General features: G+C 51.3%; 1 protein-coding gene and 3 pseudogenes across 2 annotated transcripts; 3 read left to right on the top strand and 1 right to left on the bottom strand.

The window, feature by feature from the left end:
• Window positions 1-14,983: 14,983 nt before the first annotated feature.
• Vav2 (vav guanine nucleotide exchange factor 2) lies at window positions 14,984-188,659 on the top strand. 2 transcript variants are annotated; one of them, XM_087899823.1, is made up of 28 exons: window positions 14,984-15,299; window positions 54,328-54,444; window positions 107,826-107,884; window positions 128,175-128,243; window positions 149,507-149,609; window positions 152,205-152,303; window positions 153,469-153,537; window positions 154,860-154,960; window positions 157,438-157,537; window positions 158,325-158,420; window positions 158,910-158,978; window positions 161,709-161,795; window positions 163,703-163,788; window positions 164,496-164,628; window positions 166,911-167,020; window positions 168,568-168,669; window positions 169,030-169,118; window positions 172,907-172,923; window positions 173,516-173,537; window positions 174,589-174,716; window positions 175,885-175,959; window positions 177,306-177,358; window positions 179,056-179,172; window positions 180,632-180,719; window positions 181,846-181,969; window positions 182,655-182,741; window positions 183,544-183,698; window positions 186,604-188,659. In XM_087899823.1, exons 1-28 carry the CDS (start codon window positions 15,096-15,098, stop codon window positions 186,649-186,651), a joined length of 2,607 nt encoding a protein of 868 aa, XP_087755949.1. In that variant the 5' UTR covers window positions 14,984-15,095; the 3' UTR covers window positions 186,652-188,659. The 2 variants fall into 2 exon arrangements, with proteins under 2 accessions (XP_087755949.1, XP_087755950.1); XM_087899824.1 differs by lacking the exon at window positions 182,655-182,741 and having other exon boundaries at window positions 14,992-15,299.
• Window positions 90,844-100,659, bottom strand: LOC148118670 (high mobility group protein B3 pseudogene; annotated as a pseudogene).
• On the top strand, window positions 108,501-109,829 carry LOC125399060 (proteasome subunit beta type-5 pseudogene; annotated as a pseudogene).
• LOC125389346 (prohibitin 1 pseudogene) lies at window positions 133,894-134,911 on the top strand (annotated as a pseudogene).
• Window positions 188,660-207,790: the final 19,131 nt, after the last annotated feature.

The following is a 207,790-nucleotide window of genomic DNA, read 5'->3' on the forward strand; positions in this document are numbered from 1 at the left end:
GCAGCAAGATGTCTCTGTCAATTCTAGAGTTTTGAAAGTTGCTTACAATGCCCTTCCTGTTTACTTAGGTAATATTATATCCTTCTGGGGTCTCTGATGGAGTTGAAGAATAGTTATAATTATAGTTATAAATGGACCTAATATTGTAACTATAATTCTTGTTTGATAATTGTTTTGTTATATGTAATTTTGCTATGTTAAAGTTAAAACCTTCCTTTTTATTTAGACAGAAAAGGGGAAGTGTTGTGGGATGTCCTTCTGTATATGTGTTGCTTTGATTGGTTAATGAATAAAGCTCCTTTAGCCTATGGCAGGGCAGAATAGAGTAAGGTGGGAATTCCAAGCAGATACAGGAGGAAAGAAGGTGGGGTCGCCGGGCAGTGGTGGCTTACTCCTTTACTCCCAGCCCTCAGGATGCAGAGGCAGGAGGATCTCTGTGAGTTTGAGGTCAGCCTGGTCTACAGAGCTAGTTCCGTGACAGGCACCAAAGCTACACAGAGAAACCCTGTAACAATAAACAAACAAACAAATAAACAAACAAATAAATAAAAATGGCAGAGTCAGGGAGACACCATGTAGCCACTGAAGGAGATAAATGCCTGGGAACCTTACAGAACCTTGTGGTAAAATATAAAATAATGGAATTGGGTTAATTTAAGATATAAGAGCTAGCTAGCAATACAGTTAAGTGATTGGCCAAACAGTGTTGTAACTAATACAATTTCTGTGTGATTATTTCAGGTCTGGGCAGCTGGGAAACAAATAAGCAGCCTCTGCCTACACTGTGGGACCAACCAACTTGTCTCCCTCCTGAATTAATGTCCTTTTACTTTTACTATTGCTGTTGTTATTTTTTGCTGTTGTTATTTTTTTGTTCTGAGCCCTCTCTCCAGCCCCCTAGCCCACTGATTCCAATTAATGCTGACCATACGCACACAGGTGTGGGATTATCCATTGGGGCATGGACAACCTACCAGTGCCCACATCCCCAAAGAAAAGTGCCTCTCAGCAGACATCAGCTGCCTCAGGGGTCCCTCCCTCATCCATGCTGGAATTTTTTGTTTGTTTGTTTGTTTATCGAGACGGGGGTTTTTCTGTATAGCACTGGCTGTCCTGGAACTTGCTTGTAGACCAGACTGGCCTCGTTTACAGAGATCCACCTGCCTCTGCCTCCTGATGCTGGGATCAAAGGCGTGCGCCATCCCCATTGGGGTACCTGCTGGAATTGTGATTGGCTTGATCTCATGCAGGTCGTGTGCAGGTGACAACAGCTGCTGTGAGCCGATGTGTGTGACAGGGTGTCATGTCTAGAAGACATTTCACTGTTCTCTCCCAGCTCTTACATGCTTCTCACTCACTCTTTCGTGTGTGCTGTTCCCTGAGCCTCAAGTGAGGGGCGGTCGATATGGGTGACTCACCTATGGCTGAGCACCCACAATCTCTGTGGGATTTTTAAAATGGTCTCTCAGAGAGGATAAAAGGCTAGCATTCCTAAATATTTGTTCTAGGCACAACCTAATACTCAAGGGTGCTGTCTGCCAGTCTGAGGCAACCTCCAGGACGCCTCCTTGCCTGACTGTGGTAGGCTCTATCAGAGAGAAGAAGCTGCCAGAGTTGGCTCCACCATTTAAAAGAAATATTTATTTTTATGTGTATGGGTGCTCTGCCTGCATATATGTCAGTGTGCCACATGCATGCCTAATGCCCTCAGAGGCTGGAAAAAGGTGTGGAATCCCCTGAGACTGGAGTTACAGAAGGTTGTGAGTCATCCTGTGGGTGCTGGGAATCTAAATGGGGTCCTCTGGGAGAGACGCCAGTTCTCTTAACTGATGTGGTGTAGTAGGTTCTTCTGTTCATGTGTTGCTTTCATTGGGTAATGAATAAAGAAACTGCTTTGGGTCTGATAGGGCAGAACTTAGGTAGGCAGAGAGGACAGAACCGAATGCTGGGAAGAAGGGCAGATGCCATGGATCTTCTGCCTGAGACTGACGCCAGTTAGAATCTTGCTGGTAAGCCGCAGTCATGTGGCGATACACAGATTAATAGAAGTGGGTTAAATGAAGATGTAAGAATTAGCCGATTAAGAAACTATAGCTGATGGGCCAGGCAGTATTTTAATGAGTACAGTTTCTGTGTGGTTATTTTGGGTATAAGCTAGTAGGGCAGGCGGGACAAACAAAGGGCTCCCCTCTCCTTGTAACACTGATGAACCGTCTTTTCACCTCTATCCCTAACCTGTGGTTTTGCTGGATCAGGAATGAAGGAGGTCTGTGTTCCCCTAGGTGCCCAGCCTTTGCCTATCAAACAAGCAGTGTTGGAGAACCCGCAACTCGTGGAGTGGGCTACTGTAAGAGATGAGCATGAAAACTCAGACTGACTTCATCACCTTGGATCAAGACTTTGGGGAGTCTGATGCCAGATGGTTCATTGTCACCATATTTAAAACACAGTACAGTTTGGAAAGAAGTTTCCTGGTGTAATCTAATCCATGGTGCACCGGGAAGTGTCATTACATTGAAACTCAGAGTACATGTCATTCTTCCAAGAAGATGGATTGTAGAGATAGCCTATCTGTACTAATTTAAGGGCTTAAGGACGGGTCTGGCCTGGTCTTGGTAATACAGATAGTGTAGAGGCCATTTGGGCTATGATCTACCTCTGGTCCTAGTTATGAGAGCTTGGGGGAGCCTCTGGCTATACAAATAATGTAAAGGTCATTTAGACTACTAGGTATCATCTCCAGTCCTAGTTGTGGGAGCTTGAGGAGCCCCTGGCTGTAAGGATCATTTAGATTACTTGCTATCTTGGGTCCTAGTTATAGGAGCTTGGTATGGCCTAACCCCACAGATAATGCTAATCACCAGGATAGTAATCATTTCCAGTTCCCAGCTATCTGGGTGGAGGAACATGTTTTACCTCTTTCCCATTGGAAAGATAATCCTGAATGCTCAGCATACCTGATCTCTCTGGAGATCTGAGGGCTCAAAAATCTACTGCTGTACTCTCAAAAATGGAACCCTCAGTATCTCCTGTCTCCCAAATCACCTCTGGAACTCTGCCCTTTTATGGCACCTGCTCCTGAAATAGTCATTCATTTCTGTTGTTCTAATATTACCCTTCCATTCAGCATCTGAAATACTGCAGATGCCACTCCGTCCTGGCACATAGATATTTCATGCCTCTGTTACAGGGAAAGTGGTAAAATTAGCTGTCTCCTTCCCAGACCCCCACCTACCTTCTTGCCTCCAGCTGAATGAAGGTCCCTGGTCCCTAATAGGACACCTAGGGTAGAGAACTATGGCTTTCCCACAAACTTAGAGGGGTAGGAGAGCCCTTGTCAGGGCCTAGCCCACCTATGCGTGACTCCAAGTTTAAGCTAGGGAGACTAAACCTCAGGGGTTTTCTCAAGGGGTTTCATGTCTTTGGACATGTTCTGTTCTGACTCAGTTGTGGTTTTGTTTTTGTTTTTTGTTTTTTTGTTTATTTTTTGAGACAGAGTCTATCTATGTAGCATTGGCTGTCCTGTAAACCAGGCTGGCTTCAAACTCACAGAGATCTGCCTGCTTCTCCCTCCCAAGTGCTGATTAAAAGAAGCCATGAGTCACAGTGCCCAGCTTCTGTTCTTATTCTTATTATATGCTTTTTTGTCTGTTTTATTTTGAGACAGGATTTCTTTGTAGCTTTGGAGCCTGTCCTGGAATTAGCTCTTGTAGACCAGACTGGCCTCGAACTCACAGAGATCTGCCTGCCTCTGCCTCCCCAGTGCTGGGATTAAAGGTGTGTGCCACCATCGACTGACTTCTTAATCTTTTTTTTTAAATACTTATTTATTTGTTATGTATACAGTATTCTGTCTACATGTATGCCTGCAGGCCAGAAGAGGGCACCAGACCTCATTACAGATGGTTGTGAGCCACCATGTGGTTGCTGGGAATTGAACTCAGGACCTTTGGAAGAGCAGGCAATGCTCCTAACCGCTGAGCCATCTCTCCAGCCCCTGACTTCTTATTCTTATTATAAGGAGATCTGGGATAGCACTTCCCTGCCAGAGCTCTGCCCCTTGACTCAGCAGAAGCTGCAGTATAGTAGGAGACTGCTTATTCATTTCCCGGTCGCCCAGAGCCAAATAATCACACAGGAACTATATTAATTACAACACTGCCTAGCATTACAAGTTTAGGCATATTCCTATCTATCCCTTACATCTTAAAGTAACTCCTTTCAGCACAGCTCTGTGTTTGAGCCCAACCTGGTCTACAAGATCTAGTTCCAGGACAGGTTCCAAAGCTTCAGAGAAACTCTGTCTTGAAAAGCAAAACAAAACAAAATAACAACAAAATTTAACTCATTTCTATTAATCTGTGTATTACAATGAGGCTGTGGCTTACTGGTAAGGTTCTAGTGTGTTCTTCTCCTTCGGCGGCTATGTGGCATCTCTTTGACTCTGCCTACTCTTTCTCTTTATCTCTGTTCTGATTTCCCAACTGGCTTTAGCTTTATTCATCAACCAATAAAAGCAACACATATACAGAAGGTTATCCCTCATCACTTCCCCTTTTCTGTCTAAATATAAAAGAAGGTTTTAACTTTAACAAAGTAAAATTACATATAACAAAACAGTTTTCAAGCAAGAATTATACTTACAGCATTTAGTCCATTTACATTTGGCAAATTAAGGAAAATACTCTATTATCCATTCTATCTCTGTGAGTCTAAAGTTTTATATCTAATTTATCTTTTATAATTATAACTATCTTTCTTCAACTCCATCAAAAGACTCCAGAAGGATATAATATTACCTAAGTAAACAGGAAGTACATTGTAAGCAACTTTCAAAACTCTAGAATTGATAGAGACATCTTGCTGCCTGGACAGTCACTCGAAGTTCTTTTGTAACATTGGGGCATCCATCTTGAGCCTACAGGCCCAGAGTATTCGGCAGACTTTTCCATGAAGCAAGAAATTTGAAGATCTGTTCTGCCTTGTACTGTCAAAATTCACTGGTTGCTTTCTTCTGTGTCCTGCTGAATGTCTGACAGTTTCTTCTGTGAAGCAGGAACCCAGAAGGACCATTCCATCTTTTGGAAAGTTTGGTTGTCACTTTTCTGGGGGTCCTGCATGTCCAGTTCATACAGCATACCATCAAGCAGTCCAGGCAAATGGGCAGTTTCTTGCCCAAATGGCTAGCCTTGTAACATTGAAGGCAAATTCCATAATGAGTTTCTTCAATGCCCTTGAACCTCTCTGAAGTAATTGGTGCTGCCAAAGTAGACATGCTTCACTGTTGAGAAAAATCTAAGTTCTTAAAACATTTTAAATGCCATATTCTGTAGTCTTTAAAGTGCTGAAGATTATCTAGCTGAAATATGTCTCTGTATATCTAGAAAGCCTAACATGATTACTAGTTTGACTATTATAAATCACTATTGATCTATAATTTCTAATTATACATTTTAAAATGAGCTGTTTAAAAATAATACCTTAAACAAGAGCAGAAATACATATATACAATGAGGCAAATTAACCTGAAATTTGTATCAATAGACCAAAGTCCATACCAATGTAAAGTATTCATTTCTATATCATATCCCTCTTATAATTTTTTGAGATTGATTGTGACCATTAATCACTTATAATAAACCTCCTTTAAATGAAAATAAACATTTATGAACTGTCATTTTGGGAATTTGGGTATTATTCTCTTCAAACTGCTTCCTGCTGTTTGTTGGGTGAAATATTTTTAGGGGTTCACAGAGACCTTTTAGGGGATCTTGTTCCATCAAACCACATTAGCCTGGAAGGAATTCACAGATTCTCATCTTCTGTGAAAACAAAAGCAGTACCTCTTTTCCAAACCAAACATATCCTTAGATGGTGTGGAAAGTCCTTCTGTCTATGTGTTGCCTTTATTGGTTAATGAATAAAAAAACTACTTTGGACCTATAGCAAGACAGAACTTAGCTAGGTGGGGAAAACTAAACTGAATGCTGGAAGAATGAAGGCAGAGTCAGAGAGAAGTCATGTAGCCCTGCCGGAGATAGGCACCAGAACTTTACCTGATAAGCCACAGCCTTGTGGCAATGCACAGATCAATGGAGATGGGTTAAATTAAGATGTAAGAGTCAGCCAATAAGAAGCTAGAGCTAATGGGCCAAGCAGTGATTTAATTAATACAGTTTATGTGTGGTTATTTCAGGGCTGAGCAGCCGGGAACAAACAAGTGGTCTCCTCCAACACTTAGACCCAGATTTTGAAGTGAAGATACCTTTATGTTGGTTTAATTTAGTAGCCCCCAGAATCAAATGTTTCTCTGCCATCAAGAAATTCAAAGAAAACACAATAATATACATAATCCAGACTCTCTGTGTATATTCCATCTTTACATGGCTTATTTTTTTTTTACTTTTAAAATCAATGACTGTAATCTTTTGTATTACTTTTACTGTCTCTTTGAAGACTTTGTTTTATTTTTTATAACTGTTGATACTCTTTTTCTTCTCTCTCCCAAACCTTCGTACATTTATTTTAACACACTGTGTCTTGTTTTTAGGTCTTTTATGTCCAAATCTGTCTTATTATGTATCTGAAATCCTTTTTTGACAAGGAACACCTTTCTTTTTTTTTTTTTTTTTAACGCTAAGCGGATGTGCCTAGGACGAACCGCACAGCCCTGCCTATTTGCTCCACAGTCCAACATGGCAGAGGCATGTTCACCACCTCTGTGAGCCACACTTATCGCCCCAGATCCAGGGATGCAGAAGGTCTATGTTGTCATTAAGCAGTTTGTAACATGCTGCCCACATGGGGTTCCATTTAAGTGCTAGGCCTCCTGAAAGAGTCAGAGCTATTCACGATGCCAACACAAACCAGGGAGCTGTCTCTCGAAGAAGCCACGCAGTCTTGCTGCTAATGCTGAGTCAGGAAGCCTTCTCTCAAAGGAATTGCCCCTCCGCTTGCCTCCAGCAAACAGAGCCCACCTGAGAAAATGCCGCCACCAAAAAGCTGTGCTTAACTCTATTCTCCCGTGTCCAGAATCCCCTCCCAAGCTCTCTCGGGTTCCGTGTATATATAGTTGGCCCACATTGGTGCCACTTTGTAGTAGGTGACTGCTTGTTCATTTCCCAGCCACCCAGACCCAAGTAATCCCAGAGAAACTGTATTAATTACAACACTGCCTGGCCAATAGCTTAGGCATATTCCTAGCTAGTTCTTACATCTTAAATGAACTCATTTCTGTTAATCTGTGTATTACCATGAGGCTGTGGCCTACTGGTAAGGTTCTGGTGTGTCCTCCATCAGCAGCTACATGGCATCTCTTGGACTCTACTCTCTATCTCTGTTCTGATTTCCCACCTGGCTTTATTCTGCTAAGTCATTGGTCCAAACAACTTTATTCATCAACCAATAAAAGCAACACTTATACAGAAGGACATCCCACATCACTGCAGTCAGATCTTTATGATTTCCCAGACAGGAGCCAAGGAACTTATGCCATCCCCAGTTGCCCCCTCCTGCAGACTCAACTGAGATGGTAGCCCTGTGAAATTCACTCATTAGCTGTTACCTTCTCATCCTGTGTCTCTCCAAGTCTTGTGTGTGTGTGTGTGGTACAGTGAGGTCTTTTCTGGAAGCGTAGGTGGAAAGATGGAGGAATGAGTGGGTGCGTGGGTAGATGGATGGGTAGATGAGTGGGTGGACAGGCGGGTAGATGGATGGGTAGATGAGTGGGTGGACAGGCGGGTAGATGGATGGGTAGATGAGTGGGTGGACAGGTGGATAAATGGATAGGTAGATGTCTTAGTCACGATTTCTCTTGCTGTGATAAAACACCATAACCAAAATCAACCTGGGGGCGGGGAGGGTTTATTTTAGCTTATAACTTTGAGGTTATACTCCATCACTGAGGGAAGTCAGGGCGGGAACCTGGAGACAGAAAGTAAAGCAGAGGCCATGGAGGAATTCAGTTAGTAAGCTGAGCTGCTAGCTCCTCATAGTTTGCTCAGCCTGTTTTCTGGCACAACTCATAACTACCTGCCCAGGGGTGGTCCTTCTTCGTTGTAGGCTGGCCTTGCAGACATCAATTATCAATCAAGAAAGTGGCCCCACAGGCTTGTGCAAAGGTTAATCTGGGGAAGAAATTTTCTCAACTGAGGCTCCCTCTTCTCAGATGACTCTAGCTTGTGTCAAGTCAACAAAACAAAAAGCAAAAGCAAACCGAACCTGGATAGTAGTTGTGTGAGAGGTAGGCAGATAATGGATGTGTGGGTGGGCAGGTGGATGGGTGAACAGGTGGATGGTGGGTGGGCAGGTGGATGGGTGAGCAGGTGGATGGGTAGGTGAGTGAGTGGGTGGGTAGTGATGGACGAATGGGTAGGTGGTGGATGATGGGTGGCTGTGTGGATACATAATAGCTAGGTAGATATGTGTCTGGGTAGATGGGTGGGTAAGCAGATAGGTGGACACATGAATGGGTAGGTGGGTCAGTGGAGTCATGCACTCATGTCAGGCTTGGTGCTGTTCTTGGAGAACAGGGTATAGGTGCCTCCATAGCCAGGTGAACATCACAGGGCCTCCATTTAAGGCACAAAGGAAAAGGTTCTGTCAGGCCTGGTGGCTGTCGGGGTTTGAGGAGACACACATTTTCCAGACTCCACTCAACCCTCTGTTCAGTTTAATTAATTTAGAAATTGATACTAAATTCTATTTTTGGCAAACTTTTAAATGTATCTGCAACAGCTTGAGCAGGAAAATCTTTTTCAACTGTGAATTTTATGAAACCTAAATATATTTAGATCAAATGCTTCTGAGGGAAATTTAGGGTTCACATGGAAATGTGCTGTATGTGTAAGGTATACCCTACACTTTGAAGACAAGAAAAGGATGTAAAAGATATCTTTAGTAAGTTTTACTGTTGATTAGACATCAAAATAACAATGTCTCAAGACATGACGGATTAAACTGTGTCTCATTAAGGTTGATTCTGCTCACAGTTACTTACTGGTCAGCCATAGGACGTACTGAGCAAAGAACATGGGTTACGAAAACAAACTTCAGACATATTCAAGGTGAATAGGCCATGAGTGTGTGGTTCCAATGACACAAAGTGTCCCTGATAGGTGTATCCAAAGCAGGTTAAAAAGTAGCTAGAGCCCAGGGTAGGTGGCGGCTGGGGGTTACAGTCAAGACATACAAGTTCTCTTGCTTCAGGCTGGGAATGTATGTGTTGTGTCCTATTAGGGAGGTGTTGGAACAGGTGTGTTTGGTACATTCTCTTAGCCGTGCTGACTTCAAGGAAGCCTGACCGGAGGTGAGGTGGAAGGGCCCAGGAGACAAGTGTCTCCTCTGAGGCTGAAGGAGGACTTCAGACTCTGAGGCGGGTGTGGTGAAGCACAGTCAGACTTTCCCTGGCTGTGTGCCTCACACTGTGGGTAGCAACTTCTTTTCACCAAGATCCAACACTCCTAGCAGTCAGCCTGTGGTCATCTGAGCCTGTCTGGGAATATACTTAGTGCCCGCGGGGACTCCAGCGTCCCCTGGTCCCACTCCCCCCGCCCCCGTCCCCGAATCCATTGTTCACATGTAGCCAAATGGAGCTTGGCTTTCTCCGGCCCGGCCATCTCCATTTATCTAGCATCCAAGTGGTTTGTGGCTCTGTCATGAGGGCTCTTGGAAAAGCAGAGCCCCGTCCCCCAGTGCTGCCTCTCAGTCTGGTATGGACAGCTGGCCTATGTCCTGGACTCTGGACTCTCTGAAGGCTGTGCTCACCTGACCTGAACACAGGGTCTTCCCAGATGCTGCGACAGCTTCTAGACAGGCCTGGGGGGGGGAGGTTGAGGTGGGGGAGGGAAGGGATTTATGTCTTTATGTTTTGCATAGTCACTGGCAGGTGCCCAAGCTTCGGCTGTGTCACAGCAAGATTTCAGAGATCTAGTGTAGGGGTCAGTTAGTCTCTAGACTGTGGCGTTTGGCTTAATTTTGAAATTGAAGCAACTAACAGCGATAGTCTACATTTTGCCTTTTCAAAGGAAATGCAGAGGGCCCACACCCACCATCCAGCAAGGCGTACTCTGTCTCCATGGCTGGCCAGATGGTCTTTTCCTACACCTATAATTTCCTGGGAAATTGTGACAGCTGAATTTGCCTGATGGAGCTCCACATTTGCAAAAATGTGTGTTCCTGTGGGTTGGATGCGAGAATAAATCTCTCACCCGGTCAAAACATTCATTTCCCTTTCTCTAGGAACAAAGCTGGTACTCAGTCAGTATTGTCTCGTTGGAGGGGTATGGGTGGGATGGATGGATAGATGCAGGTATAGGTGGGTGGATAGAGTGGGGCTGATAATGATGGGCAGTTGGGAGGCTGGCTTCAGCCTTCTAAGAGTGATGGGCGGAGGAACATGGGAGGGCCGAGTGGAGGAAGGGAAGGGCTAAGTGGATTAAAGGGTGACTGGACGGAGGGCAGGGTAGTGTAGTGGGGAACTGCAGGCAGGCCTGCTTTTCATCCTGCCCAGCTCCCGCATGGCTAGCTTAGCCCCAGAAATAATAACACATAAGTTGTATTCATTTAAATACTGCCTGGCCCATTATCTCTAGAGAGTTAGTTACTGGCTAACTCTCACATCTTGATTAACCCATTTCTAATAATCTGTGTAGCACCACGAGGTGGTGGCTTACCAGGAAAGATTCAGCGTGTCTGACCTGGTGGCTGGCTCCATGGCGTCTGCCCCATTGCCCTCTTCCCAGCATTCTATTCTGTTTACTCCACCTACCTAATTTTCTGTCCTATCAAAGGGCCAAGGCAGTCTCTTTATTGACCAATGAAAATAACCCTCCTCCATCAGGGTAGATGAATTCAAGGACCTGTAAGGAGATGTAAAAAGAGGTTCAGGGCTGGTGGGAAGCTAATGGAAGGCTGGGTGGTAGCGAAACGGGAGGCCTGTGCTGGTATTCCTTTGAATGAGAGACTTGGTTGTCCTTGTTAGGAAGATCATTTTGATGTCCTTGTAAGGAAGAGCCCCCGGGACAGGGTCTCTCCGATCTTGGCTCTTCTGGAACTTGCTTTGTAAACTAGGCTGGCCTCAAACTCACTGAGGTCCACCTGTCTCTGCCTTCCAAGTGCTGGGATTAAAGGCGTGTGCCATCACCTTCCAGCTGAAGGTAGTCTTTCTGATGAAACTATAGAGACCATGCAATGCGTCTGGGTGTTGGGGAAGCAGGGACTGATAATCAAAATGGCCGGTCTGGCTGTGGAGGTCCTCAGTTTTTCTTTTTTCCTTTTTCCTTTTCAAGACAGGGCTTCTCAGTAGCTATGAAGCCAGTTCTGCAACTTGCTCTGTAGACCAGTCTGGCCTCAAGCTCACAGAGATCCACCTGCCTCTGCCTCCCGAGTGCTGGGATTAAAGGTGTGCGCCACCACTGTCCCGGCTTGGTCCTCAGTTTTTTTGGATGTTCCAGTGTCTGTAGAAGCTTCTACCGAGGCAGCTGCCATTCAAAGCACTGGGTGCTTAGAGGCACTTGTGGTCTGGATGAACACCAGCTCTGCGACTGCCCAGTGAGCGATGTCTCAGACTGTATTGGGGGGGGGGCACCCTCTGCAGAAGCCTGGGAGGGTAGAGACAGATCGAGTTTCATGATTTCTCTTGTGTTGACAACTATATGCCTTAAGGTCAGCCTAGAAAGTAAATGCAAACAGCTCTGTTGGGAGCACTGACAAAAACAGACTCCATGTTGGAATCCTGGTTCAAATCCCTGCTCTGTTAGTCAGAACCTTGGTCATGCCCCTCTCTGATGGAAGAATTCTAGGCAGAGAAACTGCAAGTGCCAAGAACTAGGAGGGACATTGACTCCGCAGCCAGGGAAGGAAGCTGTGCCAAAGGGGGTTTGCTTGGGGAGAATCCGTCATTTTATCCTTTTTTTCATTTCCTTTAAGGCAGTGGTTTCCAACCTTCCTAATGCTGTGACTCTCTAATACAGTTCCTCATGCTGTGCTGACTCCAGCCATAAAATTATTTTTGTTGCTATTTCATAACTAATTTGGCTGTTATGAATTGCAATGCGTTTTCTCATGTTTTTAGGAGACCCTCGTAAAAGGGCCATTTGACACTTCCCAAAGGGGTCATGACCCACAGGTTGAGAACCACTTCTTTAAGGGCTGGTGTTGGAGCCTGGGGCCTCATTCATGCCAAACGGTGTTCTTTCAAAGAGCCGCAGGTCTGAGTAGGAACTGAGTTCTACAAATGGCTTTGAGGTGGCAGAATGACAGGGTTGCTTCTAGGTTTAGCTAGATCTTTGCTGGCTATGAAGAGCAGACCGAAAGGCAAGGCAGAAGCAGGCTGTTGAAGAACTCAAGGGAGGAACCTGAACTCTGGTGGCGGCAGAGCTAGGCGTGCTCAGAATCTGAATGTGGGTTCTTGAACTTGCAGGCAGATAGGATGTGCAGAAATTCACACCAGAGTCCATCAGAGATGCTGCTGCCGTTGACCAGCCGATGCCTGGGAATACAAGAGATGCTCTGTTCCCTTGTGATTTAGAAGGGACTCTGGGCCTTAGCTCCCTGCACCTGTGCCTTCCTGTCAGACCCCAGCCTCCAAAATCATGCTTTTCAGGGACGGTCAACTTCCAGAAGCCTTGCTGCACCCTTCTAGGTGCCTCTCTGCAACTTCTTGCATGGTCAGTCCATGGCCCTCCTTCTACATCCTGGGTATATGGCTAGGATTGGCAGCCCCTCAGGGTTTCATCTGCTCAGTTCACCTCAGAACTGGCCACTGGAACTCAGCAGAAGTGGCTTTCAGTAGAGCTCATCTCCAAAGTTGGGAAGTTCTCTTGTTTCCAGGACATGTTCAGAGAGTCCTGGCAAGCACTCCTGGGGCTGGGAGAGTGGGTGAGGTAGAACACTGAGGAAAAGTATCCCCTTTATCAGCACGCTGCAAGTTGTTTTGAGCCCATGCAGTCTGACCTACACAGCACAATGGACATCTGGAACACTTTTCACCCAGCTTTCCTTCATTGATCCCTCCTATTATTTCCCTGGAGAGCTTCCAAAGGTCTCCATCAAATACACAGGCCAAGTGAACATCTCCAATATCCAGACAAGGAATAGGGTACCATAGAGGCACACGATTGGTGCAGGACCACTTGTGCCAGGAGGCCTAGGTCTTTTGACTTGCAAGACTGACAGGCTAAAACTCTACACCACAGCCTCTCAAAGGCAGCTCGCTTTCCGGGAGCATATAGACTGTCAGCTGCTACTGACCTTAAGACCACCAGGGGGCAGCAGATGAACGTCTGACTGACTGTCAGAGTAGTCTCTGTCCCAGCCCTAGTCTGGTCATGGTGAGTTTCCTGATGAGGCGGGAAGGTTGGGGGCAGGAAGGGTAGAGATCTCTTTCCTGTAAAGGAGCTCCCTGGGTACAAACACCCGGGCATGAAGGGAGCAGGATTAGTAAGGTGCTCTGCTTTCATTCCCCACCCACGCCTGTGCTGCAGGGTACTGAATGGAGGGGTCTGCTTGTGGCCCTGTGCTTTGAATGATTTAATTCCCTCCCTGCCTCCCTGCAGCAGGTTCTTTCCCTGAGGCTATTCAGAGGTGAAGTGGTACCTAGGCAGGAGCTAGCCAGTTATTCAACCTGACTCTGTCTGGCGACTCTCGCGTCTCTTGACCCCTGGTATGAGGTTTCACGCTTCCTCTCTAGGTGGGGAAGGGATGAACTGACTTCCTGCAGAGGTCATTCCGGGAAGGACTCTCCTGGATGCAGGTGACAGGCTTTGTGTACGTAGCGAGGTGGGATCTGCCATCCTGCCCTGGGCTAGGTAAACTGAGGGAGACGCAGCGACTGACATAACGAGGACCAGCCCACAAAAGATCAAATCAGGAGGCTCTGGTGGACTGGTCACTCCCCTTTCTCCCAGCTCCCTTCCAGGACACCAATCTCCGAGAAAGCTGGGCTTTGTGGTGTTCCCTTTACCAAGAACTCACGGGTCCTGATAGATGAGTAAGCAGCAAAGTAATTCCAATTGCAAAATCAGTTATTGATGCTTTGAAGTCCCCCCCCCCGCCACGATGTCCCGTAAGTAAAGGATTTTTTTTTTCCTCTTTTCCTCTTCGGGAGACGGGATGTCCGAGGGATCTTGACAAGGACATTAGACTGGAAGGGTACTCTGAAGACCTGAGCCCATTAACCAGATTGATGGGGCCATAGGGGTGTGATTGTGTAACCCAGCTGGATGCGTGTTCCCGGGTCTGTCTTTGCAGAGGTCCATGCAAGGGCGGCGCGCTACAGGGGTCACCTTTTAGTCTCTAACGAGGTGCAGACGCCTCATCACTCTGCAGGAGAGACTGCCGGCCTGGGTCCACGTGCACCTAACGGAAAGTCGCCAGCCCAGAGCCTGCGCTACAGCCCCGCCCTCCCCAACTTTCGCTGGCGGCCCCGGGGCAGGAAGTGGGAGGGCGGGTTGGAGGCGGTGCTTGGGTCGCGTGGGAGGTGCCGGGCGAGGATGCCAGCTCCGCCCCCGGACCCGCCCGGCCGTGGCCGCGCCCCCTGCATCTCCAGCGCTCGGGAGCCGCTGAGCCTCAGAGTCCCAGCGCCCCGCGAGGATCGCTGAGCCCGCGGGCCGGGCGAACAAAGCGACGGCGGCGCCGGCAGCCCAGGCGCCGGACGCACGGAGCGAGCGACCCGCTGCGCCTTTGTCTCGGGCGGGGCAGGAGCGGTGGCCGGTGCGGGGCACCCGGAGCACAGAATGCGGCGCCCGGAGGGGCGGATCGTGGAGCGCTGCTGCAGCAGGAGGCGTGGAGCCCGGACCGGAGCCCAAGCGGACTTGTGTGTGTGAAGGGGGTACCCGGCGCACTGCCCCGCGAGCGCCTGGTGGCCGCACGTGGGCGGGAGCTACTGCCCGCTAGTAGCCCGAGGAGGGGGAGGAAGAGGAGGGCCGCGCGGCCGCGCAGCGGGGACCCGGGGCGGCCTGCGCTAAGCCCCGCCCCGGCCGCCTAGCCCCGCGCGGGCGGGCGGGATGCCCCGCGGTCACCGCACTTTAGCCAGAGCGCCCTGAGAGAGCTGGTCCAGCGGCCGCGGCGGCGAGCGCACGGGCGCCGCGGGCGCCATGGAGCAGTGGCGGCAATGCGGCCGCTGGCTCATCGACTGCAAGGTCCTGCCGCCCAACCATCGTGTCGTGTGGCCCTCGGCGGTGGTCTTCGACCTGGCGCAGGCGCTGCGCGACGGCGTCCTGCTGTGCCAGCTGCTGCACAACCTCTCCCCCGGCTCCATCGATCTGAAGGACATCAATTTCCGGCCGCAGATGTCCCAGGTGAGGGTCCGGGCGTGTGAGCTGCGGGGCAAGCTGACTGGAGCGCCGAGGTGGCGGTCGCGAGAGGCCCTGGCGCCCTGGTCCGAGCGACTGGTTCAAGGGCCAGTGCAGAGGGGGGCTCGTCCCAGTCTCCGCTTCCCGCTCTAGCGAGTGGCGAAGGCGCGAAGTTGGCCAAAGTCCCCCAAGCCTTGGGCACGCCACTACAGCCACGGGGACCGTTAGTGTGCGCCGGCTCCTCAGTCTGCTCTGCCTCGTGGAGGACGACTCCAGTCTCGGCGTGGCGCCCAGCACTGCAGTCTTGCTCTCAGGCCCGGGTCCCCGAATGTCCCTTCGAACCCGGTGCGTGCCACGCTGGGGCCGCGTCCTCGGGCTGCGCGCCTAGCGGCCGGAGCCGAGGGAGGATGAGCTGGAGCGGTGGCTGCGCTGGCCCAGGGCGCGGCGAAGGGGCCGGGCCGGGCGGGGTGCGCGGGCCGAAGAGAGAGGGAGGGCCGGGCGCCGCCCCCTCTCCGGCCTGCGCCTCCTCCGGGACCCCAGCTCGGAGCGAACTGCCTCGGGGCCTTCCTGGAGTGCCTTTGGGAGGGAGTCCCCTTCGTCTCCTCACCGCCCCCCACTTCGGCCTGCGCTCTAGTGTGGCCTTTGTGGAGGCCGGGACACGCGTGTGGCCGCAGGGCAGGGCAGGGCAGGGCAGGAACACGTCCACTCCGCTGACTGGAGCTGCTTTTCTTGGCTCCTTGAAGGGAACTTGGCCCAGAGTTAAGGAGATTCGAGGCATGTGGCCTGCCTTCCGGGGGTCCCGGATCCCCCGCCCGATCGCTCTTTAAAGGGATCCTGGCAGGCGGAGGGAAGAGCAAGGCAGCTCTGGTTCAGCCAGAGCTGTCCAGGTGCGACCCGCCCACTTCGCAACTCCAAGTGGACGCCGGGTATTTTCTACCCTGACTTCGGGAACCGCGGTGTCTGGGGGCGGGGTGGGAGTCTGTGAGAGTCACTGATCCCAATACTCTGGCGGGTTCCACCCCTCCCCCCTAAAGCCTCTGCCCTTTGGCTGTGCCTGCCTTTCCAAAGAGATGGGGCCAGCTATTTCCCGTTTGACAAAGGAGAGCCCCAGAAGAGAGAGGGGGTGGTTCTTCTACTATTAGTAATACCCCAGCAGCCCAGAGAGCCAGGGAGGGTTGCGGCTAGAGTCCCGAAAGGTCTGCGTGACAGTGTGCCCAAGTGGCACCCTCCAAGGGTGAGAGGTCTTTAAGAGATCTCGATGTGTGAGTCGTTCTTCCACCCTCCACGTTGGGACGGGGAGGTTGCGGAGTTCTTAACCTCTTTCATGACTCGAGAAAGGAAAGGGAGGGGGCAACTCCTGCACACGGCTGGATCTTGACTCCCCTCTCGCCGTGGGCTGACCCTGAACTGCTGGAGGCTAAGGCTGGCTCGCTTCTGACAGGTTCTGCCACCGGCCTGGAGGCTTGAGCCTGACCGAGGGTGGGGGTGGGGTTAAGAGAGTGAGGCTGATTGGCAGGGAGGTTGGGAGGGGCTCTGCCTGTCTGGGGGAGTGGCTGGTTCCTGTGATTTGGACTGGATGGTCTGAAGGGTACTGGCTGGGGCAGGCCTCAGGGTACAGCCCCTGTGTTGGAAATTTCTAGTCGCCATCAATTGTTGGGCTTTACTGACACCAGCTCAGAGGGTTGGTCTTCTCTTCTCGCTTGTCATTTTGTGTAGGCTGGTCCGTCCCACGGTCTCCACATTGCAGGTGCTCTCTGAACCTTCACGGTATTGGGCCAAGTTTAGCTTCATGGCCCTGTGTGTATATTCATAAGGAAAGAAACAACAGTCATTGCCAGGGCTGGCTGTGCAGGGGCTGGGGCGAGACTTCTCTCTGGGCGCTTGCTCTTTGCTACAGGGAAGCTCACATTTCTGATATGCGGGAAGAAGATGTTATCTTGGTTTGTGGTTGCTGGAGCACAGAAGGAATCACAGCTGCCCTTTCCTGGTCTAGACACACTCTGTAGAGTGGTGTACCACCTCTGATCTGTAGATAATAGTTAAAGCTCAGAGAGGTCCACAGATGTGCCCGGGTCACCCGGATGGTACGTGACATAATTAACCAGCTTGTGTATGCATATCTTCCTAAAGAAAGGGCGATTTCAAGACTTCCCTCAGCTGACCTGCAGCCTCGCTGACTTCTCTGGGCTTTCTCTGGGACCTGTGGGCTTTCTGGGGTGATAGTAGGAGCGTGCCTGGCTTCCCTGGACATCGGGATCCTTTATGGGGGAGTCGGCTGGGCCATTTGGCAAGGCCTGAGAGTGCATTTCCTTTCTCTCTGCTTGTCATGTGCCAGAACATGTCCAGATCATTGGTCTCTGATGTCCCCCATTCCTTGAAGGCCACATGGCTTCCTGGTAAATCTTCAAGACTCAGAGTTCCCATCTCACTTTGAGTTTATCTCAGCTGGACTGGTGGATCTAGGGGAGCATAATGGCTTTATTTATTTATTTAGAGACAGGATCTGACCGTAACATGGACTGGTAGATTAGACTGACCTGGAACTCCCAGATACCTGCTTGCCTCTACCTCCCAAATGCTGAGATGAAAGGAATATACCACCACGCAGGCCTGGCAATAGGCATTTGTTAAGCATCTTTTGTGTACCAGTGGTCATGGGGAGACACTGACTGCCTGTTTGTTGTGTCCTCTTGGGTGAACAGGATGTACTTTGTTTTACTCCAATGCCTGGAGGCCACTTTGGGCTTCATTAAGCTAATTAGATATGGTCACTAGTTATTGATCCTAAGAAGGGACCTAGTGGAGTTCAAGTGGCTACAGTGTGAGTTCCCGAGGGTGCCTGTGTCATCTGTGACAATCCGCATGTTTACTCTGGGGAGGCCTTTTAAAGAGGGGCCTCTTTCACCTACCTCTGACATGTTCGTAGCACTCTGTTGGCCTTCTCCCTTTAGGGCATTGATGGTCTGTCTGCTGCAGGGACCCAGCATAGATCTCTGAATACCTTGGCTTACCTCCAAAGGACCTCCATGTCCTCCGTGCTCCCCCTTTCCCCTGACCCTCCCACCTGGTGCTGTTTGTCTCTTCCTTGTGTTTTTCCTTTAGTGCCCACCACAAGTTTACTTATTGACCTCCTTCCAGCCGGTTCTGGTTCTTTGTGTTTGTTTGTTTGTTTGTTTGTTTGAGACAGGGTTTCTCTGTGTAGCCACGGCTGTCCTGGAATTTGCTCTGTAGATCAGGTTGACCTCGAACTCAGAGATTTGCTTGCCTCTGCCTCCCAAGTGGGATTAAAAACATATGCCACCACTGCCCAGCTCTGGTCTGGTTCTTTACCTCAGCTGGTTTAGGGGCCTCTTCCTCTTCCAGGAATCTTCCTTGACTGCTCTTTCCTGTCCTGAGCCTTGTTCTGGGCTAACCCTGCTCAGGTATATGTCTCTACTGTTCTACTTTCTACACTCTGTCTTCCCACAAAAACCCCTTGCCGCCTGCTCACCGGGACTCAGGTCCTGGGGATTTAGATCATGAAGGGTGTTGCCACCGAGTGTGGTCTTGGGTCCTCAAGATTGTAAGCCTCTCCAGGCAGGGCTGCATCCTTGCTGACTCCCTTCAGCCTGGCCTCACGTGCAGAGTGACGTTCTTCCCTTTTACTTTTGTTCGAGGAATAATTCCTTTGCCTGGCTCCATGTCACAGGGGTGGAAGGAGCAGGAGGGGAGCAGGCTGGCCAGTGTTCCCATGAAGTCTCAGCGAGCCAGGACAGCCAGTGGGTATGGATGTAATGTTTTCTGATTGAGAAAGAAGCTGTTGGACGGGTAACCAGTTCTTTGAGTGTATGTGTGGAGATTCTGTTGGAGAGGGTGAGATTCAATACATGGGGGTTTGGAGAAGAAGAGAAAGGAAAGCTGATTCTGAAGGAAGCCAGGCAGATTTAAAAAGATTCATTCATGGTTGTATGTGTGTGTGTGTGTGTGTGTGCGCGCGCGCAAGAGTACAGATGTCCTGGAGGTCAAAAGAGAGTATTGAGTCCCTTGGAGCTGGAGTTACATACAGCCAATTATGAGCTGCCTGATGTGGGTGCTGGGAACCAAACTCGGGTCCTTTGGAAAAACAGCAAATGCTGCTTAACCAGTGAGCCATCTTTCCAGCCCGGCACTTTTCCATTCTGAGAATGACTCTGACTCTTGGCCATTGCGTAGTTCAGACCACTTTTCTTGTGGACGTCTGAGAGTACTCCATGCCCCTAACGTCCAGTGCATTCCAACAAGTGTGCACACTCTGTCACCACAGCCCAGCTGTCTGTATCAGAGGTAGTGGCTACAGGCAAGCCACCCAGGTGTCCCTGTTAAGTGTCCTTTCCGGTAGAGGTGACCTGGGATCTTCAGCTGCCCTAAGCCTCTTCCAGACCTTCTTTCATTGGTCTCTAGGCCAGGATGCAGGCTCCCTGGTTTGCCTGATGCCTCAGGATTAGACTCAGGCTGTGCACCTGCTACTTTTTCCCTTGGATGACAGCAGGTGGCCCAAGGCTCAGCCTTGCCTGTTGACTGGGCATGTTGGGGTTTAACTACTTGATTATTGGGGAACCTAGGTTTTAAGGAGGTGCTTTGAGATAAGGTAAATATTGATTTCGCCTCTCCCTCCCCCTCTCCTCTCTCTCTCTCCCTTTCTCCTCTCCCCACTTCTTTCTCTCTTCCCACCCGGCATGGGTTATGTTTCCTGTTTTATTCTAATCTGCTACAACCATTATTTACCTCGGTGCTCACATTGTCTGAGGCGACAGCGGGAACTGGTCCAGGTTGGCGTCTGTATATCTCTGGCACACTCCCAGTCATTCTGGGAGCATCGCTGACTGGCTGGCACAGGATGTTCTAGGCTCATCTGTGTGTTCCTTTGTCCTAGCTCAGAAGTTGGCCTCTGCTTCAAGGGATGTAGTTCCTTGGTAGGTGAGGGGCCTACAGAGACCAAGATAAGGAAGGCTGTGCGTAGGACTCCTGGGTCTTCTTAAAGTTTACCTGGGTAGATGCATGTGAAAGCATACATGTATATGTGTGTCCGTGCGTGTCTGTGTATGCACGCATTCTGTGCGTATTTGTGTTCTATGTATGTTAATGCTGCCAATGCTGAGCTCCGTCTAGGTTTACACAGGACTGGAGAGATGGTTCTGTGGTTAAGAACTCCTGTTGGGGATCCTCCTCTTGGGGAGGATCTGAGTGGGAATTTCAGCATCTGTGTGGGATGACTCACAAGGGCTTATTCCAGCTCCTGGGGATCCAACACCCTTTACTGGCCTCTGCAGGTGGCTGGATACATAAAAACGCACACACTGCACACACATACACACACACATAATCTCTCTCTCTCTCTCTCTCTCTCTCTCTCTCTCACACACACACACACACACACACACACGTGATAAAAAAGGTCTTTAGATTTATACATCCTTGGTGGTCATAGCAAAAAGTAACAAATGTGTAACTGTAGTGGGGGGCTGCGGGCAGGCCTGCTTTTCGCCTCACCCGGCTCCCGCATGGCTAGCTTAGTCCCGGAAATAACAACACACAAATTGTATTCATTTAAGCACTGCCTGGCCCATTATCTCTAGAGAGTTAGTTACTGACTAACTCTCACATCTTGATTAACCCATTTTTAATAATCTGTATAGCACCACAAGGTGTGGCTTACCGGGAAAGATTCAGCATGTCTGACCTGGTGGCTGGCTCCATGGCATCTGCCTCACAGCCCTCTTCCCAGCATTCTGTTCTGTTTACTCCGCCTACCTAATTTTCTGTCCTATCAAAGGGCCAAGGCAGTCTCTTTATTGACCAATGAAAATAGCACAATAGACAGATAACCCTCCTCCATCATGTAACAGTAATTTAATTTTTTCCCCAACTCTGCTCTTTTGTTTTGGAGACAGAGTCTCAGTGTATGGTCCTGGCTGTCCTGGAACTCATGATGTAGACCAGACTGGCCTCAAACTCATAGAGATTCACTGCCTCTGTCTCCTGAGTGCTGGATTTAAAGGTGTGTGCCACTACTCCTGGGACAAAGTTTATTATTATTATGTGTGTATATGACGTGCATGTGGGTAGGCATACCACTGTGTGTGTACGGAGACAACTTTGTGGAGGTGGTTTTCTCCTTCTACAGTTACCTGCTGCTGAGGGATAGAGCTCAGGTCACCAGGCTTGCGCAACAAGCACCTTTACCCCCGAGCCATCTTGCCTACTCTGTAACACTAATTTTAAGGATATATTTTACTTAGGTTATGCAGTTTGAGCAGAACATCCCTGAGAGGGTGAAAGTCAGATCTTTTTAGGGGTTGAGATGTGTACGTATAGAACGCAGCTTTGTGCCGGGAAGGTGAGGTGTGTGGAGTGTTTGAAGGACTCCTTGGGGGCACAGGTAGTGGGAACAAAGTGTGAGAATGTGATTCTGGGTGCTGGTGTGTCTCATGGCACTGTTTGTGATGCTCAGGGCGGCTGCAGTGTCTGGGACTTGCTGAGAACATAAGTGCAGGACTTCAGGCAGCATTGCCCCTGGGCCTAGGTCTGATATCTGCACGACAGACCATGCGAGCATCAAGCAGCGTCTGCTGAAGGGCAGACACACTCAGCACTGGTGTGAACTGTTTGTGTGCTGTATGTCAATTAAAAGAAATAACCTGGCTTGCTTGCTAGCCAGGGTGCTGGTGAGAGGCAGTTGAGGGCCAGGTTTTAGGCCTTTATGAAGAACCGCCTGTCCCTGCTTTGGTTCCTGGGGACATAAGCTCAGTGAGCTGGGAATGGGGGGCTGTCAGGCTGTGCCCTTACTTGTGGGGGACCTGACAAGGAAAGTGTTCCCTCCAACCCTAGTTCTCAGTTGTGTTCTTTCTTGCTTTGGGGGTTAGGTAATCCAAGATGTCCCTGTCCTGAAGGAAGCCCTTATCCTTTCAGAAGCCATGGAGTCTCTGTGCAGTTGGCAATGTGATCTCTCTTTTGAAAAATTGTTCAGTTTATTTTCTTACTTATGTGTGTGTTTGTGTGTCTATGTGTGTGTGTATGTCCAGGTGCCTATGGAGGCCAGAGAGGGTGTCTGATCTTCTAGAGCGGGCGTTACAGCTGGCCTGTGTGAGAGCAGGTACTCTTGACCACAGAGCTATTTCCCAGCCTTCCTGATGCCTCTTTTGAAGACACTCATGGGAGAACCTTTGTCACCTGGCCTGTTCCTTTTGTCTCTGTGTCCAGGAGATGTATGTGGGTCCAGGGGCACAAACTCAGAGCAGAGACAGTGCATAGTGACCGGCTGGGTGGGGCTGGTAGCTGGTGGCTCATGTGGCAGGACCTGTGTTAGGCAGATGCAGGTCCCCATCTCCCCAGTTAGGTCCTCCCTTACCTGGCTTCCCTCCCCACATTCCTTGAAAACATTTTTTTTCTCCCACATCCTAGCCATTCATCTTTCTCCTGGAGCAGGGTAATCAGTGTTTTCGGTCAACTTAAATTGGAATATTTTAGACCTCATGGGCCAGGTAGCCTCTGTTGTAACCCCCAACCCCCCAACTCTGCCCTTGTAGCAGGAAGCTGTAGCTGTACCTGTTCTTTGGACTGAGAGTGAGGCTGTGAGTTTGTGGTCCGGTACAATATGTTTATGGAGATAGAATTTTGAATTTTTTTTTTTTGTTGTTGTTGTTTTGTTTTTCGAGACAAGGTTTCTCTGTAGCTTTGGAGGTTGTCCTGGAACTAGCTCTTGTAGACCAGGCTGTCCTCAAACTCACAGAGATCCGCCTGCCTCTGCTTCCCGAGTGCTGGGATTAAAGGCGTGCGCCACCACCGCCCGGCCAGAATTTTGGATTTTATAAGGTGTTCATTTCAGCCCTTAAAATATAATCTTTCTTAGGAGCTGAGAATGTAGCTTGGTGGCATTTGTGAGGCCCCGGGTTCCATCCCTAGCACCACGGTTCTCTCTCTCTCTCTCTCTCTCTCTCTCTCTCTCTCTCTCTCTCTCTTCTTTCTCCCCCCTACCTTCCTTAGCTTGTAGGATGTATGGTGGCACAGGCCTGACATACCAGTTACTTGAAATGCTGAGGTGGGGGCTCACAACTTTAAGGCTGTCTGGCAACTTATGGAGACTCTGTCTTAAAGAGTATAGGGGCTAAGAATACAGGTTAGTGATAGAGGACTTGCTTAAAATACACAGAGCCCTAGGGTCATTCGCTGGGGGGAGATATCAACTGTAAGACCAAGGGTTGGGACTTGTAAGACCAGCATCCCCGAGGCAGTTAGTGACACAGTCCTTTAATCCCAGCACTTGGGAGGCAGAGGCAGGAGGATACAGGATAGTCAGGGATACACAGAGAAACTCTGTCTCAAAAAACCAAAATATTTAAAAAAAATTAGCATCTGTACATGGGGAACTGAGAGTCCCAGGGCCTGATGACCTCTGCTTCAGGTCATTCCCTTCTGCCCTGGTTGGTTTTTCTCTCAACTTGACACAAGCTAGGGTCAAGTGAGGAAGTGCCTCCACCAGATGGCCTGCAGGGAAGCCTGTAGGGCGTTTTTCTCTTGATTAATGATTGACATTGGATGGTCCAGGTCAGCCCTCTGTGGGCAGTGCCATCCCTGGGTGGTGGCCCCGGGGTGTTTAAAAAAGCAGACTGGGCAAACCAAGGAGATCGACTTAGTAAACTTTGCTTCAGTTCCTACCTTCAGGTTCCGGCCTTGACTTCCGCTGAAGATGGACTATAACCTGTAAGCCAAATAAACCCAGGTTGTTTTTGGTCATGGTGTTTTGTTTATCTTAGCAGTAGAAACCTAAGATACACCTTCCCAGCAGTTCCCTGAGTCCAGCTGGTCCTTCAACCCTTTTGCACTTCCCTATCCTGAGGCTCACCTGGTGTCAGGTGTCTCTCTGGCACCTGGTGCTTGAACTAAGCCTCTGGCAGCCTCCTGTGGCTCCCCACTTCCTGGTCAGGTACTGGATAGTCCCTCCCCAGCCTTACTCTTTCTTTTTGTCCTGCTTTCATATCTCCTCGGGCCAGGTCAGAGGACTGGGAGGCGGGGTGGGGGGATGGGGGGTGAGGTGGGGGGGCTGGAGAGGGGGCCCTTCACCCCACACCCGTTCCTCTCTGTCCCGCTCTTTGCTGCTGGTCTACATACTTCATTTTGTGCCAAAAGCCCTTGACAAGCTTGTCTAACAGGAAGTGCTGGACAAGAGCGAAATGCTGACCTGTTTTTTCTTTTCTTGTTTCCGTGATGACCTCGGTCCTCGAGGTCAGTTAGTGCCCTCAGTAAAGTGTCCTCGATGTGGAAGCCAGTCTGGTGACGGTCCTTTGAACTCAGTTTCCTTACCTGAAGTAGGATGCCAGGCAGCAGGCTTAGCTGCCTCAGGATGCCGCATACCCTGCCCTCCCTTTATTGCTGCTTACTCCTGTGATACCCAGATCTGTGCGGCATTGGACAGCCACCTTCCTTTCCTGTCTCCTTCCCTCCCCACCAGTGCCCCGCTGCAGGCCACTGGGCCCTGCGCAGATGGGGGCACTGTCAGTTACTATCCCACTGGCCTGAGGAGGAGGCTCCTCTGGTCTTGTGTTCCGGGGTGAAGTCTGAGATGACTGGAAGGGCCTTCTGCTCTGTCTCGGTGGCTTCTTGGGCAGGGTGTTTCAGACTGGACAGGCAGGAGATGGACACGCATCATTTCTGCTGTTAGTATGTATCAGAGCTGCCCCAGCCCTCAGCACAGAGTGGCTGGGTTGCGGCTAACCAGGGGGATGGGAGAGGGCCTCCTGGAAGAGATGGGCGCTTGAAAACTTACGCCTTCTGTAGCTAACCCTGAGAAAGGGGCTATCCAGAGAGGGGGCTGTGTGTAGACAGAAGCTTGGAGGCTCCTCCACCCTGTGCCTCAGCCTGGATCATGGGGTTCTGTTTGAATCTAGATCCCAGAGGTCGTCAAGACACGGGTGGGTGGGATGCTGGTGACCGGTGAGGCCCCTGGTTAAATCCATCCTCACTGCCTGACAGGTGTGTTACCCTGGCTGCAGGCTATAAGCTGAGCCTTGGAGAGACGGGCAGTTTGGAACATCACAGGACTGGCGGCCTGTCTCAGGGCCAGTTGGAGATTGGGTGTAGGGGAGACCAACCAGGGCAGGACCCCTGTAGCCTGGGGAAGTAGCATTTGAGGCTAGGCTATTTTGCCTTGGCCAGCATGGGGGCTGTAGACTGGTGAGTGAGCGCTGTCAGCTCTGTCCTGCGAACATATTTTTTAAAAAAAAAACAAAAAACCCATTTATTTGTGTGTGCCTGGTGCCTGTGGAGGCCAGCAGAGGATGTTGGATCCCTCGGAACTGGGATTAAGGGCAGTTGTGGACTTCCATGTGGCTGCTGGGAACTGGACCCAGGCCTTCTGAAGGGCAGTCAGTACTCTTAACTGCTGAGCCTTTTTCTCTAGCCCTCCAGGGCGCATTTATTTCTTGACCTTCCAGACACTGAGCTGGTTGGCTCTGGTCTTGTTAATGGATGAGGGAAGAAGAAGTGAGGGGTTAGCTGAGGTCCTACAGCTGTGTGGGAACCCATACTTCTCACCAGTCAGGTCAGGCAGGAGGCCTCCGAACTCCTGTCTGGACTCTGCTGGCAAGCCTGCAAGACCTTTGGCAGCTTCCTCAGGCTGTTGGGAGGGTGGGATGCCAGAAGGTCAGTGACTGAATCCAAAGATGGCCTTGGGGCCTAGCAGCTTCTATCCTGGCTACAAGGCTTTCTGGCCTATCCTTTACCTGTTTCCAGGTGGTGGGGAGGGGACTCACCTGGTCACTTCCTCAACCCTATTTGCAAAACATCTACCATTGGGCATTGGGCCGCAGAGAAGATACCTCTGTACGTGGACCTGATGAATAGAGAAGAAAGCTGGCAGGAAGCTGGGGCTGGACCCTGCTATCCATATGGCCTTCAGGCTGGCCTCCTGGTCAGATGATGGTGGCCCCCTTGCCTTCTTGTGTTTCTTGGGAAGTTCGTGTATCCAAATGTTTCAGCTTAGCCGCACCAGCAAACAAGCAGGAATTTAAAGCAGGAATTTAAAGGCGCAGCTGGGGCCTGCTGGGGAGTGTAGGCTCAGGGCAACATCTTCACTGCCTTCACCGGGCTCCTGTCTGCCAGGAGTAGCCGTGACTCTTGCCTTTGTGTTTCTGCACGGAAGTCTCCTGTGCACTCCTCCCGCCTGTCAACATCCTCTGTGGAGTGTGGCCTTGCCACATCCGCTCCTTTCCCCAGGGCTGGAATCCTAGACCCCACCCACTCACACAGAGCTGACCTTCTGCAGACCACGGGGGACCCACTGGCTCCATTCTGGTCCTGACCTCAGGCAGGGCGGGGTGTGGTTGTAGGCTTGTCTCTAGGTGGATACTAGCGGAGCCCTGGACCCTCTTAGCCCAAGTCTGACTCCTGCCATACCACTTCTTGCAGATAATATGTCTTCTTGACTGTTGATTCTGAGCCTTGCTTCCTCATTCTCCAAGAGGGCTTTTTAAGAGACACTGAATAGAGTTTGGCTGAAGACTGATTGAAGGTAGCAGAGGGAAGTCACAGCTATGAGGACCGTACCTGATCTGGGAGGGAAAGGCTTTTTAGATTGGGTACCCCTACATCCCTTGCAGAGCTAGAGCTGAGATTCCTCCTACTCAGCTGCTAGCAGACCCAACAGAGCTGAGTCAACTCAGGGCCCCTTGCTTGTCCCTAGTCATCCCTTGCCAACCCCCTATCCCCAGCAAGGCTGAGCTCACACTCCGCCTGTGATTCCCCCTTCCCTGAGCACCCAGGGGCCCCCTGACTGCATAGTATCCTGTAGTTGTCACTGCCTTGGCTTCTGGATCCAAAAGATAAACAAGAATAGCAAACTCTGCAATGGCAAGGAGGCGACAGGTCAGGTCCACGCCGAGGCTTGCACTTGACCCGGGGCCAGACCTGACTGAGATTTCCTGAAGCCTGCTAGCCGCGGATTCACAAGGACAGATCCGGCTACAAACCAGCGTTCTGTGTTGTGTGTTTGCCACTCTTTATAGAGTTTGTATAAGGATTAAAAGAATTTTTATAGGCCTGCTCCTGCTCTGGAGCCTGGCTCCTTTTCTGCACCTTTGGTTGTAGGGGCAGTGCTGTCATGGGGTCCCCTGTTCCTCCACTCGCTAAGCCCTGGCTTTTCCAGGACCACAGCGCTCGCCCCCACTCCCTGCTCCCCTTGGCCATCTGCTTAGGGTGTGGTGAGCTGCTTGCTCACCTTCTTTCATTAGCTGACCTCTCAAAACGTTGCTGTCGCCACCTTGGAGGGCATGAATTACCCATCAAGCCCTCTGGTGGCTGCATTGGGAGGGTTCTGAGGTAGGAACTGGAATTGATCTCCCAGGATCAGAAGCCTGTACTCCTCAGGTACCCCAGCTGCCTTTCTGTTCCCTGTGCCTCCCCAGCCCTCCCTCCGCTGGTCTTCCTTTTAAATGCCTCCGCTGGTCTCCCTTTTAAATGCAGTGGAGCTCTTTTGATTCTCATAGTTGTCTTACCCTGGAGCACACAGCCAGGCACAGGTGGTGTGGCCTTTGGAGTGTGACTTAGGACTTCCATTTTTTGGCTGTATGGTGTTGAGTCACCTCTTGGGTCTCACTGCTATGAGACGCTTCATCTTAGCTGCCCCCTCTTGCTTCCAGAGCCTTATTCCTGCTGGCACTGGTCTCCTAGAGGTCTGAGGCTCCCATTGTTTCTTTTTTTGTTTGTTTGTTTTTATTTTTTATTGATATTTATTGAGCTCTACATTTTTCTCTGCTCCCCTCCCTGCCTCTCCCCTCCCACCTTCAATCCTCCCCCAAGGTCCCCATGCTCCCAGTTTACTCAGGAGATCTTATCTTTTTATACTTTCTACTTCCCATGTAGATTAGATCTATGTAAGTCTCTCTTAGTGTCCTCATTGTTGTCTAAGTTCTCTGGGATTGTGGTTTGTAGGCTGGCTTTCTTTGCTTTATGTTTAAAAACCACCTATGAGTGAGTACATGTGATAATTGTCTTTCTGTATCTGGGTTACCTCACTCAAAATTCAAGCTGTCATTATTTTTTTTTCTGCTGTGTAGTACTCCATTGTGTAAATGTACCACATTTTTTTTTTTTTTATCCATTCTTCGATCGAGGGGCATTTAGGTTGTTTCCAGGTTCTGGCTATGACAAACAAAGCTGCTGTGAACATAGTTGAGCACATGTCCTTGTGGCACGATTGAGCATCCTTTGGATATATACCTAAAAGTGGTATTATTGAGTCTTGAGGAAGGTTGTTTTCTAATTTTCTGAGAAATCGCCACACTGACATCCAAAGGGATTGTACCAACTTGCATTCCCACCAGCAATGCAGAAGTGTTCCCTTTTCCCCACAACCTCTCCAGCATAAACTGTCATTGGTGTTTTTGATCTTGGCCATTCTTATAGGTGTAAGATGGAATCTCAGAGTTGTTTTGACTTGCATTTCTCTGATGACTAAGGATGTTGAACATTTCCTTATGTGTCTTTCAGCCATTTTAGATTCCTCTGTTGAGAGTTCTCTGTTTAGGTCTGTACTCCATTTTTTTTTTTATTGAATTATGTGATATTTTGGTATCCAATTTCTTGAGTTCTTTGTGTATTTTGGAGATCAGACCTCTGTTTGATGTGGGGTTAGTGAAGATCTTTTCCCATTCTGTAGGCTGTCATTTTGTCTTGTTGACTGTGTCCTTTGCTTTACAGAAGCTTTTCAGTTTCAGGAGGTCCCATTTATTAATTGTTTCTCCCAGTGTCTGTGCTGCTGGGGTTCTATTTAGGAAGTGGTTCCCTGTGCCAATGCGTTCAAATGTACTTCTCACTTTCTCTTCTATGAGGTTCTATGAGGTGGCTGGCTTTATGTTGAGGTCTTTGATCCATTTGGACTTGAGTTTTGTGCATGGTGATAGATATGGGTCTATTTTCATTTTTCTACGTGTTGATGTCCAGTTATGCCAGCACCACTTGTTAAATATGCTGTCTTTTTTTCCGTTTGATATTTTTTGCTTCTTTATCAAATGTTTCTTCTTCTTCCCCCCCCCCCCCCGGTCTTGTTTTCTACCCTCAGTGGGATGCAGAGGCTTGTGGTTATATAAGATCATGGGTCCCATGTCTCTCAACTGTTTAAGAGGGTAATCTACCCAAGACCATTGGATCATATTCCCTGGTGTGAAGGCAACTGGACAGGTATAGTCTAGCCACATAACATGTCCCCCTCACTGAGAGGTGTGTGTGTGTATGGAAGGCTCTGGTTCCTTATGCCCATTCATCCCTGTCCTGAGACCTGCCTTTCCTTTCCCCACCTTCCTCCCACTCCTTGTCCTTCTTCCCATCCAGTTCTTAATGTATTCATTTGACAGCTGGGAGGGGAGGAGCCACAGCTGCTTTGGTGAAAGAAAACACCCCTTTTTGGATCTGGGCTGTTGGTACCTCTTGGTAATATATTGCTCTACACAGGCTGACCCAGGGCACCCGTCTCCACCTTGAAATGTCCCTTCCCTTTGCTTGTTTGCACCCCAGAGCACACAGGAAGCCTGTCTGAGGCAGGGCGGTTGTAGAGACTAGCAGACTGCTGTGCTCCCAGGCCTCAGTTCCCCCACTGCTTCGGTGGCAGGGTGGCTCCCCTGACCCCCAGCTCCTGTGTGCGCACCTTTCCACACTCTTCCCTCTGTTGCTTTATTTGAGGCGGCCTTTTACTACAGCTGTCTGGCTGAGGATGACCTTGAACTCCTGATTCTTCCACCTCTGCCTGCCAAGCGCTGGGATAACAGGCCTGTGCTATGACGTCTGGCTCTTCTTGCCTTTCTCAAGCCTTCCACAAGCCTTCCACAAGCCTTCCACAAGCCTTCCTCGAGGTCTGAGCCCCTTCTCCCCCTGAGTCTGCATTCCTGCTGAACAGGTTGGGTGGGTGCCCCTGGGCAGCTGTCTGGGAATTCCGTAGGATTCCCCTCTCAATCTCCAGAAGCCAGGAGATAGCTTCCTCTCAATGCTGGTCTCTATCATCCATCCTCAGCTTGCACCTGCTACAGGCGCCCTCCCCCAGCTGTCTCTCTTCCCCCAGGAAGAGAGCGAGAGGCCCCTCTTCCCAAGTCCTTCCTTCGAGGAGCCGGGGCCAGACTCCACATCAGCGATGAAGAAGGGTATCCCAGTGGGTGCAACTCTGGGGCCCTGTGCTTCTGGCTGTGAAAAGGGATCATCTTGTCTCCCACAGGCCTCCTAGGGGAAGTAGGAAGAAGACTTGAATGGCGTGTGAAGTAGCTTGCCTTTCCCCAGAGCTGCTGTCTGGTGTGTGTGTAATTACTCTTGTGGTGAGCCGCCCTGCCCTGCCAATGACTCTTCAGCTCTGAGCTGGAGCTCCGTGCTCTGGTTGACAAGTCTCCTCTTCAGCTGCTCCTGGAGGTGGGGCATGTTCCTGTGGGAGTGAGGCAGCCGCTGCTCCAGCTGCAGCTGTCTGCCCCCCAACCCATGCCTCCCCACTCCTTCCCCGGGGCAAGCTCTGACAGTGACTGCTTTTAATAATGACGTGGCTCTTTGGGTGAATCTCAGTTTTTCCGAGATTAGTTTATGACGTAATGTCCTTGTCCCCCACCCTGGAGCCCAGACCTGCCTTGGCCTTTTTGGGAATGTGAACATTTGAGACTTTCGGTGCAGATTTGGATGGTGGGGTACGCGTGCTTCTGGTCTGTTTGTTTAGCAGGTGCTGAGAATGCATTGTAAGAAGAGGGTGGGGAGTGATAAACCTTGGCTGTGAGCTCCTCACCTCTGTTGTATGTTACGTGTGTGTGTGTGTGTGTGCGCGCACACACACACACACACACACACACACACACACACGGGCGCGTGCATTAAGGCTTGGCTGCTTTGTGCTGTGTACTTCCCAGGAGTGAGGTTCCTGGGATGAGGGTAGGTGGGGCTGAGTCATGGAGGACTCTGGGTTCTGGAGGTCAGTGTGATCTGCCGCTCCCAGACCCAGTGCCTATCTCTGCCTCATTAGACTGGGAAGTGTAATTTATGCCCCCCCCCGGTTGTTTTGGGGGGTTGTGTCTGCTCAGGGCCCTGCGAACCTCATTTTGCTCACTGTCTGTCCTATTGACGCTAGCGGATGAGGAGTTGGCCTTTCTGTTGGGGGATGCTGACTACTTCCCTGTTGAAAGCTAGGTTGCCCAGGTGGCAGACAGCCGTGGAGGAGGCCTGCTGATTGGGATTCTGAGAATAGCTGGGGACCATGGCTCAGCCCATTTCTTCGCCCAGCTGAATGGTTCTTCTTTTCCACTTCTCTCCACCTGGTACTTGGCTCTGCATGGTACCTGGTCCTCATGAATGAATTGTGATTATCCCAGGTAACATGAAAAATGGTCATCCTTGGCAGGAGGCCAGCTGTCACAGCCACACCTTGCTGTCCCCAGCAGAGAGGCTCTGGCCCTCAGTCTTCCTTGGCTTTGTCTTCTGGTTCTTGGAGTGTCAGCTGGCCCCTGGGCCTCTTCCTCATAGGTGGGCAGCTAGGTAGACTATCCAGCCAGGGTTGTGCCTCACGATGGAGGACACAGCCCAGGTGCTTGCCTCTGTAGAGTCCGTGGACCCAGGGAGATGCTTGCCGTACTTCCTGTCCAGGACAGTTCTGGGGATTTCCAAGATGGTTCTAATTAGTCACTGAGGGGTCCTAAGGTGGACCCAGCTCAGCCCAAGGTGTTTCCTGCCTCTTTGGGATACAGTTTGAAAAGCTTCGGAAACTGAGGCCGAGCTCTGAGAACCTGTTTGAGTTCACGTCAGAATGCGGCACTGAAAATTGGCTCCATACACACACTTACAGGCTTAGTGCCCGCTCTGGGAGGGAGGCTCCCCTGCTTCCTAAGATGAGGGATTTGTATCCTTCGTTGCCATCCATAATTCATGTGTTGGAGCCCTCTCTCTCTTGTTCCCTCCCTCTCTCAACTCATGTGTATAATAAAACTTCCCCCCCCCTCAAAAAAAAGGAAGATAGAATGTCTACACATCACTCCCTCCCTTTTCATGCAAATAAACCTTGGGAGAAATTGGCCTGTCATCTCCTTGGGTGTATTTTGTGGTAATTTAGCTGCTAAACGAAACATCTGTTAGCCAGCAAGGCCCAGGGAGAGCGGGGCTCTAGGTTGCACCAATGAGCAGGGGAGTCATTTGTGTTTACTGTTCCTGGGGAGCGGCCTGCGGGCATTGGGGTTGGGGTGGGACTGACACCCAGAGGCCAGGGTGCAGGGGTGGGGGTGGGGAAGCTAAACCATTTGCACTCAGCCCCTTGGGTCCCTGAGGACAAGGGCCCACTTCCTTTCTGAGGCTGAGTCAGAACTTGTGTTGGGCTATGTATGGTTGGGACTCTGGGAAGAAGCTGCCCCTGTCTCTGCAGCTTCATGTAAGTCTAAGGGACCCTTACACTCAGGCGGAGTTTCCTCCCATCGTGGCCCGAAGTACGAGGACCCTGAGCTCAGACTTGGCTCCACTGTGGACCTGGACTTGTATGTTTGTGCCCAAGGTTCCTACCTACCCCAGTGTCTATAGAAGGGGGACTGCTGTGAAACTAGGTAAGGCCCTTGTGGGTCACAGCCCGTGGCTCCCAGTAAGCACTCTGATTGGTTGCTTCCCATCCCCAGCTCTGGAAACTGCCTTGTTATATAATGTTTTGTCCAGGGAAGGGGTTGACAGACAGTAAGTGCCTTGGTATAATTGGGGCATGATACCCGTCTCTATTGGGCACAGGTGGACCCTTAATGTCAATTTGAGGTGAGTGAGAACTCGTTTTCCATTTGAGGGTTCTGTAGGTTCTGGGGACAGACTGAGGAAACGCAGGCATGACTTCTCAAGTGGATATTGGGGAGGAGGCTCAGGGCTGTAGGGGCTGTGGTTGCTGAGGCCAGGAGTGCAGACCACCCTGTATTTAGGGGAGAGGATAAGAACTCTAAGCTCCTGCCTCGAAGGATTCATGGCAGTGAGTCGGTGGTCATGTGGGTGCCTTCATCCTTGGGAGGGTCATGAGAAGGTAAGAATGTGTTCAGATTTGGTTCTAGAAAGTTCTGCTGGAGGTTGGCAGGTAGGTATGAGACAGCGTTGGGTCTCTGATGGATGAGCAGTAGGTGTAAACTGGGGAAGGAGAGGAACAGGCTATGAGGGAGTTTGTAAGAGGTGGCGGACTTGGAATCATACATGGAATTGTACATGGATGAAGAAGAGGTCCCTGGTGTGGGGCCTGGGCAATGCCATGAATGCTAAGCTGGGTTCTGTCCTTGGGGTCAAGTTTTGTGGCTGGTTGAGGGGACAGGGAAGGCCATGGTCTCCAGGGGCTGTTTTGAGCTTTTGGAGGTTGTGTATGTTTGTATTTGTGTGTGTGTGTGCACGCACGCGGGCGTGTGCATGCGCTCATGTGTGCTTTTCTATATGCAGAGACCATTGGTGTCTTCTTCAGTCGGTCGTGTTCCACCTTATTTCACTTAACCGGTGGAGCCACAGAGACAGACAAATAACCACCTTGTTTTTTGTTACAGGCTGCCTTGGCCTAGTGAGGTAGCTTATTGGATGCAGGTGTCTATAGACTTGAATTCTATTCCTGGGACCCATACATGGTGCAAGGAGAGAATCAACTCCTATAAGCTGTCATCTGACTTCCATCCACGAACCATAATGCACATGTATGAGTGTACATAACACTCAATAAATGCAAAAACAAAATTGGGGGGGAAAAAGAGAAAAGAAATGTGGCCTCTTACCTCACCTGGGATCCTCCTATCTCTGATTCCCTACTTTAATTTATGTAAAATCAATCAACCAACCTATCCATTTATCATCTATCTATCTATCTATCTATCTATCTATCTATCTATCTATCTATCTATCTATCTTTTCTCTCTCTTTTCTTGAGACGGTCTTACTATTTAGCTCTGGCTGGCTTGGAACTTATGTAGACAGGAATAGCCCTAAATTCACAGAGATGCGCCTGCCTCTGCCTCTTCAGTGCTGGGATTAAAGTAATGAGCTACCCACCCTGGGCCATTGGAAATTATTTTGATGTGTCAATGTGTGTGGGTCCATGTGCATGTGTATGCCTGGGTGTGCTTGTGGAGGCCAGAGGAGGCCATTAGGTGTCCAGTTCCATCACGCTCTGCCTACTGCTTTGAGAGGGGCTCTCGATGAACCTGGAGCTAGGCTGGTAACCAGCAAATCCTACTGATTCTCTCATTCCCATTCCCTCCCGTGCTGGGGGTTCAAGACCACATCTTACTTTAATGGTGCTGGAGAATGAACTCAGGTCTTCATGCTTGTGCAGCAAGCACTTTACCCACTGAGCCAACCCCTCCCTACTTTTCAATGTTGGTGTTGGGGATCAAACTCAGTTCCTCATGCTTTTATGGCAAGCATTTCAGTGACTGAGCTGTTTCCCATTTCTTTATTGACCTTTATGTATATGTGTGTGTGTGTGTGTGTGTGCATGTGTGTGTGTGTTTGGATTTTCAGAATGCATTTGTGTACATGCATGGCTTTGCTTTTATCTTTCTTCCCTTGGTAGGGCCATGTTTACTGGACTCAAAAGCTAGAGGTGTAGCTGGGCATAGTGGCACATGCCTTTAATGCCACCCAGTACCGGAGAGGCAGAGGCAGGCAGTTCTCTTGAGTTCCAGGACAGCTTGGTCTACAGAGCAAGTTCCAGGAAAGCCAAGGCTACACAGAGAAACCCTGTCTCGAAAAACAAACAGAAACTAAAACCAAACCAACCAAACAAAAATTGGTGGCATGATGCTAGCTCAACTGGTGTGTGTGTGTGTGAGAGTGTATGTGTGCGTGCGTGTGCGTGTGTGTGTGTGTGCGCGCGTGCGAGCACGCGCATGTGTGCACATTTAGGCTCAGGCACCACTTGCAGAGCCAAGGAGCTGGCTGTCAGTGATGGGACTCATCTCTGGATTCTTGCATCTGTTTGAACTAACAGTTTTGCATCCAGGTTGTAGTTCATTCAGGTCAGAGCAGGTGTGAACCGCCACTGCCTGTAGGTGCAAGCTGCCGCTTCCTGTAGGCATGAAATGGACCTTGGGCTCCAGTTCCCAGGCAAAGGGCTCCTCCCCAGCATGTTGGTTCATTGATAGTGACAAGGTGGCCTTTGCAGAGCTCAGCCAAGCAGACGGAAAACTCAGAATAGCTTGTCTGTTGTTTTTAAAGTGAGTGTTGATTATGAACGGAGTGGTTTTTCTTAAAAAGGACATTGCCTTAAATTGATTTTTGGGGCCTCTTTTATTGCTATTGATCCAGCAAAGCTTCAGTCAGGAAACAAGCTCACAGTGGCTCTGCTGAGACTCACTCGATAGCCTCATTGATGTCACAGGGAGAAGCATTTGCTAAGACTGGGGTGACCATACCTGATCATGAGACCAGAACTGACCACATGGGCTGAGCCTGGGCCCCTGTCCTGCTGCGGTGGACCTGGAGCCAGCCTGGACTGAAGGATAGCATATGTGTTGTTATCTAACACCGAGTGTCAGGAATAAAGACTAAAGGGGGCCCAGCCATCTCCTTCCGTATCTGGAGCCCAGGCTGTGTAGTAGAGAAGTCTCTGGTTAGAGGTGATAGGTGCCTGTCCTGTGTGCCTCCAGTCTCCAGGTGGTGTGGATGCTACCTTCTCCAGGACCTTGGTGATCCCAGGGATATGGGGCAATGTGATCCAGGGGCTTATCTTCTAGGCCCTCTACCAACAGGGGCCATGAGTGTCTATTACGTGCCCTTAGTGAGCCTGAGCCTGGGACAGGGCTGCGATGGCTGTGTCCGCCCGAGTATCCCTTGCCTTCCTGGTCACCAATTCTCCCTCCCTCCACCCCGCTACTTGTAGCCTGGGTCACTTAGGTTGCTGATTGCTGAGATTCAGGCTCCCCGATTAACATCAGTGATTCTCTCTCTCTTCTCTTCCTCCTTTTTATTATTATTATCTCCCCCACTTTGGTTTTTTGAGACAGGGCTTCTTTTGTGTAGCCTTAACGGTCCTGGGACTAGCTCCATAGACCAGGCTGGCCTTGAACTCATGAGATCCGCCTGTCTTTGCCTCCAAAGTGCTGGGCTTAAAGGCATGTGCCACCACTGCCAGGTAACTCTCTCTTCTTTTTTTGTAGAGCCTCTTGTTGCTGGGTCTCAGAGAGGAGTCACCCTACCCTGACTTCTTCCATCCTTTGTTTCCCACCAGATCTGAGTGGAGTTCCCAGACATGTAGGGTGTACTGTCATCATTTATGACCCCCAGTCTTGCCCCTCACCTTGCCCACCTTCTTTGTACTCTATGAAATGTCTTGGCTCCATGACAGCTGCTGACTGCTTGTTAGTCCCATATTGTCGCTATTGCTAGAGGTAATCAGAGCAAAATATGAGTGACCAGTAAAGCAGTCCATGATAGCATTTGTTTAGGATGGTAAGAGACTGTTGAATGAGGGAGCGAAGAGGTGGAGGAGCGGTGGGAAACAGAAGGATTACATTTGGTAACATTGAGTAAAATGAAAAGGAAAGTTGAAACAAACAAAACACTCAACTGGGATCTCTTGAAAGCCATCTGAATGAGTAGAATGGGTTGAGCTGATGGTGATGGGTTTTCGTCTCAGTTGCTTATCTAGGGAGCAGAGCTAGCATTCGGAGGTCAGAGCCTTCATGCTCCAGATTTGCAGCGGCTTGCTGTGGTGTGTAGCGGGAGAGAGTCAATGTGGAGCCCCAGGGTAATGTGGAGCTCCCAGCCTGCTTACTCTTGCTCTGTCTGCCCTTGTGGAGGACTGAGGCCTTTGCAGTCAGGGGTGTTTATGAGCGCCGAGGGGGTGACTGTGGTGAGCTGTTGACCCTTGCCTTTATCCTTGAAATGTTTTCTGGTTTTCCAGACAGGGTTTCTCTGTGAAGCTTTGGAGCCTGTCCTGGAATTCGCTCTTTAGATCAGGCTGGCCTCAATTCATGGGAATCCACTTGCCTCTGCCTCCCAAGTGCTGGGATTAAAGGCACGCACCACCATTGCCCTGTGGGATGTGATTAATGAGAGTTCATTCATGGGCTCGGTGATGGCTGAGGGGCACTGATGCCTGTTAAGGAGAGGGTGTTCCCAGAGGTGGGTTGGGAGAGACAATGCTAATCTTGGTGTGGATCTTCACGGGAGTGGGAATTGACGTGTTCTTTGGGCAGGTGGGGTTCGCAGGATGGGGACAGGTACCTGGTACCTCTGAGGACAGCAGTACTGTAGGGGACAGCTCACACTGGGCCAAGTCTGGATAGTGCCTAGTACATCTGCAAAAACTGGTCCTGGTTTGAGGGTACCTTTGAGGTTCCAAGATTTAAGATGTGAATGTCGATTTTTTTTTTCTAGTCTGTCTTGTCTCCCTGACACAGTGTTCTCTTTCCTTCGTCTGGACATGATGTGTTGTCAGAGCTGCTCAAGAACATGGGTAGCAGGGGGATGCAAGAGAGGAACAGCTTGGGATCCCTGGGCGGGATCGGGGGAGGAGAGGGCAGGATTTGGGCAGAAGCAGAAGTGAAGCAGGAATATGGATAGAGCCTGGGTGGTCTCGCTGGGGTGCTGGGTCTGGATCCATGCCCCCACAGCTGCTGCCTGGTATGGCAGGAGTTTGAGTGTCCCTTCCTGGTGACAGCAGTGGCAGGCTCCCCCTGTGCTCTTGATTAGGACCTCTGCCCTCTCAGAGAATGATCTGCTGCTTGCTGCTGTTGGGTTTCCGTTCTCCTGCTACCCCAGTTGCCCTGGGGATGGGGGCTGTGAGCATGCTCCGCTTCTCAGCACCTCTGAGTCGCTCTGCTGCTCTCTCACTTCCCTTGGTTGCTCCATCCCCGGCCCCCAAAATAACACCTGGGATGGGGCAGGGTGGGGTGGGGTTGCCATTCTCTCTGAAGGCAGATCAAGAGATTTTTTTTTTTCATGCATGCCACAAAGTGGGACATGATGCAAATCTGATGGCCAAGTCAGTGAAGGGTGAGTGGACTGGGGAAAGTGGTGAGGAGCTGGGCCTGGTGTCCTGTGGGCTTAGCTAGAGGGTCGATGAGGGGCATAGTACAGGGTCCTCAGAGCTGTGCATGGTGTTTAAGGTAAAGGGGGGAGGGGCGCTTGGCTTTCTCTGTTTCTTGCTCTGCCTACAGATGAGTTTGCTAGGGACCTGGAATTGGGGCTCTTTGGCCCGACATGGGTATTCCTTTGCTGGAAGGAACCCCCTCTCTCATGTGATGCACACCTTTAATAAGCCCAGCTGTCACCCTCCTGCACCTGACTAGAGGTGAGGCTGTGCAGACAGTCTGGGTGTCCACATGTAGGGAGACTGGAGGAGGCATGTTGGGCCCAGGCCAGGGCAACTATACCCACCTCCATGGTGAGTTAGGGGCACTGAGGTGCCAGTGAGGAGCTTCTGGATCCAACATTTGGTCACTTCTTGTGTCACCCCCAGCTCCAGGCTGGGCAAAGCATTGCAGCAGCTGGGCGGAACACCTCTGTAGTTCATGGCATTGCGGGACAAAGATGGCAAGTTCCTTAAGTCCCTTCCCTCTCTTTGTCTAGGAGAGGTTGTTTCTATGTTGAGAGAAAAAGTAAAAACCCACTTGCCCCAGGCTCCTTCCTTCCCTGTTCACAGGTGACAGGACCTGGGACCCTTCCTTAGCATACGCGACAGCCCAGAGTGCAAGCCTGGGTCACCGTGTCTCTGCTTTACCAAGATGGCAGTGGCTATCCTAGCTCAGAACATGCTAGCAAGAACAGGAGGATGAGAAACCAGAATTCCTGGATGCCTTGGCAGGAACTCTGGTTGACTGTGGGACCCAGGGTGCCAAGGGCAGATGGGAGGCTACTGTTAGTACTTCCTGCCCTTCTCATGACCTTGAGCAGATGGGGTCAGTACTGAAATACCAGTTTTGGCCCAGCTTTCTTTCCCTGCCCTCTGGGCCTGGATGGCCCCTCACATGCTGGGCTCCTTTGGACTGGGGCCTGCGGGTGAGTCTGCAGCTGTGAACATTCCTGACCTTGGCTGGCCCACCTGTTCCCCTGGCACCAGTGGAACCCTGTCCCCTCTCCCCTGCTTGGGTGCGGGGCGCTGAGGGGCCTGAAGCTAGTGGGACTGGAATTTCTGGAAAGTTCAGTGTTTGCTGACTGTCAGGGTTTCATGGGCCTCTGAGAAAGGGAACCTTAGAGGCTGGCCTTGCTCCAGGGATCCCCTCCTCCCACTTCCAGCCCTGAGAAGAGCTATGGTCTAAGAGCTAAGGCGCCATACCTGCTTGTGGGGAAAAACCAGAAACAAAAGAAGAAGCCACGAACTCATTTTGGCCTGAGTCTAAGTTCCTGAAAGATTAGGGGAATTCCTCAGGCTGGTGGGGGTGGCAGTGTGGAGCTGTGCCCTTGTTCTCTCTCTCTCTGAGAGACAGAAGAGTAGAGAGCCTCTCCATTGACCTGGGAGACTCAGAGATCTGGAGAACTGAGGGCCGAGGTCAGAGCAGGGCCCTGTGGAAGGAGGGGTGGTGTGAGGGGACCAGAAAGGTCACCGAGGGCCTGCTTTAGAGAGCTGGGGAAAGACCCCCCTCTAAATTCTGAGGAAGTCTTCTTGACTCCCTCAAGCTTTTGCCCTGCCCCTTCCTAACTCAGGGAATGATAGAGCTACTCTGTTGGGGTAACTAAGGCTCTTGGAGGGGCAGAGGCTTGCTCATGTTCAGCAGAGTTCTGTCCTGTGGTATGTCCTCAGTACCATCTGGCCCTAATCTTGAGAGTGAAACCAGGCAGAGGGGTAGATGAGGGTAATGCTCCTTCTGACTGAGAATTCCCAGGGTGCATTTCGCTAAGTCAGGGTACAGAGATCTGGAGCAGTGGTTGCCACTGCTGACCGAACAACTCTGAGCTCCCAACTGTGTGGAAGTTTTTCCCACATAACAGAGCCAGGAGACTTCAGAAGCAAAGTCTTTGGTGAACCCTCTAAACTGGCAAAGTTGATAGTGACCCTCTGGGGCCTCAGCGAGAGACTGACGGAAGCCTAGAAACCCAAGGAATCAACTCGGAAAGCTTCTAGGATGCCCGTAGCGGGCATCATCCTGCAGAGCAGGACTCAGGTGGCCTCCTCTCTGCTCAGGTCCTCAGGGCGACCGTCTGTTGGGGCAGCAGAAGGGAAGGACATCCGTCTTTCTTTTTCCTTGCCCTGTTAAGCTTGTGTTTACTGTACACAGGAGTAAAATGAAATGGAATTGCATTTAAGAAACAGGAAAAACATGCTTACGTACCGTCGACCTCTTTGTAGTCCAAGATTATTTCCCTGGGTTTTTTAAAAAAATTTTTTATTAGACACTTTTATTAGTCATAACAGACAGACAGACAGACAGACAGACACACACACACACCTATCAAAGCGTGTGCACAGGCACACCTACTACACGCTTCCAGGTGTGCGCAGGTACCCACTTGTCCACACACAGAGTGCACACACACACCACATACCAGCATTCCAGCTATGCTCACCTAGCCATGTCAGACACGGGAGTGGTTTCCCCATGAACTGAGGGGTGTGCAGCCTGGCTGGGAAAGATGAGGCTTAGGCTACCTGTAGCGGCAATGCCTTGAGTTGTCACGTGTGGGAGAGTCACCTGCTGGTGTAGGAGCGAGAGGATGCTTGCAGCTGCCTCCAGGTGCCCCACCCTCCCAGGGCAGACATTATTCAAGAAATTGCCTCCCAGACCTGTTTACAGGCGACCTGATGGGGGCATTTTCTCTACCAGGTTCCCTGTTTCCAGATGACCTTAGCCTGTGTCACGTTGACAAAAAAAAAACTGACCTGCTCAAGGTGACAGCCCCTGGTAGATGGGTTTGTGTGCAGCCTGGAGTCAAGGTCCCCGAGGGCAGGATTTCTCGGGCATGGGTGGTGGAGAAGATTTAAACCAGAATCTCTGCCTGGAAGCTGGTTGGTTTTGTTCTACCCTTTCCTGAGTGACACACTGCACCAAAGGTATCTGCAGCACAAGTGAGATATCACCGTGTCTGGTAGGGGAAGTGGGAGACTGGACCCAGGCAGGGGTCCCTTGTGGACTTGGCTATTCGGAGTCCCAGATGGAGCCTATCCTGGGCCCTCAGGTGGGTGGCCCAGTGTCTGGGACCTGTGAGCAGTGTGATGCTTGAGAGGGACGGGGTTGCAGAAACCAAGTTGTGGAAACCAGTTTTTCCTTGGGAGTCAGTCCTTTCGTTATTGTTTAGATCCGAAATGTCCTCTGAATGTTCATATGAAAGGCTTGGTGGCCACTGCTGGGCTTTGGGGTCATGAAGGAACTCTGAAGACTCCAACATCAGGGGAGATAATCCTGGAGAGGATTGGGAGGCTTTACTGGGAGGGGAAGTGTGGTGGGGAAGCCTTTTCTTCCTGTGCCTGGCTGCCTTGATGTAGCAGCTTCCCCTGCTACACTCTAGCCATGGTGCCTGGGCATAAGTCAGTCCCAAAGTAGTGGCCAACTTCTGAGATCATGGGCCAAAGACCTTCCCTCTTTTAAGTTGATTTTCTCAGCTGTTTGTCACAGCAGCTGAAGCCCAACTGTCAATCTCTTCCTTCCTTCCTTCCTTCCTTCCTTCCTTCCTTCCTTCCTTCCTTCCTTCCTTCCTTCCTTCCTTCCTTCATTCCCCCATTCACTCTGTGATGTTCGCTGCGAGCCTGCTGTGTTGAGCCTCTGGAGTGTGAGGTTAAAAGCCCTAGGATGGCTTTGGCCCAGCTGCCCCTGGAGTGCCCACAGACTAGGACACAGAACAAAGGCATTTAGGCGGTTTTTATGCTGGAGTCTGACTCCCAAACCAAGGTGTGAGCCACACTTCCCCTGGGGGCTCTGGGGGAGGCTCTGCCTGGCTCTTCCCGCCCTGTGGCTTCCGGGCTGTGTCATGATAGTCTCTATAACCTTCTCACACCTTCTCTCTAGTACTCACTCTTCACAGGGCTGGCTGACTCAGTAGAGAGCTAGGGTGCTAGTCTTGAGATCTTGAAGTTATGTCTGGGAAGATCTGGTTTCCAGAATAACTCAGCAGTAAACTTGGGGTGGGGGGAGGAGGGGAGGGAGGTCAGAGCCTGCCTTTGTGAGGGACTCTATTTAGAGTACTTTGCCTGTGATGTCACTGACAGAGTACTCGAGGATCCCTAATCATGAATTGCGACCTTTCCCCAGTGGGATGGTATCAGGAAGTAGCCTTGGAGCCACTCAGATTTAGGCAATGCTGTTGGACAGAGTTTTCATAATGGGCCTGTGCCCTTGTAAGGGTCTCCATCACACCTCTCCAGGTCTGCTATGTAGGGTCCAGGGAGGAGGAAGCAGACCAGTTTGGGAACTCCTGCCAGAACCCAGCAGGACAGAGGCCTCTGTATGTCCTCAGGCCTATGTGGTTCCCTGTAATTTGTACCTTGGTGTTCCCTAGTTTAGTGGGGCTTGCGGTAGCTGCCGGAGCTCGGGGACCTGGTTTCCGGAAGCAGCAATATTCCTTGTACCTGCAGAAGGTGGTGAAGTCTCTGGCTTCTGGGTCTTGCCTGGTAGCTCTTGCCTAATGGCTTAGCAGCCCTAGTGTGACTTAGTGTGTCAGGTAGCTTTCTGTCACTGTGGTAAATACTTGAGATGTCAAGCTAAAAAGAAAAGTTTGTCTTCTACTGTGGAGGTTTCAGTCCATGGGTGGTTCCTGTTCCTTCACTGGTGTGGTGAGACAACACACTGTGGCTGGGGGTGCCACAATGCATGCGGGAGCCAACACCAGACCAGGGGGCAAGGCAGCAATAGCAAAGGGACAGGAGTTTGGAGGGATGCCCCCGCAATCCCCGTGCTCACAGTCAGTGCCCCGTGCTCACAGTCAGTGACTAGGCTTCCCACTAGATCCTACCCCTTTCTAAGAGATTTAAGGGTGGTGGTGGCACACACCCTTAATCCCAGCACTTGGGAAGCAGAGGCAGGCAGATCTCTGTGAGTTCGAGGCCAGCCTGGTCTACAGAGCTAGTTCCAGGACAGCTAAGGCTGTTCCACAGAGAAGCCCTGTCTCGGGGGGGGGGGGGGGGGAGAATGTATGAATGTTTTGTCTGCATGTATGTATGTATGTGCCATGTTCATGCTTGGTGTCCATGGAGGTTTATAAAGGGAGGTGGACCTGCTGGAGCTGGAGCTGCAGATGCTTATGAGCCAGCTTGTGGGTACTGAGAACTGGACAGGTCCTGTGCAAGAGCGGTAAGTGCTCTTAACCACTGAGCCATCCTCCAGCCCTAGGCCTCACCTCCCAATAGCATCAAGCAGGAGTGGCCAGACTTGACAGATGGGCCTTGGGGCAGCATTCTAAATCCAAACTATAAAGTCACTCCCATAGGAAATGACTCAGCTGTGGACTGGTGACGGCCTTGGATAGGTGAGAGACAGGTGTGGAGCAGTGTTGTGACAGGGTCTCACTCAGGTCTGTGTTCAGGCGCCACAAAGGGTTCACATTAACTATTCCAGATCCTGGTGGTGGGCATAGAGAGCAGGCAAGGCTGCCTGATTATCTCTGGGTGCCAACGGGATCCCCCGGGGTTGTTTCCTAGTGATGGGGACTGGAGGTATCCCTGGGAGACTGAGGACAGTTTCCAGGGTACATCCAGCATCCCCCGCAGGGACTGTAAGTGAAGTCACTCAAAGCCTGTCCCCAGTATTCCCAAAGGTCAGCTTTGCCTCTCAGTCCCAGAGGATATCTATTTACAGTTTACCCAAGAATTCTGACACTTTGCCACACGCACGGCCTTCCTGAGCCTTTCTTTTGTAGTGGGGCGGGCTCCAGTCCTACCACCTCATAGCGAAGGGCTGTTGGCTCTTGGCTCCGAATCATGTAAGAATGTTTGATTTTGTTCGCCTGCTTGGGAGCTCCCCGATGCTACTGTTAGGATTTTCCTACCACATTTTCAGCTCAGCAGGATGGGGGTAATGGCAAGACTCGTCTGTGCAGATGGGAGAGTGATAATCCGACGTGTGCCAACCATTAAGGCGCGCATTTGGCTTTGATGTCAGCGCGCGCCATGGGGAAAGAACAGCCGAGAGTGTTCCGCCCGGGTCTGTCTGGAATTGGATTGTCCAAATTGCACAGGAGAAAGGGTGCTTAGAGGAGAGAGTTGTTCTCCCAGAGTGACCTTGGAGGCCACTTTCCAGAGGGGAGAAGAGATGGAGAAGATGAAGAGGCAGAGACCCGGCAATTTCACGGGCGGCTTGTGGGCTCACATTAATGGTCTGGCTGCTGGATTGCCGCAGAGGAGGGGGTGAAGGAGGTGGGAGAGTTGGTGCGAGCTTGGCGAGGCAGCATCTGGGCTAATCCCTCAGAACCTTGCCTGCCTAGGAGAGCTGGGCAGCAGAGAGTGGGATTTGAACCCTCGGGCAGCATTCTGAGCCGGCTTAAGGAAGATGCTTATACAACAAGATACTAGAAAAGCAATTTCCTGCTAGCTTTATAGAAAACCTTTTGCTTTGAAAACCCTGACCTTGAAGTCTTGATACTGTGGGCCATTCTTATCCTTGAGGCTCAAACAGGCCATTAGCCACGTAGAGGGTGGAGGGTGGCTGGGCAGAGGGCCGATTATTCTTTTGGAGCCCCTTCGGCTGCGTTCAGGCTGCATCCTCTGAACTCAGGTGGCAGTGACTGCCTGTTAAGTGTCTGTGGGTTGCTAGGGTCTCAGAGCCGAGCACAGAGTCTCCTGCCTGCCTACCTGCCCGCCCACCTGTTCCTCTCTACTTCTTGCTGAGTGCTTTCGTGAGTGGCTCTGGTACCAGGTATGGATGATGAAGTGCTTTGAAGGCTGAGCCAAGCTTAGTCTCTCTCAACTTCCCTTATCTCTGGGTAAGTGGGAGTCTCTTCCGCAGAGAGCTTCATCCCACGACCTTTGGAAACTGCTCCCCATGGCCTGGGCTCTGCACGTAGATGGACCCACGTGGCTTGGGATCTGGATGCAGTGGACCCACATGGCCACGAATGACAGACTCTGGTTTCATCCCTGCTGACAGCAGCTTGGGGGCTCCAACAGTGCTCAGCTCTGGGAATCCAGAGGGAGCTTTTGTCAGCGGGATGCTTGTGCCTGTGATGGGGGCCTGGTGACAGCTGGGGTTTGAGGGCTGGGTTGGAGTTTGGGGTCCTGGCGTGGATCACAGTCTTGTCAGGTTTCTGCTCACTGTGACGCAATACCAGACACAGCTCAAGGGAGAAGGATTCATTTGCTTTTAAGGTTTCAGTCCATAGTGGCAAGAAGAGTGTTGACCTGAGCATTTTCCTTTATCTCCTGGCCAGCAGGAGGGAGGAGAGGGGAGAGAAGTGGAGAGAGAGAATGAATGCCCCGTGTCCTTGGCTTCCTCCTTGACTCTTTGATTCCATCCAAACTCTAGCCTGTGGGGTAATGCTGACCACATTTGGGGTGGGGGTCCTTCTCCCTCAGTCCTCTCTGGAAGCACCTCCCAGACAAACCTAGAAGTGTGCCTTAATACTCTGCTGTATACTTCAGAATCCAGGTAAGTTTCAGTTAAGGCTCCCATACTCCAGCACCCTGGCTTGCCCCACCCCCCCGTCTGGGTAAGAGGGTTGATCCCTGAGTCATTTCTACATCATCAGGTCAAGGGCACATTAGAAGGAAGGAACTCAACAGCGGTATGATGGGCTTGGCGCAATGCCTGGCTCGGTCTGGTGATCATCTGGCGCTGTTTGTTGTTGGAGGAGGTAAAAATGCCACCTGGCATTTAAGTACTGATTGTGAATGTCCCTGCAATATGGGAGCCTTGGGACATGGTAAAGGAGGTGCATCGTAGCCTGGTCCTTTCTCCTGCTCTGTTGAAGAAGCCCAGCCATCTCTGGTGTGCTGCTTGCTCCTGGCAGGTGGACTCCCTCCACGGAGGACATGCAGACCCTCATAAGGGTAATAGGGGGCAAAGCCTGTCCCTGGCAGACCTGTGGTACAAAGAGAATATCACCTCCCCAGTTCTTACTGGACTGGCCGCTCAGCCTTCCAGCCCTGTGCAGAAGAAACATGGCCTGGAGGCACTGGACTCTTCCCCAGCTGTTGGCACCTCATCTGGGTGATGTGTCTGCAGCTGAGGAAGCATCCAGGAAGTATTCATGTTAGACCATTCAGACATAACACATCCCTATGCTCCTTAGATCAGCCCCTCCCCGTCTTCTCTACAGTCTGTTCCCTGATAGGAGCAGCGGATAGGACTCTTCCCTGGGAGCATCACGCCATCTCAACTGTCCCACCACCAAGGCCTGCTGGGGTCACAGTGATCCTGGGGACAGCCTGGAAGGTGCTGTGTGTGTGTGTGACTGTAGGGTGGCGTTGGACAGCCTTGCTGCAACCGGTCCCAGCCTGTGTGCCTCCGTTTCTTAGTGCAGAGGTTGATGGTTTGTGTGCTTTGTGAACATCCAGCCATTTGTTTACCGGCTCCTGAGTCCCTGAATGTGCCCTGGGGATCGACTGGCCAGCTTGTCACCCAGGACCACCATCTACTCCAAGAGTCCCAAATTTGATCCGTTCCAGCAAACTAGACTTATTAAATAGTAATGATGCTGTTTTAAATGGTTTTGGAATGAGCGTGGCATAAATAAAGCAAAACATTAATTCGTTTTCCTATTTCTTATTGATCAAAGTCATCCCCAGCTGCCAGTCAAAGCTCTGGTCAGCAGGACCCAAGGCTCCGGGGAGGTGCGGTGTCACCCCAGCCGGAAGGGAAGGCCCTGGAAGCAGAGCTGTCTTCACTCCATTTGTTGAAATATTCTGCGAAGACTGCCGGGGGCCGCGGGTCTTCTCCCGAGCCTTCCTACAGAGCAGGGCAGTTGCATACGGTGGTCTCTACCTTTCAGAGGCCTTGAAAGAGTGCCATTCTGTGTGTGTGTGTGTGTGTGTGTGTGTGTGTGTGTTTGGTGCCACAGCCACAGAACTGCTCTGCCACCCTTCCTGGGTGTGGCCTTCACGTTCCTCCTGGGCTTGTGATGGCTGTGGCTGGTCTCTGGCAGACCCTCGAGTGCACAAAAATGGGGAGTAGGACTTGTGGGGACTGGTGAGCAGAGACCCTGAATCTGTCCCCAGGGTTTCTGGGTAGCTGTTGTCTTCACTTCTCCCCCTGGGTGGCCACTCTCAGGACCTGAGAGTTTATAAGAATATGGTAGAGGCAACAGGCTTAACTCCACCAGAGTGGATGGCTGGTAGCAAGAAGGTCCTGGCCCACACCTGGTGTGGCCTAGTAACAGCTTTTATAGCTCTTAAGGCCCTGATAAGGTGTTGGCCTTATCTATTCCAAACTGTTCTTTTTTTAAAAATTATTTATTTTTATTTTATGTGCATTAATGTTTTGCCATGGTTGTTGGGTCCCCTAGAGCTGGAATTGCAGACAGTTGTGAGCTGCATTGTGTGTGCTGGGAATTGAACCTGGGTCCTCTGAAAGAGCAGTCAGTGCTCTTAACCATTGAACTATCTCTCCAGTTCCCCCAATCCTCTTCCAGGGCCCTTCTGTGCCTGCTCAGAAGGTAGTCTAGGTCAGTTGTTGCTTATTCTGGACGAAATGGCCTAGTATTTTGGAGGGGGCGGGATTTGTGCTCATTTTACAGACTGGAAAGTTGAGGTATGAAGAGGACAAGTAGCCATCAAGTGGGAGTAGGCTTTGGGCACTCCTTACCGGTTAGGCCAGGCTGTCCCCACCACGCATGGCTGTTATGGGTCTATGCCAGAATGTGGCTGAGTCCTGGGGGTTGGGAAAGGTGGGGCAAGGAGGAAAAATTCGTGTTGAGAGCTCTGTATGTTGGTGCTGATTCCCAGGGGTGTGGGGGTGGTAGTGAGGAGCTGGAGGTGTGAGAAATGATGAGGAAAGCCCAAATCTTGCCCTGTGGAGTTCCCTGTCATGCCCCCCCCCCCCCATAGTCATTCCTGGAGCTTAGCTGACCAGGGAGCACCAGACCAGACCGGGACAGGCCTGGGTCCAGATCTCAAATCATACCACCCTTCTCATGTCTTAAATTTCTGCATCTGCCAAATGGGTTGAAAATAAAAGCTTGACAGGATGGATTACAAGCACATGAAAGCCCCATGTCTCAGACTGGGAATGGTATACGCCTGCTAGTTGACTATTATATGCAAAATGGTTTAAATAATCTCGCCGGCCGGGACTGGGTCTGTGTATAAGGGTATAAGGGTGCAGGGCAATGGCTGGGCTTCTACTCTCTGTACCTCCATGGTACCTGCTATAGACATAATTTTCCTGAAAGGATTGGTCTCTTCTTAAAACAAAACAGCAGCAACAACAACAACAAAAAAAAAATCCTCATGTTTTCTTTCTGCCCTGAACCCTGCACGGGATAACTTAACAGTAACAACAATCTGGTTTTGGAGATCAAAATGTCTCAGATCTGCCGCCAGCTGTGTGGAATCCTGGCTAGTGAGCTTGGACAGGCCAGGAGGGGACTTGGAACCTTAGCTTCCTTATCGCTGCAGTGACTTGGGGCTGCTGTGAGCAGCTCAGTGGGGCTCTGGTCCAGCGCCTGGAGTTCTGGAAAACCCTGTACAGTGGGGCTTTTGTGGCTGTCATGAGTCAACCATGGGACCACTCCCAGAGGTCCGAAATGGAAGGGGCTGGTGCTCTGGGCGGGACCTTTGCTGCGGAGCCAGAAGCCAGGTCTGTGTTAGACAAAGGGTAGTCCTGGGCACTCTGCTACCCTTTCGTGGCTGCATAGGGCGGGTGGGCTTACCGGTAGATATGCCATATAGACCCACCCTCCCGGGAAGCAAGGAATCCCCATCCTTGGTGGGGCAGAACTATGCTGCTGCTCTGGCTGTACACCCTGGCCCTGGGCTGGTCTGCGAGTGAGAGCATTGGGCTATGCACCGGGTCCGGATCTTCCAGGAACATGTTGTCATCCTGTCTGTCATGCGGTTAGTGCAGAAACCTGAGATGTGGCCTCGGTGATCAGTGCCCAGGCCACCTGTGTTCAAACGGCACCCTCCAGGCTTAGGACCACGTCCCTGTTGCCGGGACAGACTATGTCAACAAGAGCGGTTTAGGGAGAAGGTTTATCTGGCTCTCAGTTCCGTTGTTGGGAAGTCAAGGCTGCAGGAACTCGAGTAGCTCCTTCCGTCCCATTCACAGCCAAGAGCAGAGGGGAATGAATGGATGCTTGTCTTCCTTCCTAGCTCACTGTCTCCATTCTTAGAGTCGGAGACCCCAGACCGGTGAGTGGTGGTGCCCAGAGCCAGTGGTTCTCAACCTTCCTGACGCTGTTGGGCCTTTAAGACAGTTCCTCATGCTGTGGTCACCCCCAACTGTAAAATTATTTTCGCTGCTACTTCATAACTATAGCTTGTTACTGTTATGAATTGGAATGTGGATATCTGTGGTGTCTGATGGCCTTAGGTGACCCCCGTGAAAGGACCATTTGCCCCTCAGAGGGGTTGCGACCCACAGGTCGAGAACCACTGATCTAGACGCTCCCTTCCCGGGTGATTTTGACAATTGAAACTAAACATGGCTTCAGCTAAACTAGCTGTGTGGCCTCAGGCTGATGACCCCCCACATCCCCCCTGTTCTGGTTCTGCTTTTACGTCCACGTCTCGGTGCCGAGCATGGAGCATCCACAGAGAATATGCCCTGCAGGACAGGCCTGCCCTCACGCTGGCAGCATGCCACGAGCCCTGCAAGAGTGATGGGGTCTCCACAGCCCTTAGGTTACCTCTCCTGATGGGGCTCTTCTTCAGACCGGAGAGGACAGTTTTATCGTGGTCAGTTGCTTTCAAAGCTCCACCGAGAAGTGGCTGTGGTGGGGCCCTTCTGTGCTGTTAGGCTTCCCAGTGGCTCACATGTGCCCCGCCCACCCAACCCTGGCCATAGCTGAGTGACAGATGACAGTGAGCAGCAGTCAGACTTCTTGTCCCGCTGAGCCCGGGGAGGTGTGTGGCTTGGAGACTGTGCCCCTGTGCTAATGTGATTTCAGCCTGATTAGATCCACCAGGAGCTGGGGAGCCGAGACAGGAGCTGCGGACGTTTCCAGCAGTCTACTCTGGGGCCCCCACCGCCAAGGCCCCACTAAGCAGGGCTGTTTGGTCAAAAGGTGAACCCTAGGGAGGGTCAAGGACAACAGGAGGTGCTGGCCTGTGCCCTGAGTGTTTAAGCAAACACAGTGGCCTGCTGCTTGCCACCCCGAGAGCCCTATTACTCACAAGGACACTCACCAGATTTCCTAAGCTTGAGTGTTGCTTCAGAACACTGTGAGGCCCTTGGCTGCCTTGTGAAGGCCCTGAAGGCCAAACCAGGGCAATGACAAAATGCTGTGCACCCCTGATGCAAATAAGGCTGGGTTGGCTATCAGGTGTTCCATGGCTGCAAATGACAGCCCCATCAGCTTAACCAAGAGCGGGGAAGGTCTGCCTCCGTGCCGCCATTTGCCTGGGCCTCACTCAGGCTGTGTCCTCTGTTCTGAGACAGGCTGCAGAAGTCTCAGCCTTCTGTCTTTCTCTCACCTCCAACCTTCGGGACTCTGTCTAGACTCTGAGCCAGTCTCTACAGTATAGGAGTGAGTGACTTTAACTGGTGGGCTTTGGCCTCACGCCCTCCTGGTACTCGGGCAGTGGGGCAGGAAGGGATCTGAGCTGCACTAGCAGCAGCCCGCTGCCCTGCCTTCATGGGAACGGAAAGGGACTGACAGCCAGCATAGCCCTGTCCTGCCCAGCCAGGTATTCGTCCCCACACCCTTGCCACCCTGGGCCTCAGTTTTCTTAATTGTATATATGTAGAGAGAGGGATTTAAGGGTGTTTCTCGTAGGCATGGACAGCAGGTGACCCTATGCCCGCAGAACTCTTTCATCTCAAATGCCCTTCACTCTGCACCAAATAATGGGCTCGTTCATGGCCCCCGATGGTGTCTGCTTGTGTGCCAAAGTCCTTATTAGCTTTCTGTCTCAGTTTTCTTTTGTGTTAGATAAGATGGCTCCTAGGACAATGGCACAATGGCAGCGATTAAAGACATAAGCGAACAGGTCGCGGGAAGCTTCTCATGAAGGGAGGCGAGGTGGCATGCCTGCTGGTGGTAGATCCTCATAAATCTGTCCAAGACCTTTGTCCTCGTCCATGCAGACAGCCCTTGCCGGTGTGGCTGTTTTCCAGGGGCGTGGCTCTTGAAGGTTAGGTTACCCAAGTGGTCACTGGTGGGGGTGGCGATAGGGTGGGTCTAGGCTGAGGCTGGGCCGCTGGGATACTGGACCGTGCTGAGCCCTGAAAGGAAGCCTGGCCTCGCTGGCCATGATTATGGTTGGGACCTATGTAATTAACTCCAAAATGGGAGGCCGGGGAGGAATTAAAATAAACGCTTAGTGGAAATTAGAGAGGAGCTGTGGGCAAAAGATAGTTGAGCCAGGCTGGAAGCTCAGTGCTCCGTAGGGCAGGAGGTGGCGCCGGGGGCTCTCGATGTAGTGTCTCCCCTCGTCCCAGTTTCCAGGCTGGGCTATGTGTGTGCTCTGTTGCTCCCTGCGGTTGCTTTAGCTGTGCTTCTCTGCTGACTTGTGCCACCTTGCTGGCGGAGGCCAGAGACTGGGGGCAGGGTCTGAGTGTGCTGGTTTTTCTCTTGGGCTTCTGAGGGAGACTGTGCCCAGGACTGACTCTCTTCCAAGCTCTGGTGACTGTGGTAATACTTGGTGTGGCTGGCTTGCAGCAGTCTCATTCTTGCCTGTCTCTCCCCGCGTCCATCACCACGTAACCTTCTGCCTGTGGGTCACGCTGTCTCCATATCTTTCTTTTTAAATCTTCTACTTGTGATATATAAACATCTGTCATTGTAACCATTTTTTCCTTTGTTTGAGTTAGGGTCTTGCTCGATAGCCTAGGCCAGCCCAGAATATGCTATCTTCCTGCCTCAACCTCCTACAGGAGTTGGCTACCACACCTAGCTCTACCATCCCCATTTCCAATCATGCAGCTTGGACTTTAAGCACATTTATAGCAGTGTGTGTGTGTGTGTGTGTGTGTGTGTCTGTGTGTGTATGTCTGTGTCTGTGTGTGTCTATCCATCACCAGGATGGCTCTTTCCCAGACTGCCACCACTCCCCACCATTTCTCCCCTAAAATGCTTTCTGTCTCTGAATCTAGATTCTAGGACCTTCATGGGAATGGAATCCTCTAGGGTCAGGTGCTGTTCAGCACCATCAGGTTATAGAAGACAGAGAAGTGAAGCACTTCATACCCAGCGATTCTCAGCCATGCATGGCCTCTAAATTTCACTGAATTACAATAAAATTAAATGGGCAATTCAACTGTTTCATTTGAACATTTGAAGTACTTATTGGGTCCATGTGTCTAGTGGCATAGACTGTATGGGACAGAACAAAGGATATTGTTATAAAGGACATAGTCATTTTAGAATGTTCTATTGTAGAATTCAGTTCTAGGCTAATGGAAACAGAAGACATTTGACAGCAATATCCGTGTGGTCCTGGGTTGGACACTCTGCCATATTTCCCCTTTCTGTTCCCCTCCCCCCTTCCCTTACAGCCTTTACTTTTTGTTTTCTATGAAGGCCATCTGGTTGTCCTTTATGTAATATAGTGTGCAGATTGGGTGGCATTCGTGTTCATTTCTCGATTTGAGCGTGCTGTGAACATGTCCAATGATGTCATTATTCTAGGCTATGCGTGCTCAGGTGTTTAGGGATAAAGCATCCTGTGTCACAATTTATCCCAAATGTTATTTGGAAGAAATTACTTGGAGTGAGATGGAAACAGACAGACAGACAGACAGACAGACAGACACACACACACACACAGACAGAGAGAGACAGAAAGAGAGAGAGAGAGAGAGAGAGAGAATTGAACCAGGCCAGTATTACAGTGTCATCTGTGAATGGTGACATCTCAGCCAGGGTGGTGGGCACTGACCCAAGGCAGAGTAGTGGTGGCACAGGACAGGGGAGGGGGCCCTGTATGCTCTCAGGAGAGCTGAGGCTTATGTTGTTTGTGATTCTGGCCCCGTCGTATCAGAATCCATTCATTTGTCTACAAACTGCTGATGAGCCAGGAACAGGCTTCCTGAAGTTCACTTGAGATTAGTAGTTGGTCCTGTAGGTGGGGGTTGATTGGCCTAAAGTCCTAGGTTGTACTGGGCTGCAGGCGCTGGGTCCTTGCCACTCCAATGCTATACTCAGTTGTGTTGGGTCCTAAATGGCTTCTTCATACGATTTGGCCCCTGCCTGCTAACAGAGGACAATCTCCGCCTAGCAAGTGCCTCAGGAGCTTGGGCCACTGTTTGTCGTTTCTCAGACAAGATGCAAACCAGGAACCCAGTGTTCCAAAGCCTGTGCTGGGGGCCTTCTCCTCTCTGCCTTTCAGTTTCTTTAAATTTTAAAAATTATTTCCAGGTTGTTGTTGTTTTTGTTTTTGTTTTTTTTTTGTTTTTTTTGTTTTTTTTTTATAACAGTCCTGGCTCTTCCTGCTTCTGCCTCCCGAGTGCCACTGCCTCACTGCCTCACTCTTTCCTAATTTTAAAGTGTAATTCATTAATGTGTATATATGTGTGCCTGTTTCTATGTGCACTGTGTGCATGCAGTTCCCACAAAGGCCAGAAGAGGAAGTTGGGTCCCCCTGGAACTTGACTTACAGGCTGCGTGAACTGGATCTGGATGCTGGGAACTGAAGCCCCATCCTCTTAAAGAGCAGCACATGCTCTTAACTGTTGAGCATCTCTCCAGTCCCTCCTCTCAGTTTTTTACAACTGATTCTCCACAAGCTGATGGTCTTATCGTCCTTCCCATACAAGTCAGGGTCAGAGCTGCACAGGATTACGCCAGGGCAGGGTGTGGGTTAGCCAGCTGTGATTTGATGTCACCTGTCACCTACACACCAACATGAACATAAGAGCTCCCCACCCTGGGAGTACTTAGGCTGCAAAGCTTCTGGGCTCCAGTCCCCCTCCCCAGCATGGAACAGGGGTTTCTCCTGCTGCCAAGACGCCTATTCCCTCTGTCTGCATGCACGCGCAGGACCTTGCGGCTGCTGTGATGTTTTCTGAGATGCTGTCCCCTTACTGATGCCTCTTTCTCTCTCTAGTTCCTGTGTTTGAAGAATATTCGCACCTTCCTCAAAGTCTGCCACGATAAATTTGGACTAAGGAACAGCGAGCTGTTTGACCCCTTTGACCTCTTTGATGTCCGAGACTTCGGGAAGGTGAGTGGGCTCCTCGACACACGCGCTTGCACTGGGTCACGTGGGCCGCACAGGCTGGCTGCCCGCCAACCCCGTGCCTGTTGAGCTGTGTCACTGATGGGAAGGTGCTGAAACCAGGCGTGTGTGACAGGGTGGAGCAGAAGGGTGGATCCTCCCTCTCTCAGTCAGGGGAACCACCTGCATCTAAATCTAGGGGATGCCATTAAAAGCTGAGAGTGCTGGCCACCCCCTGGTGAGAGAGAGGAACCTTAGGCCAGGCAGATGCAAAGGCCGTAGAGGCTGTGACTATTGGTGGCTTCCTGATGAGAATGGGTGTGGAGTGATGACATTAGGTGCCATCAAAAATGTTGGTAACTCATCTTTTGTTTGTTGTTGTTGTTTTTCCCCTGAGACAGGGTTTCTCTATGAGCCCAGGCTGGCCTCAAACTCAGAGATCTGCCTGCCTCCCTGTAAGACAAAGTCTGATGTAGCTCAAGTCAGCCTTGAATTCCATAGGTAGCTGAGGATGACCTTGAATTTCTGGTCATTCTGCTTCCACTTCCTGGGTTCTGGGGTTACGGGTGTTCCTTACCACTGGTTTATGCAGTGGCAGGGATCAAACTCGGGACTTCATATATGTTAGCTAAGCGCCTTAACAACCAAGTCATGCCTCCAGCCCTCTGTCACTCTTATTGGGGAGAATCGTGACTGTAATGTCTTTTGGTTGGGGCACGGGGGGTTGAAGTGCAGACCTGTAATCTAGTTTGTCTCCTCAAGCCTCTCTGCTGCCCGCCCTTCCCCCCACAGCTGACTTGGCCTCTGAGCCAGCTGCTGCTGCCTGCTGGTGGAAGAGGCAGAGGCCCTCACTGCCCTGAGGATGATCCTCAGGGACTGGGTGTTTGGGGAAACAGCCCACCCATCCAGGATGTGCTTGAGAGAGCAAACTTTGCAGTTCTAAGTGTTGAGAGACCTGTCCCTCAAGGGGCTTCCCTGCGACATGGTGTTCAGAGCCAGATCAGTGCTCAGGACTAGGTTTCTGGGAGCCACTGGCCCCAGCAGGTCTCTATGTCCTGGGAGTCTTCATTTTGAGTCTGTTTCTATGAGTGTCAAATTTTTAGAGGTTTCTTTCAGCTATAAAAGCATATAGAGACCACTGCAGCTCTGACTTGGGGGACCAGGTCTCTAGCTATCAGCAGAACTTGGCGCCATGGGCGTGATTTTGTAGGTTTGTCAAGCATGCAAGAATGAAGGGGTGGGGTGTTGGAGATTTGCATTAAGGTTCCAGAAAGCTGCCAGGACCAGGTAGTATGTAGTAAGGTCTCTGTAATGTATGGAGGTCCTGACTGCAGGGCAGGTGCAGGGAGTTTGGTGCATTATCATGCACATACAGAATTGTGTTTCCCTCTGCTGGGGTGTGTGAATGGTGCCCTGCTTGGTATTCCGTGAGTGGCTTTTCAATCTGATAGATCTATTTGGGACTCTCTCTTGGTCTTGTTCCTGGAAGTGGTTGAGGTGAATTTGCCACAGCACTCTGGGTAGGAGGAGCTGATGACTTACACACACACACACACACACACACACACACACACACTCCATACCCCAGATGTTGAGTAACCATATAGAGAAAAAGATGGGAACATCCAACCAAACCTATGTTTTGTTCAACAGCACAGCCCTGGAGTGTTCTGTGTATAATTTCATATAATTTCATTTTGATTCTAATTTGCTATGGCGGAATGCATGATGTAAGACACATAAATCTGGATTAAGCTCTCATCATCCGTTCGGCCAACTGTGTGGTCAAGCTGTTTATGAAGAAGGGTTGCCCTTGTCATTGTCAGCAGTTTTGACAAGACAGCTCTCTGACCCTGCAGTGAATGCACTGTGCCTGTGCCGTGCAGGGATGGAGGGGCTACACCAGGGCTTTTCCCCTTGGCCTCTAGCCTGTTTCCCTGGCATTGCCCCAGCATATGCTTATGGGAAATGGGAGTGGATTGTGGACTTGGACCTTGAGTCATCGGGTGGGGTGCTGGGGCTGGAGGTAACCCTGCTGTGCAGACCCTGTAGCCAAGCTAAGGGGTGGAGTCCAGTCTCATGCTCTGCCCCACAGGAGCTCCTAGGACCCCCAGCCCACCTCTGCCTGTTGCTGCTTCAGTCCCTGTCCAGTCCTGAGGGTGCACTGGGCGGATCAGGCTCCCCTACACCGCTGCTGGGTGAATGGATAACCTAACCCAGTGCCCTTAGACCGGCATTTCTCAACCTTCCTAACTCTGTACCCTTTAATACAGTTCATGTTGTGGTGATGCCCTACCATAAAATTATTTTTATTACTATTTTATAACTGTAATTCTGCTACTGTTATGAATTGTGATGCAAAGTCTGTATTTTCTGATGCTCTTAGGTGGACCCTGTGAAAAGGTTGTTTGACTCCAAAGGGGTCGAGATTATGGTTGAGAACCACTGCTTCAGACCCTGATGTGTGAGACTGTGAGAGGTGGGAGGGAGAGAAAGAGAGAGGGAGGATGGGAGTGGGAAGTGCCCAACAGGGTAGCCATTGTAGTGTTCCCTCAGATAGAAATTGACGCTGCTACCATTGTCTGGTCACCAGTGCTAGGAGGGGCCAACCCAGATTGTCACAGGGAGGTGTCAGCCTCTCCCTTTGCATTTTTAAAAAAATGATTTTGTTTGTAAAAGACACAATATTTGCACCTTAGGAGGATTAGAGCCTGGTAGCTAAGCTCTGGAACTCTGGAGCCCAGCAGGGTGGGTGTGTCTCTGATCTGTCTTCACCAGGATGCAGCTTTGGGATTCTCCAAGCCCCATTTGTAGATAGCAGGGGGCATCGCTTCCAAGGTCTGTCCAGAAGAGTGTGAATCTTGGTGCCTGCTCCGCTTGCAGCCAGCGGTGGTCCGGAGGCTCTGGCTCTACATGGAGCTGACCTGATGGCTCCTGCACCTGCCTTCTCTCCTCCAGGTTCTGTTGGGGTTAGGCTAGAGAGAGCAGGACTGTCAGTTCGCCTGGGTGAGGCCTGACCCTTGTGTCGTCTTAACGCTTTGGGAGGATTGTGGCTGGCTCTTGAGGCATCGCTTGAAGGAGTCCGCAAGGAAATGAATCCTGGGGTTCTTGTCATTTTTAGTGTAAGTGTTTTCTTCCTGTTCTTGGTCCTTCACCCTACCAGTTCCAGCAAGTCGTGAGGGATCCAGAATTTAGTTCCGGAAGTGTCTTTTTGGCTGCCTTCCCTGGTGTTTTTCCGAAGAGTTACATTAAAGATAATAGGTTTTAGTTCAGATAAGTCCTGTCCTGGAGATTGCCAAGGGTAGCTGGGCTGCATGGCAGCCAGGCGCTGACTGCGGGTCTGGGGCCAGGCAGTGAGGTGTCTGTCCATTTAATGATGTACTCTGCTTGCCTTGTCCCTGCCATGCGGTCTTTTTCTCATTTTCATGTGCCCTATCTGGGCTGTGACTGTTTTGTTGCTGGGACTTGGGGTACAAGGGACTGTGGACACTTCATTGATGACCACCCATAGCTTCTTTCTGGGAGTTCAACAACAACAACAACAACAACAACAACAACAAAACCCTTTGGAAGTTTGGTGGGGACCCTGGAGAAAACTCTGTTTGCTTTCTTTCCCGATTTCAGCTCCTAGACATTACAGATCATCAGGACAGCAGCAGCGTCACCCTGTGGTATGGCACTGTGTTTATGACCTCCTCTGTGCTGATATGTCTCTTCATTCTTTCATTTTGTGGAACAAGAAGTTGAGGCTCACAGACACTGGCCAGCTTCCGGCTCAGGATCAATGGCTGGGTAGCTTTTTTTTTTTTTTTTTTTTTAAGATTCCCACCTCTTCCACGTCGGCACTGGGAGGTCCAGCTCCATTGCCTGCTGGGCTGTGGTGTTCCTTAGCCTCACATCTACATCTGTTCAGTCACTGCTGTGCCATCCTCTGTGTGCAGGGGGCCCATAGCCAGCATTGCAGAGAGCCCTGGGCAGCACTGGATCAGGGAACAGGGAGGGACAGAGACCTGTCGCTGTTAACACTTTGGTCTGTGGTGGTAGCCTCTAGTTTTGAGCCTTTTAACCTGCCTTTTTAGGTTGAGGCGGATGTCACAGGGTCTCAAAAGGTAAAGCATGTCCTTTGAAGGGTCAGGAAACAGGGGAATGAGGGAAGAAGGCAGGAGGGAGAGCCGGAGAAGGGGAAAGAAGGGTAGTAGGATGGTTTCAGTTAGGTCTCAGAGAGACAAATAGCTAACCAAGCTGCCTAGTCTAACATACCAAAGTCAACTCTGGCCACCAGTCTCTCCCTACTCACCGTTACCTGGTACAGAGTTATCCTGGCTGACTTTTCCCTCCCCCCAAACCCTAAACCTCTCCAGCCCCTGAGCTTCTCTTCCTTATACAACTCAGCTATTTTGGCTACATGCCCTCTTGACCTCTTGTTTCCCACATGCTCTCTTGGTTCCCAAGTGTCCCCCTCCCCCATCCAGTTCACTCTCTATACTTTCAGAGGCCTCTGGCTGTGCTTCCCCTCATATCTATAGTAAATCTACTCCTCAGCTTACCTGGGAGCAGTCATGCCCTTGCATTCAGTCTCCTAAAGTATAGGCTGTAGTTCTTGCCTGCAGGAGGGAAACTAGGCTCACTGTTTGCCTCTGGTTGTCCGAGGGTGGGCTTGTCCCCTGGGCTTCCTCCTGCTTCTGCTTGTTCACCCCTGCAGCTGGCTGACTTGTGCTGCCAGGGAGTCCCTTCTACCCCACCCATCACTGAAAGGCCTTTAAAATTTATCGAAACAGGGCTTTTCTCTGTAGCCCTGGCTGTTCTGGAACTCATTCTGTAGATTAGGCAGTCTCAGACTCAGAGATCCGCCCGCCCACCTGTCTCTGCTTCCCAAATGCTGGGATTAAAGGCCTGCACCTACCTGCCCTCCTCGACATTTTTTCTTAAGTTGGAGGGTCTTCCAAACCTCCCCTGGGCCTCCTGGGTTCTCCTCTTAGCTGTGTGCTGTCCTCTGTGTCTCCCTCAGCCCCTTGCTCTGCTAAGCGAGGCTTGCCCTGATGGTGCAGTGGCAGCTTCGCCCCTGTTCCCGCTTTCTCTCTTCCTGGCAGCATCCTGAGTGCATTCTCACTTACACAGTCTGCGTCCCAATGGGGGATGCATTTGAGTTCCTGTCTCAGTGCATCTGTGAGCGCATTAGGTGTGGCAGAGACCCGAGCCTCTGGGGGGGGGGGGAGTCTTGCAAGAGGCATGGAGCCCTGGCTGTTCCAGGAGGTCTGGCCTCACTAGGGACAGGAGGCCAATTGTTCCCTTGGTAGAGTTGTGGTTTCCAGAGCGATGTCCCTAGGCTACTCATGCATGTCCCAGCAGGGGTCTCACCTGCAACCTGCAGCCCCACCAGGTGGTACCGTTGACACCAGTCTGATTTCAGACAGTGAGCTACTGGGAGGGAGCAGCTGGGAGGGTCACATGAAGTTGTGCTCCTAATCAGTGGGTCCCTTATTCACCGGAAAAGTCACTATGATTCACATTTCTGCAGCAGTTCATCTGGCCCTCAGCAAGAGCTGGCCATGGACCGACAGGCCCCTAGATAATTTTGGCGTTGCTTACCCAGGTGCCTAGGCTCCACCCAGCAGCCTCTGAGCCCCTGAGTCCTCTCACTTTCATGGAGGTCATGGCTGGTATCTGTCTGCCATTGGTACTATATGCTGGGTCCTTTCCACTCAGGAGTGCCTGCATCCCATAGGAACCTAAGGGAATGGGAGGCAGGTTAGTGAGGAGGCCGGAAAGTGGCGTGGAAGCCAGGAGGTGGTTTGGGGGCTCTAAAGCAGTATGGAGGCCAGGGGGCAGTGTGGAAGCTGACCAGCTGCTGGGTAGTGGCTGTAATATGCCTGTGTCTCAGGGGAGGGTGCCAACAGTGGATCTTTGAGAGTGTGGGACATTGGATAATGCCTGTGACTGTGCCGATGGCAGCCATGCAGGCTGGACGCGTCTCCCCGGCTATGGAGTTTTAGTTTCTTGCATTGAGGCTGGAAGAAGGATGCAGCCCAGTTGATTGCTGCAGCCCTGCCTTTCCGGTGTGGCGTTTTCTGCGACATTTTTGCCTAAAGGAAGAGTTCCGAAGAAGTTCAAAGCTAGCGTTTGGAAGCTTGGATGCGTCACAGCTAAGGATGTCGCCGCCAGGTTTCAGCCTGGCGGGGGTCTGAAAGGGAGCAGTTGGGTCCCCAGTGGAGCTGGCTGTGCTGTGGCGGTGGGAGACAGAGCTTACCTGCCGGTGCCCTGCTGTGCTTATGAGAGCCTATAGGTCTCTGTTCACTGTCCCGTCATTTCCCCAGCAGTTTATGGGCCCTGTGCTTATTCCCCCCTCCCTTCTGATCCCAAGCCGGCATCACTAGCTTTTCTAGCGTTTTCCACAGAGCCCACAGTACAGGCAAGTAAAGCTGACACAGGCGGAAGCCAGCTTGTCTTTTCCGGACATTTATTTTGTCCCCCGTAATTGTTGTGGCCCCTTGCGTTGACCTGTCTCCCACAGACTTCTGCTGTCATTGTCCTCTGAACTCAGCAGGATGGGAGTGGGCGGAGGGGCATGTTTGCTGGTCTTTCCCGCAGCCTGGTAAAGCGGGTCAGCTGAGAGTTTTTGAATAGAAGGGTGCTAAGGCAGACCCCGGGTGTCACTGGTCTGCCTCCCATAGTGTTCCAGTCTGTGAAATGGGTGTAAGGATCTTTTTCCCATAGGAACTGCCAGAGGAAGAGACCAGATGAGGCAGCTGTCTGTCTTCCTGTGGTATGTCCTCCAAGTGGCAGCTCTTGGCAGTCAAGCTGTGACCCTTGGCAGTGGGCAGGGGTACCCATGGCCTGTTCCAACTGCCTGGAGTGCTGGCCTTACCAAGCCTCTAATGATATGTCACAAACCTGCCACCCTGCCCTGCTAACTGTCAAGTGGGTGGGGGGGGTAGTCTCAGTAACTTTGGTGCCTGTGTGTATGGACGGGTCTCCAGCCATATCTGATCAGAGACGAAAGCAGCAGTAACCATGGGTATTGGTCAGACACCCCGATCTCCATACCCAGGCTTCAAGCCTGCTTGCGTCTCCTCATTGTCCCCTAATATTTGTTCAGGAAATTTGCTGAGTGAGCTTCGTGCTCTCCCGAGGTACTCTCCCGCTGGCTGATGGCTCTCACCAGCTCCTGCTGCGCCAAGTTCATTTGCACGCCTTGGCTTAATACTGTCTGGGAGGTACTTGGGCCCTTTTGCAGCATCCATTCCGTACTAATTACTTATTAAAATGCAGCCGCCGTGGAGCGGAGCAGCCTCAGGGCTCCCGGCAGAGCCCTGGCAGGGGCTGCTGGCAAGGGCTTTCCAGGTCCTGCTTGGAAGGATCCCCTCCACACCTCTGTGAGTGGGTGTCACTTCTGTAGAAACACACATGCATGCATACACACACACACACACACACACACGGTGTGCCTCTGGCTTTTTACTGGCGATGTGAGTATTGAGTATTGTATCTCTCATGGTCCTGGGGCCTTGTGCAGTCTGGGCAGGTGCTCTACTCTTGACTGCATCCAGCTCTGAGGCTTCCACTTAGCCTCCTCTTCCAGGCAGAAACTGCTTACTTCTTGCCAGCTGGCGAAGGAGGGAAGGTGAAGGATGCTTCTGGATCACTAGCTGAGACCCTGCTGTCAACACTAGCCCTGTGAAGAGCTGAACCACTGTGTGTGGGTCCTCTGGCTGGCTGGGAAATGGGCAAGGTTTGAGGCTGAAAGTTTGAGTCTGAGAGGAGTCCACGGCTAAGAATTGGTACTTCTTCCCCAGTGATGGTGATGAGGGGCAGGACTCTGTTTTGGAGGCCGTGGTGATGTGTTGGATGCTGGTACCCTCTTGGTGGTATGATTCTTGGTGTCTGAGGGCAGTATGCCAGGGGGATGGAAGCAGAAGGAAGGGTTTGGAGCTTGTGGGGTCTGAGTCTGGAGAGAAAACCAAATTGGTATGCTTGTGTGCAGGTGTGTGGCACAGGAAGGTCCTGTGAACGTAGGATTCATGGATGACCCAGCATCACGTATGGGAAAAGACTCCTTCCATGGTTTAGAACTGGGCAGGAGTACCTTCTGAGCTGTGGGAACTCGGGTGGCCTACTACCTTCTCCTAGGACTTTAGGTGCTCTTGTCTGTAAAGGGAGCGGCTTGACTGTTAACACTGATTAATCTTGACTGGTGGTAGCTTCCTGGAACACTCAGTCATGGTTGCTGAGGTTCCGCTATTGGTGAGCGATATCTGCCCCAGCTTAAAGTGAGATGCGGGGGGCCTTGGGCCTTATGCTCATTCTTGTGGATGGACTGGTCTCATACTAGTGTTTGCCTGTAGGGTGAGTCCTCAGGCAAGCTCTCATGGTTGAGATTCAGCCCCTCTGGTAAGAGCAGGCTCATATGCTGCATGCTGCCAGCAGCACCTCTGGTGTGATGGGGTTAAGCCGAGAAAACCCAGAATTTTGGGAATTGGCATGGTTTAGTGCCAGGACTAGCGGCTGGGTTTTCTGGTCTTCCTGGTGGAGTGTGTGGTGGGCATTGCGTGGAGGATGGGTCTCTCTGTTGTGTCCTCCACTCAGCCTATGCTAGGGCACACAGCCTCAGCAACTGGGGCAACAATGGTGCGGATAGCCACGGCGTTTATAGAGGGCTTCCCAGTGGAATTCCTGGTTTTGATGGGCGGGGTGGAAAGCTCAGAGCTGCAGATACAATGGACAGGAGGCTGGAGGGGGGGTAATACAGACCCAGCAGGTGGTCCGCTCAGCCTAGGACAAGGTGTGGCAGGACAGGGTGGGGTGCAGCTTGACTGGAACTCTTTAGAGGACAGCACTGTTCTGCAGAGCTGCAGACCAGGGCGTCAGGGTTTAGCACGCACACTCCAGAAAGCACGTGTGACACCCTGCACAGTACCAGGGTGCTGGGAGGCGACAGCCCTACCTGTGGACTCCCTTCCTGCTCACTGAGGCTTTGACGCCGAGGAAACAGGAGCCCACACCCAAGGAAGTAGCTGGGGACAGACTCTAGATGTGCTGTGCTGTGACCTTTGTGCGTTGCGGCGTGTGTGCTCGGTACCGCTTTCTTTGTACCTCGGTTTCTCCTGTAGTCTGCAGGGCCACCTCCCTGTCTTGTGTGTAAGCAAACGCCTCTACCCAGCTAGTTCCCACCTGGGGATGAGGAGCCTGGCTTTTCTTCACTCATCTCGTGGCAACTGGTGCAAGCCCTTTTTTTTTTTTTTTTTTTTTTTTTGGTTTTTGTCCACAGTTAATTAAGCTTTAATTGGTTAATTGTTTCTCCCCAGTGCCCCAAGCATTAATTGTGTCTGGTGAAGCTTGACAGTTTGATGTTTGTGGCAGAAAATTCTGAATGAGACCAGGAAGGAGAACAGAAAAAAATAGCGAAGTGTAAATGGCTCCCAGTGATGGTGTCATTTCTGGTCACCTTGGCAGGCCTTTCCAGGGTGCACTGCTTGTTCTAAAGGGCAGTAGGAGTCTGCCGCAAGCTTGGGACCAGCCAATGGCAGCCTCAGCTGTGAGGTCAGGCCTTCTGGCTGGAGAGGCAGCTCCTCTGGACTCATAAGGTGTGTGCTGTGAACTTGGAACAGAGATCCCTGCGGTGCTGTGGAACACTGTGTCCGATCTCTGGGTGTGGGGCGCTGTGCCTGATTGATTGTCTGCAGGTGGGGTGATGTGCGGAACCATGCCGAGCCCCTGCAGTTGGGGTGATGTGGGGTTTCATGCCCATCCTCTGCAGCTGGGGTGATGTGGAGCCTTGTGCTGGTCTCCTGTAGCTGGGGTGATTGGGACACTGTACCCGACCCCTGGTGATAAAAAGTTTGAGACCCCTGGGCCCCCTCTGCTCTTGGGCATTTTCTCGGGTGGTTCCCTCTGTAGTGATATTTCATTTGTATTTTAATGGATGCAAATTTAATTTGTATTAAACTGTAATTTAATAAATACTCTGGCCTGAAGACCAGAGAGTGAAACAGCCACACTGGTCAGCCTTGCAAATCAGGCAGTGGTGACACACACCTTTAATCCCAGTAGCCACACTAGCTTGCCATAGAAAGCAGGCGGTAGTGGTGAGCGCCCTTAATCCTAGAACTAGAGAGGACTATAAAATGGGAGGAGCTCTCAGTCTCAGTCTCATTCTGAGATTACTGGAGGCAGGATCACTATTTCGGACTGAGGTCGAGGTAACAGCTAGTGGCTGGCTGCTTTGCTTTTCTGGCCTTCAGGTTGGACCTTAATATCTGTCTCTGAGTTTTTATTAATTGTGCTTCATCCCTCTTCTCAGGTATGTCTAGGTATGTCTAGGTTTTTGTCAGATTGACAAAAACAAAAAACGAAACAAAAAAAACCCAGCAGAGTCTGGTGAGCCCACCTGACTGCCCTTAGCCAGGGGCACACACCGCACTGCCAACTGCTGGCACGTAGAATCAGCTCATGGCCTTGTGAGTAGCATTTGCTGACTAGGCTTGGCAAGAGCTTGGCAGGTCAACTGAGATGTCTTGTGCTCACCCAGGCCTGGGGACTAGCGGGGGAGGAGTGTTAGTGGGGCAGCTAGAGGCGTTTGTGGGGATGTTGTAGGGCTAATTGGTACTGGAACCCCAGGATGCTGAAGGATGCTGAAGGATGCTGGCCTGATCAAAGGAACTTCTGAGTGTCTCAAAACAGGATTGCTTCTTGAAGGAGGGTGGTTGGTGTGGCTCAGTGGCTGTATGAACATGACTGAACTGGGCAAGTCACTCATGGGAAAACTCTGGTCAGGGAGGTTGGTGCCACCCTTGCTCATGTTGGCTGCAGGGACTGGAACCATCCTTAGCCATGGGTGAGCTGTGACTGTTAAAGGCTCTGCTTGGCCCCCTAGCCATGGTAGTCCTCCAGAGTCATCCCTGGAAGGGGGTACCGTGCCTGTGGTATCAGTGACATCCTCATGTAGTTCACTGATGCCAGCTCCAGCACTCTGTTAGACTGTATTGAAGTGTGTGGGTTCCCATTTCTTCTTAGAGGTGCAAGTGGTTATAAGGTGTTCCCTCTTGGCTCCCCACCTGATCCCACAGACCGAGGCTCTCCTTACTCAGTACTATCTTGTAGTAAAAAGGGCCTGAGCTCTGGGATGGCTATATAGCCATCAGGTGTTTGGTAGGTTTGCTTGTGTGACCAGAGACCTGGCCTTGTGACCTGAGGGCAAATCTGAGGAACCATACATCCATTCATCTACCCATCCCTGATGGAGTCCTCCAGAGAGGATGGGTAGCGAGGAGACAGCCCACCCAGGTCCCTGCTGTCTTAGACCCCAGTGGTTGGCCATTTAGGTCTTTTCATGCCCACAAGGTTGAGGGCAGAGGTTGGGGGAGACCTGCTGAGTTGTATCCCTAGCTTTGTCCTCTCCAGAGATCCTTTTAGAAGCCCCCCACTTTCTCCTCTTGGGGCTGTACATCTCCAAAGATGACACATATTAAGCCAATGACATTGTTAAGTAATTAGTTTTCTCACTTTTTAATTAATCAAAGGTTAATTATGAGCTTTATCTTTAATTAGAGTTTCTGACCCCCACCTGATGGCTGTGCCTCACACAGAGGGCCCTTGAGGCCAGCCAGGAAGGGTGCGCACAAGTTAGACTTTGGAGTGAGTGTGGTTAGGGTCTGTGGAGCCCCTGGAACCCTCAGGGACCCTTATATCAGCTCCTTTCATTTTCACCAGTGGCCACCTGTGCGGCTGGTGCTTGTGTTTTGTGGCTGGTGCTGCAGAGGGAAGGGCAAGCATCGGACTATGATCCGGAGCCCAGTTGGGCCTTTGTGTTTGCAGAAGAATGAAGTTGGGAGACTTCCAAAAGGCTGACTATCTGCATAGGTATCTGCATAAACCTCTGTGCGCCTGGCTGGCTGGGTGGGTGGGAAGGGCTCTGGGCACCTTTATCTAGTGACCAGAGTCTCTGTGTCATTGATTGTCTCTGTAGCCTAGCTCCACAGGCAGCCCAGTGCTAGCTACCTCCTGAGAAGATGACTGGTCGGTTCAGTCTGTGGCGGGATGCAGGTCAGGTGCCAGAGCGGTGAGACAGCCCTTAGGGATCTGCCAGCCAGTACTGGGCAGTGGGGCGCCAGGCCTGCTTGGTGGCCTGCTGTGGGCTGGAGGCTGAGCCAGCCCTCTAGACTGATCTGTGCCTCGAGGTTTGTCCTCAGGCAGCCCTAGCTGGGGAGATAAAACAGGGCTCTGCAGAGCTTGTACTGGCAGCTCCCTCCGGGCCTTCCCTGTTGTTTCTTATATGTGGAGCAGTTAGATATCTTGGCCCATCCTGGTCTGATGAGTACCTGCCAGTCCCTGTTCTGCTTGGGGTTAGGGCTAAACAGGCCTTTGGCCTGCTGACTTAGGGTTTGGCAGGAGGAGTGTTGGTATGTCTGGGCTGGGCAGGGGCAGTAGAACGTTGGCTTGGTTTATCCAGTGTGAGGTTGCAGAATTGTTGGTCTCTGAGCAGAGGGCTAGCTGATAGGTGGGAGAGGCGTCTTCTTGCCCACCCTAGGATCCCAGGGCATAGTGTGTGTCTGTCTGAGTTTCTTTGGTTTGCTCACCTGAAGCACACCCCGTCCTTCTGATTCACGGCTTCCAGCCTGCGATCCTCACTCATCTGATTTTAGCTGGCGGCAAAAATGTCCGAGTGCTCTTACTCCCTCCTAAAACAGGCAAAATATTCAAGAAGAGTCCTAGTCCTGATATTTTTCCTCACTGGGATTATAGCTCGTTTCATAGCTCAGAAGAAAGGAAATTGGTAGTTTCCCTGACCACTGGGGACAGCCTGGCTCAAAGTGCCTGGGTTTCTGGAGCCCTTCCTCTTGGGTAGCCAGGGATGGGCAGTGACAGGCCCAGCAAATTCCACAAAACCAGTAGCCCTTGGTGTGATCCCCAAGCCAGCTAGACCCCGGGCAGAGGTGAGTTCCAGTCAGCCCATGGCTTCCCTTTAGTGCTTGTCCCGCACCGTGTTCTGAAAATGAGGTTTGGGGATGTTCTGATGTTGGGCACATGGAAGACTCCAGAACAGCACACAGGCAGGGTTTGACCCTTCAGTGAACACAGTGACATGGTTGTGAGGATGGTTCACGGGGAAGCCGTGGACGGTTTGGAAGCTTGTTATGAGCCAGTCTGGCCTGGAGGGGAATGGGGAGCATGAAGCATTGACAAGTGGCCTGAAGATACAGCACTCATCCCTGTCCTTTGGGGACTGTGGATCTCGGGCCTGAGAACAGAATTTAAGGATTTGTGTGTGTTAAGCATGTGACCTTGGGCATGAACTCGTTGGAAAAACCTTCGCTGTTTCCCCCCACGCCCCTAGATTTATTTTTATTATTTTTTATTCATGTGCATGTCTGTATGTGTGCAGATGTCTAGGAAGCTAGAAGAGGGTGACGGATTTCCCAGAGCTGGAGTTACAGGTGGTTGGGAGCTGGGAATAGAACTCAGGTCCTCTGCAAGAGCAGCAAGGGCTCTTAACTGCTAAGCCAATTCTCCAGTCCCGTTGCTGCCTATGTGTGCGGTAAGGTTTCATGTAGCCCAGGCTAGCCTGGTATTTGAGACTGCGACTGCCCTTGAACTCACGGACCCCTGCTTCAGCCTCCCAAATGCTGGGATTGGGAGTGTGTCCCATGCAGCCTGGTTTGCCAGCCTGGTTTCCTGTCTGTAATGGCAGTAAGAAGGATGCCATTGGGAGCGTGAGAGGGGTGACGTAGAACCACAGTCAGCACAGGTGAGGACTGCCGCTGTCCCCATAGGCTCAGGAACTTGTCATTCTGCTGCCAGCTCTCATTCACATGCCTCAGAGGGTTACACTCCATTCTGCAGAGGCTCTGACCTGGGCTCTGGGATGTTCCTGGTGTTAGTAGGAGCTGTAGTAGCTACCCAGAAGCCCACCTCCTGTCTGTGTTCTCTGCTGTTTTCTCCTCTAGCTGGGACTGTGCTCTGCCTCGGTGTAAGAAGGGCTCTTAGCCAAGGACGATACCCCTTCGTTGTCCTAATGGCTTCCATATTAATTTGTTGGGAGGAAATCACCCCCTTTGAAGGCCTTTCAAGTGGAAAAGGAGAAACGTCCTAGTACCGTGGGCCAGTCATTAGGGGAAAGCAAATTAAATCATGTTTAATGGTGTTGAGTCCCCATCGTTTTGGAAATGGAATTGGTGAAGCGGGGAAATGAGAGATTGCTGATGCCCTTCGAGGGAGGCTGGCAAGGAGAAGTGAGAGTGGCGTATATGGTGGCCAGGGGCTAGCCTGGAGATGGGACTGGGCCCTGCAAGTCCCCGCGTTGCTGAAGTGAGCTCGGGAGCCGTAGATGGGTGCAGATGGCATCCCGCGTTTTCATGCGGTTGTATGCATTCCTTCCCCATCCTGGCTTCTTCTGTAACCAGCTGCCCTACTGGGGCAGATTGCTCCTCTCTGAGCCAAGCTTCTTTTCATAATCAAAGAGGAGGTGGCATTCACGTGATGGGGTATGGGGAGGGGACTCAGAGAAGGCACAGAATCCCAGCCTGGGCTGAGTCTATAGGCATGGATGTGGTCCCTTACTACTCCGTTGGCGCGTTCAGAGGGACAAGTATGTTGTTTTCAAGTTGCTAACAGTCCCTTGGAGATTATGTGTCTTTGCAACTTAAAACTGATAAAGCGACAGTTCCATTTCTTGTAAACATCAAAAGCCCTTCTAGCAGGGGAAAAAAAAAAAACACAACAGAACCAAACAATGTTCTGTTTTTCTCATGGGAGGCTCCCAGCCCTTTGGCAGGTCATAAGAAATATTCAGCTTGACAGTCTACCTTAGAGAGCTGTACCTTCACTTAAGAGTTAGTCTCTGGCCGGGTGGCGCATGCCTTTAATCCCAGCACTCGGGAGGCAGAGGAAGGTGGACCTCTGTGAGTTCGAGACCAGCCTGGTCTACAAGAGCTAGTTCCAGGACAGGCTCCAAAGCTTCACAGAAACCCTGTCTCGGAAAAACAAAACAAAACAAACAAACAAACAAACAAAGAGTCTCTGTTGGAACAAGAGATTGCTTAAGCATCTCTCAGGCCCTGCCAGGGCTTCTTATGGGAGAGGCTATCGCCTGGGAGACAGAGAAGGTGTGCCAGCTTAGGTCTCTTTTTATGAAGCCAATCAAGTCACTGTGGCCTTCCCTCCCCGGTGACCTCATCTAATTCCTAGTCTCCTTTTCAAAGTCCCAGTGGCAAACTTCATTAACATTGGAATCTGGGGACTGAGCAGTGGAACACCTAACCACAGCCTTTAACATCTGAGATGCAGGTCAAGTCCCTCTTACACAGAAGGCCGCTCCCCAGTGATGCTGCCCTGCCTAGTCCTCAGCCTCTGGCCACTGCTGCCCTGGCACAGCTTGGCTGGCCTGGTGGCTCCACCTTAGGGCTTTTGCTAATACTGGGTGCACTTGCTAGACTGTTCTTGGGCCAGGGGGCTGCAGGGTGCCTCTCCATCCTCCTTCAGGTCTCCCTGTGAGACCACTCCTTCTCGATGAGTCTAAAGTGTTTGCTCTGAGGGGATTTTACTTGTCAACTGGTTTATTGCCGCTCTGCTCACACCATGGCTGTTTCCGTGAGCAAGGGTTTTTCTCATTTTTTCACTACTTTGACAAACGAATCAGTGTCCAGCATGGCCCCATGGGTGTGTGAAGGAAAAAACGAGAAAAGAGGGAGGACGGGTGAGTGAGGCTCCCCAGGGAAGTTTCTAGAAGTTGTTAAAGGCATACTTTCTTTCCTTTCCTAAGCTGTAGCCAGGGGACACATTCTTTTCTGGAATGTGACAGCTGCTATTTGCTGGTCACATTCTGGGGCACAGCAAACAGATCTGAGGGGTATACAGTGCCTGGTTCCGTAGTCCTGGTCCTCACGTGTCCCCCAGAGAGGTGATGCAGGGTCCTGGTCCTCACGTGTCCCCCAGGGAGGTGATGTGGAACTCTAAGGCTCAGTGTATCCCAGGGAGGTGACAGGCGTGGTTCTTACAGGTACTATAGGCTATGATGTGGGGCCTCAGTCCTCTGGGTGCGCAGGCAGGCGATGCGGAGCTCTGGTGCCCAGGGGTGCCCCAGGGAGAAGGCATAGGAGGTGACAAGGATGTGGTTGTCCGTGTGTGCTCTGGGGAAATGACGTGAGGTCCTGTTCTCACATAGTCACCAGGGAGGGTGATGTAAGTAGTGCTGTTCACCCGTGCCGCAGGGAGGTGACAGGGGCCCCTCCCGGCGCTCAGTGTGCCCCAGGGAGGTGACATGAGACCTGACCTCACGTGTGCCTTTGGGAAGTGATGTGGGTACCATTCACTTGTGCCTGGTGGAAGGACACTGGGTGACTTTTGATTGACTTACCCCCTGGACTGAGAGTCTAGAGGAAGCTACTGGCATGTCCAGTGATGTGTGACTGCCTTTCATGGGTGTGGTGGTTTTGAAAGAAAATGGCCCCCAAAGGGAGTGGCACTATTAGGAGGTCTGCCTTGTTGGGTGAAGTTTGTCTGTGGGGGTCAGGCTTTGAGGTCTCTTGCTCAAGCTTCCCTCAGAGTGACAGTCAGTTGACTTCCTGTTGCCTGTGAGATATAGGACTCTCAGTTACCCCGGCGTCACGACAGCTTGCATGCCACCGTGTTGATAATGGACTGGACCTCTGAAACTGTAAGCAAACCACCCCAATTAAATGTTGACTTTATAAGAGTTACCATGGTCATGGTGTCTCTTCACAGCAATAAAAACCTAAACTAAGACAATGGGGACCCCTGTTCATCCAGAGCCTGGCTTATCTGGCAGGAAGTAGCTCAACAGTGTGGGATGTTCTCTGGTATCCCAGCTCCATAGGAGTTGTCCCGAGACTGCATCCTGTGTAGGGCCGGGCTGGTGTCCTTGTAGTAACCGATGGTACAGATCAGGAGGGGGACCTTTTGCTGGCATCCCCTCAGGTCCTGGGTCTGACTCTAGTGGGTGCTGGAGGTGTCTGCTAGATGTGTTTGGGCCTTGTGTTGGGAACCAGAATATGTTGAGGATTCTCCAGCTGCAGACTCAGGCTGTGATACCCTGGGGCTGTGTATATTCCAGTACTCACCCTTGCTTTCGGGGAAGTGTGTGCCGTCCGTGTTCACAGGATCATTTCCAGTAACAGCATTTCCTGATTCTGTCTAAGGAGGCTGCCTGTAGGTGTTTGACTCAGGGCAGAGCTGCAGACCGTGCCTTGTGCTTCAGCCAGGCTCTACAAAGCTGGAAGCCAGGCAATGGCAGAATGCTCCTGTAGACTGGTCCCTGAAAACTGGCTGTGTTCTAATGAATGAAGTGTCATGGTCACCTCAGGGACTTTGATTTGAGGGGGACTAGCCTATCCTTCCAACACAGAAATAGAAGGGTAGAGCAGAACTGGACCCCAGTACCCGCCAGCCATTCTGCTGTTGGCCCCAAAGGGGATGCATCTGACCTCTGTGCCTCTCGGTCCCCTCTCTGCTAAGTTATGGACACTGAAGATGAGACTCTGCCATTCTCTGCTCCCAGCTGGACAGGCCTTGCAGTGTGGCCAAAGTCTGACTTCATCCTTCCCTGGCTCTGTACATGACTGCAGTTCTAGGCCCTGCCTCGGCGGAGTGTCAGTGAGGAGTCTCGGAGCGATGGGTTGCAGAACGGGCAGTGCCTTCCATCCTGGCCATCTTCTGTGTTCTCCAGCTTCTGGGAGTCACCTGATGTGTCAGAACCACAGGCATTGGACTCAGCCCTGATGTCAGCCTGTCTCCTCCTCTCCTCCTCCTCCTCCTCATCTTCTTGTCTTCTTCTTCTTCTTCTTCTTCTTCTTCTTCTTCTTCTTCTTCTTCTTCTTCTTCTTCTTCTTCTTCTTCTTCTTCTTCTTTTCACCTACTATTTTTTTTATTGATTCTTTGGGAATTTCACATCATGCACCCCAATCCCACTCCTTTCTCAGTCCTTTTGTATCCACTCCCATCTTTGTAACCTCCCTTCAAAAGAAAACAGGAAAAAAAATGAACAAAACAAACAAACACTAACAACAAAAAAGAAAGCCAACTCAAAGCCTTAGATCTGGACCTGGGCAGAGCTGGCAAGGAGTGGGGCCAGCTCTCCCGTACCCACGCCACCTCCAATGCTGTCTTGCCATCTTAAGTGTGATATACCTTCAGCTTTTCTGACGGGGCATCTGATGGCTTGCTGTGGTTCAGGCTAGTCTGGAACCTGAGTGACATCAGGTCCACCCATGTGTCTCACTTCCCATGTGTCCCCTCCTTTGTGCGTCCTTCCTCTGTGTGTTACAGACCCCAACTGTAACACTTAGGTGGCATCTAGCTTCTGCAAGTTCACCCACACACCTAGGTGAAACTCCGAATTCTCTGGGTCTAAGAAGTTTGAGGCTCTAGGCTGCCCTTGTAAGAGCTTAGAGAATGTTCTGTGCACAGCCAGGGAAGGAACCCCTGGGGTGATGAGTACCGCTCCCTGCTTTGATGGGCCTGTTTCTTTGTTTTTGAGATGGGTCTTTTTGTGTGGCTCAGGCTAGAATTGAGCTTGGAATCCTCCTCCGCCTCTGGGATGCTGTGTTGGCCAGCTTGTGTTACCACGCTGGGCTACATGGTTGTTTACGGATGTGCTTTTTTTGTACCATCATCAGAGAGGGTTATGGGAGCAAGAAGGCTGCTGGGGTAGGGAAGCGGATCTCTGGATGCTCAGATCCTTGGTGGGAAAAACCCATCTCCAAATCCCATAGGCCTGACCGAGGCCGTGGGATCTTATAGAGTAAAACCATTATATGCTGTGTGTGAGGTGTTACCAGTGGACCTGAAGTGTGCTGGATCTTTAGGTATGGTGGGGGCACCTTACTGAAACAGAAAGGCCCAGTCTCAAATATTGTAATTCCCGAAGCCCAATCAAATCCCCGTGGGGCAAAAATAAGGAGGGTGCGTAACTTGGGTGGAAAGCTGGCATCTGGGGAAGTCATGTGCCACAAGGATGAAAGGTACTTTAAAGCTGTGCTGCTTCTGCCTCAGCACCCTTCATGCTAGAGGAACCCTGGAGCCTCTGAAGAACTACCGTCTGCCCGAGGGAGCAGCGGAGTTACCTTCTGCCTGGAAGGTGCAGACAGTCACACACAGGGAGGTCAGGAGACCTGTGCTGCAGTAGTTCAATCCTGGGTGTCATTTCTGTCAGATCGTCTGTGTGATCTTGAATCCCAGATGATGTGGCCTCCTGACCCCAGACTCACAGATGGCAGGCAATTTGAACCTGTCAGCGAGGGTGAGGTCATGGGAGCATTTCCCAGGCAGCTTTCTAGAAATGAGCCAGGCCTGGAGGAAATCGGCAGGTCTTTGTCAGACTGGAGGCAGGCCTGCAGCCCTTACACGCCCTGCCCAGAGTTCATCCCTGAGGCATGCTCTATCCTACAAGGAGTCTATTCTTGTTCATCCTCCCCTTTGCTTTCTAGTTATTTGTGTGTGTGTGTGTGTGTGTGTGTGTGTGTGTGTGTGTGTGTGTGTGTAGGCCTGAGCTTGATGGTAGAGGGTTATTCTTGATAACCTTTTTGTCTTGCTCACTGAAGCAGAGTCTCAATCAAACCCAGAACTCACCAGTATGGCCAGTTTCACTAACCATCCTGATCTGGGGATCCCATCTCTCTGCCTTAGAAGACGAGGATTGCAGGCTTGCCAACCTGGCGTTTGCACACTTCCCAGGGATCTGAGCTACAGTCCTCATGATGCACCCCAAAGCATCTCTCCAGCCCCCTGACTCTTTTTATCTCAGTGCATGTGTATGTATGTTCATGGGCAAGCGGGCGTGTGCTGTGTGGAGGCCAGAGGACAATCCTAAGTGCCTGTCTCCTTGGAGACAGGGTCTCTTTGTCGTGGAAGTCACTGATTCAGCTAGGCTGGCCAGCTGGCCACTGAGGCCTGGGGATCTTCATGTTCGCCCCATTGTTGAACCACAAGTATATTCTAACACACCTAACATTTTTTCTCTCGTGCGTTCCGGGGATCGAAGTCAGGTCCTTGTGCTTGCAAGGCAAGCACTTTACTGATTTTTGAGTTCCTTTCCCACCGTTTTAAAATGTCAGCATTATCTTTTCCAGTTTGCTGTGCCGAGTATTTCATCTGTATTTGCAATGCTGACGCATAGTTTGCCAAGTCTTTCAGAGATTTTCTTGCTTTGGGGAACTTAATTTTCCAGGGCTCACTATGTAGCCCTGGCTGACCTGGATCTTGCCATGTAGACCAGGCTGGCCTTGAACTCAGAGAGATCGGCCTGCCTTTGCTAGTGTGGTGCAGGAAAGCGCATCTGCATAGAGCACTTCTGCGTGTGTGGGTAGACAGTAACCCCAACCTTCCGTGCATCTGCTTTGTCGAGGGTAGCATTTCCGAGTTCTCTGCTCTTTACCGGGCTTTAAGGATCCACTAAGGAAATATAGGTTGTCTGTCCCAATGTGTCAGTGGCCTCATTTTATTGTGTGGAGTAGCCTATGCGGTGTTCTACTCAAACACCTTTAAAAAAAAAATTCAGGAGCTGGAGAGATGGTTCAGTGGTTAAGGGCACTTGCTGCTCTTGCAGAGGACCTGGGTTTGATGGCCACTGGTTTGGTGGCTTGGAACCATCTGTAACTCAGTTCCAGAGGATCCAACATCCACTTCTTGTTCTTGTTCTTGTTCTTGTTCTTCCTCCTCCTCCTCCTCCTTATCTTCCTCCTCCTCCTCCTTCTTCTTCCTCTCTCTCTCTCTCTCTCTCTCTCTCTCTCTCTCTTCCTGAGACAGACTTTCTCTATGAAACAATCCTAAATCTCTCCTGGAACTCACTCTATAGATCAGGCTGGGCACAAATTCACAGAGATCTGCCTAACTCTGCCTCCCAAGTGCTGGGATTAAAGGTGTGTACTACCACTGCCTGGTCTCTCAACATCCACTTTTTGTCTCCATAGACGTTAGGCATACACACGGTACACAAACATATATGCAGGCAAAAATGCCCATACATAAAATAAAAATAAAAATTTAAGCAGAAATTTAACTTTTAAAAAGTCAGCATGTATCCTAAAACTATTATTATTATTATTAATTTTGTGAGATACGGTCTCCTGTAGCCTAGGCTGACCTTGAACTCTTGTAGGTGAGGATGACCTTGAATAACTGATCCTACTTCTCAAGTGCTGGAATTCTAGGGGTGGACTACCACACCCACCTCAGCCTGCGCCTTTTTAAAGATTGTGTGTTCATGCCAGAGTGTGTACAGTGCACTGCAGCCATGGAGTTTTGTGTGTTTGTGCCAGAATGTGTACAGTGCACTGCAACCATGGAGGTGCTCGCAGAGGCCGGAGGAGGGCATTGGATCCTTTGGAACTAAAGTTACATCCAGTTGTGAGCCACTATGTGGATTCTGGGAACTGACCCCATGTCCTCTACAAGAGTAGCAGGTGCTCTGAACTGCTGAGCCATCTCTTTAGCTTCAGCTTGTGTTATCAAGGGCTATTATTATTGTTGTCATTATAATTAGTGTGTGTGTGTGTGTGTGTGTGTGTGTGTGTGTGTATGTGAGAGAGAGAGAGAGAGAGAGAGAGACTAAGAGAGAGCGAGAGCGAGCACATCTATGTAGAGGTCAAAAAAGTGTGTTCTCTCTTCTATTATGTGGGTCTTGGGGATTGAGTTCAAGTTATCAGGCTTGGTGGCCCATGCCCTTATTGAGCCATCTCATTAGCTCCAATGTGTCTTTAATTAGTTAATTAATCAAATTAGGGTAAATCAATAATTTAGAGCATGTTGACCACCTTTGTGGTAGGGTCTCTCAACTCTCAATGGCCTGGAACTCCCCAGTTTGTCCTCACAAATTGGTTAGTGAGCTCCAGGAGCCTCCAGTGTCACCACACTTGACTTTTCACTGAGTACTGGGGATCTCACCCATGTGCCCTGTTTGTCTAGCAAGCACTTTATTAATTGTGTCATCTCTCCAGCCCCTTTAAGCCCATCTTTTAGGGGCTAGAGGGCTGCTTCAGTGGCTGAGAACTTTATCAGAGGACTCATTCAGTCCCTAGTGTCCCAGCTTGGTGGCTCACAGGGACCTATAACTCCAGCCTCAGGGGATCCGATGCTCTCTCCTGGGCTTTGTAGCCATCTAGAGACATGTGGCATACTTCATGCAAATACATAGACATAAATAAAAATGAAAATAAGTTTTGCTGGAGAGATAACCAAAGTGTGTATTGTTCTCGTCAAGTTTGGTTCCCAGCACCAAAGCCGGGTGGCTCACAATTGTAGTTGGATGTTCCTGTCTCGCCCTCCATTTCCCAAATAACGGACACAGAGGCTTATAAATGCTCAGCTGATAGCCCAGGCTTATTACAAACTAGCTCTTACAACTTAAATTAATCCATTTCTATTAATCTACATTCTGCCACATGGCTTTTACCTCTATCCCATTTTGTGTGTCCAACTTGTTCTGCATCTGGCTGGCAACTCCTCTGACTCCGCCCTTCTTCCTCCCATCATTCTCAGGTTGACTTTCCCGCCTAACTTTATCCTGTTCAGCTATTGGTCAGTCAGCCTCTTTACTAAACCAATCACAGTGACACATATTCATACAGTGTAAAGGAATATTCCACACACAATCATGTGTAACTCCAGCTCCAGGGGAATTTGATGTGCTCTGTTGGACTCTGTTGACAACTACACTCATGTGTGCATGTGTCTTTACTCAGACATAGACAAACACACAGACATACATAGTTAAATAAAAGTAAATTTTTTTAAAAAGAAAAAGTTAAGTAAATACTTTAAAAAAAAAGCCAGATGTAGTGATGTATGTCTTTAATCCCAGCATTTGGAAGGCTGAGACTAGTGGATAGCTGTGAGTTCAAGGCTAGCCTGATCTACATAGTGAGATTCCACCTCAAAACAAACCCCTCAAAACCTTGGGGATTTCGTAGAGCAGTTTGTGTTCCAGGGAAGGTCTGTGTCCAGCCTGTCTATCACTGGCCTATCTGACCTTGACAAGGGCTTAGCTGAGCAGGTGGCCACGGTTCTCCCTGCTACAGCCTTGCTCCTGATCATTCTCTCTGCAGTGGTCTGGGGACACACAGACACACGAACTCTCTTGACTGCCTGCTCTGTAGTGACAGCGGCACCGCCTCCTGTGTTCCCAGAGGCGCGCTCATCAGACATGCCGGAGCCCGCTGCTGGCCTCCATCTTCTAGCTGTGTGATTTTGGGCAGGGTGACTCAGTAAACCCTGACCCTGCCTGGAAAGTGGTGTCTGTGCAGGTCCAGTGGGGGAGCCCCCAGCACAGGCTTCGTGTGGAGAGCCTGAACTTATATTGCCAGTCTGGGGCAGGTTTCATCAGAGAGCAGAGGCCTCCTATCATATCTTGGTTCTTCTTCTTCAGCACTGACTCCCACCCCTGGGAACATGGTTAAAATGTCTACAAGAACCCCGACCATCACCCCTTCATTCTAGGCGCTAGGGTAGGTTGGGGCAGGAGGGAAGCGGAAGAGTCTTCCTCTTTATTGGCCAGGTCAGTGTCACCTGGCTTCTTACAGCTCTGATGGTGTTTCAGTGCGACTGTAATGTTGGGAGGGACAGTGGGAGTGAGGGGCCACCAGCCGGGTCCCTGGGGCAGAGGACGGGGGGAAGCTGGGTAAACCTGTGAGTCCATTCCTGGTAGTGAGCTCAGGAAATTTAAGTTGGTATGTGTTTGGCACTTCAGAGTCACGATAGTGGAGTGGGCCGGGTGCATCTTCAAGCCTGTATGCTTGCAAGCGCTTGTTTTTGCCCAGTTCACCCTAGGCAGTACAGGCATGGCTTGGGCCATGGGCATGCCCTCTGACCTCACTAACCGTCAAGGATCCTGGCTCTGAGCCAAAGAGCAGACTGAGTGCACTCGGGTACACTGAGGCTCCACATTAAGGCAGTGCTTGTGTGTGGACTCCGGTGTTACTGTGGCGGCAGGCTGATACCAGCTCATTTAGTTTCAGCTCCTGCAGAAGAGGACATGGAAGAGCAGAGCCTCTCACAATCATCAGGAGAGGACTTGGGCTCAGGACCAGCCTTGTGAGCAACCCCGGAACTCAAGCGGGACAGATGAGGCCTAAATGCCCGGTGTGGTTCTGGTGCCCTGCTGTACATACCCAGGAGCCAGTTCATCAAGTGGGCTCAGCATGAGCTTGACAGATCCATTTTCTGCATGATGCTACTTGGGGGCCAAATGTTGCAGTCTGGCAGTGGAAAGCATATTTCTTCTGAGCTGACCTTTGGCGCTGATCACACTGCCTGTGCCCTGGTCGTTTCCACATTCCTTCCCTTACCTGGTAGGAGGATTGGTTTCTGAAATCTAGAAGCAAGGCTCTGAATTATAAATCAAATGTTTGTTCACCCAAATCGGGCGTCAACTATAGACCAAAGGAAAGGGTCCACCCAAGTTGGAGTCTGGGGGAGCCAGTGAGTTTATTGTGCTTACTTAGGGAGCGCGAGTAAGGGTCTACTTACTGTGGGTACCTCAAAAGCGGCTTCATTAGAAGCTTTTACGCTAGCATGGATGACAGTTTGCCTACAGCTACATAGATGGAGCCCTCTTTCCACTTCCAGACTCTAGCACCTTCTGACCATAGCACCTCCTGAGACCACATGAGATAGGGCAGAAATACAGGCAACCGGGAGGAAGGTGCAGGGGGGAGTGGCTGGAATCTCAGGTGAAGGCTTGATGACCCTCCCAACCTCTCATAGAGGGAATGCCAGCATCCCCAATGAGTGTCTCTTATGGATGGTTACGGCTGCCCTGATGAAGGTTGGCGGTAACGGGCATTATGCTCTGAGGGAAGCATACCACAGCACAGGTGTCATGCCAGTGACAGCCACCCGTGACCAGAAGTTGGCAATCAAAGGAAGAGATAAACCCGTATCATGGACCAAGGCTCTTGGTGCTGTGCTCAGCCACAGTTTCTTATGTGTGTCCTGGTGGATGATGTGAAAATGCCCGCCCCCTCATCCCCAGTCGATAGATGATGGTTCAGTCAGTCTATGCCCTAGTCAGTCTATGCTCTCCGAGGCATGTTCTGTTTCCCGCCATCCCTCATCAAAGATGGTATCGGAGAATGATTCTCTGGGCCAAACTGCTGCCATCTTTGTCGGCTCAGCCTCACCCTTGAAAGTGTTTGTCGCTGTTGGGTCTGTGGACTGCCAACATCCCTCATGGAACGAGGGGCCCAGGAGGGTCACTGGACCTCCATCTGAGGTTCCAGACTCCCCTTCTCCAGTCATTTGTGTACATGACCTGGGGTTGGAGGTGCTAGAGTGTGTAGGCTGGAGGAGGCTTAGGAAACTCCGTCTGCTTTGTTTTGTTAGGTGAAGACTTCCCGGTGTGGCTGCTTTGTGCTTTGAAAGGTTCCGTTGAGTTCTGTTTGGTGGAGTCTTACTTTGCATTGCCATTAGGACCTTATTAAGAGGGGGTGGGGTGTTGTTTAACTCCCCGAGGAAGAATTTCTTGCAAAGGTGAGCCCCCTGCCACCCCTATACACTCATAGCAGGTCCATTTCAGAAAGCTTCCTTATCTGTGATCACCAGGCTCCAGAGGCTGTGGGCTGGAAATGGGGTCATTCCTGAGTCTCCTCCTTCTGGATTTCTGAGCCCCAGCCTTTAGTTAGACTACACATCCATCGAATGCACCCTACTGAGGTAGGAGAGAGGCTGGGGACTGTGGGGACCCAGAGCAGAAGCGTCCTGTACTCAGGAAGCAGGTGTTAGACTAATATACATCCTCCGATCTCAGATGGTGTTGTGAAGAGCTAGGATGGGTTGGGTCGACACTGTGGGCCTGGACGGAGTACGAGGTGACCATCCATGAGGTCTGCATAGGTCAAGCAGTGAGTGGTCCTGAGCTCCCACTGGGCAAGGACAGAATGAATGCTTGCTTTGCCTGGGGGCTTTAGCTTGGCTTGACTCAGGCCTGAGCCTTCTATTTTGGGGATGCTCTCCTTGCTATCATGATGGTTTATGGTCCCTAGCCTTCCTCCCTGTCTACCTTCTGCGCTTCGAGCTCTCTCTGAGGCTGGTGTGGGTCATTGTTGTCCCTCAGACCCGATGTGCCAGTTGGAGCCTCTGCTGCCGCCTGACGACCGCTGTTCTCTTTGTTTCTCTCAGTCCGACTGTTCCCAGCTCATCCGCCCTGGCATTTATTTACAAAGCCATTGTGTCCACTGAGTGGAGAGCAAAGTGATTTATAGGGAACGGTGCTGGGGTCTGGGAAATGCCAGCTTCCCCTCCGGGCTCTGTAAATCAGGTTTGATTCTGGCAAGGCCTCCCAGCTCCCTAAATCAGCTCAGAGTAACTCTCCAGGGTGGGCGTGCCTAGTGAGAGCGCTGGAGAAACAGCTGATTCCCGACTTGGCTGCACCTGCTGGGTGGATCCTTCTCCCCAGGCCAGCAAGGGCCGCAGGCAAGACTGCAGTGTGCTGAGCCCTTCTCATGGCTCAGATCTCAAAATTCGTAGCAGTGATGGGTGGTGGATGGGTGGTGACTGGCATCTACGGCCAGAATATACAGCAGATCTTCATCTGCCACAGGGGAAGGCGGCTGCTCTCAGAGGGGACAGGGTTGGAGTGGCTGGCCTGGGAATTTTTTGTTTTGTGTTTGGAGGCAGGGTTTCTCTGTGTAACCGCTCTGACTGTTCTGGAACTCCCTCTGTAGACCAGACTGGTCTCAAACTCACAGAGAACTGCCTGCCTCTGCCTCCTCTGTGCTGGGATCAAAGGTGTGCGCCACCACCGCCAGGCTGCTGGATTTACTTTTATGTCATTTTTTTTTTTCTGAGTCAGGGTCTTTTATGTCATTTTTAGAAAGTTAAAATTGTGTGTGTGTGCTCACACGTGTGTGTGTGTGTGTGTGTGTGTGTGTGTGTATAGGGCTTTGCCCTGTTGTGCCGTGTGGGCACTGGCTCTGGGTGGTGTCTCTTCCCACTGATTTTGTGTTGGCTGTCGTGAAGCAAGTGTAGGAGAGTAGGTCTCTCATTCTCTTTCCTGTCGGCACAGCTGTGGGATTGAAGGTGTCTGTGAGCCGAGGCTGGGGCGTCTATGGCTGTGGCAGTCTGTGTTCTACCTCTGCTGGATGGTGTTGCCTGGCAAATATGGGAGGGAAAGGCAGGAAAGGGCTGGACTCCCTGAAAAGGGCATTCATCTCCATTGTGGTTGTCTTGGGGACTAGATTCCTACCCCAGGGACTTTGGGGTCATGTTCAAAGCTCAGGAGACCAGCCAGACATCCTTGGACAGCCGTGATAGGACCTGGGGGTGGAACTAAGTGGCCCTGTTCTTGCTTATGAATGGTAGCCAAGGGTTTCCATTCTGCAGCTCCTGAGGTCTGCCTGTTGTGGTGGAGTCTGGGGAGGTGGGGATCCCCCGCAGAGTCCTAGGCCCTGTGACTTAGACTCAGGACTTAGTGGCTGAAGTTGCAAATGGCAGCTGTTTCAGAGCCCTGTCACCGAGAGGAGTCTCCCATCTGTGTGGCCGCCACCTGTCCCCCGCTTCTCGTTTCTGGAATACTATGTTCTAGAGCATTGGCTGTGTTACCATGGTTTTACGCCCTGTCTGACCCAGTCACAGCCAAGCTGAGGTAGAAACAACATTCTGTCAGAGTAGAGATTTCTAGAAGCCTGAGACGAGAGAGGGCTCTCCACTCCCTCCATATTTGGACTCTTAGGAGCTATGCCTCTTGAGTTATTCATTTATTCATTTATTCATTCATTCATTCATTCATTTTTTTCCCAGCGGTGGATGCTGCAACTTCACTAGCAAGGGCCACAGAGTGGAGGGAAGATGGAACCCAGGCAAGACCTGGTATCCAGTGGCCTTGTAGTCTTAAACCCTGGGTAGCTGCTTGACTGAAAGAACCTGTCTGTACCCTCCCATGGAAGTGGCAGTGACCTTGTTCCCGCTGCAGGAAGCCCCATGAGAGTTCGATGCTGACCCCAGGGATGGGGCTGTGCCTGGCATATACCTGGGGTTTGCTCATTGGTACCACAACCAAAGCCAGGTCTCAGGGATCCTCGGGAAGAACAGGGCAGACAGGCGGTCTGGGATCCATGACCTGCCCTGCGGGAGCGGACCGCCTGCTGTGTGGGGAACCCTGAATCCTGGGAAGGCAGCTCTGTGGGGCGGTGTACTGTGCGTTCCCATCACTTTCCTGAGCGCCTGCTGCTCGTGGTGTGGGCGCTAATCGAGTTCTGTGGGAGTCGATGGGGAGTGATTCTTGGTGCTTCCTGCTTTGAATTTCATAGGCCCCCCGAGGACATGAACTTGGAAAATTGAGGCATTGATCGTTGCTTTTATTGGTGTAGGAGATGCAGCGAGATTTAGAGAGGAAAGATTTGTGATTGTTCTCAGCCTTTTTATGCTTCCAAAGCATCTAGAGGAAGCACCTGCCCTTCTGTTCTCTCAGGGGGTGCCCCCAAGGATCGAAGCTGTTTGCAATAATGCCTGACTGGAGTCCTTCCTCCGGAAGCTCAGCAGTGGGCACCGTGGTACAGCCTGAGCGCCGTTCTGTAAATCAAGGTGCAGAATTGGCCCATGGTGAGCATCCCGCACCAGCTGGTTCTCCCCAGCAAAGGGGTTTTCAGTTTATGGGCTGTCCTGGTGGTCAAATGTTTGCCTGAGACTTTGTTAATTTATTGAGAAACACATTGTAGAAATGGCATGTGCATATAAAATCACTATTTTCATTTACAGCACACGAAATGTTTCCTGGCTTTTTCCGCCACCTTCATGCTTGGGGTCATTCCAACTCTTTGGGGGATGTGTCCCTTTGAGAGATTTTTAGGGGTGTCCACACAGTAAGGTCAGACCCTGAGAGACAATGTGGCTTGTGCTCACTAGCCCTAGTTTTCTATTCCAGCGACCTATGTGTGCTGGACTCTGCTTCCCCTGAGCTACCTTGGATGCAGTTGAGAGAATCTGGAAAGACTGGTGTGTGAGCTCCCCTGTCTTTACTAAGGGTGGGTGTTGGTGGACCAAGGCTCTCTGGCTCACAGGTATGTGGCCATTTGTGTGTCACCAGATGGTCACTTCCACATCTCTTTTCGAGGGCCAAGTGCCCAGTTTTAGGTTCCTGGGGCCCAGGCGGGTCTGACTGTGGCCTCCTGGAGTTGTGTTGAGAGTGCCAGCCAGGGTGAGATGCCTTGAAGGAGGGGGTGGAGTCTGAGCGGCAAGCCCCGTGTCATGCATGGGGCTCTGGGCTATTTGCTGACCCCAGTACTGGGTAATAGCAGGTGAGTTTTCTGACTGGGACAAAGAACTGCAAACCAGGCTTCTCCGAGTGTTCTGGAAGCTGGGCAACTTGTCCTAGCTGGCTTCTCCCGGGGATTGAGAGAATCTCTGCTCTTGGCCTCTCTCCAGCTGTGGGCATGGAGCGCCTCTGCTCTCCCCACCCTCTTCCTCCTGCAGCCTTATTCCATAAGGATGCCTGTTCCCCTCAGAAGTACACGTCTGCCCATATGTTATTGGTGTGTTGGCATGGAAACCCTGTGGGCACCCAGCGTGACTGTCCCTGGTTCCCATTGACCGGGCTGACAAGGGTGTGGGAATAGAACATGGATAATGGAGAAGTTCAGGAGGCGTCATAGCCTGCTGAGCGACCTTGGGAAACCCGGTGTTGTCTATCCTGTGTGTTACAGATGCCAGCCTGTACCACATTTCCAAATAAACAGAGATGTGTCTAGCCAGCCTTGAGATTCGCAGTGAAGTCTGGCCTGGGCAGCTTCATCCCAGCCCCACATACAATAAAGAGGCTGCCGTTCCATCTTTCCCCGTACCTTCTGGTCCCCTTTATCCCCTTCTCCACCCCTTTGTTCTCTTCCCTGCCTTCCCCCACCCCCTTTTATACCTTTCCCATCTCTTCATCCCTTGCTCCATCATCTCCTCATCTTCCTCCATCCTTTCTCACTCCTCCTCCCTCCCCTCCGTCCCGCCTCCACACCTTCTATCTCTTCATCTCCGTTTTTCATCTTTGCTCCATCTTCCTCCACTCCTCCTCTGCCCTGCCTTTGCCTCTCATTTGATTTTTCCTTCATCTTCTCTCTGTTTCCCCTCTGTTCTCTCCTCCACCCCATCTCCATCTCGTCTCCATTCTACTTCCCCTCCTTCCCTCTCCCCTTCTCTTTCATCCTTTCCCCGTCTTCTCCCCACCACTTTTTACCCTCACCTTCCATCCTTCCCGGCACTCTGGTCTCCTCCTGGCCTCATGCTGCCTTGTAGTGAGTCTCACTATGAAGAGAACTGAGGCTGATCTAGCCTGTGTACTGTGGATATACCAGTGTGAAACCCACCTGCCTGCTCAGGCCTGGACCAGACTCTTCAAGTCACCATTATTATTCCTTGGAACTGGAGTCTCCTGACTTGTACCCTATACTGTTAATTGGCCCCCTTGGTGTCGCTGAGCGATGACACCAAGCAACCCCTTTTCATTACCTCCAGTTCCCTCCACTCTCATGAGTGAGAACAGCTTGGGACAGGCAGTCTGCCTCAGAGGACACAGAGTGCAGGTGAGCGCGTGGCTCCTTTCACCTCTTTCTTTGGCTTCTGTGTGACTCAGTCCCTTTATAGGATGGGCTCAGGGGGTGAGGTCGGTATTACTGTTGGGCCACATCTGGGTAGCTGTAGTTGTGTTAATCTGTCCTCGAAAGGCCAGGCTAAACCTGGAACCCAGGCTTGGTCTCAGGGCTGCTGTGGAAGAATGGCATTTGATCCTGCCCACTCCTGTCACCAGACAGGAAGTCTGGGGGCGGAAGAGCGTCAAGGTCTATCCAGCCTGTGTACTGTGGACGCACCAGACTGGTGCGACCCACCTGTCGAGCCCACAGGCTGTGCGTGCCAGGCCTGTGCCAGTCCCTTGAAGTCATCCTTATTGTTCCCTGGTACTTCAGCTTCCTGATTTGCACCCAGCCTTGTTGATAAGCCCTTCTCAGGGAGGATAATCTGTGGGGCGTCCCAGGACTTTGGGCCATGCATTATTCATGGGAAACACTTAATCCTCCAACTCAACCTGGAGCTCTGCATGGAGGCAGTGAATCCTGGGCATTGTAACGATATTAATAACCACTACGTTAATACAGCTCCTACCCAGGGAAGCCAGTTATGTTTAACAGGGCAGAGAAGAAAGGACGAAATAATGAGATGTCACACAGGCAAGTCGTGCTGCCCCAGGGACAACCTAAGAGTTTGTGACATGCCCAGCATTCGCAGAGGCAGGTTCTGGCTGGCATTATTTGTGTATTCAGATTACAGAGGCTGTGTGAATCCCAGCTAGGGGCTGTCTCTGACCTCTGCATCATAGGAAGCCATTCTGCCTCCCCAAGCCTCACTCTTTGGTGCATGGGTATCAGCCTGCAGCTGGGACCTGCTCAGGTTGCCTCTGGAAAGGGAAGTAACCTCCACATCAGGTCTCGCCTGGAAGCTGGCTTCTGTGCCATCAGCAGCCTGTGTGTGTGTGTGTGTGTGTGTACACGCGTGTGTGTGTATATGTGTGTTCTCCTCGGAGCATGCAGGCCTGTTTAGGCCTCTCTAAGGACAGCACTGTTGTTTTCTCTAATTTCCTGGACAAGGAGCTCAAGCGAAGTGATGTGAGATGACTTGACTTGGGACCCCGCAGCATCCCTACCAGGCTTCACAGTCATCTTCGTAGTTTTCTGTGTGATCTTCCAGGATGCACGGCCTTCCAAATTGAGGGCAGATGGTTGCAGCGAGCCGAGAGCCTGTGTAACTCAGGGCCTGGGCTTTCTCTCTTGTTCTTATCCTACCTCCGATTCCTTGCTGCGTTTGACACCCGTGGTCCCTGAGATCCGGCACCAGTGTGACCTCTGTGTATTGTCTGCAAAGAGAATCCCGTGCTGGTGCATGCCACTGCTGCCCAGTGTCCCCTCTTAGAATAGTTAGTGACCTGCGAGGCCCCACTTTTTAAATCGGGAGCTGCGCCACTTTTGTTACTGTGGTGGGAAGAACGAGTGGGTGAGCGCCGTTAATGTGTTCCTTACAAGAAGCCCTCCCACCCTACTCTTGGTTTTGGGGCTAAACATCAAGTATCTTGAAGTCAGCCTGGTGACGTCCCTTTTGTAGGAAGCCACTTATTCAGGTGCCAGTTGAGTCTAACCCAGCTGTTACATCGCTCTGCTACCTATCCATACCTGTGATAAGGCTGTGGCACACAGGTGCCAACTCTGGGAAAGGCAGTCCCCGAACAGGAGCTGCAGCTGAGATGGATTTGTCTGCTCAGCAGTGGTTTCTATGGAAACTGCTTAGGGGGTGACCTGGATTTGTGCTGCAGGGAAATGGGTCCAAGCCCTGACTAGGTTGTTGGCAGTAAGAGGGATCCTAGGACTTTGTTTTACAGGGCCTGGCACCTTGGAGTTGCAGGGTCAGCATCTCAGTGCAGCAGTTTGTGGGGGTGTGTGGCGGTGGTGGGGAGACGGAGAGAGGAGGGTGTGTTATGTGTACATGCACACGCCGTGATGTACATGTGGAGATCAGAGGACAACCTCTGACCCTCCTTGTTTGAGACAGTCTTTTCTGCTGCAGTGTAAGGCAGGCTAATCGGTCTGTAAGCTTCTGGCCATTTTCTTGCCCCTGTCTCCCATTTCTCACAGGTGCTCTGGATTACAGATGCTGCTTGCTCCAGCCATTGCATCCCTCCCCCCCCCCCCCCGTTTTTATTTATATGTCTATGGGTATTTGGTCTGCATGCATGTCTGTGCACCATGTGTGTGCAGTACCTGCAGAGGCCAGAGAGAGCATCAGATCCCCTGGGACTGTAGTTACAGACAGCTGTAGGTGCTGGGAATTGAACTGGGTCCTCTGAAAGAACAGCCAGTGCTCTTAATGACTGAACCATCGCTCCAGCTCCTATGTCTGGTTTTAATGTGAATTCTGGGGTTGTTAGGTTTATGAGGCCTGACATTTAATGGTTATTCACTGAGTTATTTTTTCAGTTCCAGAAGCTTTTTTCTCTTCCTTCCTTCCTTCCTTCCTTCCTTCCTTCCTTCCTTCCTTCCTTCCTTCCTGGCAAAGCACACATATAATAAATGCACCGTTTCAGTGTCTGTGACTGTGAAGTCTAGTGCCATCACCATCCATTTCCTCTACTCCTACTTTTTATGTTTGCATGTGAGGTGTGTGTGCCTGTGTGTGTGCTCGTTTGCATGTGTATATGCATGTGTGCATTTGTGTATCTGCATATGTGCACATCAGACATCAGAAGTTGATGGTCTCTTGTTTCCTCTGCTCATGCTCCACCTTATCCATTGAGGCAGGGGCTCTCACTTGAACTCACAGTTCTCAGGGTTGGTTGTTTTGGCTGACCAACTTTGGGATTACAGAAGGTCACCTCTTCCGTCTGACATTTACATAGATTCTGGGGATCTGAACTCTGGTTCTTTTTTTTTAATATATATAATTCTTTTTTATTGATTTTTATTTGAGCTCTACATTTTTCTTGGTTCCTACACGTGCGCAGCAAATGCTTTACTCATTGAGCTGCCCTCCTAACCCCGCTTGCAGTTCTTGCCTTCAAAATTAAAGCTGTCCCCGCGAGACACTCCTCTCCTCCCCCAACCCCTGACATCTGCTATCCTACTTTGACTTCTAGGCACCTTGTGTGAATGGAGTCACATGCCTTTTGTTCCTTTGTGTCTGGCTTATTTCACTGAGCACAGTTGGCTTCTATAATAGCTGGTGCCATTGTTCTTCCTGTGTAGGGAGGGATGACAGCAAGGCTGCTCCACATTTACCCCAGAGGCTTTCGTTGGCTCTACCTTGCCTAGTGCCTCTCTTCATGCCAGATGTTGAGTCCAGGCCTCTTGTCTATTATTTCTGTTTTCTGGGGGTTCCCACAGGTGTCCTGTCTCCCAGGTGTGAACTCTGACTGTAGAAGAGTTCAGCCACTTGGGCTGAACACCTGTGCTGCCTGCGTCTGCGCCAAACCTGAGACTAGGGCTAGCTGACCTCTTCTGCACTATCTGTGCCTGCTCTGGGTGTCCCCTCTAGGATCGGCTCCCAGCACCCTTCCCTGTCTGTATTACTAGTGCAGCTATATGACTCTAAGCCCTGCTAGACTGCTGCTCACCTGCTGGACTAGCCCTTAGCTTCCTTTGCTCTTGGAGGGGCTTTGGGGATGCTCTTGTCTTTGCATAGTGGGGAGGTGATCCCCTAAGAGCCTTCCCTTCTGTTCCTCCCTCTTGCAAAATTTGGAGGCTTATTCTGGGCAGCTGTAGAATTGGAGTCCTTTAGATGCTGAGGAGATGGAGGGCTGCTAGGGTGGGAAGAGAGGGAACATTTGCAAAATTTGGGCGTATCCTCGACAGGTGTAGAATTGGAGTCCTTCAGATGCTGAGGAGATGGGGGGCTGCTGGGGCAGGGAGAGAGGGAACATTGCCAGCCTACACCCTACACCTTGTGTAACCACTGGCAGTTGTGTGTCATCTTGACCTCTGTTTCCTCATAGTTCATTTGATTTTTTTCTATGTTCCCAGTGATGACGAGGGTCTCAGGGTGTGTCTTTGGGGACCTCTTGGCACTGCCTGAACATGAGTGGGTTAGGTCTGCAGTGGTCACTGCCACTTTGTCCCATCTGCTAGTGCCTGAGCCTAGGAGCCATTTGCTCTCAGGGTGAACCCCCACCTGCAAGATCCCTGTTGCATCTGCTCTGTCAGTAGCTGGGAAATCCTGCTGTCAGAATGCTGCAGACTGAGAGCTTTTCTCTGTACTTGCCACACATTTGGAACAGCCTGGTCACACTGCAGAGCTGTTTGCTCTCGGGTGGTGTCTGAGCTCCAGCTGTAAAGGGACTGGGCGCCATGCTGAAGCACTCACCAATGGCCAGGTCACCAGCAGTACTTAGCATGGGTGGGCTCTTTGGGGCTGTTCCGGAAGTGGGCGTCTCCCACACTATGCATATCTCGTTAGCCTGAGCAATGACTGTAGGGTGCTCTGAGGAGTGGGACCCAGGATCCTCCTTATTTTCTTGGGCCTGACTTATACTATCATGCCATCAGAGAGAGATTTGGGATTTGTGCTCCCAAGACTCAGGCACATCTGTCACTGGTCTGGGCACCGAGGGGAGTAGTGTGTGTGATACTTTTAGGTCTCTTTGTTTCCTTTGCTCATGCCAGGCCAGAGCTCAGACTGTGGCCACAAGGTGACCACTCTTCTCTCTGAACCTGATCCTATCACCACTACGTGGGGGCTATGGTAGCCTTCCTTCCCCACCTCAATGTGGAGAATTGACAGGCTCTTCTTTTTCAGGATAGTTGTCCTTCCACCTTCTTCTCTTCATCCTTATCATCATCATCATCATCATCATCATCATCATCATCATCGTCATCATCACAGGGCCTCATGTATTTCAGACTGGCCACGAACTGGGAATATAGTCAAGGATGACAGAGAGAGACTTTATGATCCACCTCCCAAGTGCTGGGATGACAGCCGTGGCCACCATGCCCTATCTGATGGTGTTCTTGGGATTCAAAAGAGGGCCTTATGAATGCTCAGAGCATTCTACCAACTGAGCCATACCTTCAGCCCCAGGAAAGAGATTTATTTTAAAAAAAAAAATGGAATGCTGTTTATTTAACTTCAAAAACATTTCAGCATTCTAAACATACAAAAAATAACAGAATGTTGCAAATTGCATTTAGGTGCGGAAGGTTCTTGAACTTTCGTTGATACAGTAGCTCTTTGCTTTGCTGACAGTGATGAGCGCTACAGTTTAAAAACAGCTGAAAATCTACGGCACTTAACTAGAGAAAAAATCCAGACACTTCTCATGCCAGCTGACCCCTCCCCCCTTTCCACAGCTAAGAATGTCAGCAGAACGCTATGCCACTATATACAAAAACAAGACAACCTGAAGCTAAATGAATGCCCACCGCAGTATCAACAGGTCCAGCCTCACAGCGCAGGCCCTGAGCTACAGCCCCCTCCAAAAGACATCTACCCTCACAGCCTCCAAGCCAAACAAGGAGCATCAAGAATCTGGCTGGGTTGTTTTGTTCTCTTTACAAACTATAGATATGTACAGTTGACAGCTCAGGATTTCTAGCCAATAACCGACCATAGGGATAACACTACCTTACGAGTTGCAAACAGGATGCCCGAAACATCTTCAAATGCCTTGTCACACCAGCAGCAAAATGCACAGAGTGAGGAGGGCACGCGCGCGCGCGCCTTTCCATTTGAAAACTGTTTGGAGCTATGTACAACTTTGATACAGTTTCAGGGCGCTCCCGACACCCACGGCCACTTCATGTAAACCACTGACACTTTGAGAAGCTACAATATGATCGTGATCAAAGTTTGTAATTAAATTTAACAAGGGCAATAGACACGGCTCAGATAAGAGATGTGTCAGTCACGGCACTTTCCTACTCTAAGGTATTCACAAGAGTTTTATTCATCTTCTTCCTCTTTCTCCTCCTCTTCTTCCTCTTCCTCCTCCTCCTCTTTCTCTTCCACCTTTTGCTGGGCAACTTTAGCAGGACTCTTGGCGCCATCGAACTTCCCTTTAGACTTACAGTCAGCCACACCCTCCTCAGCCTTCTCCCTCAGCTTTGTGGCCTTGGTAACGTAAGGCTGCTTTTCACTGTCACTGAAGTTATTCCACATCTCACCCAGCCTTTTTGCCACATCTTCAACAGAGATTCCAGGGTTTGTAGATTTGATCTTGGTGAGGAATTCAGAGCAGAATAAGAAAAATCCAGGCGGTGGTCTTTTGGGGGCATTAGGGTCCTTCTTCTTCTTGCCTCCTTTAGCGGGTCCATAATCTTTCATTTCCCGATCGTAGCGTACTTTATCTGCCTTTGCCATTTCATCAAACTTTGATTTCTCTTTGCCGGACATTGTCTTCCACCTCCCAGAGCACTTCTTGGAAAACTCTGCAAAACTGACTGGGACCCCGGGGTTTTTCTTCCTATGTTCTTCCCTGCAGGTCTGCACGAAGAAGGCATAAGCAGACATCTTGCCCTTTGGTTTCTTGGGGTCACCTTTAGCCATCCTGACTGTATTGTTCGCTAGTCTCAGAAAAGAGATTCTATGGCCTTTCAAATGCTTCTAGGATGGGGTGGGCAGGCTGTTGGATGAGACCCAGCCTCTCGCTCTCCTGCCCAGTATTATGACCAGTATGGGATCAAAGCTGCCCTCGGAGTTTCCCTGGCTTCAGGGCCCAGGCGACCTGCCTCCTCTCCAGCTCCATTCTCCATCCTCACTGGCTCTTACACAGACCAAGAGTCTAGGCTCCTCGCTAGTGCTCAAACTCAGTGGTCTTCCATCCTTTTCTTGTGGCTGAAGATGGAGCCATGTTACCAGCTTGGCTTGACCAAGATTATAAATTCGGGACAATTTGTAATGTTCCAGCCTCTTAGCCAGAATCCTCAAGGATGGGTCTGAATTTTCCACAGTGAATTCAGCAGTCAGGTACAGCCGCACCATGGAGGGCAGATGAATCGTCCCTTGTTCTTTCTGCCTGTGGAGTAAGGCATGTGCTCTGTGACCAGTCTGTGAGGGATTCTTGGGCTGTGTCGACCTGATGTCGGAGAGATGCTTCTGCTCCTTCCTTGGGCTGTAGATGACCACTGACTGGGATCTACAACCAGGACAGCTCATTGTAGAGTCTCACATAGCTGCTGGGAGCAGCTCAAGGAAGGACACCGCTGTGACGTTTGGGGCTTTTCCTCAGGTGAAGGGCTACTCAGGGGATTTGTCTGCTTCTTGGATCGTGAGCAGTGTGTGACATTTGTCTGAGTCTTGTGACAAGCAATTAACCACATCAGTGCAGCTCATGGTAGCCACAAGACAGAGTGGTCCCTGGGCCTCCTACTTTTCTGGAGTCCATGGACTCTAGGAGATACACCTGGCTGTGCTGGACTGCTCATCAGGGTGACAGGGACGCGAAGCCACCCGGATCCTGAAGTTTCAGGTGGGAGTGGGCTGGGGGTGCCCAATTCCAACCAGACAGGGCCATGCAGAAGGCTGTGGGGACTGCAGCGCCCTGAGCAGAACAAGCTCATAGGAGAACCTCAGGGCCTGCTGGAGTTAGCATAGGAAGGCACTGGTTCAGACGCCGGTAGCAGTATTCGATGCCGTAGACTTTGCCTTGCAGTGCTCCAGAGACAAACCTCCGGAAAGGCTCAGGGGCTTCAGAAGCCTTCATCACAGTGGTCACAGGAAGAGCTTGTGGGCCTAAAAGGGACCCTTTGGAGTTGTGGGCATAGAGAGATCAGTGTGATGTCTCTTAGGCACTCCTGGTTGGTTCACAGAGAGATGTGGGCGTAAGCATGGGGTCAGTCTGGTATCTCTAGTGGGTTGGCTTGCCCATCACACCTGTGTCTCTGGGCATTGCAGTTTTCCCTGCTAACTACTCTCCACCACTCTACCAGCTGAGGCCTAGGGCTTTTGTGGAGCTGAGAGAATAGGCAGACTATCTTTAAATGCTTTAGATAGAAAGCTACAGGTGATTTTTTTTGTTAGTTTAAAAAGCTTTTAAGACATTCACCTGGGGGCTGGAGAGATGGCTCAGTGGTTAAGAGCAGTGGTTGTTCTTCCAGAGGACCCAGGTTCAATTCCTAGCACCCACATGGCAGCTCACAACTGTCTGTACCACCAGTTCCAGGAAACCTAACACCCGTGTCAAAACCACCAATGCTTATAAAATAAAAAAAAAACAAAAGCATTCACCTGTTTATGTATATGTCTTTGCACCTCAAGAGTTCAGAAGAGGGCACTGGAGCCCCTGACGCTAGAGTTGCAGGGCAGGCAATTGTGACCAGCCCAACATGGATGCCGGGAACAAGTTATAGTTAGTTGTGGGCGACCATATGAATTCTGGGATTTGGACCTCGGTCCTCTCAAAGAGCAGCAAGTGCTGTCAACCGCTGAGCCACCTTTCCAGTCTCTATAGATCCCCCTCCCCCAAGACAATTTCTCTATGTAGTTCTAGCTGTCCTGGAACTCACTCTATAGACCAGGCTGGCCTCGAACTCAGAGATCTGCCTGCCTCTGCCTCCCGAGTGTTAGGATGAAAGGTGTGTGCCACCACCACCTGGCCTCTATAGATGTTATTAAAAGCAACTTTTTTTTTTTTATTGATTTTTGGGGATTGAGCCACTAGGTCTTCTGCGTGCTAGCCAAGTGCTCTACCCCAAGGCTACATCTCCAGTCTTAGTGACTAGTGACTTCTGACAGAGGTGCTCCATATGCATAGGGAAAATCCTTCTTTGTAAGTAGTTTGATGAACTTTGTAGGGAAACACTGGGTTCTGTACAGGGACAGGGCTCCTTGCACAGCATCTGTTGACCTTCTGGGAAATGGTGATCTCTAGTCATTGGACAGAGTACGTGGGGCCAAGGGCTGAGGGCAGAGAACTCATGTACGGGAGGAAGTGCTTCTTTGTTGGGTGGCCTCTGAACTGGGCTTGGTGTCTTGTGTCCTGCCTGGAGGGAGGGCAAGTATGCAGGTTACACATAATCAACGGTTGATTGAGGAACCCTGATCCCCATGCGGGTGGCTTTGTTGACTATGTGCGCCCATGCCTGACCCAGAGAGCGTGTGGCAGAATGTCTCAACTGGCTTTAGAGCTAGTGTTCTGAAATCTCACTGTTCATTTTGAATCCTTTCTTTGACCCCCAAGAGTCACTAAAGTCAGTTGTCAGTTGCCTGTGAGCCTCAGGCGAGGGCTTGGGGCGTGCTTAAAGGTCAGAATGGAACTGAGTCTGGGGTTTTCTGGTTAGATGGGCATATAATGCCAGCCCCAGCTAACTGCAAGTCCCCAGAGATGGGAGCTCATTGCCCAAGGATGCGGCGTGTCCCCTTGGGAACCCCTCTGCTGAGCTCTGCTTGCTCCTGCCCATCCGCTGGGCCGGTAAGTGTTGTTCTTGTTACGCAGTGTTTCAGTATATTCCTGTCAATTTTTAATCTCCCTCACAGCCAGTCAGCAGCTGCCTCTGTGCGTCTTGCAGCTGGCTCAACTGTGCCTTCCCACTGTTGCCCACAGGCCATCTCTGTAGACTCAGTGTCGTTCCTCCGTGGAGCTTGCTGGCTATTGGCTTTATGCGGAGTGACATTTATCAATCATCAGGGCTCCCTCTAAGCCCTCAGGGGGTGTTAGATGAGCAGATGATGGCGTCCATCTGTGTAAGGAGTAGATGGGCAGGAGGGGAAGGATCCCTCACTGAGTGCTAGCAGAGTTTGGTCCTGAAGTGGGGCCTGGGAAGTCATCCTCAGATGCCTGACAGAGGGAGCCGGGAGCTGGAAGCCATGTTCTGGGCAGATGAGCTCTGCCATTTTTGTTCAGTCAGCTTTGGGGCCCTTCTAGTCTTTCTGGCGTCCTGTCCTGATGGCTGTCTGCCCTCTGCTGTGGGAGCTTAGGCCCCTGGGTGCCCAGTACAGCGTGCTGGACAGAGTAGGCTGTTTGTCTGACCATGGACAAGGGTGGCAGCATCCCACTGGGATGCTGGGCTGGATATAAAACAAACTCAGCACCAGCATCCATCTCTCTGCTTCCCTGCTGCAGACACAGTATGAGCAGCTGCTTCAAGCTCCCACCATGTCTTCCCCTGATGGGATGGAGCCAGCACAAACCTTCATTTCCTAAATTCTCTTCTTCATTGGGTATTCTGTCATGGCAGCAGGGAAAGCAGCTTGCATGGAGAGCAGGATGCTCAGCTGTCACTCCAGAGGCATGCACACGTGTCACGAGAGTTACTGTGGTAGTAGAGTGTAGGCTTTGTCTTCCCGTCCATTAGTCATCGGCCACATTAAGCCCCTCCAGGTAATGGCTCCGTCATCTCTCACCGTGAAGCAAGCTGGGCGTTCGATGTGTGAGAAGCTAGAGTGAAGCGTACGCTTCCTGGAGATGCTGTGGGCACAGCTGTGGAGCGACAGAGTGGTGTTTGATTTCATGCGGCATCAGAGCACATAGCCAGTGTGTTCAGCTGACCGCTCGGACCCTCGGCTTCCTCACTTGAGGAAGGGCGCAGTAACACTGCAGTGGAAAGAACCCATAGAACCCCCCATCTTCCCGCCATCGCTCTTGCTGGACGCGCTCTGCCCACAGCTGTGAGCCTCAGACGGGACACGTGCACTTCTGAACATCTTCCCTCTGTAAAGTAAGGGCTCTGAGAGAGGCTTCTCTAAAAAGCTTCTTCTGGCTCGGACATGGAGGTCAGTACTGGCATGACAGAGATGAGCTGAGCAGGCTGGTGCTTGGGCTTCTCTTGTGGACTTTAGGGTCCTGTTCTGCCTTCTGTGTCCCCATGGCCTTTCTTCCCAGGGCTGGGTTGGGTGTGGTCAGATGGCCTAGGGCAGTGAGTTGTCCCTGAGCTGCTGTTTGTGTCCTTAGAGTAAACTGTCTCATTGAGTATTGTGGCCTTGCTTGGGTTCACTGGGGCCTGTGGAGGGGACACATTGTCCTGGTCACATAGCCCGGTGGGGCAGGTGCAGCTCAGATTCCTTCTGACCTGCTTCTCTTTGCCAAGGTCTTAAGGATTTTGAGGCAGGGTTAGTGGCTGGTTTCATTTCTCCACTCTTGGGGAGTGTCAGAGTCTCCAAAACAGGGACTGGGTCTAGAACAGGCCTGTCTGGACTCCTTCTTAGAAGCTGCCTAGCTTTGGTCTCTCTAGTGTGGCCTTGGGCCTTCGGTGCCAGGGATTGGAGCGTCAGTGTGATAGTCATCTCCCCTGCAGACGAGTGGCAAGCCCACAGTGAGTGTCAGCTGTGGCTTCTGGCACAGGGGTGTGTGTGTTCTCACCAGTGCCCCTCCATGGACCAGATCCAGCATCATACGGCCAAGAGCACTGCCCTATGCTGTCTCCTTCCTTGTCGGTTTGTCTTGTGCCACCCATTGTCCTACTGCCCTGTTCGTCTTCCAGCCCGATTTCTTGGTGGCCTGGGGCTTCCCCAGAGACTTGTATGGCATTGCTGCTGTGTATGTAAATTCGTGTGTGTGTATGTGTGTGTGTGTGTGTGTGCCAAATGAGACAGGGTTTTTCTGTGTAGCCTTGGCTTTTCTGGCCTTGGCTTTTCTGGAACTCACTTTGTAGAGCAGGCTGGCCTGAACTCACAGAGATCTGCCTACTTCTGCCTCCTGAACTCTAGGACTAAAGGTGTGCTATGTGTATGTGTGATTGTTAATACTAATTCACAAATTGATAGTGCCTAAAATCACCTAGGAGATAACCCTCTAGACTAGGTTAATGGAGGGGAGATGACACCCTGAATGTGAATGGAGGCCGGGCTGCCCTTCCCTGAACTGCAGTCCTGGGTGATTGAAATGGAGAAAGCGAGCTGAATACCAGATAAATACCAGCAGTCATCCCACCCTGCCTCCTGACTGCAGACTCAATCAGCAGCTCCAGTTTCTGCCACTTTGACTTCCCGCCGCCATAACAGATAGTATCCTAAAACCATGAGCAATCCCCCCCACTTTCCTTCCTAAAGTCCCTTTTGCCATTTATTTTGTCACAGCGACAGCACAAGTAACTGATCCATCATGTAAGTGATTGTGGAGGTGAATTAGTGTGTTTGCGTGTGCTTGCTTGTGTATGCTAGTGTCTCAGAGTGTGTTCGGGGTGCGAGTTTATATTTCTGGTTGTGGCTATGTGTGAATTGTGTGGATATCCTGGTCTGTGTCTGCATGAGCCTATGCGAGCCTGCACGTACGAGCGTGCGTGCGTGCGTGCGTGCGTGCGTGTGTGTGTGTGTGTGTGTGAGAATATAAGCGTTTGGGCCCTCATGCCTGTGGGAGCTCTTGGACAGGCAGCGGTGGCCAAGCTGTGAGGTGCTCTTGCTCTGCAAACTCCAGGCATAACTGACATCCTCATCCTACCTTCCAGCAGCTGACTGGAAAAAGAGTGGCTTTTATTGAAAACAGAAAGAGCCGTAGAGAGAGTGTGGAGCCTGTCACTGGCCCAGAGTCCCATGCTGAACCTGCCTCTTGTAGGTTTGACACTAGCAGAAGCGTCCACCCTTGACCTTAGTCCCCTCTTCTGGGAAATGGAGGAGGGGACCTGGACCATAAGGAGGAGGGAATGAGCTTGGGGGGAAAGCATCTGATTTAGGGATCTACTAGAGAGGGCAAGACCCCATACGGAGCTCAGGTGGCAGGGAGTCATATCAGGACCATGGCCCCTGCCAAGCCCAGGGCTGTTCCTGGGATCCATATCAGCTGAGAGACCAGGCTACTGGCTTCCTCTATGAACCTTGCCCCTCCAAGCAGGATCTCATACTTTTGGATAAACCTCCATATGTTAGGAAAAATACTAAGATGAGCTGCTCTGCTGGTGCAAAGAAATCCAATCAGGTCAAATTAAATGCAGCATTCTTGGGTGGTTGAGAGCATGGCAGGGGAAACAGAAAACCGGGGAGCACATGCAAAACCCAGGACCAAGGGTTCCTCCTCTGGGCACTCACTTAAATACCCTGTGGAAGTGGTCCTGACCCCTCCCTGGGCATGCTGGGATTTGAAGTCCAGACCAAAGCAACTCCCAGGCCAGGGTGTGCTGGGATGGATGCCAGGGACTGGGGTGATTCTCCCAACTTAGCATCACATGTGGAATCTCACGTCTGTCTTGGGTCATATTGTGAGAAGGATGTAATGGGCTATCTACAACCAGAACTTGGGTGATGTCCAGTTTGACAGTACCTGACTGTGCTCTCTCCTGCCGCAGAGCAGAGGGTACTGCATCATGGTGACCACTGCAGGGTCAAGTAGAATACTTGACCTCTGAGATGCAAGTAGAATATGTCTGGGTGGGGATGAGTGCTCTAGCATTCATAGATAGTGAGTGTGCTGACCATAGCCCATCAGCTAGAGGTTGGGTGGGCTTTCCTTCCTCCATGGAGCTGCAGATCCTGGCTTGATGACCATGCTATGCTTTTGGAGACTGTGCCTGTCCATCAGCCACTGTCACCAGCCTCACATTCAGATGGACAGCTGACCCTTCTGGGCAAGAAGGGTTGAAGAGTGGGATCCTGTTGCCAGAGAGCTGTGCAGGCTTCTCGGCAGGATCCCCTGGGCCTCAGCACCTCTTTTATAAATGGGAACACCGTAGAACTGCCCCATTGGGGTTTAAGAGAATAAAGGAGTTGGCAGGAGCCTCGGGCTGCAGGCGGAACCTCTATCCTAGCCTGAGTTCTGCCTGGAAATTGCTGGGTGGCATCTTGGTTGTTGTCATCTCCCGCACTGGGTTTAGGTTAACTGAAGGGTGTGGACCAGATGGTGGCCAAGCTCCCTTCTCTGAGGATTTTGCTGCACTGTTCTGGTTGGGATAGCTACAACCCAGCCCTGTCTGGTGATGTCTCAGATTCTTGACTCAAAAGGGCTTTGAGAATCTGGTCAGTGCTCAGGGGAACCCTGTGGCTGTTCTGTCCAGGAGTTCCCCAAGTAGGCAGTTTCTTTGTTGTATACTACACATCTGATACCAAAGGCTGCTGGGAGTACTGTACAGAGGTTGTATTGTTGTAGGTAGCCCAGATTTAGTAGGAATGAATGCCAGGATTGATTAGTGATGCCTGCCTGGGCATAGCCAGGGGGTAATACAATGTGTGTGTCATGATCTGTCATCTCTGGTGTAACAGATAGGGACATATTCAGTGGGATGTGGTGTAGGCAGTCAATGGCAGGTCCTGAGCCCAGGTCTTACATTTCTTCTGGTTTATATTTCTGAGCCAATTTTAGTCACAATCTGAAATTAATTAAAATAATTTCTATAATACGCTTGACAATTAGTCAGCACTTAATGAGTATTAATGTGATTATGCATCTTTCATGTGCTTCCATCTGAGCCACTGTCTTTGTCTAACAGAGGCCTTTGGAATCTCTCCATTGGGAGTAGTTGCCCAGAGGAGGGGTATGTGCCTAGTCAGCGCCCAGCTTCTTTCTATCATCCAGGAGGGCAGATAACTCTCCCCCACTCCCGCCAAGCCCTGGTTCCTAAGATGAATGCTGTGACTGTCTCTGAGGTCTCCTAGCCAGACTTGTTCCTAGGCTCCTGTTCCCATCCATCTGAGGACAGATCCCCCTCTCACATTATGTCCTGGTTGGCCGATGGCAGCGGGACAGGGAAGGTGTGATGTAGTGAGGATTGTGGTCACTCCATCCCCATCTCACCCGCCTCCCGGCAGAGAGGAGGGGAAGTTATACTCTGTGCTCCCACCCAGTGCAGCCGTGGAGCCACGAGGAAGCTGTGCTGCAGGAGCTGAGAACACAGGGAAGAAGCCAGAGGTTGCTGCTCTTCAGGCCCAGCCTCCTGCCCCTTGCCAGGGCTTCGCTGGGTATGAGGCCTAAGCCGTGCTTGACCAGCTCGTCCCCCAAATCCCACAGTTGTGGGTGGTGTCGCTGTCACAGCTAACATCCGTTGGTTCTTCTGGTCAACCACCTCTGTGAGCGACTCATCCCTGCCTTTTGGCTTTCTGCACCAAGCGCAAGATGTGATTGAGAAGACCCTCCATGCTGGGGCTGCAGCTTTTTGTTCCTAATTAGGGGCGGGATAGATACTAGAAGGGGAGCATGCCTCCTCCAACACCGCAGCCAGCTGAGTGTCCAGGTTAGGGCCCTTCTCCACTTCCCAGTGAATATCTGCATCTGCCCTCAGGCTCCTGCATGCTTAGGACCTGAGCTTTGAGCCATAGCCACGCTCAGGCCTCCATAGCCACAAGGCCTTCACAAGGTGAAGTCCCATCATTTCTCTGGCTCCTGCTTTTCTCAGTGCAAAACAGGACAAAAAAAAATGACAAATAGGCATTGTGTGTGTGTGTGTGTGTGTGTGTGTGTGTGTGGACAGAAGGAAATTGCCAAGGATGAGTTAGCCAACTTGAGCTTGTAGGCCGAAGCTGCATTCAAAAGTTTCATCTTCTTTTCCTTTATTTGGAGGGCCTGGCAGAGGGATCCCTGAGTCCCCTTTCCCCTTCCTTCCTTCCTCCCTCCCTCTATCCCTCCCTCCTTCCTTCCCTCCCTCCCTCCCTTCCACCCATCTATCCATCCATCCATCTGCCCAGCTCCTTTGAGGATGACCAGGCATTCCTTTAATATACTCTATTCTAAAGTTGCCACCCCTCCTTATCTTGAGTTAGTGACATTTTTTCATTTTGCCACTCAGCTGCTATGGGGCCCATAGACTCGCTTATCCTGTCTTCCCCAAGCCGCTGCCTCCCCTGCAGAAACACACCAGTGTTGGGCGTCATGACACCCCACAGCAAAATGCTGCGGATGAGAAATGGCCGTGTCTCTGTTTGCTTTTGTTTTTCCAACCTCGTTCTGGTGGGAGCTTGACTGCGAAGCTCTGATTATACACGTTTCATAATTAATCACTTCTCGTTGGCCAATTGTCATTCCGAAGACAGCACCGCCAAGTTTTTCCTGACCTTGCTTTTGATATTTAGAAAAAGGGGAAAAATGGGATGGGTATGCAGACTGGGCTCGGAAAGCAATTTACAGTGATTTGCCCCTGAATATGCAGCAGTGTGGGCTGCAGATTTCCATGGCAGATAGGTGAGTTTCCGGGGCAACATATTCAAATGAGTTTCATAATCATGCCATTTGACTCTCCCCGCGTGTGCATTCAGATGAGTGGTAGTGGCTGATAAGGAGTTTGCAGCGCAGGCTGCGTCTGAGTGGTCCCTACTTATTGATCCTTAATGACAGCAGAGAGTTGGGGACAGGAAAATTCTTCTGATCACATAGCCTCTCCGGGCAAGCAGGGCTGGCAGATGGCGCATTCCCCAGCCCTTGTACACTGTCTCCAGCCTGGGCTCAGAGGAGCCAGAAACCTTGGCCGACTTGTGTGTCCTTCTGAGGGCAGCGCAATGCTGTTCTAATTGCTTCTGCCTGATTGGATAGATCATGCTTACTGTGCTGGCTGGAGGAGTGGCTAGTGGAGAGTCACAGTTGAAGATATAGTGGGAGATGGAGGTGCTGTGTGAATGTGTCAGCCCTGGCTGCTGTGACAGGTGGTTCTGGACTGTGGCAGCTTCCGTAGCTGGGCATTGCAGAGGGTTGTGGGTGGGCAGAACATGACAGAGGAGATATGACTGCTCCACACGGACCTGCAGGAATCCAGGCCAATGGAATAAGGCTTTTGAGGTCACCCTGGGTATGAGGAGGTATTACAAGGTAGCCTGCAGGTAAATCTCTTATGTGTACTTCTGTCTGCAGAGTAGGCCTCAGTAACCACAGACAAGGCTGGGGAGTGTCCAACTGGGACAAGGAAAGGCTTTTATTATTAGCAGCTGGTGAGGTACAGCCAGTAGACACACAGGCTAGGACTGCACAGTGCGGTCCAGAGTGACCTGGGGCAATGTCCTTGTTCTCTCTAGTTCTCATTATCTGAATACAGTGTGCCAATCCTGCTGCTCAGCACGCAGTGAGTGGTTGTTCTCAAAATTAAGAAGGAGAGACTTGGTCTTTTTTAGTAGATGCAATGCTTAGTGTTAATTGCCAACTCGATAGGATCTGGACTCACCAAGGAAACAAGCCTCTGGGCACATTTATGAGGGATTGAGTAGCCTCTGGGCATGCATGCATATGAGGAACTGCCTTGATTAAGTTAGCTGATGTGGTATGACCCTTTTAATGTGGGTTCAAACATCTCTGGGAGGAGAGAAAGTGACTGAATGCTGGCACTTGTGCTCTGCTTCCTGATTGTGGGTGCCATGTGACCGGCCGCTTCAAGCAATGGACTTGAACTGTGAGCCAAAATAACCCCTTTCTCCTTTAAGTTACTTTTATCAGGGCATTTTATCACAGCAACAGAAGACAAGCTAAGACAGTGGAACTTCTTTTGCTAATCCCTTTCACCTCCTCCATCATCCATTTACTCATCTGTCCGTCCATCCATCCATCCATCCATCCATCCATCCATCCATCCATCCAGTACCTGCCCATCCATGTAATAACCCATCCATCATCCATGCAATCTACCCACTCCTCCTCATCTCCCCATTCATCTATCTAATCATCCATCCATCTACCCACTTGCCTAGTCACTTATCTGTCTGTCCATCTGCCCACCCACCCATCCATCCATATAACTAACTCCTATCCATTTACCCACCGTCCATCCTTCTGTCCACTCATCTATTCACCACCCACTCATCCATCCACCCATTCACCCACCCACCTGTCCATCCGTCCATTCATCCACTCACTCACTCAGGGGAAGTTTGTGTAGTGCTTCCATCTATAAGATGTGGGATGTGGGGTGTGGGTGGATGCAGGCAGAGTCAATCTAGGACAGACAGGACTCCTTTCTCCAATGGTAGTGGCTGCTGGTATGTCGTAAGGTGTCCGTCAGCTCTTTCAATGAACATGCATTTTCTTTTTTTTCTTTCTTTTCTTTATATGTGTATGAGTGTTTTGCCTGTGTGTGTATCTGTAAACCGTGTTTATACAGTACCCATGGTCACCAGAAGAGCGTGTTGGATTCCCCCAGGACTGGAGTTTCAGACAGTTGTAAGCTGCCGTGTGGGTGCTGGGAACCAAACCTTGTTTATCACCGGGAAGAGCAGCAGTGCTCTTAGCTGCTGAGGTATTTCTTCAGCTCGACTTGTATGCCTCGTCCTGTGTGCTCGGTATTTCGGAAACTGTTACTTTCACTGCAGTGTGTATTTCCAAGTACGTTCTGCTCGAGTGGTCCGCCTTGCAATATCATTTCCTGAGGGGCTAGGGATCCCTGGCTGTGAATGCAGTCTGCTCTGTTTCCCTGGCGTCTTCGGGTTGTGTAATTAGGTTGCTGCCAAATTTCCCGGCACTTAGAAACTGCTGCAGGGGACACTTCTGGGCCCAGATCACTGCACAAACAAGGGAGAAACACATTCATCTTTACAGAAAAGCCCTAAGTTTTATAGCCCCTTTGGAACTAGAATTCAGGTCAGGCCCCCCACCGACTGGCCTGCTCCACCCTCTCTGCATTGCTCCAGCTGTCCAAGCAGCTGTGTCTCTTACTAACCCTTTTGGGGGTATGTTGACCTTTTGGGAAGGTACTGGGAGGTGACGTCTACCTTTCTAGAATGTTTTCAGGGCACATCCTCACAGATTTGGGGCTGGTGTTCAGAATTTCATAGCCCCTAGGATCCTCTCAGGCATTTGCCGTGAGTTCTGTGCTGAGAAAAGTAGGGCTCCAGCTTCAGGGTGGGCACACTGCATCTCTGCTGCGTCTATTTTGCTATGGCCAAAGCCCTTCGGCAGGACCCTGTACCTGCCAGGACCAAAATGCCCGGACTGGCGACAGGGGCAGGGCCTGCTTCCTATGGCTGGAGTAGGGACAGTTCTGTCACTTCTGGGTGAAGGGTAATTTTGTCACTGAGGGACTCAGTTGCCTGCTGCCTACCTGGTACTTTGGCCTGGGCGAGATTGTAAGCCTGAAACGCAAAGTCTGATTGCTGGTGCTTAGGTTGCTCAGGGCTCACAGGACAGATGTCATTTATTGCTTGGTAGTGGGGAAAAGGCAGGTTTGCGGAGGCCTCCTCTGGAGATAGCTCTCCTGTTGATCCAGGTCTGCCTCGAGAGCCCCTCTCTGTTCCTCGGGTCCTTCTTGCTCATTCTGCTTTGGAAGGTACTGATCTGTGGGCATTCTTTTGGGTGCGCTGTCCCCGCAAGGCACCCCAGAGGTGGACAACTGCATGTGTGTTCTGGCCCTTTCTCTGACTTTGACCCCGTTTGTGATGTGATCAGTGTCACCTGTTCTCTAGAGACGGGCACACATTCCAGCCACATAGAACCTCAGCTAGAAATGTAGATTCTTGGACCCCAGACACGGTGTGGGGTGGGGTCTGCCTTCTGTCGTGTGTATGGACTGACAGGCTGCTAGTATCTGAACGTTTGGACCTAGAGCACCTGTGTGTGGGGGTGGAGCCAAGATTTGCATCTACGATCCGGACCCTGCCTGCCACTGCATCCTCTAGACTGCTCACTCCTTCATTTAGTGCCCACTGCGCGTGTTTGGGTATCAGTGAACAGCTCAGCAAAGTCCAGTGTCTGGTGCAGTTGTTTCTGTAGCACGGCTGTTCTCATGGGACCTGACCTCTCCTTCCTGCTCCCTGTATGCCCCCAGCACACACCACTAGCTAGGCTTGTGGTCTGAGGGAGGGGGGGGGGTGTCTCCGTTTGTTATCAGGGACGCAGCTGGGAGGCGGAAATGAAAGTTGGGAAAATGTCATCATTTGACATTTTCATGCTCAGAAGTCCCCAGGGGCCCTGGCAGGGAGGCTTTTGATGGTCAGCCGAGAGTGCTAGCCCTGGGGACACCTGGTTGTCTAATCTCAGAGCGGGAAGCCACACAGAGTAGCATCGTGGGGGTGGGAGGTACTGGATGCTTTTTCTGTGCCGCAAGGAGTTGGCTCTGCGCTTACCCTTCATCAAGGTTCACAGGGAGCCCCCAGCCCCATGTAACCATAGTTCTCTTGAGGTCCTGTATATGTCTCTGAGGATCCTGCCTGGGGTCACTAGAGTCAGTTTCCTCTCCCTACACAGATGCCATGTGGAGGGCACATAGCACATTAGGACGGAGGGAAGGGCACCCCAACATAGTTGATCGTGTTTAAGCCATGGAAGGAGCTGTCGGCCCTGCCTCCTGCCGTGTCTTCAAGTCCTCTCCAAACTGCTAATGGTGACTTTGGTCTTACAGTAAGATGTGTGTGCCCAAGGCCGGGCTTAGAGCAGCTGCCGGAACAATACTGTCTTCTGGGACCACAGACACATGGGTGTGGAAGACCTATGTCTGTCTACCTGTAGGAGGTCATGGTCTCTGCCTGTGGGAAATGAGGCCTTGGCAGTTGAGTCTGGGCTGGCAAACAGGTGTGGTTTTCTGTACTGTGGCTGACTGATGAATGGTACTGTCTTAGGACTCTGCTAAAGTTGCTTTGCCTCTGTTGGCTCATAGGAAAGTATATATCAATTGATTAGCAATACTTGCCTTAGAAGGCATTGTTGACAGAAAGTTTCTGTCCTGCCTGGGCCTGCAGCCGTTCCATCCCAAAGAAACACACAGACGTCTACATTAATCATAAACTGGTTGACCTATTAGCTCAGGTTTCTTATTAATTAATTCTTACATCTTAAATTAGCCCATTATTCTTGTCTATGTTAGCCACTTGGCTTTGGTACCTTTTTCAGTGAGGCATTCTCATCTTGCTTCCTCTGCATCTGGGTTACGACTGCAGACTCAGCCTTTCCTCTGTCCAGAATTCTCCCATTCTGGTCACCCTGCCTATTCTTCCTGCTTGGCTACTGGCCAATCAGCATTTTATTAAAATACAAGTAACAAATCTTTCCAGGGTACAAGACCATTGTCCCACAGCAAGGCATGAGGAGGGCAGCGAGTGTGCCACCGGCCAGCCAAATCCTTCAAGGCTTATATTATTTCCAGCATCTAGAATATAATATTGCCTTAAGTGGGCTTTTGTTTGTTTGTTTTTTGTTTTGATTTGTTTTTTGGTTTGTTTGTTTTTTTTCTTTGTTTTCTGAGACCCGGCTTCTCTGTGTAGCTTTGGAGCCTGTCCTGGAACTCACTCTGTAGACCAGGATGGCCTTGAACTCACAGAGATCCACCTGCCTCTGCCTCCCAAGTGCTGGGATTAAAGGCGGCCACCACTGCCGGGCTTTGCCTTAAGTTTTATTCCGCCTAAATATTTAGAGCCTTTTAAATCCAAAACTAATAACAAAAGCCATTTTGCTTGTTATTTGTAAAAGGCCCCTTGTAGAGCCGGCTGGTGGGGGCCACAACTGGGCCAGCTGCACATGGGCCTTTTGAGATGCGTCTGAGCAAACACAGAGGACCCCAGTTATTCCCCGTCATAACTTCCCTGAGTGTCAGCCCCTGAAATACAGACACTGACAGGAGGCCCAGACACACACTCAGCTGTGGACGGGGGTCCGCCACCCGCTACGCATAGAAAAGGCCTTTGCTGTGGTGTTTTTCCTTTGAAAATTGCTGCTGAGTGCAGAACAGCCTAAAGGAACCCCAGGGAGTGCGTGCCTGCAGGGGTCTTTGTGTAAGTGAGCACATCCCTCTTTCCTGATTACCAACTGTACACAGTGAGATGGTAAGGCCGGGAAGCCGATGGGGTCGCATATATGACACCCTCTGAGCTCAGTTTCCCAGGACAGCCAGGGCCTGGTGTCTGCAGTGAGCCGTGGCTCCCAAGACCCTTTTCCTGGTTCTCTTCTCCACCCCAGGTGCTCATGTGCACACGAACCTGCACATAACGCATACTCGAGAGCTTGTAGCACACACATGCAGTCACATACATAGATATAAGTAATATATATATAACACGGTTATGCTCATTCACACCTCTAGGACACATAGGAGCCTGCATGGATGCATGAACTTGGCACACACGTGTGGTAGTCTCGAGGTTCAGGTTTGTGCCTGGTGCCTGTTTTCAGGTATGCTTGGCTCCCGCCCGTTCTGTTGATAAACTGTGAACAGCTTCTCCTTCTGTCTCTTGTTATGTCACACCCTTTATTCTTGGGCCAGCCATTTCCTTCTCCCTTCCCTTAGTTTTTTCATATTGATCCATGGAGTCTCCAACTGTGGCCCGTCTCACCTCCCCGTGCACACGCTTGTTTTCCCCGAGTCCTGATGAAGCTCTGTGGACTAACAGAGGCATTGAGGTTGGGCAAACTACCTGTCTGGAAGCTCCTGGCTAATTAAGGGTTGGACTGGGTTGCTTGGGCTGAGGAATGTCCATTGTTGCCTGCCTTGGGTTTTGAGGAATCTGTCAGCCTGGGGATCCACGTGGCTCAGTACCTGGACCTTCTTATCCTTTGGTATCCTGACTGGAGCCGGTGTCTGTTGAGATGTCAGACATGGACTGGGGCTTGCAGCAAGCACTGCGCATGGATGTTTGTGTCCGTGTGGCGCCGCAGCTTTGGTGTGGTTATAGTCAATTGCTGAACCTCGCTGGGCCTCCATTTCTCCATCTCCAAGATAGGTTAGTCCTTACTGTGGACATGGGCTGCCATTAGTCTTATAGACCCTTCTAGAATAGCAGCACTGGATGAGCCTTTTGTAGGTGTGACCTCAGTTAAGACAGACCCACAGCAACCCTAGTGAAGCATTTCTTCCCCATGCTAAAAAAAGCAGTTTGGGGGTTTGTAGCTGACCAGGGGTTGGTGAAGGAGCACCGTCACATGAATGGAAACCCATTCCTCCCGGAGGCACCCTACCTTGAGCACGGCAGCTCTCAGCAGATATTAACGTGGCCAAATGACAGATTTCACGGAGTAAACACTACACAGGTGCTGAGCCTGGGAAGCTCTATGTTGTTCTTACGAGGTGTGCTTAGTTAACAATTTCCACGCCTGCAGAACGCTTGGTGCCGTTTGCGACGACTTCCTGGTGGGCTGATGTTACAGAACTCTCTCTTCTCCTCCCCAGGTCATCTCTGCAGTGTCCCGACTGTCTCTGCACAGCATCGCGCAGAACAAAGGGATCAGGTGAGTTCCACAGTGACACTGGGAGGGCAGGCCCTTTCATCTTGATGCTATCGACACGGACTGGAGTTGTATAGACATCCTCTTCCTGAAGCAGGCGCTTTCACAGTGCACTCTGGCTGCGTATTGGCAGCAGCCAAGGTTGTGTGGAAGGGGGGGGCCTGTGGGTTCACACCAGGGAAATCCTGCGAGCGTGTTACTGACAGCTGCAAAATCGCTTTCGATTTAGGTACTAAGATCAGCAAATTAACCCTACCACAGATCATTGCCTACCTGAATGCACCTCTCCGGCTCTGGACCAGGAGCTGGTTTGAGTGCTGGAGCTGGTGTAAGTTTACAGGGATGGGTCCGGAGTGCAGAGCGCTTCTCTACCCACAAGCCTTAGCACTCCTGTGGCCCCTGTGGGTCGTCACGCTCTGAAGAACTGCGTGGACAACACTTTCGCTGCTGATGCTTCTGAGGCCTGCGGCTCTATCTCTGATTCATGGGTGGGATGCAGGGGGAGGGCTGGGTGATGCAGCTGAGACCTGGTCATTGCAGATTTTGACTTCTGATGGTACAGGTCAGGGAGATAGGTCTTAGGTCACCTGGGGACATCCTCAAGCTCTCCTTTCCTGCCATGTCTGAGGGTTCCCTGATGATACAGGCCAGTGATGGGGTAACGGGAATGGCCCCCCTCCTGAGAGCTGAGCATGCAGGCCACCCTGGTACAAGTGACATCCTGTGGGTGTTCCGTTGGTGTACTCTGTTTTGTCTGTACATGTCTGTGTACACACGCTGGGCCCTGGGGTAGCACGATGTCCCTTGGTTCATAGGTCAGGGGCCATGTCAGTGCATCCATGAGACATTTGTTGCATGGCTTCTTCAGGACTTGGAAGCTCCTTTGAATCAAAGTCTTTTTCTTTTTTGTTCGCCGGAAGACAGACTGTTTTAAATGTTTTCTTTGTAGTGCTTCTATAGCTATAAACAGCAAATCGCTGAGAGCTGATGAGATAGTATATACTCTACTTGAAGCTTAAAGCAGGTTTAAGAGTTAAGGCCAGCCTAGGCTACATCACGGCTAGCCTGGGTTACATTGTGAGACTTCTATCAAAAGTGATAGCAACAGCAAAAACAAACTTTAAGTAGCTTACTAGAGATGGGTGCTGGCCAGCTTGTTACAGAAGCCTGTGCTGGTAACCAGCTTGGAGATTTTTGGACTCAAAGGTCATGCAGATCTGCTGGACCTAGGTCCGGGGAGTTCTGGTGATGGGCCAAGCCTGGCTGCGCCCAGCTGGGGTGTCCCAGAGGAGCCGAGAATTGAAATGCCTCATGGAACCACTGTCCTGGTCTTCAAGTTTCACCGTGGAGTCATTGTTGCAGCTGATTCCCAGGCCACAACAGGTGCTTACATTGCCTCCCAGACAGTGGAGAAAGTGATAGAGATCAACCCCTACCTTCTGGGCACCATAGCTGGGGCTGCAGTCGATTGCAGCTTCTGGGAGCTGCTGTTGGCTCAGCAATGTCGAATCTATGAGCTCCAAAAATAAGGGATGCATCTCTGTCACAGCAGCCTCCAAAGTTCTTGCTAACATGGTGTATCAGTACGAAGGCATGGGGCTGTCCATGGGCGCCATGGTCTGTGGCTGGGATAAGGGAGGCCCCGGCCTCTACTATGTAGACAGTGAGGGGAACCGAATCTCTGGAACTGCCTTCTTGGGTTCCGGCTCCATGTGTGCTTATGAGGCCATGGATCAAGACTACTCCTATGACCCAAGTGGAGCAGGCTTGTGATCTGGCCTGCTGAGCCATCTACCAAGCCACCTACAGAGATGCCTACTCTGGAGGTTCAGTCAGCCTCTACCACATGCGGGAGGATGGCTGGAACCGTGTCTCCAGGGACAATGTTGCTGACTTACACGTCAAGTATACTGCGCCTGTCCCCTGATGGAAAGCGGGCATGGCCGTCTGCACCTGTTTGGGGGCTCTTATTGGTTATAATAAATAATAGCACCCCCCAAAAAACTTTAAGTAAAAGCCAAACAGTAATAACAAGTTGTGTCCCCCTCAGCACTCTGGGCTTACACTGCAGCACACACCTGCGGGGCGCCTGGCCCCGCCCTGCTGTAAGCTATTAGTGTAAAGTCCTTAAGAGGCTCCACTTAAAGACGTCCAGTTAAAAAAGTGCCATATCTGGACACAGTGACACATGGTTTGCAGCTATTTGCTTTGGCAACTGAGCAGTTGTAAATTCTTTGCCATGCTGGCCCGTCACTGTGATGGTCCTCGTCACAGCTGTGCACCCCACCTGGCTCACACACTCTGCATTGTGTATCCACAGACAAAAGTGACATTCTCTCATCAGATTCCAGCCAGCGTGCGTACCCTGTGCAGAATCCTAAGTGTGCCCCCCCCATCTTATTATAGTATCCCCAAACTGGAGGGAGGCCAGCTGCTGTGGCCTGCTGTCAGCCAAGTGTGATCCAGCTGCCGTTCCCTGCCCTTCAAGACCGAGGTGCCCCACGGACAGCGCGGATGGCTTTTTCCTGGGGTTTTGTCCTTGGCAGTGAGACCCTAGTGGTGGTTTCCAGAGTAGCCGAGACTGTGGAGAACTGCCCAAAGGTTGTGCTCTCCCTGGTTAGCGTGGAAACATCCCTCTGCTTCCGTGATTGAGCAGGGGCCTCGCGGGATGCAGGGAAAGTTTGAGTTCATAGCCACAGTCAAGGAGCCATGTTAGCAGATGAGGGAGGTTAGCCAGTGTCTAGGAGAGAGTGACCAGGGGCTCCTCTATTAGCAGAGTCAGCTGCGCACTGTGATACCAGGCTGGATGGCCAGTAGGGAGCCCACCAGGCTGATGGGTCTGCTGCTGTAGTTGGTCATGGGGACACTTCAGCCACTTAATCCTAGTCCTCTCTATTCTACTGATACTGTGTGACCCTAAGCCCAGGCCTGCAGGGCTTCAAAGGGTATGCCAGGGGACTTTACCAGACTAAGGATTGACGGGTAAGAAGTCACCTTCTGAAGCTTGTAGGAGCCAAGCCCTCTTTTGGAGCGTAAGTTTGTTTCACCAAGTATACTGAGTTTCCCTTTTACTGAATAGAGCATGGGGACAGTTGGGAGGCCAAAAAAGGAGGGAGGAGGGCCTGCAAGGTGGCTCAGTGGGTAAAGGCACTTGCCGCCAAACCTGAGGACAGAATTCAACCCAGGACTCACAAGGTGGAAAGGAGAACGGACTTCTCCAAGATGTCCTCTGATCTCCACCTGTGCCCTGGCACAAGCGGCCCTACCCCTAAATAAATGTAATAGATTTTTTTTTTTTTTTAAATGAGGCCAGAACCTCTCGGATGATGGAGGGTGGTGCTTTGATCAGCCCTAGCCCTCCTCTGGCTCTCCCATAGCCTCCCTCTGAACCTCACAGCTAGACTCTGCCCTGCCTTCTCAATGCTTGCCTCTCCTTCTTGGGCTGACCCATGCTGAATCATTCTAGAGAAAATGGTGTCTGTCATTCCATGCCCCTGCTCCTATGTGAGCCCAGGTGACCAGGCCCATGCTGAGCTTGCTGAGTCTGAGTGCTGTCTCTTCCACACTGGCTGAGATTGCCCCGGAGACTTGCATTTTCCAAGGACACCGCCGCTGCCGCTTCCCACGGCAACTGCCAGTCTCTTCGCCTGAAAATGCTTCCCGGTGTTAATAAGTAACAGAAGGTTTTGTTTAGCCGAACACTTTTCCTGTTTTAAATCCCACACACCAAGCCCACTGCCCCAGGACTCTCCCTGGATTCCTCATGGCTGGATGGGAGCCCAGCATGCTGTTTAAAGAAGAATCCTTTTCACTTTGTATAATAAGTTGATTTTCTGTAAAAGCTTCAATTACACTTCTCATAGGCAGTGAATTAGAGACTTAATTTGAGTCTCACCCTGCTTAGTAGGGCACTCAGACATGGGGTAGAGGAGGGAGGGGGCAAAGCAGCCCAGGAGTGTGGAGTAGCAGAGTCTTTGTCCTGGTCAGAACACACCTGAAGCCTGGGGTTGTCCTAAGTTGAGGTCAGACTGGCTAGGAGGAAGGACATGTTACCAAGGTTCAGAAAGGATGCTCCCGCAAGCTAGTGGTATCAGGAAAAGATGTGCTCAGTTGTGTCATTACTCCTTGGGGTTGCTTTAAGTCTATATGTTGTATAGCTCCTGGTACCCACAGGCTGATGATACCCACAGGCTATAGCCCATTAAGGGAGGCTGAATGGTGCCCCTCCCCACCCAAGATTCACCATCCTCCTAATCTTTGGGCGTCTACTTTGTAGGTGTGTCAGGGAAATAGATCCCTACAGGTGTGAGTTTTTTTTTTTTTTTTTTTGTTTTTGTTTTTTTTTTTAGGTATAATGAATGTTTGTGATAAGAAGGATCCAGGGAGGCAAGGTTCAGATGCAGAGGTTGGGATGATGAGGTGTCTGACCTAGGATATAATCAAAGCTAGCAGCCAGAAAGGCAAGGCAAGGACCAAGTCTCCTCTGGAGCCTCCCAACAGGACATAAAGATGCTCCTGGAAGACTTGTTTTGGATCATGGCCTCCTGAGTCATGAGGTGGTAAACTATTCTTTTATGCCCTTCAGATTGCGGTGACTTGTTACTGCAGCCAGGACTCACAGAAGACCACCTCTGGGGCAGATCCTCAGGGCCTGTGGGATGAACTTGCTTCTCCCTTAGAAGATTGATTGCTCGTTGGAGCAGACCCGGCTTCCAGTTCTAGAGTATTGTCCCAGACCAGCCCCACCACAATGCCTTCTCTTTGGCGTTTAAATTTTGAGGTAAAATTCACACAACATTAAATTGACCTTGTTTCAGACACAGAGCCTTGTGTAGCGTAGGCTGGGCTTGAACTCACTATATAGCTGAAGATGGCTTTGAACTCCTGGTTTCCATGCCTCTGCTTTCCCAGTGCTGGGATTACAGGTGTGTGCTAGCTCACCTGGGTAGTATGATCATTTTAAAGTACAGTTTGTTTAGGCAGTGGTGGTGCACACCTTTAATCCAGCACCTGGGAGGCAGAGACAAGCGGATCTCTGAGTTCAAGGCCAGCCTGTTCTATGGAGTGAGAACCAGGACAGCCAGGGCTACACATAGAAAAACCCTGTCTCAAAAAAAAAAAAAACTGAAAAGCAGCCGGGCCGAGGTGGCGCACACCACATTTGGGAGGCAGAGGCAGAGGCAGAGGCAGACGGATCTTAGTGACAGCCAGGACCATCCTACAGAGACATCCTGTATTGAAAAAACAAAAGCAATTCCCCTCCCCCCAAAAAACTGACAGACAACAACAAACAACAAACAAAAGGGACTGGAGAGATGGCTCAGTGGTTGCTCACTGATTGCTCTTCCAGAGGACCCAGGTTCGATTCCCAGCATCCACATGACAACTAGCAACTGTCTGTAACTCCAATGTCTGACACCCTCTCGCATATATGCAGGCAAAACGCCAATGCAAATAAAATAATAATAATAATAATAATAAAGTACAGTTTGGTAGCATTTGCTTCATTCACAGCATTGTGTAGCTATGCTGGTTCCAAAATGTTTTTAATCCCCCAGAGGGCAGTTAATGCCTAGAAAGCAAGTGTCCCCAGCCCCTTGTCACCCATGTCCTGTTTAGTGTTACGAGTATTTTGTATCCACAGAATCACATGCTGTGTGGTCTTTGGGGCCTACTTTCAAGGCGCCTCAGGCCAGGGCAAGGCCAGAGCATTCCCGGTCTTGTTTTGTTTTGTTTTAAACCCAGGTCCTTTGTGAGAGCAGCAAGTGCTCTTAACTGCTGAGCTCTCCCTTCCTCCCTTCCTCCCTCCCTCCTGCTCTCCCTCCTCCTCTTCCTCTTCCTCCTCCTCCTCCTCCTCCTCTTCCTCCCTCCCTCCCTCCTCCTCCTCCTCCTCCTCCTCCTCCTCCTCCTCCTCCTCCTCCTCCTCCTCCTCCTCCTCCTCCTCCTCCTTCTTCTCTCTCTCTCTCTCTCTCTCTCTCTCTCTCTCTCTCTCTCTCCCCCCTGCATCTTCCTCCTTAAGGCTCCCGCCCAAACAGACTGGAGTCTTCCGGACCATTTGTCATTGGATGGACTTCTTGACCGTTACTGCTCCCCAGCTGTTAGAACAGGGCTGTCGTCACCGGCACTGTCTGGTGGGCAGGCCAGGCAGAAGTCATGACTAGGGTCAGGCTGTGGTTTGGGTGGGAGAAACAGAATGTTCCTGGTACTCGGGGCTGTAACAGCCATTCTTCAGTACGAAGCAGATTCTCGGCATATCAGACAGACACACCCGTATCTTAATCTAAGAACAACAGAAAATTCGGAATGAAAATGAATGCCTGGTGAGAGTCACTGACTGCTTTAAGGAACCCAATCTTTCATCTTTGTGAGGTGCAGTGGGAGGTGCTGAGTACCCTCAACAAGTTGAGATCGTAGGTAGATGGCCCCATGGATGTCAGCCAGCCTCTTCCCATCAGGGTCCTCTTCCTCACTGGCACCTCGGAGGAGGAGGAGTGCATTCTCAGGTGATGAGGGCAGGGCAGGAGCCTGACCTCTTTTTGGGACATTTGAAAACCATCTTGTTAGAAACGAAAATGAACCATCTCACACAGACAGAGGGAAAGTATCTTGGCAAGGAGATTCTTTTTTCACAGGGGATTCGCCAGAACACGAACTGGGCTGGCAACACACTGAGGCCAACATGGCTCTATCTCTGACATAGGTTATGACTATGTCTTATCCCATTGGAGGGTGCTTGACCTTACAGTCTGATGTGATTGGCTGATCTGTGCAGAGCGGGAAGAGGAGGTTCAGGAAATAGGAGTCCTTACCAGGCTGTCAACCTTTTATTAAAAAAAAAAATCAGAGTAACTGCCTTTGAATTAAAAAGACAAACAAGCAACCCGTTTTTCACAATCTGAAAGGTGCTAGATACCCCTGGAGTGATACCTCTCAGCCAAAGGGTTTGTACGGGCTTTGGGGACCCTGTAGAACGTGCCCTCCAGAGCACTATATGCTGGGTAGGGACCATCCGTCAATGTCTCAGCATGACACCAGGTCTCCGTGCTGCTGTGATCCCAGTCTGTAACCCAGCCTTTTCTCCTGAGCTGACTCATCTAGCTCCTGGATCCTGCATGCATGCTCGTGCACACACACACACACACCCCTTGCATAGCCCAGTTTTCTTGTTGGCATCCATCCAGTGGGTGACACCCCATTTCCCAGCTGGTGCTGCCTGACTAATTCCAGGTAATTGGACTGTCTGGGAGAGGAGATTCGGATGGGAAGTGGCAATTTTCATTTCTCAGCTGCTCATTTTGCCAGCAAGATGGTTTTAATTGTCCCACCTGGTGACATCAAACATCCTGACCACCTGGCCCTGGTGAACCCGCTGTCACGGCGCGCCCAATCGTGTGGCCAGCTTAATAGGAAGAGAGCCTTTCTTTCCTTTGCAGGTCCTCGGTGGAGGCAGCATGGTAGATTGCCCATGCATGATTAGGGTGCTGATCCCCTTTCCCAGGGAGGGAGACAGAAGAGCCATCTTTGGTTGCTGTGTGTCTAGTTTGGGGCCTAGCTCACTGGGACTCCCGGTTGAGTCAGCAACTGCTCCATCACTGATCAGTAAAGTGGGGTAACAGCTTAGGGGGAAGCAACGAGTGTGAGTCACAGGCCTGTCTGGCGTGCTTCCTTCTCTTTCTGAGGGCTCTCCTGTGGTCTCCTGCACCTTGCAAGGTCATATGCAGAAAGGTATGGGCAGCAGAGGGGTGAGGGTAGGGTGTGGTGGAGAGTGAGCACGTATATGTACATGCACACGCACAAATACACATGTGTCCTGTTGCTGTGGGCACTCAGGTCGACCAGTATCTACTCATCGCAGAATCTCTAACAGTGTGTCTGCATGTGAGGAAGGACAGCAGCTCCTAGAATGCTCTGATAGGAAAGGGATGGGGGCAGTGTTTCTTGTGGTAAAAGCAGCATTTGGGGAAAGGTGCTTAGAGGTCCTGATTGTGTAATGCTTTAATTGGAGAAGGAGAGAGAGGAGGGGAAAAGAAGAGCCCAGGACATCAAGTCTGTGTGCTTTGGATTCTTTTGGTTTTATGATCCTGGAATGGTTGTGTCAGCCAGGGCTGATGACAGCTGTCTCCGATGGGGAGGTGAAGAGCACAGAGAATATGTTTTGATCACAAGCGAGGGTGATGGGAGCATGATGGCCCTTTCCCTGATCTATCCTTGATTTGGGCGTCACCAGGCAAAGTCTGCCATACCTAAGCAGCTGTCACAGGCAGGCAGGACTCAGAATAAAGAGAAGGGGTTGTTGGAGGCTGCTTGTTCGTTTCCTGGCCTCCCAGACTCCCGAAATAATCACACAGAAATCTGTATTAAATAAAACACTGCTTGGCCCATCACTAGTTAGCTCTTATATCTTAAATCAATCCATTTCTATTAATCTGTGTATCTCCACATGGCTGTGGCCTACCAGTAAAGTTTCATCTGGCATCCAGCATCTGTCTCCTGCAGTGGCCCCATGGCTTCTCTCTGACTCCGCCTTCTTTCTCCCAGCATTCAGTTTAGTTTTCCTTCCTAGCTCTATTCTGCTCTGTCATAAGGCCCAAGTGGCTCCTTTATTCATTAGCTAATAAAAGCAACACATATACAGAAGGACCTCCCACATGAAAAGGGTAACCTAGGATGGTATCGGCAGAGGCTGACCGGCCTGCCCTCAGTCTTGAGGGATTGCTTCCTATCCACCAAAGCATGTCACGCCTGGCCACAAGGCGAGGCCATGCATCTAAGCCATGCATACAGTTTCTCTACTGTGGGTGGGGACAGCTTTGCACCAATCCATCTGTCTGCGCTGGGCCAAGGATCCTAGTGATTCACAGGAAGGAGTAATGTCCTAGGGTAGAGGGAGGGCCATTTCTGTGGGGCCACAGGGCAGTGTCTTCTGCTTCCCTCAAGTCTTGGCCTGTATCCCTGGAGAATATGGTGGAGTCCCATGTAACCCCATGAAGGAGCCATTTCTATTATCCAGTACTGATGGCACCCTAACCTATACCCAAGTGATTGGTGGTTGGAGTTATACTTCTGCCTCTGTTAACAGGGACCTAGGTGCCATTTTTTAAGTGGGGTGGGGTTACCTCAGCATCCTGCATATTGGATGTCATAAGAAATAGCCTGTCTCCCTTACTGGAACTGGCAGAGAAGCTGTGGATTTCACTGATGCCTCCTTGCAGAACAGGGTGTCTTGTCCTTGTTCTGCATCTCACTGGTGGCTGATCAAGCTTGGTATTTATAGGCCTGACTGACCTGCCCAGACCGCTGGTATTCACCCCACCTCCGGATGGTCACTAGTGAAGGTGGTTGTGCAGAACTGCCCTCAGGAAGCTGACTGGGGCGGATGGCTTTTTCTGTTCTGTGCCCTTCTGCTTAGTCTGCTTTCTAGACTGTCACCAACCATCTCAGCTGAACCCAGGCGCAGAACAGTGATTGATTGGTGATGCCTGCCATGTCCTAAGAGGCAGCCTTGGTTTATCTTGATCACATCAGATCCCCAAGAGAAAGGTCCCCTGGCCTAGGCCCCCTGCCAAGGCCACTGGGCTGACCCTTCATTTCCCAGCAGCAAGTTGGCAGGATGTTGGGGGATGGAGGAGAGCCTCCAGCTGCTGGGACACTCCATTCCCCTTGGCAGCTCAAAGAAGGGAGGGGTCTTGCCTGAGATCACATGGGGACTTGGTAGTACTGGGTAGTGCCCCGAGCTGTACCCCACCCTCAACTCGCTAAGCAGGTCCGGTTCATATTGTCAGCTTTCCTGTGATTTGTGAAGGAAGCCAGCTGTATGGACACTCGGAACTGTGGCAATTTCAAGGCCTGTGGATTCATTCTTGTTCCTTCTGCCTGTGGCAGGCACTTACACGAACCAGACAAAGCTGTTCAGCTCCTGTGGGGTGCCTGCGGCTCTGAGTCTTGGCTCATGTAATTCAAGGGATTGTTCTAGATGCCAGAGCACAGAGAAGGAACAGGCCCCACACAGCCAAAGGGCATCTGAGGGAGGACCTGTTCATTTTCAGAAGCTGCTGTGTGCTTCATATGAGCTTCTTGGGGCTCCCATGAAACTTGGGGCAGTTTGGAGCTGTGAGGGGCACCACTGGGGCTTGGAGAGTCTAGCTGAAGCCGAAAGGCTGGACTCCTGTGGTCAAGGAACTTGGGCAGACCCAATCCCCATTTTTGGTTTCTTCCTGTGGGTGGGACCTAGCAGCATCTCTGGTCTTACAACTGTCACTTTTCAGAATCTTCCTGTGCACTCTGCACCCAATGTTGCCAGACTCAGAGCAGACTTCTCAGGCCCGGACCAGGCGGCCTCGAGGAGGGGAGGCTACTGTTCCTCAGCCCTTATAGAGCATTGATGGTTCAAGCTTCATTCTGGGCAGGGACCATGCCACAGTGTTGTCTGGCCGCTGGGGCCTGAGGTTCGAGTCTGGAAAATTGCAATTGGGATCTCCCTAAGCTCTGGGATCTCCCTAAGGCCTGCACAGGAGGACCTGACTCCCAGGAGTCACCCTAAGTGTTCATCCAGGCTAGATGCCATGAGTACTTTGCCCAGGTGGGCAGATGACCCCTGAAAGAGACCATGTATGGAGCATGGGGTTCTGTACTGGTGGTTTTTAGCTGTGAACTTGGTACGGCCTAGAATTACCTGGGAAGAAAGCCTCTGTCGAGGCGTTATCAAGACCAGATTGTCGAAATGTCTGCTGGGATCGCCTTGATTGCTAATTCACGTGGGAAGTCCTAGCCCACAGTTTGTGGCCCCTTTCCCTGGTCCCCAAACTGTGTAAGAGTGAAGAAGCTAGCTGAGCATAAGCAGTGAGCGTGCTGCGCGGTTGCGTGCGTTTTCTCTGCTCTTGATTGTGAATGCGATGTGACATACCGGCTGCCCGAGTCCCCATCGTGACTTCCCCTCAGTCATGGATGTGACCTGGAATCTTATGGCACTGTAAACCCGACCAGCCCTTTCCTCCTCTAAGATGCTTTGATCAGTGCTTTGTTTATTTATTTATTTATTGATCCCAGAAACGGAAATAAAACTAGAACATTTGTAAAGCCAGACTGGCTGTAGGGTTGGGCCTATCTGAGCGGTTGGATGGCCTGTATGTATTTTTTCCTTTCCCTACCAAACCTCTGCCTTCTGGAGGCTTCCTTACCAGAAGAGTCAGAAAACTGGAGGCTGAATTCCTCAGCTATCAGTCAAAGCTCCGCCCCAGGCTTCCCCAGACAGGGCAGGGCAGAGCAGAGCTCTGTTTCATCAACATGTCTTCCTCTGCCTGTGGGGCTCTCAACACAGGCCACGAGGGCCCCAGTGGGACTTGGGGGGTCAGTTGGAGTCTTGTCCTGTTGGCTCTGGCCCCAGGAGGCTCTGAGTCAGCTGCACCCCACTTCCCTTATCTCTGCCCCTGTTGGGCCTTGGCAGAGGTCAGAGATTACTGTCAGGGCTATGACAGTACCCTTGCCTTATTGTCCCCATCTCCCATTGAAGGTGGCAGAGACCCTCTCATACTTCCAGCCTTACTTTCATTAAAGATCCTGGTGGTTGGTCCTAGCCCAGCCCTGTGGTTACCCACCACCTTCATCACTAGACTCCGCCTCCACCTGGCTTACCTTCACCTCAGCAGAGCCCTCCTGTTCCTCTGCCTAGGCTGCCACTGGGGCGATTCTACTTAAAGCAGGACCCTGCAGTGCCTTCGCTCACCATTACCTCCTTTGCTAATTATGTGGAAGTGCATGGTTTGCCCCATTTACCAGAATAGGTCACTGAGGCTAGGAGCTTGGATCCCCAGCTTCCAGAAGTCTGATACCAACCCAGACCTCTGAGCTTAAGCAGAGAATATACTAAAGACTAACCTCCTGGTACCTTCTGCTGCAGCTGCGCAGGCTCTCTGGGCTCTCAAGGGCTCTGGGCCTCCCTGTTCTCTGTTGCCTTCATGGTGTGGTACTGACCTCTGCCTCTGACACAGAGAACTAGCTGGAGGTGTGGCTACGGGGCAGGACACACTACTCATCCCACTGTCTGGACTGGGTGGGGTGTCGACTGAGGAGACCCGTCCATGACCCGTCTGTGGGCTTGTTTTGACAGTTGGGGCTATTTAGTAGGAGAGCTGTTTTAATAAGTAAGACCCCAGGGTTTCCAGGCCTTCCTGCCAATTAGGATGCGACTACCCAGGTGTCTGTTTGAATAATTAAGCAGTTGTCATTCCCCAGGCTTTTGGTGTGCCTTTCAAGTCGGCTTGACTGCCTTTTCCCTGGCAAACGGTGCCAGAGGGGCCTGCGGCTCAATCATGTTTCCGAGTTTTTGACATCGGCACCGACCTCGGTTTTCGTCCCGCTCAGACTTCCAGCCCTCATCTCTAGGGAGGGCAGAGCTGACCCTGTCTGTGGTCAGTGGCAGTTCCTTCTTCCTGTGGTCTGAGGAAGTGTCAGGGTCCAATGTGGAGGCCTGGCCAATGCTGTCTACAACCCGTGGGACTAGGTGACCAGCCTGTACCCATTCCGGCACTGAAGTGTCACCTTGCAGGACTCTTCACGTGGGGATTGTTGCCTCTCCCTGAGGGGAAGAGAGATGCTGGACTCTGGGCACACCTGAGCTTTTGAGGCCAAAGCCAGCAGTGCTCTCTGGCGGGGTCACTTGCAGGATAGACACAAAGCCCAGCCTTACCATTTCTCACTTAGTGCACAGCCAGGCCACTACACAGTGATTTACTGTGGTGCATGCAGCCTTGAGGCCACTGTCCACGCTCTCACTGAGTGTTCAGAGGAGGGCTGATGTCTCAAGTCAGGTCACCTGTCCCTGAAGTGTCTGCCGAGCCTGGAGAACAAATTCTGGGACCCACAGTTGTGGGATGGACTGACTAACCAAGGTTCACCAAAGCCTGGTGCTGATCTGAGGCTCTAGAGCCTCCTGGGCCACATTTATTTCAAGGCTCCTTTTTGCTTCAATGACATCGTGGGACAAAGTGGCAGAGCACAGGAGCGCCTGGAGGTCAAAGGCCTCTGTGTGCTTGGGAGGGGACCTTGGGTGGTCCTACTGGCTGCTTCAGGAGAAGGTTCCTAGTAACTGGAGCTGGTGCTCACAGGAGCTCCAGGGGCTGCAAGGCCTGAGCGTTGAGACTCGGCAGACTGGGTTTGTAGTTAAAAGTGGGTGCGGGACATACACCACCATGTAAAGGATGCTCAAAAGGGGTGTTACTCAGAGCTTTTCCTGACTTACCTTAGAGTAAACAACTGTGGCTCAGATGGGCAGAGCCAGAAAAATCAGATCTTACTCGCAGGGGCCTAGCTCTTGGCTTCTGCCTCCAGGCCCCCTCCCCCCCTGGAGTGAACCAGGTAGAGACAGCGGACTGTGGCCTCTCCACTTGCCTAGCTTACAGAGGTGTGAGAGGCTACCCTAATCTGGGGTGAAGGAATCCTTGGGTAGGGAGGGTCCTACCAAGTAGAATCAGCCGTACAGTTGTATTCCCAGACTGGTTCTGAGTACGGGAAAAGGAGCAGCCGGGAAGGAAACTCCGGCCACAGGAGCAGCTTTGGGTCTCCTCCTGCGTCTGCAATGTCCCAGCTCAGCGCCCTAGGTGAATTGTTCCCAGCAGGCCCATTCCAGGTTCCCCTGCCTCTGAGGTCCTGACTCTGGCTACTAACAACCAACTGCACATGCAGATACAGGCTGAACATGGAGGTCTTTGGAGGAGGTCACTATTCGGAAATGGGCTCAGAAGTCCTGGGACAGAAATCACTAAGCCCCAGCTACTCTTGGCGCTGTGACAAGTGGCCAGCTTCAACAAGTGCCCTGGGTATACCTTGGAAGGGGAGGGGCCAGAGGAGGAAGGGGGGGGTGAACTTATAGAAAGCAGGGATTGCTTTTGAATTGATTCATTTTGAGTTTGGGCTTGGTTGCCCGCTTAACTGTCTGTTTTCTCGAGTCTCTTTCTTCTGGCCAGGGACACCTTTGTGCTGTCAGATGTGAGCCCTGGGGTACAGTAGCTGGATCCTTGGATACAGGGGTAGCTCCGGGAGTCAGGAGGGTCAGGCGAGGTGGGGGGTGTGTGTGGCGTGGGATGGTGGGGGCGGGTGCTGAGGAACGCTGGGCTGGAGGTTGGACTGCTGGGGATTTCTTGCCTGCTGCGGTTTTCTTCCTGTAGGGGTATCCGCTGAATCCCCTTGCCGGTTCAGGGGAAGCTTGGCTTCCCAGAAGTGGGCATGAGGAAGTGAGTGTTTGGGGGAATGTTCTGATATGGAGAGAGGGCCTCACCCATGCTGGGAGAGCTGGCTTGCTCTCTCTGCCTGTCCAGGTCAGGATGTGTTCTGCGTAGACTGAAGAGTGGCCTCTTGGGCTTCTTATTCCTTTTTAAATGTGTGTGTGTGTGTGTGTGTGTGTGTGTGTGTGTGTGTGTGTGTGTGTGTGTGTGAAAGAGAGAGAGAGAGAGAGAGAGAGAGAGAGAGAGAGAGAGAGAGAGAACAACCATGCAGAAGTCAGTTCTCTCCTGCTACCTTATGGGTGTACTGGAGATCAAACTTAGGTCTCCAAGCTCGGAGGCCAAGTAACCATGTCTGCTGAGCCATCACGCAGACCTCTTCCCCCTCTTAACAAACAGGGACAAATCAACGCTACTGGCCCAGGAAGCCAGGGCTGGGAAACATTGGGTCTAGATGGAGGTGGGCACCTGAAGACAGAGGATGGGGTGCAAAGGGATCTCAGCCAGGTTCTGCTTTTAGCTTAACTATGCTGGCAGTTGCATCTGGAGTGTGGATTGGGAAACTCGCTCCTTCCTCTCAACTCTCTGTCCAAATGGGACTCCCCGGGGCTCAGTCAGGCTGGCACATTTTTTCCCAAGAGCAGCCTCAAATTCTTGCTGTTTCTCAAGTACTCGTTGAAAGTGCTCCCCGCTCCCCATTCTAGCTTGAGGTTGCTGCTTGTTTTCAGAGAGAAGGAACAGTGTGAGGAACTCTGACAATTGTGTGCCCACCTGTCCACACGTTCGTTCTCCCACATGGCTAGCTGCCTCTGAGTCTAGTCACCTCCTATCCACCCAGATGTTCTGCTCTGCTCCGTTCCATTATCCGTATAACCCACCCATCTGTTCACTCACCTGTCCACCCATCCTCCGCCCACACATCTGTGCCATTGTGGTGCTAACTAGTATGCTCTCAGATTTGGACCTGGATAGAGGAGTGGTCAAGTCTTCACCCACAAGGTAGGATTTGCATTGAGTCAAGGTAAACTGGACTTAGGTGTGTGTGTGGGATGGGTAGACTTCAGACAGAGGGTAGAGCTGTGCAAAGGCCAAAGTAGAGCCAGTGTGTGGGGGCTGCTGGAGAGAGAACTAGAAAAAGGGGTGCTGGCACAAGCTCCCACACAGGCTGAATTCTAAACCTTGTATAGCCCTGGTTAGCTGCCTGGCCTGCTTGTCCCACTCAGGCAAATCGCCTGTCTTTGTTTGGCTGTGGCAGAAACTAATTGGAGTTGTAGCCCCGTTCTCTAGGGCTTTGTGGCCCCAGCTAGTGATGCTCCAATAGAAGTAGTAAAGGTTTACAGGCAGCGGTGTAATTCTTACACCTTTAACAGGCCTGTTTCAGGTCCACTGGGTGAGGCAGGTGGAGGAAATGACAAGAGGGGGTGAAACCAACACTGAAAGCGACCCTTAAAAAATGTGGAAAGGAGAAATTTAGGGCAGCCACATATACAAGATTGTTAAAGAACTCAGAGGTTGAAACATAAAACTTGGTTGCCTAGCACCAACTCGGTGCCTCCTGCTCAGGCACTCCTGAGTCTGGGGGCTGCTCCTGGCCTCTCACTGTGTTTGAGGCAGGGTCTCTTGTTCATCACTACATACGCCAGGCTAGCTGGACTGTGAGCTTCTAGTGAGTCTTGTTTCCCTATAATAGTGCTGGGATTGTAGCTGTGTACCACCATCCTGAACACACGTGTACACACGTGAAATGCACACACAAATGGAGAGCCAGTTATTTCTCTGCCAGATTGGCAGTGTAGACTCCAAGGACGGGAGTGGTTTTTCTGGATCCCTGGCCACTCCCCAGGGCTAGCGCAAACCTCTACCCATATACACCCTGTGTGAAGAGTTTATACGGGGCCGTGTCCTACAGGACTTTCCCCTGTCGATCTGCATTCAGCATTAAGTGTTGCACCCCAGCCCTTTCCCACCATGTCATTCTATACACATCACACTTTTGTAGGATTTAATGGGGCTTTAAAATTTTTCATTTATGTTATGTATGAGGGAAACTTTATTTTCTCATAAATAAGAGTTTATGGTGCTTGTCTGACTTTGGTTACTGTGACCGAGTATCTGAGAGGAACAACCGTGGAGGGACTGGTTTTGGCTCATGGTTTTGCAAGTTTTAGCCCATTGTGGTGGAGAGGGCAGAGGAGAGAGAGAGAGAGAGAGAGAGAGAGAGAGAGAGAGAGAGAGAGAAGATGTACACAGAGAGACAGAGACACATACATACACGGAGAATATACCTCGCTGCAGGCTCGCTCCCCTTTCTCCCACTATTACTCCATCCAGCCCCCCAGATTGTGGGACAGCACCACCCACCTTCAGAGACACCCCAGGGTCTGCTTCCCTTTTTTCTAGATGATTCTGTAATCGATCTGGTCAAGTTAACACTCAGGATTAACCACTGATATTTCCTTTCGCGCTATAGATTTTATCTATACTTTATCCTTATTTGAAAAAGCGTCCCGACACGCTGTATGCTGTTCCACAAGCGTGCGCTCTTATCAGTTAAAAATAAATATTTTTACCAGGGCACACATTTAATCCCAGCACTTGGGAGGCAGAGGCAAGCAGATCTCTATGAGCCCCCTGCCCCCAGTGTAAGTATTTAAAAATAAAAAGTTCAACCTGCAGAAAAAGCAAGCTGGCTGGCGTGGCAGTTACTCTGAGCGGAGGTGGCTCTATAAGGATGGGGATGTGAAGTGTTGAACTGGGCCCATCACTGCTGAATCATCATACACTGAAAATGTCAGCTGTCCCCCAGGCAAGGAGGGGATCCCAGCCAGTGTCAGTCCCCAGCTGGGCCTCCCATTTGTAGCTGATTCCTGCTGGAACATGCACCTGGGGCCTGGAGGGGATGCCTGACTTAATTAAAGGGACACCTTTGTCTCTTGGAGATGAGTAGATTTGGCCTATGGCTTTTGAAGGTCCTGGCTGCCTTCTCTTGCCTTTGATCTGCTTCCCCTATGGCCTTTTGGATACTCCAGGGGAGCGGCCTGTGCTTCACTCCTGCAGAGCAGTGTGTGCTCTCCTCCTCCTCCTCCCAGGACAGGGCAGCAGGTGGAGGGTGGCATCGCTGTTTCAGCTCTTTCTAGGTTCTTGGGCTGGCCTAGTGTTAAATTGGTGTAAAACGGATTAATGAGAGAAACAGGGTTATCCTTTTTTTCCCCTTCAAGCGAAACAATTTCGTTTGGAACACCTGTTCAGATATCTCACAACAATGTGAGATTAGATAAGGAGTCTATGGTCAAAGTTTGCATAATCACCCCGAGAGTGGGTGGGTCTAGGAAAGGACCAGAGGAGTGTCTGGAGAATAAAGCCACCCTTGCTTTGCTGATGGAGTCCTCAGGTGGCGAGAGCTGAGCGGCCCTCTCCTAGAACCGCCCTCCTTCCCCATCCACATTCTCTTTCCCAGCGTGAGTTCTTTTGTAAAATGAAGATTGTTTTCCTGTTGTGTAAGTTTCCTGGGGAAATGTGGACAGATGCCTGCTCACCCCAAATGGGTGGCAGTGACAGATGAGATGACTGGGGTCACCCACAGGAGTCGGTGCTCCAAGGGCAGTTGTGCTGTTGAGAAGACCTCCCAGCACTCACAAAAGCTGTGTCCTGCTGTCAGCTCAGCTGGTCTGAGGGTAGCCTCTCCCCAGCAACTGTTACTACTTATCATTAAAATTATTATTACTATTACTACTACTACTACTACTATTCAAGGGACAGCTTTCAGGAGTTGGCTCTCTTTTCTCCATTTGGTCCCCTGGGATTCAATTAAGGTCGTCAGGCTTGGTGACAAATGCCTTTACCTGCTGAGCCATCTCTCTAGCCTGTCACTACTTATGCAACATCGGGGAGGGGCCTTGTAAATCTTTTTACTTTTCAGAAACTTCCTGTCAGTGACTTTTGTTCTGCTTTGTTCACTTCCTGGGCCTTGCGTCTTTCCTTTTCTTTAGTCTTAGGAGCCCACTTCCTCTCTAGGAAGGACCGTTTCCATTCAGAGGAAATGGCTACACATAGTCTCTTATCTCACCCAGTTGGTCAGGTCAAGAGCATTTTCCTGCCTTGGCTAATTCTATTTCTTTTAGCTTAAAGTAACCAGTATGTCAGAAGAGGCATGTTTTGGCAGTGGCATGTTCTGAACTCCTCTGTGTCCTCTCCAAATCCCTAAATGCATACAATTCTTTCCTCAGACTGGGGATCCTCACCCCTGGAGGCCATCTCTGCTTAGCATGTGTGTTTCAGCTACACACTCCTGGGCCACAGGCCCTGCAGTGGGCACTGGCATGGCTCCAAGTCTCTGAAACTTCGTGGGCATTCTCCACGTACCCATACCTCCTCAGCCTTTCCTGTCGATAGAGACACTTCCTAGAGGCTCAGCCCACTCTTTTACCCTCTGAGATGGGTCTTGAGGACACAGAGTTAGCAGAGATGCCCAACCACAGCCTAGTAAGATGTTCATGGGAAAAAAAAATAATAAAACATCCCAAGTTGAGATAGGTAAAGGACTCCCAGCCGGCTGTCCCTAGGCTGTGAAAAGCTTTCCCAGACTTGGCTGCAGGAAATGGGGGTGGGGGTGTGACACAGGATGACTCCCTTCACTCCAGTCCCATACCCCACACTCTGAGCTGCACCCTGCTCCCCAGCTTTGATCTGCCAATATAGTTTCCCCAGGGTCATGGCGGGGAGGGTCAGGGTGAGTGACAGCTCCTCCTTTTTCTGTTGCTTGCAGCTGCAGGGGCTGCGGACCCAGAAGCAAGCAGACAGGGTCTGCCTCGGGTGGAGGACTGCGGTAGGGTGCCCAGAAGAGAGTGACGGGGACGTTGGTGTTCCCGGTTGGGCCTCTCCCTCTGAGGCTCGTGTCCTGGTTTGGAAGAGCAGGTGTTGGCTGGTAAAATGGTGCCTCAGTTGGGATAGGTTCTGTCTCTGGGAGGTGGGAGCTGCTGGATGCCGAAGCCCGGAAGAGATGAGGCCAGCCCGTGTCTTGACCGTGTGCTCTAGCTGCTTGGTGGGGTATAAGCTGTGGGGGCTGGGGCTGAAGCAGGAGGCCATTAAGGAGACATGAGGATGACCAGTTTGATGACAGTGAATTATAAAGCTGTGGTTACCTGGGGGAAGGAGGAGGTGGCAGTGGCTGGAAGCATCCCTGGGATCTGACTGCATGGAGTTCGTTGTCACTCTCCCTGAGTGGAGTTTTTCTTGGTGGGGGAATCCCAAAGAGGAGATGGTATCACGGGGATGGCTGTAAGATGAAGCCCCTCCCCCCCAGTAGGGGCTAGAACCTTACACTGACAAGGTATAGGGCAACTTAGGGAACGGTCATTAGGGAGGCTGCTGCTAATGGAGTTGTGATGTGGTGACTTAAAGGCTGTGGTGTGGCACGTGCCTTGGGGATTGCAGCTGTCCAGTGGTGCCCTTCAGGGCCGTATCTCTACACAGCTCCTGCTCCCAAGGTACTGTCATAGGAGGACACAGGACTGACCGTACGCCCTTGTGGATGGGTGGCCATGATGGGTTGGAGCTCATTAGGGCCTTTCCTATCTTCACTGGGTCCCGGTGGGGAGCACCTGTTATCCTCACAGGCTCTGAAGAGCAGGAGATAACTGGGCAGCCTTCTAGGCTTCCCTCCTTGGGGGACCAGGACGGGCTACTTCCCTACCCTGTGTTGTAGCTCAAGGTATCCTGGGAGGCCCCCATGTTTTTCCTATAGCCCTCCAGAGTATGGCTGTTGTGGAGATAATGGCAGTGTAGTGACAGAGGACAAAAGCCCTTGGACTAGACCCTTCATATGCCTTCATATCCTCAATATGGGGTAGGGAGGCTTGGACCAGCTGAGGGCCGACTCACCCATGGCCCAGGAACTGCGCCCCTGGGTCCACCGACCTAGAGGGCTGGGTCTGTCATGCAGGATGGTGGAAGACGCTGACAAGCCGGGATGCTTCGCTGTCAGGTGGGGCCTAAGGTGGCCTGTGGACCGGCCCGTACCCTGCACGGTGGCAGGGATGTAGAGATCCACCGTCCTCACTTTTGCCTTCTCTCTGCAGGCCTTTTCCCTCAGAGGAGACAGCCGAGAATGATGACGATGTCTACCGAAGCCTGGAAGAGCTGGCCGAGTAAGTAGAGGAAGGCCGGTGGTGGGGGTGGACACGAGGAAGGAGCCCCAGGCTCAGCAGCTGAACAAGCTGCTCTCAAGGCAGCGGCAGCCTTGATTGTCCTCTCTCTGGTGTCCCTGCCAGAAGCTGTGGTTTCTGCGTGGCTGAGTTACAATGCTTGCTGTGCACCCTCTGCCTTCTAGAAGGCTGCCCGGCCGCCTGGTAACTGCCTTGGTGTCTGTTGGTCATGGTTGGTGGCCTTTCTCTTGGAAGGTTTCCTTCTGTGGGGGTGCTGGGAGTGGCACCGGACAGGTGAGGTGTTCCTGTGCTCCTCTTTCCTGGCCTTTGGGTGCCATACTTATAGCCTCCTGATTAGGGTGTAGCTTGCAGGGGAGAGCTGGTTCCCCATCTCTTAGTGGCCCCATTCTGCTTAATTCCTCTGAGGATTTTTTTTCCCCTCTCTACTACATACAGGCCAGGCCGAGTTGGGTCATTTCCCCCACAGGGATGACGGAGCCTTTGGCCTAGCTCTACAGCCTTCTGTGGTCATATGAATGGGATCATGTGGTCAGTGTGGGATTACCCAGCTCTCTGTCCAGGAAGGGAAATAGCTCACCCTGAGACTTACTGTGAGAAGCTGGGAGGGACCCTGGCTGGGAGGGGCTGGTTCTGCCCAGGACCTAGTTTGTTATTGGCAGCCTCTGGCCTGTGTGTCTGCTTTTCTCCCAAGCTTGAGGTTCCTTTGGGTCTCCTGGTAAACTGCTGTCCTCAGTTTTATCGCATTCTGAGAAATGTGTTTCTTCTGTGGAGACTGGCTATCTCTCTCCCTCCTATTGTCTCAGTGTGGACAATAGCTCAGAAAGGAATCAGATGTGCTGGGGCTGCGTGTTCTGAGCACCTGCAGTTAAGGGGTTTTCTGCACTCACCTCCCCACCCCCAATCTGCACTCATCACCCCCCAATCTGTGGGGTCTCCAGAGATGGAGCATGGTGTGTTTGCAGGGTCTCTATTAGATGGTCTAACCTTGGGACATTGTGATGGGACACTGTCACCTACAAAGTTAATGCTCATGAGCGCCGCCGCCCCCCATTATTTGTCTGAAACAAGTTTATGATTTGTGTTGGGCTTCATTCATAGCCGTTCTGGGCCCCATGCAGCCCACAGACAGCGGTCAGACATACCTGGAACTCATTCATAGCTTAGCTTGTCTGTCTTAGCCTGGCAGCCCTGTCTTGCAGTTCTGTGAGAGGCAGAGGGAATTCCAAAATGGGTTGCCAGGAGGCCTGGGATGCTCCCGTGGGTGGGAAGCCCAGAGTTCCTTCAGACATCTGTGGAATCCTCCTGGGCTATAGGGAGTACACTAAGCCGGAAATGAGTTCGTGAAAGTCATCCAAGACCTTGAGTCCTTTGCCTGCTGGATCCTATTTGTGACTCTGACCTCTCTCCAGGGTTAGAGAGGGGCTTGAAACACTCAGGTGCAGGCAGAACACCATGTGGGTACAGAGAACTGGGGGAAAGGGATTCAGGCTGGTGGCATAGCACAAGGGAGATCCTCAGGGCATGGCGCCTCTGCCCTGGTGTTGCAGTCTGGAATATGTGCTGGGCTCAGGGTTATCCTAGGTGCCCTCGCTGTGGGAAGCCTTGTGTGAGCTACCCACAGCACCTGCGCCTCTATTTGCTATCTTAGAGACTCAGTGGTCAGGTGGTTAAATGTCTCCCGGAAACCAGGAGGGTTCTGAGGTCAGGCCCTGTGTCTGAGACTCCAGCCCTTAGTACGTGCCTGGTGTATCTGGTGTGGCGTCGGTGGCGCTGTAAGGGGCTACAGTATGGGCAGTGTTCGCTAGCTCTTCTTGCTGGGACCATGCACGATGCCCTTCCCCTCTCATGCTTTGTAAACTCTAGCCTTCTGCTGCCTCCACTTCACAGACTGGGAAATGAGCCCAGAGGGAGGCTGCAGCTGGTTTGTGTCACTCAGCTAGTGAGTGGCATGCTGAACTTTGACTCTAAGTTTGCCCTAACCTCTCCTCCAATTGGGTGATCCTATAGAGGCCGGGAAACTGTGTCTGGGCCAGTGCCGGGAGCAGCTCTCCTGAGGTCTCTCCTAAGTTTTCATCCTGTGTCTCCTGGAAAAGTGCCCTCAGGTGGGCACAGCCTGGAATTTGGAAGGACAAGGACCATGTGGGTTTTGTGTATCTAGGGATGAGATATCCTGATATTTTAGGGCTAGCATGTTTTCCAAGCTGCTATCCTGGAGGTAGCCTGTGTACTGTGGTTCATGGGATGCCTTTCAATCTCAAGGACTCACATGTGATCAGCCTGGCCTGGAACCTGGGTACCCACCTCCCTCTTCCTCTGCCCCTTCTGGTTTGCCACTGGTCTCTTTCTCCAGGATAAGCTGGAACTGCTCTCGTAGGAATGTAAGTTGGAGACCATGTAGCCTTGCTCGGCCGGAAGCTGTTCCTCCACGGCATTCACCCTGAGCCCCCTTAATCCCTAACCTTGCCGTTACTGCAAACCTGAACCGTAAATTACAGGGAACGAGGCTGAGTCTGAATCTTTAAGTTGCCATCTGGTCCCAGTGGCTCGAGTTTAATAAATTTTCTACACTTTTCCCCCTGCCTTTCTTCCTCTTTCCCTGGAAGGCAGATTTCCTGGTCGCTGTGGAACTGGTAGTGACGTTTGCCCATTACACAAGCAGACCGCCCTGGGAGGGCATGGGGCAGCAGCTGGGGAGAGTGTCATCTTGTGGGAGCAGCTGTGTGCTGGGGGGAACATTTCAGAGTATAGGGGCCTGGATCCTCAATAGTGATCATGTTGCATGTCTCCAGGACGTTTCAGCCACCCTGACCCAGACACTGCAGCTTGTTGGTGGCGGTGGTGGAGGGGGTGTGTTAAGCACTGGCTCCCTGATGTGACTGCCTCCTTGGTGCTCCAGGTCTGGTCTATGGGCGGCCTCTATTGTCCGCCTGGGCCGTGCACTGATGGAGCAGTGCGCTGAGCCCTAGGGCTGCTGTTTCCTGCCCAGGTGGTCTTGGCAGATTGCTTGCTTCCATGTACCTTGGTTTCCTTCATTGTAACACATGACGTCAGTACCTGGTTGGTGGGCCTGTTGCGAAGGTAGCAGCACTGGAACTACAGGGTGCTCACGGATGTCGTGGGCACCTGGGGACTCCTCCTGAACCGGCTTCATTGACTGAGACCATCTCTCTCCCCGGCTTCTAAGTGGCGGTGGCAGCACTGCGTGGAGGAGAGCAAACATGAGTTATATGCCTGACTGCTGATTTTCTAGTAGCCACAGGAAAAGCCTAAGCAGAAACAGGTGAAGTTAATCTGAAGAATGTATTTTATTTGAACTGATTGACCCAAAATGTTGCCAGAGCGGTGTTTTCCGCGGAACAGCTGCCAACAAGAAATTGCGTTTGCAGTCAGTTCCCTGGCCAGGCATATAGTCTGTGATTGGTCCAGATTCATTTGTTACATGACAACCGTGCATGGCCCTGAGCCACTGAGCTGGGCAATAGGAGCCATGGTCTCAAATGTCCTTCCGGGAGCTTGAGCAGAACCCCACACGTCAGGAACACTGGAAAGGGCTCTCAGCCCCCTCTTCAGATTGTTAAGCAATGTGTGATCAAGTAATCAGAGCAGCTGCCTGAGACAACGAACACAAAACACTGCCACTTAAAAATGTCATTATTAAGCAAAATAAGCCCAAAAGGAAAGGCCTGCTTTTCAGTCGCTCTAAAAAGTGGCACCTGCATTTGCATAATGGCCTGCCTCTAAAAGTGTCCGAGCCCACCTCTCAGGTCTGCCCCCCAGTCTACATCTGCAGGGCTAGTGTCATTTTATACAGAAGAGCTGAATACGCAAGAATAACGCACACATGTGAGGTGCAGCAACCAGGGCTCCACGGCTGCAAATGTCTGGCTTTGGCCCATTGTCTTCCTCTTGCTTTCCAGGGCTCTCTGTGCCCAGGTGACATGGCTGGGACCTTCCCAGGGCCCAGGAAAGCAAGGGTGTGCGTCACCCACCGCAGGCTGTGTAGCTCTCCAGCTCTGTGTTTACTGCCTCAGGTTTCTTGGTCCCTCCAAGGGCCCCAATTTCTCCATCTCCACTCTGAAACCTGCACGGATGTCCCTTTGAGGTCACAGACTTCACAGTCTGTTACAGCAGAGCCTGCTTTGTGCTGGCTCTGGCTTCATTGTCCTCTGAGCTGAATTAGTTTTCAGCCTTGAACAAATGGGCTCGTGCCCAGCCGGGGACTGTAACTTTTCTGTAAGGGTATAGCTGCATATTTTATTGCATTATGAAACAGCTTTATATGCCTAATTCTTAAGGCATATAAATGAAGGCGGGTTGGAGTCCTTCCACGCTCCTGGGGGGGGGGGGGAGTTTGAGGTACAGAGGGGTGGAAGGGATGGCAGTGATGGGAGGGTGGTTTTTCTCCCATCTGACCCCAGAAACGCCAAACCTTGGCCACTCTGCAATGCTCTTTACTAGCAGAGAGCAAGGGCCGAATCCCTGTGGGACCCTCATTCAAGTGGGAACCCATCTCTACCCCAGCCCATGGTCCTCCCTCTGCTCAACACTGTCAGAGAAAGCTAAGTCTAAAATCTGTCTTTGGAGTTTTCTAGTTCAGCACTGCTCCTTGAGGCAGGAGTATGCAGGATGCCATGCTCGGAGCCTGGGGTGAGTCGGGAGGGTGTGTTTGGGATGCTCTACATTCACCCCAAATAGCTCCTTTCCCCAAGGGGTGAGCTTTAGAGCAGACTTCCCAGAAAAGACTCAGTGTGGGGAGGGATAAAAAGCCAGGCATGGTGGGGCACACCTGTAATGCTGGCACTTCAGGCGCTGGGATAGGAGAATCAGGAGTTCAAGGCCAGCCTGGGCTGCGTGAGTCTTTGTTCTCCCAAGCAACAACAACATGTCTCCTGACTCCTTCAGAAGGCATCTGTGGCCACACACCCCTAGAAAGAGTACAGACCAATCTCTTATAGTTGAGAAGGGCGAAAAGTAAGACCTCCTCCCTGAGTAGAGGTGGGGACGGCGCCCTCACACCTCAGTTCAAGTTCCTGAGGTTCATGGCTGAGGTGATGGCTGGCGAGAAGGCCATGGGCTAGAGGACAGGGTAGGCAGCTCTTACAGGCAGGCCTTTGCATTGGGGCTCACAGTGTGAAGTTGTGCTCTTGTCCTGTGGGCTTGCTGCTTAAGGCTGAGACCCTGGGCTTCCTAAGTGGGTGAGAGCCAGAGATCAAAAGGCTTCCTTCCTTCCTTCCTTCCTTCCTTCCTTCCTTCCTTCCTTCCTTCCTTCCTTCCTTCCTCCCTCCCTCCCTCCCTCCCTCTCTCCCTCTCTATGTTTTTTGAGACAGGGTTTCTCTGTGTAACCCTGGCTGTTCTAGAACTCACTCTGTAGACCAGGCTGGCCTTGAACTCACAGAGAACCACCTGCCTCTGCCTCCTGAGTGATGGAATTAAAGGCCACCACCGTGTAGCCCCTTTTCCCTTTCTTGCCTAAGTCACCTTGACTGAACTTCCAGCATTGCTGTGGGTGGAGCTGCCTCCCGGGTGTCCCTTGGTGTCTCACTTGTGCAAGATGGGCTTCTCCTTGGTGTAGGCATTCACAGATATCCTGTCTTGGGCTTCTTGTTCTACAGAACAAGAAATTCTGGGGGGAATTCATGTGGAGGTCAGAGTGAAAGCAGGTGTGAGTGGGTGCGACAGAAGGAATCATGGCTGCCAAAGTGTTTGAGTCCATCGGAAAGTTCGGCCTGGCTTTAACCGTGGCAGGAGGCGTGGTGAACTCTGCCTTGTATAATGTGGATGCTGGGCACAGAGCTGTCATCTTTGACCGATTCCGTGGAGTACAGGACGTCGTGGTAGGGGAAGGGACTCACTTTCTCATCCCGTGGGTACAGAAGCCAATTATCTTTGACTGCCGCTCGCGACCACGGAATGTACCAGTCATCACTGGTAGCAAAGATTTGCAGAATGTCAACATCACACTACGCATCCTCTTCCGGCCGGTGGCCAGCCAGCTCCCCCGTATCTACACCAGCATCGGCGAGGATTATGATGAGCGGGTGCTGCCTTCCATCACCACAGAGATCCTCAAGTCGGTGGTGGCTCGCTTTGATGCTGGAGAATTGATCACCCAGCGAGAGCTGGTCTCCCGGCAGGTGAGTGATGACCTCACAGAGAGAGCAGCAACATTTGGGCTCATCCTGGATGACGTGTCCTTGACACATCTGACCTTCGGGAAGGAGTTCACAGAAGCAGTGGAAGCCAAACAGGTGGCTCAGCAGGAAGCGGAGAGGGCCAGATTTGTGGTGGAAAAGGCTGAGCAGCAGAAGAAGGCAGCCATCATCTCTGCTGAGGGCGACTCCAAGGCAGCCGAGCTGATCGCCAACTCCCTGGCCACGGCCGGCGACGGCCTGATTGAGCTGCGGAAGCTGGAGGCAGCTGAGGACATTGCTTACCAGCTCTCCCGTTCTCGGAACATCACCTACCTGCCAGCGGGGCAGTCGGTGCTCCTCCAGCTTCCCCAGTGGGGCCCGCCTGCTTGCACCTTCTCAGGCCAACCAGGCCGTGGCCTCGATCATTCTGAATACACTTTCCTTCTGCCCCACCCCAGAAATCACTGTGAAATTCCATGATTGGCTTAACGTGAAGGAAATAAAAGCAGAATCACTTCAGATCTGTAATTACCAAATGAAAAAAAAAAAGAAAAGAAATTCTGGCCATGGGGACTGGCTGAATGGAATCATGAAACCGGTGGTCATGGGACCACATCTCTGTCAGTTGGTTCCTGTCTTCTGGGATGGGCTGGGTAGAGGCTCTAGAACCTGGAAGGAGCTAGGGCTTTGAGAGGTTGAAGGCACCTGCCCAGGGACCCCCTCTATGGAAGGGCAGAGCTGAGGTTAGAATTCATGTCTGAGTAATGGCCCTGCTACCCCAAGTGCTGCCTGGCAGAATCTGCCTTGGTGCTGGTGCATGGTTGGCACCTGTGTAGTCCAGAGACTGTCACCCTGCATCTGAACTACTTCCGCTTCCCTTTTACCCCATGCCATCCAGGTGGCATCTGCTCCAGACACACCCATCCAGGCTGGGAGGAAAGGGCTTCCTTGATGTGTCTAGGATTTTTAATTTGTTGTTGTTTTGAAATGGAGTCACATCTTGTCCTCTGTCACTCTGTAACCTGGGCTGCCCTGGGACTCCCTGCCATCCTCCTACCCCAGTCTCCCAAGGGCTTGGATCACAGGTGTGCACCACTGTGCCCAGCTTGGTTTCTTTTCTTTTTCTTTTTCTTTAAATGTGTTTTATTAGCATATATTAGTTATCTATAATGGGTTTCATTGTGACGTTTTCATATATGAACAGGACAGTTTTGATCATATCCACCCCTCCTTCACTCCTGCTAATCCCTGTTTTCACAACTGCCCCACTTCTGTATTCACGTCTGTCTGTGTGCATATGTGTATAATGTAAGTGTGTGTGTGTGTGTGTGTGTGTGTGTGTGCGCGTGCATTAGACTCCTGTGCCACAGCATATGTGTGGAGGTCTGAGGACAATCTTCACCTTCTACTTCAACAGGGCTTCGTTCTCTTTCTGCTGCTCCCACTGGGGGAGCTGACCGGTGAGTTCCCAAGGGTTCTCCTGATGGCCTCCCATCTCTCCGTAAGAGCACTGGGATTACAGAAGCTCTTGCTACCATGTTCAACCTTTACGTGGGTTCTGGAGATTTTAACTCAGATCCTTACCCTTGTGCCTCAAGTGCTGTCTCACAATCTTCCTTCCCATTCCTGTCTTAGTTAGGTTTCTTTTGCTGTGAAGAGACACCATGACCATGCAATTCTTTTTTTTTAAAAAAATATTTATTTATTTGTTATGTATACAATATTCTATCTGTGTGTATGCCTGCAGGCCAGAAGAAGGCACCAGACTCCATTACAGATGGTTGTGAACCACCATGTGGTTGCTGGGAATTGAACTCAGGACCTTTGGAAGAGCAGGCAATGCTCTTAACCTCTGAGCCATCTCTCCAGCCCTGACCATGCAGTTCTTACAAAGGAAAACATATAATGGGGTGGCTTACAGTTCCAGACATTTAGCCCATTATCATCATGGCAGGGACATGGTGGCACGGAGGCAGACACAGTGCTGGAGAAGGAGCCGAGAGTTCTACATCTTGATCCTCAGGCAACAGGAAGTGAACTGTGACACTGGGTTGAGCATAGGAGACCTCAAATCCTGCCTCCACAGTGACACACTTCTTCCAACAAGGCCACACCTACCACTCTCTGTGAGCTTTTGGGGGCCAGTTACATTCAGACTACAGCAGTGACCCCATGAGTTTCATTAATGTTGTTGCTTACAGGAACAGGGTCACCTTACCAGCGGCTACCCAAACCCAAGAAAATGTACCCCCACCCTAACAACTTCCGTTGGAATGGCTTCTGGGGACTCTTCCGAGTCTGTTGAATTGCATGCCAGGTCAGCCACTGCTGAGTTTTGGGCAGGGCTCTGGGGAGAGTCTGGGTCTCGTTAATCCTACTTGGGAACTTAGCAGAGAGCTTTGTCCTGTTTAACGGGGCCTTGCAAATACAATGATGTCTTTTAGGAACCCTGAGAGAGGAAGACTTGGTCTTCCAGATGTCATGTCTTGTATTTAACACAGATATGGCACACAGAAGCACATACGAGAACCCTGCAAAATGAGTAAGCAGGCCGCGCAGGGCTCCATTGTGAAGTTCAGTCAGGCATTCGGCATCTTTTGTATTGACTTCCAAACTCCTACTCATTCTACAAAACCCAGCCCAGATGTCACCTCCAAGAAGCCACCCACAGCCCTGCCATGCTAAAAGGATGCCTCCTCCTGAAGTGTGTCCAGAGTGCTGGGTGACCTTGACACTGAGTCTTCATTGTTTTTCTACGGCACTAGAGAGTGGTCCCTACAGGTCCTTTGTAAGGAGCAGAGGAGGCAGCTCACTTGACCTGAGCCTAACACAGCGTCTTAGAAGGAAGAACCAGGACCAGCGAGATGGCTCAGCAGGTAGAGGTGCTTGCAGTCGAGCCGGACAGCCTGAGTTCGATTCCGGGGCCTACTAGGTAGGAGGAGAGAACTGACTCCTTCAAGCTGTCCTCTGGTCTTCACACATGTACCCTGGCAGTCACCCCCACCAAGAGAGGGCTGGGGACAGGACCCAGGGGTGACAGATACTTAGAATATTGCATCCCTTATGTGAAGGATCCCTGTGTGTCCCCCACATTGCCCCTGCAGAATTCCATGCCATTTCATCCCTGACAACATAAGTGGGGGCTCCGTCCTCCATTTTGCAGCTGATAATTAGAGCTTCAGGAGGGGAAATGCCTCGCTGGGGGCCACATAGTCTATGTCATGTGACAAGGAGGAACCGAAACCCTGGACCATCTGCCCGGGGCCTAGGATGTCCCTGTGGGACTAGCCCTTGTGACCCAGTGCCGCCTGCTTGCTTGCTTATTTATTTGTCGATGTTTCTAGGCTTTTCTGCTACTTAGAAAGAATTCCCAGAAAAGAGGCAATTGTTCTCTCTCTCTCTTTGTATGCGTGTGAATACGCGCGCGCGTGCGTGCGTGCGTGTGTGTGTTGGAGGGTGAGGGGTGGGACAGGGCCCCAACAGGCTTGTAGCCAGGTGAGTCTGACTAGGTAGTTCCTGGCACCTACCTGTAGGCAGAGTGACTCCTCCAACAGAGAGTGATTAAAGGTGTCTAGGCTCCTTGTCTGTCCATCTGTCCCCACAAACAGATGATCCAGTCCACAGCAGCCACTCTCAGCTGCCTGTGCCCTGAAATGAACCGAAGTCTGGTGTGGGCCGAGGTCAAAAAAAAAAAAAAAAAAAAAAAAAAAAGCCCCATGTCCCCTTTGGTTTCCTAGTAACAAGTTCATGGTGGTTTGTCACAGACTTGCCTGCCAGCCTCCTGCCTGGGGCTGAGCTCACAGTGTGTGCCAAGCCTGTCAGCACGATGTTTATGTCCCCTGTAAACACTCAGTGCCTGAGGCACAGGGCAGTTGCTAATTCCCCCTCGTTTTGTAGGGTGAGGGAGCTGGGCCTCTCAGCAGCTGCCTTGTGGAAAACCAGGGTGCTGGGATCAGCCACCATGCAGGCTAGGGAGACTGTGGGCTACAGGGGCTCAGGCAGGAGGTGGGAGGGAGACGCTTTGGGCCCCTTCTGGAAGAGTTCAGGCCATTGTAAGAGGAGTCATTGTGGGGTGTAGCATCTGTCAGTGCAGCTGACTTCAGAAGCTGCAAGAGGGAGAGGCTGGGGCAGGTAAGGGGCCACTGTGCTTTTACGCCATGTGGCCCAGCTGTGTCTAATTGTCATAGTCCTGCCACTGTGTGGGGCAGTCCCTCCCCACTCATATGTTCTTGTGCTTTCTGTGGCAGCTGGGCCAGGAAGAACGATTCCTACCACCCTGGGAGGCAGTGCCAGCCCCAAGTTCCTGGACTTCCATGGTTTAGCTATTGTGTTCATTGTTGTTTAATCTGCTGTCCTAAGGCATTTGCTTTGTATGTGAAAGGCTATGGGTTCTATCCCCAGAGTCTCTGTGTGTGAATGAGCACATGTGGACATCAACCTTGGTGGCCATTCCTTGGGTCCCATCTTTTTTTTTTTTTTTTTTTTTTTTTTTGGAAGAGATTCTCTCAATGACCTTGAGTTCTCCCATTAGATCAGGTTGGCTGGCCAGCAAGTCCCAGACATCTACCTTGCTCCACCTCCTGAGATCTGGAATCACAAACACATGTCATTATGCACCCCTTGCCCCTTAAGTGGATACTGGGGATTGAACTCAGGTCCCCATGCTTGTGAAGCAAGCACTTTACTGCCTGAGCCATCTCTGAAGCCCATGCTCTGTCATTAGAAACAGATTTTTCTGAAAAAGATTTTTATTTATGTGTATGTATGTCTCTCCCCCCACCTGCAAGTGTGTGCATGTGTGCATGCTTGTGTGTGCGTGTGTGTCTGTGTGTGTGTGTGTGTGCGTGCATGTGTGTGTATGAGTGAGAGACCTGTTTGAGTGCCCATGGAGGCCAGGAGAGGCACTAGATCCTCTGGTTACAGTTATAGGTGGTTATAAGCCACTGGATATAGGTGCTGGGAACTTGAGTCTTCTGGAAGAGCAGCAAGTACTTTAAATCATAATTGTGCTTTATCTTCCTTCCCTCTTCTTTTCTTTCTTTGAAGATTTAATTTCAAAAGAGATTATTATTATTATTATTATTATTATTATTATTCCTGTGCATGGACTATTACATTGCTAAGTGCAGGTGCCAGAGGAGGCCAGACATTTTGAATCCCTGAAGCTGGAGCCACAGGCACTTATGAACTGTTCAGTCTGGGTGGTAGGAACTGAATTTGCTCTTCTGCAAAAGCAGTAAGTGCTCTTATCCACTGATCCATCTCTCTAGCATCTAAGATTTACTTTATTAAAAATATTGTAATCGCATTTCACTTATTTTGTGTTATGGATGGGAGGTCAGAGGACAGCTTCAGGAATCAAGTCTCTCCTTTCACCAGTGGGTTCTGGGGATTGAACTCAGGTTATCAAGTGTGGGGGCAAACACACACTGAGCTGTCTCACCGGCCCCATGTCCTGTCCACGAGCACAGCCCCTGTGCTGAAGTCATATTCCTGACTAAATCTCTCTTCCACCCTCTGGATGATGTACCATGGCAACTATTAATTGAACATTTACTATATGCAAGGTCTGTGCTGAGGAAACTGAGCTAGGGATCAGCTAGCTTAGATCTGCTTTACTACCCTCCCTGACCAGGGGCTACACACAAGAGTCGAGTTCCAGGTAGAAATCCCGGTCACACCCCTGTCCTGGAGGCTTCGTGCCTATATCAGCACTGACTGGTGCAGCTCCCGTGTACTGGGGATCCAGCTCTTCCATGAAGCATGGCCCTAGGTGAAGTGGGCTCTAGATCCACCCTTCTGTGTTCCTGGGGCCTCCTGATAGGGGCAGGCAGGGACTTGAACCTTTTAAGATCTATGGTAAGATGGGCTGAAATTGGCCCCGGTGGAAGGCTCTACAGCCTTTGCGGGGGCTGTTTGAAGCAGGTTCTAGGGCCTTAGCTGGGTTCTCGGGGACTCACGAGCTGCTGCATAGGGCCCTCCAGATCACCCAGGTGACCTCATTTTGCAGCCTTCTCCCAGCTCAGCCTCTTTCCTGCTCATCTGATCAGCATGGTCCCCACATACGGGACATGTGCTAATCTGTCATCTCAGATGCAAGAACCTATGAGGTGTAGGTCTCTGCCTGGAATACTTGCATTTGGAGATGAGACCTTTGTAGAAGAAGCAAGGACATTCTGGGACATCCATGCCTCCGTGGCCAGAAGGAAAGCCTGTATTAGCCAGGGTTCTCTGAAGGAACAGAACTGATAGATGGAGGTATATACCAGATACAGGCTGTGGTCCATCTGGGTGGTCTAGCGAGGTCTGGCTCGTGATGGAAAGTCCAAGCGTCCAGTAGTTGTGCAGTTCCTGGTGTCTGACTTCTCGCAGTTGCCATCTGGCTCTAGAGTGCTCGAGGATTCCTGGACAGCTGTTGGCTTTCAGTTTCCTGGAATCCTGAAGGAGTTGGATTTAGTGCTGGCGGCAGCAATTGGAGAGACGAACTCGCCAGCGAGAGTGAGGGCAAGCAGGTAAAAACAAACATAACAGTTTCTTCCTTCCACGTCCTTTTACTCGCCACCCGAGGGCGAGGCCCAGATTCAAGATAGCTCTCTCCTCTTCAAATACGCAAACAGATTTTTTTAAAAATAAAAAACATAATCTTACAGGAGTGCTTAGCAACTTAGATTTTCATTGATTTCACATGTGGCCTAGTTGGCAACCACGATCAGCCATCATACAGCCTGAGCTTGTCACCTCACCCACTAACACTGAAGTAACCACATTTTCATCTAAACATAGTCCCCCTGCCGTTCTTCCACCTTGAAGCCATCTCTGTCCCAAGGATCAGCAAGGATTTGGGTGGAGTATTGAGCTTAGGATAAATATGGGCCAATCCAAAAGTATCTGATTGATATTTTTTTTATCTTGATTGCTGAGTTTATCTTATGGCTATTTATCATGTCTGATTTTTCTTTTATAATTTTATTTTAATTTTTTTTTTTTTAAAAAGTCCACCTCTTGTCTGTTCTCTTTATTTCTTCCTCTCCAGTACTTTGGCGCACGCATGTGTGAAACTTCAGTTCTCTGGTTTTATAATTGCTAATAACATGTGCAAAGCTGTTCGTTGACCTGAATTAATTAAATAATGGGCAGAGACAGCATCGTATAAATGCAGATGGTAGCAGTATGAGGAGTCTGCTTACGGGCACCCTCCTGGCTCTGTTGGGGGGGACTTGGAGAGGAAGGTCAGCCCAGGATACAGATGGGAATCAGATTAACTGCTTCTGGGTGGGAGAGGGGATGTAAGGTCCTCAACTTTGAGGCTCTGCTGCCCTCAGTTAAGGCACCAGAACAGCTTCGTCCCCTTCTTTCTGCCTCTGGCTGACCGTGTTTGACCTCAGGAGAGATTGTGGGAAGTGGTGCATGAAGCCCAGTCCTGCCAGGACGGATGTTCCTGATTACCGTTGATTTTAAGGGGCGGCAAGAGCAGTACGCAGCAGTGCATATGTGTTGGGTGACCACACTGGGGGTGTTCCCAGTATCTCAGTACTGTGTGATGCTGGGGTATCTGCTGGGGGTGTTTCCAATGTCCCAGTGCTGTGACCTTGTTTCTTCTGTACCCAGAGTGGGGCAAAGCCGAGTCCCCCTCCCTACCTGAGGATCCCCTCCGAGGCTTTTCTCTAGTTGTTCACTGGGGGAGGAAGGGGGTTCCAGTCACTGTACTGTTGCACAAATGGTACCCTCTGAGCCACCGTTTATACTGGTGCAGATGGGGGCTGCTTGATATCTGAGGAGATGTGGCTCTTGGCAGTGACGGAACGTAGGGTCAGACTAACATTCCTGCAGTCAGCAATGACAGAACTTGGGGGGAATATATAAAAACGCTCTCAGAGGCACTAAGCAGCCTCCACAAGCTGAGAGGAAAGTGGAGGAAGTATCCTCCTAGGGATCGATCTTGAGTGGATGGGGTTCTAGAAGGCTGCTTCACAGGTGTGTCTGTCAGCTTGTCAGCACTGTAACAGAGTGCCTGACCATCACTTGACAAAGAAGACAGGCTTACAGCAGCTTCTGGTTTCTCTACATAGTCTCTGGGCACAGTTGCTTTAGTCTGTGGCAGCACTGATGTCCTGATGGAACTCAGGCCACAGGGGTGAAACTCATGACAGAAGTGAAAAAAGAAGGGATAGGCTGGGGTCTTAATAGTTCATTCAAGAGCCGGGCGATGGTGGCACATGCCTTTAATCCCAGAACTCGGGAGGCAGAGTAGGCGGATCTCTGTGAGTTCGAGGCCAGCCTGGTCTACAGAGTGAGTTCCAGGACAGTCTCCAAAGCTACAGAGAAACCCTGTCTCGAAAAACCAAAAAAAAAAAAAAAAAAAAAAAAGTTCATTCAAAGGCCCACCCCCCCAGTGACCTCACATCTTCTCAGTAGGCCCCATCTCATGGTCGTTCCACTACCTGCCAGCAGTGCCAAAGACTTGGAGCTAAACACCTAAGCTTCTGAAAGACAGTCAGGCTCCAGGCTGACAGAAAGACAGAATGCTGGACAGAGAACTCCCTGAAGGTTGGGGAGGAGTAATGGTTTAGATTAATTCTCAGCTTGACACAGTCTAAAATTATCTGAGAGTCTTAATGAGAGATCATCTAGGTCAGGTTGGCCCCTGGGTGGGTGTGTGTGTGAGGGATTATGTTGATTGTGTTAAATGAGATGGGAAAACCTAGCCCTCTGTGGATGCACCATTCCCTAGCAGGGTAATCATGGGCTCTCTAAGAGTGGAGAAAGCACTCAGAACGCTACCATGCACACACAATTAATCGTTCACTGCTCTTGACTGTGGATGTGATGTGCCGTCTGCTTTAATTTCCTGCTACCTGAGTTCCCTACAGCAAGGGTCATCACCTGTAAGTGCAAGCCAAGCAAACTCCTTCTCCCTTAAGTTGTTTGGTTAGGGTGTTTTGACAACAGCAGAAACAAAACTAAGACAGAAACTGGCACTGTAGGATGTTGGCTATGGTGGGCCTGACCATGTGGCTTCCAGGCCTTTAGAACTGTTTTGTGGGTGGAACATGGAAGAGTTTGAATCTTTGGGCTAGGAAAACCATTGAATGTTGAAAGACAGGGATCTTAGTGAACAGAAGCCCCAGAATCTACCCTCATCCTCAACTGAACCTTCATCCCATCTGTATACAAGGGTCCCAAGACTTCCACCAAGACTTGGTGACAGCTGGAAGCTAAATCCAGTGGCTGTGTCATCTCTGCCCTCTGTAGAATGCCCTTCTGTTTGAGTCCAGCTGAGTTCATTCTTAGAATAAGCATGATGTCATAAGTCACAGGATCCAGAGTATCAGTTCTTATGTCCAGTATTCAGCTAACAAAATTAGGAGTCATGGCCTGTGGTGGAATTTCAAAGGACAGTATGTGGGCTTAGTTCTTTCCTTCTGCCATGTGGAACCCTAGAATCAAACTTGGGTTGTCAGGCCTGGTGACAAGCACGCTTACCAAGTCGTTTTGTGTTGTAAAGAAGCAAACTGGAAAAAAAAAGAAGAAGCAAACTGGAGGATGTAATCAGAGACTGTGTATTCGTTTCCCAGCCACCCAGACCTGAATAATCACACAGAAACTATATTAACTACAGCACTGCTTGGCCAATGGCTCAGGCATATTCCTAGCTAGCTCTTACAACTTAAATTAATTCTTATCTATGTTTAGCCACCTGGCTTGGTACCTTTTCTCAGTGCAGCATTTTCATCTTGCTTCTTCAGTGTCTGGGTGACGACTGCAGACTGAGCCTTTCTTTCCTCTTCCCAGAATTCTCCTAGTCAGGTCGCCCTGCCTATATGTCCCGCCTTGCTACTGGCCAATCAGCATTTTATTAAACCAGTATAATAAATCTTTGCAGGGTACAAATCTTTGCAGTATGACAAATCTTTGCAGGGTACAAAAGCATTATCTCATAGCAGGAGGACCATATAAACACCATCACAAAGCTTTCTACAGGCTGAAGTGAAACAGCTGTGTTTCCATTCATGGGTGAGTGCCCATGTACGACAGGACCAAGAGCTCTAGAAGGGACCTGGAGTTATATGGTGAGATAGAGTTTGTCCAAGATGTTTAAGCAGCCAAACGGAAAGAAGAAAGTCTTGGTCAGATTGTCCTGGATCACGTAGGCATTCCTGTGGGGATGATATACACAGAACCAATCCGGATGGATCTGACACCTGAACAGAAGCACTGGAGCTGTACAGGTCTTAGAGGATACCGGGTACTCCTCAGTGGCTTAGAGGAAAGCCAAGGTTTCTTAGGTAAGATAATAGGATTTTTCTACGTAGGACCATGAATAGAATTGGAATGGCATAGCAGAAACACCTGATAAATTAGACTTTGTTCAGTTAAGAATGAATGCCTAGCAGGGGGCTAGAGAGATGGCTCAGAAGTTAAGAGCACTTGCTACTCTTGTCGATGACCTGAGTTGTGCGAGTTTATGTGTAAGAGTGTTTCACCTGCACATATATATGTGCACCACATATGTGCAGGGTCCGTGGAGGTCAGAAGAAGGCCTGGGGTTACAGGTGGTTGTGAGCCGCCATGTAGATGCTGGGAACTGAACCCAGGCCCTGTACCAATGCAATCAGTACTCTTAATCACTGAGCCATCTCTCCAACCTCGTATCTATTTTATTTTTAAATATGTGTCAGGTGGTGGTATATACATCTGTGAGAAAGATTTCCATAGAGTTCAGAAGAAAGCATTGGATCCCCTGTAGCTAGAGTTCCAGGCGGTTGTGAGCCACTTGATGGAGATGCTGGGAACAAAAGCTGGTTCTCTGAAAGAGCAATATATGCTCCTAAAAGCTGAGCCCTTCTCTTCAGCTCCCCTTCTTGTATTCTGAGACAGGCCTGGAGTTCACCAAGGAGGCTAGGCTGGCCGGCCAGGAAGCCCTAAGGATCCACTTCTCCCTGCCTCCCCAGTGTTAGCATTACAAGAGCATGCCACCATACTTGGTTGTACTTTTAAGTGGCCCAGTGTCCATAGAAAAGGAGACTGGATCACAACTTATTACTCAGCTTTGCAAAGGACCAGCTGCAAATCCTCCTGGGCTCAGGGATGAGATGCAGAGGATGAGACAAGAGAATACTGCTGGGCGGTGGTGGCGCACACCTTTAATCCCAGTGCTTGGAAGGCAGAGGCAGGTGGATCTCTGTGAGTTCGAGGCCAGCCTGATCTATAGAGCAAATTCCAGAACAGGCTCAAAAGAAAAAATAAATAAAAAAAAATAAAATAAAAAGAAGAAACAAGATGCCAAAGGGAAGAGCTGTCTATGCTGTGGATTTCTCAGCAGGGAAGGTGGTCTGTTGAGGATTAGCCAGGAGGGAAGTGGAGAGGGAATCCATTGTTCTGTGATAAGGTTTGGAATGCTTTGAACTGAGTGTTGGACAGTTCCTTTTGTCAGAGTGGGTCGGCCAAGACGCATTTCTGATTTTATGAACCTTACCAAAGACACTAAAAATCCACTGCCTGGCATTGCTCATGAGGCCAGTGCAGGTGTGTGTAGCTGGTATGGAGTCTGCTGGGGGAGGAGTGCTGAGAGCTGATCTAGTGAGGAGCCCCCTTGGCTAGAACCCACAAGCTCACGGGAAACCACGGTGGGACCTCCTCACAAACCCACTGCCTTGTTGGGCAACCGTGGGGCTGACCCTCTCCTACCCAAGTTTAGCATATGCGTTTGCTCCTTTATATGTCCGGCTGGCCAAGGCTTCTGAGCTGAGTTCCGTAGAGTGTGTGGAACACGAATGCACGGTTCACTGTGAATCAGAGCAGGGCCCTAGAGATCACGGTAGAGCCGTGACCCTTCCAGCCATCCCATCTTCAAGTGAAAGTTAGAGTCAGACCCTGAGGACAGCTAAGAGTCATTCATACCTCAAGAACTGGTTCCCAATAGCCTGAGGTAGGGTCTGTGCAGGTAAGGCAGGTAAGGTAGGTCCTTATTGGGAAGGAAACCAGCTGGGTGATCTGGAACTGTCTTGGGTATCCTCACAAGGTAAAGTGAGGAAAAAGTGGGGGCTCCAGTGCTGGCTGGTTGCCAGCCTGCAAGTCCCTGTTCAGGCTCAACTTCCACCCGTTTGACCCCTTTCACTGCCTTGTGAAATATGTCACCATCCAAACTCCCTGTCCATCACTTCCTTCCCCCTGCCTGTTGGAGCGAAGCCCGCGTCTGTCTCTAGATAGGGAGGTGTCTCATCTGCCAGGAGCCGTGTGCTCCTGGAGCCTGGAGCATCTGTTTCCCTCAGTTCCACGTGGTCGGAACTGTAGACAGCAGCTCAGCCTCCAGCCTCGCTCTGCTGCGTGACAGAAGTCTGCCTGACTGAAACCCTCACCTGGCCCAGGAATCTGGAGGGTAGGGTGGCAGGGCCAAAATCTGGCTCAGAGCCCGGAGAGGCAGGGGAAATGATTCATGTTATCTCTGGTGACAGTTTCCAAAAGACAGACAGACGGACCCACTGATGGGTCAGCAGGAAAGACCACAGACGTTCTGAGGTGAGCCAGAACTCTAAGTGTGAGCCCCGCATGGCAGGAGGTGATGTGCACCTAGGGTCTGCACCCCATTTGATGATGCCCCCCCCACATCCCCCTACAGGCAGGGAGAAGAGTCAGGAAGAGTCAGGGCTGAGGCCACAGTGTGTGTATGTGTTTGTTTATGTGTATGTGTGTGCACATGTTTGCATGCAAGCACGGGTGTATTATTTAGTGTACAAAATGGCCACCATTAAGAATTTTCTGGGCCTAAAAAGAACAAGTGGCTTTTTAAAACTTAAATTAATGGGTCAGTGAGATGACTCAGGGGTAGCTGCTTACATGCAAGACTTAAGTTAGGTCTCTGGAGTTCAAATAAAGGTGTGGAGAGAGAATGAAGTCCACGAAGGATCTGATCTGACCACACACACTGTGGTACACACACCTCCCCACCATGTGTTCACATACACAATAACAATTAAAAGTTATTAAAAAGAAGAACTTGAGCAGAGCATGGTGGCACATCCCTGTCCACATAGCGCTCAGCAGGCTAGTGAGGCAGGAGGATTGTCATGAGTTTGAGGCTAGCCTGGGCTCCATGGTGAGTTCTAAGCCAGCTTGGGCTACAGAGCTGAGACTATCTTGAAAAAAATCAGAGAACAATTTTTTTTAAAAAAAGATTGGTGCTGGTGTGGGTATTCAGAAGGCTCTAGGGTCAGTGGCACTTCTCCGTGGAACTGCTGTAGAATGACTTGTCCTTTGTTAGCCTTGTCCTCTGACGGGCATTTGTGACTTGGGACGGAATGTGGGATACCCAAGCACCACCCTTCCTGAACCTTTGCCTCAGTCTGTGGGATCTTACTGCAACTCAGCTCGGGGCTCGCTCTCTACACCTCTGAACCCCAGAGCACAGTTACCCACCCCCCGTCCGAGGCAGTGGACCTGGGGTGACTGAGTGGATAGATCTCCTGCATGGGTTGGGGAGGGTTCAGAGTGAAGGATGAGATGGCTGGAGTGTGGGGCAGATGTCTTATCATCAACTACAAGACAGATGGAAAGGTGGTCTGGGGACTGCACTAGATCCAGGGGTGCCTGGGAACCCCTAGACACACAGGCAGAGGCCGCAGAGCCCTCTTACAGGAGGTAACTGTGGTGGTTTGAATTATAAATGTCCCCCAATCTTGGGCATTTAAATACTTGGTTCCCAGTTGCTGGCTGTGTTTGGGAGGTGTGTTGCTGGAAGCCGGCTTTGGGAGTTTAAAGGCTCTTCCTTAAACTCTCCAAGCCATTAGACATGAAAGCCGTTTTCCGTGCACTCTCCCTGCTTCCTGCTGGGGTTTAAGATGTAAACACTGCACCCACAGTCAGGAAGCAGAGAGAGGAGGGCGGATGCTGGCGCTCAACTTGCTTTCTCCTTTTTATTCAGTCCACCCATTAATTATTCAGGACCGCATTTAATGGGGTCCCACCCCATTGAACAATGCCTCCCACAGTTGAGGCGGGTCTTCCCACCTCAGCTGAGCCATTCTGGAGATTTCCCTCAGGCGCGCTCAGAGCTTTGTCTCCTGGGCGATTGTCTTAGTTTTCTGTTGCTGTGAGGAGACATCATGGCTTATAAAAGAAAGTGTTTAATTGGGGGCTTGCTTACAGTTTCAGAGGGTGAGTCCATGACTCTCATAGTGGGGGACATGGCAGCAGGTCAGACAGCATGGTGCCGGAAGAGTAGCTGGGAGTTTGCACAAGTTGGAGGTGGAGAGAGAGGGAGAGAGACTGAAAGACTGACTGGGCTTAGCAGGGGCCTTTGAAACCTCAAAGTCTACCTCCAGGGATGACACACCTCTTCCAGTAAGGCCACACCCTCTAATCCTCTCCAAAACAGCACTACCACCTAGGGACCAAACATTCAAATAAGTGTGTTAGAGCTATTCTCATGCAAAGCACAACTGTGATTGTCATGATTGTCGGCACCCATCAGGTTGGCAGTCAGTGTTATTTAGTTGTCATGTGTAGCTTGGAGAAAGCCAAGGAGTTGTGAGCAGAATCAAAACTTCCCCGATTTTTAAGTTGGTCTTTGCTTTCGTGGGTTCTGGCTTGAGAAGGTACACCATGTATTCCATGTCTCCCTCCATTTCGCCATTCTGTTTAGTGTCCACAATGTGTGAGAGGCAGCTGTATGTGGGTCTTGTACCCTTGATCGTCATGATGGGGCCACAATGATGGTGGAGACCTTGGGCTAGCTTCTCAGAGCATTTGGGGATCCTGGGCGCAGGCTAAGATGGAAACTCTGTCCTGGAGTAGGAGCTGGACATTTCTGCTGACCAACCAAAGAGGATCCCAGTGCAGAAAGGTGTCTCACACCAGGGCCTCTGGCTGGTGTGTCTCCAGCATTCACCCCAGGGTTGGAGCATCCCTGGAGAAGAAAGAGTCTTTGAAGACAAGCAGGTCCTTGTAGCCGCCTCTGCATAGTCCGATTGTAGCTCGCTGAGGCACGCCACTTTGTAGATGGGGGGTCTGAGCCGACGTGGGTGACTTTGCCAGGTGCCATGGAAATGCTTTGCAGCCCCCCCAGTTCAGGTGGCTGGACCTTTCTTCCTTGCTCACCCACATCTCCCTGTGCAGCGAACATGACCTGGGTGAGGACATTTACGATTGTGTCCCGTGTGAAGATGAAGGGGATGACATCTACGAAGACATCATCAAGGTGGAGGTGCAGCAGCCCATGGTGAGCGCCCCCACCCTGCCCTTGCTAAAGGAACCTGAGCCTCCCTTGGGGAGCTGCCTGAGGACAGACCCGGGTGCTTCCCGCCCCCCACCCCCACCCCGGGCTCCTTTGCAGTGTCCTTCCAGCCCTGTCGGGACACTCTGAGGTGCCCTAGATGCGACCTATGATGGACAAGCCCCTCCAGCAGAGTGACTACAAATTTTTCCCTGGACGGTTCTTAGTCCTTCCTATCCAGAGAGCCTTAAATAGTAACTCCGTGTTCAGGCTACCACAGTGTGGCTGAGCACACATATCATTGTACCTCTTTGTGCGGAGAATGGGGAGACCGGTGCGGGCGCCGTCGGCCAGCTGCATGCCTTTTATGCTGAAGGGTATTTATTTCCACACAGCTTGGCTAATGATCTTGCGGACGATGTTTTGTGCCAGCTCCGGCTTATTGCCAACAGCTGCCGTGTGGAAGGTGGGGGGGGTCCATCCTGGAGGGATGCAGAGAGGGGGCTCTGGAGGGGCAGGCCACAGCTCCCATGGACCCCTGAACGCTCCAAAGGTGGGCACCGCGCCACCTGTCAGTCGCGGAGGCTTTTGACGCATTTGCATTCCCGAAGAAGTGGGAAATTTATCAAAAGCCAATATTTCTGTCTCCCGTCTGTGTGGAAGCCTCCAGCTGGTGTCAGAGAAACAAAAAGCTGGGAGAAGAACCCTGAAGAGCCTAGGGAGCCTTTCCCAGGCTGATGGCACCCTGCTGTGTCCCCAGCTTGTGAGGAGAGATGGAAGGCTATACTTGGGACATTTGCAGCGTCTCGCGCCACCCTTAAGATCATACACATTTGTTCCCGAGAGTCTAATAATCACTCTCCTTCCTGGCGTGTTGAGGGCACCTGCTCCAGAGCAGGTGGGAGAGGCTCTGCTCTTCAACCTTGCAGGCAGCCTGACTGGGGCTTCCCCAGAGCCGGCCCCTCATGGCCTAGGAAATACCACCAGGTTGATTAAGGGCTCACCACTTCAAAGTCACTGCAGGATGAGTGCCCCGAGGGTAAATGTCAACACCCAGGCACAGGGGCCTGGGGCATATTTGAAAGGTCCCCATGCCCATCTCTCAGGCTGTCTTGAGAAGGAGCCTCTTCCAGGAGCCTGTCACTGTCCCTGGTCCTGAAGAATCCCAGGGCTGGGTCATGCTTGCCCATGTCCCGAAGGACAGCCCATGTTCTAATGTCCAGGGCTGATGCTGAATCTTTGGAGCTGTCTGATCCATCCACAGATGGGAAGTAGTTTTATTGTTGTGAGGGGCCTCTGAGATAAACAATGGGTCCCCCCCACCACACACACCTTCTCATTATGTTTGGAACTAGCTGAACCAAACTATCTAAATGGGAGGTAGTTAAAATGCTCCTTCTATGAAGTAAGATAAAGGCAGGTGTTGCTTCAGAGCCCAGGCATGGGAGGACCCACCAGGAGGCTCTCTCTCATCCTTCTGTTGGGTCCTGACCTTTCCTCAGCAGGCTCTGGGAAGGGCTATGACTTGGCTGCTGAGGCTAACAGTGGGGGGTGGGCTGTCAGTGGTGTCCCTGACTTCCCAAGCATGCTTGAGGACAGTGGACACTGCTGACTGGTTCAATCTTGTTTGCTCCTCCATGCATTCAGATCAGATATATGCAGGTAAGTTGCAGGTAAGACCAGGCCAGGTGGGCTCCCGCCAGCTCTGTCTTTCCCACCTGTCGGGAAAGTAACCGAGGCCATGGAGAAAGCTCAGATCCAGGCTCTTGGTGACACACTGTCAGGCACAGAGGGCTGTATAGGGTTTCGAGTCGAGATCGCCCCATGGATGTCGTCCCCGCCCCATCCCTTGCAGCTGCAGATAGTGATGGACGTCATCAGGTCCCATGTGGCACAGTGCTTGAGAGTCAGTTCTGTGGCACAGCATAGAGGGGCCTCTTAGGATCAACAAGAGTATGCCTGGGTGGGTACCTACTTGTTGAATGTCACTTTTTAGAGGTTTGGGGGCAGACCAGGCTCTCCGACCTGCTTTGTTCCACTCTGCTTTGCTCCACTCTGTCAGGCCCTGTTCTCCCCTCTGTAGAGGTATGTCCCCAGGTGGTTCACTGATGAGCTGTTAGCTTCAGCTGGCTTCTCAGGGATGTCTGGCCTGTGGGGCATTTGATATTGGGAAGCCAGAATGGGTCAGCTGTGGGTCTCCAAGGGGTTGGCCAATGCCACCTGCTGGACAGGGCTGACCCACTCACACAAGTAACATGAACACACCTCACCTATATGTAGTAGGTTCCTCTCCTGAGGCCTTCCCTCCAGTCTGGCGAGGACTCGAGGTTCCAAGTCAGGAGTTGATACCCAGGAGTCTAGAAGCTTCCGTGCCTTCCTTGATGTTCTCATTAAGTCCTGTCCTATCCACGTGCCTCAGTTTCCTCAACCACAGATCATGGGAAGGGCCTGTGACCTCACTGCCCACTCAGTCATCTCGTAGCCATACCGGGAAGGTGTCATCCTGTTGTGTGGTGCAGGTAGCCAGGACCTCATGGCTGGCAGCGGGTACCGGGGTGTCCAGGTAGCGGTATCCTGGCTCACATCTCGTGTCTCCTCTAGAAAATGGGCATGACCGAGGATGATAAGAGAAGCTGCTGCTTGCTGGAGATCCAGGAGACCGAGGCCAAGTACTACCGCACCTTGGAGGACATCGAGAAGGTGAGCCTCGGCTTTGCTCGGAGCCCTAGGGCTCAGGGGCTCAGGGCCTGTTCTCGTTTTCTCTCTGTTGCTGTGACCAAAGGAACTTAGGGGAGAGGAGAGAGTGTTCATTGTAACTTCGCGATTACAGACACCATTGACAGAAGTCAGTACAGGAACTCAAGCAGAAACTGCGGAGAAAAGCCGTTTGCTGACCCGCACAGGCTCGCGCTTAGCTGCTTTTTTACACAGCCCAGGACCACCTGGGCAGAGGCTGGTGCTACTCACAGTGGGCCCAGTCCTCCTGCATTAATCAGTAAGCAAGCCAGTCCCCCCACAGACAGGTCCACAGGACCATCCGAGCTGGGCTGTCCCTCCATTAAAACTCCCTTCTCAAGTGACTCTGGACTGTGTCACGTGGACACAACACACTCCACCTTGCCATCATGTTCTCACACAGAGGAGCCTCCCCTCGTTCTGTGGAAAGCCCTCTAAGCTCTCCGGCATGTCTTCTCAGAGTTCCCGTCCAAGCCGGCCATGGTTGCAGCTCAGCTTTTGAACATGTGAGGCCAGATCTTGAGCTAAGTTCTCTAAGCCTCTCCTTGCCCTGTGGGGGCGTACTGGTGCCTTTGTTGGTGGCCAGGAATGTAGCACATTTGATGTGATTGATGAGCCTTGTGACTAGATGCCACCCAAGCCAAAGTACTGCCAGTGCCTTATACCCATCCGCCTAACCCCCGTCACCACCCAGAAGGCCTGGCTTCCGGATCTTCCTGACACGTCTGTGTCCCTGTGTAAACAACAGTGCTATTGCCAGGATCAAATCCTCCTGACTGTTCTCCGGTGTGGAGCTGACCCAGTGTGGCCAGAGTGGCCATCTTGGCTGTTCTTTAGTGTGGAGTGGAGCTGGCCCAGTACAGAGTCGCGAGAGAAGCCTTCAGCTGAGGATCCTGGGGTTCACTGCCCCTTGGCCCAGGCTGCCCTTACCATGGCTTCCACGGAGCTGTGCTGAGGACATGGGTTGTAGTCTTGGTTCCAGCCTGCCTTGTCCACTGTACAGTCCCACACTGCCCTCTTCATGAGCTATCCAGTGAGCACCGGGCACCTGCCAGTGCCTGGCAGCTTTGGCTTTGATTGTGACAAGCCCCCTACACACTGCGTGACAGCGTAAACTTCTTCCTTCCAGAACTACATGGGCCCCCTGCGGCTAGTGCTGAGTCCGGCGGACATGGCTGCCATCTTCATCAACCTGGAGGTACGCTCTCTGGCATTTTCCTGACACACTTGCAGCTGTCTCACTCTGGAGACTGTGGCTTCAGGAGGCAGAAGAAGAGGTATCTGGTGTGGCTTGAGAGTTTCCCATGATCTGTGTTAGTTGTCAGCTGAGCCTAGATTCGCACCGCTCTGGAAGGGACGTGAGACCCACGGGACTATAAGCAAGGCTTCTGGCTAGCACGGAGGGAAGTGTGCCCCACCCCTGCTCTGCAGACCTGCTCTGCAGGCATCTGACCACACATGGGCACCAGATGCCCCTGTGTGAAGGTTAACCTGTGGAGGCAGCTGGCTTACAACTCCAGATGCCACGCATGAGTGGACGCACTCCAGAGCATGCTGCCTTACCGTAACCTTCGGTTCGATCAAGGACTGGGGTGGGGGGTCGGAGACTCTTACTCTCCCGCACAAGATTGACCAGAGTGTCCCCTTTACTGTCTGGGCTCCAGCCAGGACTAATGACTTGGGACAGGAAAGAAGCTGGGAGGGGGGAGGGTTGGCTAGTGTGCTGTGCACTGTCCTGTGTCCGCTGTGAAGCCTGAGGAGCCATGCTTCCTCCAGGCCAAGACGACACCGTAGGGGCGTTAGGACTTGCAGAAACTAAAAGCTGAGCGGCCGCAGGCCTCTCCATTCTTTTCAGCAGCAGGGAGGCCTGCAAGGTTGTTAGCTGAGAGCAGCCACACTGCTTTCTCCATCCTCTTCAGGCAGCGAGTCTGTCCTGAGGCAGCTACCATGTGCCCCTAGGACCCAATTCGGGTCCGGGAAGCTCCCTCCACTGCACAACTGGAATGTGCTCCAGCATCTTTGTGTGCCAGGCACTGTGACAGGGGTATCCCACCTTTGGCTTGGTGAAGGGCAGAGCCTTTGGCCCAGGACGGCTTTGAACGCAGCCTTAACACTAAATTTTAAGTTTGCCTAAAATATTATGAGGACTTCTGAATTTGCAGTTTTATATTTTTGTAGTTAAATTGTGTGCCAGATCTGCTAATGGCACTGGGCAGCAATGTCAAAAAGTTAGACACGCCTGCCAGAAACTTCCAGCTGAGTGATGCCAGCCTTCACAGGCTTGGGTGAACACCGGCAGCACCTCTTGGGTGTGTTTGGCCAGCGGGGCCTGGCTGTGCCTGGCTGTGCCTGGCTGTGCCTGGCTGTGCCTGGCTGTGCCTGGCTGTGCCTGGCTGTGCCTGGCTGTGCCTGGCTGTGCCTGGCTGTGCCTGGCTGTGCCTGGCTGTGCCTGGCTGTGCCTGGCTGTGCCTGGCTGTGCCTGGCTGTGCCTGGCTGTGCACTGACCCTGCTTTCTTCCAGGACCTCATCAAGGTGCACCACAGCTTTCTGCGGGCCATTGACGTGTCCATGATGGCTGGTGGCAGTACCCTGGCCAAGGTCTTTCTGGAGTTCAAGGAAAGGTGAGTGACAGCCGACTACATCAGCCTCAGCTCTGTCTTCAAGGCTCGGGAGACCATGTGGGCCACTCTCCCCCAGCCCAGGCAGGATGACAGAGGCAGGGCAGTTCACTGGGGTGTAGCCTCCCATTCTGGGGACCCAGGCAGGTGGCCACTGTTTCTCCATCACAGCTTGGAGGGCTGGGTACCTCCAAGCCTCATTTAGCTAGCAGGAACTTGTGGGGTCCCTGCAACCCTCTCTGGCTTGTTGGGTTCATGGTGGTTGGTGTTTGTAATGAGACATGGCAGCCCGAGTTCCTTGACCTGTTCTACTCCATTTCTGACTCTCGGATGCTGCAGACCAGAAATAGCGGATCACAGGCTGTTTGGGAAGAAGTGCCCACTCTTCAGTGGGATCAGAACTTGGTGTCCAGAGGTACAGCAGCTATACCTCCTTGCAAATGCCCTGGTTTTAGCCATTCTGTTTAGAATTGGAGGGAGGCTGAAGCTGATCTAGAGCAGAGGTGGAATTCCATGTCCTCAGCATCACAAGAGAGACCCATACCTTCCAGGGCCACAACCCCAAAGCTTTGAAGGGTTTCCTCAGTGAAGGCGAGTCATTTATTGTTGTCATCATCATCATGTGTTGCCCCCAATGCCCCAGTTTCCTTAGGGGACAGTGATCAGATAGATCAGATATACCAAGGTAGTAGGCTTGTATTTCAGGATGAACTGGTGTTGTCTGAGACGTGTGGGGTTAAGGGTGTGCCTCTGTGGCCTTATTTCCAAGTTGTAGGTGGTCCCCCCCTTGTTTTTAATTATGTGTACATGTGTACACGAGAGTGCAGGTGCCCACGGAGGCCAGAAGAGGGCATCAGACCCCTCTGGAGCTGGAGTTATAAGTGGTTATAAGCCACCCAATATGGGTGCCAGGAACCAAAAACAAGCCCTCTGCAAAGACCTGGAAATATTCTTGACCTCTGAGCCACCTCTCCAGGGCCGATATTTTTCTTAGTAGTAAGTACTACGTGCTGAAGGTTTAGATGAAGGCCTGCTCACTCTTACTTCCATAGACAACTTCCTCTGTCTCTCTCAGAATGAGCCATTTGTTTAGTTTTGAGGAACAGTAAAACTGTCTCTAGAGTTTATGTAAGGATAGAGGGTCAGAGGAGTGTCTGCAGGAAAGCCCCTTATTGCTGTACCTAAGACTTCAATGTCAGAAGTAGCAGGGTGTGGTGATTCCTGAACTGAGTATAGGTGACAGCATGGGGTTATGCACACTGTAAGAGACACAGGATTTCTATACTGTCCAGTCCCACAGCTGTTCAGTCCCCAAAAAACACACAGAGACCTACATTAATTATAGACTGGTTGGCCTATTAGCTCAGGCTTCTTATTAACTCTTATAACTTACATTAACTCATAACTCTTGTCTGTGTTAGCCACGTGGCTTGGTACCTTTATCAGTGAGGCATTCTCACCTTGCATCCTCTACATCTGGGTGACAACTGCAGACTGAGCCTTTCCTCTTACAGAATTCTGTTCTGATTGCCCACCTATATTTCCTGCCTGGCTACTGGCAGGAATCAACATTTTATTAAGCCAACACAAGTGACAAATCTTTAGGGTACAAGACCATTGTCCCAAAGCAGGATATGAGGCTCATTCCCCCACCTCTTACATGTGCTAAGCAAGCTCTCAACCTCTGAGCTACATTCATCCCCAACTCCCTTTGAAGCCTGCAGCTTTTCTCCTGCTTCTGCTGGGATTGCAGGCATGCATCTGTTGGGATAGGTAGTTACAGAGATGGCACATGGGCCTGGGTGGGGACAAAGAAGGGAACAATATATGGAGCAAAAAGGTCATCTGAATGGCATGGGGAGATGGTGACCTGGTGGGGTATGGCAAGGAGGGGAGCAGGGGACAGCAGAAGGAGAAAAGGGGCTGGCCAGGGCTGCTGGGACCCTGTTGCTTCTGCCTGGGCACAGGCCTTGCATATCTTCTGAATGCCGCCGCTGACACCCCTGCAGAAGACCAGTGGCCACCTCCATTTTGCATGGCCCCAAGGGTGAGCTTGAGCAATGAACAACTTCCATGCTAGACTTGGAGGCAAACAGAGAGCCCCAGGAGGCAGGGAGTTTTCTGTTCCACGCATTTCTCTCCAGAATGGAGGTAGAAGCGTGGGTCATGACTTGAAGTAGGCCTGCAGGAGGTGCCCTTTGCTAATGTTTTGGGACTTATTCTCCTAACCTGATCATGTAGAGAATGAGGAGGAAATAGAAGGGGGCCAAGGGGGCAGAACCATGTGAGGCAGTGACCCCGAGGCTCTCCAACCTGCCTGGGAGGGAGTCAGGGCATTGCAGCTGCAAGTACCTTAGACATGCATGGGTGCATGTGTTCACATGCCTGTGTAGCATACAGGCTCCTAGCAGCTGCAGGTGTCTTACTTGATCTGTGCCCATGTGTGTGGCACCATGTACATGTTGCTGTCCTCTCCCCAGGCTCCTGATCTACGGAGAGTACTGCAGCCACATGGAGCATGCTCAGAGCACGCTGAACCAGCTCCTTGCCAGCCGGGAGGACTTCAGGCTGAAAGTGGAGGTAACAGGGCATCCCAGTGCCCTGGTCTGGCACAGCTGGCTGCTCAGGCCCAAGAAGCACACCAGCTTCCCTCAACAGCCATCTTTGGCTTTGTGTCCCCCAACCCCACTTTGTTTGGTGATTTCCAGAATTCATGTACCAAGCTAGAACACAACCTGGTGGCCCTTATGGGCTGTGGAGGCCTGGACAAGTCTCAATGAGTGACACTTGACCCTAGCCTCTGCTGATCCCAGGGTCTTTGATGGGACCTAGGTGACTTGCTTGATACATTGGGCCTCCTTCCCTCGCCCCAGTTTATCTGCCTTTACCAGCTTCTTTCTCCCTTGAGTGGCTTCCTGGCTCTTCCTCACCCCAGTGTCCCTATCCTGTGTGGTCTGGAAAGCTCCGTCTCCAGAGCTCCAGCTTGAGTGCCGGTGGCATGCAATGTTTGCTCCTCCTGTCCTGGCACCCCAGGGGACCCTAAGTGATCTCACAGCTTTGTGTGAGCCCCCCACCCCACCCCGACTTGGCTTGTCACGGAGCAGATGGCAGGTCCATAGGCCGTGTTCTGCAAGTCCTGGCCCCAAAGGCTCTGTTGGACAAAGGAGTGCCTCAGGTACCAGGGTCCCATCATGTGTCAGGATATAAGGAGTGGTATGGCCTGCTCACATGCTATGACACCCACCTGATGCATATTCTAGAGGTCCGAGAGTCCAGGGCTGAGGGCGCTTTCTCTATGTGGCTGGCAGTGGAGACGGGTTCTCCCAGCGAGGGTACCCCTCATCCACTCACTGCTCTCCCACACCAGGAGTGCACGCTCAAGGTTCAGGACGGCAAGTTCAAGCTGCAAGATCTGCTGGTGGTACCCATGCAACGGGTGCTCAAGTACCACCTGCTGCTCAAGGTGAGACCATCAGTCTGCTCACTGTGCCCCGTGTCGCATGGGCTTGGTGGCATGGGCTTTGGCCCTTAGACAGGGTGAAACAAAGGCCGATGAAGGACTCTGCTCAGTACACACCACGACAGGGTATCATGGCCAATGAAGGACTCTGCTCAGTACACACCACGACAGGGTATCAAGACACCCAGTAGGATAATTATGACTAGAACAAATCAGAGGGTCAGAAAAGTGGGAAGAGATAGAAGACACCCTCAGACCAGAAGCAGGAGAGCCTCTGTGAATGGTTGCTTGAGTCTTACTGGCAGAGGTGTCCACTGTGTCAGGGGTCCCCATGTCTGCTGGAGTTGCACAGATTGACCTTATCCATGCTAGTGGGTGATTTTTGTCCTGAGGGTCTTGCTGTGTGCAGCACACCTTGCACTGGGTGGGGGCAGGGACGGGCAGGGCTGGGGATCCTGAGGGCTGACCTTGGGTCTCCTCTCACTCCCCTAGGAACTCCTGAGCCATTCTGCAGACCGGCCAGAAAGACAGCAGCTGAAAGAAGCGCTGGAAGCCATGCAGGTGGGTAAACTGAGGCAGAGCTGGGAAGTACTCAGATCTGCGTGTCTGTTCCTGGCTCCAGACTGAGCTCCTTGGCAATGGGGAACATTTATTTGCCCATGGCAACAGAGGCAGGACACGAGGGGTGGGGTGAGAGTCACATGATAGTGGAGGAAGCTACAGGCTAGGTGCTTTTTCTGTGTCCAAAGTCCCCAGCTTCACTTGCCAGTCGTTGCCCCTGTCCTCCAACTCCTGTGTGCCCCCTGGGGCCTGCCGTGGTTTTCAGGTGTCAGCTCTATTCCTGGAGTTCCCTCCTTTCCTCTGTGGCTTCTCCTGCTGAAGGTTTGTTCTGTGCCCTGTCCTTCTGGTACTTGCTTGAAGGTTCCTTTCCACGTACTGGCTTCAGGGACCCCATTCCTCCATTGTCTGTCTTGTTCTGACCCCCTGCTGCCCTCTGAAGCTCAGCACACATCACTGTCCTGCTCAGAAACCTTTGTGGCTCCTGTTGCTCTCTGCATCAGGCCGAACCCTTCCCCTTGTTCTTAGGACTTTCACAGGGTCTTTGAAGATGTGGGTAACAGGAAACCCCCCCGATTACAGGCAAGCCTGGCCACCCCCAGCTTCCCGGGCATGCTCCATTCTTTCCCACCCCAAGGTATTTGCTCAGGCCATGTCCCCTTCCTTGTTAGCCTGCCCGTATCCCACTCATCCATCTTTGCCATGAACTTGACACTGCCCAAGAAAGTCACCTTCCAGACCCCTTAGTCCAGAGACTGTCAGGCTACCCCCAGCCGTCCCTGTGCCTCTCGTGGTCACTTGTGTCCGAGGCCAGCTACAATGCCCACACAGGCTAGGTCCCTCTGTGTGGTAGAAGCAAGTTAGCTTCAGCCTTGACATCTGACACCTGTCCCTAGGGAATCCTCTGGGCCCTGGACCTCTTTCTTTCCCTCATTTGAAGAGGGAGAAGATGCAGCCTGTCTCCCACGCAGCTGCCGGGCTCAGCGAGGAGGATGCTGTATCTCCAGCTGCCCGGAGCTCTCAGTGAGCAGGCCTCATGCAGCTGCAGAAGTCTGTGCCAGTTTGGGGTGTTCTTGAGCATGGGGGTCATGACCAACACAGGGATCTTTTGCTGGCTCCCCTGGGGAACCGAGGTCACCTGCCATGGCAGCAGAGGGACCAGGTCAGCTACCCATTCCTGGGACACGTGATCCATGGCTGCAGGTGCACCCTGAGCCCCAGCCTGGCCACACATTCCACTCCTCCATCGTTCAGTTGCCAGCCCGCAGGTGGCTTCTGGTCTCTTGTGGGATAGTACCCTGAGCGCAACTCCGGGCATTCCACAGAGAGCATGTGACTTCTGTCTGTGTCCTCCATGTCACTGAGTCAGCTCTTACGGCTTCAGTGTTTGGGAGGTGTCCTGGTTTGCTTTCAGTCACTGTGATAAATAGCACAACCCAAAGCAACTTAGGGGAAGAAAGGGTTTATTTTAGATTACACTTCCAGGTCAAAGTTCATCATGAAGGGAAGTCGGGGCAGGACTGTGGAGCAGAAACCACCGGAGGAAGGCTGCTTACTGACTCCCTCTGGCTTGCTTAGCTAGCTTTCTTGTGTAGCCCACCTGCCTGGGGATGGCGCTGCCCACAGGGGACGCTCTCACTTCAGTCATCAATCAAGACAATCTCCTGCAGATGTGACCCCAAGACAGCGTGATCGAGGCAATTCTTCAATTGACATGTCCTCTATAAAAACTAACACAGAAGGGAATCTAAAAGCCTTTAATGTCCCCAGTGTAAGACAGAAAATCCTCATTCATCCAATGTCTGAGCTGTCTCTGCCCCAGAGCTGGATTTCCTACAGGGTGGCAATGTATCTTTTCTGTAAGGCTATGTCTTCTGCTCGTTGGCCGTCCTGCCTCTGGGGCTCTAATATCCGTCTCTGCGGGAATCCCCATCCCAGATCCAGCCAGGTGTGCACAGGGCCATGCATGCTCAGATTCTGTCCCCACTGTTGATTCAGAACCAAACCATCCTTTACAAAAATGCCTACAGTGTAATACAGTAGGGAGCTTCAGCCCTGCCAGGTGTGAGGCTTGGGGTGTGGTCTTTAAAGTGACCCCCAGAAGCATGTGAGGCCATGCAGGAGGTAGGAGCTGGCTCCAGGATGTGGGCCTGGCTCCTGTGTATTGGGGATTTCCTCTCTGCTTTGCTTTCTGGGCAGGATCATTGCTGTACTGTCCCAGCCGTCACTGGGCATGGTTTCCAGGCCTTTGCAAACTTTCCGAAACAAAGTGAGCACTGGCCCCTGGTGGCCAACTGGAGGATTGCAGTATCATATAGGGACCCGGTTCTCCCAGGCCACTTACAGAATACCCAGACTCTTCAGGAGATATGGGGCTGGGGTTTCGTGAGAGAGAGAGGTGTGTAGGTTTAGACAGTGGCTGTGTGGCCCACTGTGGCCTAGCCATGCTGGGATGCTTCTCCATTCTGACGTAGAAGGCCTGTTGAGTAAGAAAAAAGTTTTGTCGGGAGCTTGGATTTGGGGACTGCCAGCGCCCTCACCAGCGCGGTCTGCAGTCTGGGCCCAAATGTTATATTCTCAGTTTTGGTTTCCGCCTTTGACACCTGTGTGTGGTGCTTCTTATTCCTATGGCCTGGAGTTTCAGCTGCCCAGGCAGGATTGAGGAAAGGGTATGAAATGGCCAACTGGGCAGGGCGAGGGCTTGGAGTTCACTGACCCTGTCTTAATTTCCAGGACTTGGCCATGTACATCAACGAAGTGAAACGGGACAAAGAGACCTTGAAGAAGATCAGCGAGTTCCAGTGCTCCATAGAAAACCTGGTAAGCAGGTGGCCCCTGCACCTACGCTCACCATAGCGACCGCCTGTGAAGCCTGGCGTGGCTGCGGCTGCCTGAGACAGGAGGCTTTGCCCATGATCCGCCCTCCCCCCATCAGTCTCTCTATCCTCAGGATGGGCCATAGACAGGGTTTGGTTTGGGGGTGGGACTCCTCTGGGAGCTCCAGGCAGGGCTGGCACTCTCTAGCCCACTCCTTCCAAGGTTGACTGGGGCCGGGTGGTGATGGCGCACACCTTTAATCCCAGCACTCGGGAGGCAGAGGCAGGCAGATCTCTGTGAGTTCAAGGCCTGCCTGGTCTACAGAGAGACTTCCAGGACAGTCAAGGCTAGACTGAGGAACCCTGTCTCAAAAAACAAAAACAAAAAACCAGAGGTTGCCTGAGTGATGAACTGCTTTGAGATGCAAGCATCCTTGGCCCGTATTGGGTCTAGCTCTCTGTGTTCTGCATTAGGAGAACCTAAGCCTGTCCTTGCCCCTTGCAATAGCACTCTTGACCCCAAGTGATGACTGCACCTCCAAATGCTGTTCAATGCCCAGAGTCATCTTGACACAGAACCATGGTTTTGTCATAAACATTTCCTCTTCCTGGTGACTTTTCACTTCATGAGCGTGGGGAACCATGGTCTCTTGATTGGCATGACTGTCTTCACCTACCAAGGAGCCCTCTGCGGGCCTGGCTCATCAGGAGACATCCAGGCCATGCCGCCAGCCGGAGAGTGGCAGAAATTGCCGAGCAGTGTTCTGATTCCCCCTGACGTCCCTGTGCGTCTCCCAGTGTGGGTGTGGCCTAAGGCATGAGCATTTGTGGGGCCCCTCACCACGACACATCCTTGCTTTCTAGCCCCCACACAGTGACAGCTGCTTTGTACACAGGGGAGCGTGATTTGGTGTTCGTTCTTTAAATGAGAAGGAGAGGATTGTGGGTATGGTTTGCCTCTCATGCACAGGGCTGTTAATATACTAGACTTGGGGACACTAACTGTAATCCAACACAGAGTGAGGGAATGGGGGAGGGTGAGGGGTGGAGAAGCAGAAGGACCAGAGTTGTCCCTGACTATATAGCAACTTCCAGGTCAGTCTGGGCTACAATAGGCTTCGTCTCAAAAGAAACAGTGCTCCATGAATGTTGGTGTTCCTGGGACCAGACTCTACTACCTGGCTTGCAGCCTTGGTGCTCTCTCCAGGCAAAGGAGTCTGGGGTTTTATGTCCTGATTGATGGGACAAAGACACATGGCAGAGTCCCCCAGCATATATGATCACCCCCACCCTGTGTCATGCCTAGACCAGCCTGTGTGTGTCACACTGAAACCAGCCCTTGGAGCTTTCAGGAAGTGCAGGAGACTGGGAAGTTGTGCTCATTTGGTCCCCCTCAGGCACAGCCACGCCCCCGGGAACTTGCCCTCTCTGTCACCCAGAGGATAGCGGAGAGGCAGATCTCCCTGGATTAAACAGTACAGAGAGGCACAATCCAAGCAGCCCTGGAAATGGAGTCTTCACAGCCAGGTGGTAGCAGGGCTGGGTACAGCGTTGCTTCCTGTAGAGGTTGAACCCATGGCCGGAACCCAGCCTATGGCTGCCACTTGCTTTCTTTATTAGCTCTCTCAGGGCTGGACTTCTGACTTTTCCACACAGCAGCTGCTTGTGATCATGAACAGGCCATCAATTGCCCTTTGTTCCCGGAGCTCAAGGGAGTCCCCATTGTGGCCCCCTAGGAGGAGATAGGCTTGGCTGGGACCCATAATGGCCTCGGGCTACCTCACCCCGCCCAGTCACCATTGGCACATTTTCTTGGGTCTTGCCATCCTGCCCTGGGCATGCACACTTATCTCCCTGTCTAGTAAAGCAGAGGTCTCCTGCCCTCGGGCTAACGGTCATTGCCTTTCCCAGCAAGTGAAGCTGGAGGAATTTGGGAGGCCGAAGATTGATGGGGAGCTGAAAGTCCGGTCCATAGTCAACCACACTAAGCAAGACAGGTGAGCAGGGTGGTACCCCATCCCGGGCGGACCCTCCGGCTCAGGGACCCCACTCCCAGGCGGCCTGAAACAGACCTTCCTGAGGGAGGAATAATGGTGCAACAGGCTTTATGCAGTTCTGTTTAATGACGCAATCTTCTCTACACAAGCCTCTATGTGCCTGTCGTATCGGTCAGCAGAGACCACATGCAAAGAGACTGCCCTACCTGTGATGTCCACTAAGCGGGACTGGGAGACAAAGGTGGGAGGTAGAGAGGTCTGGTCTTCAGCTCTCAATCTTCAGGGAGCTCTGACTGAGAGGCCGTGAGGCCATGCACGCTCCCTGCCTAGTGTCCTCTGGGATCAGATAGCAGGTGGGGGAGAAGTTGGCATAAGTCAGGCATCTGTGGGGGCTGGGGGCACAGAAGAGAGAATGGGCTGTGGCATTTGAACAGTGCTCCAAGGGAGGCCAAGATAGAGGGTCGAGGACCTTCTGCATGGAGGTGGCACTGAGAGGCCTTCTGGGAACAGTCGAGTCCTGACCAAGAGTCACGGTGCCTGGCTGACCCGGCAGAAGGGAGGACTTCACCTTGGAGAGTGGACAGCACGTGCAGGCCTTGGTCTTGTTAGTCTGACACTGAGTGACCGCCGGGACAGCTGGCTGGCGTTGGGTGGGGATACCGGGCCACAGCATGGCTGTCCTGACGCTCGATGCGCTGTCTGGCCAGGTACCTGTTCCTGTTTGACAAGGTGGTCATTGTGTGTAAGAGGAAGGGCTACAGCTACGAGCTGAAGGAGGTCATCGAGCTACTCTTCCACAAGATGACTGATGACCCCATGCACAACAAGGACATCAAGAAGGTGGGTCCACATCTGGAGAGGGCAAGCGCGGCGTCCTGACTCCAGGGAGACCACATCCAGTGTCTGTGGAGGTAGCCTTGCAGGAAGACTGTCCTCCCTTTGTCTCTGTGACTGCGGCAGATGGTTCCCATGGTGGGTGGTAGACACCCTTAGGACTCCAGGTCCCCAGAAACAGAGGGAGGGAGGAGCCTTATTTAGGCACCAGTAAGAGCCTAGCTCTCAACCTTGACTTTTAGCCTTAGTGGACCTGACTCTAATTCCTCATGTCTTGTAACAAGCAGGCCTTCCCTCCTCCATTCCTACTCTGCCTTGTTTGCTGGGGGCTGGTTTGTGGTTTGTCAGACTCTGCAATCCAGTGGACTAGGATTGCAGGAGGAGGGATTGTGTCCACAAGGGGGTGGAGCTATGGGCATTGTGGTTGTGGCTGTGGCCGGGAGGGGATGGGATGGATGGGAGGGGATGGCATGGACAGCAGACTGGCTTGCTTCAGTCTTGTTTCTTGGAGACTTCTGAACACAGCACCTTTTGTGCATAACCCCGGGCTGGATTAGGGATGGGAGCCCAGCTGCTAAAGGCTCTGACCTTCTGCAAGTCCCCACACAGGGTGCAGGCCCGCCAAGCACAGGCTTCTCTTAGCCGTGGTGTCTGACGTAAGAGGCAGTGACCAGGGCCACTTTCCAAGCTTGGGGCTTTGGGGAGCACAGCCTAGAGTGCTTGACAGAGCTGGGGCCTTACCATCCGGGGCTATCAGTCACCCCAGACTGCAGTACATCCAGGGCCGGGCCCCTTAATGACCTGTCTCCCCCTTTCCTTTCCTCTTCATGCTTCCTAGTCTCATGGGAAGATGGTAAGCCCCTGGTGCTCTCCTCCCTCTCCCTCCCCAGTGCTGTCTGATGCTGGCCCTTCCAAACTTGCGGGTTTGGGGCTTCCTGGGCCTCAGTAAGCCATGGCTCTCCCCTCCCCCTCCTTCCTTTGCATCTTAATCATGATAGTGACACATATTTGTGGCAAAAGATTTGCAGAAGGTGTGACCTGGAAACCCACCTGCTCTCCTTCCTGGGAGGTGAAGGTCAGGGGTCACTGAGCACTGGCAGGCCAGGCTTCCTGATCTCTGCCCTGCACTATCCTCCTCACTCCTCGCTTCCCCATGTTCCCCCTTCTCTGCTTCTCTCCATCCCTCCACTTCTAGACTAGACTACGCTTTACCTGGGCCTTTTGGAAGCCCTTTTCTTAAGCCTGGAGTATTGGCCAGGCCAGTGGGTGGGGCCAGCTGCTGGGTTGCTGGGATTGGTCAGCCATTCAACCATCTGACCCCAGCCTTTGTTTTTCCTATTGTTTTTTATTTTTTTAACCCAGGAAGTGAAAGTGAGTAGGTGGGGCTGTGGAAGGGCAATAGGTTGGCTCCTGAGAACTCCTCCTGGGGAGTCCCTGGGACAGCAGGGATTTGGGTGGAAGTGCCCCATGAAGGGGTGGGAGAAGGGTGGGCTATCCTGCTAGAAGGTGGGACCTGAGCATGGGCTGCCACACCCATGCATATATACATACATACATAGCAGGCCCTTGCATACATACAAGTGCACACAACAGAGTTAGAGCATACATGCATGGGCACAGTAGTGCCATATGCATACATGTTTACACAGCAGGATACATTTATACACATGCACACAACAGGGCCCTCCACATACGAGCACATATGAGCACAACAGGACTCTTGTATATATATATATATGTGCACACAGCACTACCTGTGCATGTGGGTCCATGTGCAGAACATGGTCTACAGGTCCAAACACATGCATACATGATGTAAACACATGTGAGAGGAGCTATAGACACCCATACACAGACTTGGGTATACATATACGGACACTTCTATATCCAGGAACAAGTACCCATGCACATGTATGCACACAAGCACAGTACACACACACATGTTTACACAGGAAGGCACATGTGTATGTGATCATAAGGCCAGTCACATGTACAAGCACAAGTTCCTATGTAACTTCACACATGAGAGCCCCCTGGTCTGCTTGGGAAAGAGCACAATGCACCGACATTCTCACATGTGGGAGGGTCTGCACATGCAGTCATGTAGCCAGGCAAGAGTGTATGTGTATATACACAAGATCATGTTATACACAAGCATAGGCACACACATACAGTACCAGTAAGAACTTGTGTATACCAGGCGGTAGTGTCCAAAACCATGCTGGCTGCCAGCATGCTTCCGCCCCCACAAAGCCATGCCAGCTGCCAGCATGCCTCTGTCCCTACAGTGGTCCTATGGCTTCTACCTGATTCACCTCCAAGGAAAGCAAGGCTTCCAGTTCTTCTGCAAGACGGAAGACATGAAGCGGAAGTGGATGGAGCAGTTCGAGATGGCCATGTGAGTTTACGGCAGGACCCTCTGGCCTATTGATTCTGCCTACTGACCCTCTCGGGCAAGCAGTAGTGGGAGGTGGTTCTGATGCTCAGCATGAGACAAGCTCCTTCCCCGTGGGACACCAGCCGCCTCGGCAGGGCCTAGTTCTGTCTCCCAGATGTCTCAGGTGGCATCAGGTTCCTGCTACATGGCCTCACCACTGTCGAGGCTGAGCCTCACTCTTGACAGCTAGGTGGTAACTGGTGAAGGGTGACACCTGGAACTCTCCTCAGGACCCACTGGGGATTTATTTGTCTTTGTTTGAAAGTCTCAGGACAGTGTCCCATGAGGTTGAAGGGGCACCCAAACACACAGAGCAGAGAAAACAGGTGGCGGGCAGAAGAGGTGGGTGTAGTGTTTACACTTGACCCTACAGCAGCCAGACTTGGGGACTTCTGGGGAGTATACCACTCCCCCAGGCTTCCCACATGGTGAGATACAGATACCAGAGTGAGGTCAAGGCAGTTGGATCAGGCTATACCCTGGGCAGTGGCTGCCTGCTGGCTTACGTCCAGACTGTGAGAGCCCCGGGGCTCTCTGCCCTTTGGTTTCTGTGTGTTGGGCTTCTCTTCCCAGCATTGTGCGGGGAAGTATTGAAGCAGTTTCAGGTATTTACAGAAATTGAAGAATGCCTGTGAGCACCCTCCTCGTGCACGCCTCTCCCTCCTTGCCTGTCTGTCTGTCTGTCCTGCTTTCTCAAATCTGATGGTGGAGAAGATGCAGTGAATGTGGCCTCGAGGTGTGATCCTGAGCTAGTCATTAGTTCCACATTTATGAAAATAAGCACTTACACTGGGGAGTGTTAAGCTGAGTGTAATTGCCCTGCCATCCATGACACTGTCCAGGACCACCACCAAGTGCCTGAAACCAAAGTAGCATCAAGCCATATGGGTACACAGTGTCGTAGGTGTGCCGAACTACGGTAGGATGCATTGCATACATCAGTACAACTAAGAACTGAGAACTAGCTATTAGACCCTAATACGATGGGTTGTGATGAAATCACTGTGCTTGCACAGGGACCAGTGGTGAGTAAAATACAGGACACTGGAATGCAGGTCCTGTGTGTTTGTGACAGGTGATTTGCTACCAGACAGTCACCAAGTGGCTGCTAATAGGTGGGTAGCTCCCACAGCACGAATACAAACCCATGAGCTGCTTGGCTCTGGAATTTTCCATGTAAGGTTTTCAGTCCACATTGGATTGTGGGTAAAACCTCAGAGAGGAAAACAGTGGACAAGGAGGGCAGCGATGCAAGCTAAGTTTGACATTCCGGGGCCATTTTCAGTAACCTGCCTTGCCTGGCAGGCTCTCTCTGGCCAGCATGGTGTAGTTAAGAGCCCCGCTCCCCACCCCCCATGCCCTCCTACCCTTTTCCCTGACGTGTGTGGGGAGATCCAGGCTGGAATACAAGCTCCTGGTGTGTGCAGCCTGGGTCCTTAAGTGGTTGTCCTCATATTCACGGGCGCAGGCAGCCTGGGCATGGAGTGCCTTCTCTCTCCTTCCACCAGGTCAAACATCAAGCCAGACAAAGCCAACGCCAATCACCATAGCTTCCAGATGTACACGTTTGACAAGACCACTAACTGCAAAGCCTGCAAGATGTTCCTCAGGTGGGTCTCTTCAGCCCTTCTCCCCGCAGCCTCCCTGGCCTCCAGGACACTCTGCTGAGCTGCCCTGTGACACCATGGCACCTGACCTCCCCCCTTAGCCCCATAGGATGCCTCCAAGAACCAGGGAGGTAATCAGTAGGGGTCAGCAGCCAGGGCCGTTGGAGTATTGGGTCCAGCAGAGGGTTTGCCCTTGCTGGGGACTGTGGAGTGAGGGGCCAGGCTGAGGTGATCGGGGACAGCAGGTGCTTTGCGGGCGTGGATGCTCTAGAGCAGATCTGACCAGGTCTTGACCAGGGTGATGACTGGTTGAGGGAGCAGGGAGCTGCACCCCATCTCACCTCCTCCTTTCCCCCCACACAGGGGTACCTTCTACCAGGGTTACCTGTGCACCAGATGTGGCGTTGGCGCACACAAAGAGTGCCTGGAGGTGATGCCACCCTGCAAGATCAGTGAGTACCCACCAGTGCATGGGCACGTGCCCCACTGACAGTGCCCCGGTCACGGGGACCCCTTGCCCACACTGCCTTTCACCCCGTGACAGTTCTGTGCCTTGGGAGGGAGTCAAATGAGGCCAAGATGTGAAGATACTTGGCTGGGGGGTGGTTATCAAAAGCCATAGCTGGGAGTGGTTCCTCTCTAAACCCCTGTGATATTCCCCTGCACCTACTGCACCTCTGCCCCATTCCGGAAGTAAGTTCATGGTCCCTTTGACCCACATCCGCAAAAGGCACAGGACGTTCTCAGCAGGAATGTGGGAATTCCCACCATAAATCCCCATCATAACTGGCTCTCACTCCTGGTTCTTCGTCCAGGAGTGTCCTGGCCATCACAGCTTGGTTAGTGAATGGTTGAATACACGCCTTACCAAGCAGTGAGTCCAGATGGGAGCAGCAAGTTTAGGCTTCTGTTGTATTATTCTCTGATGCTGGAGTGAAATCTGCCTTGGGGGTCTCAGTCATGCTAGAAGTGTTCTCTACCAACCCCAAAGCTTCCTCTGACAGGAAGGGTGTAGGGTGTTGGCAGCATGTCCGAGGGACAGCCCTGCACAGGTAGTGGCACCTGCTAAGTGCCAGGCTCCATTCTCTGAGCTTCAGATGGGAGCCCCATCCTCGCCATTCGCTGGGGAGGCACTGCTGTATCAGGCTGCGCCAACACAGGAACCATCTACAGGAGGCTAACTTGCTCTGAGTCCCCCAGGCTGAGCCATGCCTGGATTTTCTTCTAGTGGGACAACTCTGTATCTGCCCTCCTCGCGGTGGAAACCAGTCCTCTTATGTTTGACCAGGTCCTGGGGTCACTGTCTTGTTACTGAGCATGTCTCCTTGGTCTCTTCTGGTTTAGTAGGCACCACCTCTAGATCAGCCCTAGAAAGTCTTGACAATGGCATTGACTTTGTCAATGTCGCCCTCTTGTGACCATAAGCCCCTCATGCAAGGCAACTGCCCGAATTACCCACACACTGTGTGTGTGTTGTGTGTGTGTGTTTGTAATTCTATTCTAAAAGTTAACAAACTTAATTGTAGAAAAAAATGGGGATAAGAATAAAACGTGAAGTAAAAAGACACTAGGGCGGGTGTGGAGGTGCACACCTTTAATCCCAGCACTCAGGAGGCAGAGACAGACGCATCTCTACGAGGCCAGCCAAAACTACATCGTGAGATTCTGTCTCAACTAAAGAGAAGAGAAGAAACATGGCTAATGAACTTACCCAGATAAAGACGTGGCTGGGTGTGTGTAGCTCAAGTGGCAAAGTACCCTCAGGAGGTACAGGCAGGAGAATCAGGACAAGAACATCCTTGGTTCTAGAGAGAATCAAACGAAAGCCCTAGAAAGAGCTGAAGGCAATGTTTTCTCACATTTTAAGTTTTCCTTTTTTAGAAAACACATTTTTAGAGTTATTCTCCCCCGTCTCTTTATTATTAGATACTTGTTGTCTAGAAAAGTTTAACATGTAGAAAAGTGTGAAGAAAAGGAAAGGAAAGCCCCAGTCCTAGTTCCTTCGGGCACCCACAGTCCTGTGGGTGTTTCCTTCCTTTTGCATCCCCGGGTGCCAGGTCCTAGTCTCCTGGGGCTTTTGTTCCCTCTGACATCAGTGGGGTCCTTCCAGAGACCGTATCCTGTCGTCACAACCCCTGGCTGGCATCAGACACTATTCCAGGCCTTGTGACTCCCCTGAGGGCGGAACCCATGGTCCCCTTGCTCCTCTGCTAGGGGACGCTGTTGCCCTTCAGGCTGCTTTCCCTCTGATTGGCTCTGATGCTTTGGTCAGTGCTCCTCTGGCATTGGTCAGTTTAACAAGCCCTTTATTGTCCCACCAGCCAGCTCCCAAATAGCAACACAGAAACTGTTTATTAATTATGAGGGCCTGGCCGTTAGCTTAGACTTGTCCCACTAGCTCTTTTTTTAAATATCTATTTATTATGTATACAATATTCTTTCTGTGTGTATGCCTGAAGGCCAGAAGAGGGCACCAGACTTCATTACAGATGGTTGTGAGCCACCATGTGGTTGCTGAGAATTGAACCCAAGACCTTTGGAAGAGCAGGCAGTGCTCTTAACCACTGAGCCATCTCTCCAGCTCCCCCCACTAGCTCTTATAACTTAAATTAACCTATAATTTTATTAATCTACATTCTACCATGTGGCTTTTACCTCTCTCCCATTCTGTATGTTCTGATTGTTCTACGTCTCTATGGCATCCCCTCTGCTCCTGTATTCTTCTTCCCCATTTCTCTCCCTCTGCCCAGAAGTTTCACCCGTACCTCTGGTGTGGGAGAATTGTCTGTATTCTGTCAATCATGTTTTAAATAAAACGCTGATTGGCCAGGCAGTAGGTGTAGGCAGAAAACCAGACAGGAAGTGGAAATGATGCAAGAAGAGCAGGAGAATTCTGGGGAGGAGGAAGTTGATTCCTCCCACTCCTGCCCAGATCACCGAAGCAGCAGGATGTGAGCTACCCCACTGAAAAAGGTACTGAGCCACATGGCTAAAATAGATCAGAAAAATGGGTTAATCAAGATATGAGAGTTAGCCAGTGGGAAGCCTGACCTAATGAGCCAATCAGCATTATAACTTATAGAGATCTCAGTGTGATTGATTTTCTCTGGGGCCTGCCGGCTGTGGGGTACCAGACGGGGACAGAAAACACAAACAAGCAGGCCCCACTCATGTTACAGAATGGCGCCCGGGAAGATACTCCCGCAGCATACCTCCTGCCTAGCTATTGACTGTTCAGCTTTTTATTACACCAATCACAATAATACACCTTCACACCATGTACAGTATCCCACAACAGGTCAACTTTCCCCTGTGAGCAATGATAGTACCACCACCAAAGGAGATGGACTTTGTAACACGCATGGGAGCCTTGCTACTCCTAGGGAGATGCCAGCTCCTCCTGAGAGCCATGGGAATCCTGCCATCCCGTGGGACATTGCTACCCACTGTCGTGTTCCAAGGGTCTGTAAAAGAGTCAAATGTTCCCAGAGAAGTCTGAAGCCACAATAGTTAGGGGTATTGAGGTCCCACCAGCCACACACCCTTGCTGACCCTCGTTTTGACTCCTGCTGAGGTAGAAGCCCAGCCTAGCCATGGCCGGGTGATGTCCTCCCTCCCACGTGACAACTGAATGACCAGTGTCCGACTTGAGGGTCTTATAGGAGGATGGCAATAGGAACCTTTTCACACCCACCTTTGTATCACCAGCCAGGTGTAGAAATTGCCCCCTGAGGGCTGCAGAGATGGCTCAGTGGTTAAGGACACTGACTGCTCTTCCAGAGGTCCTGAGTACAATTCCAAGTAACCACATGGTGACTCACAACCATCTGTAATGAGATCTGATGCCCTCTTCTGGCCTGCAGGCATACATGCAGACAGAACACTACACAATAAACAAACAAACAAACAAACAAATAAATAAATGATAAAGAAAGAAAGAAAGTGCCCCCTGAACCCTCCAAGCCACCAGGCAGTTACTACCATTCAGAGCTGGCCCAGGCAGATATGACTTCCAGTCTGAGTTCCCCACAGCTCCCTAGAGCTAGAACTCAGAGCTTGTTGTCAAGGTGACCTTCATGGGTGTGAGTCTGAGTCTCTGTGTGCAGCTGTGATTGGGCTCTGAAGGGAGCCCCCTGCAGCTCAGCCAGCCGCTCCTGCTCCTGCTCTGTGAGTGTGCACTGCGGAGGTCACCTCTCTGTCTAGACTTCCACTTTGACCCCCTGCTCTGCTTCCTTTGCAGGTTCTCCCGCAGACTCGGTGAGTGCTCCCAACTCTTCCCACTCTTTGGGGCTGTGCCAGCAGAGAAGTGTGTCTGTCCGCTCCCTCCTGGTGGCCCGATAGCTGGGGTGTCTCCTGGCAGCTCACCCACTCTAACTCCCTAGGGATCTCCAGCTGTAGCTGCACCTCTGCGACACAGCATGCTTACCCACAGGGACAGGTCACTAAAGTCATTATAGGGCATGAGTGAGGGCCTCAGCAAGCTGTGAGTCCAGCTCTGTTATCCAGCTTTGAATGGATGCTCACCGGGCTCTGCCAGGGGATGGAGCTGGCGCTGGCTCCATCACATAGCACTTGGTTGTTTTTTCCAAAGACGTGTCCAGAACAGACGTTGGAGGATAGTCAGGGAGGCTTGCGGGGGAGGTGGGAGTTGGGGGTATGTAACCATGTTGGGGTGCACAGGATGGGGTGTGACTAATGTTGGGAGAGGAGATAGTGTTGGCAGACCTCCACTGGAGGTTAGGACAGGACCCTGCTCTCCTGCTTCCTGCCTTGACCCTCCTGTGGGTAGTGCTGATGTGGGGACTAAGGGTGGAGTGCCTTGCCTAACCCTCTGTCGTTGTCCTCACAGGATGCACCTGGAGCCGCCCCAGGTGAGTGCGCTGGGCTCGGGTCTGCCTTTGCAGTCTCTATGGGTGGGTGGTGGCTGCTTATCACAGTCATTCTTTTTTTCTTTTTTCTTTATTTCTTTTCTTTTCATTTTAATTTCAAGACAGGGTTTCTCTGTGTAACAGTCTTGGCTGTCCTGGAACTAGCTCTTGTAGACCAGGCTGGCCTCGAACTCACAGAGATCCGCCTGCCTCTGCCTCCCGAGTGCTGGGATTAAAGGCATGCGCCACCACCCAGCTAGCACAGTCATTCTTTGCCCTGAACTCTCTGGCTGCCTCCCCAGGTTGACTTAGGTTCTGATGGGGTGGGAAAGGGCCAGGCTGCAGAGAGGCGAGGACCTTCCACCCCAGCTCAGAGAGCTGCCATGCTGCTGGCCCAGAACCTGAGTGGGCAGGAAGTCCAGGGGCCACTGCCATTTTTCTCGCGCTCTGGTGTGGGCTGCCCAGGCTGTTAAAACAGGTGGGCCTGACGGCCTCGCATCCTGGACGAAGTCTGAGCTTCCTTAGAGGAAACTTAATCCCTACCCAGATGTTGCCAGTGCTGGGCCACGGTGACCTGGACCAGGCCCAGCAGGACAGTTCTGTGGCATCTTTGAACATCTGGGGTGAGACTGGGGCACAACGGGACTCCATCAACCTCAGGCTCTTGGAGGCTGAGCCTCCATCTCCGTTGTGCCTCTCAGGCCTGCCTCTGACCAGTTCTGGGGCCCCCTCATCTCTAACGTGGGACCCCACCCCAACTTTACACTGCAGATCCCAGTTCAGTGGTGTCTGGAGGAGACATCAAGCGCCATCTAAAAATACGTGTCGGTTATTGAACTCTTCTGGCATCTGTTTCATTGAGTAGATTATCTACTTAGGATCTTTATCCAAACGATGCAGGAGTAGAGGGATAGGGAGGCGCCTCTGTGTTGGGGAGCAGTCTCACCATAGGGTTCCCCAGATCAGGAAGGGTCTGTGATGGGGTGAGCTTCCAGCAGGCACAAGGTCACCAGTGAGTCATTCTCTTCATTCTCTTCTACCTTGTCATCCATAGGTCCCAAGATGGTTGCTGTGCAGAATTACCATGGTAACCCAGCCCCTCCGGGGAAGCCAGTGTTGACCTTCCAGACGGGGGACGTGATAGAGCTGCTCCGGGGTGACCCCGATTCTCCTTGGTGGGAGGTAAGTTCTGGGCCCTGGAGGGGAGGCGTGCAGCATTGCTTCTCCCTGCCCATCCCCCAAGGCCAAAGCGGGGAGGTTTGGGGGTGACACCACGCTACACAGGTAGGGGTGCGGCATGCTTCCACAGAGACTCTTGTTTGCTCTGTCCTTTCCGCCTCAGTGGACCCCACAGGCCCCCACTGGGTTCTGTCCAAACCATGTTGTGCCTCATCTCCCATGTCCCCATTCCAGTTGACAGCCCCTCAGAGTGTTGGAGATTGGTCCCAGGGCCCTGTATGCTAGGAGCAAGACAAACATGGTACCCCCTTGATATTCTTGTGGGCTAGTTTACAGTTCTGAGCTGGCTTGTATTACATCTTTAGCACCCTTTCTTTTGAGCCCCAACACCTAAGGAACCCTGAGACTCCATGGCCATCTTGGAGTACAGAGTTTGAAGGTTGGTGATATCTGTACTGTCTTGCTTCCCCAAGGACACCATCGGTAGCTGAGTCTAGACCGTTGAGCCAGACTAGACAGTCACATGACATGAGACCGAAGGATGCTCTGCATCCCAGGTGTTACGGTTTCCTTCTGTAACTGCGATGTTGGCCGACAGAAAGCAATCCGGGAGAAAGGGTTTATTTGGTTCGTGGCTTCAGGTTCCAGTCTATCATTGCAGGGGAGTCAGGCGGAAGCTTGAAACTGTCACATCACATCCACAGTCAAAAGCGGGGAGAAGGAAGGCACACTTAGTGTTTAGCTCAGCTACTCCCCCAAGACCCAGCCCAGAAAGTGGTACTGCCCCTTTAAGGCTGCCTCTTCTCACCTCACTTGACTCCCCACAAAGGCAGACCAGCCTGATATAGTCAGTTTCTTACTGAAACTCTTCTTAGATGATTCTAGGCTGTGTCAAATTGACAGTTAACCGGCAAGCAAGGTCTGCATCCTCCTCCCTACCCGCTCCCTGGGTGTCTCTTAGGTGGACTTGCAGAAACACTTGGCTATTGTGTTGAGCCTCGGTGTTGTTTATCTGTAAAGTGGGACCGTCCTCACCGCTCTGCTCCAAGTGGTGGTGAGGTGGACTAAGTCACAGCAGGGAGGTGACACTCATGTCGAGCCTGGGGTTTGTGTCTGTTTAGAAACAGGCACCCAAGGGTCCTTCATACCTCCTGGTTGCTTCTTTCTCCAGGGGCGACTGGTTCAAACCCGGAAGTCAGGGTATTTTCCCAGCTCATCCGTGAAGCCCTGTCCAGTGGATGGAAGGGTGAGTCTTTTTTTCCTGAGGCTTCTCCCACAGGGTCCAAAATACAGAGATCTGGGGCCAAGGAGTCAGGTTGTCCCTGCTGGACGGCCGCAGCATATCACATCTGGGGCGGAGCAGTTCACCCCAGGGTGGGCAGGGGTGCTATTGCCTATTGAAGTTTTGGGGGCTGAGCATGAACGACCTGTGAATGTTTTAATCTATTGCTTTGAAGGGACCCCTGACCAGGGAAACTCTTAGGAAAGAAAACATTTCATTGGGGGCTTGCTTACAGATTCAGAAACTTAGTCCGTTATCATCACGGTGGGGAGCATGGCAGGTGCACAGTGGCGTGCATGGCTCTAGAGCCGTCGCTGAGAGCTGCATCCTGCAGCAGACAGCCTGGCGTGGGCTTCTTGAAACCTGTCGTCTCACCCCTAATGACACACGTAACTCCACAGGGGCCACATCTTCTATCCCTTCTCAAATAGTTCCACTCCCTTGTGACTAAGCATTCAAATCTTTGAGCCTTGGGGTCCATTCTTATTAAACGCCACAGTGGGCACCCACCCAGTCGAAACTGCCCTCCCCTGCGGAGAAGGCTTTTTATGCATCCTCATAGCTGGGAGAAGAGGAAGCTTCCCAGACACAAGGCCTGAGAGCTGGATCTTGTTAGGGACAACAAACAAGGCTGTGCTTGGCTCTGATGTCCAAAGCAGCAAGGAGCTGGCCTGGAATAACCTGACCCCTCTCCCCGCAAGGACGGCTGAAAGTGGAAGAGACACTTCCTTCTCCCTGAAAGTACTGGGACAGGAAGCATCTCTGCTCACCCCAGACCTACGGTTCCTCTGCTGCTTGAAGGAAATATTAAACACTAAGAGCTCTTTGGATAGACCTGGGGAACCCATAGTAGAGGAGGACGGAGTCAGGGACGGGGGACACAGTACCTCCTGAGTGTGGCCACCTCTTGCCCACTGTTGGGGATTTCTTGTGGCCTCCAGCCTTTCCCTCCCAGGAATGGAGTTTGCTGCTGGTTTCTTATTCATTCATGCCTTGTGAAAGTCAATCATTTCATTCATTCACACCTTCCGGGAAAGTCAGTCATGCCTTGGGGGTTGGGGGAAAATCAGTCATTTCATTCATTCAGGCCTTCCAGGAGAGTCGGGGAGAGTCAGTCATTCTCTCTGTCAACATCCTGAACGTCTGCTCTGAGGAAACTGGCTGGGGTGTCACAGTTTAGGAGTGCTGGGCTAAGTTCACCTGAAATTCTCGCCCAGTATAGACTGCTGGTCCCAGGGTTGAATTTATCATAAACTTCCCCTCTACTTCATGCCCCAGGGGACATTAATACACCTGTGTTCTGTCCCTAGCCACCTATTGGCCGCCCGCCATCCCGGGAGATTGATTACACTGCATACCCCTGGTAAGTGGCTTGTGGGCTGCAGACTCGGGCATTTGGAGGCCCCTGTGCCATAGGGTGTGGCCCTGTAAGCCTGTGAGCAGGGGGAAACCGAGCCCTACTTTGGCTATCTCCCTATCTCTGAAACGGATCTGTAGGCTCCAGTACTTGTGGTAATGAACCTTTCCCTATGCGGGCTTAACTGAGCTTCTTTCTGTAAGCTGTAGAGGTGATGCATTTGTGGTCTAGTTTGTAATCATTGCCTTTGGTGGGAAGAGAAGCTGGGTTTCGTGGAAGGGTAAAGGTGGATGTTTGGGTACGGTCACGGGTCACGTGAGTCTTGGGCTATTGATTCTGTCTCTGCTGTGTCCAGTGCCTAGAACTACCTACCCCTCAAAGCCGCATAACCCCGCATGCAGCACACACACCTCGAACCCCATCCAGTCCTTTGTCCCCAGGCCTCGCATGTCTGCACAGCTTCCTGTGTCTTTGTTCCCCTCCTAGCCCCTCACTGTTGTCTGTCCTATTGCATCTCTAGGAAGCCCACTGGGCCTGTGGGTGCATGCCCACCCTGCCTGGACCTGCAGGTAGCAAATGATTGCTGTCATAGAGATCATGGGGCTTTCCCTCAATGGAGTTGTTATTTATTTCTTGTCATTTTACTGTGCAAACTACCCGACACGGCCACTTAAGGAAGGAAAGGGTTATTTAGTTCCCAGTTCTGGGGTACAGTACGCCATGGGGAGGCATCCATGATCAGGAAGCAGAGCCATGAGCAAATGCTGGCTCAGCTTGCTTTTCTTTTTATTCAGTCTGAGAACCCATCCCCTGGGACTGTGCCCCACCCGCACGGAGCCTGGGGCTTCCCACCTCAATTAGCTTAATGGAGATCACCCCTGAGACATCAGAGACTTGTTCCCACGGTGACTCAGACTGACACTCAAGAATATCCACCACAGTTGCTTTAGTGTCTAAGTTATGTTTTCATTCTTCGACAATCTCAGACGTGTGTGGTGAATTCTAGTCATGTTGCCTCCACCACTCTTGGGCTCTGCAGCTTCTCCCCAGCGGGCACCTCCGACTTTCATAGTGTGTGTGACCCTCTGAGTTTATAACCAGAGTGTGGGCAACCTTCCAGTGGCTACTACTGATGAAAGTGATCCCTCTCTCCCACCCACCAAGAGATTTGATTTATTAGCCGCAGATCTACCTTGGTTGTGCAGCATTGCTGAAGACTAGGCGCATTGTGTCACATCGTGGGAACATGGGATTGCTTTGCTGAGGTGACCGACCTGACCACCTTTTTTTTTGATGGTGGGAAAGGCCTGATTTTGCTCAGATCTCATTCTGCATGGATGCTGGCCACCTCCAGAGTATCTCCCCAAGATGCCACATCATTACTTCAAGTAGTGAAAGCAATTTAGAGAAATGGGGTCTGGTAGAAGTTCCTGCTTCGAACAGGCCCCCTGCCTGGCTGTGGCGCTTTTGTCTCTCTCCCCAGCGACATCTTTCTCAGATATCCTTGTATTCTTGACTCAAGGTGCCGTTCCCCATATTATGCTCTGGCCAGGACATGGCCGCAAACCCCTCATCAGTCGCGTATCTCTTCACCTCAAAGGTTAAAGTTCAGACAAGGAGCAAAGTCCGAGACAGGTGACATGTACACACCAAGGCCACCACCTCTTCAGCAATGTGTCATAGTTCTGATTTCCCGATCCCAGGTTTGCTGGCAACATGGAACGGCAGCAGACGGACAACCTGCTCAAGTCTCATCCCAGTGGGACCTACCTCATCAGAGAGCGCCCAGCCGAGGCTGAGCGCTTCGCCATCAGCATCAAGTAAGCCTAGGAGTGCCCCCCCCCCCCCGCCTCGACCCGTTATTGAGGGGATGGAGTGGGTCTTCTCTGATGTTTGGGCTAGAAAATCTTGAGCGAGGGAGCGGCAGAGAACACATGCTAGCCTACACTAGACACAGCTCCATGGCCACGTGGGTCGGGGATGGAGCGTTTTCTGAGACAGGTGGACTGGTAGGGCATTAGGAGGTGTTGTCAGGGATGTACTGGCTGCCTGTTCAGGGAGTCTTAGGTAGGATGTATGTACCCACCATGTTCCTTTGTGGCATCTGGGGACGCTTGCAGAACTCCAGCAGTGACCATGACAGCCTTGTAGCTTAGACCACAGGCTCTTGTTCTGGGCATCTTTTCTCAGATAAGCAAAACAAAACAAAAAAACTGGCAGTTCGTTTTCCTCAGCACAGGGCGCTCACGGGCACAAGTTGCTAGGTGTTACAGGGTTAAGAAATGCATAGCCTCTAGCCAACCCCATGTAATGACCTGGTAGATGTCACACTCACCTCATAGGAGTGTCCACAGTGTCTTGTGTATGCCCAGCCTTCAGGACAGCACCGTGGGGGTCCTATGATGTGGCTCACAGCACACGTTAAGTCCAGGGTGACACAACTAGGTGCCTGCGAAGGCCCGGTGGAGTGGGAACCTGGCCGCCTGGCAGCTTGATTATTCATTAGTCACTTTTTGCTCTAGCTGATTTCAGGGTATTGAACCAACCTTGTATTCCTAGACTTTCCTGGAGTGTCTCTCCAGCCCTCAGCCCTGGCCAAGGTGCCCACTCCATGTTCCATTCCTGAACTGATGTACGTGGGATGGGGCCACGATAGGTCCTCTTGCTATCACTGAGCAATATCACTGACTGGCTTCCTACACCCACAGTCATCAGGATACTGGCTCTAGTTTTCTGTCCGTGTGATGTCTTTGGCCGTGGTGCCTGACATGGCTTGGGGTGACTTTCAGAAAAGCCCCCCCCCCAAGGCTCTCTAGGTTGGGTACACTTGAACTAAAGATGGTGATGGGTGAGGGCGGGGTGCGCTGTCCTTGAGCCATCGTGGACTTGTGCTCTGTGCTTCTGGAGCAGCCTGGAACATGCTAGAGACGGAGATCAGGGCAGTGTTCGCTGCTTACAGGGAGAAGGGGGATCTCCCGGTATCCAAAGCCAGTGAGCCAAAGCCCTAGACTGGAGGCAGCAGAAACCTGCAGAGGGTGGTGGGAGGGGAGGAGAGGAGTGAGTTGGTAGTGGGGCCTCTGGAGTATGGACTTCAAGCAGTCAGGGAGAGCGCTGGGCTAGGTCCCAGATCTGCCCCCAATGGAGCGCTGGAGAAATGGCTGGCTTGGAGTGACCGCAGAGGTGGCACAGAGGTTTGGGTCAGGATCCCCACTGGAACAGATCTGGAGTAAACCTTGGACTGTGTGCGTGCGCAGTAATAACTGGGCTGTGTCCCTCCAGGTTCAATGATGAGGTGAAGCATATCAAGGTAGTGGAGAAGGACAACTGGATCCACATCACCGAAGCCAAGAAGTTTGAGAGCCTCCTGGTACGTGGGCCCGTCACTCCTGCTGCCCCGGCCCCTGGCCATGGAGGCCGCAATGCCTCTCCACTCCACAGCCGTTCTGATCCCTGGTGGCCCGTTCTCTTCGCCTAGGGAGGGGCGATTCTTACCAGCGTGGGGCAGAATTTAGGGGAACTTGATCAGGTACCTTGGGGCAGTTGGAAGAATGTTGTACCTGAGTTGGGACACTCCAGAGCCTTCCCTCGGTCACGTGACAGAGCAGAAAGCAAGGCCCAGGGAGGCTTCTCACCCAACAGCAGACTATAAACAACCTCAACCCTAGTCTCTCCATCTGTGAGCCTCACCATAATGAAGTGGAAGGCATAGTGTTCCTTAAAGCGACTTGATAATGTTTCTGGTAGTCCTTGCCTCCACTCCGCCCCCTTTTCGGTTCCAATGTGGAGCCCAGGGCCTCACACACTGTAGGCCATTGTCCTACCATTGGGCCCAACCTCAACCTCAGCTCTTTTTCTTTGTATTTGGAGGTAGGGTCTCACGATGTAGCCCTGACTGGTCTAGAACTCATTATACCGGCCAGGCTGCCCTTCAACTCTCAAAGAGCCGCCTGTCTCTGCCTTCCTAATGCTGGGATTAAAGGCCTGCGCCACCACACCTGGCCCCATATTTCTTTTAATCAAAAACACTGCCCTCTAGTAGGACGCTGGAGCTTTCCTTTCCCCTCTGTGGCCCATGGGAAAATACAAAGGCAAGCAGAAGGTGCCTGAAATTTATTCTCAATCCAAAGCCAGCATCAGGTGAGGCTCCAGGTGCCTCTTGGGGCAACCAGGTCACCATTCATGGGGCTCTTACAAAGGCACGATGCCACTCCTCATGTGTCCATCATTCATGGTTGCCCAGTCCTCTCCCTGGTGCTATCGGCATGGCATTGACCCTGCAGGTGTGCCCTCACTCAGCAGCTTGTCCTCCAACCTTGGCATTCCTTCCAGAGCATTCTTTCAGCAATATTTGGGATCCCTAAAGCTGAGGGAGAAGTCTTTGAGGCACTGACCATCCTAGCTGGACTGGGCTGGAGTGAGGGGTTCTTTGAGGAGTCCAGGAGGTGGGAGGGTTGCCGATTCACCAGCAGTTGGTGAGTGTGCGCCCCCTGCAGGAGCTGGTGGAATATTACCAGTGCCACTCACTCAAGGAAAGCTTCAAGCAGTTAGACACTACGCTCAAGTTCCCCTACAAGTCTCGCGAGCGCGCCACCACCAGGTCCTCAAGCCGGTCCTCAGGTAATGTCTGGGCCCAGGGGTGTTCACCCAGGCCGCTTCCAGGGCCAAGATGCTCCCTGTCCATCTGGGTCGAGAGTTGCTACCCCTATCCCCCAGCGTGGACCCGTTCCACCCCATCTGTCACTGCTGCTGGCCCATGCTCCGTCCCATTTCGTGTAGCAGATGGGGCCTGCACTGCCCCTCTGGCTCCTGATGCCTGTGCTTGGAGCTGACAGTAGTGAGAAGCAGTAGGGTGGGATCTGAGAACAGATCCCTCCCAGGGTGCCCTGGGGCCTGGGCTGTGTGAGCCAGCTATCTGCCTGAAGTGGGAACTCCAAAGCAGAGGACAGGGGCGCAACCTGGACCTTGGGACGGACAGAGGGCCAGAGCATTTGGCTTCCAGCTCAGAGTTCTTTGCCCTGAGTAAGCCATGTCTCCGGTCTACAGGGACTGCAGAGCCCTGAGACCTCCCCTCCCCCACCCACTCCAGACAGAGCAGACCATCAGAGGGTTGCCAGCCTCGATGGCTGTGGGCCCTGTTGTCTTTTCAAGGCATAGGTGGAGAGCAAGCAGTGGTCTAGCTGTGCCTGTGCTAGGCCCCTGCCCTTCCTGGTGCCCCCCTGAGGTGTAGAGCCTGGCACCCCCTGTGCTCCGCGGCCGTCAGCATCCTGCCCTCTGTCTTATGCTTTCTCTTGCCTCTTTGCAGCTTCCTGCGCCTCCTACAACTTTTCTTTTCTCAGTCCTCAGGGCCTCAGCTTTGCCCCTCAGGGCCCCTCCGCTCCCTTCTGGTCAGGTACCTCTACTGCTCAGGGCCCAGCCCGATGGGTCCCCCTGGCTGTGCAGCCTGGTGCCGGGTGGGGAGGGGGGCTGGGAATCAGGGCCACCGAGGCTGCTGCACAGGAGGACACATGAGGCAGGGCTCTTTCCTGGTCACGCTGACTGCTACTTTCCTGCCCCCTCAGCTGTCACCCTTCACAGCCATTGGGAGCTTTGTCTCTGGCTGTGGGAAATGTGGGCAGGATGGGCGGAGCTGGCGACCGCTCTGTGTCCCCGTGACAGCTGCCATGGGAATGGAATGGGTGCAAAAGAAGGGGCTGCGGTCAACCTTGGTACAACGTGCATTCTGCTGCCAGAGCCAAAGCCCTGCTGTGTGTGGCTGTGTGTCCCCTCACTCACTGCCATTGTCAGCCTGTTCCACGGGACTTTCTGGGTTCTGGGCTGAACCAGTTCAGGGGGTTTCCAGTCTAGTTTGGAGATCTGGGATGGGGGAACCACAGGCTGTAGTGGTCAAGTCGTGGATGCCTGCTCTGTTCACCAGTGACATGCTTGCTGCCTGTGATAGCTGCCCAGCATGGGTGGCAATAGCTCCAACCCTCTGCTAGTGCATGCACGGGTGTTCATATACCCAAAGCCACCAAGGTTTGAAGGGCTCTGAGCTGGAGGCTAGTGTGTCCCTCCAGAGGCCTTCTCTGGCTGTGGGCACAAAGCCAGACTCTATGTATTGGGGACGAGACCTAGCTCTGTCCGAGGGCCTCCAAGCCCCGACTAAGCAGCTCCTGCGGTTGTGTGATGCCCCACTCTGTCTGCCCCAATAGTGTTCACGCCGCGGGTCATTGGCACAGCTGTGGCCAGGTACAACTTTGCTGCACGGGACATGCGGGAGCTGTCGCTGAGGGAAGGCGATGTGGTAAAGATCTACAGCCGAATCGGCGGGGACCAGGGCTGGTGGAAAGGCGAGACGAATGGACGGGTGAGTAACTTGCCTGGCCTGAGGGCTTCGTGAAGAGGCCCAGGGCCGACTCTGACCCAGTTGGACTCAGACAAGCTATTCTAGAACCTCGACTATGCTCAGCCTTGTTCTAGGCACACCGTGTCTGAACTCTCCCTGATGTCACAGGGGTGGGGGTGGGGGAGACTGCAAATCCAGATGTTCACTGCAATCCAGGCCCCACAGACCCTGTATTGTGTCAGACCCTGTTTCTCTGCCTTTATGGTCACTCCGGAACAGGTTTTATATACAGTCTTCTGGTCACTGCAGGTAGAGAAGCCACAGGGACCCATCACGTCCTACTACCCTATCTCTTCCACCTGTTGCCAATGACTGCCAGGTGGTTCCCTCAGACTCTTTTCCCTAGAGATCCTGCAGAAAGCCCTCTCTATCCCAAGACCCATCTAGAGCCACTGACTTTGGCCCAGGTCTCTGAGCAACCTTTTGGAAAGGTAGAGAGCTCCATGTGCCACCAGCAGGAAAACTGAGTGTTTCTGGGACTACAGGTGCCCAAAGACAAGTGTCCTTGTCTGCAGAGAGCCGGGCAGCCTTGGCTCCCCTGCTGAACATTCTACAGCTGGTAGCAGGAGCCATTCTGTTACCTCTGAGCTTGGCATCTGTGTTGCAAGTCCCAGATGTGTTCACTTATATATACCCAGCTGCCCTTCAAAGAGTGAAGGCAATTAAGTCATAGCAGCGACTCTGAGGGCTGGTCCTGAAAACGGGCCCATGCCGGTTGTCTTGGAAACAGCTGGGGCCCTCACCAGGTCCAGGCAATTTCGTAGCACAATTTGAAAATAACTGGTTTGAGCTTTTGTGAGTAGCTCTTGTTGAGTTAACCTGCCTCTTTATTTGCGGCAGTTTTTCTTGAATGGGTGCTTTTCTAACCACCTCCCCACACTCTTTCCTATTATGGTTGGTTTTTCTCTTTCCTTGTACTTGAGATAAGTTTCTTTCTTTCTCTCTCTCTCTCTTTCTCCCCCCCCCCTCTCTCTCTCCTTCTTTCTTTCTTTTTTTGCTTTTTTTTTAGATAAGTTTCTTATAACCAGTTGGAATTTTTAAAGTGAATCTAATGTGGCAGTCTTTGCCCTTTAGTAGGCCTATGTAGTCCATTTACATTTAGTATAAATATTGGGCTATTCATTTGTAAGACTAACATCTTGTTGCTTATTGTCAGTCAATTGCTCCCCTCTCCTTTCTGAGCAACTTTTGGGTTAACCCATATTTTTTTCCTCTCTGCTTCATTTCTCCTCCTCATGGTGGGTATTTTAGTTATATACGCTTTTACCACATGCGCTAATATTCTGGTGGTTGCAGGTGCACTTGAACTATACAGAGTCCCTGCAGTGATGACTTTTCCCGCTGGAAAAGTGTGAATTTATAATTCACAGCCTTGAATTATAAATTATTTTCCTCCTAGTTTTTGTGTGGTGTTGTCATGTATCTTACACTTTTTAGTATTTGAAATTAATTGCCCAAATGACATTTCTTTACTCATTACTATTTCCTGAAGTCAAGGCTTTGTCAACACTTCTCTGATCTGTAGTCAAATTTTCTAATTTCACCAAATTTCTCAATTACCTTTCTTCTTGCTGTTGTTTCCTGGATCCATGGACTACTTGCCATGGCCATCATCTTAACTGGACCGTTCCTCAGTTTCTCTCGGTCATATATGACTTGTAACAGTTCTTGAAGAGAGGGCAGTTATTTTACCCCATTGTTAGATTTTCTGTTTCTTCATATGTAGATAGAGGCCACGCCTTCATGGTGGTATACACAGGACTGTCATTCACCAGCGTCACAGCATCTGTCCTATGCCATTCTGCAGCTGTGATAAAACTCTCTGACCAAAACCAGCTTAGGGGAGGAAAGGGCTTGTTTGATCTTACCCGTCTCAGGATAGCCTGCCTCAGGGATGGTATTGCCCACAGTGGGCGGAACTCTCCTACATCAATTAGCAATCGAGACAGTCCCGCGGACACGTCTGTCTGGTCTGGGGAATCCCTTAAGCAAGGCTTGTCCTCTGAGATCTAGCTAGGATGGGTTCTGATTGGAGTGTCCGGTTCCAGCTTCTCATTATTTGTGAAATTAACTTTGAACTTGATTGAGAGACCTTCTGCCAGGCTCCTCTCTTTCCTTTTCGATCTGCATTCTATCCTGGATTGACCTACTGTTAGTCCTGCCCCCTGTCTAACCTGTTGCTTAATCCTTTTAGAGTCTTTTAAGTCATTGTATCTTTTGATTCTAGGGTTTTCTTCTCTTCTTCCCTTCTTCCTTTTTTGTTTATTGGTTAGTTTTGTTTTATTTTTGAAGCCAGGGTCTCACTGAAAAGGCGTGGTTGACCTTGAACTCAGGGCAATCCTTAGTCTCCTGAATGCTGGGGTTGTGGAGGGGTGTCATCATATTCAGCTTCCAGACTTCTTTGTTGACTCCTGTTCTCTGGAAGGAATGTCTGTCCTCTCACAAGTTTCCTAACTCTATGGGGTAGCTCTTACTAACTCTATGGGGTAGCTCTTACTAACTCTATGGGGTAGCTCTTACTAACTCTATGGGGTAGCTCTTTCCATTCTGGCCCAGGACTCCTGTCTGCTGCCTGTGTTTGTTTTTGATTTCCATCACACTCATGGCGGAGAGCCAGGTTGTGTGTCAAGAGATGTGGGGGAGATGCAATGTCCTCAGTAGGGTTTGACACCTTTCTCATTGCAAAGATCATGACTAGGTCCAGGCTCTCAGTCTCTCTTCAAGGCTTGCTGAGGCCTGGCTGAGATCTCTGGTTTTGGGGGGGGGGTTTCTCATCTCCCTAAGCCCCTCCTGTCCCTGCCCTGACACATACCTTCTTGCCGTGTGCACACACATGCAGACATGACATTGTTGCCCTCTCTTTCAGATCGGCTGGTTTCCTTCGACATATGTGGAAGAGGAGGGCGTCCAGTGAGGGCAAGACCTGGCCAGGACTCACGGATGTTCTTGGGAATCTCCCCAGCTCTGAAGTCCACCTCTGGCTTCTCCATGGCTCTGGGAACTGCCTGCTAAGCCTGCAGCTGTTATGGCCCACAGGGATGGGGAAGGTGTTCCACCGTCACCTGCCCTGGGTGGCCCGTCCCTGGGTACAATCCTTGTACATAGAGGAAACCTGTGCTGGCCACACCCAGAGCACCAAGGAGAGGGAGCTCAGGCGATGTGGCCAGGTGGGTGTGGATGACAGCCAAGGTCAGAAGACACCGCCTGCCCCTCTGGTTTAGGTGTTCAGGAGCCTAGAGCTCAGCTCATGGTATGCCAGGGAGAGCTGGGGACAGCAGAGGGGGCCCTTCCTAGCCTCGTCTGCTCGGCCCTGCACTGATCTGCCTGTCTTTTCTGCTGCTCTCTAGAGTGGGTATCAGGTCTCAGGAGGCAGGCAGGACCAGACCGTGCTGTAGCACACACTAGGCCCGTCTGGGGTGCAGGGTGAGACAGCTTGCACAGGGGCCACCGGGTCATGCTGGCTCTGCAGCTTTCTCTGACTGCCTCCCTTCCCAACACGTCAGGGTCCTGCTGAGCGCTAACTGGGCAGGGCCCCTCTTTCAGGAGGGGCCTTTGGAACGATGACATTGCTGACCCACCCCCCTCCCACCCCAAATCAGTGGTACTGCTCTTTGCTCCGAAGCCTCTTTCCTGAGGGTCTTCCCTGCCCTGCTGCCAGGGGACACATCAGTGAACCCCAAAGGGCAGAGGAGAGAACCAGGTTCCCCTCCCCACTGCCTCTTTTCTCTCCAGGAGGCACTCTTGCGTCTTCTGCATTCCAAACCATGGTCCCTAGGGGTCTGCTGGCCTTTGCACTAGTCCTCACCAGGTATCCCCACAAAGACTCCTGCAGCCCACACACTGGGCTTGTGGCCAACCCAAAATAAGTGCTCTTGGGGTATCTCCACCCCTTTCCCCGCCTCTCTCCTGGTGCTTCCTAGCCATTGACCTCTGACTTGGCCAACCCCTGTTTCCTCCGTCTATCTAGCTGCACAATCCTGGGCGAGGAGAACAAGGCTAGGGTTTGAGACATTGTCCCTGCTGGAGTGGGGCCGGGACCTGCACCTGGGCTATTTTCCAAAGTTGGCCTCATGGCCTCCAGCTTGGTGCCCACACACAGCTTGCTGGGATGTGGAGGGAGGCACGTAGGAACTCAGAAGATGGAGAATAACAGAGAGTGAGACACCCTGAAAAGGCTCGAGCCGTGAGAAGCTGGTGTGGGAGCCAGGAGTTGGCTTGCAGAGAGTCGGGGGCACAGGCCACTTTACACAGCTCCTCGGCCCAGCCTGCCCGGTGCCAGCGCAGGCTGTGGGGAGGACTCTGCCAGCTCCTTCCATATGAACACCCTCAGAACATCCTTGTGCTTTAGTTTTTTTCTGGTTTTTGTTTGTTTGTTGTTGTTTTTGTCCCATTATGTTTTGTTTTGCCTGTTTGTGTTTTAAAGGGGAGGGGAAAGTTGTAATTATTTCATCTAAATCTCCCATTATATATCTGTGAATAAGAGATTCTATAATAGCAAAATGATGTATATTTTAGTTTGTCATGATATAAGTCATGATAATGAAGGACACTGAGAAAAAGAGTAATCTCGAGCCCTGGTTTTGTGAGTGTTCTGTGTTTGTTTTGACGTTTGTGTTTGCTTTGGGTTTTTTTTTTGTTTTTGTTTTATTTTGTTTTGTTTTTGCGCCACAGTGAGCAGGGTGATGGGAAGGCTGGGCAAGCTGGTACGCAGGCGCCTCTGCAGGAGACTGGACACCATTTGAGGGCTGAGGACTGGGGGCCTGAGATCAGCTGTGAACATTTGCAGTACAATGCATGCAAGTCAGGGATGAGGGGGTCCCACAGCCAGCAGCACCCCCAATGGAACAATTGTACATTTGCCAATGGGTTTTCCTCCCCAGACTACAGTTTTTACTACAAATAAACCTACGTTCTATTCTGCAGGCGTGGTTAACCTTTTGTGCCTGGGAGGGAGTAGCTGGCGTCCTAAGTTCTGCAAGGTTTACCCTACCCAAAGCCTGACTGTTAGATGGTCCCCTCTGCTTGGCTGGTATAGCATCCAGCAGGGTCCAGCAGGTGGTCTTAGAGCAAGAGCCTTGTTCTTCAGAGATAGAAACAGTACTTTCTCCTCTAGGATGAATCCTGTGTCCTTTGATAAAGAAAACCTAAATGATCAAGTGTTGTCTGTCCCCATCACCCCCTACAGACAAAAGCAGCCTTAGGATCCCAGTCTCCCATCCCTAGCCTGTACTTTCTTCACGGTTACCTGGCCACCCAGTGTGACTCCTGAGGCTCCTAATGGTGTAACTGTGGAAGGAAGCAGAGGCCCCGTCAGCTCTGTAGCCAGCACCTTGTTGCGGGGCCACTCGTGGCTACAGTGATGCTCAGAAGCACACAGAGTGAGGCAGGCGCATATCCACCTGGAGAACGTGGTGTCCTGTTACCAAGGAGATGGATCAAGGCCACCAGGGTGGGCAGCCAGGTGCCCCCGACATGGGTGCACTTTGTGGGTCCCTGTGAATGTTACACGTGACTAGGAAGCACTTGGCCAGTGTGGTTTCTTGTTACTCTTGTGGCCTGAGGCTATGGTCACACTACTGAGAGTGGAGGAGCCCACACCAGCCCATAATAGCCCTAGCACTCTGTGTGTCGAGGACTATGATTCCGTGTCCTTCCCATGTGCCCAGGCCAGAGGCAGGTGAACATGAGGATTTATGTCATCCCATCTCTAGCACCCTGTGCACGCTCAGACCCTTGTCCTGACACGCCTCCACCGCAGTTGGGTGTTTGGACATGTTCTTACCGGCCGGTGATGGCTTCGGCCACTGCAGTCTGCCGTGGGTTTTGTAACCAGAAGCCGTTGGGAAGTAGAGGACAGACCACAGGGGCTTCAGCCACCTACCAGCCAGCTCCTCCTCTGGGTCTCTTGCCTTGGTGGCATAAGTCCCCACCATGGGGGCAGCAGGTAGAAGAAGCAGCTCCCTCAATCCTGCAGCCCTTTCTGGGATATTCTTGGGTCCTACACTGTCCCGCTTAGGCCACAGTCCCCAGAGACGCAGAGGCCTGGTTCCCAGTGGGCTCTGCACCTTTCTCTTCTCGGATGATTTCCCTCACCTCTGCTGTGAGAAAAGCTTAAGACTGAAGATGTGGGTCCAGAAGCCTGGATCCTTGTGGTCCCAGACCTCGAGGCAAGGCCTGGTGATGGTTTTGTTTGTTTGTTTGTTTGTTTGTTTGTTTGTTTTTCCTGACTATTTCCTCCTTGGCTTGCAGTGGAAGCCTCTTGCTGTGGTCCCTGGTGGCCTTTCCTTGGCACACGTTTCTTTCTTTTCTCACGAGGACCCTAGCTTTGTTGGGTTAGGAGCCAGCAAAGACCTTGCTAACTTTGCCTCTTAGAAGACCCATCTCTGACAGTCCCCAGGAACCCTGAGATGCCCTGGGAACCAGCGCTCATGAGTTTCCATTACACGGCTCATCCCCAGCCCTATCCACCTCACAGTTATTGAGTATGCGCGTCCTCTGGTTTCCTGTAGAAGAAAATGCAGTCATGACCCAGTGGCCAGCCTACTTGGCACACCGAAGCATAGCGCACCAAGCTCCCTGAATTCTGAAGTCACGTGAGTAGCCGTAGCTGGCCAGTGGATGAGTCTGCACCCTCTGCATCTCCTTTAATGCGCTTCTTCCACACAGGGTATATACTCATACCTGGTAGTGTGAGCATTTCAGTGTCCAATCCAAGGTAGCATACTAACCTATCACAGTTAGAGGTTTCTACTACGTAAGTGGTTGTTCACGTGCCATAAAGCAGACGCTGCTCCCTGACTGTCTCTGGGGTGGTTTCTCTCCGAGCCCTTTACTGACCCACACATATTGCTATCCTGTCAGGGGACGCTGGGGTAACAGCAGCAGTTGCCCACTGTCCTTTCGCTGGATGATGTGCCCTCCAGGATGACAGAGCCCAATCTCCCTGTGCTGGCTTTATGTCAATTTGACACACGCTACAGTCATTCTGGAAGAAGGAACCTCAGTTGAGAAAATTCCCTCACCAGATTTGCCTGTGGGCAACTTAGTGGTACATTTTCTTGACTGGTGGTGGATGTGGAAGGGCCCAGCTTGCTGTGAGTGGTGCCACCCTGAGCTGGTGGTCCCGAGCGCTGGTAGAAGGCAGCTGAGCAAGCCATTAGGCAGCGCCCCTCCGTGACCTCTGCATCAGTTCATGCCTTGGGTTTCGGAGCTGTATCACTTCCTGCCCTGATGTCCCTCAGTGGTGGATTGTGCTGTGGAAGTGTAAGCCGGAATAAACCTCTTCCTCCCCAAGTCGTTTCTGTTGTGGTCTTTTATCACAGCAATAGAAGCCTGAACTAAGACAGCCTCATTCCAGATAGCCCCATAGAGAGAGACTTTGTGGGTTTCACCTTGCAGACCTTGTGGGGACAGTAGCCGTCTCTCTGCCCCCTAAGCTGGTGTGTCGACAAAGGGCACGCCACTCACATCCATGGACTAGAAAGAAGATGTGGCCTGGGGTGGGCAGCTGGGAGCCACGGGTGAGGCGGGCCCCAGGACCACCTAGAAATGCTGTCCTTGAGCTGAGTTGGAAGTGATGGTGGCAGGAGCTGCCCAGGAGTGAGTGAATCGTGCAGAATGAAACAGGCCAGAGGAACCCCTCTGTGGTGTGGCTTACTGCCCTGCGCCAGGCCTGCCAGGGTCCACCCTGGCCCTCTTGTTCTGTGTGACTCATTGATACGTCCCCTTTCTGGGCCAACTGGAGGTACCTGGCTCCTGAGTCTTGCTGAAGAAGTTGTATTTGAATTAAGGAAGGTCTCAGTGGCCAGCAGAAAGTATGTCCACTAACTCTACAGGTACTAGTAAGCACTCAACATGGTTTAGACCCTAGAATGTGCTGGGCCATGGCAGAAAGTCAGAGGAAAATGCCCTATGATTCTTTCCTCTCTTCTCCCCTTCCCCTCCCTTTCTCAGGGTGGGATACAACTTCCCATAGGAATAAAAATTCCTTCTCACGTCCCTTTAGGGGTGTTCTTCAAAACCTGTTATTTGTATATAATTGGATATCCCTGTATACAGTATCAAGACTATACTGTGGATAGACCGATACATTTTGATCAATTAAGACCTCAGTAAAGCTAAAGGATATAAAGTTACAATGTAGAATAGCGTTGTGTCTACAACACACACACACACACACACACACACACACACACACACACACACACACACCTTTTCCCCCCTTGCCCTCATGTTTCTGCAAACTCATATTTACACAGGGGCGCTCTATGGGGCAGTACTCATCCAGGCTCCTGATACTAGCCCACACCTCGCATGCTGTCCTGATGGGGGTTGTCCCTCCCCTTCAGCTCCATATGAAGGCCAATCTGGTTGGTTGGGATTATGGTCTGCTTGAGAAGGGTCATAGACAACCCAGCAGACAAGAACAACATTTCTTATGACCAAGGTAGTCATCTATGGCTAATTTTGGGCTCGGTGATTGATTCAGGGAACTGTCTCTTTCTGTTCTTTGGTTCTCAGTGTGCCCTCCTGTTGATTCTAGTTATCACCTTGATGGGATCTAGAATCACTTAAGAGACAACCCCTGGGGCATGTCTGGGAGGGAGCTTCTAGACTGGGTTAACTGGGATGGGAGTACCTCCCTCAAGTGTGGGCAGCACCATCCCCTGGGTTGGGATCCTACACAGAGGAAGCAAGCTGAGCACCAGGATTCATCTCTCTCCACTTCCTGACTGAACGCAATGTGGCCAGCTCCTGCCACCCTGCCTTCTCAGCGTGGTGAACTATGAGCCAAACTAAACTTCTTTCAGTGGCCTTTGTCAGGTATTCTGTCATAGCGCTGAGAGAGGAGCTCATCTACCTCAGGAAGGAGGGGCACAAAAAGAATATGCCTTCTCTTTAGGGCTACTTTCTGGAAGTTTCACCCACCACCTTTCATAGTCTATAACTTGGTCATCTAAGGAGACTGGGTCCTGTTGCCATAGACGACGAAAGAATGGATGGGGTGGGGGACACGAGCAGCCAATCATGCCACAAGACTAGGTGACCTGGTGGGGTCCACAGGACAGAATGGGGAAGCAGTCTCGTGGAGTCATGTCTTGAGACAGAGAACCTTAGCCCTGTAAGAACATGTGGCTTGTTGGGCTGACTCTCCAAGATCCAGCCTGCCTCATATCCGAAAGCTGAGTGTGTGTGTGACTGTGCTTCCCTCTCACCATGTCCCTTAGTCTGACTAGCTTTCGATTCAAACCAGGGAGTAGCATCGTTTTTCTTTTTTCTTTTTCATTCATTCTTTTTTTTCCCCAAGCCGGCTGTTCTCGTTGGGAGGACAGGTTTTAACAGACCCAGTCAGTGCCTTTTGAGCCTGGGGTTTTGTCGAAGAGGTCAGCCTTGTGGCCTCGTTTCTAAGCCCCGGGTTTTTATCCCAACATGCGTGAGCGCACACAGCCACTTTTCTTCATCCCTTTGATGAGTTTACTGTATTTACTAGAAGAGTCACAAATCAGTGCCCTCCCAGGGTTGACGCACATGACAAAGGCAGGTGGGCCAGAGGGAGGATAAGCCTCCAGTTCTATTCAGTCAACCTAGCTGGGGAGCTTTTATCACTAACTATAGAAGACCTCAGTGGAGTACCACACTTAAATATGGGCACGGGACTTGGTGCCACAGAGGCATTGAAAGCAGATGTGTGGAAAGAAAGCTCACCAGGCAGGTGTCAATAGGAGTCAGTACTGTATCAGCAGGTAGCCACTGTGACTGTGCCCCAAGGCAAAAGTGTTCTACAGGGACACAAAGAATTGCTCAGGCTAGCCCACAGAGCTGTGTCCTCGCATCCACAGTCAGCGATGGCCTGTCCTCCCCCACTGTAACTTGAAATTGACTGTAGTGGGAAGATTTACACCCGTGGAAATAGAATCAGGTCAGAGCCTGAGGCAGGCAGCAGCCCTCACCTCCTACTGGATTCAGAAGTTTATTATCAAATATGAACAAAGGCTGAGAGGTGGCGATAACTCAGGACTGTAGTTCATAATATTCATAGTATTCATAGCCTGGAATGTGTACGGTGCAACAGATGGAATTCTGGCATACTGGACGAGTCTCCAGTGGTCCAGGGATGTCTGACTTTTCTCTCCCTCTGGTAGAAAGAGATGAGGGAGGTGAGCAAGGAGATGGGCTCCCTGCTTTTTCCTCTCCCCTCCCGTTGGTCCTTTCTCTGTTTTGTTTGGTGGACAGGACTTCTTAGAGTGGTGACTAGTACATAGAGTCTGCAGGGCTGTATGTGAGGCCGGGCTAACAGTCCAGTGGACGATCAGTCCTGTCTACCCAACCCATAGCTCCAACTCCTGGGCCAGGGTTCAGCTCCCTCAGGATGTAGAACTCACAAACAACCACCAGGGTGCAGTATTTCCTGCCACATGTCCTTTTAAGGAATGGTTGACCCCTAAGGGTAACCAGAGCCCTAACCCTTGGTGCCTCTGACCTTTTCTGGGAACCCGGGGGGCATTTGAACCTAGCAGGGAAAGAGCTTTATACTATCCCAGCTCTTCCTTCCCTGTGAGATAGTTTCCTGGCTGCCTGGGCCCCCAGGGGATGTTCTTCAGAGGTACCTATGCCCTGGGGGCTTGTTGAGAAAGCAGCAATGGTTGAGAAGGCAAAGCTCCCCAGGCTTGTGGAAAATGTAAGAGGACAAAATGATGGGTGACTGTCTTAGTCGGGGTGACCATTGCTGTGATGAAACAGCGTGACCAAAGCCACTTGGAGAGGAAAGGGTTTCTTCAGCTTGTTTCCACATCATAGTTAATCACCAAAGGAGTTCAAACAGGACAGGACCCTGGAAACTGATGCAGAAGCCATGGAGGGGTTCTGCTTACTGACGTACTCTTCTTGACTTGCATAGTCTGCTTTCTTATAGAACCCAAGACCACCGGCCCAGGGATGGCACCACCTATGGGCTGGGTTCTCCTCCATCAATCACTGATTAATAGATGTCCTGCGGTATGTGGTGGTGGAGCACACCTTTAATACCAATACTCAGGAGGCAGAGGCAGGTGGATCTCTGTAAGTTCGAGTCCAACCTGGTCTACAAAGATCCAGGACAGCTAGGACTGCTCCACAGAGAAACCCTGACCAAAACAAAACAAAACAAACAAATAAAAAAAAAACAAGCAAACAAAAATCCCGAAGTTCTATAGGCTTGCCTACAGTCTGATCTTATAGAGGCATTTCTCAATTGAAGCTCCCTCTTCTCTGACGACTCTAATTTGTGTCAAGTCGACTTAAAACTAGCCGGTACAGGGACTCTGGCCAGCTGGACTAAATATACCCATCTAAATGTGTCTGGCAGGCACATGGAGGGGGATTGGGGGGCAGGGTGGCCACAGTTAAATCTCAAAGAAACCTGGCACAAATAGCTAACTGAGGTGCTACATTAACTTATCAAAGTAGCCTAGCGGTCAGTCTCTTTCCGAATCTCAAGTACCTGTTACAGAGTCCTGGCTCTTCTCCGCACTCAAGCCCACCCCTGCTCCCTACCCTAAATCTCTCCAGCCCCCAATTTTGCTTCCTTTCCCCCAGCTTCTGATCCCTATACGACTCAGCCATTTTGGCCATGTGCTGTATTGGTTCTCTTTGCCCTCTTGACTTCTTGGTTTTTCTCCCTCTCCTGGTCCCCTCTCTTGCCCCTCTCTCTTTATTTCCTCTCTCACTCTCTCTCACCTCCTCTCTCATGGCCTGATCTATTTTGCTGACCATGTTCAGTCTGGACCCCTTCAGATACCTCTGACTGTTCCTTCCCTCGTATCCACAATAAAAACCTTCTCTTCAACCAAACCTGGGAGCAGTCAATGTCCTCATTTTTACTCAGCTACCGTGTCCCAGCTTTTCAAGAGAAGTTTGGGAATTTTTTTGTAAGGAATCTTCGAGATACACAGGAAGGTGCAAAGCCCAATGCCAGTCACACCAGGAGCAGCTCCTGTCCTGTCTTCTGTCCTGAGAAGCCACTGCGAGCATCCTGGATGGTTTGGCTGAGTATCCAAGGGGTCTGGGCAGTGCTTGTAGGGTCTCAGGCCCTGCTGAGACCACACTTTACCTGTGGCTATTCTTTCTTCTTCCTTTCTTCCAAACATCAACAAAGAGAGGGATCTTGGCCAGGGCCTGAGGCTAGTCCTCAGCCAACCCACCACCTCTAGAGCATGGGACATGTCAGCCTCTTTACGATCTGGCACAATGGTAGAAGCTATTTGCCAAGTGAGTTCAGTGCTCGCCTGGCATAGGCTCAACCACAGGGAGGAACCATGTCTCCACCATGTTTCTTTCACACATTGCCAAGAAGCCATGGATCCTCTGGGAGGTGCAGCGCTCACACCCACTGTGCCAAGGCCAGAGAAGTGCTCAGCATCATTCTCTGGAATGCCTGGACCATGAGGGGCTTTGCTGTCCTGGGAGAACTGCCGCTTGCTCCTTGGGAAGATTCTGATGTTAGGGCTTTGCGAGGATCAGAGGGCCAAGGAGTGCCGCAAAGATCACACCGTCCAACAGACCTCACTCAAGAGGTTTATTGGGATGTGTGTGTGTGTGTGTGTGTGTGTGTGTGTGAGAGAGAGAGAGAGAGAGAGAGAGAGAGAGAGAGAGAGAGAGAGAGGAGAGAGAGAGAGAGAGAGAGAGAGAGAGGTTGCCTTTGAGTAGGGATAAGAGAGGGAGGGAGAGAGAGATACGGAAAGAGAAAGAGAAAAAGGGTCATGGTAGTGAGGGCCTTTAATGGATCTAGAGAAGGAAAGAAATCTGAAACATTTTTCATTTTTATATATTTATATTTAAAGCAAGCTCCAGGTAGAGTTTGTCTGTGCCCCATAATCTTCTTTGGAGACCTTGGGGTCACTGCTAGGAGATGGGGGTCTCCATTATACATACAGTCATAGTAAGTTTTTTCCACTAAACTTTTTTCTTTTTGAGACAGGGATTCTCTGTAGCTTTGGAGCCTGTCCTGGAACTAGCTCTGTAGACCAGGCTGGCCTCGAACTCACAGCAATCTGCCTGTCTCTGCCTCCCAAGTGCTGGAATTAAAGGCATGTGTCACCACCACCCAGCCCAGGAAGCACTCACTTTACTCACTTTAAATATTCCCCAGACTCCCCGGATCTCTAAAAAGTCTTGAGAACCATTATTTATTGAGTATATCTAAACTAAACAAACTTTGCTTGCTTTTAGATACTTGTTTTAGGCTTAGCTTTGGAAGCATATATAGGAGGCTAAATAAATTTTATTCCTGTACTAAATAACATTAGTACTTAGCATGGCTACAAGTACAGTTCTGAACACATTAAAGAATTTGATTATTTATCAGTTTAACTTATATGTCCTTAAAAGGGAGAGGTAGGCTAGGTACCCCGCCAGTGGAGGAGTTTGAACTGGGAGGTGATGATTAAGGAGAAAGGGCCTGCTATAAAGCAGCTCAAAAGGGTTCAGGTCTATAGGAGAACATGGGGTGGCCCTGAGATGAGTGAGGGCAATGGGGAGAAGGGAGGGCCAAGATAACCTGAGTTCAATGGAGAGCTTGGTCAGCTGTTGTTTGATGAGTCCATTGGCCCTCTCCACCTTTCCCGAGGATTGTGAATGGTAGGGGGTGTGGAATTTCCAGGAGATGTTGAGAGCTTCTGACATGAGCTCCATGACCCTGAGCTACCACATCTGCAGTTTTCCCGGAGACTGGAATCCATCCTGTAAAAGTGTCCACAAGTGTTAAGAGATAATGGAGCTTTTTATGAGTAGGCATATGAGTGAAATCAACCTGCCAGTCTTCACCCGGTTGGTGTTCACGAAGCTGGTGTAGAGGCTGATGCATGTGGAGAGACCCCTGTGGGTTGTCCTGGGCACACATCTGGCAGGAGGAGTGAACCTGTAAAATACGATCTCAGAGATGAGTGGGGTCAAAAAGGGGCACCAAGAAGTGGAACAAAGCTTTTGGGAAGCGGCTAAGGATTTCTCGACCCAGCAAAGGTGCTGGGCAAGCAGGTATCACTAAGAAGGGATGAGAGAAAAGTTGTCCTGGAAGAATACAGGGCAGTGGCAAAGTTTTAAGTGGGGAGGAATGTGTCCCATCTATCCCCATAGCTGAAATTGGTGAGGGAAACTTAAGGTCCCAGTGAGAATAAAAGTAATACTTTTATTAAATGTAATATAATGTAATGTAATGTAATTACTTTTATTAAAAGTAATGCTTTTATTAAAAGGTGCTGCCTGCACCTTTACCCTGGGATCAGATAGGATATGAGATGTACCAAATCTGGGCAGCGTCAATCCTCCACAAGACTGAGAAGTTTGAAGGCTGGCACGGTTTCACTTGCTGATGTTAGTGAGGCTGGACCTCCATGGCGTGGCATAGAGGACAAGCCCACATGGGGGCAATGTGATTTCCAGTGTCCAGGTTGCTGGCAGATAGGGCATAACCTTGAAGGAGGCATAGTGCAATATTGTGCCACATGACCATTTAAGCTAGTGCGGGAGAATTGTCTGTATTCTATCAATCATGTTTTAAATAAACGCTGATTGGTCAGGCAGGAAGTATAGGCGGGTCAACCAGACAGGAAGTAGAGGCAGGGTGATGAGAACAGGAGTATTCTGGGAAGCAGGAAGTTTCCTCCACAGTCCAGCCCAGAGCACCGAGGAAGCAACATGTGTCCTGCCCCGCTGTGAAAGGTACTGAGCCATGTGGCTAGCATAGATAAGAACAATGGATTAATATAAACTACAAGAGCTAATAAGTAGCCTGAGCTAATGGGCCAGTCAGTTTTAGAACTTACGGAGATCTCTGTGTGATTTTCTTTGGGGCTTGTTGGCTGTGGGGAACTGGGCAGGATATAAACCCCAACAAGCAGGCCCCTTCATGTTACATTAGGCCATACTTGAAACAGCTTGCCTGTGAGGTTGATTTAGGCTGGGCTCCACCACAGTAGAGCCTTGTAGTTGGCTTCCCTTGTCCCCCTTCCTGTGACCTTAGGGCAGCTGCTAAGGCCTGGGCCTATAGATTGTTGAAGCTTTGTCTGTTGGGAAGACTCAGCTTCTCGGGCATTAAAACTTTAAAGGCCATTTTCACCAATTCTTGTATAGGAGTTTGGGGACCCTCCTCAACCTTTTGTAACTTTTTCCTAATATCTGATGCTGACTGAGAAATAAAATGGGTAAGCAGAAGGATTAGTAGAAAAGGAACCTAATCGCTTTCTATCTGAGAGAGACCTGGAAGAGAAAAGGGAAAATGAACTTTCATAATGCCATTGGCTCCCGTCACCTCCCAAAGAGGAGAGAGAAGGGCGGAATTATAGTGGGATCTGCTATGGGAGGAGACTGGGAAGGATTGGAAGGGGCTAGCCCAGTGTGTAGAGGGGGTCCAAGGGTGGGGAGATGAGGTAGGAGGGGAGGGGGAGGGGAAGGTGAGTAAGGTGGAAGTTGATCTTGAATCTCTGGATTGGAAAGGGAGGCGGTAGACAAGGAAGGAGAGGAATGTGGAGCCAGCGCCTCTGGCTGCATGGTGCTGGGAGACACTGGCTACTAAGAGAAGGGTGGAAGCACAGAGCCCAAAATCTATGGACACATGTAAGCTCTGTCCATTTGTCCTTATGGCGACAAAATTTTTCTAGGTCCCGGAGGACGGTAAACTCAAGGCTTCCTTCTGGTGGCCAACATGTCCCATTTTCAAGATTGTATTGAGGCCAAATCTTAGTGCATAGGGAAATTAGCCGTTGGGGACAGATTGTGTCAGACAAACCCAATTTATAAGGATTTTTGTAAGAGGCATTCCAGGGGTGAGAGTGGATCTGGCTTTGAACTGGAAGTGCCCATTTTGAAGTCTATGCCCAACCAAGTGGCCCTAGTCTATTACAGTGTGTCCGATAAAATATCTCTTAGGCCTAGCAGGGTTGTGGAAATTGAATGCTTGGGGTCCCTGGAGCAAACAAAGTCCACCTAAGCTAAGCCTGGTCTTGCCGGTCTGGCTGCTGCTGAGACCAAACTCTTGACACGAGCTTGCAGCTTCAACAAGAGTTTGATAATCAACAAAAATAAGTACGAATGGGTCTCCCCAAAACCCTATAGCATCAACAAGAAAAAGGGACTCACTAAGATGCAGCCACTATAGCCCAGGGGCCGGTTTTAGTGTGGTGTGGAGAGCTCAGATTGTAGACTAGGGGGCTTCTGACACATGGCCTAGGGCCATGCGGAAAGGCCACCCTATTTCAGTGGAACCTCCAGATATTAGGAATTTTTCCTAATGTGAGCTCTCTGCCAATGCAAAAATCCCAATCAAGCCAAATCACAGCAAGCCAAATTAAGAAATATCCAGGTTTAATGGGATTCCTGCACTCTCGGGTGGCCCAGAGGGGGAACCAGGAGGCCACAAGTGTGACCACGTGGGGGTGAGGTGGGGGGGACCACATGTTCTTCTTCTGGGATCTCACAGGGTATTTACCCTGTGGGAGTGGTCCTGACCCCTCTGGCATTCTGGGATTTGGAGTCCAGACCAAAGCAACTCCCAGGTCAGGGAGTCTGGGACAGATGCTAGGGGCTGGGGACTATGCCCCCAACTTAACAGTACTATTATAGAATATTATAATTTTTTTGTATGACACAGTTTATCCAAATAGCTAAAGCTTAACAAAGTTACCAAGACGAAGCTAGACAAATATTACTTGAACCTTAGTAGACTTAGGAATTTGTAAATCTAATTTACCAAATATGTCACATATTTATCAAACATGTTCCTTATCTAAATTTTGAGAAGCTTGGTGTTGAGCAATTAGCAAAGACATAAGTAGGTACACATATATCTTAAATCAGTTTTTGCTGGCGGGGCAGTGGTGGGGCACACCTTTAATCCCAGCACTCAGGAGGCAGAGACAGGAGGATCTCTGTAAATTCAAGGCCTACAGAGTGAGTTCCAGGACAGCCAAGGCTTCACAGAGAAACCCTGTTTTGAAAAAACAACAACAACAAAAAGAAATCAGCTTTTGTTAACCTGAGTAGACCTTTGTGACCTTACATTTTTATTATATACAGTATATTCTAAACCAGAGTTGAATCATATATATATATTATATTATATATTATATATGATATATAATGTATATATATTATACATTATATATATATTATATATAATGTTGTAGCAAATATAACCTTAAGCTTTTATCGTCATGCAAAAATCCATACTAACCCAATATTTTGCTTCCTTAATCTAAAAGGAGATACAAAGATAAGCAGAGAGCTCATTAGGACTAAGAAGTCTTACAACTGTTGGTCTATGCAGGCTCTCCGTGTGCAACTTGTGACAGCAGTGGAAACGAGTCACACTGGGTGGCTTGTGATGACGAGGCTGCTGGTGCTGGATCACTGTGGGCAGGCTGGGGAAGCACCTCGTTCTGGAATGTGGTTTTGCCAACTCCTGATTTACCCTGCACCTTGTTTTCTGAGATAGGGTCTTATTGGCCTGGAACTCACCAAATATGTGAGGCAGACGGGCTAGCAACCTCCGGTCGCCACCTACACAGTGCTGGAATTACAAGCATGCATGACTGTGCCTCGTTTTGGTGTTTTGTTTTGTTTTACATGGATATTGGGGATCAAACTCTGGGGCTTGTGCTGGAATTACACGCACATGCCACTGCTCCTGGCCTCCTTTTTTTTCTTTTACATGAATTTTGGGAACCAGACTCAGAGGCTTATGCAGGGGCACTCTGCTGACTATGTCCTCCCTCAGCCCCTTTGCTTTGTGTTCCTGGAAAAAGTAAATATTGGGTACACTAACAAAGGGTCTAGCAATGTCCTAGAAACGTCTCGGTGGCCTGTGGCCATCTGGCACTCGGAGCTGTGTTCTGCCTCGGACAGAGGCTATTGATTGCTATCACCTCTGAGTGAAGAGTCCAAGAAAAAGAAAATAAAAATGTAGATTCCAGAAATGGGAATGAATGTAGAAATAAAAAAAATATAAAGTTGTAAGCCTGGGAGAACAGACCGTCATCAGCTTTCTCGGTAGCTCAAGGATTAACTATTAACAGTGGGTTACTCCGCTTTACAACCCATAACTCTATTCACAAGGCCAAAACTTCTCTCTGCAAACTGAGAGCTAGCCTACGGGTATGAGCTGAGTCAACTTTTAGGAAATAGATATATGACCTCTGGGTTATGCATTTTCCCTGCTATGTGAAACTGGCAGCATCAAAGGGAAGGCACAGGGCTTCAGTAAACACCACCTGGAAACACCAAGGAAGACAATAGGTTAAATGCAAACACTAGTTTAACTAAAAAACTCTGTTAATGGAGATTAAAGTAAGGCAATCTGTATCTGAGTTTTACCTTGAGATGGTAAAAATTCTTTTATTCAGAACTAATTCTTGGTGCCCCTACTATAAAAAGATGGCTTCAGAAACCGGCCTCTGCCACAGCCTACCAAAAAATCCATCTCTGGCTGTGGTCTCAGCTAGCTGACAAGCTTTTTGTCCTTCCATTGAGATTTTTAATTTAATTTAATTTAATTTAATTTTCCTGAATTCTGGTTTCTGGAATAAAGTTTGCTTCTGGTTTATTAGACTTTGGTGGTCTGTCCCCATCTTTGCACGACGCCCCTGGACCCAACACTGAGATGCTAAATATACAGGTGCATCCTGACTGGCCCCTGTCGGTCCTCCACACCATCACTGCCCAGAGTGACCACAGCTGAGCACCCAGACTCCTGTGCACCTGTTCCTTGTCAGGTCTGAAGGAGACTCCATTTCCCCAAATTCCAAAAGCCAGAAGGGACAAATGGCTATTTTGGTCTTCATTAGCTTATCAAAGTTCATGCTGGCCTCCAGGCTCCCTCAGTATTGCAGGAACCAGTTACACATTTCAAAGTCCTTGCTAGCATCCTAGCTCTCCTTACCTCCTCTCCACCCTAAACTTCCCTCCAGCTCATGGACTTCTCTCCCTGTAGCTACCCATTCTCCATAGAACTCTGCTATGTCCCCCCACCCCCACTTCTCTCATGGCCAGATCCACTCTGCTGGCCATGTTCAGTCTTTCTCTCTCTGCTCTGGATTCTCCCAGGGCCACATGTGGAGCTTGGCAGGAGACCCTCCCTCCAACACTTTCCTGCTAGGGGATCTCTACCGAGATGGGGTGGTATGCCACCCTTCTACCCTGGAAAGCTGACTATTAGTGGGAGCCCAGCTTGGTTAGAAGGAAAGTCTCAGGGTCTGGGGGGGGGCAGTCTGCCACAGTTCTTGTTTAAGCTTGTGCAGGGGAAGAGTCATGGCCTGGAGAAAATCCCCCACCCCAGAGAAGGGGATCCACAGTGACCCCTGCATGTACTGTGGTCTCCTTCATAGAGTGCTAGTGTAAAGTCCAAAGGAAACTCCAAATCTCCAAGTTCAAATGCAGTCCAAATGTCCAGAAATGTGTTCAACCTGGAGTACAGGAGGATTTCTGGTGGATAGAAGCCAGCATTCCTAGGGGAACTTGTGAAACTGCTTCCCACTTCCCATTTCCCTTATCTCTGGCAAAAGGGACGGGTGGTTCTCCCAATAACAGAAGTCTGCCTGTGCTGTCTATCAAGTTATCCAAGTCCATTCCAGCCTTAGGCTCCATCCACCTCTACTCACAAATACTCGTTACACACTTCAAAGCCCTTCTGCAGCTTCTGGACTCCCCTTCTCCCAGAAACCCCTTCTCACTGCCTTCGAGATTTTCCCCCTCTTGCTTCTCTCTACTCTTTCCAAGACAGCTGCCATTTTGTTTTACCACGCCCCTTGCATTCACCAGGAGAGTCAAAATACTCAGAGAACTTTCTAAGGCTGCTGTGAAGTTGGCAGCCTGGTGTGGGGTGAAGTAAGGTGGAATGAGGTGCAGGGGTGGGGTGGGATGGAAAGGAGGTTGGATAGGGTAGGGGTAGACCACAATTCTGCTTGGGTGGTGGGAGAAGTGAGGAGAGCAGCCTGTGTGGCGTGCAAGTGTCCTCAGGACCCTGCCCTTGAGTCCCTGGTTGTGAGCTATGCTCTCCAGCACTCGGACACAGCCTTGACCTGAGCAGGGTGCCCTGCTGGGGTCAACAACAACTCCTACAGTGCTGACCAGCCACCAGGCCCAGACTCCAGCCACCACCCCTATCCAAAGTCCAGGAGAATACGCTGTCCTCTTGCCTCAGGACAACTTTGAAAATGCCAGTGCCGGCCTAGATTGTGAGCCTGGTCCAGTCACGCCCCCAGGGCTGTATTAACCAGGTGTTCTTCCTTCACACACCACTGGGGCTGGGACTCAGAGAGACTTGGGCCACGTTCCTGCTTCCTTCTCTCCACTCAATCTGTCACCCTGTCTAGTGAGCACAGCCTGGCTTCAGTTTGTTGGAGCAGGCTACATCTGGAAGGACCAGGTAGCTCTCTTCCCTGTCTCAGGATCCCATAGTGTCCCAGAGAAGCCTCAAGCTTGTGGGGCCAACCAGCCCTCAAGGCATAGACTGAGACCTGTGGCCACCGAGGCTAGTCAAAGAGTCCCCGCCAACTCCTCTGGAATGTTTCACTTCAAAGCAACTTTCCAGTCAGTTTGTGGGGGGCCTCTCCCCTTCCTATTTGCTTCCTGTATGCCAAGTCCCTCTAAGCCAGGCCTGGGTCTTAGGTATTTCTGAGTCCCCAGAAACTTCTTTGTATGCAGTAGGGGCTCAGTAAATGTACCTGAGAGACAAGCTGGCTGCAAGTCAGCTAGCTGGACAGCTCCATGGGAGTAAGAATACAAGGGTCCAGTTGTGAATTCCAGCACCCAGCACCTGTCCTTTCCTATGTGTTGAGGGTTAAGTTGAGAACATAGACCCCACCCAGCCCCTCGCATCTCTCCCAGCCCCCAGGCCTAAGAGTTGTATTGGTCTGGACTCCAAATCCCAACATGCCACTCCCACAGGGTATTTAAGTGAACTCCAAAAGAGGAACACGTGGTCTCTTTTCTTTCCCACCAGTGGTCGTGTTCTTGGGGCCACCTGAGAGCGCAGGAATCCCATTAAACCTGGACATTTCTTAATTTGGCTTGTGGTGATTTGGCCTGATTGGGATTTTGTGTCGGCAGAGAGCTCGTGTTAGGAAAAATTCCTAACATCTGGAGGTCCCACCAGGTAGGGTGGCCTTTCTGCGTGGCCCTAGGCCACATGTCAAAAGCCCCCTAGTCTACAATCTGAGCTCTCCACACCACGCTAAAACTGGCTCCTGGGTTACAGCGGCTGCATCTTGGTGAGTCCCTTTTTCTTGTCTATGCGATAGGGTTTTTGGGGGACCCGTTTGTACTTATTTTTGTCAATTATCAGACTCTTGTTGAAGCCGCAAGCTCACGCCAAGAGTTTGATCTCAGCAGTGGCCAGACCGGCAAGACTGGGCTTGGCTGAGGTGGGATTTGTTTGCTTTGGGACACCAAACATTCAATTTCCACAACCCCGTTGGCCCTAAGAGTTATTTTAGCGGACACACTGTAATAGACTTAGGCCACTTGGTTGGGCATAGACTTTAAAATGGGCGCTTGCAGATCAAAGCTGTCTCCCCTGGGATGCCTCTTACAAAATCTTTATAAATTGAGACTGTTCGACACAATCTGTCCCGAACGGCTAATTTCCCTATGCACTGAGATTTGGCCTCAACCATCCTTCGGGACCTAGAAAATTTTTGCTGCTGTAAAGACAGATGGACAGAGCTTACATGTGTCCATAGTTTTATGGGCTCTGCATTCCCACCCTTCCCTTAGTAGCCAGTGTCTCCCAGCATCACACAGCCAGAGGCACTGGTCCTTCCCCAGTTCCCTCAAACCCACACTATCCAACCCCCTCTTGTGGAGCAACAATCTCCACATTCCCCTCCTTCTCTGTCTATCCTCTCCCTTCCCAACCCAGAGATTCAAGATCAACTTCCACCTTCCCCACCTTCCCCTCCCCCTCCTACCTCATCTCCCCACCCTTAGACCCTCACTGCACACTGGGCTAGCCCCTCCCAATCCTCCCCAGTCTCCTCCCATATCAGATCCCACCATAGTTCTGCCCTTCTCTGTTCTCTCTGGGAAGTGTCGGGAGCCGATGGCATTATAAAAGTTCATTTTCCCTTTTCTGTTCCAGATCTCTCTCAGATAAAAAGCGGCTAGGTTCCCTTTCTACTAATCCTTCTGCTTAAAGTTAAGAAAGGTTGAGGGGGGTTCCCAAACCCCTATACAGAAATTGGTAAAAAATAGCTTTTACATGGCTAAAACAGGCCCAGGTCTTAGCAGCCTTAAGGTCACAGGAAAGGGGACAAGGGAAACCAACCACAAGGCTCTACCCTAGTGGAGCCCAGCCTAAGTCAACCTCACAGGCAAGCTGGTGTAGCCTAAATGGTCATGCGGCACGATATTGCACTATGCCTCCTTCGAGGTTATGCCCTATCTGCCAGCAACCTGGACACTGGAAATCACATTGCCCCCATGTGGGCTTGTCCTCTATGCCACGCCATGGAGGTCCAGCCTCACTAACATCAGCAAGTGAAACTGTGTCAGCCTTTGAACTTCTCAGCCTTGTAGAGGGTTGATGCTGCCCAGATTTGGTACATCCCATACCCTATCCGAGCCTAGGGTAAAGGTGCAAGTAGTGGGTAAGTCCATTACTTTTATTCTCACTCGGGCCTTATATTCCCCTCACCAATTTCAGTTATGGGGGTAGATGGGACTCGTTCTTCCCCACTTAAAACTTTGCCACTGCCCTGTATTCTTGCAGGACAATTTTTCTCTAATTCTTTCTTAGTGATACCTGCTTGCCCAGTACCTCTACTGGGTCGAGATATCCTTAGCCGCTTCCCCAAAGCTTTGTTCTGCTTCTTAAAGCCCCCTTTTGACCCCATCCATCTTCAAAATTGTATTTTACAGGTTCACTCCTCCTGCCAGACGTGTGCCCAGGCCAGCCCACAAGAGGCTGTCAACATAGGTCAGTCTCTACATCGGCTTCGTGGACACCAACCGGGCGAAGATTGGCAGGTTAATTTCACTCATATGCCAACTCATAAAAAACTCCGTTATCTCTTAACTCTTGTGGACATTTTTACAGGATGGATAGAAGTGTTTCCAGTCTCCAGGGAAACAGCAGATGTGGTAGCTCAGGTACTCCTGGACCATATCATTTCTCAGTTTGGTGTCCCATGAACCATCCAGATGGACAATGGGCCAGCCTTCACTTCCAGGGTCATGGAGCTCATGTCAGAAGCTCTCAACATTTCCTGGAAATTCCACACCCGCTACCATCCACAACCCTCAGGAAAAGTGGAGAGGGCCAAAGGACTCATCAAACAATAGCTGACCAAGCTCTCCATTGAACTCAGGCTATCTTGGCTCTCCTTTCTCCTCATTGTCCTCACTCATCTCAGGGCCACCCCATGTTCCCCTGTGGGCCTGAGCCCTTTTGAGTTGCTTTATGACAGGCCCTTTCTCCTTAACCATCACCTCCCAGTTCAAACTCCTCCACTGGCGGGGTACCTACCCTACCTCCCTGTTTTAAGATCACTTCTCTGTTCACACGCTGACAGAATTGTTTCCCTGCCCCCACACCAGTGGACCCTACTGCCCCTAAACCTGCCCTGCTCTCCCCAGGGACAGAGTACTTCTCAAACAGTTAACTCCTAGGTCTCTCGAACCTCGATGGACAGGACCTCACACGGTAATCTTCACCACCCCCTCGGCTGCCAAGCTCCTGGGACACCCATGCTGGTACCATCTCTCCAGGCTCAAGCGGGCACCTACTCAGGACACTTGGTCTGTCCAGCAGACAGGACCTTCCACTCTCCGGTTTTCCAGGATGCCACAATGAAGGGCCTACCAGCTCCTCATCCTGTCACATTCATCTTCAGTAATAACAATATTTTCTTCCTAGACATCTGCCTTGTTGCCTCCCCCAAGGAACAGATGCCTGACGTCTCTGGGATGACAGTACATGGGATACATTTCCAGCCATATCTCTCGCTGAGCGTGGACCCACCAACACCTAACTCTCCCCTTCCCCACATCACCCTATACTCACAGGAAGTAGCCAGACTTGAGTCAAT

This window comes from Myodes glareolus, chromosome 21 (genome assembly GCF_982192425.1).
Source record: "Myodes glareolus chromosome 21, mMyoGla1.1, whole genome shotgun sequence".
Lineage (NCBI taxonomy): Eukaryota > Metazoa > Chordata > Mammalia > Rodentia > Cricetidae > Myodes > Myodes glareolus.

What these genes read in the sequence shown, in the direction of transcription:
- Vav2 (XM_087899823.1), top strand. Translation starts at nt 15,096, where the DNA reads ATGGAGCAGTGGCGGCAATGCGGCCGCTGGCTCATCGACTGCAAGGTC. An exon ending in ACAACAAGGACATCAAGAAG is followed by an intron (nt 164,629 to 166,910) that starts GTGGGTCCACAT and finishes CTGTCCCTACAG; the next exon opens with TGGTCCTATGGCTTCTACCT. An exon ending in GATTACACTGCATACCCCTG is followed by an intron (nt 177,359 to 179,055) that starts GTAAGTGGCTTG and finishes TCCCGATCCCAG; the next exon opens with GTTTGCTGGCAACATGGAAC.